The sequence below is a fragment of the Tricharina praecox genome (genome assembly GCF_024521635.1).
Source record: "Tricharina praecox strain CBS 144465 chromosome Unknown BZA05scaffold_4, whole genome shotgun sequence".
NCBI lineage: Eukaryota > Fungi > Ascomycota > Pezizomycetes > Pezizales > Pyronemataceae > Tricharina > Tricharina praecox.
In genome coordinates this window covers 897,273-1,121,521 of record NW_026250406.1, presented here as the reverse complement: position 1 = coordinate 1,121,521, position 224,249 = coordinate 897,273, and the positions used below count along the sequence as shown (strand labels likewise).

At 54.0% G+C, this 224,249-nt stretch overlaps 52 protein-coding genes and 1 non-coding gene across 53 annotated transcripts; 25 read left to right on the top strand and 28 right to left on the bottom strand.

Moving 5' to 3' along the window:
- Positions 1-15,380: 15,380 nt before the first annotated feature.
- BZA05DRAFT_348866 (kinase-like domain-containing protein) lies at positions 15,381-17,827 on the top strand (the record flags this gene model as incomplete). The annotated part of the gene is made up of 3 exons (XM_051481239.1): positions 15,381-16,697; positions 16,866-16,935; positions 16,996-17,827. 3 exons carry the CDS (start codon positions 15,384-15,386, stop codon positions 17,472-17,474), a joined length of 1,863 nt encoding a protein of 620 aa, XP_051342630.1. The 3' UTR covers positions 17,475-17,827.
- Positions 17,823-18,420, top strand: BZA05DRAFT_388749 (uncharacterized protein). The gene is given in 2 exon segments (XM_051482704.1): positions 17,823-18,362; positions 18,374-18,420. The coding sequence occupies 1 exon segment, from the start codon at positions 17,970-17,972 to the stop codon at positions 18,207-18,209; it is 240 nt and encodes a 79-aa protein (XP_051342629.1). The 5' UTR covers positions 17,823-17,969; the 3' UTR covers positions 18,210-18,362; positions 18,374-18,420.
- Positions 18,421-19,052: 632 nt separating this feature from the next.
- Positions 19,053-19,423, top strand: BZA05DRAFT_202857 (uncharacterized protein). Its single transcript, XM_051479519.1, has one exon. It carries the CDS (start codon positions 19,159-19,161, stop codon positions 19,369-19,371), a length of 213 nt encoding a protein of 70 aa, XP_051342628.1. The 5' UTR covers positions 19,053-19,158; the 3' UTR covers positions 19,372-19,423.
- A 140-nt stretch (positions 19,424-19,563) lies between these two features.
- On the top strand, positions 19,564-20,072 carry BZA05DRAFT_388748 (uncharacterized protein). Its single transcript, XM_051482703.1, has one exon. It carries the CDS (start codon positions 19,572-19,574, stop codon positions 19,836-19,838), a length of 267 nt encoding a protein of 88 aa, XP_051342627.1. The 5' UTR covers positions 19,564-19,571; the 3' UTR covers positions 19,839-20,072.
- A 7,749-nt stretch (positions 20,073-27,821) lies between these two features.
- Positions 27,822-31,749, bottom strand: BZA05DRAFT_388721 (S-adenosyl-L-methionine-dependent methyltransferase). The gene is made up of 4 exons (XM_051482702.1): positions 30,513-31,749; positions 30,146-30,455; positions 29,567-29,707; positions 27,822-28,505 (listed from the first exon to the last, which is right to left on the bottom strand). The coding sequence occupies exons 1-4, from the start codon at positions 31,514-31,516 to the stop codon at positions 28,236-28,238; spliced, it is 1,725 nt and encodes a 574-aa protein (XP_051342626.1). The 5' UTR covers positions 31,517-31,749; the 3' UTR covers positions 27,822-28,235.
- A 183-nt stretch (positions 31,750-31,932) lies between these two features.
- BZA05DRAFT_442176 (uncharacterized protein) lies at positions 31,933-32,634 on the top strand (the record flags this gene model as incomplete). Its single annotated transcript, XM_051486727.1, has 1 exon — positions 31,933-32,634. The coding sequence occupies one exon, from the start codon at positions 31,933-31,935 to the stop codon at positions 32,632-32,634; it is 702 nt and encodes a 233-aa protein (XP_051342625.1).
- Positions 32,635-37,993: 5,359 nt separating this feature from the next.
- BZA05DRAFT_388718 (uncharacterized protein) lies at positions 37,994-38,462 on the top strand. The gene has a single exon (XM_051482701.1). It carries the CDS (start codon positions 38,000-38,002, stop codon positions 38,243-38,245), a length of 246 nt encoding a protein of 81 aa, XP_051342624.1. The 5' UTR covers positions 37,994-37,999; the 3' UTR covers positions 38,246-38,462.
- Positions 38,463-42,374: 3,912 nt separating this feature from the next.
- Positions 42,375-44,270, top strand: BZA05DRAFT_416164 (uncharacterized protein; the record flags this gene model as incomplete). Its single annotated transcript, XM_051485365.1, has 1 exon — positions 42,375-44,270. One exon carries the CDS (start codon positions 42,375-42,377, stop codon positions 44,268-44,270), a length of 1,896 nt encoding a protein of 631 aa, XP_051342623.1.
- Positions 44,271-44,430: 160 nt separating this feature from the next.
- Positions 44,431-45,142, top strand: BZA05DRAFT_202708 (uncharacterized protein). The gene has a single exon (XM_051479517.1). It carries the CDS (start codon positions 44,591-44,593, stop codon positions 45,092-45,094), a length of 504 nt encoding a protein of 167 aa, XP_051342622.1. The 5' UTR covers positions 44,431-44,590; the 3' UTR covers positions 45,095-45,142.
- An 807-nt stretch (positions 45,143-45,949) lies between these two features.
- BZA05DRAFT_416163 (uncharacterized protein) lies at positions 45,950-46,645 on the top strand (the record flags this gene model as incomplete). The annotated part of the gene is made up of 3 exons (XM_051485364.1): positions 45,950-45,965; positions 46,025-46,092; positions 46,406-46,645. The coding sequence occupies 3 exons, from the start codon at positions 45,950-45,952 to the stop codon at positions 46,643-46,645; spliced, it is 324 nt and encodes a 107-aa protein (XP_051342621.1).
- Positions 46,646-49,909: 3,264 nt separating this feature from the next.
- Positions 49,910-55,257, top strand: BZA05DRAFT_463707 (ankyrin repeat-containing domain protein; the record flags this gene model as incomplete). The annotated part of the gene is made up of 3 exons (XM_051487713.1): positions 49,910-50,057; positions 50,108-50,157; positions 50,310-55,257. 3 exons carry the CDS (start codon positions 49,910-49,912, stop codon positions 55,188-55,190), a joined length of 5,079 nt encoding a protein of 1,692 aa, XP_051342620.1. The 3' UTR covers positions 55,191-55,257.
- Positions 55,258-58,604: 3,347 nt separating this feature from the next.
- Positions 58,605-62,243, top strand: BZA05DRAFT_471550 (ankyrin repeat-containing domain protein; the record flags this gene model as incomplete). The annotated part of the gene is made up of 6 exons (XM_051487966.1): positions 58,605-58,744; positions 58,803-59,325; positions 59,381-59,427; positions 59,747-61,120; positions 61,166-61,957; positions 62,007-62,243. Exons 2-6 carry the CDS (start codon positions 58,881-58,883, stop codon positions 62,241-62,243), a joined length of 2,895 nt encoding a protein of 964 aa, XP_051342619.1. The 5' UTR covers positions 58,605-58,744; positions 58,803-58,880.
- A 2,616-nt stretch (positions 62,244-64,859) lies between these two features.
- On the bottom strand, positions 64,860-65,257 carry BZA05DRAFT_388696 (uncharacterized protein). Its single transcript, XM_051482700.1, has one exon. It carries the CDS (start codon positions 65,206-65,208, stop codon positions 65,041-65,043), a length of 168 nt encoding a protein of 55 aa, XP_051342618.1. The 5' UTR covers positions 65,209-65,257; the 3' UTR covers positions 64,860-65,040.
- A 590-nt stretch (positions 65,258-65,847) lies between these two features.
- BZA05DRAFT_332595 (uncharacterized protein) lies at positions 65,848-67,373 on the bottom strand (the record flags this gene model as incomplete). Its single annotated transcript, XM_051480656.1, has 2 exons — positions 65,848-66,066; positions 66,126-67,373. 2 exons carry the CDS (start codon positions 67,371-67,373, stop codon positions 65,848-65,850), a joined length of 1,467 nt encoding a protein of 488 aa, XP_051342617.1.
- Positions 67,374-74,447: 7,074 nt separating this feature from the next.
- On the bottom strand, positions 74,448-76,290 carry BZA05DRAFT_202524 (WD40-repeat-containing domain protein). The gene is made up of 3 exons (XM_051479513.1): positions 75,814-76,290; positions 75,707-75,745; positions 74,448-75,629 (listed from the first exon to the last, which is right to left on the bottom strand). The coding sequence occupies exons 1-3, from the start codon at positions 75,920-75,922 to the stop codon at positions 74,665-74,667; spliced, it is 1,113 nt and encodes a 370-aa protein (XP_051342616.1). The 5' UTR covers positions 75,923-76,290; the 3' UTR covers positions 74,448-74,664.
- Positions 76,291-77,786: 1,496 nt separating this feature from the next.
- BZA05DRAFT_368983 (alcohol dehydrogenase) lies at positions 77,787-78,998 on the top strand. Its single transcript, XM_051481603.1, has one exon. It carries the CDS (start codon positions 77,913-77,915, stop codon positions 78,921-78,923), a length of 1,011 nt encoding a protein of 336 aa, XP_051342615.1. The 5' UTR covers positions 77,787-77,912; the 3' UTR covers positions 78,924-78,998.
- Positions 78,999-79,021: 23 nt separating this feature from the next.
- BZA05DRAFT_202498 (uncharacterized protein) lies at positions 79,022-81,077 on the bottom strand. Its single transcript, XM_051479512.1, has 6 exons — positions 80,512-81,077; positions 80,387-80,436; positions 80,267-80,321; positions 79,823-80,214; positions 79,686-79,765; positions 79,022-79,627 (listed from the first exon to the last, which is right to left on the bottom strand). Exons 1-6 carry the CDS (start codon positions 80,740-80,742, stop codon positions 79,251-79,253), a joined length of 1,185 nt encoding a protein of 394 aa, XP_051342614.1. The 5' UTR covers positions 80,743-81,077; the 3' UTR covers positions 79,022-79,250.
- A 3,142-nt stretch (positions 81,078-84,219) lies between these two features.
- On the bottom strand, positions 84,220-85,740 carry BZA05DRAFT_428845 (P-loop containing nucleoside triphosphate hydrolase protein). The gene is made up of 3 exons (XM_051486107.1): positions 85,489-85,740; positions 84,735-85,435; positions 84,220-84,679 (listed from the first exon to the last, which is right to left on the bottom strand). Exons 1-3 carry the CDS (start codon positions 85,571-85,573, stop codon positions 84,443-84,445), a joined length of 1,023 nt encoding a protein of 340 aa, XP_051342613.1. The 5' UTR covers positions 85,574-85,740; the 3' UTR covers positions 84,220-84,442.
- Positions 85,741-85,824: 84 nt separating this feature from the next.
- Positions 85,825-87,955, bottom strand: BZA05DRAFT_471544 (dynein light intermediate chain-domain-containing protein; the record flags this gene model as incomplete). Its single annotated transcript, XM_051487965.1, has 6 exons — positions 85,825-86,273; positions 86,336-86,922; positions 86,974-87,067; positions 87,140-87,519; positions 87,576-87,716; positions 87,784-87,955. 6 exons carry the CDS (start codon positions 87,953-87,955, stop codon positions 86,115-86,117), a joined length of 1,533 nt encoding a protein of 510 aa, XP_051342612.1. The 3' UTR covers positions 85,825-86,114.
- A 697-nt stretch (positions 87,956-88,652) lies between these two features.
- BZA05DRAFT_202406 (U2 snRNP component IST3) lies at positions 88,653-89,652 on the bottom strand. Its single transcript, XM_051479510.1, has 2 exons — positions 89,492-89,652; positions 88,653-89,439 (listed from the first exon to the last, which is right to left on the bottom strand). Exons 1-2 carry the CDS (start codon positions 89,546-89,548, stop codon positions 88,726-88,728), a joined length of 771 nt encoding a protein of 256 aa, XP_051342611.1. The 5' UTR covers positions 89,549-89,652; the 3' UTR covers positions 88,653-88,725.
- A 1,195-nt stretch (positions 89,653-90,847) lies between these two features.
- BZA05DRAFT_424216 (septin-1) lies at positions 90,848-92,434 on the top strand (the record flags this gene model as incomplete). The annotated part of the gene is made up of 8 exons (XM_051485904.1): positions 90,848-90,926; positions 91,036-91,152; positions 91,224-91,305; positions 91,373-91,510; positions 91,570-91,886; positions 91,946-92,096; positions 92,153-92,314; positions 92,371-92,434. The coding sequence occupies 8 exons, from the start codon at positions 90,848-90,850 to the stop codon at positions 92,432-92,434; spliced, it is 1,110 nt and encodes a 369-aa protein (XP_051342610.1).
- A 620-nt stretch (positions 92,435-93,054) lies between these two features.
- On the bottom strand, positions 93,055-93,140 carry BZA05DRAFT_t64. The gene has a single exon. It is a non-coding gene; the product is annotated as a tRNA-Glu (tRNA).
- A 113-nt stretch (positions 93,141-93,253) lies between these two features.
- On the top strand, positions 93,254-94,636 carry BZA05DRAFT_388668 (uncharacterized protein). Its single transcript, XM_051482699.1, has 2 exons — positions 93,254-93,386; positions 93,452-94,636. The coding sequence occupies exons 1-2, from the start codon at positions 93,302-93,304 to the stop codon at positions 94,549-94,551; spliced, it is 1,185 nt and encodes a 394-aa protein (XP_051342609.1). The 5' UTR covers positions 93,254-93,301; the 3' UTR covers positions 94,552-94,636.
- On the bottom strand, positions 94,637-95,623 carry BZA05DRAFT_388666 (DNA-directed RNA polymerase III, subunit Rpc31). The gene has a single exon (XM_051482698.1). It carries the CDS (start codon positions 95,452-95,454, stop codon positions 94,759-94,761), a length of 696 nt encoding a protein of 231 aa, XP_051342608.1. The 5' UTR covers positions 95,455-95,623; the 3' UTR covers positions 94,637-94,758.
- Positions 95,624-95,741: 118 nt separating this feature from the next.
- BZA05DRAFT_388664 (WD40-repeat-containing domain protein) lies at positions 95,742-98,881 on the bottom strand. Its single transcript, XM_051482697.1, has 8 exons — positions 98,432-98,881; positions 98,194-98,371; positions 97,970-98,123; positions 97,678-97,911; positions 97,482-97,621; positions 96,283-97,427; positions 96,157-96,233; positions 95,742-96,104 (listed from the first exon to the last, which is right to left on the bottom strand). Exons 1-8 carry the CDS (start codon positions 98,642-98,644, stop codon positions 95,837-95,839), a joined length of 2,409 nt encoding a protein of 802 aa, XP_051342607.1. The 5' UTR covers positions 98,645-98,881; the 3' UTR covers positions 95,742-95,836.
- On the top strand, positions 98,740-99,097 carry BZA05DRAFT_202302 (uncharacterized protein). Its single transcript, XM_051479509.1, has one exon. The coding sequence runs from the start codon at positions 98,834-98,836 to the stop codon at positions 99,047-99,049; it is 216 nt and encodes a 71-aa protein (XP_051342606.1). The 5' UTR covers positions 98,740-98,833; the 3' UTR covers positions 99,050-99,097.
- An 849-nt stretch (positions 99,098-99,946) lies between these two features.
- BZA05DRAFT_424214 (WD40-repeat-containing domain protein) lies at positions 99,947-101,232 on the top strand (the record flags this gene model as incomplete). Its single annotated transcript, XM_051485903.1, has 6 exons — positions 99,947-99,992; positions 100,061-100,174; positions 100,233-100,272; positions 100,343-100,438; positions 100,506-101,136; positions 101,194-101,232. 6 exons carry the CDS (start codon positions 99,947-99,949, stop codon positions 101,230-101,232), a joined length of 966 nt encoding a protein of 321 aa, XP_051342605.1.
- Positions 101,233-101,576: 344 nt separating this feature from the next.
- On the top strand, positions 101,577-102,475 carry BZA05DRAFT_388660 (translation protein SH3-like domain-containing protein). Its single transcript, XM_051482696.1, has 3 exons — positions 101,577-101,775; positions 101,842-102,229; positions 102,280-102,475. The coding sequence occupies exons 1-3, from the start codon at positions 101,613-101,615 to the stop codon at positions 102,422-102,424; spliced, it is 696 nt and encodes a 231-aa protein (XP_051342604.1). The 5' UTR covers positions 101,577-101,612; the 3' UTR covers positions 102,425-102,475.
- On the bottom strand, positions 102,476-104,348 carry BZA05DRAFT_388654 (long-chain-fatty-acid-CoA ligase). The gene is made up of 10 exons (XM_051482695.1): positions 104,176-104,348; positions 103,992-104,117; positions 103,642-103,931; positions 103,570-103,582; positions 103,483-103,501; positions 103,184-103,423; positions 103,084-103,125; positions 102,968-103,015; positions 102,722-102,908; positions 102,476-102,658 (listed from the first exon to the last, which is right to left on the bottom strand). The coding sequence occupies exons 1-10, from the start codon at positions 104,238-104,240 to the stop codon at positions 102,489-102,491; spliced, it is 1,200 nt and encodes a 399-aa protein (XP_051342603.1). The 5' UTR covers positions 104,241-104,348; the 3' UTR covers positions 102,476-102,488.
- BZA05DRAFT_201918 (uncharacterized protein) lies at positions 104,348-105,185 on the bottom strand. The gene is made up of 4 exons (XM_051479508.1): positions 104,911-105,185; positions 104,755-104,825; positions 104,536-104,688; positions 104,348-104,471 (listed from the first exon to the last, which is right to left on the bottom strand). Exons 1-4 carry the CDS (start codon positions 105,067-105,069, stop codon positions 104,456-104,458), a joined length of 399 nt encoding a protein of 132 aa, XP_051342602.1. The 5' UTR covers positions 105,070-105,185; the 3' UTR covers positions 104,348-104,455.
- Positions 105,171-107,065, bottom strand: BZA05DRAFT_388633 (kinase-like domain-containing protein). The gene is made up of 9 exons (XM_051482694.1): positions 106,909-107,065; positions 106,799-106,824; positions 106,616-106,714; positions 106,547-106,562; positions 106,285-106,491; positions 106,202-106,222; positions 106,112-106,137; positions 105,743-106,051; positions 105,171-105,685 (listed from the first exon to the last, which is right to left on the bottom strand). Exons 1-9 carry the CDS (start codon positions 106,976-106,978, stop codon positions 105,548-105,550), a joined length of 912 nt encoding a protein of 303 aa, XP_051342601.1. The 5' UTR covers positions 106,979-107,065; the 3' UTR covers positions 105,171-105,547.
- A 6,196-nt stretch (positions 107,066-113,261) lies between these two features.
- BZA05DRAFT_201854 (CNH domain-containing protein) lies at positions 113,262-117,743 on the top strand. Its single transcript, XM_051479507.1, has 5 exons — positions 113,262-116,019; positions 116,079-116,439; positions 116,491-116,924; positions 116,982-117,422; positions 117,475-117,743. The coding sequence occupies exons 1-5, from the start codon at positions 113,632-113,634 to the stop codon at positions 117,550-117,552; spliced, it is 3,702 nt and encodes a 1,233-aa protein (XP_051342600.1). The 5' UTR covers positions 113,262-113,631; the 3' UTR covers positions 117,553-117,743.
- Positions 117,744-119,692: 1,949 nt separating this feature from the next.
- On the bottom strand, positions 119,693-121,340 carry BZA05DRAFT_388616 (uncharacterized protein). The gene is made up of 2 exons (XM_051482693.1): positions 121,001-121,340; positions 119,693-120,933 (listed from the first exon to the last, which is right to left on the bottom strand). Exons 1-2 carry the CDS (start codon positions 121,199-121,201, stop codon positions 120,019-120,021), a joined length of 1,116 nt encoding a protein of 371 aa, XP_051342599.1. The 5' UTR covers positions 121,202-121,340; the 3' UTR covers positions 119,693-120,018.
- A 1,412-nt stretch (positions 121,341-122,752) lies between these two features.
- On the bottom strand, positions 122,753-123,207 carry BZA05DRAFT_332717 (uncharacterized protein; the record flags this gene model as incomplete). Its single annotated transcript, XM_051480660.1, has 2 exons — positions 122,753-122,991; positions 123,066-123,207. Coding segments are annotated over 2 exons (381 nt in total), but the record flags the coding sequence as incomplete, so codon positions are not given.
- On the bottom strand, positions 123,061-126,079 carry BZA05DRAFT_201761 (uncharacterized protein). Its single transcript, XM_051479506.1, has one exon. It carries the CDS (start codon positions 126,022-126,024, stop codon positions 123,358-123,360), a length of 2,667 nt encoding a protein of 888 aa, XP_051342597.1. The 5' UTR covers positions 126,025-126,079; the 3' UTR covers positions 123,061-123,357.
- Positions 126,080-128,313: 2,234 nt separating this feature from the next.
- On the top strand, positions 128,314-129,555 carry BZA05DRAFT_442153 (uncharacterized protein; the record flags this gene model as incomplete). The annotated part of the gene is made up of 2 exons (XM_051486726.1): positions 128,314-129,465; positions 129,523-129,555. The coding sequence occupies 2 exons, from the start codon at positions 128,314-128,316 to the stop codon at positions 129,553-129,555; spliced, it is 1,185 nt and encodes a 394-aa protein (XP_051342596.1).
- A 157-nt stretch (positions 129,556-129,712) lies between these two features.
- Positions 129,713-133,199, bottom strand: BZA05DRAFT_416142 (DNA polymerase phi-domain-containing protein; the record flags this gene model as incomplete). The annotated part of the gene is made up of 3 exons (XM_051485363.1): positions 129,713-131,940; positions 132,215-132,902; positions 132,984-133,199. 3 exons carry the CDS (start codon positions 133,197-133,199, stop codon positions 129,713-129,715), a joined length of 3,132 nt encoding a protein of 1,043 aa, XP_051342595.1.
- Positions 133,200-134,872: 1,673 nt separating this feature from the next.
- On the bottom strand, positions 134,873-140,552 carry BZA05DRAFT_332519 (uncharacterized protein; the record flags this gene model as incomplete). Its single annotated transcript, XM_051480653.1, has 6 exons — positions 134,873-134,967; positions 135,020-137,033; positions 137,310-137,414; positions 137,526-137,629; positions 137,876-140,093; positions 140,181-140,552. 6 exons carry the CDS (start codon positions 140,550-140,552, stop codon positions 134,873-134,875), a joined length of 4,908 nt encoding a protein of 1,635 aa, XP_051342594.1.
- A 3,508-nt stretch (positions 140,553-144,060) lies between these two features.
- On the top strand, positions 144,061-146,735 carry BZA05DRAFT_471530 (uncharacterized protein; the record flags this gene model as incomplete). Its single annotated transcript, XM_051487964.1, has 8 exons — positions 144,061-144,387; positions 144,487-144,509; positions 144,568-144,648; positions 144,717-144,766; positions 144,853-144,903; positions 144,977-145,510; positions 145,585-145,642; positions 145,702-146,735. The coding sequence occupies exons 1-8, from the start codon at positions 144,230-144,232 to the stop codon at positions 146,733-146,735; spliced, it is 1,989 nt and encodes a 662-aa protein (XP_051342593.1). The 5' UTR covers positions 144,061-144,229.
- Positions 146,736-147,891: 1,156 nt separating this feature from the next.
- Positions 147,892-149,173, bottom strand: BZA05DRAFT_434032 (uncharacterized protein). The gene is made up of 5 exons (XM_051486300.1): positions 148,794-149,173; positions 148,654-148,710; positions 148,608-148,620; positions 148,072-148,115; positions 147,892-147,983 (listed from the first exon to the last, which is right to left on the bottom strand). The coding sequence occupies exons 1-5, from the start codon at positions 149,023-149,025 to the stop codon at positions 147,931-147,933; spliced, it is 399 nt and encodes a 132-aa protein (XP_051342592.1). The 5' UTR covers positions 149,026-149,173; the 3' UTR covers positions 147,892-147,930.
- Positions 149,174-160,615: 11,442 nt separating this feature from the next.
- Positions 160,616-162,047, bottom strand: BZA05DRAFT_201510 (uncharacterized protein). Its single transcript, XM_051479505.1, has 2 exons — positions 161,544-162,047; positions 160,616-161,376 (listed from the first exon to the last, which is right to left on the bottom strand). The coding sequence occupies exons 1-2, from the start codon at positions 161,810-161,812 to the stop codon at positions 160,773-160,775; spliced, it is 873 nt and encodes a 290-aa protein (XP_051342591.1). The 5' UTR covers positions 161,813-162,047; the 3' UTR covers positions 160,616-160,772.
- Positions 162,048-166,788: 4,741 nt separating this feature from the next.
- On the bottom strand, positions 166,789-167,380 carry BZA05DRAFT_201433 (uncharacterized protein). Its single transcript, XM_051479504.1, has one exon. It carries the CDS (start codon positions 167,285-167,287, stop codon positions 166,934-166,936), a length of 354 nt encoding a protein of 117 aa, XP_051342590.1. The 5' UTR covers positions 167,288-167,380; the 3' UTR covers positions 166,789-166,933.
- On the top strand, positions 167,267-168,361 carry BZA05DRAFT_388577 (uncharacterized protein). The gene has a single exon (XM_051482692.1). The coding sequence runs from the start codon at positions 167,474-167,476 to the stop codon at positions 168,290-168,292; it is 819 nt and encodes a 272-aa protein (XP_051342589.1). The 5' UTR covers positions 167,267-167,473; the 3' UTR covers positions 168,293-168,361.
- Positions 168,362-169,463: 1,102 nt separating this feature from the next.
- On the bottom strand, positions 169,464-170,214 carry BZA05DRAFT_201401 (uncharacterized protein). The gene has a single exon (XM_051479503.1). The coding sequence runs from the start codon at positions 170,172-170,174 to the stop codon at positions 169,692-169,694; it is 483 nt and encodes a 160-aa protein (XP_051342588.1). The 5' UTR covers positions 170,175-170,214; the 3' UTR covers positions 169,464-169,691.
- Positions 170,215-172,750: 2,536 nt separating this feature from the next.
- BZA05DRAFT_388569 (uncharacterized protein) lies at positions 172,751-173,062 on the top strand (the record flags this gene model as incomplete). The annotated part of the gene is made up of 1 exon (XM_051482691.1): positions 172,751-173,062. A coding segment is annotated over one exon (312 nt), but the record flags the coding sequence as incomplete, so codon positions are not given.
- A 1,879-nt stretch (positions 173,063-174,941) lies between these two features.
- Positions 174,942-175,771, bottom strand: BZA05DRAFT_388564 (uncharacterized protein). Its single transcript, XM_051482690.1, has 2 exons — positions 175,473-175,771; positions 174,942-175,330 (listed from the first exon to the last, which is right to left on the bottom strand). The coding sequence occupies exons 1-2, from the start codon at positions 175,730-175,732 to the stop codon at positions 175,222-175,224; spliced, it is 369 nt and encodes a 122-aa protein (XP_051342586.1). The 5' UTR covers positions 175,733-175,771; the 3' UTR covers positions 174,942-175,221.
- Positions 175,772-176,571: 800 nt separating this feature from the next.
- BZA05DRAFT_388561 (uncharacterized protein) lies at positions 176,572-177,012 on the bottom strand. The gene has a single exon (XM_051482689.1). It carries the CDS (start codon positions 176,866-176,868, stop codon positions 176,644-176,646), a length of 225 nt encoding a protein of 74 aa, XP_051342585.1. The 5' UTR covers positions 176,869-177,012; the 3' UTR covers positions 176,572-176,643.
- A 4,548-nt stretch (positions 177,013-181,560) lies between these two features.
- Positions 181,561-182,496, bottom strand: BZA05DRAFT_201328 (uncharacterized protein). Its single transcript, XM_051479501.1, has 2 exons — positions 181,829-182,496; positions 181,561-181,749 (listed from the first exon to the last, which is right to left on the bottom strand). The coding sequence occupies exon 1, from the start codon at positions 182,291-182,293 to the stop codon at positions 181,844-181,846; it is 450 nt and encodes a 149-aa protein (XP_051342584.1). The 5' UTR covers positions 182,294-182,496; the 3' UTR covers positions 181,561-181,749; positions 181,829-181,843.
- Positions 182,497-186,301: 3,805 nt separating this feature from the next.
- On the top strand, positions 186,302-186,774 carry BZA05DRAFT_201313 (uncharacterized protein). Its single transcript, XM_051479500.1, has one exon. The coding sequence runs from the start codon at positions 186,344-186,346 to the stop codon at positions 186,713-186,715; it is 372 nt and encodes a 123-aa protein (XP_051342583.1). The 5' UTR covers positions 186,302-186,343; the 3' UTR covers positions 186,716-186,774.
- A 3,469-nt stretch (positions 186,775-190,243) lies between these two features.
- Positions 190,244-193,000, top strand: BZA05DRAFT_388547 (uncharacterized protein). The gene is made up of 3 exons (XM_051482688.1): positions 190,244-191,215; positions 191,276-191,989; positions 192,042-193,000. Exons 1-3 carry the CDS (start codon positions 190,346-190,348, stop codon positions 192,699-192,701), a joined length of 2,244 nt encoding a protein of 747 aa, XP_051342582.1. The 5' UTR covers positions 190,244-190,345; the 3' UTR covers positions 192,702-193,000.
- A 1,333-nt stretch (positions 193,001-194,333) lies between these two features.
- BZA05DRAFT_201293 (transcriptional activator of glycolytic enzymes-domain-containing protein) lies at positions 194,334-196,361 on the bottom strand. The gene is made up of 2 exons (XM_051479499.1): positions 195,565-196,361; positions 194,334-195,486 (listed from the first exon to the last, which is right to left on the bottom strand). The coding sequence occupies exons 1-2, from the start codon at positions 196,267-196,269 to the stop codon at positions 194,449-194,451; spliced, it is 1,743 nt and encodes a 580-aa protein (XP_051342581.1). The 5' UTR covers positions 196,270-196,361; the 3' UTR covers positions 194,334-194,448.
- Positions 196,362-197,830: 1,469 nt separating this feature from the next.
- On the bottom strand, positions 197,831-200,022 carry BZA05DRAFT_388542 (DHHC palmitoyltransferase-domain-containing protein). The gene is made up of 4 exons (XM_051482687.1): positions 199,745-200,022; positions 199,030-199,666; positions 198,814-198,978; positions 197,831-198,745 (listed from the first exon to the last, which is right to left on the bottom strand). Exons 1-4 carry the CDS (start codon positions 199,851-199,853, stop codon positions 198,298-198,300), a joined length of 1,359 nt encoding a protein of 452 aa, XP_051342580.1. The 5' UTR covers positions 199,854-200,022; the 3' UTR covers positions 197,831-198,297.
- Positions 200,023-210,651: 10,629 nt separating this feature from the next.
- BZA05DRAFT_416131 (uncharacterized protein) lies at positions 210,652-213,270 on the top strand (the record flags this gene model as incomplete). The annotated part of the gene is made up of 9 exons (XM_051485362.1): positions 210,652-210,687; positions 210,757-210,959; positions 211,228-211,340; positions 211,517-211,538; positions 211,880-212,023; positions 212,216-212,267; positions 212,736-212,943; positions 213,016-213,044; positions 213,193-213,270. 9 exons carry the CDS (start codon positions 210,652-210,654, stop codon positions 213,268-213,270), a joined length of 885 nt encoding a protein of 294 aa, XP_051342579.1.
- Positions 213,271-224,249: the final 10,979 nt, after the last annotated feature.

Genomic DNA, 224,249 nt, shown 5'->3' with positions numbered 1-224,249 from the left:
CAATATACGGGGTGTGGTATCTTTTCTTCCCCCATTTTGAACTCGACTGTGTCTATCATGACAATAGTACTACCTCCGATTCTCGTCTCTTCCAAGTCCCTCCGTTTATGGGAGTTCTCAGACAATGCTTTGCTCGTTAATGCACCTTCATCGCCATTTCCACCAGTGCAGATATGGCCAAAGAAATCATAAAGGAATGTTCACCCAAGTTCTTCCTACATATTCCTTGACCTCCACGCTTGAAGACTCGCCCGCCCTCCGCCTTCTTTTGCTTCTTTTCCCCTTGGGATTTCCTTCCAATACTCATGCTTTGAAAAGTTAAGTATAGCTGGGACCCCGGGCCTTCTGCACCTAGCACTCAGCACCCAGCACTCCCTGCAGGACCTCCGGGACCACGGAATCAAAAGTATCGGTATCCACAACCCCAACGGTCAGCCACGCCTAATAGGCCTGTATACTCTCGAAATGGGCATGTATGCCTACCGACCGCAATGGGAAAAGGCTGTGGTCAGCCTGGTCAGGACGAGACATTACACGCGAGCTACCTAGTTGACCGTTAGAGATCGCCGACCCCCACAGATCACATACGGTACTCTACCAGTACCGCGTTTACATAACGTGGTCCATACGCTACTAGCGCTTTCCGACTCCCGAGGATTGATGCTCCTAAGTATGTACAGAGCAAGGTTCTAGTTACATACGCGCAGATTCAACCCCCATAGTTGGGTGCGTTGCCGCGAGAACTACGAGTTTTCTGCACTTCCGATGGTATAGTAGTTATCGCATCCCGCAGTGGCTATCGATCCAATTGATCTCTATACTATACCGCGGGGGCGTAGGTAGTCCTCTGGGTGCAATATTCCAAGCATATGCCGTGCCCTTCAATGGGTACTAGTAGCCCACCTCACCGCTGCATCAGCGCTGGTTCGTGGATGTGGGATACTTGCTGCATCAGATCTGAGATCGAATCCAGGAACAAGGTAGTAGGTAAGGTACACCCGTAGATTCCAAGAGCCGAGGCGGAGGTCGATGGAACTCGGAAGACGTTGCCGCTGTAACTATCTGGAGTTATTAGCGAGGGGTAGTGAGATGTCATTAAAGTAGCATGGCTGTCGTCGTGCAGAAGCAAACTTTAAAGAGCCTGGATGGAGCCTCATACGGGGTTGCTTGTTCCCATTCAGGGTTCACGTGGGGGGTGATGGAGTTCATTTGCCGGCGTTGAAACTGCACAAAGCGCGCAGGTGGATCATCCAACCTCACTCACGAGTGCTGCTCCATACTGAGAGAAGTTTTCTGTTTTCCTAGTGAGAACTTGTGTGGGATCGCGGGGGCAGGGAAAGCCACATCAGGCTGCCTGATGAAAGTTGGGTTGGACAGTGGCGGGGAAACCGGGGAGGGGGGGGGGGGTAGATATTGCTATGATCTAGATAGGTAGGTCGCACGCAATCAATGAATGAACAAAAAAAAGTGAGAACTTGTGAAGCACCCCCACCCCCCCACCACTATTACTACTACCAGAAATACAGACGAGCTCTCCCAGGGGCTCCGAGAAGAAGCAATACGTGGGTAGGGGCCGGTGGGTGCGATGCAGGTGGTGATGCTATCTGTAGGCTGTCCTTCGTCTGCGTGTGGCGAGATGGGATGGAAAGCCGCTATTTACAACATTGGAGGGCTGTCGGACAGGATGGCGACTCGGATTTGCTGGTACTGTACCCGGAAACTTGAAGAGGGGAGTGGGAGGTGCGTGTTTAGGAGTGGAGCTTGAGCCCTTGGAGTGCGGTGACGCTGTGGAGAATCTGAGGCTGCTTGGAGAAGTGAGCTTGGAATTACGGCCCTGGAGAAGTGAGCTCGGAATCACGTCCTTGAAGGAGGGAGCTTGGAATCACGGCCTTGGAAAATTGAGCTTAGAATCACGGCCCGGGAGAAGTGAGCTGGGAGGTGCGGCTTTGGAAGTTGGACAGCTACTGAGGCGTGAACTGGCCCTGCGGAGGGTCTAGAGCAACTCTTGTAAGCCGTCGCATTTCAAGCATCTCCATGTCGAACCCTCACTTCCCACTTCCTTCCTCGCGCCACCGCCCAGCACCCGGTGCTGAGTGCTTCGCCGTGCGTTAGCCCAGTCCACCATCAAATCCAGCCAAGGAGCACCATTTCATCGTCCCCTCTTTAAAATATGCGGCAGCCCTCGTCTTTTTTCGGCTACCTGTATTTCCTACATTCGCACCGGATACGTACGGCGCGGAAGGGAGGCCGAGGACGTAATGAAATGTGAGTTCCCGGCGGACCTGAAAGCCGGGCAGTCGAAGCATCGCTTGGTTGGTCCGTCTGGCGCAGACCAGGAGGGGTATGTTCCAAGTGGGGGAGGAGCTGTTGAGGTGCGTGGAATTACGCGGTCATAAGTGTAGGAACTTGGAAGGAAGGATGCGAGCTGGACGTTGGGCGATCGAGTGTTGGGTAGTGGTTGACAACACGTTGGGGATAATAGGTACTAGTAGAGAGCTTTCTTTTCGCGTTCGATCGCAAAACACATCTCGATTCTCGAGAAGTCACGACGGGGACTCGGTGGATATCACGGTATATACGTAGAGGTGGAAATATTCACACTCCATCTAGCATCTCTCACGAGAAGGAATACTTATGTGCGCACTTCAAGTCAGGGGCGAATGACAGGCATATCAAATACACTGCGGCGAGAAACAGCACTATGTATTACCCATGGACGCTGGACTGCTGGCCGGCTGGCCGGCTGCATCCGCTCCGCAGTTAACGGCACAGGACCTCACTTCGAAGCGAGGGTGGATAGGTACGCACATGTGCCAGCGGTTAATTATGCTTGTTTCTTCGAACCGGGAAGATACATCATACTCGCGGCTCTTGGTCGGAGATGGGAGCCCGCGCCGTGCAGCTAGACGCGGGTAGCTACCGGGCCACAGTGGCTGTCGATGAGGAAAGCGAGTGATAGTCGTGGATATCACCCAGTCGTGGGGTACTTGGAACATCAACAGGATGCCAGGATACCCTTGGGCTCCCTTCCAATTCCCATTCTTGCCACCAGCGGGTGCCCAGCGACTGCTTCACGGGGAGCCCTCCGCCTCCGCCCCGTGAGTTCCAAGACGACATCGAATGGCACTCGGCATAGGTACCTTGATGCATGGGCACATACGAGGAAATACCATGCATTCTACATACATCATACGCGTACAATCTGCACGGGTCCACTGTTATCCACATCAAGGAACCACCTAGGAAAAGTCTCGGCATGCGACGCAGCGCCGAGTGAGTGAGCAAGCAAGCAAGCAATCAAGCAAGCACTCGGCCGCCGTTGTGGCTTCCATCCACCACCACCACGCACTGGCAAACGACATGCACCACCACCACCGCCACCACCACCACCTAGGTGGTTTCACCACGAGCCATCCTTCGTCGCAGCCCGGCGCCGTTGGTTAGACTCGCCCGGCGTCAATGTGCAACCGCAGCTCGGTGCCTCGGCTACCCTGATCGACGGCGGACGCCAACGCTCACTCGCTCGGTGTTGCGGTTTGACAGTGAAACATCCTCACAAATCATCCCCGCCGGCCGGGGGAGATCATGTTGGAACCTAAAACAAGCGCCAAGCTTATGACAACGTCCCCCCTTCCATGCTGGCCAACCGCTTCATGCGGAGTACCTATGTACTCGTAACCAGAGTACATAGAGTACGTACATACGTGTGTCAGGTCTGTGGACAGGTGCCGAGCACCGCCCGGAGGATCCGGGGTGACGGTGACGGTGACGGTGATGCGTATTGGATGTTGTCTACGCACGAGAGGTAAAGCAAAAGCAAAGTCGTCGTGGCATACATTGCGTTCCGACAACTCTGCGTTTGCACGAATCGGCATTGAGCAACGCGTGGACATCTAACGGGTAGGGCAGATCGTTGTGCAATCCTGTCGTCATTCGAGCTCTCGTAGGGTAGTATAGGTAGATGGCTATGTATGTCTCAACATGCGGCCAGGTAGATACTAGTACATAGATCCCGTAACCTAGATTCGATATCCACCCTGAAGGTGTGCAGCGCACCGAAACACCTCACATGTACCTACAAACAACATCCAGGCCCAGGCCATGCCGCTGAACGAACCATGACCCGGGACGACACGGCACGGTTGATGGATGGGCCAGCCGTCCCGAGGGAGAGCACCGGCCAGAGCCTTGGCCGTTCGGCGGCCATCGGGTGGACACACACGAACATCGAAGCGCAGAGTCCCTGTCGCTCGACCGGGCCAAAACAGCCGAGCCCGATCGCGACGGGTAGATGTACGGTCCATGTATCGGTAACCGCCTCGTGCCCCTCAACAGTTACAACGCACGAACGGGTTGCTCCCGCTGTACAGGAGAACACGAAATGCCGCCAAGCTCGAGTCCGGAGATCCAACCACGATGTAGATATAGTAGAGTATGTAGATGTCGGCCTCGCACAGATCATTGTGCTTGGCATTCTCGGGGAGGTACGTTCGAAGATGCAAGGTCCGAAAGCCTTCGAGACACGGAGGCCCTCCGTAAAATTAGCCAAGCCCTAACCTCGCCCAACAAGACATTGCTTCCCGGGGGGAAGGGGGCACTGTGGACCTGCATACAAACGTCGAACGTCGAGATACCCGCAGTCTTTGTGGACGGACAGACATGGGTCCGTAACAGGGCGCATAATATGCAGTGAATGGAGGGATAGGATAGCCATCAATTCCAACACTTCCAACACTTCCCTACCGCTCGCGCTCCATATTTGCGCTGGATATCGATGTAGGTATGAAGTAGGGAGTTACTCTATCTGCTTCAAGCGGAGGAGCTGGCTTTATTTTTTCCCAATCGGCGCGAGCTTATACACGCTGATGAATTGAAGGCTGGGCATTGCTGGGTCATCTGAATCCCCAACGGAGGCTTATTCTCGTTCCCGCCCAGCTCAACAACTATAGAGTGGTAGTAGGTAGATATCCCTCGAACCAGAACCCAGTTCGTTGCCATCCCCTCCCCTCAATCCTCCGCTCGACCGTAGTTACCGCCTCGTAGGAGAGATGTAAATTACCGCCCCGCAAAAAGCACACATGATGCGTTCTGTGCGGAGTGGATACCGCACCCGCAATCCGCAATTGCCAAGTGACGGGAGGATGCATCACAATGTCGCGCTCGGCCAGTGACCTGGGATGGACCTCGGAGGAAACGTCGTCAGCGTGGAACAGCAAGCTCTTGGCGACCGACGAGAACAGTCTGCACAGAACAGGCGCGCCGCGACCTCGGTGATCATTCCCCGAGGTATGTGTTGATTCCACGTTGTGCCTTCCTTGCTTGCTTGGGATCAATTGCTCTGTTCCATGTTATTGTTGGGGGGTTTGCGTCGTGATGTGAGGATCGTAAGGTGAGGTGAGGTGAATGAGTGAGCGAGCGCGCGGCACCCTCGCCGAGCCAAGATATACCAACCAACGAAGACGGCGACGACGACGACGACACGTACCGGACTCCTGCAACACATCCCCGGGACCCAACTCTCAAGAGCCATCCCGCAGCCAACAAGCTTCGTCGCCCGTCGCCCGTCAGCCTCGTCTCCAAACAGTTCCCCCTTCCCCTCCCGTCGCTCGCTCGGGGGGGCGAAGCTTTCCCAGCGTTGGCGTTGCAGTAGCAGTTGACTTCCTCCGAAGCCCAGCCCTTGGCAGTGGGGAGGGCGCGGGGGGGGATAGGTTGCTTTTGTAGATCAGCGGCCGTAAGGACGGACGGACGTCGGACGATCATCTATATGTAGACATGCGTGTTCCATGTTCCATCTAACACCTACGCGTGTCTCTGCCTACGATGTACGAATCCTGTTGCGCGTAGAGTACGTCCGCGCCCCCCCTCCTCCCCCCGGGCTCCGCGTCCCAAAACCGGAGTTCGGTGCAGTGCTGTCTTAGATATCTCCGGCGTGCATGAAGCAGTGCCCCCCGGCGACTCTTGGTATTTTTTGACTTCATGACGGATCATCACGTAGGATAGAGTCAAGACAAATGTTGGATACTTTTTCGATCTCCCGCCGGGTCGGTACCACTCTGTAGGGGGTGAGGCGCAGTGAAGTGACGGATGCTTGGATGCTAGTAACTACATCTAGATACCTATTCGTCTGCCAGAATGTACCAACGTTGCTACTCACGAGTCACGAGGAAGCGTCAAGCTCATCTACGCCAGAATATAGCGGCACTGTGTCGTAACTTCGTTGGCTACCATGGTACCTATGGTACTGAACAGTGGACCCTCGCAGAGGCCTGACCCGCTATCTGTGACTGGCCGGTGGCCATGCTACGCTGAAGCCTGAAGGGGCATCAATGATCAAAGGTCACTGTTCTATTCCATGTACCCCTCATTCTACCTATACCGGTGACCCCGACTATACCAGAGCATTTTCCATCGACGCAGGCCTGTAACATGCTATCTACCTCTAGTTACAGCCGTCCTTGAAGTAAAGTAGATCATCGAACCGCGGTTGATATGATATATCCGCAGCGATCCGCGCAACCCCACCCGGCCCACCCACTTTCTGCCTGCCCTCTCTGCGCATGCGGCATACATACATACCCAGGCCGAAGCCGAAGCGGAGCTCTGGGACCTTCAAAGCTCGGGAGCGTTTTGCATGAAGTCCAATGTCCGCATGCTTGCTTGCCAACGGCTCGACCGAGAGATGGACTGTGGAGGCGTTGAGAGGTAAGAGTGTGCACCGAAGTGCTCGCAGTGGAGGATGGTTGTGGATTCACCTATTCGCCGAGTCGCACCCGGGGCGGAAATCGTCGGGCTGCGGATGCGGATGCGGACGCGGAAGGGGTATGTATAAGGCCAGCGGTGATTGACGTTCAAACTTCATGTGGTTACATATGACGTTGACCGTGTGACGAATGATGAGTGTGCGAGATCGGAAAGAGTGACTGCGCCTGGCAAGGGGGGAGTTTGAAGTTCCGACGTCGGAGAAAAGAAGAAGAAGGGATTACATACCTGCTCTACATGTTCGTCATGTGCCTGTTGTACCTATGTCTACATATTTCTAAAGCTTTCCAAACCGAAACAACAGCGTATCTAAACAATTTACAAGCCAAGCATCACGATCTTTTGTGTACTGTACATACCGGAGAATAGTCCAAAGCCCAGACTTTTGGTACCCGCTGAAGAATATATGTATACATTTTTTCTTCTTCTGTGGAACGGTGGAACGGTGGAACCTCTCGCTCTCGAGTTCACGGTTCGAAAGCCGTTGGGGTTGGGACACGTCAAGCCACGACAAGCCACGACAAGCCAGCCAGCCAGCCAACCAGCCAGCCACGGTGCCATCGTAGATCCGCGTAAAAGTTGGAAATAGAGGAAATTGCTCGTGCAGTGTCCCAATTTCCAACCCGTTTTCCCCGATCGCTAACTACGGTACCTCATAGATACATGTCTCTGACAGCTGGCGCTCACGTTGGACTTTTGACTCTGGCGGGTCTGGTCTGGGGGGGTGTCTGGAGGGTCTGAAGGGGTCTGGAGGGTCTGGAGTCGGCGACCGATCGACGCCACGAAAATCACAATCGATATCGATAAAGGCGTGCCGTGCCGTGCTTCTGCTCTGCTCTGCTCTGGCGAATCAGAACGGGACCCCCGGCCATATGTATGTCCATACCGGTATGTTTCGTCGGCGGCGGCGGGGTTAGCTCTGGTCTGGTCTTGTTCGAATCGGAGGCGTTGGCCATGGGGCGTCGGTTCTCCCCTCGCACTCCCCTCACTCCCTGGATCCCTGATGTCACGCATCGGATTTCCGGTTCACGGAGGTTTCGAGACTACTAGATACTAGGAGTAGGTTGGTAGGGTCGCTGCCGGGCAATATCCCCGGCGGATTAGGTATTCCCCGCTGACATTCCGCGTACCAGTCCGTGGCACAAACTCGGTGAAACTTCAGAATGAGGAAATATTTTTTTATTTCTCTATCTCTCCGATATCGTAAGCCGAGAATGAAGGGGATTGATGGATGGCGATGCTGACCATCGTGAGTGAGACAGACAAGACAAACAGACACACAGACAGACAGACAGACAGACAGACAGCGATCGCGACCGGATCGTGGGGGGGGGGGGGGGGGGGGGGGGGGAGGTGTCTGCCTGGCCTGACATGTCCATCCGTCTGTCTGTTCGTCTATTCTGTCTGCCTGCCCTGTAAGTATCATAGTTTTGCCATGTGTACATAAAAGAGGCTACGATTCCGAATACCCGCTCGTTTCCGCGTGCAACCCCCATGCAGGGCAGGTACATACACACATCTTCTCCACGTTCCTCTGTGTGAATCCCGGGTGCATAGCATAGGGTACATTTGACGCCGGCTTCCACGCAAGCCGATGGATGGGCCTGGCGTCCACGGCTCTCTCGGCTGAGGAAGAAGCCTCGTTTGCTTGCACGCATGTCGGCAGGGCCGAGCGGGTGCAGTGGGGCATGCGGAAAGCCTGTGGTTCCTTGTCGGCGAACGGCGCGGTGGGTTTGAGGGATATTTGCAGCCTCACTTCTACTACTACTCTCGTGTGCTACGGTACGCTGCTCAAGTGGAGAGGCAGGTATAGAAGTACTTAGGCAGGTACTTGCCCACATCGTGCCTAGAGCAACGAACCAACCAACCAACCAACCAGTACCGTAACTAGGTAAGCAGCGCGATCCCATCCATCCACTCAGCCGTCCCCTCTAAGGGCCTTCAAGTCCAAGGGCCTCCATCGAAACGGCGAACATTTATTTCTGGGGCAACCAACTTAGTCAATTCGTTAGTATCGCCCAGCGGGGATTGGGGTTATCTCGGCAGGCACACACACACCCCAGGTCCCACCATCCACACGACTTAGTAACTGGCGGCCTTTGCTGGGGGGGAGGGGGGGGGGGTCCCTCCCAGGCTCCCAGAGAGGTTAGGGGATGCACAGATTCGGACTCGGCAGCGAGTTTTTACGGACTCGGCTAGCCGTTACCACATGCCGTCATAGCGTCATCGCGTTCTGGTTGTTTTCGTGTGTCGTGTGTGGTGTGTGGTTGTGTGTGGTGGTGCAAAGAAATAAACCAAAAACAAAGAAATGGAAAAAAAGAAAACAAAAAGATGGGACGAAACAGGCCTGACTGCCTGACTGCCTGACCGACAGACCGACGGACTGAGTTGACAGCGCTCCAGCCGCGTCAAGTCCTAGAGTACGACCCCCGAGCTGTTGGCTTGCGGCGCGTATCGTATCACAGGACAGGGACGGGCGTCGCGGGCGGACGGGCGGGGCCTTGGGTAAAATAATACCCAATTCGTGGGTTTCACAAACACCATCATCGCGAAAAGAGAAAGAGAAAGAGAGTGAGAGCTGTCAGGCGTTTCGAGCGATAGCTATGCGGACGGACTGCGGACTGCGGACTGCGGACTGCTGGCTGCTGGTTACCACGGTAGGTACACATAACTAACATCTCGGCATCGTGTCCCTATGTAACGATGCATAGGTAGGGAGAAAATAGACACGTACAGTACTGTACAGCGCGTACTGTACAGGTGCAGTAGAGTAGGTAGTGGGTAGTGGTATTGCTGCCTGTCTGCATGCGTATCATACATGCCTTTACAGGAGGTCCTGCTAAAGCTCGTAGAGTTCGTGAGTTGCTAGAGTAGAGTACATATACCCAAATACCGTATGTAGAGTATCTACAGTATTTACAGTACAATACATACCTCCTAAAGTGCACACCAGGAGTATATATGTACGCAATACGCATTGCTACTCCCTAATACATACCCTATATAAATTATTCTTGGCCTCCCGTACCGTACTCTACACACTCTAGATACCTCCATACTCTACATCGGTACGTCGGCAATCTCCTCCCGCGTCGCGGTGGTGGAGGTGGAGGCTGACTGTGTCAGGTCTCCACGGAGTCTACATACCGTATGTACATACTCTACATACATGGGGAGTGTGTTGTCATCATCTGGAAACGGGAAACCAGCACACGACTCCTTCTTCTCCTGCTTCTGATTCTCCTGCTTCTGCTTCTTCTTCTTCTTCTTCCTCTTCTTCTCCCATGCCATGCGATGCGATGCGATGCACGAAACCCTCGTCGACGCTCGGCAGCCCCGTGTGGGCGAGGGAGGGGAGGGGAGCTGGGTGGCTCGAGGGCTCGCGCTCATTGGAGTACCTACTCGAGTACATATGATATGTAGAGTAATAGAAACTCCTGCAAGCGGCCTAGGTAATTGGGATCCCCGATCCAAACGCACAAACCCTCCTCCTCCTCCTTCAGGCTCCCCCGGTAACCCCAGAGTCCCAGACTTTGTGTGGTTTGGTTTGGCGTTTGGTTTGGCGTTTGGTGGTGGTTATGTAGAAAATATTTCCAGCCAGGTGTGGAGAAGCTACTCTATTACAGCAGCAGTAGCAGCAGCCACGCCGGAGGCCGCGAGATGGAGATGCCGGTCTGTACTCTACATATCTCACGCAGGTCGGTCGGTCAGTCGGAGATGTGCCTGTAGGCTTCCGATCTCCTTGACTTTCGTCCAGGGTTCTCACCCCCACGATGTCGGTCGGCGGTGGTGCACGATTGAGTTTTTTGTTTTTGCCGGAGATGCCGGAGAAGCAACAGGACATGACAGAGATATCTGCCTGGGTACCAAACTAGAGGGAAGGAAGGAAGGGAGGAAGGAAGGAAGGAAAGCGTGAGTGAAGCTTCGGAGTCGGAACGACTGCCATACGGTAGTTATGAACTTATGATACCGGCGATCTCGATTCTCGGCCCTGCCGAACTCCCCGCCGTGCCCCGTGCCCCGTGCTCGGCCGTGCTCGGCCTCGTTACGAGATTGCGACGAACGGGATATGCGGAGATATCCGATGTCGCTGTCGTTGTTGATGTTGCTGTCGTTGCGGCTGACCAGCCTCGTCCAGGTAAGTCATGACCCACGGGTGCTACCTACAGGAGTACATGGTAGGTACAACAGTCGAAGTCACCTGTGCAGTGTCCAGTGTCCAGTGTCGATCTCTGCCCTTCCAGGTGAACGGCGACGGTAGAATACAGCCTGAACTTTGAAGTTCAAGATGGACCAGGGACCAGGGCAGGGCTAGGGTTTATAGTAATCCTCGCGGTGAGCGGTGGGAAATCTTGGAAATCTTGAAATTCCGGAAATTCCGATATCTGTACAGAGCTGTCGTTTCGAGTTCGAAGCACGGCATGAGAATACCAACTTTCTTACCAAGAAGTATGTCACCGTCGTAATCCTTCCTTCTTGTCTGGCCCGAGTCGAGTTGTCGGGCGAAAACTTATACCTTTTGCACTTTGCACTTTGCTTTGCTTCGGCGGCAGAGGCCAGCAAAACTCCGGATACCTACTCTACCGGTACTCTACTTTACCTGGAGTATCGTCATAACGGACGGACGGTTGGGAAACTTGCTTTTACCCCAACCACACACACACCCATACACACACACTCACACACACAGATGTTTCTTCTCGACGCTTCCATCCAGCATCCATCCATCCATCCATCCAGCATCCACCTCCCGACGTCCCGAGATGCCCGCCGCCGCCGCTGCACGCACGCACAACCAGGAATCGGCTGTCATTACCCGCAGGCCACAGCACTCTTTCCCTCCTCCCCTCCTCCGACTCTTCCGGGTCCGGGTGGTGGTGGTGGGACCCCACCTACCCACCTACCGTATGTTTCCATCTCGAAGTATAGTACCTACTAGTACTGGGGGACCCACACACAGCGAGCGCGATGCGTTCATCTATCGGAGGGGAGGGATTCGGCGAGAGTAGATCGACCCCAAGGTGCTCCAAGGTGCGCTCCACGAATGGGGAGGCTTTGCGGGCCCGACCGAAAAGAGGGGAAGAGTAAGGGAAGGGAAGGGAAGGGGAAACAATTGAGACAGCTGGGACAATTGGGACGAGACAAACGCGGTGAACGTGGTAACGAACGACTACATAAACGACTACATACAGGGCATACATTAAGAGTACCGTATGAAGTTATGTAGATACAGATGTATGTGTATGTGTATCTGCGCGGAGAGTCGGAGAGTCGGCGTACATAACTGGCAGCAGCGCCGCTCCGCTCCGCTCCAGCCTTCGGGACAGGGCAGATCTGGGAGTGTGTCGATGGCGGGGCTACATAGGGAACCTCGAATACCTACTCTACACATCTACAAGATAATAGCCCGTACGGGGCTGGCGTTGGGACTGGCGTTGACATTGGCGTTGGCGCTATTAGTAATTGTAATTTATTTACGCCGGAGAGCGCGATGCTGCAAAGCTGGCTGCAGCGAAGCTCGTTGAACCAACTGTGGTCAGTGGTCAGTGGTTTGTGATCCACACACACATCCACACACACATCTATCCACCCGCCCCTCGAAACAACAACCATGGCTATGGATGGGTGGATGGGTGGGTGTCAGTGTCAATGTGCTTGCGTGCGTTCGTGCGTGCGGACGGACTGTGGACGGGCGGACGGTGGATGGTGGATGGTGGACGGTGGATGGTGGATGGTGGACGGTGGTGGATCGCGGTGTGTAGAACTGTCGAAGTGTGGATGTCGAAGTGTCGAAGTGTGGATGTCGAAGTGTCGAAGTGTGGATGTCGAAGTGTCGAAGTGTGGATGTCGAAGTGTCGAAGTGTGGATGTCGAAGTGTCGAAGTGTGGATGTCGAAGTGTCGAAGTGTCGAAGTGGACGGATGGGGAGGAGTCGAGCAGTTCCCTGGAGACTCGAGAGCGAGGCATGGGCCGCACGATGATTGGAGATGATTGATCGATGGATGATGGATGGCCAACCCCACCGCCCACCGCCACCCACTGCCCGCCTCCATCTTGTCTTGTCTTGTGTGTGAAGGCTGGTCTGTGGCTGGTTAGAGGTTAGACACTCTACTCTACTATTTCGTTTCCTATTCGGGGCAGGGCTTTCTCGTTCCTTTTCTTTTTTGGCGAGAAGCCTTTGATCCTTTTCGCCTTTTCGGGGTGATGGGTGATGGGTGATGGGGTCTCTTAGAGATGCAGTGCAGTGCGGCGTCCTGTCCTGTCCTGTCGTGCTTCATGCGAATCTCAGACCTGCCTGCTCTGCTCAAGTACTCTGCAATTGCTGCGGGTCTCACTGCGGATTCTCTCCTGGTTGGTACTTGTGTCGACTTTGCGCGCAAGTACTAGTAGTTCCTTATGACTGGTGTAGGAACGAAAGGGAGTCACCGGCGCTGGGAGTGAGTGAGTGAGTGAGGTTATGCTGATGCTGATGCTGATGCTGATGCTGATGCTGGTGAGGGCGGCGGCGGCACTGTAGTATGCCTTGCCTTGCCGGCCGCACGCATCGCCTCTCAGGGTCCACTCTCACTCTCACTCTCTGGCTCGTCGCTCCTCGCTCCGGCCTCTCTCGAAAATCATGTCCCTCCCATTTCCAATTTTCGCATCACCCGCCTCGAGTAGGAAGTAAGAACGAGAGAGGGCTCTTCGATTGTACCTACTCTACTCTATGCATGGCCAGCCCCGGAATGAGCGAAGAGTAGAGCCGAGAGGGATACCCGGTTATCCACCACCACAACATCATCATCATCAGCAGCATCAGCAGCAGCATCATCATCGTCGATGCTACTCTATCTAGCTGGCTGGCCGACCGACCACGGTGACCACTGTGACCAGGCCACACACTCCCACACTCCCACACACCTGAGCAGCCCCCCATCTCCCACAGAACCGCCGCCCCAGCAAGAGAGCGCGCCAAAACGGAGACTAGCCGTAAACAAAACTGGCGGCGAAGCGAAACCCTGCGCGGACGAGAGAGAGAGAGAGCGACAGGAAGGAGAGGAGAGATTGCGATTGCCAGTTATTTGCGTGCTTGTTGCCGCGTCCGAGTCCGAGTCCGAGTCCGAGTCTGAGTCCGAGTCCGAGTTCGAGTCTGAGCCTGAGCCTGAGTCTGAGTCCTGATTCATCGTCGCACGGTGGAGAGACAGCCAGCCAGCCAGCCAGCCATCGGTGCCGGTCTGTACCGGAGCAGCAGCAGCTGTAGTCACGGTACAATTCATCACACATAATCCCGTAGAGTAGAGCAGAGTAGAGTACTCCTAGATATGCGCTGCCTGCGCTGCCTGCACACATATCATAGTTTCTCCAGCAAAGTCATGTTCGAGTCCAGTCCGCAGGGCAGTTAGCCAGGCATCACACACACGCACACGCACACACAGAGTCCCACCAACCAAGCCTGCCTGTCTGCCTGAAGGAAGGGGGAGGGGCGCATACCGTAGTTAGAGTAGAGAGCGTCGGCGAGAATGAACGAGAGACACAACACGGCGAGAATGAACGCGAGACACAACACGGCGGGACTTGAGACTCGAGACTCGAGACTCGCCCCGATGGAAAGTCCCCAAGTATGTAGAGTGCTCGCTGCCAGCCCAGCCCGTACATACTCTACCTTTTTCGTACACTCTGACGCTTCGCTCCCTCGCTCTCTCGAGTCTCGTTCCCCTCCCTTCCCTTCCCTCGCCCTCCTTCCTTCCTTCCTTCCATCGTCTCCCCGACTGCCTTTCCTCCCCCGTCCTGGTCTCCAAGCTGTACGTTTCGTTGTCCAAGACCGAAACCCCGACCCCTACTAGGTTTTCCCAGTTGGCCACAACCCTCAGCGATACCCAGATAGCGTTTGGTGTCCCACCCCCCGCTATCGATTGTCCTTTCTCCACACAAACAGAGACGACGAGGGGCTCCTGCGCTGCTGTGCTCCTGCGCTCGCCCGCCGCTTGTGTTTCCCGCCCTCAGCTACATACAAATCCCTCCCCCCTCCCCTTCCCCCTCCACCCTTCACCCTTCACCCCCCTCCCTCCCACACTTCCACACATCCCCCTCGCTCCGTCCACCACCACCTCACCGGATCCAAAAAAAAAAGAAGAAAAAAGAAAAAAAAGAAAAAAAAAGAAAACATCCAGCTTCCTCCTCCACACACACACCCTCCCACCGAACCTAACCCCCCCTCCCCCCCAAGACGCCACCCTCTTTTCCTGCGCGTCTCTTAATCCTTCGATATCCTGTCGCCACGCCTTATAGTGCAGTGCCGCTCCGAAACACCCCTCCGCAGTTATATCTATCCTTCTTCACCCGGCTCTTCTCTTCTGGAAATCTTGCTTTGTCGTATGGCATATCGAGTTCCACCTGATAGCGGTCCATCTATAATCCTCTTCCTTCACGTTCCTATACATATATCCTTCCGCCCGCCCTCTTCCATCCTGTAGGCCTTCAACACACTTAGTCCGCTTCCGCTTCCAGCTTCGACATTCTCCCTCCTACAACCCTTAGCCTGGATCGCTGCGCAACATAATACATACACCCCCGCAATACCAGAAGTCGAGTTTCAATACGAACGGACATCGCCCTGACCACCCCCCATCCGATACTCCGTTCTTCATGAATACTCCACCCCAATACGATTCTGCTTCCACTTATTCCAGCTCTATCTCGTCGTTGTCGATGCCTCTCACACCAGAATCGTTACCGGAATTGAACACTAAATTCGTCCCGGCTCTCAACCCTCCACTCTCCGGCCCATATTTCGACATGATGGACGAACATCACTCGGAAGACCACTTCGCGCACCACCACCACGCCAAGTTTGTTGTCGGACCCCCGGATCTCGATGCCGACGGCAGAGAATGCCACACCGTTCCCGAAGAGGACGAAGACAACGAGACGGCTAGCGAGTTGCAGGAACCCGTAACCCCCACTAGCGAAACTCACGACGGTGTGTACATCAGCTCCAGTTCCGACGAAGGCTTCCGTGCAACCGCCCCCATCATCATCGCTACCCCCGCCACTCCGAAACAGCACTCCCACTCCGCCCTAGAACCGGGTGCGTCTTCGTCCGCAACCTCCACCGCCCCCTCCGTCGGACGCGCTAGCTTGCGAAGACATGCGTCGGAGCGCATCCAGACCATGATTCGTCGGGTAAATTCGTCCACTGCTAAAGCCGGCGGCGAGGGTCTCGGCCTCGTCATCGAGCCTCCATCCAGCTCTCCTCCAAAACGCGGCTTCTTCTCGAGAAAGAACACTTCCTCTTCTTCCACGCGTGGTATCTCGCCGCCATCTCCTGGCTCGCTTCCATCGCCGACCAACTCCCTCGAGCCCCAGCCTTCTGCAGCCACCACCATCACCGCCCAGCGCCCCTCGAGCCTCGAAGACAAGTCGAAGCCGCACTTCTTCTCGCGTAAGAGCCGCTCCAGCAGTGTCAGCGGGATCAAGGATCTCACCGGCACCGCCATCACCCACCCCGCCATGACCGGAGCCGGATCCAAGTCGCGTCGCATGAGCACACAGGTCCCCGAGATGAGCGCGCCCGTCACTGCTCTCGCTTCGAAATACGCCAGCCACAGCCATATTCCCGGCAAGTCGAAGCGGTGCGGTGAGGGTGTTTCCGCCGTCGTCAAGGTCATGCACAGCCTCAACGGACAGCGCAACGAGCTCTTCGCTGTCAAGGAATTCCGGAAACGAGCCAAGGCCGAGAGCGAGGATGAGTACCTTGAGAAGGTCAATTCCGAGTTTTGCATCTCCAAGAGTCTCGACCACCCCAACATCGTCATCACCGAGGATCTCTGCATCAGCAGTTCGAAGCGGTGGTGTCACGTCATGGAGTACTGTGCCGGTGGCGACCTCTTTGGCCTAATCCAGAAGGACTTTATGGGAGAAGCCGAGAAGCATTGTTGCTTCAAGCAGCTCCTCCGTGGTGTTGCTTACCTGCACGAACACGGCATCGCTCACCGGGATCTGAAGCCCGAGAACCTCCTGGTCACTGTGGACGGACACCTCAAGATTACCGACTTTGGAGTTTCAGAGGTATTTGCCGGAAAGCACCCCGGTTCGACCGGGTTCAGATGTGGGATGGACATGACCGAGATCCGACTCAGCAATCCTGGCATCGTGGGAAGTGCGCCGTACATCTCACCCGAGGTTCAAGGCAAGACTGGTTAGTCCCTTCTCACACGATGCCCCCTCCCACCTAAACTGACCTGTTCTCGTCCATCAGGTCCCTACGACGCTAGGAAGCTCGATGTTTGGTCCTGTGCCATGATCTACCTGGTCATCATCTTCTCCGGACCGCTCTGGTATTCGACTGAGCTCACCGACAACAACACTCACTTCAAGCGTTACGTCGAGGTTTTCAGGGAGTGGGAGGAGCGGAACCCCTCGGGCGAGATGACCAAGGATGGATCCTACCCTCGTCACCCAGTCTTCGCGAGCCTGAAGCCGGCCGCCATGAAGCTAATCTACCGCATGCTTCACCTGGACCCGTCGAAGCGGATCACCATCCAGGAGGCACTTTCCGACAGATGGGTTCAATCCCTCGAGGTCTGCAACGTCGAAATCGGCAGAGGCTGCTCCCACAAAGAGGTGGACGCCAGTTGCAAGGCTTCTTCCAAGCAGGTTGCCAAGGCGGGTGTACACCGTCTCCACCACCACCTCCCCCCGAACGTCGGAAAGATTTACGGCCGGGAGTACGACTGATTGGACGGGCTCGACCCTCTTCTTTCGATGAAAATAATTGTTTGATTCTGCGTTCACAATTTCGTTACTGTACAGTGTTTTTGCTTTGTTCTATGGGTCCGGGGTGTCTATTTCACTGGCGCAGGTTGTGTTGTACTTTTGTTGCTGTCTATATTGCACTGATTTTCTCTGCATATTTGTGGATGGTAGGAGGGATCGTCCATCCGCTTAGGGTATCCGTTTTTTTCCTTTTTCTTTCTTTACTGGCAAATTTCGTAGGCCAAGAGGTTTCCTTTTTTTTTTCCTTTCTCTTTCGTGCGGTTCCAGGTGTTTGAAGGGATTGTTTTTTTTTTGGGTTATCAAGCTAGGGGGGGTGGGAGGGGGAGGAGGTGCTCTATCTTTTGCGTTTAATTTTTGTACGATGTGTTAATATTGTCGTCTTTTTCCTTTTCTTCTTCTTTTTCTTCTTCTTTTTCTTTTTTCTTTTCCCTTACTACGTTGTTTCTATTGAAATCGATGAAACGGCGCGCAGCAGACGGGTGGGCTGGGCAAGTGGGAGGGTGTATAGAGTACTACTGGATTTGGGATTGGATTGGATATCTACGGGTTTGGGGATTGGGGGCTGGTGGACTGGTGGTGGGGAATGCTGAGAATCACCAGGAATACAAAGAAAGCTTCGTTGTTGTATGCAACTTCTTCTGTCTGTTCTGTTCTGTCTGTCTGTTTGGCTGTTTGGCTGTCGTGGAATTGGATTAATTTCTTCGATTGATGTCTATTTGTTGTGTTGTGTTGTGTTGAGTAGGTAGAATACCTATCTCGGAACGGAACGTTACCTATCTGAACTGCTGGAGAATGACGGCGATTTAATTACTCCATGTTCCTACCATCTACCGATCGCTGGCTGCTGTTGGGGGGGGAGGGGGGGGGGTTTCGGTAATCAAATCTATGCGATATTATGCTACATACCTATAGACTTCATATCAAGCTGATGATTCCGCTGTAGACTCTATGTTGTAGACTCTAGAGGAAGAGTACCTAGAGGAAGAGTGTTTGCTGGCTGGTCATGATGAGCGCGGTGATGAGGGCGCACGGCGAACGGGCGGGTACTAGCCAACGCACAATGCAATGCAAATGACAATGCAAATGCAAATGCAAGCCAGGTGATCAGAGCGTTTATGTTGTTGTATGAGTGCGGGCTTAAGCAGTGCTGTAGTGTAATTGTAGTGTTGTTTGTGTAGGTAGTGTCGTGCGCGCTCGCCATCATCGCCAACCTTCATACGCAGCCTACTATCTGGCTACCTGGCTGTCTGTCTACCTGTCTGTCTACGCAGTCTGTCTACGCAGTCTACTGCCTGTCTGTCTACGCAGTCTACTGCCTGTCTGTCTACGCAGTCTACTAGAGTACTGCGACATCATACACAGCAGCAGACAGCAGCCTCAAAGTTCTCGAAGTTCTCACTCCTCAGTCCTCAGTTCTAAATTCTCAGTTCTCGTGTATTGAAGTCTAGAAGCACAATCCCCCTCCAAAAAAAGGTAGAAAAAAGCAAAACCGTACTTCGGTTCGCCCACCCCCGTCTCCCATCCCCCGTCCCCGTCCCCGTCCCCCGTCCCCCAGTCCCCACAGCAGCAGCCCAGCTTCGCGAATGCGAATAAGCCTTTTTCCTTCCCCAATGTCCAATCGCCATTGCTGACTGGTAACCGGTGAATGGTGACTGCCCACTGCCCACTGCCCACTGCCCACTGCCCACTGCCCACTGCCCACTGCCCACTGCCCACTGCCCACTGCCCACTGTCCACTGCCCACTGCCCGCTGCAGCCCTCAGCCCTCACCCTCACCCTCACCCTCAGCCCGGCGGGTAAGCGGCATCGCGCAGGAAGTACCTTTAGATTGGTGGGTCTGGCTGGTGGGTTTGTCTAGCTGGGTCGTGCGAAGCGGTTGGTGGGTTCGGTTGGTGGGTTTGTGGATTGGTGGGTTCAACTGGTGGGTTCAACTGGTGGGTTCGGTTTGGGTTGTTGGGTGGCCTACATGCGAGGTAGGGGGGCTGGTGATGGTGGAGGGAAAGCTGAGCTGAGCTGCGGGTTGGCCGGCGGCGGCGGCGGCGGCGGAGGGGGCGTGGGATGGGGGCGGGGCACGTGATCACTTGCTCGTTTTCGCAGCTCGCTCGCTGTGCTTTTCGATGTTGCTGCTGTTGTTGCTGGGCACTTGCACTTGGGGCGGTGGAGGAGGCGGTGGGGCTTCTCGTGCACTTCCACTGCACCGCACTGCAAACTAGTATCTACGTGGGGAAGAATGGAGGCGGGCAAGGGGATGGGGGATCGGTCGGTCCGTGCAGGCATGCTATGGGGAGGGGGGCGGATTCGACAGAAGTACCAGTGTCGACATAACCATCAAGAGTAGAGGGGAGTAGAGGGGAGTATCGTAGCGGCGGAGGGTTGAGCCGATCTTGCGCTGCTCGCTTCGCTGCACTGACTGGACTTGTCTCGTCTCGTCGCTCGATGGTGGCCGATGATGGCTTGTGCTTGTGCTTCTGCTTCTACTTCAGTGGTGGTGGTGGTGGTGGTGGGGATGTCTCGCGCGCAGGCTCAGGCTCAGGTTCAAGCTCAGGCTCAAGTTCAAGCTCAAATTCAGGTTCAGGTCCAAATTCAGGTCCAAGTTCAAACTCAAATTCAAGCTCAAGCTTTTCAAGCTTTTCGAGATTTGAGACTTGGGATTCGACATTCGAGATTCAAGATTAGACTTTCGGCCACCTTTTCAACGTTTCGGCGGTGACGTCGCCGTCGCTCACGGTCGCGGTCTCTGGAAACGCAACTACCTTCGCGGCGCAATTGACTTTCGAACATCTCTACAAACATACTTCATACTTCCACTCCATCCATTCGCCCGCCCGTCCATGTCTACATTCGCGCATCTGCCCTGCCCTGCCCACGTCCCCAACACCCCCCCGACACACACACAACCGGGCTGCCCCAGTGTCACCACCGCATACGCCCGCTGCCCCCCGATCTCCTATGACAGGTATGATAGGTGGGAACCCGATGAGCGAGATGCAGGCCCGGACTGGCCCCGGACTGGCCCCGGGCTGGGACTGGGCTGGGACTGGGCCCGGGCTGCGTTCGCGGGTCGGCCTACATGTCTATGCTCCACATGCTTACCCTATGCTAGCTGCGTGTGTAAGTCCGCACGCGGTGCAGTGCGGTGGTGCGGTGGTGCGGGATTTCTTCCCACATACCGTGATGCATACTTACATACATACACGAGTACATACGCAGTGTGTAAATGTGGCGGCGAATGGCCAACGAACGGAGACGAACGGCGACGAACGAACTGCGAATGGCGACGACGAACGGAGCTCTGAGCGTGACCGTCACCGTGGCCGTGACCGTAGCTGTGGCCGGTCGCCGGTCGTCGGCGGTCCCGTTTGAGGCTTTGAGGTGCGCGTTGAGGTGTTTATCTACATACCTACATAACGGATCCGACCCGTGGCTTGCTTGCTTGCTTGCGGCTGCTGTGGGGACATCGTGCAGTAAACCCCGTGCATCACCAAGAGTCCAAGACGGAAGGAGGACGACGAGGAGCAGGAGGAGGTGGTGGAGGAGCGAAGGGCCCCAAGGGATCGTCAACAGTGTGTACTGAACTGTGCATGCGTTCCCCGCGGATGGAAGGAAAGATCCATGCGCACTTACATATGTAGGTGTGAATGTAGGTAGGCTGCATACTGCGAGGAAGCATCACGATACCACCCCTCCGCCATCACACCGTATCGTATCATATCGCGCCTCAGCTCGCCTCGCCCTAGGTAAGCTACATACATAAGCTAGAGAACCTATGCTAGAGAACAGCACCGACATCGACACTGACACGGCAGCACAAGCACGAGGCTAACTAACCACCACAGTAGAACCTCACTTCACATCGCTGTAACTATTGGATGCTAACACACGAGTAGATACCGTACTTATGTAGGCGGGCGTCATCGTCGGCGGCGGGGCGGGGGAAGAGTGGGAGAGGGGCACTGAGGCAGGCAGATGACCCCCCTTCAACGGAAGCTACATCAGCTAGATCGGCACGTGTGATGAGATGGTTCACCCGAATGGCTGAGGTTTTGAGATCTTACACGTCTTACACATACATAGGGTCCGTAGAGAAGGCTGGCTTTGAAGGCGGTGGGAATGTGTCTTGAGATAGAACTATCTACACAGCTGAAGAAATGGTACCGTATGTATGTACTACCTACCTGAGTAGTGACCGACGCTCCGCGGTCCCAAGGTCCACCGCAGCCGCACAAGCCCGAAAGACGAAAGACGTGGCAACCATACGTACGGAGCCCCCGCAGTTCGAATAATGATCTGCAAAAGGAAAACGCCTTGCCGGTTTGGCGAGACAGATCCGTACACGATAGGTTGAAACCCGGCGGGCTGCGTTCAAGGCTTAGGTCACCATATTCTCCATTGGGTCGTTGTCCCGTCCAGCGGACTCGAGCTTAGTAACTGGGCGCTATACTTTACGTACTTTGTGTATGACGCTGCGGCGTGCGCAGGAGCAACAGTTCCAGAATCCAACCTTTTGCTACATGGGTAGGTTATGTTCGGCGTCCGATCGGAAAGGCCGTCTGCGTCAATTCTCCCAAGTGTACCCAGAAGAGCACCGAGTCTCGTGCGATTGCTAAGCATTTGCTCTCGAAAGGTGCATGTATTCCCCAGGCCTGCGCTGTAGTACCTGGGTAGGATGGCAGCACGGAAGTCGTCCTATCAGGGTCGTCAACCCCCGGCCTTCCCACGATTCAAGCTCGCCGCAATATCTGAGAGCCGCACGGCCGGCCGGCCAGCTAGAGGTCGGAGGTCAGAGGTATCCACGCTCCAGGCTCATTGCGGTGCAAAAATATCCGGTGAGAAATGGCCAGGTTATGTATGACGGATCAATCCGCAGCAACTTCCCAGTCTTTTTTCGACAAAGAGCCGATCATCCAGGACCCAAATCGAAGATGAACCAAGTTTTTCCGGTATGCATACTGGGATGTCCCGAGCTGTGACGACGGGTCCCTTGATGCCTCCCTCTCCCTCTCCCGGAGCCGGTTTGTAATGTGCCTGTGTCGTCGTCGCCACTTTTTGTAGAGTAACCACGTTTTTCCTCGTACGATTTTTATACCAACATAGACCCCCAGTCTGCCGAATCCCGAGTCTCCGAAGGCAGTTTTCGTTTCGTGTTTCTCTGGATGACAGCGTCCGTTAAGGTAAAGACATGTTCCTTGAAGGTGAAGTCACCCTCTGTCCTCCCTAAACATCACGACAGCCATGGCCATGACTGTTGTGAGGGTATCCTTTCACAAACTGAATTCGGATCCTCGGGTTTTCGACGACCACTCCATGTCGCCTGGTTATGCAGGTACAGCATGTGACGTCATAGCATACCGAACAAATCTGACTCTTCATTTATTTGTTCATGTTTGGTCCGTGTCACCAGTTCCGCGGGGTGGTTGCGCGGAGTGGTTGCGCGCGCTCCGATGGGCGAATACATAATGGCATCTTGAGCAGAATTAGGCAGTCCATTGCGGGGAGTCGCGATCCTCCGGTAAGACGCGTCAGTCTTCCGAGAGCTGGTCCTTGAGTTCAGACTCGAAATGCTGAGCCCTCCTGTAGGTATGGTGCTTGCGTTGAAACCACATTCTCCGTCGCAGCTTCCGCGCTTTATGCCTTGAGGTTTCGTCCATGTTGCGGTCGTGGGCCTGAATGTTGTGTAAGTTCCCCGGTGAAGGAGGAGTAGGTGAGGGGCAGAGGATGACGGGTGCGGGGGAGCTGTGGTGATATGTAGGTCTGTGGAAGACGGCAATGCAGGAGTGGGAAGGCGGAGACGAAGGCTTGCGAGCCTCGAGCCAAGCCTCATTTCAACCACCGCAATGCGCCACTAACTGGTCATGCGCCACAGTCCTCCACAGCAACCATTCCATTGACATTGTGACTTCTATGTTGAACCTCACCACCCGCAGATCTTCCTCTCAACCATCAATCTCAACAACCAGGCCGCCAAGGGACCTACAGTGAGGTCCAGAATGGTCTCTTCCTGCTCGCAATCTACCAAAGAATACCGGCAGTTACTCGAGCACTCTAGATACTCTAAAGCCCCACGAAACCGACAAAGCCGACAATGATGGATGGCGTGCCAGACTTTGGGTTGTTTCGGTTCATCCTACATGAAGGCATGCACCCACGGGCGTCACGCACACATGAGAGAATGCAGCATGGTATGTGTATGTACGTGCGGACCAGCTCATCTACGGTGATGGGGAATTGTTCTAAGCTTGTTTGCCGCAGCTTCCCTTCCCGGGCCTTCCCCATCATCGCCAACCCGCGCGTTGCCTACGCTGCGCTGCGAAGAAACGAAGGCATCGTTTGTTATGGGGGTGGTGGTGTCGGTGTGTCGGTGCACTACTTGTGGAGATGCGGAGATGGCTGCTGACTTGACACATGCAGTAGGCACGGTGGGTGTGGGTGGGTGAGGATTTTCTGCGTGCATACTCAGCTGCCGCAAATCCACGTCCTCCCCACATTATGATTCCCAAGTACATAATAGAGTACCTATTATTTGTACGACCGGCCGGGGAGACAACCGTCTAAGAAGGCATGCGCATCCCTCCGCTCACTCTCTTTCGTTCGCTTGCCCGCCTCCTGCTTGTGGGCACCACTCGGCCTCGAGCTCATTCCATCTCCACTGCTACCGCCGAGTGCTGCTGCCTCAGTGCTGCTGCCTCAGTGCTCACTGCTCACTGCTGCCGTGTCTGAGACAAATATGGGCTTGCCTTTGCCTGCGCTGCGTTATCAACGTCGAACAGGAACAAGCAAAGCAGAGCAACAAAGCAACATCGGTATCGCCGGCTCGCATCGGCCCCTTTGGAAACGGCCATCGCGCACCCCGCAGTCGCATTGGAGTAATATTGCAGCCCGGACCATACATAGAGGAGAGGAAGAATTGACGTGATTACACGTGCAGGGCGACCGGGGACACCGGCCGATGATCTGGAGCACTTCTCTGGCTTCCATAGGATCCGCGGACAAGATTTGCTTTCCTTTTTTTTGCCTCCTCTTCGCCATGCCCTGCCTGCTTTTGGAGGTCGCCGACAGACTACCGGTATGATATCCTGTGGGTGTGGTCAGTGCATGAACGAGAGAGAGGCTCTGGCGCGTGTGAAAGGGCTGCTTGAGCATACAAGTTGCATGGCATATGCAGACGGTGGTGGGGGGGTCCACACCAGCGAGTTCATCTCACGTAGTCCCATCAGTCATGCTGACGGCCTGCCAGCTGCGGGCTATCTCTGCACGCCCATTTCATACGCACTCACTTGCCTCCAGCCCAATAGGCGCGGTCCGAAGGATGGGATGGGCCCTTGGGCAAATCTTGCTTTCTTTTTCTTTTTTCTTTTCTTTTCTTTTCTTTCTTTTCTGCAGCGGCACCAGAACCCTTGCTCTACGTTCCGATCCGGATTCTTGCCCTTGATTTGCCTGCTTGCATGCTTATTGGTTTCTGCCTGATCTTGTGGCCGTCCATGGCGATGAGCAAACAGCAGGAACCAAGATGTTGACAGCGCTCGGCGCCCAGAGAATCGCAGAAGTGTGGGGTGCCAACTAATTAGGTCGAAGCAGCACAGGACGAGGAAGAGAATTTCGAAAGTTCTATGCCGCCGTATCCTTCTGCGTCTTCTCGTGCTTCAAGATCCTCCAACTCTCTCGTCTCGAGATTAATTCCTTTTCTTGCCTTCCCTTTCCTTCATGTTTTCTTTTTCTTCTTTTTTTACCACTTTCCTTTTCGCCTCCACTCCCACTTCCCCTCACCTCCCTTATCGTATCGGATGCAATTCGTCGATGGAGGCGTCGGTCGGTCGGACGATAGTTACTCTACAATAGATACACCCAATCGATACCTATCCGCAGCAAAACCCCAGACCTTTGATCCTTCCCTCCACCTCCAGAGTGCCGGCTGGTGGTAATGACTTTCCCGTTCGAAATAATTCATCCGTCGCCCCCGGATCACTTCTGCGGACGTCGAGTACTCTAGGTACTCTACGCACGCCTGTACCTACCCTCCTGCGGACGTATAGATATAGCATTATCTAACTGAACTACGGGTCCAGCAGAGTGCTCTACTTAGAGTAGATAGAGCGAGAGGGGCCTCTATTCCAAACTGGCAGTATCCAGATCCACCAGCCCTTTACCGATGGACGTGGATGCATAAGTGTGAGCGATGGCTGATATGATATCGACGCTGACACCACAGCTAAGAACATACCTAGCCAATCGCGAAACTGGATTACCTTCCTCCTCCTAAGCGAGCGAGCGAGAGCGCATAATCATTCCCCCTCCCCCGGCGATGAGGTGCTGCCCCCCCACTCAACACGCGATCTCACTCGTGCTCTACTCTCCACACACCCCACAAATACACAAATAACTACCTACACAAAGCACAGGATCGCCTAGCCACTCGACTCGGAGAAAAACGGGTGTGTTACGATAGTTGCTTGTGTGGCCGTGGATGTGTGTGTGGCCGTGGGTGTGTGGGCAAAAATATGAATGGCCACGGCCAACCCGCGTCCGCCGCTCTTAACGGTTCTTGGTCTTGGTTTTCTTTCTTTTTTGAGGAGCATTTTCCCCGGACCGAAGGGCGGTGGGTGGGCTGGTGGTGGTGGTGGTGGCGGGGAGAAATTCGTTTCGCCTCGGGGCGCGGGTTGCAAGCAGCCATGTAAGGGCGGAGAGAATCGGTTCGAAATTCATTCAAATTCAAATTCCTGTCGAAATAGAAATTGTAGAAATAATAGCAACAGGATTTAATTCGATATTTCAACTCCCCGCTTGCGCTTCGGCTTGGGCTTGCGGGTGGGTGAAAGGAAAGGAAGGGAAAGGAAAGGGAGGCGAGAGCGTTCTTTCGCCACCACCACCACCGCCATGGTTACCGACGAAAAGGGTGGCAGAACGAATGGTTCTGGCTGGTGTACAATACAAAATGATGAAGGTTCCACGACCTCCACCTCCGCGGCATAACATCACGAACTGGGCCGCAGAGTCAGCTTTTCGGGTGCTTTCCCTATTGCTTCCTTCCCCCCTCCCCAAGCAAGCAAGCAAGCAAATCTCGCGGCTCTACTCTAGATACTCGACTCGACGGCGCACGCCCGGTCAGAAGGAAATGGCGGGCGGCTAAGTGTGTCCTCTACTCTAGTGTTTGTACCTAGTGTACCGTATTTACATATGTCTGTAAATTACTCCAACGCGAGTCCGTGAGCGATGACATCTGCGGCGCGCGAAGCAGGCAGGCACGCAGGCAGGCAGGCGGGTCCGTCCGTCCATCCATCCACCTAAAATTTGCCAGCACCAGCGCCGCACCAGCGCCAGCGCCAGCACGAGCACGAGCACGAGCGAGCACACAACGCCGCCGTCGCCCCGCAGTAGTTAGTCTACATACTCTGGCTAGCTAGCGGAGAAGCGGAGAAAGTGGGTGGGAGAACTCTCACCCACCAACCCACCACCCAGCGAGCCGGCCTACCCACATCCCACATCCCACACTCATGTCGGACGGCACGGGTGCGGCGGGCTCGCTCGGGGAAAGGAAAATCCGAGGCCCTTCACTCCTTCCGCGGAAAATCCAGAGAAAAATAGCCCCTTACATTTAACGAAAAAGGAAGAAAAAGGAAAAATTCCTCCGGAATTATATGTCGGAAGGACGGAAGAGCGGAAGAGCGGGATGGAGAAATAAGCCTTTTCTTTGGTTTTTTTTTGGGGTTTTTTGAAAGGTCCGCCCAAAGTTCCAGAGTCCGTCTCTTGGGTGGACTCTCGTGGGTGAAGCGCCAAGTATGTACACTGAAGCAAACGAAACGAAACGAAAGAAAAATTTGGTTGATCTAGAAGCTTGAGAACAGTACCTACTCAACTCTACTACACCTGGAGTCGTGGACGGCAAACGGGATGGTATGTATGTAGATCTCGGTCTACGCGTCTACATAAGGATCCCGCGGAGTATGTAGGGATCTTGCGGGGGGAAAAGAGGAAAGAGGAAAATAAGGCTCCAGTGCTCCACTCCACGTCGCTGCCTGTCTGTCTGCCGGTAGGTATGTACATATGTACGTACAGTACGTATATATCTCACCTCCACCTCCATTACCGGCAGTACTCTCCGTATCCGACAGGACAAGACGAAGGCGAGTACCGGTAGGTATGTATGTATGTGAGTACGGTAGGTAAGTAGGTAGAGATAAGCCTTTTCGGTGTGCCCTACCTGCCCACATACATACCTACTGCACCCCAGAGCGGGCCGGCTGGCAAACCAGGCAGGCACGGACGAGCGTCGTCCGAAAACCATATTGTGGAGTGCATGAAGGAAGGAAGGCAAGGCATGGGCATGGGCATGGGCATGGCATGGCAACCGTTTGCTTCCTCTCAGTGTGTGTGAGTGATGAGTGATCGCGCCGTGATTCGTTACGGTCGTCTGGGGTAAATATCACTCGATCGAGAAATGAATGGAGGACCCGGGGGCCGGGTTGGGTCACGGGATGGGATGGGATGGTTGGGTATTGTGACTTTCTTTGTTCATTCGCACTGGACTAGATATCAAAGTGGTAGAGGGTATAAGTGTACTTTGATTAAATCAGATAGATGATAGGAACATGCTTATTCGAACAGCAGGACAGCAAGCAAACCAGATACAATTTAGAGTACCATCTTCACATCAACCCAAAGCCCCATCCAAAACCCGCCCACCAAAACCCACCTACCAAAACCCCAAAAAGTCTCCGAGTCATACCACTAATAGTTCTCCCAAACAACATCCGGCACAACAGTCCTGATGACGCCCCAGTGACCGACGGCGGATATCTTCTGCCAGGCATTGAGCTTGCCGATGTTGCTCTCGGTGAGGATCTCATAGCTATCGTCCGCAATATCCGCCCAGTATTTCTCGAGGTTGATCTCGTACCTGGGGAACAGGAACCTTTGCCGTGCATACGAGCCTAGGAAGTCGGACTCCACAGGCGCCCGAAATTCGTATGGTGCCGTATACTTGGTACAGAACATCACCTGCCACAACCATCCATAGTCAGCTCGCTGGAAATCTCCCACATTGGTTCGTGCAAAGTAGATCTTTCGTGGAACGCGCACTCCTCCCATCCTCCATACACAGGCTCCATTGGTGGAGGGACAGGTCCGACTTCTAGACTCCAACGAAAAAAGTAAAGAGATAATAAAAGGAGGGTGCCCGAAATAAGTGTCCGGAGAACAAGCTTTCTGGCCGAGAAATATGGAGTGCATTATTGAAGCATCGGGTAACCTTCAGGGCGTACAGTCCGTGAAAAGCAACGAATGACTGCTCGGAAAAATAAAAGGTAGCAGCGGGAGGAGAGGTTGGTGTGATGCATGGTGAACGAACAAGCATTCGGCTTCTGCGGGAAGAGCAAATGGGCTGCAGAAAGCTTGACGCACCGACGTCCATACGGCAGCACAAAATGCGCCTACAAGGGTTGGATACCCTGCCGACAGATCTTTCCCACTCATACGCATGCACACCTCCACCACATCATCATCCTCCGGATATCACGGCTTCTCAGCCTCGCATATTGAGTGCTTCCTTCCAGCTGGCAGATCCGCGTAAAGCTGGTCCGTCGTCTGACCGACCAACAGGAACATCCCCCTCCTTCCAGAGACCAGATGACTGGAGACCCTTCATACGGGGTTTCGGGAGCGAAGTGAGATCGTTGATCTGACTTCTCTGTGCTGAGGCGACGGCTTCCCGGTCTCGATTATCCCAATGAAGAGATACAATAACGAAGGGACTATCCTGACCACCACTACCACCCAGGGAGACGAGGGATATACTGTCGGTGTCCAGGTTTGTGGAGAAAATGATAGTCGACGTTCGTTCCGCATCTGGAACATGCCGAACCAGATGTCGAGGACTGGCTGACATGTGGAATGCGTGGTAGCGGGGTAGATGGACAGGTATCTGCGTATTGTGCTTTGTGTGTGCGACATCGCCAGTGCCGCAGAAAACGATATATCCAAATCATGGGAACAATAAAACGACAAACGAACAAATGCGCCACCGTAGATACGGAAGAGAAGGAGAAGCTGTGAAAACTCACCATGTTTGTGAAGTCCATCTTTGCCTCTTTGATGTCCTCGCTCGGCATTTCCTCGCGGAACACGCGGCAGTTGTGGAACACTTTTCGGACCGTCTCAATTATGGATCTCGCTGCCCGTAATTTCAAGTCGCCGGCCCAATTCTGCGGTAGTTGACGCGTGGTCAGTGGCGATTCTTGCAAAAATAATGTCCGTTCATGGATTTCATGATCGAGACGAGGATATAGATTAAGTCCATGTAGACATCAAAGCATGCGCAGTGTCCGACGTCCGATGCATAGCATCTCAATTTTGCCGCCTTGCATGGCCACATTATGCAATAAAATGGGACCTCGAGTGACTGTGACCTGAAACATACGAGGTACAAGAAAGTACATCTTGCTTTGTAGGTCGGTGAGAGCGACGGGGAAATCGAGATGGGGCATCAAAACTGCATGCAAGTGATTCTTGTCTCACCGAATCCCCATCACCATACAGAAGGAGCGTCATCGCCCGGCAGTTAAGCGGGGACAATCGGTAGAGGTAAGTGCGAGGATTCAAGAAACAGGCAGACGAAATGGGAACAGAAGATAGAAACTCACAATGGCGATAACTCCATCATCGTTCAGCATTTGACTCAAACCCTCGAACAGTTCCGATGTGAAAAGACTAGCAGGTACGGCGCCTCCAGTAAAGACATCGTGCAAGATGTAGTCGTACTTCTTCGGATCCTCACTCTTGGCAGCTTCCCTCTTCACAAAACCAACCGCGTCCTCGATATACGCCGTGTGGTTTTTCTCGAGCCCGAAGTACTCCAGGGCATACTCATAGACAATCGGGTCCAGCTCAACGATGTCCGTCTCAATGCCATGCTTGATCAGCGCATCAGCCGAGGTGCCGATTCCCAGACCACTGCCAGCAAATGTAAGTTCCGAGTGACCCAACATGACCAGTGCTAGAGCGACTTACATCGCCAATGCCTTCGGGTTAGGACTCTTTGGTGCCGGTTCGATCAGGCGGACAGCCTCCATGATGACAAAAATCGAATATATGGGCTCCTTGAAATTCGGGTGGTCCATATGCTCAAAGCCGATCGGTGGACGCTGCCACTCGCCTCCTAGCAGCGAGTGATCACAACGCAGCACTCGATATCCGACCTGAAAGTTCTCCAAGACCGAGATGTATCCCGTGTTGCTCTCGTGTCTAGCAATGAGGGTATGGTTGTGTGCCGCCAATGTCTCGTTTAACGCCGGCGTCAGAATGCACATCGGATTATCGTTTGCCGAATGGAAGATAGCGGCGATAGTTGTCGCCAACAGGAGACTCGGCGAGAGGGCCGCGTACAGGCCTCCCAGGACATGATGCAACCCACACCGAGTCAGTGCCCATGAAGATCCGATGTGGTTCTGCAGGAGACCGGGAATGGTGCTACGCGCGATGCTAAAGATGGCGTAAGAAATACCGGCGGGAATAGCGTCCAAGACGATGTTGTTGAACTCCATCAGCGTAGCTGCAGCGTACACACTCAGGAATAGAACCGGGTAGTACGTCAGCGCTTCAGTGTAGATCGGCCCGTTGATAGCGCCCCATTTGGTTGAGTAACGAAAGATGAAGTGCAGAACTCCGGGGGTGTGCAACACCAGCACTGGGATCAATGCCGACAACTTGACCGGGAATTTCCTGACAAGGCCTTTCAAAAGCCAGACCGAAAAGAACATACCGCTGACAATCTTGTCGTGGTGGAGCGACGAGGGTATCTCGCCGTATACCGGCGCCAGCGACAGCTGCGAGACGTACGATCCTACAGCTGCAGCAACCAGATAGAGAACAGCCCGTGTCCACGGTATGATGCGATAGGCGATTGAAAAGAAATCTATCGCCAGGAGAGGGCTCCGTGGTTGCTGGGCGCGCTTTTGGGCCGCACGTAATCCTTTGGCGGACAGCTGCGGCTGTGGAGGTTGTGGAGAAGCCATGATGATTGTGGAGCTGCAACCAGCCAGCGACTTCGAAAAAAGGTAGCTTCGGAAAAAGATGAAGGAGACGCGCTGTAAATCGATGGCTATAGGATTAAGTAAAGTAAAGCTTTGGGGTAAGGATATTCGACAAGGCCAGCGTGTCGTCAATCCATCTGACGGGGTAAAGGTGATGTGGTATGTAGAAGGGAGGATGGATAAAGTGTTTGAAAGAGGAGAGCTTGCGGCAAAGCGGACCGTGGACGATACGCTTGCATGCTGGTCGCGACATGATACGTCCAGGGCCGAGCTTGGCAACGGCTGGTCTCCAATAGCACCGTGACACAAGGTCTCAAAAGAGCTCCAGCCTTCGTCACCGTCACGACTCACAACCACCCATTGCCACCATCGCCAACAGCCGCACATAACACCAAAATATGCCAGGTCGCTTAAAATCCTCGTCGCCGGACGCAACGGATTGCTCATCGGATGCAGCAGACGCCTCACCAACGCCCACACTCTCCACAGCCGCGGAGTCTCCAAAAACACCCACGCCCTCGACGCCTCCACCGTCCGTGCCTGACCTCGCGCGTACCCCACCTCCACCCGCGCCACAGCGCGCACCACCCATGACGCCAGAACGCACCCGCCTCACCCTCATCCGCAATCGCCGCCTTCACTACCTCTCATCAACCCCGACCTACTTCACTGCGCCCGACCTCGAGCTCGCCGATCCACTCCTCTACGACCGCTTAATCCGACAATACATGACACCGGCGGAACGCGAAGCACAAGGGCGTGCGCGGGGTTGGTCGGGAGTTCTCGAAGCGGATCTCACTCGCGCTGAGGCGAAGGTTGCCGCTCTCGCGGACAGCGACACCAGTGTGCCTGTCGAGGCCAGGGCGGAGACGGCGTCCGGAGAGGTGGTGTCCACCCGGGAGGAGGGCGAGCAGCTGTGGCGTGAGACGATGACACTACGGTTTCTCGAGGGGAGGGACCCCGACGTTGATTACGTGACGATCGATGAGAGCGAGGATTGGGATGACCAGGAGACGGAGAGAAGGGAGGCAGAGGAGATGTGGTTCGATGCTGAGACTCCAAGCGCCGTCACGAGCGATACAGGGGTGCTAGATTATTGATCGGGCGTGGGGTTTACATTTGTATCTGAGATTTGGGTTTACCGGAGTTTGATTGCCTTTCGAGTTTCACGAAGTGTATGTATGATGGCAACGGTCAGGATGACTTGAAACGTTACACATTCGGGGATCTATTTCCCCCAGAGCCCCACTGTTGCTATCCGGCATTCTGCACTCTTGAACCTTGTCATGACAAGAGAGCTAGTGACTGACGATGATGATATCACCGTTAGACATACTTTGTCACTCGAAGTGAGCAGTAAAACACGCCCCGAATTTACGTGGAGACCAATGTGATAGCAGAAAACGGACTCTAGGAAAGCATCGAACAACTGCCTCACAATTGAGCCTGATCCCGCCCAGTCTCTTGAAGCGGGGCATCACGAGAGGAACTAGATCCCGGAATGTATGGATAGAGACACGCATGGGCAAGCACCATGTGTACCGACTACAGCGCAAGCAGTTCACGGGACTAGCAGTAACAGAGGCCGTCAAGGCTGGGGCATGTTGTTTATCGGCTTAAGACCGAATACCTATACTTACGGAGCCTTCTTTACGTGGGACTGGAGAGAGAGCAAGGACACTTGTTGGTGGTGCGACCTCCGCAAGATTTGCGTGGAGTACAACTAGATCAGGCGCTGGGCCGGCGGTTAGGATAAATTCGAAGAAACGAGAAATCGTTGTCCAGCTATCTGAGCTATCTACAGATAAAAGGCGTAGCCCAGCTATACTTGAATTTTCAAGGCATGAGTATCGGAAGTAAATCCCAAGGGGGGAAGAAGGAGAAGGGAGAGCGAGCCGTCGGGCGTGGAGGTCAATGAGGAGGAAGAACACAGGTAAACATTCCATTATGATTTCTTTGGTCCGCCGGGAACTCACATTACGTCCTCGGCCCCTCCTCCGCGCCGTGGGTATCCGGTGCAGATGTATGAAGGATACGTAGCCGAGACGAGACGAGGATTGCCGCATATTTTGAGGGGGGAGGGACGAGGAAATGCTGCTCTTTGGCTGGATTGGATGGCAGATAGGGCTAACGCATGCGGAATCACTCGGCACTCGGCACTGGGCGGTGGATTGGGGGATGGAAGTGGGGGTTCGAGATGGAGATGATTGGAATGCGACTATTGGCAGGCGTTGCTCACTCTCCGCAGGGCCGGAACAGGCCGTCCATTGACTCTACCAGTGGCTGTCTAACTCCAAGGGCCGTGATTCCAAGCTCACTTCTCCAAGGCTATGATTCCAAGCCCAAGCTCAATTCTCCAAGCAGGTTCTCCGCAGCACAGCATCAGCGCACTCCAAGCTCTACTCTCAAACACGCACCTCGCACTTCCATCTTCGAATCTCCGAGTACCAGCAAATCCGAATTGACATCCTAACCGACAGTCTTCCAATGCTGTAGCCTGTAGCGGTTTTCCATCTCACAGCCTCTGGGGGGGGTCGTATGGATTTGTGGTACATAGCGGCAATAGTGGTCGCTGTAGTGTGTGGGTAATGGGGAGAGTGCTTCACAAGTTCTCACTTGCATTCCGCGGAATATTTGGAAAAACAGTAAACTCCTCTTGCTCCGTACGGAGCGCGGCCGACGTCTATTAAGTTCCCTCAGGATTGAGAAGCACTCGTTAGCGAGCGAGATTATGTGCGTGATAAGTACCTCGCATGCCATCCCATCGGGCGCGCACCAGCCAGAATGTACAGTCCGTGTCGATTTCGTCCGCATTCGTCGAGGTGGGCCTGGCACATACCCTAACTATGGACAGGAACGATCTGATATGTAGGCTGAATGCGAGCACCTACTCTACATACGATGAAACAACAAAACACAAAAACGAAAAACAAAGTTCGCGTTGGAACTTGGATGATCCACCCGCGCGGTTTGTGCAGTTGCAACGCCGGCAAATACGTACCCCTCACGTGAACCCTGAATGGGAATAAGCAACCCTGATTGAGGCCCCAAGCTCCACGCTATTGCCTTCTGCACGACGACAACCACGCTACTATAATGGCACCTCGCAGTCCCCACTACCCCTCGCCATAACTTTAGATAGTTACAGCGGCAACATTTCTCGTCAACGCTGATGAAGCGGTGGGGTGGGCTACTAGTACCCATTGAAGTCAGAAGAGCACGGCGTATACTTGGAATATTGTACACAGAGGACTACGCGGGCTTGAGTATCGCCAAAAACCCGGAAGAAAGGGCCGAAGATTGTCTTTATTCCCCAGTCCTCTTCACCACGGGCGAACGGGCAGAGACGGCTGTACTTGTCTTGTCGCTTCGGCGCCGATGAATCATGAATCCCGAGGCCATCAAGAGGGAGGTTGGTATACTTCGACGGCGACGATGGTATCCCGTTTGCAACTAGGTATCGGCAAACCCCGGTTCGCAGTGCTGCAGGATACCTATTCGCCCACTGCCTTCGCTCTCCCATTGGTAGAAGTTTCGGTGTTTCACTACGTTCTCTCAGGTCCCCGAACCGAAGGCTCGATGCTCACGAGTTTGGTATATCGCTGTTTGTACGGGACAGTGTTCGACATAGTCCAGTCCGTCCGTCCTGAGCCTCGGACTGGACTGGACTGTATCTTGGCAGTCCGTCCGGGAGCGGTGTTCGGACGGACTGTGCTTCGATTGTATAGGTAGTGCTATCACTATCGCCACGACCACTGATAGTAGAAGAGAGAGGGACTCGTCACTCGATCGTCCGTGAGATGGATCGTCGGTCCAAGAAGTACCGGTACTACATAGAAAGGAGACCTGTTCGAAAGCCAAGACGCTCCCACGATATGTAGAGATCTATGGGACCGATGACCAATGGGGGACGCGATACTATCGAAAGTGCTAGAACCGTCGGAAGTGCTGAAACCGAATAGTTCGCGCGGCAACGCACCCAACGATGGAGGTTGAATCCGCGCGTATGTAGAACCGTATGTTCGGAAAGCGCTAGTAACGTATGGACCATGGTACACGCGGTACTGGTACATGCCTAGAGCTGGTGGAGTAATCCGTGGGGGTCGACGATCTCCAACTGTCAACTACCTAGGTGGCTCGCGTGTAATGTCTTGTCCTGACCACTGACAGCCTGCACCAGTACGGTCGGTAGACATACATGGCCATTTCGAGAGTATATAGGTCTATTGGGCTGGGTTGGGGTCCGCATACCGACGCCTTCGATGCCGTGGTCCCGGAGGAAGTGCTGGGTGCTGGGTCCTATGTACCTACTAGGCACAGTGGATCCGTAGCCCGGTAGCCGGCCATGATCTAGCACTCGTCCGGCAATGGACGCGTCTCCAGGTCCGCCGAAATAGTGGCATCTCTTCCTTTCCTTTCCAAATATAGTACCTATCACTCCCCCATGGTGCCGGTGCGTGCAGCGTGCTGCGGAAGTGAAATTTGTTATTCACTAAGTATCACTCGCTCGAGTGACGAGTTGCTTGATTGAACTAAAAAACAAAAAAACAAAACAAAAGCAGAAGTTGTAACTTGTAACTTGTCCACGCGTCTCCGGAGTACGCAGTACGGTAGGGGGTCACGAGTGTCTGGATGATGTTTTGTGGGAGGTAGTACCTATTATACATACTAGGTATACCTAATAGACAAGTAATGTAGGTATCACGTTCAATGATGAATAAGGCCAATACTGAATAGTACATGGAGTTGAGGGGACGGTTACCATATACTGCAAACGGATCGTGACTTTGATGCAGCCACTAGTTAGAGTAGCCAGGCACAGACAAGTTACTCTAATAGGGGTTTAAGGACAGGTATCTACCAGATGCCAGTTCCTTACGAATCTTCCGGCAGCGCAAACTACCTATTCCAGAGCACCCGGGTACTAATTAGCACTGCTTATTTCTCACGTGACCACCGTACCCATCGATTAACCGACCAATGCAGTAATGCAGCTGACTGGGAGGACCCAGGGGAGGATGGCCGACTCAACTTAACTCAACTCGACTCGACTCGACTCGACTCGACCCAACTCGATTCGAAGTGAGGAGCGAGGAGGGCTCAGGGAGGAGGTAAAATACGGTAATCGGTGATTAGATCTGGATCTGGAGGTGAACTCTGGTGAACTCTGCGCAAAAGTGAAAGTGACATCTGTTAGCAGTGCTTCCGGTCCGAGCGGGCGAGACTTGCATAGGTGGGTATTGAGAGACCTCCGACGGGTACGGGCAACTGGTGAGACCGATTGAATTGACTAGAATGCAACAAGAAAATCAAGCAGCCTGTGTTCTTCGGGCCGAACAGCCTCAAAGTATCTCCGCGATGTTGAACTAATAATGCCTGATGGTGGTGATAATGTCTATGCCTCGCGTGTTCTAGGGGCCAACCGACTAGACGAACATGAAAGTAGCAACAGAGGAGGAGGACATTTCAACGTTGAGGCAACCGCATCGGGTCTGGCCTCCCGAGTCCCACAGTGGGTATTTAGGGTACATACGGTACGAATAACCTCCAAAGTTCACTAGGAATTACTAGAGTTACTATGTAGAGTTACTAGAGTTACTACTATCGAGGTTCTGCACCGCCCGTCTTACATAGGTCGTCACAGCAACGGAGGGTTGCAGGGGTGGTGCAGGGGCGGGTGTCGGGATTAAAGTCAAGCACATCCTCGAGGCTATGGACGAGGCTGACGACGCCGGGCAAAGTATGCACAGGAAAAATTGGGCGTAACCCCTGTCCGTCCTATGCTCCCAAGACGTAAACAAACTACCTGATTGAGAATTCAGCCACAACTCATGTCAGAGGCTCCTGTGGTGCGCGCGCGGAGGTACAGAGAGAGAACTCCCACAACCATCACTATCAAGACTTCAGTTCAATATGGACTCTATTACGTCGTTCGCATCAAATCAAATTCCCTACGGTCGCTACAAATGGGGGGTTTTTTCTCTGGTGAACGGTTGATTTGCGTGTCGTAGCGTCGCGGTGTCACGGCATCACCGTGGGTTGTTGGTTGTGGCTTTGGCTGGTTATGGGTCGCCTCGCCCCGCCACCCGACTGACTTTTTGGGGGTTTGGATGGGTTATGCAATGCCAAGAACGAAACGTTATGACGGGCGCTGCAGAACCTCGTTTAAATTTTGTTCGCACTTGTTCTGAAAAATAGGACGGAGTTTAAGTAAGACGGGAGGTGCAGAACCTCGATACTAGTAGTAGAGCGTGTGCACGCAATGGCGATGTGCATATGCTGGCCTGCCTGCCTGCTTGCCTGCTTGCTTGCTTGCTTGTTACAGCGCTTACGCAGGGGAGTTGAGCTGAGTGAGTGCGTACTCTACATACGAAGGGGGTGGTTCCCCTCTCCTCTCACAGCTACATACGGTACCGTACCGTATTCTAGAGTGAGTGGTTAGTTAGTGGAAATGAATGACATCGAATGCATGCGGGTGCGGGCATTGCCTGCTGGTATGTACTCTACATAATAATCCGCTCCACAACTCCACAAACTCCACTCGTTGCTCGTTGCTCGTTCTGCCCTACCTACCAAAGGTACCGTACCTACCATCTGTACGTACTCTACCTAGAGTACACGCCTACGTTGTCATCACGTCGCTCGAGCTTTGGAACGATGCTTACTCTACCTATGTTGGAAGGGCAGCCAGCCAACCAGACTTTACTTTAGACTTGTTTTCTTCTTTCTTTTATTATTTCTTCTTTTTTCTCTTTCGGTAGAAGTTTCGGTACCTAGAGCAGCGGAACCGTGCTTTTTCCTTTTTTCCTTTTTTCCTTCACTTTCCCTCCCTCCTGTGTTTCTTTGCTTTGTCCGCCTGTGCAGTGTGCGCCGGCGGTTCCGTTGCGAGACGGCGCGCGCGATGTGTGGTGGTGGTGGTGCCGTGGTGGTGCCGTGGTGGAGGTGGAGTAGGATTGCCAGCAGAAGCAGCAGCAGAAGCAGCAGCAGAAGCAGCAGCAGAAGCAGCAGCAGAAGCAGCAGCAGAAGCAGCAGCAGAAGCAGCAGCAGAAGCAGCAGCAGAAGCAGCAGAAGCAGAAGCAGAAGTGTGAAGGAAGGGTGACGTGCGGCTTCCAGAACAACGTTGCGGTCTCGTCTCGGCTGCACGAGTAGAGTACGGTAGAGTGGAGTACGGTAGAGTGGAGTACGGTAGAGTAACTGCAGTGCAGCAAAGCACAGTCAGTCCGGATCGATATCGCGAGTCGCGACAAACTTGAAATAGGTACTCTAGCTTTTCGAGAGGAGAAGTTAGAAGTTAGAAGTTATGCATAGAACAGACGACGGGTACGATGAGCACGATGAGCCTGAAGAGCCTGAAGAGCATGAAGAGCATGAAGAGTACGAAGAGCCTAGAGGGCAGTAATCGTGTGCGCCAACCGTGCTGCTAGAAGATTAGAGTACGATAGTTTGTGTCTTTCTAGATGCTGATAAGTTTAACAACTTTATGTACTACATACCGCCAGCTTCATCGGCCTACCGAAGGTGTCGATACTGGTAGTTGAAATTTGAGTACCGAAGTTGCCCTTACCGGTGCCAAGACCGCCGACGAATGGCGGTGGTGGTGGCGGCGGTGGTGGATATTCGTGATGAAGATGAGCTGCAGACAAGACGGACTTTAGCCACAGGGCATGAACCGACAGCACTTGGGCATCGCCGACAGCGAGGGCGGCGGCGTGGCGGCCATCTCTCACTCCCGGCAGCCCTACTGTGGTTACTATCTCCAACCATGGGACCCAGGCCATCTCGAGTCTCAGCCACACCTAGAGTAGGTACTCTACTCTACTAGTGTCCGTTCCCACGGAATCCATAGGTGCTCAAAGCCCTCTCCCTCACCCGCGCCACTCACATTTTCGTAGTGCACCGAAGAATGTCAACAGCGCCACCTCAGAAGGTGATCAGATACGCGATGGTGGATCTGCAGCTCTGCTGGCTTGACCAGTCACCAAGCCTCCACCCCCCGAAAGGCCCCCTCGGTGCACCGGTGCAACAGTGCATCGGCCCCCACCAAGAAGACGTCAAGACGTCAAGATCGGCCTCTTGGAAAGGTCAAAGGCGCATCATAGACACTCGTTAGAGAGCGAATCCCGAAGAATTGGAGAGCGTGCTGCCGACGAAGGTGAGGTGTCGGAGACGATCGAGACGAGGGATGGCGTTGTGGTCGTGCGCAAAGCGCATGGACGGTTTGTTACGGGGCTAGGGTTCTGCTGCTTGCTCTATGGTACGGTGTACCACCTATGATGGGTTGCGTCTCAATCGAACCTCCAGAACCCGTTGAGCATAGCCACTAGAGTAGATGCATCGGGGGGTAACACTTCTTTGTGGGTTATACGCACTCACTCACTCGTCAGCACACGCACACGCACTCGTACGGACCACGGTGACGATATGTACATAGGGAACGGTTACGTCGATAGTGCTTCTCGCTCTATGCTTATGTGACTCCTCACCGACGACGACGACGCAAGGAAGGGTTAAGCTTCTACTGTACTGCTAGTGTATAGTACTCTATCTCACAGAAGCCCTCAGCACTCTGTTTGGCTTACTCTACTGCCATACTGGAGTACCTAGATCCCCCCACCCCCCACCGATGGCATACTCTCCGTTTCGTTTGGTAGCTGCATGGAAGGGGGGATATGCATACCTTGATGGAGCCTGGACAACTGCCTACTCCGACTGTGGACAGAGATGGAACGGAACTTGGATGCGGACGAGAGGTTATTTGCGGATTGGGCATCATCGCGTTGGGGAGGGGGCAGTTGGATGGAACAAGGGAGAAAGAAAGCGAGGGAACAAGGGCAGAAAGAAAGAAGACTCGAGTCTCGATTGTCGATTCTCGAAGGCTGCAGAAGAAACAACAACAACAAGAGAAAGAAGAAAGAATGAGGGAAGAAAGAAACTCGGCGCCTCTTGCTCGCCTGGCCTTTCTCAACCATACCTACCGGAGTGTGCACACACGCCCTCGCAACACACACACTCGCATATGCACACATACTCTCTTCTCACGACCTTGCCTACCTGCCTCATCCATTCGGCCATCGTCCAGTCCATCCCATTTGGACGGGCCCCTCGAGCCTGACTGTCTTCCTGCCCTGCCCCTCCCCACCACCCACCCCCCATTCACCCCATCACCCCATCGCCCCCATCGCCCCCTTCCAACCTTCCACCCTTCCACCACCCCATTCACTCATATCCATTCCCTTTGGACACTCTACACACCCTGATCATCTGGTAGCATACCATAGAGTTAGTAGTCACTTCATCCTAACTGCTTCCCATACATACCACCGAGCACACCCCCTCGCTCCCCAGTCGCTCTCTCGCTCGTCCAAAGGCGCCAACCCCAACCCACCACCTACCACACCTACCACCCCCAACCCATCACCCACCTCCCACCACCCCAACCCACCACACACCCTCCCCCATCGCAGGCCACCATCTCCCACCACGGCCATCTCCTCCTCCCTTCTACGTCTCGTTTGTTCCTTGTCGCCCTTCTTCGATAGTCAGTCCCCTCTGTCTCCCTCCACCTCCTCTCCTCCTCCACATCCTGCACCACCTCCTCCTGCTCCACACACCAACCCCAAAAACCCTCCGGCGCCCGCACTTCTCCCCACATTTACACCTCCGAAATCTACGGCTCACGGCCCAGCACCATTAGGAGCGCGCTCTCGGACTCCGTCGATAGACTCTGCTCGGTGTCGCGAAATCGCAGTTGAACTTTATTGGAAGAAAGAAAGAAAAGAAAGAAAGAAAAGAAAGAAAGAAAAAAAATAGGCCCCCTAGCACCAGAAGCATCAGCATCATCATCGTCAGCGAAACCCATCTGCTTGTACAGGCATTAATCAATCGTCCGTTCCCACTCTGCGCCGCATCGCAACCGCACCGCAACCGCATCAACCAACCAACCCGTCCACATCCAAAACCCCAAACCCAACAAATCCCTCCCACACGCCTACCTGCCCGTTCGCCTTCGAAATCGCCGCGCGCATCGATCGCTTTCTCTTCGGATCCTTTGTCCACTCGACTTCTCTTCGTCACGAGGATCATCTTTTCCCCTTGTCGCATCCGTCTCCGCTGTCGCGCACTCCCGGTTGCTGCTCTGCTCTCTTTGCGATCCATCGCTCACCCTACCCACTCGCTCGGTCGCTCTTCGCTCGCCATCTGATCTTTGCGCGCGTCACCAACCGCGATAAATTAAAAAAAAACACCGCCGCTGCTGGTCTCTGCGCTTCGCGACGAATTTCAAGTAAAGTTTTTTTCGACTACGGATCCGGTCCTGCCACGCGCATCTACTCGGTACTAGCCATCTTCTCTTTCTTTCCGTGACTGTAAGTCTTTGTTCCACCGCATTTTGGGCGTAGGAGGAGTCTGGGTGTGTGTGTGCGTGCGTGCGGTTTATCTCACAAGACTGCAGTTTTCCCCCTCGGTTACGGCCTTCGTTATCGGCATCAAAACAACAGTAACAACGACAACGCCATCCCTCCCCCCGCTATTCTCCCACCCGCGACAGCCTGCTAGTTTGAATCGCAAATAACCCGGAAGGCACCGCGGAAAAAAACGTGGAATTCTCTCGGGTTTTCGGGTCTCGATAGTACTCAGCGACACAAGCTTTGATCAACGCTCGTTATTTCTACTCGCGCAAAGATCTACTTGCGACAAATACCGGGTTCCGCGCGATCATCGGCTTCTTCAACCAAACCGGAAAAGAAAAGAAAAAATTACCGGAGAAAAAATAAATAAAGGCGTTTAAAACACCACTACACCGCTACTACAAATCATGCAAACCCCTCCAGGGGCATCCGGCATGGGTTCCTCACCCTCAAATCAACAATCTTCCATTCTCCAGAGTCTGAATTGGATGCCGGAATCGCTGGCGTTTTCACGTATGATGCCCGGCGGTGGTGACCACACTACCGCCCCACTGTCGGTCAGCAGCTCTGCGACACCGCGGCGCTACAGCCCGCCTTCGCCTGGAGCAAACGATCTGATGGACTTTTTTGGATCGCCTTCGAGGGAATGGAATGGTGTCAAGATCGATCGTCTGGCCGCCAGTGTTACGGCGAAGGAGGTCAAGACGATGTTCATCTTCAGCGTTGGATTTGAGGATGTCAGGATCATTCGAAGCGACCCGGCGGTAAAGGGTCCGTACTCGACCGACGCGTATGTGCGTCTCCAGAACGCGGAATGCGCACAGGAGGCCGAGCGACTGCTGAACGGCAAAGAGTTCAACGGACACAACATCACTGTCGCGATGGTCCCCAGGCCCACTCCATCCGAGATCGTTGCGATGGCAGCCTCTCTGGAGATGTTTGCACCCGACTTCACATCGCAGTCACCCTCGAGCTCGGATGGCCTGACTACCCCCGGCACCATCGGTACGAAGCCATTGAGCGAATATACAACTGTGGCTTCCCGTCACTTAACATCACCCATGGGTAACGGTCACACGGGCAACGGTGTGATCGGTAGGACCGACTCCGGTCTTGGCAACGACGTTTTCCCGAGCATGAACGGGATGGGGCGGGTCGGTGGAAACACCAACGGGAACGGGACCCCTGCGTCAGATGCCATGGTGGCTGCGTTGGACCGACTGAGTGTTAACGACCAGATGAACGGTGGCATGAACGGTCTTGGTGGCGCTAACGGTTACGAGAACGCCTTCCTGGCCGACAGTTATCTCGACAACATGGCCAATCTCCTTCCCAGCCGCGGAATGACGCTGGATCACGACTCCGGAGAGAATTACGACCCCTTATCCTTCGCGAGGCCTCGCCGGCAGACCAATCCCGCCCAGCCCACCACCAGCCGCTTTGGCGGCTTGCCACCACTCTCCACGGTCGGTGTGAATGGATATTCGCAGGCAGGGATCACATCGCCCCTCACCGCGCCCCCTGTTGCTGCGCCGGGATTAACTTCGCCAATGTCTGTCAACTCGCCAAACGGTTGGCCGGCCTCGGCGGTTAACAAGCAGTACTATGCCAACAACTTCCCCATCTCGCACCCTCCAGCCAATCCCGCCGACCAGAACCCTCCGTGCAACACCCTGTACGTTGGTAATCTTCCGGCGCAGACATCGGAGGACGAGTTGAAGGCAATGTTTTGCCGACAGCGTGGTTACAAGAGGATGTGTTTCCGCACGAAACCCCAGGGTCCCATGTGTTTCGTCGAATTCGAAGACACTCATTACGCCACCAAGGCTCTGACCGAGCTCTACGGGCGGGCGTTGTCCAACAGCACAAAGGGTGGTGTGCGGCTCAGTTTCTCCAAGAACCCTCTTGGCGTGCGTTCACACCCAACCGGCCCAGCCAATCCCGGTGCGCCGAAAGTGAACGGCTCCATCTCTGGAGCGAGCGGTGTTCCTTCCCATGGCTTCAATAGTCCAACCGTGCGTGCTCCACCGGGACTTCCGGCGCCATCCCGTCAGATGTCGTTGTCCACTCCAACTTCTAGCGACCCCACCGGTCCTCCACCCGGATTGTTCGGGAATGGCTCTTCGACGCCGCTGAGGGAACAGAACAGCATATTCGGCCGTGGCGGCATACTCGGTGGTTCGCAGCCCACGTCACGCTTGCCTCCCGGTATCCCAACCACCGGCTCGGCCTTTTACTCGGGAACCACGCCGGATCTCCGGTCACCATTGGACATGCGTTCTATCGGCGATGGATATTCTCCCGGACCGGGCGCTATAGGCACTAGATAGGAGGGGATTTGCATCGGCATTTGCGTGGGGAGTCACTTTCGCTACGTTGAAACATTTATTGCATCCTTCACGAGAAAACGATCACTGGCGTAACGGAACGGGGAACTAATTTCTTGGCTTTTTTGTTGGGTTTCTAAAGGACAGCATCACAAGTGGGGATTGCGTGGGGGTATTGCTTTTTTTTTTGGGGGCCCTTTTTTTTCTTCTCATTTGTCGCTTTTCTTCGTTGTCACCATCTTCATCTTCATTGACATCATCATTATATTGGCTGGTTTAGTTCATTCATCTTTTTTTTTTTTTCTTTTTTCTTTTTGGGACTCATGGGTTGGTTGGTCTACGAGAGAAGGTGTTCTTGCTGTTGTTGGTTCATGACTGCGTGGTTGTGGGGGGTAGGGGGGCGAGGCGAAATGGGCATGTATCCGGAGCTATGGCTGGGCTTGGGCTTGGAGGACACACACCACACACACAGCAGGTCAGGTGTTGTAGGGGGCAAGGCAAGGCTGCGATATGGGTTGTTTCTGTCATCTTTCTGTCACTTTGTCACTTTGTATGGTTTTACAATTTTCTTGCTCCCCCTCGATCGAACTCGCGGTGTCGTCACATGTTGTCTCCCGGGGGAGGGGGGGGGGGGGGGGGGGGGGGGGGGGGGGGGTTTATCTCGTTTTCTGTTTCTTCTTTCTTGTATGTTTTTATTCTTTATTTTCGCGCTTACTCAAAGATACGGCTGGCACTGCTGCATGGAAACGCATCGCACGGAAACGCATCGATTGAATTGCTGGAGTTTGTTGGTATTTCCTACGGCATCGGATTTTGTTTCGTTGTGAGGGTTACAAAAAATTCCAGCCTGCGGTACTCGGGTGGTCGGGTGGGACGGGGGAGGAGGCGCGGGGCATAGCTGTGATGTCGCTCGTTCGGGTTTTCATCTTTTGCGTTGCGTTGCGCTGCGGTTGTGGGGTTGTGAGGATTTGAAGCTTGAAGCTTGAACGATGATGATGACTCGGATGGTGAGTTCTGTTTCCGTTACTGTTTCGTTTTGTCCGATTCGTTTCGGTTCGTTTGGGTTCTTTGTTGGCGGGGGAGGGGCGGGAGGAGGGGGGGCTTGCGAGCTTCTTCTTTCCTGAATCTTTCCTTCCATCCATCCATCCTTCCTTCCTTTCAAGAGGAGCGGGAGCGTGGGGGGGAGCGCGGGGGATTTACGTTCTTGAATTGTCGTTTACTTAACTTAACTTTACTTTACGGGGGCGGGGGGGTTTATACGTTACTTTACTTGCTCTTGGTCTTGGTCTTGCTGGTGCTGGTGCTGGTGCTGGTGCACGGGAGAGGTAGTAGTGGAGCTGGTGGTGAGGGTAAAGGCGGAGTGTGAAATATTGCGGTATGATACGGTGATTCCTACTTGGTATGTAGGTTGTAATGGTTACGAATGGCAATGGTTACGAATGGAAATGGCAATGGCTACGAATGGCAATGGCAATGGCAATGGCAGTGGCAATGGCAACGGAAGAGGAAGAGGATTGTGAATCTGTGAGATGTGAATTTATGAGATGTTGTGAATCTGGGAATTTGTGAGATGTTGTGAACCGCTCACCAGTCGCTGGCCGCCGGTCGCTGGCCGCTAGTCGTCGGTCGGTGCCGTCGACTCAAACCGAATCCAATCGAATCCAATCGGAATGTGTTGCGGAATGTGTGAGCGCGAGTGTGAGTGAGGGGGTTGCTCTGGAATTCCTGTCCGAGCTATGATAGTAGTTACCTTGTAGCTTTTTTGATCCCCGTGCACGCCTCCATTGCCACGGCGGCCAGCCTGGTTGGGTTGACCGTTGTACTTGTAAGTTGTCCCTCCATCCACACCGGCGGAGTGCGGCGACGAACGTGTGTTCTGGCCGAAGGGAGGCGGGAGCGCGAGGAGGGGGGATACTTACCTGCGTACCTTCCTAAGTACCGTACGTCGTGCGGCGAGCGGGCGGGCATAATGTGTCACTCGGACCCCGGGGTACCTAAATGCCTTGATGTGTTTTGGAATTCCAGATGGGTGTCACCAGTTACAATATGCACTGTGTGGCTTGCGGTATTCGTCTCAGTTTTTGCAGGTATTACTACTATGATAGGTAGTAATAGACAACTCGTGCTGACAATCCAAGCTTAGGGATCGTCGGGACTCGGAAAACTACCGGTGCCCTTCCGGTACCACGGCGACACTATCCCTGAGCGAGGTGCTGTACTGGTACTGGTGGTTACTGAGCTCGCCGCGGATGCTAGCTATGGTTGTGGCCGGGGCCGTGTCCTGGAGGAACTGTCTGCAAGAGGAGGAGGAGGAGGAACTGTTGGCGAGAGAAGGAGTTGCGGCGAGAGGAGGAGCTATCAGCGAAAGGAGGAAGTGAAGGAGGAGCTGTCGACGAGAGGAAGTGTGCGAACTCCTCTCGACGCCACCGCCGGGCTGGAAGGCTATTGGTAAAGAAGCCGTCTGCAACTCCGTTGTGCTAACTACTGCATCTACCAAACCCTGTAATACTCCAAAAGATCGCATTGTACGGACCCTAAAGTGCAAGCACGGAAGTCGTTAAGCAGTGATACCGCAGCTATCCGATTGTCGGTCACGTAGTACTACCGAATTGACCAAATGCCTACGCAGTCTTGTTTATAAAACGAACCTGCAACTACCTGCACGCTTGATATAATTACGTAGTGCATTGCAATACTGTAACTAGAACTCTCGTTGTCTGTAGTCTGTAGATGACGTACTACTTTTCGACACGTGATGTGAGAAAGACGGTATGATACCTACGGCTCCTGTCATTATGGAAATACGTGTTCTTTGACATTTCCAAAAGTGGGCAGACCGTATACGTATTGAACAAAATCTAGTGGTTTTTTGGTATTAAAATCACCACGGGTAGCAATCGCACCCCGCTTTTTGCTGCTACATGATGTATGTACGTGATCACTTTTCATATGGGCCAAACTGTATCGAGCACGGGTCAACTTGACATAGGTACTTAGATACATTAGGTAGGTACCGTGGCCTGGTAGGCGCCTCGAGTGCTGAGGGCGGCTCCAGCTACCTAATCATCAATGAGTGGAGAAATCATTGCATTTTGAATATCTAACGGCAGCATGACAGCCGGATGGCTACTTAGGTAGGTAGTAGGTACCCCGGACCCGAGCCATTGGTTGTTATGGGCCTCCCGGTATGTACCTAGATAGGTAGGTAGCCCGGTAAGGTTTCTTCGGCATCTTGGTGTTGTCCATCCTTAGATACATCGTTACGGGGATAAACGAAGAGAAGAAGAGGATGTTCGTGACAGTGAAGTGGTGAGTATGTACCTATGTATGAGAGGCAGTGTTCTCCATCGTCCGGTCCGTCCGGTCCTGGGCCGCGGACGAGGACGGCATCCGAGTCAGAATACTACTACTTTTCACAGCTTTTGGAGCGGCGAGGGATGAACTGACGCGGTGGTGCGTAGGATATCGGTGCTAAGAAATCATCAATCAGTCGAATAATATTCACATGATTTGGACGGTCATTCTCCACCGTCGGATGGGGACCGACCCGTCCGTCCCAGGCTCGGACCTGACGGACAGATTTTGCAACCGTCCGTCCCAGGCTCGGACCGTCCGGAATTTTGGCCGAAAGGACCGGACGATGGAGAACACTGATGAGAGGACGCGAAGCCTGTTCGTGATGTTCGTTCGTACTATAGTGAAGGAGGGGGTAAAGAATAAGCCTTTTTCCGCATCAGTACGGTCAAAATGGGTATTTCGACCGTACTGATACGCAGGAAAGCGGATTTTTACCCCCCCCCCCTTCACTATAGTACCTAATGTACTGCAGTGGTAGTGTTGATTTGTGGACACTCCTTCAAGGGCTCTGTGATGGTACTCTTGTTCCATGGGGTTTCATCATCACGTTGATGGCGGCTACCTCGTCTCCTATATAGTAATGAGCCCATTCATCACGGCTGACTGCCGCTCTCATAACTTCCTCACATCAACATACCTGCCTACATACATATTACGTATAGATCATCGTCATTGCTTCATAAGAGCCAACCGGTCGCGCTGGAACGAGGCTAGCCTTCAATCTATTACTCTAATTTTGTGCAATAGACTGCTAATGAGACTGGGGAAAGAAGTCATAGACGCCTTCCGAGGCTCCAGCTTCCCCATGACGCTAGGACAAGCGCCAAGCAGGATCGATGCACAGCCCCCAATCTCGCAGGGCCTATGTACTGTACAAGTACTGTATGTATATACATACATTGTATGGTCGCCAGGGAATTTGCGCTGCAGAAAGCTTACCTCATCTTCTAGATACAGTCCAGGGAAGCTTCGCGGCGGAAAGGTGGGCGATAGTTACTACATACTAGTAATCATATGTAGCGAGCGTCGCACACAGGCCAGTTGGAAAATACCGTCTTCCGGCTGCTTGGGCCACCGTGGTCGTGAACTTAGTAAGCCAGCTGGGTAAGTACCTTGTACTTTGTATCTGGCGGTTCTTTCCGACAATGTGGGCGAATAAGATGGTGCGCGCATGTGGGGATTTCCGACCTGCATACCTACCTACTCGTGGCACGTATGATGTATCCGGATGGCGTGTTTTATTTCTCGTTTTGGTGCCCACCCACACTCCTTTGGTGTGTCCGAATACCTACTGCATATCAGATGCCCGCCACGAGTAGGTATGTAGAGTAGAGTAGTAGCCCTTACCGTGGCGATGGTTCCGTTTCCAATCACTTCGCACGGATTATCTCGATATAACCTCATAACATGTAGCGGCCGGAAAAGAGAAGCGACGTTGGGGCACTCCACTACCGGTAGATCGTTGTTTGGATATTCAGACAGGCTGAACAGGGGTTCCGCCTGAAGAAGAATCAGAACTGCGTGACTCTCCAATAGTAACAACTACCATCACCACTGGCCGTAGCTCCTCTTCTTACCTCGAGCCTGATGTCTTTCCGTCAGACAGAATAAGGAGTGACGAGCCTCGGGGTTGGCTGTTGGCGGTTGAGAGCGGTGCTGAGGACTTTCGTCAGCCTTGCCTCCACACGCCGCTAACTGGAGGCGCCACAATGTCAGCCTGTCCAAACACCCTTGCAAAAGATCTGGCGGCTGGGGCCATTGGCACTTTGCGCACGTCGCACGTCGCACGTCGCAATTCGCAACATGCGCAAAGTGCGGGATGTTCCCCTCTACCCCACAAGCTCCATTCGCCGCCGCATGTTGCGCAATCCCTCATTGGGAGGCGAAAGCTTGGTATCACAAAAGCAAAGGCTACCTCGAAGGTTTTCTATATCTTCACATATCCACCCTCCGGAGATGGAGCTCTGTACTTCCTACTATTCTGCCACCCTCTCGCAGCCGCTACACCAATGGACTCCAACTCCAGGATCTACTTTGACCAGAATTCTTCGGATGTTCGCCTTAACTTCCCACGTTTGTGGCTACCTGATCTAAACAATCACTCCCACAGTTTAGGTTGGTTTATTCCGCATTGGTCGACGATTAGATCAAAACTTAAAGGGTGGTACTGGAATATCACTGACCACGTTAGCAGAAGGGGCTACATCATATCCAGAGGTTCCCGAGACACCAGACCGTTTCCAGGAAATACAAATTCCGGAAGCTCCGTCGCAAGCGCAATCACAATGTTCGCCTCATCTTGTCCAAACCATTTCAGGCCCCGCAGCGCAACTACCGCCGCAAACGTCCTCGGCCATGAACCGGAAGAGGGGGAGGAGGACGCGGGAGCAGCTTCTAAGGAGGTGCTCGCACTGCACCAAAGACCATCGACAGGTGATTGTTCTCCATTTATCTCGGCAACATTTTTTCTGATCTTGATGCAGTGCAACTGGCCTATGGGTTCACAGTCCTGCGAAAGATGCAAGAAGTTCGGGTATACCTGTCTGATAGATGGACTCGAAGATCCAAAGAGAAGGAAGTTGGCTAGTCTCAAATGCTGGCAATGCCGTGAGAGCAAGCAAAAAGTACGGAAGCCTGAAACGATCTCGAAAGGATTGCCGCTAACATAAAAACGGTGAGTGATAGTGCAAACCTGACGAGAGGCAGTGGCCAGAAAGGTGCAAGTTGTGCATCGCTCGCGGCTTGCCATGCTCTCCACCAACCTTGGCGACCGGAAGATTGAAGGCGGCGACCGGAAAATCGAACGTGCCAATCGGGCCGGACCCGAAGAAGGGCAACAACAGTCTTCGCGAATCACAGAAATCACTCACGCCTTCATCCGCCATCATTGAGCGTCATCCCTCCCCTCCCGACGTCCTGAGATTCTCATCTGCGTCTATAAGAGCCGAGAGCCCATACCGCCCAGACCAATTCGATCATTTGCCTGATGCGGAATCTTCGCACGGTGCCAAGGCGAACTCCCCCCCGCATCCGACTGGTATCAGCGAAGAGATAGGGCGGACTACCCTCTACGCCGCATGTGAGGCAGGTGACAAATCAAGAGTCGAACATCTACTGACTGCTGGTTCCAATGTCAATTCGTTTCCAGCAAAGTGTGGAGGACGAACCGCCCTCCAGGCCGCATGCAAGGGAGGTCACAAATCGATTGTCGAGCTTCTACTACGGAATAACGCCGAAGTCAATGCTCCTCCAGTGGTGCATGGTGGAAGAACAGCCCTCCAGGTCGCATGCGAGGAAGGTCACGAATCGATTGTCGAGCTTCTTCTGCGGAATAACGCCGAAGTCAATGCTCCTCCAGCGGTGCATGGTGGAAGAACAGCCCTCCAGGCCGCATGCGAGGAAGGTCACGAATCGATTGTCGAGCTTCTGCTGCGGAATAACGCCGAAGTCAATGCTCCTCCAGCGGTGCATGGTGGAAGAACCGCCCTCCAGGTCGCATGCGGGAGAGGTCGCGAATCGATTGTCGAGCTTCTGCTGCGGAATAACGCCGAAGTCAATGCTGATCCAGCGGAGATTCATGGAAGAACCGCCCTCCAGGTCGCATGCGAGGAAGGTCACGAATCGATTGTCGAGCTTCTGCTGCGGAATAACGCCGAAGTCAATGCTGATCCAGCGGAGATTCGTGGAAGAACAGCCCTCCAGGTCGCATGCGAGGAAGGTCACGAATCGATTGTCGAGGTTCGGCTGCGGAATAACGCCGAAGTCAATGCTCCTCCAACGGTGCATGGTGGAAGAACAGCCCTCCAGGCCGCATGCAAGGGAGGTCACAAATCGATTGTCGAGCTTCTACTACGGAATAACGCTGAAGTCAATGCTCCAGCAGCGGAGTTTTGTGGAAGAACAGCCCTCCAGGCCACATGCGAGGGAGGTCACAAATCGATTGTCGAGCTTCTACTACGGAATAACGCCGAAGTCAATGCTCCTCCAGCGGTGCATGGTGGAAGAACAGCCCTCCAGGCCGCATGCAAGGGAGGTCACAAATCGATTGTCGAGCTTCTACTACGGAATAACGCTGAAGTCAATGCTCCTCCAGCGGAGTTTTGTGGAAGAATAGCCCTCCAGGCCACATGCGAGGGAGGTCACAAATCGATTGTCGAGCTTCTGCTGCGGAATAACGCCGAAGTCAATGCTCTTCCAGCGGTGAATAATGGAAGAACAGCCCTCCAGGTCGCATGCGGGAGAGGCCACGAATCGATTGTCGAGCTTCTGCTGCGGAATAACGCCGAAGTCAATGCTGATCCAGCGGAGATTTGTGGAAGAACCGCCCTCCAGGTCGCATGCGAGGAAGGTCACGAATCGATTGTCGAGCTTCTGCTGCGGAATAACGCCGAAGTCAATGCTCCTCCAGCGGTGCATGGTGGAAGAACCGCCCTCCAGGTCGCATGCGGGAGAGGTCGCGAATCGATTGTCGAGCTTCTGCTGCGGAATAACGCCGAAGTCAATGCTGATCCAGCGGAGATTCATGGAAGAACCGCCCTCCAGGCCGCATGCGAGGGAGGTCACGAATCGATTGTCGAGCTTCTACTACGGAATAACGCCGAAGTCAATGCTCTTCCAGCGGTGGATGGTGGAAGAACCGCCCTCCAGGCCGCATGCAAGGGAGGTCGCGAATCGATTGTCGAGCTTCTGCTGCGGAATAACGCCGAAGTCAATGCTGATCCAGCGGAGATTTGTGGAAGAACCGCCCTCCAGGTCGCATGCGGGAGAGGTCGCGAATCGATTGTCGAGCTTCTGCTGCGGAATAATGCCGAAGTCAATGCTCTTCCAGCGGTGGATGGTGGAAGAACCGCCCTCCAGGCCGCATGCGAGGAAGGTCACGAATCGATTGTCGAGCTTCTGCTGCGGAATAACGCCGAAGTCAATGCTGATCCAGCGGAGATTTGTGGAAGAACAGCCCTCCAGGCCGCATGCAAGGGAGGTCGCGAATCGATTGTCGAGCTTCTGCTGCGGAATAACGCCGAAGTCAATGCTGATCCAGCGGAGATTTGTGGAAGAACCGCCCTCCAGGTCGCATGCGAGGAAGGTCACGAATCGATTGTCGAGCTTCTGCTGCGGAATAACGCCGAAGTCAATGCTCTTCCAGCGGTGAATAATGGAAGAACAGCCCTCCAGGCCGCATGCGAGGAAGGTCACGATTCGATTGTCGAGCTTCTGCTGCGGAATAACGCCGAAGTCAATGCTCTTCCAGCGGTGAATAATGGAAGAACCGCCCTCCAGGTCGCATGCGGGAGAGGCCACGAATCGATTGTCGAGCTTCTGCTGCGGAATAACGCCGAAGTCAATGCTCCTCCAGCGGTGCATGGTGGAAGAACCGCCCTCCAGGTCGCATGCGGGAGAGGTCGCGAATCGATTGTCGAGCTTCTACTACGGAATAACGCTGAAGTCAATGCTCCTCCAGCGGAGTTTTGTGGAAGAACAGCCCTCCAGGCCGCATGCAAGGGAGGTCGCGAATCGATTGTCGAGCTTCTACTACGGAATAACGCCGAAGTCAATGCTCCTCCAGCGGTGCATGGTGGAAGAACAGCCCTCCAGGTCGCATGCGAGGAAGGTCACAAATCGAATGTCGAGCTTCTGCTGCGGAATAACGCCGAAGTCAATGCTCCTCCAGCGGTGCATGGTGGAAGAACCGCCCTCCAGGTCGCATGCGGGAGAGGTCGCGAATCGATTGTCGAGCTTCTGCTGCGGAATAATGCCGAAGTCAATGCTCTTCCAGCGGTGGATGGTGGAAGAACCGCCCTCCAGGCCGCATGCGAGGAAGGTCACGAATCGATTGTCGAGCTTCTGCTGCGGAATAACGCCGAAGTCAATGCTGATCCAGCGGAGATTTGTGGAAGAACAGCCCTCCAGGCCGCATGCAAGGGAGGTCGCGAATCGATTGTCGAGCTTCTACTACGGAATAACGCCGAAGTCAATGCTCCTCCAGCGGTGCATGGTGGAAGAACAGCCCTCCAGGTCGCATGCGAGGAAGGTCACAAATCGATTGTCGAGCTTCTGCTGCGGAATAACGCCGAAGTCAATGCTCCTCCAGCGGTGCATGGTGGAAGAACCGCCCTCCAGGTCGCATGCGGGAGAGGTCGCGAATCGATTGTCGAGCTTCTGCTGCGGAATAACGCCGAAGTCAATGCTCTTCCAGCGGTGAATAATGGAAGAACAGCCCTCCAGGTCGCATGCGAGGAAGGTCACGAATCGATTGTCGAGCTTCTGCTGCGGAATAACGCCGAAGTCAATGCTCTTCCAGCGGTGAATAATGGAAGAACAGCCCTCCAGGCCGCATGCGAGGAAGGTCACGATTCGATTGTCGAGCTTCTGCTGCGGAATAACGCCGAAGTCAATGCTCTTCCAGCGGTGAATAATGGAAGAACCGCCCTCCAGGTCGCATGCGGGAGAGGCCACGAATCGATTGTCGAGCTTCTGCTGCGGAATAACGCCGAAGTCAATGCTGATCCAGCGGAGATTTGTGGAAGAACAGCCCTCCAGGCCGCATGCAAGGGAGGTCGCGAATCGATTGTCGAGCTTCTGCTGCGGAATAACGCCGAAGTCAATGCTGATCCAGCGGAGATTTGTGGAAGAACCGCCCTCCAGGTCGCATGCGGGAGAGGTCGCGAATCGATTGTCGAGCTTCTGCTGCGGAATAATGCCGAAGTCAATGCTCTTCCAGCGGTGGATGGTGGAAGAACCGCCCTCCAGGCCGCATGCGAGGAAGGTCACGAATCGATTGTCGAGCTTCTGCTGCGGAATAACGCCGAAGTCAATGCTGATCCAGCGGAGATTTGTGGAAGAACAGCCCTCCAGGCCGCATGCAAGGGAGGTCGCGAATCGATTGTCGAGCTTCTGCTGCGGAATAACGCCGAAGTCAATGCTGATCCAGCGGAGATTTGTGGAAGAACCGCCCTCCAGGTCGCATGCGAGGGAGGTCACGAATCGATTGTCGAGCTTCTGCTGCGGAATAACGCCGAAGTCAATGCTCCTCCAGCGGTGCATGGTGGAAGAACCGCCCTCCAGGTCGCATGCGGGAGAGGTCGCGAATCGATTGTCGAGCTTCTGCTGCGGAATAACGCCGAAGTCAATGCTCTTCCAGCGGTGAATAATGGAAGAACAGCCCTCCAGGTCGCATGCGGGAGAGGCCACGAATCGATTGTCGAGCTTCTGCTGCGGAATAACGCCGAAGTCAATGCTCTTCCAGCGGTGAATAATGGAAGAACAGCCCTCCAGGTCGCATGCGGGAGAGGCCACGAATCGATTGTCGAGCTTCTGCTGCGGAATAATGCCGAAGTCAATGCTCTTCCAGCGGTGGATGGTGGAAGAACCGCCCTCCAGGCCGCATGCGAGGAAGGTCACGAATCGATTGTCGAGCTTCTGCTGCGGAATAACGCCGAAGTCAATGCTCCTCCAGCGGTGCATGGTGGAAGAACCGCCCTCCAGGTCGCATGCGGGAGAGGTCGCGAATCGATTGTCGAGCTTCTGCTGCGGAATAACGCCGAAGTCAATGCACCCCCAACGAAGTAGGGAGGTGTAACAGCGCTGACTGCAGCGTTACGTGGCGAGTATACGGGATCATGGAGGTTTTAAGAGACGCAGGAGCAACCGAATAATGATGTTTGTGTCCCAGATTCTGAGTGAACTCATAAAGTGTACTGACACGATCATTAGAATACTTGATTATATCTATATCGCAGGCTGGTTAGTGTTAGCATTCAGCACATGGGCCCGGTATACGCGCGGGTGGGTTGAGGGATCTGAATGTAGTGTATTGGAGCTACTGAGAGCGATCTAAAATCTTGCCATGATTTGTATTTGTCTTTTGAAGAACTATCGTTACTTCTACATCCCATACATCTGTCGAGAGTTCCCACCGATTCTCGCGATCAAAGTTCCTATGCCCTACCTACTATCCTTCGCCAGTGCAGGAATAATGAATGATTAGGGACAGTCTCGTAGCAGCCGATCGGACGGAGGCAAACCCGGTCACTCACATCTACACCCGCCCACTATATTTTCCCTCTCTTGACTCCCTACTACAGACTCACCGAACAAACCACCGTATCCATATCCTCCCCCTCTCTAAACAACATCCTCATCATGCTTTTCCCCATCAGCGAAGGAAATGGCAACGAAAAGTAGGAGAGTGGTGCATAAAGGACGAAGTCTGTCCGAGAAACAACGAAGGCACGAACTGCATAAGATACATAGTCAAGCTACGAATCTCCAAGCCGTGTGCGTAGGTTGATTCTGCAACACTCACCGGGCACCTCCCAATTGTATCTTCAAGCTCACCGAAGACGCCTACACTGGGCTACCGTCCCGGTTGCCACAGCCAGCCGTCGAATCGTGTAGTACTATATACCTACTATCCGCACCTTGACATATTCAGATCAGGTGCTGTACGTTGTAGACTCCGCAATTTTGCTTGTGGGTTTGCCTGGATTGGGTTCAGGATCGCAACCCCCCCCCCCACCTTCGGACAGTTCGTCGAGTAGAGTAAAGGACTTCAGAAGATGGGTAAGCAGCGCGTTCCGTGCTGTGGGGATACCAGTCACCTATGACCATTGACCACAGGTGTGTTGAAGCACCAGCGGCGGTACGCCACTATGGCTAGGTAATTACCCGATGGCGTTCGCACTTTGGAGTCCGGACCACCCGTCCCAATCCAACCAGATGAGATCTATGCTGGAAAATAATCGCTAGAGTACTCGTGACAGTCGTTTACTACCTACCTAGATTATGCTGAGGATTTTTTCGCGTTTCATGATTGTAGAGTGGCCAATTTGTCTCCAGTTGCACGTTGTGAACAGAAAATTCAGACCAGATGAGTGGAGTTCGCGCTTGAGGCATAAAAGCTACCGACTCGCTATGGGTGCACCTAGCGACTTATCATTAAAAATGGATTGACTCATCACTACAATGGATTGACTCGTCACTAAAATGGATTGACTCGTTACTGAAATACCAACCAAAATTCTACTTCTCAACCGATGGATCACATAACCCACGAAAAAATCGTGATAAAAGTTGAAAAAGCAGCATCTCAGCGAGCTCCAGTGCTTCAATAAAATACAAAAGCATTCTCTTTCACCCTGTCGAACTCTCGTTTTCCAGTCGACTGCTTATCTTCAAAAAAATTGGTTTTGTACGCAGCATTAGTGTGGCGGTGCAGCGGGCATCGCGCAACGACGAGGGTGCCGGGTACCTTTTTAGATCCACAGCGGGCATTCTATACCTCTGCTCATATGTAGCGAAAGTGGCTGTTGCCTCAACCTAAACCCGTCGTTCTCCACCGGTTTTCATCCAATAGAGTCCAATAAGGACCCAAGCCCTCTTTAGATCTGGTCATAGCAGTATTGTGCGCGCTTCTTGGTTGGGAGGCTGCGCTCGGGAGAAACTGGTGGTTGATGGTGACCAGAGCCGTTTTTCTGCCCATAAACCCGTCGTTCCCCACCGATCTCCATCCGAAAGAGTCCAATAAGGACCTAAATCTTCCCTTAGATCTGGTCATAACAGCTTTATGCGCGCTTCTCGGCTGCTATGCTGGTGGAAGGCTGCTCTTGGGGAGAACTACTTTCAAGCGGGGGTTATAAAAACGTTGTTACCGCTGGACGCATATTGATATTATATCAGGGCATAAAAACACGTATTTTAACCGTACTGATACCATATCACTGCAATTTTCTTAAACATGCGGTAGCACGACCACCATTGTTACCCACCCTTGGGATAGTAAGTGCCACGGTACTCGTACATACTGTAATAGTACCTGCCACGAATACAAAAGAAAACCAAAGTTGAGATACTCTACACACGTACATACCGTACTCACGACAAGGCGAACTGGGCAGGATCGGTTGCCCGTTACACACACCCATCCAACAGCTGCTCCAGAGTAGAGTACATTAGGTACCTGGTAGCATTTCGCGCACGTCGTTGCTCATCCGGCGTGCGGGGGGACTCGTTTTGCTACTTGCGACACATCCGACGTGTGATGACTTGGTACGCTGCTTAATTCTCCATTACTCGTCGCACTTCGCGCACTCCGCGCACATCCCCAGTGTGGAGCTGAGAGCCTAGGGTTGCAATAACAAAAGACATCTCGGGAATTGTTTATATCTTCACATCCACCGCGGAAAATGGAGCTCTTTACCCGTCTTTCCACATCTCCCCTCAGCCACTGCTACTCCAATGGACTTCAGCTCCAGTGCGGCTTTTAGCCATTACCCTCAGTTCGGGGAGCTCTGGCCCAAAATTCCAGCCCAGTGGCCATCGCATATCTCGCACCCTTCCTCTCGGAATTCAGGTTGTCTCTCCACCATCAGTTTGCGGCTATCTTGGAAGACCTGAAAACGTCTTGTTGGAACATCACTGATTTCACCAGTTGCAGAGGGCACATCATCGTCATATTCTGAGGTCTCGGGAGGGCCACAACTCGTCCAGTATGTGCAACCTCCAATACAAACCCAATCACATGATTTGGATGCTCCTTCTTAGAATTCGGGTTTGTCTATCCCAGCATCGGTTAATGTCTATCGTTCGCGGCAGGTCTGAGGATGCCTTGCTGGAACGTCACTGACTTTGCCAGGAGGAGGAGAAGGAGAGGGAGGAGGAGGAGGAGAAGGAGAGGGAGGAGGAGGAGGGGCCACATCACATCTTGTAGTCCTGGAAAGATCACAATGTACTCAGGGAATGCAACTTTCGGGAGTTCCATCGCAAGTCGAATCCCAGCAGCCGTCTCACCTTGGCTATGTCATATCAAATCCCCCGGAGCTATAATCGGCGCTGCTGGCACTCTCGGCCGTGAGCCGGAAGAGGGGGAGGAGTACAGAGGAGCAGCCTGAAAGGAGGTGCTGGCACTGCAAAACAGACCGCCGACGGGTGAAAACCCTACTTGTATTTGTATTCCGTGGAACGTGTCTCTAACCTTGATGCAGTGCAACTGGCCCGTGGATTCACCGTCCTGCAAACGATGCACCGGGTTCGGGTACACCTGCAGGATTGACGGACCGGGAGAAACGAAGAGGAGGAAGTTAGCCAGTCTCAAATGCCTGCAGTGCCGTAAGAGCAAGCAGAAGGTATGGAAGCTCCGAAAAGCTTGGGGGATTGCGGCCAACGCTAAACGGCGAATTATAGTGCGAGCCCGACGAGCAACGATGGCCAGAAAAGTGCAAGCGGTGCGATTTTAAGGGCTTGCCGTGTTCTGAGCCAGAGATGGCGATCAGGAGACCAAAGGATCCAGTTAGTTCTGTACGAGAGAAGGCCCATGACAGCCTCGGAGAATCTCAAGGGTCACCGAAACCCGACTCTGCTGTAGTCGAACATCTACCCCACGCCCCGGAAGCACCCGGACCCTCGCCCATTCACATGAAAATCGAGAACCTATGCCCTCTGAAGGAATCCAACCATTCTCCTCGCGCTAAATCTTCATCGGGCCCTGCGGCAGGCCCACCGTCGAACCTGCCTGACATCCCCGAGGAGAGGAAAGTATTGACCATCTTAGACGGAGCGGTTCTTCCTTACGACAATACCTCATCGCCACAAAGAATTACCGATGACACTTGGTCACCTAGTGGCATTTCGGCTTTCGAGGATGCAAGGTCTTACTTAGGGACCACAAAGAAGGGGGCACATGTCCCGTATGGGTGTTTCGAGCATGGTGAGTCATGTTGTATGTTTCTCCATCGATTTCCAGAACTGATTGTATCTTACAGTGATAGCTGTCAAAGATTGGCCCTGCTTGAGCAGTGTTCGAAAATGGGTTCGCAGCGGTACTCCGATACATCATGCCAGCCCTTCTACGAGTACAGCAAACAGGCTGTCATTCTCTCAGGAGAAGTGGTTTCCGCCCTTGCCTCACAGCAACGACTTGCAGAGGCAGAGAGCCTTTCCCGAAAGGTGATCAGCTTCCTCACGCAAGTCGAATCGACACGATGCAACGGTGTATCCACCATCTCTAGATATCACGAACGGGCAGTTACGAAGCTTGCTACGATGCTGGAGGACAACGGCGAGATATTAGCTGCCATAGAAGTCTACGAAGAGTGGTGCGGAAATCTTACAGAAACTGGTATGGCCAGTTTGAGGACGAAGGAGCGGTGGCCACAGTTGAAAAGACGGCGGTGCGTCTGTCGCTCTTGTACACTCGGTTTCGTCAGCAGTTCGACGGCTTCAATGAGGAGGCAGGGTTACTTCCGCGTTTCTCGCCTTTGCACCGTGCGTTGAAATCCAAAAGCCCTTTCATCGCGAAAGCCGTTCTCAACGGTCGGGCAGCGAAGAATGTTACCAATGCGGGGGCCAGGACTCAGCAGATCTCATGGCCACACATCGTCGACCAACTATTTGAGCAAGAAGGCACTATGGAAACGAGGGATTCTATAGGAAGGACCCCTCTATTAATCGCCGCCAGATATGGCTCATTCGAGATGGTCTCCGCTCTCCTGAACAAAGGCGCCGATCCAGCTGCGGAAATTAGCAGTAACCACGATTGTGATTGCTATTCCTACGACGATGACGATTGCGACTGTCGCATGTTTACTCCTCTCATCGCGGCAATCACAAACCTCCACACCTCGGTTGCAATTCTTCTCATAAAGCATCTCCGCAGCATTGGCAGAACCACGTTTCCCAAACGGGCTCTCCTTCACGCGAGTTCAAGAGGTCTTCACGATGTGGTGGCCCTGCTTCTGGAAGACGGCGTGAGTGCCGATGGGAGTAGCGGAATCTCCGTCGAGATCGATGGGAAAATTGTCAGGATTCTTTGTGCCTTGACTGGTGTAGCTTATGGCGGTCATACACGGTTGGTGGAGTTTTTGCTGGAAAGGGGAGTGTGCAGCGTCGAAGATATTGAGAACGCCCTCTGGATTGCGATCTTAGCCCGACAGGATCATGCCGTGGATGCGCTGCTCCGGACATGTGGTGCCAATACTATTGACAACTATTGGAAACCGCTTGGAGGGACATTGCTCGAGCATGCGTGCCGAGAAGGTTCGACCCGTGCCGTCAAACTATTACTCGACCGCGACACGAATCCGAACTTTATAACCAGCGAATCGACGGTTTTGCAAGACACATGCAGGAGTGGTCACGAATCGATTGTCGATCTTCTGCTGCAGGCTGGTGCTGAACCTAATGCTCCTCTAACACGCCTGGCGCCGGCAGCCCATGAGAGAACTGATCTCCAGGCTGCATGTGGGAACGGCCACCAATCGATTGCCGAGCTTCTTTTATGGAATAAGGCTGATGTCGATGCTTCTACACCATGGAACAGTGGAAGGACCGCTCTCCAGGCTGCATGCGAGGGAGGTCACGGGTCGATTGTCGAGCTTTTACTACGGAACAACGCCAACATCAATGCTGATCCAGCGGCGCCTGATGGAAGAACCGCCCTGCAAGCCGCATGTGAGGAAGGCCATGAATCGATCGTCGAGCTTCTACTACGGAATCAAGCCGAAGTCAATGCTCCTCCAGAATGAGGCTATGAAAGAACCGCCCTCCAGATCGCATGTAAGAGAGGTCACAAATCGATTGTCGAGCTTCTTTTACGGAATAACGCCGAAGTCAATGCCCCTCCAGCAGCGACTGACGGAAGAACCGCTCTTCAAGCTGCATGCGAGGGAGGTCACGGGTCGATTGTCGAGCTTCTACTACTGAATAACGCTGACGTCAATGCGCCTCCAGCATGGGGCTATGGAAGAACTGCCCTCCAGGCCGCATGCGGAAACGGTCACATATCGATTGTCGAGCTTCTTCTACAGAATAACTCAGATGTCAATGCTGATCCAGCGATGTGTGGAAGAACTGCTCTCCAGGCCGCGTGCGAGAGAGGCCACGAATCGATTGTCGAGCTTCTGCTGCAGAACAAAGCCAAAGTCAATGCTAACCTAGCGGCGACCGACGGAAGGACCGCCCTTCAAGCCGCATGCGGGGGAGGCCATGGATCGATTGTCGAGCTCCTGTTACGAAATAACGCCGAAGTCAATGCCGATCCAGCGGCGTCGGGTGGAAGAACAGCCCTCCAGGCCGCATGCGAAGGGGGTCACAGGCCGATTGTCGAGCTCCTGCTACGGAACAATGCCGAAGTCAATGCCCCTCCAGCGGCGACTGACGGAAGGACCGCGCTACAAGCGGCATGCGAGGGTGGTCATATGTTGATTGTCTCCCTTCTACTCCGGCACAAAGCCGAAGTCAACGCAGCTCCCGCGGCGTCTAATGGGCGAACAGCGCTTCAAGCTACATGCGAGGGAGGCCACGGACTAATCGCCAAGCTACTACCGCGGAACAACGCCGATGTCAATGCCCCCCCCCCCAGCATGGGGCTATGGAAGAACCGCTCTCCAGGCCGCGTGCGAAGGAGGCCACAAATCGGTCGTCGAGTTCCTCCTGCGGAATGGCGCCGATGTCGGTGCTGAGCCAGCGATGTGTGGAAGAACCGCTCTGCAAGCCGCGTGCGAGGGAGGTCACGCGCCGATTGTCGAGCTCCTACTGCTGCAGGATAACGCCGGCGGTAATGCAGATCCGGCGAGATATGGAGGAATCGCCCGAGAGAGAGCTCGCGAATCGATCGTGGAGCTTTGAAAGCCGCAGGGCAATTGATGGGGTTTGTCACCCACATCCTGAGCGGGGCCTACCAGAATACTTACCTATGTACTGACATGATGATTCGCGGGCCTAGCAATTGCCATATAACGAATAACGGCTAGCCATGCGCTTTCTACGGGGGCATAGGAGCAATACGTGTGGATGGGGTGGTGACCGGTCGGGGCATACGAGTGATACCAGAGAGGATCTAATACCATAATAGATAGTATGTATTTGTATTTTGGCATTCGAAGAACGGCTACTTCCGTGCAAGTACGTATACACTATATAGTGCAAGGGGGGATGGAATCTACGATAGCGATAGTATCCACGCCCACCGCATCGTTGCTATTTACACTGTGAACGCGCTTCTGGCTTGAGTTGGTGATGTACCTATCCAACGACCGTCACCACCAAAACCCCACAGTAAACTATGTAGTTATGCGTCTATCGTGAACGCTATAGTATAGCACAATAGACCTATCCTCCCTTGCCTCTTGTTCCTAAGAGTACCTAATTAAGTAACTTTCCACAATTAACCCCCAAAATAAATATCTTTACCAGTCTAGATACTACCTGGTGAATATCTTTCGCATTCGGAGGAAACAGCCGCTTTTAACAGTCCCACTGCAGCCTGCAGGTGCTCGAATGGACACAGGCAGTCTACTAGGTAGTAGATCGATCCCATGGCCGTGGTCCGAGAATCGAGTGATATCACATGTCGAGACTGTGCACGTGGGCACCGCTGTCAAAACCCTCCGGTAGATACTGGTTATAGAGCTGGGGTTTTCATTCATCATTCTGTATGATACCTACTCGCCTAGGTATGAAGTAGGTATTGCTGGATCATGCGAGTATTCACCTACGGTATGTATCAACATCCAACGTCAACCATCAACATCCAACATCCAACGTCGAACACCCAAAGCCAAAGCCAAGTACCTATACAGAGTACTAACCACAGAGTAGGTAGAGCAGGTAGAGTATCGACACAACCATAAGTTTCCTTCGTAAAGCCCATCGTGAGGTCCGAGGGTGGTTGTACGCTCGCTTGCTCGTGTACATAGCTGTAGCCTGTAGCAAGACCGTTCCCTTGGAGTGCTTACACTCACTGTTTTTGGAATTTATCATCCGTCGGGTTGCATGTAGTGGTGGGCGAAGCATAAAAACACCATTCATCATTCACGCTTCATCATTCATCATTCATCATTCATTCACGATTCATCGTGCAAAACCCCGAACCCCGAACCCCGAACCCCGAACCCCGAACCCCGAACCCCGAACCCCGAACCCCGAACCTCGACCCTCGACCCTCATCCCTCGCCCCTCAACCTTCGCCGAAAGCTCGATCCTCGACCCTTTACCCTCGCTGAAAATTCAACCTGTATTCCGTACCTATTTCGTACCTACCTGTATACGGATATGTCCAGTCCAACTTCCAAGAGCTCGAAGGAGAATACCTACCATACATAGCGGAGGTGAGGCCTCAACTTTCAAGAGTCTAGAGTCAACAGTCAATTCTCAAGCCGTAGTATTTCCGCGCTTACTTGGGTACCTCGGTACCTACTTACGTACGTACAAGGAAAGCAGCCCATGTCAAAGCCCACGAAGTCATATCCGTTCAAAGCCTTAAAGCCTTAAACCCCCCCTGGGCAGCCAGACAGCCAGACAGCTAGCCCCAACAAAGTCCATAGCCCACGGGATCCCGATCAACTGTCGAGTTGTCAACAGCGGCGCGGTTTACCGAGCCAGCCTACAGCCTATAGGCAGCATACACAGCAAAAGAAGGTAGAGAGTACCAATCGAAGTGAGTACATTTGCTTCCCACCATCCACCGTCCTCCACCAAATTTCAAGCCCCATCAATCAACCAACCAACCAAACTTGAAACAACCAAACAATCAACCAAACAATGTAAGCAATGTAAATACACACACCTCCGACAACCACACCAACCTTCCAAAAATGCCAAGACTATGCGTTGGCACACCAAATGCCCCGCTCACTTTGACTTCAGGATTCATGTGGCGTGTATGTCCACTCTTTCCGACCGCTGATTGAGTGCCCCGACCGACGAATTCGACGACGATGAGCATGAAGCGATAGAGATCAATCGAGCCTCGGTCCCTGGCCGGAGAACTGCACCACCACGGGTGCGGCGTCCGAACCTCTGAAGAAGTCTCACCATCGCTTCCCCGCACATCATCATCGATTTTATCACTCTAGGAGAGATTCATCGGGCCCCGGCCTTGACAGCTACGCAAACCCCGAGACGACGATTCCTTTCGAGCACCATGCCGTGTGCGCCAGACTGGTTATGTTGAGGGTAGTACCGAGTAGAGGTATCTTTTGCAGAAGAGGAGGGCTACGAAGCGCCGCTACAGCGCAAAACCGACAACCCGAGCCTCTTCGGAGGCTCACTTTCAAAATATTGCGAGACGAAGGGATTTGGCTTGTCATTTCTGTATGGATTTGGTGGTGGGATTTCTTTGTCGAAATGTTGTATTGTAGATATCTCTATCGCCATAACCTTCGGGTTCCATGCTGTATGAACAATCAATCAATCAATCAATTAAGCAATGTAAGTGTATATAAACCTATACGTATACAATCCCCGTCCCGACCCCCGGCCCCCGCCCTCCGCCCTCCGCGTCCCGACCCCCGTCTCGTCCCCACCTCCTTCAGGCTTCAGGCTTCAGGCTTCATTCAGTGTGTAAAAAGTTGAAAGTTTGAAAGTTTGAAGAAAATGAAAAAAAACGCCGAAAAGAACCTCCGCCCATCCCCTCCTCCCATCTTCATCCCCCTAACCCCCAACCCCCGAAATATCCAAACGCAAAGGCAATCAATATACATAGGTAGGTAGTACACGGCAGCAGCAGCAGCAGCAGCAGCAAGGTAGCAGCGGCAAAAAATGACGTGAAGTACCCGTAGAAGTAGAAGTAGAAAGAAAGGAACACAGACATAAGGAAAAAGAAAAGAAAAGAAAAGAAAAAAGACAAGAAACGAAAGAGAGAAAAAGAAAAAAGAAAGTCAAAACCACCCTCCCCCCACCCTCCCCCTCTTATTTCCCCGTCCCCGTCCCCGTTCCCCAATCTCATCGGATTCAATTCAATCCAATCCAATCCAATTCAATCCAATCCCAATCCATGCTTATGTATGTATGTTGTATGTTCCCTTCCACCCCCAAAACCAATGAAGTCCTTTCCTTGCGACAAATGTGGCGCAAAACCAAACGCTAAAATGATATGATGAATGATATTACCACCATGACGACACAAGAAAATGTAAAAGAGAAAGCAAAGGGAAAGAAAGAGAAAAAAAAGAACAAAAAAAAACAACGGGTTATCAATGCGATAAACTGCAGCCGTATGGTTGGGTTGTATGGTTTGTAAGAATGTAACTGAAACAGCTTGTTCCTAGATGTCAACCGGCGGTGGACTCGAGCAAAAGAACATCCGGTGTCATAGTGTATGAATATAAAACGCATGTATCCATCGCCGTCGTCGCCAAAGCAGCGCAAGATCTAGGGGGTAATAAGGTGATGGTCCGTCCGGGCGGATCTTGGAAAAAAACATGTGTGCCAAAATTCCCACGGCCGTTACTTATCCGGCTGGCGTGGTGGGCTTAGAATCGTCGACATTATTCTTGAGCTTCTTGGTCTTGTTACCTGCAGCTAGTCGTTTGTTCTTGGCCACCGTTGCGTCGGCCGCAGACATCTCCTCTGCACTCTTCTTCCACGTCTTCCATCCATCGAAATCGATCAAGGCTTGCATGCAGCCCCACTCGGTGACCTTCCGTTCTAACCAGATGAAATTCACAGGCTGTATAACACGTCAGCAAACCCACGTTCAGGTAGATGGTCCAAGAAAGAGAAACGAACCTTGGTTAGGAAGTCATTGCACCCGGCTGCATACGCTTCGTGACGATCACTCTGCAAGGAAGAAGCAGTCAAGGCAACAATGATGACTGGAGACCTGAAAAGAATCGAATCGGGCAGGCGGTCCGCCTCTGGTATCTCCTCCGGTACCGGTTCGTCGTCTTCATCATCCGGTTTCGTGTGTGGGAATGCTGCTCTTATCCTATTCACCTTCTCCAACCTTCGGATCTCCTTGGTCGCGTCCAGACCATTCATCACTGGCAACTGGATATCCATCAATACCAAATGGAATCCCCCGGCTCTCCACTTATCCACCGCGATCTTTCCGTTCATCGCCGCCTCCCACCGAACCTTGAGTCGTTTCATAAACGCCTCGAGCAACCGCAGATTGATGACGTTGTCTTCGACGATCAGCACTTTAATCGGAGGTACCGTGCCGTCGGAACGTCGCCCCGGCCCTGACGCCGGTGGTGGGGTTGGGTTCGCCTGCTTCACGTCCTTGATCTTCCTGGATCCTATTGGCAGTGGCGACGCGACCCGGGCGGGTGTGGACATGGCGGTATTCTGGGACCGATCTTCTTCAGACGGGACAGTCTTGAGAGGTGGGGCAGGAGGTGGCTGACCTCCATTTGGCGCAGACGCATCGGACCCACCCCGGGACCTCCCGGCTGGGACCTTGGGAGCGAGGATGATGCCTTGAACTGGAGGCGAGGTGGCCATCCGGCGGCCTATCTGGGGACGATGCGGTTCCCGTGGATATTGGGGGCTAGGTATCGGCGCGACCCGTCCGCCGTTGGTGGGATCTGGGGTTCCACGGTTAAGAACGGGACGTGGCGGAATGTCGAAGTAGCCCGGCTCGACGTGATGATCGCCTCCGTAGGTGTAGCTATGCATGACAGGACCGGGCGATGGCCGCGGTGTCTTTCGTTCTGGAACCTCAATGATCAGAGCATCATCTGCGTGCTGTCCCCCGGGAAAGTACTCCTCGACCACCCTCAAGAGCGATTCGTCCGGAGACAGTATCCGCTCGGACCCGTGTCCTCTCTCGTGACTCCGATCGTGAGCCCTCGGCCTCGCTCCCCGCGGCACGATGCGGACCTGTACGTCGGGAGCATCCCAATGCCGTCCCAGCGTGTTCTGATACTTTCCCAAGATCAAATCACGGACATCGTCCACCAAGTCCTCTTCGGTAACCAGCACGGAAGTGGGGGATGCGTTGCACCGCTTGACCCAAACCTTGCGAGCAGTCATGGCCGGGGATTGTTGCCCGGTCCGAAGAACACCGTCCGAATCCACCTCCTCGGCTAGGGTTGGCTGGCCGAAGTAGAGTTCGGTGATGAATTTGCTGTCGGACTGCGGCAGCAGTGACTGTCGGCGAACGATCTGCGAAGGACGACGCGAGAAGTTGGAGTCGGTGTACTGCGAGGCGACCGAGGACGACCGGCCGGAACGATGTCTGCGCAGCGAGTCGTAACGAATAGGTCGAAAGAACGGGCTCGAGGTCGCGACGTTAGGGAGCGGTGGCAGGGGGGGAGGAGGAGGAGGTGGCGGTGGTGGAGGAGGTGGAAGCGATGTTTTTGGTGCTTGTTGGGAAGTTAGAGGAGGTAAGGCAGGAATAGGCGAGACCGGGGGTAGTGGTGGATTAGCCGAAGTGGACTGTAGGGGAGTGGTCGGATTCGGGATTGGGATCGGAAGTGGATCCGGTGCGGGCGATGTCTCTGGAATGAGAGGGAATGAACGGACGGCAGCGACAGGAGCAGTGGCAACTGAGTTTTGGCGTTGCGGGGGAGTGGACAGGAGTTGTGGTGGTTCTTTGGGGGGGAGAGGAGGAGGGAGCGATGCCGGGAGAGGCGGAAGCTGGCTATTGATATTGTCGCTGCGGTCTTGGAAACTTGCCGTGAGGGCAGCAGTAGTGGTGGTAGTAGCACTGGACCCAGCAACGTCGATCTGCCGGTCAGGAGATGGCGATGGCGATGACGGCGTATTCTTCTTTTCCGATGAAGAATGCGACGATGACGATGCGGATGATTCTTCCTCTTCTCCTTCTCTTCTTAATCGCGCTGCTTTTCTTGTGCTGGAACCATTGAGCGCAACGCGGCCACTCTTCTTGGTGTTCTCGTGCTGGTTCGTCCGCCAATTCTCTTGAGCCTCTTCTCCCCCTTCTTGATGCGCGCCGTTAGAATTGGAGTAGGAGTGCGATCGCGGCATTGCTGGCGACGCTGTCATCGGCCTCGGTCGCTCTTCGCAATCTCCGTTTAGCAGTCGCGACAGTCGGCGCTCGGTCGTGGGTGTTGCCGGTGTCGCGGGCGCTGTGTCCACGTCCACCACCGCCTCGGCGCCGTCCCCGATCGCCTCGTCGACCACCACCACCAAGCTATCCCCCGCCTCGTCGTCGGTTCCACTGCGGGCTCGTCGCCCGCTGCTGCCTCCGCTGCTCTTCCACAGGCTAACCCTGGAGTATTTTGACGACGCTAGGCTCCTCACTGACGGAGTCCTCCTCAGCAACGAGCCTCCATCTTGGTCGTGCTGCTTCGTCGTCGCCGCCGCTGTTCGCTTGTCGACGACGACCGCATGGGGAATCTCACCGACGGCGATGCTGCGACGCTTCAACCTGTTCTTCACATCCAGCGCCTTCTGCTTCAGATTGAACCCCTGGACCATGATTGCGAGCGAGCTCTGCCTGTTTTCTTGACCTTGCTCTTCCCGCGCGTCTGTTTCTGTCTGTCCCCGTCCTTGTCGTCTCCGTCCGTCCGTCCGGGCAGGCAGGTAGGCAGCTCAACTAGAAATTAGACAATACAGTGCCGACTTCAGCAACAAACAGACTGGGCAGGAGGAGGGAGGGGGAGGTGGGGCGGGCGGGCGGCGGCGGCGGGGGGGAGGGGGGGAGGGAAGCTGAAGCTGTGAAGGAACCGAAGAACCGAAGAAACGAAAAATCAAAAAAATCAAAAAATCAAAAAGAATGCGGAATGCAGAATGAAGGATGCAATCGGGGTTGTTCACAACACTTTCACAAGCAAGCAAGAGAAACCGGGCGAAATGAAATTAGGCAGGACAGGACAGGTCCAGTTCTGTAGGGGGGAACGTGGGGTTGTGTGTGTGTGTTTTTAATCCCCGATATGAAATGAAGAAACACGTTTTGGACACGGGCAACGTAAGAAGAAAAGAAAGAAAGAAAAAAAAAAGGAACGGACGCTGTTGGACGAAGGCAAGGCAAGACAAGCAGCGCTAGAATTGCGAGGATGATGGGGCAGGACGAACAACTCGACGGGCGTGGACGTGGTCGCGGTGGGGGACGGTGGTGGTGGTGAAGACCTAGGTGAAGACCGATACCGAGGGGACGGCGGCGGGGGCGGAGGCGGAGGCGGCGGAGGCGGAGGCGGCGGAGGAATAGTTGATTGAGTTGGAGGAAGCGAGGGGCATTTCCAAGGATATGGGCGGGCGTTTTCTTTCTTTTCTTTCGCTCTTTGGTCTTTGGTCTCTGCTCTTTTCTTTGGTCTCTGCTCTTTCGCTTTTTCGCTTTTTCGCTTTTCGCTCTTTCTTTTCTTTCTTTTCTCTTCAGGCAGGCAGGCAGGCAGGCAGCGGCAGCGGCGGCGGCGTCGGCGGGCTCTGGGTTCCCTTCTTCTTCTTCTTCTTGTGCCTCCGTCGCTGATCTGATCTCGCACACTCTGCTTTCGCTTAGGTGCAGCAAGGAGGCACTCTACTCTACTTTCTAGGCAGAGCTCGCTCGCAGCACTGGAGAAAATCGACAGACGGGACTGGGAAATAATGTTGACATGTATCTATCGCGCACACGCAGTTGGCAGGGCGGAGTGGGTATGTATGGAGGTAAGGTGAGGTAGGGTACCTAGCTGAGCAAAGCAAGCACCGGTAGTGGACTGGCTGGCTGCTGGCTGGCTGCTGGCTGGCTGCTGGCTGTCTCGCTTGCTTCCTTCCCTCCCTCCCTCCCTTGCCGTCCCTGTCCTGTGGTGGTGGTGGTTGACAACAGCTTGCAAGCCAACAGACTGTGCTCTGCTGGTCTCTGAATGGCTGCGTGCGATATGAGGTGGATTTTATTTTATTTTATTTTATTTGTGTGTGTGTGTGTGTGGTGTGTGCGTGGATGTGTGTGTGTGTGGGGACGGGGGACGGAGATGGTGGAGAAGCGTTGAACGACGAGGACGTCGAGTAGTCGTCGACATCGACGACGAGGAGGAGGAGGAGGAGGAGCACTGGAGCACTGGAGCAGAGTGCTAACTAAAACTATACGGTAGTAGTTAGTAGCTATTTTAGTGGAAGCGGAGACGACGGACGGGTACGGTATGGGATCGATGGCCGATGGACGATCAACGTGGAGTGATGAAAACAAACCAACCAACCACCCCATGTCTATTCTCTGCGCAAGTCTGTCTAGTCTCTGTCCGTCTCTCCGTCTGTCCGTCCGTCTTGACTGCGTGCGTGCGTCTGGTTCCACACACACACAAGCACAAGCATAAGCACGGCAAGAAGAGGAGCCTGTGTATGTCCCATGCAAACTAGTTGGTTACATGCAGCCATGTATGAACAAGATGGATAACCATTCGCATTATCGGCGTGACAGCCGACGACGCGGGCTTGCTTGCTTTCCTGCCTGCTTGTTGCCTGCTTGTCTGGGCATCCTGATCCATGGAATAGTTAGCACTACCAAGTACTCTATGTACCGTGTCTACTTCTACCATAGTACATCTCGTCAGTATCCTTTCCGCCTTTCGACGATGCCATCACTCGATCCTGCCGAATCGAGAGCACCAAGTATGTAAAGTATTCAGTACAACACGGCCACGCTCTCCTTCCAAGTTCCGACGAGGGCCCCCCGTTCAGTAATCCTCGCTTTTAACAATACCACACTGTAAGTACAGCAGCAAACTAATACCTCAGAGAGGCACAACCTTCCTTGAATCATAGATAATCCTTGTTGGCCAGCTGCACGGTATCAAATCCTCAGTCGACTGTCGACAACACAGCTCCGGCTCAACTCTTCCTGCGACAACGGTCCCCCAGGCATACCGACATCTGTTATGTGCATACATGCATGCCCCCCCATTTCCCGCAGTGCCATACTGCCATTGAGGGAATGGCGAATACGCAGTGACAGTGTGGATCTGTGGAATCGCGGCCACACGGAATCGAGGATTCAGGCTCAGCCATCCAGGTAAGTAATCGGCATCATGATTCAAACACTGTATTCCGACGGTCCGTATGCACACATACATGTTGTCGTTTGACAAGTCTCAGCAGACGCATTCCATCCGATCGTACATACCGGTACATCCAAGTTTATCGATAGTTAAATCGCATCGAACCAATAATAGTCTACCTAGATAAGTAGGCTGCGGATGTAGCATGTCCCCACAAAACGGGGGGCCCATTGAATTATGGCACGCGTACATAGATAACTCTTCAAGGCTCCCGTAGCGCCGTCCGTGTCTGTATATAATCCAACGTCCGTGACCTGATCTGATCCGACGATCAACGACGCGGATCCGGAAACTCTCTCTTTCTAGAGTATCCTCTGCACGGACGTTACGGTGGTAACAAGGGACTATTGAGATCGTCAATCGTCAAGCGTCAAGCGAGAGCTTTTACCTATGTACTTCTCGGTGAGCGATCCGATCTATACTAGGTATAATATTAGATAGTAAACCTCAGGAACTTGGGTATCCGGATGCCATGTATCTACTCGATTCCTAATATTCACCAGGAGTCAGGACAGCCTTCTCTTTAGCCTTGCTGGCCTTGCTATGTAGCTCGCAACCCTGCGGTTTGTCGGGTCGTGCTAATTGGCACGTGCGTGCCATCTTCACTAAGGGGGGCGGTTACCCACGAGTTCCCACAAGAATAGAATCGCATTCTCGCCGCGCCAAAGGCCCGATATATGGCCTCTCCCAATGTCCCATCCTTTTCAACGTTCGCAGCCGCCCATAGGTATACTACTATCTATCGCCGCGGTACTCTACTATGTACAATTCAGTACACAAAGTACCTAAATTTATGCACCTACTCTATGAAACCCCCAGATCGAGCCCATGAGCCCATCACACCTGCCAGATTTCCTTTACCCTACCTATCATACATTATCCTTATGTAGCCATGCTGCCATGCTGCCATTCCCGCAGTTGCAAAGTTGCAACGTCCATCCCCTCACATCTCACATACATACGGTATGCAAGTATGCACCGTATTCTCAAAACCTTGCCATAGTACCTCTCCCTTTCTGCCTCCCACAGTCCCTCCGTCCCTCTGGAGGGGAGTCGGACTGTCGGACTGTCAGTCTGCTACTAACTCCCACACCACCACCAGCACCACCACCAGCACCACCACCCACTACCACCATTTCTTTCCTTCCCTCGACTCCTCGGGAAAAAACAGAAAGAAAGAAGAAGAAAAATAGCAGACATGTGAATGCAGATTCCCGGACACATCTACTCTACTCTATGTATGTATGATACAGTCCATGGCGGGGATCATCGCGGGACCTTAGAGTACCCACATACATGCCCACATACCCACATACCTAGAGCACCCACAGACCTAGAGTACATGGCATGCTGTGCTGTGCTGTAGTTCGCCGTAGTTTGCTGTACATATGTGTGTGGTTTGCTGTACATATGTGTGTGGTTTGCTGTATGTACATAATGTATGTAGCTTGCTCTATGTGTGTAGCTTGCTGCTCTCGGGTTGTTGGCGCACGGAGCTGGTGTTTGGTGTGGCTGCATGTGCATTGCGAGGCAGTAAGTAAGAAGTAGGCGGGCAGACAGGATGGTAGGTAGGGCACTGGTATAGATCGCGGTCACAAGCCAGCACTCGAGCTTGCGGCGCCGGAGGTGGGGAGAAAGCTTGTGATACGGTGGACTTACTAGAGTATGGCACTGAACGGTTGGCGGGGACGGCTTGGAGGGGCGGCTTGGAGGGCGGCTTAGAGGGTGGCTTGGAAGTTGGAGGGCGGGAGGCTCCGTCGATATGCAGGTAGAGTAGTGGAGTGGCAGTTCACATTTCAACTTCAAACAGAAACAGAAACAATCAACATCGGGATTCGGCGCGGGACGATGTTTGAGGGATCCCCGCATCCACATCCCCGCACCCGCACTCCCACCCGCACGCTTCCCCTCGTTTCTCCACGGATGAAAAAGATGTTAGTGATGAAGAAACGAAACGAAAAAAAAGTCCTCACCCCTCCAACTCCGTCTCCCCGGCCAGCACTCCATCATCCCCATGAACAGAACGAAACGTGTACACCTCCCTCCCCCCCCTCTGCCTCCCTCACTGCCTCCCCATCCCAGCGCCCAACGCGACCTTTCATCTTTCAATCCGGACCACAGCAGGCAGTCAAGCCTTGCACTGCACAGGACGCACTGGTGACTGCATATCCCAACTTCTGTGTACCAACATCTTGTGGTGGTGGCAAACCCGATCCCAGTTGCTCCAGTGTCCCAGTGCTCCAGTGCTCCAGTTCGCACCGGGTGGCGGCCATTCCGTCGAAATTCGTACATTGACAGCAGCGGTGGGGTAAAGAAAAAAACCCTTGGGCTCCGCGCATCTGTGCGCGTCCGTCCGTCCATGTGGAATGGGCGGTGGGGGACGGAGAGGGGTGGAGGTGGGGGGGGGGGGGACATGTCAGTGCGGCCTGTTTCCAAATCCCACCCCCCATACCATGCACTCACTCACTCACTTGCGAACTTGCGAGATGTGACGAGTGAGAAGACGGTCGTTCGTCGAGTCAAGCATCATCCTCTCTACACACCACTCTACATATACCCTAGGTAAAGCACTCAGGAAGTATTTGTATGTACGTTACTGACTCAACCAGGCCAGAAAAAAATCATCGATATTGATAATTCCCATTGCAGATCATAACACATCGTGCACGCCTCTCCCTCGGATCTCCACCTCCACCTCCACCTCCCCGTCTACAAGCAAAAAAAAAAGAGCCAGCGAACAAAGTGTATCTGTATCTCTATTGCACATTCCCTCCCTCCCTCCCTCCCACAGACTACCTACATGTAATGTACAAGCAAGCAATCGTTGTCGCCGTCGCTGTCGTCCATCCCCCGTACGTCGCGAGCGAGCGATATATATTAGAATTAAGAGAAACATTTGAAATGGATGGAACGGTAACTTGGACGGAAGACAGAAAACTCCGTGCAAGTTTGATCGATCCAATGAGAAAAACGGGCGGGAGAAGCGGGATGTAGGAAGTAGGAAGTAGGAAAAGGTCGAGGAGAATGAATAAAAAAAATAGTGTGCGCCGTTGAGAGGTATCAGAATAGGTGTGTGCAAGTACTTCGGTCAAAATAATCAACAAAATCTCCTCTACCCCCTGAGCCCATTGGAGGAAAGACAGAAAATAAAGCAAAGGAGTATAGGTGGTGCGGATCGAGAGAGAGAGAGAGAGAGCGAGGAAAAAATAACCGTATCAGATCCATCTAGGAAAACGCGCAGACCCGGTCAACCCATCCCGCTCCCCCTTCTTCTTCGCTCCAATAGAGGGAGAAGAAGCCGCCCAATGATACTCGACCAACAGTCGTGTCTAGTCGTTGTCCAGATATCTCCTCCATCCCTCCCGCAAGCACTCTTCACCACCCCCGTTCATCGACTCGACGAGCACAAACTTCTCCCATCGGGGTTCCCCCAAGCCATCCTTCCCTCCACCAACGCTGACGACCACGACTGCGTCTTCTGCCACCCATCCAACCGCAGCTGTGCCGCCTCCCTCAAATTCCGAATGCGCAGCGCTCCATTCGCTCGAGAAATATTTCGGCAACAGTGGCAGTTTGCCAAGCAGCGACCACCGTTTGTTCTCACCACTGACGGGACCGTTCGACATTGCTGACGATGGCCTCGAGTTGCTGGCCTGCGAGGGATGTCGGCCGTACGTGGGCAGCTCGTATATGTGCAGCGTGCGCTTATCGGAGGTGACTGCGAGGCGATGTGAAGTTGGCGAGATAGCAAGGGAGTACACCACAGCCTTATCGATTCCCCTACGAAGCTCGCAGACGAGACTGCAATTCGCGGCCGAGTAAACCCGTACTATGGTTCCCTTCTCGGACGCGGTGGCAATCAAATCACCCTGGGGCGAGATGGTGATGGCGCGCAGCGGCGTGGTGTGCGCTGGTATGATACTAATATTCCCACTTGCCAGATCACACAATTGCACATGTCCCGGTGTTCTGCCTGGAAACACCAGTGTCTGCGTGGACAGGGCGACGAGTCCCAGCGGGTTGTCGTACGTCTCGAAAACGTGGTCTCTGGTTGGCGGTGACGAGAATGTGTAGACGTGCACGTGGCCCGTGAGTACCACGACGATTTTGGTGCGCGTCAGCCGCACCGCTCGAACCGCCGAATGGAACTCCATCGATATCACGGGCTTTCGCTTCGCGTCGTCCCAAATTATTACTTTGTTCTGCGCGTATCTGGGGTTACGGCCGCCGCCGACGAGCGCAAGGAAGTTGGCCCGACCGAGCATTTCGGCGATAGCTATGCCACCCTTCAACTCTGCGTGCACTGTCAGACAGAGCAAAAACAAGGGAGGGAGAAAGGAAGATCGTCGACGAAGAAGCGGGGAGTCGAACCTCGGGTGACCTGAAGCTCGCACGGATCGGCGCTGTAGACTGAAAACGCGGGGGTTAGCTTATCGAGCTTGTTGACACTAAGCTTAAGGCGTGGGCGGGGGACCAACTGTGGAAACCGTTGTCCACGCCGACCGAGAAACACGAACTGTCCTGGTTGAAGCCAGCATACAGGGCGACCTGACGGTCGGCCGGATTTAGTTGTGGTCGCGTATTCATGATGAGCGATATGGGCCCGAAGGCACTCGGTGGGGCGGCCGCAGCTGGTTGGTGTGAGATATAGGAGCGAGATAAAGCGTGGAGGGGCGCGCGGCGGGAAGGTCCAGTTTATAGCGGGGTTTGTCGATTTCCGGCCGTTCGAAGTGAGCTCTGTAGAGTAGTCGGGAGGGCAGGTCTGAGGGGGTGAATATGGAGGTGAGAAGGTGATAAGAAGGTAACCTTGGGGAAGGAACTTGGGAGGAAGCTTGGGGCACTAGTGCGCGTGCGATACTGTCATAACTCCATGGGGTTTCTTGGCGGGGGGTGACTGGCTTATGTAATCTTAGGTGCATGTGACACAATTCTATCTGCCGACACTTTCACGGGTGATATGTCAGGCATCGAAAGTGAAAGTGACCAGCGGCTGTGGTAATGTTGTTGATATTGCTTTGTGCAAAGCAGTCAAACATTCCGGGGGATACAGTGTGAGCCTTCAGCTGTCTGAATCGCTACAAAACTTGTATGCAGTATTTCGGTATTTACAAAATTGCTCGGTAAACTACAAATGTTCGTAACGAGTCGATATCGGGGCGGACTAGGAAACGTGGGGGTTCCAGTCGCCTGCCAGTCGCCGAAGCTAGCTACCACAGCGCTGGTTCATAGCAACAGAGCTGTTGTTCTCAGCATCGACACTGCTGTACGTACTTCACCCAAATAGTCAGACCCTTTGGGGCAAAAAGACGATATAAAAACTACGGTACCAGGGATTCCCGCATGGTCACCCACTGCAGTACTAACCTGGCGATACCATGCTTAACTAGGGCTGAGCGGACGGGAAGCCGTGTGTTCATGGTTCTATGACCATAGCTGACAATTGCTTTTCAAAGAATAATGAATGCAATGAAAGAGCGGTTTGGTGTATCACTGGGCTAGGGAAACGACCGACCTAATACAAGGTGGCCGGCCTTTTTGCTTTGCGTCTGAGTCGCAGCTAGGCATGGTACATGGACAGTTTTCTCACAGCGAAGGGTTATTCGAAAATGACATCATCCAGAGATGTTCAGGGCCCAGGCTGGCCCAGGCCCCTGGTAACTCTACATACTTTCGTGACTTTTCCTCGTCGAGTCGTCGACCGGTGCGCTTATTACGCCGCCCCCTTCGCCCCTTACGTTAAAGACTTTTGCGGTTGGCTGGTGGAAACAACGGCGGGTGGTCTACACCTGGAACCAGGCGCCTACTTGTTACCTGCAACCTGTTCTTTAGTTCTTTTCCGTTCATCATTCCGTACCGGCACCGGCATACGGCTGTGTCCAATACGCCGGTACTTTTGTATGAAGAATGGAATCAGAAGCCCCAGAAGCATCTAGCACCAGATCCCGTTTGCGATAAGGGTGGAATTGAACGGTGACAGGTGTCTGAGATAGCTACTTTGTATCATACTTCAGTGAATTGATGATTAGACGGGCAGAAACTCAAATAGTGCATACCAAGGAGTGCAAGCAGGACACGATCAGAACAAGTAGAGACATGATACAAAAAGATAGATAGTACTATAAAATAGGTAGGCCGACGAGAACCCGAGTGACCGAGAAACAACATCTCGGGTATTTCCCCAAGAGAAATAGCATCCCACAGTCACTTAGCAAGTTCAATTTGATTCTCCAGAACTCACCACCCGCTGATGCAGGGCACCCCGGTGCTTCCGATTCGCTGACCGTACCCGAGTACCGGCAATCCGCCAGCATGATTACATCATGAGGCCGAGAGTAGTCGTGATAAGCCGTGACCAGCCCTAACCTCCACATCCTGTGTTACGCTCGGGATATCTACCAGGTATCTGCGAATGGCGATCCCGAGCTGACTGCATGCGCATATGCTAAGCCGAGGCAGCTTCACCGGCCCGGGGCCACGACGTTCCCCACAGCAAGTAAATCTGGGGCATCAATAAGTTCAAATACCTTGTCCTCCCTCACCGCCAATTCCCATCCGCACCAGCACAGCAGACACCACAATGAAAGCACTCAACTTAAGCACCCTCCTCCCAAGCCCGCAGGCGCTCACCGTCGCCACTCTGCCCTCGCCGACCCCCAGCAGCACACAATACCTGATCTCGATCCGCGCCTCCGCATGTAACTTCTTCGACCTGCTCCAGATCCGCGGCAAATACCAGCACCAGCCGACGCTCCCCTGGGTAGCGGGGTCCGAGTTCAGCGGCGTAGTGCTCTCCTGCCCGCCAGGCGGGAAATACCCCGTAGGCTCCCGGGTCTTTGGAGCGTCGCAGGGAGCGTTCGCCACGCGCGTGTGCGCGGACGAGGCGGCCCTTCGGCCAGTGCCCGACGGCTGGGGATTCAAGGACGCCGCGGGACTGTTCGTCACCGCGCCGACGAGCTACGCGGCGCTGGTGACGCGGGCGCAGGTGCGAGCGGGGGAGTGGGTGCTCGTGCATGCGGGCGCTGGCGGGGTCGGACTGGCAGCGATACAGATCGCGAAGGCTTTGGGGGCGAGGGTCGTCGCGTCAGCGAGTACCGTTGAGAAGCGCGATGTGTGCACCCGTTTTGGCGCGGATGCGACGGTGGATTACTCTGATGACGGATGGGTCAAGGTTGTGATGGCTATCACTGGCGGAAAAGGGGTGGATGTGGTTTATGATCCCGTGGGATTGGTGGAGAAGAGCTTGAGCGCTTGCAATTGGAACGCCAGGGTGCTGGTGGTGGGTTTTGCGGGCGGCAAGATTGAGAACATGAGGACTAATAGGGTGCTGTTGAAGAATGTTAGCATTGTGGGGATTCATTGGGGGATGTATGCGAAGAAGGAACCCGAGACAGTGCAGACGACGTGGGACGGCATCTTTAAGCTGGTGAAGGAGGGGAAGTTTAAGGGGACTGTGTTTGATGGAGAGCCGTTCAAAGGGCTGAAAGAGGTCGGCAGGGCCTTGGAGTGGCTGGAGGGCCGGAAGACGTGGGGGAAGGTCGTGGTCGAGATTGATGATGAGGATGTGGGCGGAGAGAAAGCGAGACTGTAATTTTGTATTTCTGGATACCTATATCGAAAGCAGTCTGTACATCATATCCACTGATCATTGTACTATATAGCGAGTGATGTAGTATGACTTTACTGTGCAAAATGATCCCATTCCACATCGTAATCTTTCATTCATGCCAACAGATGCACGCAATCTCTAATAATTAGAACTAATTAACCAAGATACAACAAAATACAAATCACCAGTTCGCCGCCGTCGGTGGTAGTCCACAACTCGGGCCAATCGGAATGCGAACAACGAAAGAACGCCAACGCGAACAAAAACTCCAAAGAATGCCCAGTTCGTATCTAACCCTCTCACCTAATTTCAAACACTTTCCATCTCTCTTTTATTTGGCACTATCACGATAACACTGTCCGTGCTCACTGCTGGGCTCCCCGTCTCTGTCGCTTCCCCCGGCGCTGGCACAGCAAACTCCTCAGTACTCTGCGAAAACTTATCACCCCCAGACTTCGAGCGGACAGTACTTAGTCCAATATTTGTCGAGCAAGCGTGGGAATGGTATGTAGAGATATTGTTGTTCGGGTTGATGTTCGGGTTGACATCCTCTTCGGTAGAGTTGTAAGTGCCCAGCAGGCCAGGGAAGAGACGACGCATGACGGGACGCAGCGTCGGGATTGTGCTGCAGATTACCGCGATGTGTAGTTCCACACTGGATGCAAGTACCAGTAAGGCGGGCTGATCTGGGCGGGTCAGTTTTTTTTTTGCGTGACTGGGAGGGGGAGGAAATGTGGGACGAACAGGTGGGATCTGTGTCGTGTTCCTCGGGGTCGTCGGTGTAGACGCTGTAGACTATGCGGGCGACCGCCGCAAGTGGGACACTGGCCTCATCAGTCTGTGAAGCTCTAGGTAGAGAGGGGGGTGGGGGGAAATCCTACAGTCCACCCGCCACAAACACCGCCATAAGCCCCGCCTTCTGCCGTTTCGCTGGTAGTCTCATCCGCCAAATAAACTTGAGTGGGAGCAACCACACGATTGCATCGGTCAGGATGCTGATCACAGCCGTGATATCCATCGTCTTCGAAAAGTTCCCACACGAGCCTTTCGCATTCTTGGTCGGATCCACTTTTTCCCAGAAGTACGACATCGGTTGGCAGATAAATAACATCGCGAGCCATCCGCCCAGGGTGAATAGGCCCGAGAAGGCGAAGATTGACCAGATCATGAGTTTCATGCGTTGTGACGGTGCAAACCGAGTGAGCTGGAGGAGAAGGGAGGCTTTGATAAAGCCCAGAGATATGATGTGCAGTTGGAGGCCTATGTGTGCCATCTATGGGTATAAATATTAGACCGGCTCCGCAAAGGATTGAGCTGAGTAGTACCATCAGGTTAGGTGATGCATTCTCGATTCCGACGTTCCATACATGGCTTCCGAATCTAGATGGACGTCCCTTAGCTCATCGTTTTTCTTCTCTTTAATTCACTCGAAGGATGTGACATACCCATTAGACACCATTACACAGCTACATGTGGTATGTGCAATCACGGCCAACTATCCAAAGCCCATCCGTTTAGCATGTCCTTCCTCAACGTCCCGCTTCGGGCAAAAACAAAAATTAGGTCTTACTGTAGCAATAATAAGGCAATAGTCATCCCACCAGGTGATGCGCAGAATCACCGCTCTACCGTACACCCTTCCGGCCACAAATACCACGGCTAATGTTGTCAATAATACCGATGTGGTGATCAACATCGGGCCGCGGCTGTCATCGGGGAGGTTGTCGCCAGGGTAGGCGACTGGTCGAGGGACGCTTGAGGGCTGTGAATTGTCTGTTCGGGGACCTAGAGAATGGAACATAGCACCTTCTCGATGGCATCATCTGCCGACCTCTGGATAAATCTCCATCCAAAACCAAGGCGGGGAGGGACGGGGGGGCGGATGAGAGCAATATATACGGTAGGTTGTGGTCCCGCATACATAAGCTCCTCGTATCCCTCGCGCTGGGTGGGGATCAAAATTTGGGTCAAGTGTATTGTGGAAGAGACTCTGATTGGCCCGCCATACCGCCCCCATGTATAAAATTGCGTCTGTCCTCTGTTAAGGTCGAAGAGGTTGGAGCAGGTCGGTCTCTAGCTCGCGTAGCAGTGTGGCGAGTGCTAGGTGACTTCACTATCTACCGGACGCCAAGGAGTATGGGGCTGTTGGTTCCGCAGGGCCTGAGCGCTCCTTTGAGATGGGTTGAAGTAGGCATCATACCACAATACCCACTACCGTATAACTGGGATCCTTAGAGTAACGGCATCCGATATTTTCACCGCTGAGATGCCTCGCAGAGTACCAGCGAAGTTTGAATGCAGAATGTGTCGAGTCATGCAGGGAGGATTATTGGGAGCCGATTGAAGCACCTCTGGCTATAGATATCTTCTCGGTGAGAATTTCTGAGCAAACTTCATTGGAAACCAAATCTTTGGGTGAAAGTTTCAGAATCCGCTAATCGTATCCGAGTACGTGCCACGAGAGTGCGTATTCACAGGGTCGTCGTCAAACGATTGCCTAAATACCTCGTGCTTTGATTGCTCGGGAGTCGGTATATGCCATCGTGCATGGTGTTCGCACGGGATAACGCAATCCTCAAGCCATCCCTTGAGTCTGGCATGGAGCTTCGAACTTTGAGACGACGTGGCTTGGTTGTGCAGGCGTATAGATTTGTGGAGAGTTCCGGAGAGTCCGTCTGTAGGCGCCCTACGAGACAGCCACGAGTGATACCTGTGAGGTGAGTCTGACCGTGCATTCTGAATTCATCCATCAAATTTACGTAACGGCCGAGGTGGATAGGGATAGGTACATAAGTTACGGTATGTAGATAGGTTCCAGAGTAGGTATACGAAGTGGCCGTACATACATGATACCGGCACCTCCGAAGTCAGGCTTGGCATTCTGCTAGCGGAGGTGGATACTGGGGCTCCGGGCGAACGGTGACTGACAGACTCGCGATTGAGGGATTAGCTATGCATACGAAGTAAGAAGAAGAAACAGTATCCACATACTATCGGTAATGGTCTGCGTGATTGTTCTCGAGTAAAGTGGCGTTCGCTGGAGCCGACCCAGCTTCACCCCGATGTCAAACCCGACCTTGGAAGTACTGGTGTGTATGTATTACGCTGGCAGCCTTGGATGGATATCGCTTGCTCACTCACCGTAGCGAAATACTCGCTTAAAAGGAACCCAGACGGGCCACAACCATCAGCCGTAACACCTTAGCTAGGGGGATCTTCGGCCCAAAAACCTGGAGCAACCAGGAGCTGTATCTGGATGGGTCGTTGGGTTGGCAGGGGCTGGTGCCAGCCGAGATCGCCGGCTATTGTGGCTAATGCATATAGATGGAAATCGTGGCATGTCCAGTTCTTTCCAGGCGAGCGAGTGCTGTAGGTATGCATAGGTCAGACATTGCCAGTGGGAGTCACGGCATCACCATTAGTTAATTGTTTCATGTGCCCCTTAACTATTCATGTCTCTCTCCGATGTTGCTGTTACGTACCGAGGCCATGGAGAACTCCGCTGGCGATTCTTTGCAAGTCTTTCGGTTGAAGCCCCCCAGATTCGTGGGAGAAGCCGTGGCCAAGGCCTGTATGTATTATAGGAAAGACTGGACTAAGCAGTTATCGCTCGTGTCTTCAACCGGCGTCCGACGCCCAACTACACCCAGAAAATACAGAAATCCCTCACATATGTAGAGGCCTCGATCCACTCTTCATACTACAGGTATGCATAATGCATAGTGCGTTTATTCCCGGAGCTATCTAGGCGGTGTGGTTCGCCTTAAATCACCTAGAAAGCTGATTGAAGCTCGGCCTTCCCGAGCGGCTGTTGCGGTACATAAGTAGAGTAGATAGCCATCAATCTTTTCTCACTCTCCTCCTCAATCACCTTTCAGTCTCCGTCCTACTACCCCCATGCCAGAGTAATCGAGATTATCCGGCCCTCCTGAGGAATCTCGGGGAAACAGCGGTAATACTCAACCCGCAAGCCACTCGCTAGAGTTACAGCAAACTCGCTTCGTTCAGGTTGAATTCTGGTGGCTTTTCGGGACCCGAAGTCGCGAATTACTAGTACCGGTATGTAGTGATGGGGACGACCGTGGTAGATAACGTGGTTACATGATGTTGCAACCATGGAAACGGGTCATCCGGTGAGCTGTCTGGACGGGATAGGTGGGGGCTAGTTACTTCCCGCCTACTGGTGATCACTAGCAGTAACCAAGCTTAACCGACCAACCAATCGCCCAGCCCGAAGATGCTCGTCTGCACAGACCCATCCGTTCGTTCGGCAGCGGTCTTCCCTTTTCCGTTGCCGTGGAAGAATGTTCCATGTGGGGAATACCTACTAGGCAGTTGCTTTTGTCGATTGATATTTGCACTCCATAATGAGAGATCCCCGACGGGTACGGGCAACTGGTGAGACTGGTTCAGTTGACTAGAAAGCAACAAGAAAGAAAAGCATCCTGTGGTCTCCAGACTGAACGACCTCAAAGTATGGTGTCTCTGCAGTGTTGATAATAATGTCTGCGGTGGTGAATAAAGTCTGATGTGTTGAACAAGAGACCGACCGACTAGACGAACATAAAAGCAGCAACAGAGAACATTTCAACGTTGCGGCGACCGCATCGGGTCCGCCCACCATCACACCTTTGTCCCACAATATCCATCTGCTCCTTCAGTCGTAAGGGACATACTCGGATACGGTCATCGAAATTGGAACTTTTTAGGGGCCTGTTCGAGCGCCAGCTGTGTCTTCAAACCTGGGGTTTCTGACGAGTTGTAGGTTACCAAAAATGCAGCTGTAAACTGTCATCTTCCCTGATGATTCGTTCGGCAACCCAGATATTCAACAGCACGCCACACTTTTTTCTGACTACAGGACTACGCTGGTATGTACTGATGGTTGTCCATAGAGATATTTATAAAGTTGTGGCTCAGTCGACAATATGCAGTTTCTCAAATTGTCAACTTGGAGTGGTGTGCCGAACGATCACTCATCGCCCGGAAACTGATGGTTTCAAACTGCATCTCAATTTTGTGTGGTAGATTCAAAATGCAGCTGGCAACCGAACAGGCCCATATCTAGTTGGAACCAGATCAGGTCTCAGGTTAAATTCAGTTGGGAACTTTTCATGGTGAGAACACGCCTGCAGGCGTTCAAATCGATTTTCTCTCGCAAACCCTTTCCCACAGCCTCAGATAATTCTGGCTGTTCCGACTTCGATGACCGTGTTCGAGTACCTGTTGTACTTCGTGCACTTCAGATCCACCCCTTTCCCCGAAAGGTCGGTGCTTCTGGGCTGCGGACAGGCCGTATGGACCTAAAAGCCCTGAGCCATATTACAGAATCTCAAGTCATCACTCGGCCCACCCTCAATAGCACACACAGCTCACGGCGCCCGATCTATTTTACTCCATAAAGCCATGATATCCGAATTAAACGCAGTCACCAAAACGCCAAACACCATCCAATGCCTCAGCCAGCTAACAGCTCCCCTTCCATTCTCCCTTCGTCCTCGTTACTCCTCATACTCCCCTAACTCGCCTAGTCCCATCTGCTCCCTCAGCCCTCTAATAATCCCCATGAGCCCATCACACGCCGGACTCTCGGGGTATGCGTCGAAGAAGCTCTCGCCATAATCGCATGCCACACCGATACGAGGATCCAATGGTACCGCGCCGAGGAAAGGTACACCCATCTCCTTTGCCAATGCCCGTGCTCCGCCGGTTGTCGCGTGGAAGATTTGACTTTCTCCCTATGGTGGGTTAGCAGGCTGGAGGTTATGAGGGGGATAGGGGAAGGGAAGGTACCTCGCAGTTCGGGCACACGAACCCGCTCATGTTCTCCACGATCCCCAGCACCTTAATCCCCGCCTTCCTACAGAAGCTGATTTCCTTCCTCACATCGAGCAAGCTAACCTCCTGAGGCGTGGTGACCACCACCGCCCCGTCAACGCCACTCTCCTTCAGGTACTGATTAACACTCAAGTGCTCATCACTCGTCCCGGGCGGCGTATCGACCAGCAAGAAATCCAGCTCGCCCCACTCCACGTCCCTCAGGAACTGCTTGATCAGCCCATTCTTCTTCGGGCCGCGCCAGATAATCGCATCGTCTTCGGACGGCAACATGAACTGTATGCTCATGACGCCCAAGTTATCGGCGACATACACCGGCGACCACCCAGAGGCGGAGGCGTGAATACTCTCTCCTACCGCGGCCCCCATCATGCGCGGGATAGAGGGCCCGCAGATGTCGATGTCACACACGCCCACCTGCACGGAGGGCGCCTGGGCCAGCGCGTGTGCGAGCATCGCGGTGAAGGTGGACTTGCCCACGCCGCCCTTGCCGGAGAGGATCAGGAGCTTGTGCGCGACGGTCGACATGCGTGCGGTTATGGCGGGGAGGTCGGGGTCGGGCCCTTTGGGCGCGGTGGCACAGATGGCTTGGTTGGGACAGCCGGCGCACGCGTCCATTTTGCCGGCCTGTTGGCTCTCGGGCCCGGGGCAGTTTTCTGGGGGGTGGGTTAGCTGGGAGGGGAGCAGCGCGGGAGGGACGGGAGCGTACCAGGCTCCGGCGCGGCGAGTTGGGGAGCTGCCTTGGGCGGCAGCGTGAGGTCGGGGACAGACGGCGGTTGGAAGACGACTACCATTGTTGCTGCGGTGGATTTGATCTGGGTACTGCGTTCGCACGGTGTGCGTGGTGGTTTTATGACGGCCGTCGTTCGGTGGTCGTCGGCGTCGGGGGTGGTGGGATAGTGGGGTGGCGGGGGTGGATTTGATCTGGGTACTGCGTCCGCACGGTGTGCGTGGTGGTTTTATGACGGCCGTCGTTCGGTGGTCGTCGGCGTCGGGGATGGTGGGATAGTGGGGTGGCGGGGTTGGATTGATAAGCTCACGCGTGCTTAGAGTAGAGTATTGTACCCTATCCTCCGCACCCCTCGCCAAGGCAGACATTCGAGATGTCCATTGCCCATTGCCACAGCTCCGGAAGGGCACCTAGATAGGATGATATGTAGCTGATATCTAAGAGTCTTCTACTACGGAGGTCCATCCACAAGAAGCAGAAGAAAAGAAGGAATTAAAGAGAGAAAAAGCCACACCTCCAGCACGAAAAAAAGACAAAGCCCCCTCCAAAACCAACCTCCGCAACACTCCAATTCGCCACAAGAAATGCACCAATACCAGTAGCTATTACGTCCCCGACGGTTTTGTTCCGACCTTCTTCTTCATGAGCGAAGTGAAAAACGCCGACAGTACTTCGTTATGGGTCTTTCCGTCGGCCTGGCCACTCGGGGGTGTGGGCGATGGCGACAATGTGTCTGTGCCTCCCGCTCTGCTTGCCTCTCGTAGCTGCAAAAATCCCATCAGCTCCCATCCCTGGGCGCATGAACAAAACAGGTGAATTAATATACCTTCAAGCTCTCCATCATGTTTTCCGCGTCGACCTGGATACCTCCAACATTGAACTGGACCGGGCCGACCTGCTCAGCGAGGACCTTATCCGAGCCATCATCGATATCGCGCTTTTTCTTCGCATCTTTTCCATCACGCAAAACCTTGTCCTCGGCCGCCTTGAGCTCTAGTATTTCAAACTGCTGCGCCAGGAACTCCTGCGTATCGACCGGTGGAACCTCCATTACTTTGCCCTTGAGCAGCCCAAGTGAGTCGGTTCCACCTCGGGAAGTATCCTTGATGACTTCCTCGTAGACCTCTACTGCGCCACCCTCTGTTTCGCCGGCGGCGGCGGCGTCATCGCCACCACCACCGTTGATGTCAAGACTCCATCCAGAGTGGATGCCTTCGACGTCGAAGCCTTCGCGGAGAACACGGATCTTGCCCCAGCTGTCCCAGTGTGGAGGTACAAAGACTTTGTCGCGTTCAATTACGTTGTGTTTTAATGTTTGCTGGCGCAGCGGAGATTGGATCGAAAGCATAGAGTATACCAGAGGTTGTAGAGATGAAGGGACAGAGGGCGTGGTGTATATCAACGATGCGCCATCTGTAGTGCGTTAGTTGGATGCCATCTGTCGCAGGCGGAAGAGGGAGGTACGTTTCAAGAGGATCGTCCGTAGGAATTGCAGGACGAAATCAAACTCTTCTTCCTTCCATCCACGTTCTCGCTCCAGCATTTCAATCTTATCAGCCTGGTAGTAGCGGAGCTGTCGTCAGCGCACATATTTCCCAACGACCATACGCCATGGACAGAAGAAACACACATTCTGGCAAACCACACAAAGCGGCAAACCAATCGGTTCATCAAACTCTCCCGGGCCCAGCGGGAGTGCTACATCGCCCAATCCCGCCCCAGCGCCTCCACCTCCGCTCCCCTCCGCATACGTACTCCGCCGGCTCTCCCACGCCTGTGTAACATCGTCGAGAGTCCGCCGGCAGTCATCATCCAGACTTGTGAATATACCCCGCAGTAACCGTACCCACGTCTTGATCTGTCGCACCCACTCCCATGGGCGAGACCAGTCCAGTAGAATTACAATTAGCGTCTCCGGTAGTGATTGCGGGGTGAAAAGGGGTCGGAGGAGCGGGATGAAGGCGGGGCTGGGCTCGGAGATCAGATAGATTCCTAATCTTGCGAGGACATCTATAGGCTCACACATTAGATCATCGAGACGAATAGTAGTTCTATGAGGTATTCACCTTCATGGTCCGCATCCAGCACGTCCTGGTAGGTGTAACCAAGCGCAAACGCATTCGCAACAGGAGCGGCCTTATTCCCCCTCTTATAACCGCCGACACCAAGGCTCTCCACAAACTCCTTCTGGCCATCCGAAGTCCCGCCTATTCAATAGAAAGAGCATCAGTCCTGGTTTGTTGCGGGTAGCCATCCCCACCTCCTCCGTCGTACCCCTCCGGCGGGTGTGTGCAGTACCTAGAACCAGAATCGACTTTTGCGGCAGCCGTCGTGAGAGCGTGACTGACGACAACATAGACAGCCACATGTTCTCGGCCTTTTCGGTCGCGTTCGATGACGCGTTGGACATTGCGGAGCCCGGGCGCGGGAAGTCGAAGCCCACCATGGTGTGCTCGAGGGGTGGGTCGCTCGTGGTAGGTGTAGGGGTTCTTCTCTATCAGGAGCGGCGGAGGTGTTGTATCGGTGGTGGCGAGATTGATCGATGACGGGATGTGATGGAGAGTGGAGGGGTACAATGTTCGTCGTCGTTGTCGGTCTTTCTTTGTTGCTCAGTAAAAGAGAGGAGCTCTGGTCCTAGGTTCGTTCGATCACCCCGGCCTAATACTACTAGCAAGCTCCTGCACAGTCTAGAGCGGGATGCAACGCCAATTTCAAGAAGGATCGCAGGTGTTAATGAACATTGCAGATCGACAAGCCAACGATAGAGATACCAGACGAAAACCTTTTAATGCTTAGAGAGTTCTAGCACGGGCAATCTTGTTGCTATAATGACTGTCGGTATTCGAACGGAGACTCTTCCCTACCTATCTCTAAGGCTAGAAGGACCTCCTGAATGCGCTCTCCTGGGATACTCAACGATAAGTTTGAAGAAATTGTGGCAACGAAAGGTGAGTTGTGAGAGTTTTTTCACTGCATTGCGCGGAAGAGCCTCTATGAAGAAGTTGGAGATATTCAGGGGGTTCTGTGGACCGCTGATGCTATGGAGGAGCCAATGCTCCCGCTCTGCGTAATGTTCTAGAATACATCCCCATCGCCGATTACCATATTGTGCCATTAAGCTGTATATCTTCAGTCAGAGAGCCCTGCAGGTTCCTTCTGGCCGCCATTACTCGAGGCATGATCAATTCGTTTCCTCATACTTGCATGTGAACTGCTTCAGTCTTTTCGAGACCGATGTTTCCTCTCCCTTTCCCTGTCCCTAGACCGTGACCGATGATCGCGATGCCTCCTTTCCTTCGAACCACTGCGGTGCTTCCTCTCCCTCTCCTTGGAAACATCGCGAGACTTCCTCTCCCTCTCTTTTGAGCCATCACGGTGTCTCCTTTCCTTCGAACTATCTCGATGCTTCCGTTCCCGCGAGCGATCACGGGGCTTCCTTTCCTTCGAGCGGTCGCGATGCCTCCGTTCCCTTGACCCATCCCGCTTCCTATCCTTCGACCGACTGCGGTGTCTCCTACGAGGCTTTGCCATCGCGGTATCGGGTTCCTCCTCCTTCTCCTCTGTCCTTCTCCTCTTTTCTTCCCGCTCCCCTTCATCCTTCCCACCGACGGCTCCCATCCCCTGTCCTTCCTCTTCTCCTTCCTTAGGCGGCTTATACCGACAGTGATCGACGCGAATTGTCCGTCCCAGAATATTTGCTCCACCCAGATTATCAACGGCAAGCACTGTACTCCTCTGGTCCTCATACTTCAAGAACCCAAACCCCTTGGATTTCCCGGTATCTTTGTCGCGCACTAGGTTCACGTGTGTTGGTTCGCCGAATTGGCTGAAGATTGTGATTATGTCACCTTCGCTGAGCTCGTAGGGGAGGCCACCGATGTATACATAGGCCGTGTCGTTCCAGTCGTTGTGCCATGACGCTGAGGTTGGCTGTTGGCTGAGTTTAGCTAGAGGATGGAATGAGGTGGGCTGAAGAACTTACAACGGCATTGTCGAGCTCGAGCTGGTTTAAGCGCTCGATTTCGCGGATGTTGTTCATGGCTGTGAGTGATGGGTGGTGGACTGGTTGGTTGGTGGATTATGCCGCGATTCGTGATGCGAGAAGTCGCGTCAGACGTGTGACATGAGCTCGGGCGTCTGGCCGGTGCATTACTTCGATCACTTACCCGGAAGTACCGCATTTCACAAGCTTGAGGTGCAGCAGCCAACAGCTGGGCGCTATGAGCTCAAGGACGCGCTACTGCTGCTGCGCAAGCTAATGGCTGACAGACATCAATCATGGGGAAAGAAGAATCTGACGGCGAAGATGAGGATATAAGACGTCGACTCTGCTTCAACAGTACCTCTAGATTATTGGCCGGCATCATACACTCTCCATCTCGTTCTGGCCAGTAGTGTTCGTTTGCTGCGGTGGGTAGCTGCCTCGCAATTCCATTATCGCCAACAGCAGCATCCCACTCCTCCAATTAAAGCCAGCTACGCCAAGCTTTGAGGAAATAGGGGGGCGGACAGAGGCATCAACGGAGAGAGAGACTGAGAAGCAGGCGGGAGGGGACAGAGGGCAGATCGCCGAGCCGGAGAAGAGGAGGATCAAGAGAGAATAGAGCTTCTTCGCTGTAGATATCATCATACAAGTTCGGATTCATTCTTCTGGGTCTTCAAGTTCTCGCACACAGCTCGAGATATACATCAATAACGGCGTGCTTCTCACGAGCACTCGTATTGTGATTTGCTGCGGCCTTCTTCTCTCTCTCTCTCTATCCCTTTCTCTTCCTATCTCTCTCTCTCTTTCCCCCCATCTCTCCATCCTCAGCCCTCACTCGCCCCGTCTTGCTCCCCTTCCTCTCTCTCTGTGTCGTTGTCCCTTTCCGACATAGACCGCAACCCAAATCCAACCCATACTTTCCGACTAGACCCTGTCCTACCGCCTACCCACACAACGCGTTTCTCGCTTCACTCTCTCTCAATCTTCCCCCTTTCCCCCCCGTCATCCACCATCAACTGTACTGCGCCCTTCAATTCAATTCCTACGAAAAAAATAATCGCGACATCGAACACAGTTCTCGTCGCCTCGCGAATCCTCAGCATCACCATCACCTCCCAGATCTAATCCAAACCCCCCGCAATCATGTCCGGAATGCATCCAGTATGTACTCGCTCCATCTACTTTGCTTTGCTCCATAACCCGCTTAGACCTTATCCCGCCCACTATCGGCGTTGAGGGTGATGGTGGAAGGAGTGCAAAGTTACATGGAGCTATGGAAGAGGAAGATGCATCGCATTGCATCGGCGTCAATGGAATGCGTCGACGCGGAATTTAATGCTAACTTCTGATCTGATGAACAAGGTTCGCCGCAAGAAGCAGATGAAGAAGGGCATCCAGTTTTGCCTGATGGTCTGCGGTGCTTCTGGAACTGGTGTGTTTGCTCTCTCTCCCCCGCTCATCGCTTTCTCCCCTCTCTCCCTCATCGACACTTCATTGTGCAGCTCACTAATGGCTGTGACCTCCCTCTTCTCCCCCAATAGGACGCACTACCTTCGTGAACACACTCTGCGGAAAGAAGGTCCTACAGAGCAAGGATGCCGATGACGCCGAGAACGCACACGTTGAGGAGGGCGTACGGATCAAGCCCGTCACCGTCGGTTCGTTGACGAAGACACCAACCCCGAGAGGTTCCATACCGTGTTTCTGACGTTACCGTGCTGTTGTACAGAGCTCGACGAGGAGGGAACTCGTATTTCCCTGACGATTGTCGACACCCCTGGTTTCGGCGACCAGATCGACAACGAGGCGAGGTAAGAGAGAGATACTCTGCGATGTGGGGTGTCCTGTTCTCGGAACTATGGCTAATTGGATTGCTAGTTTCGGTGAGATCTCTGGCTACCTCGAGCGCCAGTACGACGACATTCTTGCCGAGGAGTCCCGTATCAAGCGTAACCCGCGATTCCGCGACAACCGTGTGCACGCCCTCCTTTACTTCATCACTCCTACCGGCCATGGGTATGTTGCGATCCGTCACACATGTAGTAGTTCAGTACGCTAACAGGAAGTGATCGCAGTCTCCGTGAGCTTGATATCGAGTTGATGAAACGCCTCTCACCCCGTGTGAACGTTATCCCCGTCATCGGAAAGGCTGACTCGCTCACCCCTGCCGAGCTTGCCGAGTCGAAGAAGTTGGTCATGGAGGACATCGAGCACTACCGTATCCCCGTCTACAACTTCCCCTACGACATCGAGGAGGACGACGAGGATACCGTGGAGGAGAACGCCGAGCTGCGTGGACTGATGCCGTTCGCCATCGTCGGAAGCGAGGAGACCGTGGAGATCGGTGGACGGAAAGTTCGCGCCAGACAGTACCCTTGGGGTATTGTTGAGGGTATGTAGCAAGTTTGGCACCGGAGACCTGTTGGGATACATGCTAAGCGAGTGGTACAGTCGAGAACCCAAGGCACTCGGACTTCCTGGCGATCCGATCGGCTTTGTTGCACTCCCACCTCGCCGATCTCAAGGAGATCACCCACGACTTCCTCTACGAGAACTACCGAACAGAGAAGCTTTCTAAGTCTGTGGAGGGTGGTGCTTCTGCGTAAGGCCCCCCTTGTGTTTCCAACTGCTGGTAGCTCATTACTGACTGGATGATAGTTCGATGAACCCCGAGGATCTCGCGTCTCAGTCCGTCAAGCTGAAGGAAGAGCAGCTCCGACGTGAGGAGGAGAAGCTCCGAGAGATCGAGCTCAAGGTGCAGCGCGAGATCAACGAGAAGCGACAAGAGCTTCTCGCCCGTGAATCCCAGCTCAAAGAGATGTATAATCCCCAACTTCCTGGTGTATCGATGCATGATACTAACTGCATACGTGAAGTGAGGCGAGAATGACCCGCGAGGCGAGTGCCAACCATGGGGATCAGAACGGCGACCACGCATAAACGCCAACTGGTCTGTGGGAAATCACCTAAAACGCGCATTGGACGGGAGGAAAGGTCTGCCGATGTTTTGTAATTTTTGTTGTTTTGATATCCACACAGGCGCGGGACGGCGGCAAGAGCGAGCAGGACAGGAATGGGATGGTGATGGGGAGAGATTCTTATACCACTGTTTTTTGAACCAATGTTGGAGAGGGAAAACGAGAAGGGTTGTGGCAGTTGTCGAATGGCTGCTGGTATAGCTAGCAGGGCATAATTTTGTCTCCTTCTCGTATTGGTTTTCCTCTTTTCTTTTTCTTCGTCTTTTCTTTCGACTTTTATACCTTATGCCTCCTTCTGTTTTTTCTTCAGCTACGGGGAGCTTTTTTTTCCCTTTCTTTGTACGAAACCCGACACCTTATCTAATCTCTCTGCTTTTTCGTTGTTTACTCACTAACACATAAATTTTTCCTACGTGTATTCCCTGTGTCTGCCTATCTGTCGTTCGTTTTGCTTTTTCCTAATGTGCGTTATGTTTTCGGGAGTGCGGCGGCAGGATAGTGAATGTGAAGTTGTGGTTCAGCAAAACTGAATACAGAAAGAAGGCCAAAAAAGAAACAGCTCTTAAAGAGAAAAAGATAATCTTCCGTTACGGGGAATTGAACCCCGGTCTGGCCGGTTTAATGCTCTACTTGAGAGCGGCCGATGCTAGCCACTACACCATAACGGATGGTTGTATGTCACTTAACCGGTTTTGTGGATATAAAATTTATGATTGACTGTATGCTAGTAAATTTCTACTGCACTACAAAAAAATTATGTAGAGCCGCAGCATGTCTTCCTCTACCGCCCCACCATCCACAGATCCAGACACACACACCACCACACACAATGTTCCAGCTCGTAACACGACGCCTGGCCGCCGGCGCCGGCGCACGAGCATTCAGCGGCTCGGCCTGCTCCTTCAAGGCGACTGGTTAATCCCACCTTCCCAACCGACGCTTCACTGCCCGCCCCACTAACATGCATTCCCTACTGCAGGCCCGCTCCCAGTCTTCACGTCGACGTCCAACCCAGAACTCGACAAACTGCTGTCGACGATTCAAGAGGAGCTGTTTATCCCGTCGCACCTTCTGCGGCGCCACAAGACGCTGCAGCACCGGCAACGAAACCACCACATCCTAGCCGAGGAGCCGTTAACAGTCGACGTTTCCGGGGTGCCCGTCACGCTGACGGCGAAGTCGCGCGAGGTCCCCGTACCCATCAAGCTGTTCACGCGCGCGCTGGGGCTGATGCAGCAGCCGGGAGACCTCGATGCCATTCCCGGCTTGGTGCAGGGCTACGCTCAGGCGAATAGACGAATCAGGGACGAGCAGGCTGAGAAGCTCGCTCGCATGTGTAACTTCCACGGAAGGACCGATATCCTCATGACGTTGGCGAGGACCGCCGGCAAGAATGGTTTCCGGTTCTCGAGGCCCGCGGCGAGAGAGTTCATGCGCGGCCTCAGGATGGCGGCTATGCTGCCGGGCAAGGAGGCTAGTGTTAAGGCGATCAAGAATGGCCAGGCGCTCCTGAATTGCCTCGGTGAGCCGCTGATGAAGGTGCGCCCTGATGAGAGGCTGAAGAGGGACCCGGTGGTGGTGGGGACGCTGCTGTCGATGGTCGCTAGTACGTCTGTGAAGTTCAATGAAGGGAAAGACTATGAAAACAGGACGAGGCAGTGGGTGCATAGGCTCCAGGCTTGCTGGGAGGATGTGGAGTGGTACCTGGATTTGACTCCGAAGGGAGCGGGGGATAGAAATCCGGTGTACAGGGCCAAGGCTGCGGTGTTGGATTACTTGCCCGTGCTGGAGGGACTGTTTGCGGCTAGGGATATGCTCCAGGGAACGGATCAGAGTGCGTGGTTGGAGGCGGAGAGCGCGAAGCTGAACAACACCGTCGCTGGATGGAAGAAATTCTTGGATGAGAACTCGCCGGGTGAGCAGTTTTGGGGTGTACATGCGTACAAGAGGGTGGCAGAGAGGCTGGCGAAGGAGAAGGAGTTGGCGGCAGAGGTGGAGGGTGAAGTGAGTGATGAGGTATATGAGGAGGCAGAGGAGGAGGTGGAAGACGAGGCGGAAGGGAAGGTGAAGGAGGTTTAGATGTGGAGGGTTCTTGTACAATATCTTCTTTCTTCTATCTTCTTTTCTTCTGGCTGGTGGGATCTACGATGAGTAAAATGCACATAGTCCACACTCACCACGGATCCATATTGTCTCGCCCTTGATCCCTAAGTATATATATACAAATTTTGTGAAATGAAAACAGCCCAAACGCCCATATTAACCCCTTCCAGTGCATACATCCATCTAGTAGTAGTCTTCCCCGCCACCATCGTCGTCTCCATAGCCATCGCTCATGTCGTCGCCATTCTCGAAGTACTGCTCCGCATTATAGTCGTCGTTGTCGTCATCGGAGAAATGATCCTTCTCCTCCTCCTCCTCATCCTCGCCCTCCTCCTTCTCTTCATCCTCCTTCTTTCCTCCCTCCACTTCATCCTCCTCCTCGCCCCCCTCCCAATGCGCACTATCCAGCGCCTCAAACGCGAGCCTCTTCTTCGCGAGCGCCTTCCCGCCCTCACCCACCGCCGCGTTCTCTCCATCAACGCCCAGCGTAACCCACAGCTCCTCAGGAAAGAATCCAATAACATACGGCCTGGCATCAAGCTTCGGGGCGCGCCGCACACGTTTCGCATACTTCATGGAGTAGCGCACGACATCGTTGAACGGATCCTCCATGCCGCGCTTGCGCGCCATCACCGTGTACAGCGGGCCGCTGTGGATCTTTTCGCGGTGGTGGCGGTAGCGCGAGACGATTGCGCGCTCGGCCTTCGATGGCGGGTTCTGTACCGGCGGCACGATCGGCGGGAAGAGCTCCGTCACGCTGTAGTCGGGCTTCAGGTCGTCGCCGCCGAACGGGCCGCCTCCGCCAGGCGCACCACCGCCGCCGCCGCCGCGTCCCCCACGTCCCCCAAATCCTCCGCCGCCTCGGCCGCCGCGGGACATGCTGTTAATTTGTCTGTGTTCGGAAAGTGGCGGGTGATGTCGCAGTTGGGTCGCGGAGTGGGTAGGTTCGTTGGTTGGTGGTGTGTATTTGTGGGTGGTGATGGATGGGTGGGAGTGGTCGTGTGTTGTGTCAAAGGTGTGGTGGGGTGTGAGTCGTGAACTCAGCACGCCGTAAAAATAAAGTGTGTCCCATCTCGTTTAAACTCAAGGCGAGAGTGGCACCTGCACTCTTGGCACCTCACTACAGATCTAATCTACGCTTCCATGCAGTCATCATCAAGATTCAATCGTCGCTCACTATCAAGATCTCAATTGTTGCTCCAAGACGAGACGAACTCCAGCTATGCTAAACAAGAACTACCAACCATCAAAAACAAGCAATCTAAACCAGCTGCTCAATTTCCTTGATGAGCCGATTAACCCTTGCTTCTTTGACCCGTCCAGCTGCACTCTTCATGGCACCTCGAACGTCGAATATTCCGTTCGCAGCTTCTTTGACCTCACCCCCGAGGGCGAGGACCGTACCCATGGCTACGAGGTAGCGGTAGACGGTTTCTGAATCGATTTCTGTACTAGCGCCCTTGGTGACTACTTCGAGGAGAGTCACTGCGGCGTCGATGGATTTGTGTGCATGGATGAGGACGGAGTAACTAGGACACCACATTAACGAACGGGTGTGATATGAGAGGGACATTCACTCACTTCAGCATCAACGTAGCTTGAGCAATTTTGAGGTTGCGGTTCCCAGCAATATTCACAGTTGTCGCCATTTTAAGGATCTGCAGACATAAGCTGGTGGTCATTAATCGTGGGGAGGTGTTCACAAACCTGCTCGAACGCCTCCATCGCATACTGGCGGCCCTCCTCGGTCTGGAACAGGTTGACGAATGCTCTCACAGCCAGCATGGCATTGTTGGGGGATTCCTGCGAGATAGTTCCGAAGTCGTGGAACACGCTGACGAGATCCATCTTCGCCACGAGAGGACTGGCTCCAGCTGACAGTCTCAGAAGATCTAACACTGGAATGAGATGCTGACGGGGCCAATTGCTAATCAGCTTCTCGAGAAGCTGAAGACCTGCAGCCGACAGTGACGGGGCTTTGTTCTTGTCTGCGAGGACGCTACAGAGAGCCTGAAGTGTTTCCAAATCCCCGGCGCCCATAGCGATTTCAGTCTTCCCTTCCTGTACCAGCTGGTCGTTGAGCTGTCTAGTCTTCTTCTCCACAAGGGGTAGGTTCGCCGTCAAGATGGAGAGGTATTCCTTCTGAGGCAGCACCTTGGCATGCGTAGGCGGAGGTCGTGAACTCGAATCAGGCTGTCCGGGGATATATCGGTTCCCGCTTCCCCAAGGATCGTATGTCGAGGTATCCGGTTCGGGCTGCTGGCCAATTGTAGCTCCCTTCGAGTTCTCCACGATGAAGTTGCCAACCGTATCCAGATAGGACAGAGGTAGCTCGTTCTTCTCCAGAAACTTCCGGGCAGCGTCGAACGGATTCTCAGAGGCGTTATATGGCAGCTTCAAAGCCGGTGCCCCCTCCTGGATGTCGACGTCAAACACGAAATCGTACTCCTTCCCTTCGTAGACCCGTTTCCGGTTCGAGCCCATAGCGTCAACAACCTGGCCGACGTTCGCCCATGACTGCGCGCTTGCCGACCACATGTGGGCTTCGACGACCTCTCCATTCCGAACCATTATGACCTGGCCATCTTTGCTGCCCGACTTCTGCAGCGCTTCAATTCCGGGTAGTTTCCCCTTATCGACATCCCCAACTTGGTTGGATGGAATGCTCGACTTGGCCACACTGTCATCGAACTCCTTCAGGAGCTCCTCTGTGGCCCATTTCTTCCCGTCACGAGAAAATACTCTCACGATATTGTCACTGGCACCGGTGGCAATATCGCCAGTTTCCGCGCACGCATCCACGGACCACACACTGATCGCCGGGTGTGTGATGGTCTGAACACAGTCACCGTCTTCGGGTAGTTAGCCAACATAGCCTGTCTTTCCGGTGATAGACCAAGACAAACCCTTCCATATCCGCACCGTCCTGTCTTCACCAGACGAGATGATTTCGCCCGATGGCAACGCCGCAATCGAGTAAATGTAGTTTGTGTGCCCGTACAACTGCTGTAGTTCGTCCCCATCTGCGGACCATATACGGATAGTACTGAAACCCAACGTCAGCATGCGCTTCCGGCAACGGAAGAAGGGGCAAACACTCACGCATCATTGGCGCAGCTCGCAAACAGCCCATTCGGTAATCGGCAAAGCCCTCTGACACAATCAGTGTGATCTTTCAGCACCTTGACGCACTTTGTGCCCTTCCACAGTCTGATAGTCTTATCCGCCCCACCGGTAATGAACTCCGTCTCTGAGACCGCCATCACCGCCCACACGGCTCCCTCGTGGCCCTCGAGAACGAACTGCGTCTCCCAGTTTCTCCAGACACGGGCAGTGCTACAATCCTTCCATCAGCCGGCTTCTTTAAATTGGCAGCGGAAACACCGGTAGTTACCCATCCCAAGAACCGGAAATTATAACTTCGCCAAATGTGTCGAGCGAGCAAACGTTGTGTGCATGGCCGAGCAGTACGTAGCTCGGATCAGGATTCTGTGTTCCGGGTTCTCGAACGTCGATTACAGTGTCTTGACCGCCGCTGACGATAAGGCCTTGTGGTGGATTGCAGTTAGTTAAGGTAATTGGGCGATGAAGGAAGGTTGAGATAGGGTGGGGTTGGACCTTTTGGATGGTCGGGGGTGGGCGCGATGTAGGCTACCGAGTTGACGAAGGCCGCGCCAGTAGAATTGATATGATCATCGAACTGGGTAGGGGATGGTCCTCGCTGCCACAGACGGACGGTGGAATCTCGAGATACGGAAACGACAGAGTCTGGCGATGTGAAGGCTACGTCTCGGACCTGGTGCACATCGCTATGTGAGCTAGCTTCCCCGAGCTTTCGGAGGAGGGGAGCATATACATCATCGTCATGTCCTTTGAGCGACGCAGTGAGCTTGTAGATGGTGGTAGCCATCCCCGATAAGATGGTCGTTGATTGTGGCGGGCTGGAAGACAGTTCGGGATGCTGTTGATGTGGGAAGTTGGGGATGGTTGTGATTGTGGTGGTGTTGGATGTGGGTTTAGTGCGGGACGGAAGCTCAGAGAGATGATGTCGTTTCCGGCTTGCTTGCATCGCTCACCCCCGCCATGGGTGGACACCGCCACACAAGAGATTCAGCGGCATGTCTACTGCTAGTATAGGATCTCTCATCGTTTGGAATCAATTAACGATATTTACCCCAGTCCATTTGAAAAGGTGTTTTCGACGAGTGTAGGAATATAGAGCGCGAATATGGCTGGATAAAGCCTCGAGTTGCAAGTCATGCGGCCACTCTTTCTGTCCCTAGTTAACATACTATCTTCGTCTCACTTGCTGGTTGGAATTCCAGTCGATTGGAGCTTGCACCCTGAAATTCTCTCTCCTTTATGCGGTGGGACTCTGATCTCAGCGGTTGGGCAGCGCCTGCATAGCACGCAGATGGCCATAGAGTTCCCTAGCCCGAAACGAATTGCTTTCGATATTCCTCAGCAAAGCTAATCTAGCTTGAAGAGAGTTAAAACAGGAGAGAGAGTATCGTAGAGCAAAAGCATACAAGAGAACGGGCAGGTGTTGTGTGTTGCCATTCTTTTCCCCGCCTCCGCCTCCTCCTCTTCCTCGTTCTAGAATTCTCCCGCTTCCTTCGACATCACTGCAACCCTCCGCCCTATCCTGACCTAGCCCGCCCCGCCGCAGCCGCGACCTCCTCCACCACCACCACCTCTTCCCCTCCGAGAGCGCGGCCAACGACACCCGTCCGCAACGAAAGAAACAGAAAGAGAAGAAACAAAGACCAAAAGTCGGAAAGTCGGCAGACAAAAATACCGATCACTTACTTGCCCACTTCTCCTATCCAATCTCTCAACACCTTACCGCTTCTTAACGACTTCACGACTCGAGAGTTCACAACTTAAACCGGCCTTTGCATTTCCCATCTCAAGCTTTCCTATAAAGTTCCCCTCCGCCTCTCCTCCTCTAGATACACATCCGCTCTCATTCTCTTCTCCTCCGCCGAGACCGCATCCTCAATCCTGATCGGCCATTCGTCGTGTCTCGGAAACGACCCTCAAATCATCCTCTGAGGAGCATCTTCCCGCTCCAACCTTTCGACACCACCGCCACCCCCAGCCTCGTCCCAAGGCCGCGTCGTGTTGAGACGACCTTATCCTCCTCCTTCCACCACCATCTTCCACCTCGCCCCCAGTCTGATTAACGACCCGTCTACGATACTGTAACGATTTTCTTGTTGAGAACGCGACATCTTCTATAATCTCGAGCTACGAACTACACGAAGCACACGACTTACCTCGCAAGTGACGCCTTCCCTGTTGCTATTGCATACTACTACCAACTATCAACCAACTACACCATAAATCTTTCTACACTACTACTATCACCATGAGTGCAGGCCCTGGTGCATCTAATGGCGGTGCTGGTGGAATTCGTTCGTCTTCTACCCTCCATCTTGCGAAACGTCTGTGCCTGGTTGTGCTGAAGGCGATGTGTTCACAGAGGCCCCGCGTGTCGTTCCTCTGACGTGCCATGGACACTCCCGGCCAGTCGTCCACTTACACTTTTCGCCCATGCTCGGCGACGACGAGTACTATCTGATCTCGGCATGCAAAGGTGACCTTTGTGACGGTCTCCCCTCTCGAGGTTCCATTCTGATGTTAGAGCTCGACAGATAACAATCCTATGCTGCGCGATGGAATCACTGGCGATTGGTGAGAAATTGGTCCTGTTCGGGAAGGTGTAGGACGGGAGGGCATGTCGTGCTGACTGTGCCCCGAAAAGGATCGGCACCTTTCTCGGTCACAAAGGAGCAGTCTGGCAAGCTAGGTTGTCCGGTGATGCCTCGATGGCCGTGACCGCCTCTGCCGACTTCTCTGCGTAAGCTGCTGCATCCTACTAGCTCGTGGTGGTCGAACTAGTGTCTAACGGTGTGTGCAATCGACAGCAAGATTTGGGATACGTTCAGCGGAGAGTGCCTTCAAACGCTCCAGCACAATCACATCGTGCGTTCGGTTACGTTTAATCCCGGCCAGACCCATGTGGCGACCGGCGGCGCGGAAAAGAAGCTTCGCCTCTTCGATCTCAACCGCACGGACTCACCTATCGAGGTCGGCCCCCAGATGCACACCGGAACCATCAAGTCGATCGTTTGGGCGGACCCCACAACGATAGTCTCGGCCTCGGACGACAAGGCGTTGCGGTGGTGGGACGTGAGGTCGGGGAACCTGATCGAAGAATTTGGCGTGAACGAGCTGATCGGCTCGTGCGAATTGAGCCCGGAAGGTAACCTGATCAGCGCCACGGCTGGAAAGTCGGTTTACTTCTTCGAGGCGGGAAGCCGGCGGCTGATCAAGAGCATCACCACCCCGTACGAGGTCTCGTCGGTTGCGCTTCACCAGGCGACCAGAAGATTCATCACCGGAGGTAGCTCGGATACTTGGGTGCGCGTCTACGACTTTGATACGCAGAAGGAACTAGAGGTATACAAGGGTCATCACGGAAGCATATGGAGTGTTGCTTTTTCGCCAGACGGAAAGCTGTATGCCACAGGTTCCGAGGATGGCACAATCAAGCTGGTACGTTGGGTGATACCCGCTCTGTAGATGGATTATGAGGCTGATAGACACCTGTAGTGGAAATACACGGACCAGCCTTACGGACTCTGGAAGTAAAGGGCGTCAATGGCGTTGAGCGCAGGGAAGCTGTTGTATAGATTTGCATTTGGAGTGGGCCGTACAGACAGACGATTGCATACTAGGGGCGAGCCTTTGAATTTCCGCAGAGGAACGTGGAGATATTTGCTTTTAATTGGATGTAGAAAAGGGCCGTACTGCTGTACGTTTGATTGAACGCGGGTTTATACGTTTAAGCTTTAGGCACTCTCGTTTGCTGAGGACAGATAGGGCGGGTTTCATTGGTCATGAACCATGATTCGCTGAAGCCAAGTCTTGTCATGTGACGCGGTAATCTCTAGCCGAATTTTGTTCCCCCACCACCACTCACCTCACCTTCCACGGTCCGCGTCGCCAATCCCGCAGCAAGATAGGAAGCTATGTCGACGACCACCCCGATACTGCGGCCGCTCACGGCGTGCCTCAAGGCGCTCAGCCTCCGCCCCATCTCCGCCCGCACCATCACCACCACCGCCACCGGCGCCATCGTCCTCCCACGCAAAGTCGGCATGGTGCACCAACCCGCCGCCTTCCACAGCCCGCGTACCCCCCTTCCCCTCTCCCTCCCCCCAGTCCCCACCGTTTCCCCCACATACTCACATGTTCTAGACGCCGCTTCCCCCCGGCGCCACATCAAAGTGTACCCGCCGCCGCAGAAGAACGCGAGCAAGTCACCGATCGCGGACCTGACGGTGCAGCAGCTGGCGGTGCTGGACCCGCTGGGGGCGCGGCAAAAGCTGTTCTCGCGGCACAACCGCGACGCGATCCGCGTGGGCGACATCCTGCAGGTGCGCCGTGGCAACGGCGAGCAGCCGTTCGCCGGCGTGCTCATCAATATCAGGCGCCGCGGCGTCGATACCGCCTTCTTGCTGCGTGGCCAGGTCACCAGGATCGGAGTCGAGGTCTGGTTTAAGCTCTATAGTCCTACGATTGAGGGGATTGATCTGGTCCAGAGGGCGAAGAAGAGGGCCAAGAGGGCGAAGCTCTATTATATGCGGTATGTGCGAGTGGGACGGGGAGGGCGTGGGTGCGCGCTAATGAATGCAGTGACCCCAAGCATGATCTCGGATCCGTCCAGAACATCGTTAACCAGTACGTTCGGCAGCGTGCCATGCTTCGTGGAGATGGCAGGAAGGATGGGCGAGGAGCTGGTGGTGGTGCGAAGGGGAAGCACAGGGCTGGCAAGAGATAGTGCTAGCGCGTGGCGGCGGTGGAGGGAAATCTGTATCATAAAGAACATACTACATACGGTATCACTACTGCTCGACTTCCACTTCCTTCTTAACCGCTGCTGCTGCTACAACAACACCGCTCGAGGACATGTCTTTGACCAGTACCTCGCCCATCTCCCGCAGCTTGAATTTTTGTATCTTCCCACTGGCGGTCTTGGGGAATTGGTCACGGATGAGGAAGACATATTTCGGCACTTCCTCCTCTGTAAGTACTGCCCGCTACCATCATCATCATTCAGAGGTAGGGGGAGACATACCGAGATGGTTCGACAACCGTCCCCTAACCCACTCCCTTAATTCCTCGATGTTGACGTCTAATCGGTCCTCGTGCGGGCGTACGAACGTGGCCACCACTTCGCCGTACCGCTCGTCCTTGATCCCGACGCAGGACGCCTCCTGCACGGCGGAGTGTGCTAAGAGGCAGTTTTCTATTTCTAGTGGGTGCTAGTGATGTGTCAGGACTCAATAGGGGCGGTGGGTGAGAATGGAATATGGGAACATACAATGTTCTCGCCGCCGCGGATGATGAGGTCTTTTATACGGCCGGTGATCTACTCCCCCTGATCTCAGCATGGAGATGGGAGAGAGTATTGGGTGGAATGGGATGGGGAGGGGATACCCGGATATAACCCTCACCGTCCATCTCCGCTTCATCTCCGGTCTGTCCACGGCATCAGCCGCTGTTCTCCCCTCTTCCCTCTCGGGTTTCAAATACTAACATGCATCCACACCCTTCCGTCCTCATCCTGCAGCATGACCTCCGCCGTCCTCTCCGGATCCCCCCAGTATCCCTTCTGTACGTTATACCCCGCGATCGCAAGCTCGCCCTTCTGGCCTATGGGAAGGATGATATTGGGGGATTCAGGGTCTACAATCTTTGCGGATACGTGTGGCAGCAGGCGTCCAACGCTGTCGAGGCGCTTTTGCATGGGATCGGTGGTGGTGGTCATGAACGAAACCTAGAAAGGGAGTCAGAAGAGACGGGGGAGGGGAGACGAGACGGGAGGGTGTTAGTTACAGGACTGGTTTCGGTCATCCTGCTCGATTGTCAACAACTACCTCCTGCCCTCGATCCCCTCTCCCTCAATTCTCGGAAAAAACGTACCCATAGCAGATAGCTTTCCCACCCCATCCCATCAGCTATCATCCGCACCTTCCTGAAATCATGAGCACTCACTCAACTCCGTCAAATTCAGCACCTTGTGCAATCGCTTCATCAGCTCCAGCGGGACACTACTGCCCGCGGCAATGCCGGTCCTGAGCTTTTCGAATCCCTCGTACTTCACCTTCCCCGTCTCCAGTAATTCCAGCTCGGAAATGAACATCGTGGGCACTCCGTGCAGAGCTGTGCACCCCTCTTCCTGCACCGAGCGGAGCGTGGCTAGAGGATCGAAACATTCGGCCGGGAAGACGATGGCCGAAGCGTGAGTGGTGCAGGCCAGGTAGCCCAAGACTGCGCCGAAACAGCTGTTCCGAAGTTAGTAAGGGTCTCTAGAGAGAAGTAGGACCGGGGGGGAGGGGGCGGACTGGAATAGTGGAGGTGGACAGCAAACGATGTCGCTGGGTGTCAGGAGCATTCGATCGCCGATTGCTTTGCCGTTGTTCAGGATGGACTTGTGGGTTAGACATGCGGCTTTGGGGGTGCTGGTTGTTCTATCCCCCCCGTACCTATCTCAGCACTCGCCAACCACCGCGCAGAACAGAGACATACCCACTGGTGAACTGAATATTCACCACATCATCAGGACTCAGGCCCTCCCCCAGGCCCAGCCCCATCTCCTTGGCGTCCCCATCCCTCGCCACATCCTCAAACCTGACCAAGCCCTTAACACCCTCGAATTCCCCCCGCCCCTGGGAATTATCCACGACAACCACCCTCACCCGCCCCCCCTCGCGCTCCAACTCCCTCAGCAACGGGCCATTACTCCTCGGACTCCTAAACGGCAAATGTGTCTCAGCCCCGACGACGAGATGTCGCGCGTCGAGATGTCTTATGGCAGCCAGCACCTGCGGCACATTAAAGCTCGGGTTCAGCGGCACGAGCACCGCGCCCAGGTGGAACAGCGCGTACGTGATCACGGCGAACTCGATGCCGTTGCCGAGAGAGACGCAGACGCGCGCGCCCCGGACAACGCCTTGTCGTCGCAGCCCGGCTGCGAGCGTCAGTGATTGCCCAAGAAGCTCGTGGTAGCTAAGGCGTGTAGATTGGTGCCGCGATATGACCCTGCGGCGAGAGGGGGGGAGTCAGTTGATGTGTACACGGGCAATAGCTAGGACGGGCGCGACGTACGCTGTGCGATCGCCGTGCTCCCGGACGGTGTCGATTAGGTGCTGTCCGACGGTTTGGTGCAGCAGCGGGGGCTGGTATCGTGTTCTCGGCTTTAGTACCTATGTGTGCCCTGGGCCGGGCGGATGTGGGAGATAGGTAATGACAGAGTTCACGTACAGTGGTAGGACCATCGTAGCAGCTCTGTGTCAACAGCGACCTCTTCGCGGTCCATTGGCACCTCCGGAACAGCAGCAGCGGCGGCGGCGCACGGCGAGAGAAAGATCTTAGAGAAGCAGAAGCAGAAGCTAATGAGCGCATGAGTGGAGACGTCATCATCGAAGTTATGTAACTACCTTTACAGCACGGTATATTTGGAGGGCAGACGGGGGGAGGGTATTATATGAGGTATGGGGTTTCTCCGGCGGGGAGGGGGGGCTCGGCGAGCTGCAGCTTTCCCCACAAAATACGCACGGACTCCCTCGGTTGTGCCCGAAGCCGGCGGTTCCTTAATGCGAATGTGGGGGAGGCGCAGATTCCCGGAACTGCATGGCTGGGTTGGATCTCACTGTGGCTGACGGATATGTGGGTTTGTGCATTGTACTTGTGCACGTGAAAATGATGACCGTATGTAAGTAAATAAGTAATGTACAGAAGGAAGGCAGAACAGAAAGGTATCACCGCCGCCGCTGGCGTGAAGAATGCGAAGATATCAGAAAACATAGTAAAGAAAAACAGCACAACCAAGAAGTCATAAAGCAAGAAACTAAAAATCATCATCAAAATCAAAAGAACTCCAGGATACCCCTCATCCAAATCAAAAATCCCGAAACAGATGATCATACTCCACAAACATGCTCTCAGGATACTCCTCGTCCGGACTCGGTCCCGCAGGATCGTACGTCTCGAAGTACTGCGTATCGCCATGGTACCTCAGTTTTGGCACGAGGGGCCCCTATACTCGCACATCAGTAGCGAACAAGGCGGACAGGGATTCGAAGGTAGTGCTCACATCCATTCTCTGCGCCTCCAACTCTCTCCAATTAATTCCATTGAAGAACGGGTGTCTCATGACCTCGTAGCCACCACCTTTAAGATTTCCGAGCCGCGCGGACAGGTCCTTGGTACATAGCCGCTGTATTATATCCCGTGTATTGGGCTGCAGCCATGTGGGGTACACGATCTTGGAGTCCACGATCTTCTTGTAGATTTGGATTGGCGAGTCCGCGTAGAACGGAGGGTATCCGAGCACCATCTCGTATATTAATACGCCCAAAGCCCACCAGTCTACCGCTTTGCTGTGACCTTTGCTTTGGATCACCTATGAGGGTCAGTGATTGGACGGAAGGGTTTATTGACTATTTTAAATATGTGGGCTTACCTCGGGGCTGAGATACTCGGGTGTGCCTTCAATCGCGCAATGTCGGTCAGTAATATACCTGTTTCCACCGTCATACACAGAGCATCTTACCGCATAACGTATAAGTCTCACCTGTGTCCGCCTCCATATTAGCCCTTCATCCCCCTGTACATCACAGTATAAGAAGTACTCACGGTCTCCCACGACCTTCGCAAACCCAAAATCCACCAACTTGACATGCCCCCGCGCATCGATGAGGATGTTCTCCGGCTTCAGATCTCGATATACCACTCCATGATTGTGGAGGAATACGAGAATCAGTGTTATCTCGGCCGCGTAAAATTGTGCTACGGTGTTGTCGAAACGATGCGCTCGGCGGAGGTAACCAAACATTTCGCCACCTGGGAGAAAGTCTATAAGCTGATGTCCGCGCATAGGAGCGCAGTTGGCTCTTACCTGGTGAATACTCGAGCTGCGGGATGTCAGCGTTGGAGCTCAAGATGTCCAAACGGAAGAAGTACTCACGAGGATATATAAAGACGCACGATCTTGCCAGGAAGTCAAGTACGATGTAATAAACGGATAATGCCGACACAGCTCAAGAATATTCTTCTCGTTCTGGATCTGTTGTTCCCAGCATTATCAGCACAGCTCCAGCCCAACAGCTCACACTCGAGCTCCACGCGCAGACGAAATTTAGCACCATACATGTTCAACTTGCTTCAGCCGAATGACTGGTCGATCCGTTAGTCGCTAAAACAAAAAAACAAACCGTCCATTCCACGGACCGGTGCAAAATCACTCCGATTCTCACTCACCATCTGATTTTCGCAACTGCTTCAGCGCATACAGGGTTGGCTCTGGTGCGTCTTCTTCTCCTTTGGGCATCACTAGCCTACAACGCAGGAGGCGGTTAACGGACGGACAGCCCTTCACACGGCAAAGTAACCTACCAAACTTTCGAGAAGGTTCCGGTACTGCGCCAGTCAGCCACGGTCTCTTTCTCTCTCTCGGGGAATGTATGGAGCATACCCAAGTATCTTGACCAAATGGAAATCATCCACACTCGTCTCTCTCACCGGCTCCGAGGCCGACGGCGACGCGGGTTCGGGGTGTAGCCACTCGCGCGACCCCTCCATGGTGATGTCTTCCACCTCCTCCTCCCGCGGTGGTGCTTCGGGAGGCGGGGTAAGTAGCTGCCCTCCTCCTCCTCCTTCTCCGCCGTTGCTGCTGCCGTCGCGAGAGCTCGTCGTTGCGCTGCTGTGCACCAGTCGCCGGATATCCATCCCACCCGCACTTGCTATGTCGATACGTCGGCGCTTGTTCGACGATTGCGATGTGTTCGCACGACGGAGGTCGTGGTCAAGATCGTGGTCAAGATCGTGGTCGTGGCTCGCCAGTGTGTGCGGTTCCGCGCAGACGCTGCGAGAGGTGGGGTGGGGTAGCTAGGTAGGTGGGTAGGTACTTGGTTAGTTACGCCGGTGTTTCGGATTCGGGATGTCGCGCACACCTTGGTTATCCGTCAAGTTGTCCCCGGGCCAGCGATCTCTTAATTGCCGCTGTTATGGAAATCCGCACTGCGCTGGTCTGGTCTGCTGCGTTGGGTTGGCGATTTGATATAATGCGATGCGATTCCGGCTTGCTTTGTCTTTGTTCGGAGCAACAGTCGGCAACCCCGGCAGAGGTTGGTCGGGGAACTGGCTTTAAGTAAAGTAAGATGGGGATTACCAAAGCCTTCCCTCCACAGTTCAGTTCAGTTCGTCGGGATGAATTGCCGTGTCGTACCTAAATAGGTGTTGGTGTTGTTGCTGGTGGTGGTGGTGGCGGTGGTGGTGGGTGGGTAGGTAGGTGTGCGCTTTAGCTCACAAGGCACCTCTCGAGTAGCTATTTTCTTTTGTTAAGGGTCTCGTCTCGTCTCGTGGGGCGAAGGATAATCACACGGCGCGGTCAGCGGAAAGGCGGGATCGAGGTCTTAGATACGAGGCGCCTGCCAGCCAGAAGAAAAACAAGGAATGGCAGATGACAACGCTGCGCTTTGCTTCACTTCACTTCACCGTTTAGGACGCCGCCGACATTTCTATGTGGCTGATTTCTTTGGGCTGCTGCCGCCGCCGCGCATAGAGGAGAAGTCGAAGACCCGCTTGCTACATCATGCACAACTTGCTTTTCCCACGGCGTCTCTGCTCTTCTCTTCCTCTTTTTCTTTTTTCTCTCTTTCTCTTCGAGTATCTTTAGCTCGGCTCTTCCCCCCCGTGCTCATCGCGGGGTTGCATGGGATGGCTGGCTGGCTGGCAGGAGACATCCGACGGCTATTCTATGTACTCTACGTACTCTACATACTCGACTCTACCCACTGCAACTCGCGCTGAAAGTGTTTATATCGAGATCCATGCCTGGAGATATGCCGAATGACGTCGTCGATCAGTACAAGGGCGGGGCAAGGCCGTCACGATTCACGAAAAGGCATTTGCACGCGGCCGGTATTGTGGAGCCCCAGCCCAACAAGGCATATTCGCCGTGAGTCGCCGTGAGTCCGAAAGGTGAGGAGCCCTGGAGACTTTGCGGGGCCAACCGACTTGGGGAATTCGGATTCTGAGAAACGACGGCCAGCTCAACTAGGTATGATACACACGGTACACGCGGGTAAGCCCTGTTTTGTATCATACATAACTTTTCTAAACGGCATCATAGCCTTGCGTCGGCGGGGGAAGGCTGAGGCGGTGCTCTGGCATGGTTAATTACTTGGAGTAGCTGGATCCGGTCTTCGGCGATTCTCCACAGCGAGACTCTTGAGGGCGCCTAAGGCCAATGTAACGGCGGGTGCCCTTGAAAGCTGATCGGCCCTGTCTTCACAGTCCGCCCGACCGACCATGCCTGGTAGGCCTCGGGAGTCGGGAGACAGCTGGTATGTACGTAAGGCTGGTGCCTTCAAGTCTTCGCATCGAGATTCGAGACCTCGACGGAACTCCCGAAAACCCAGCCGATATGTATTCCCCCCGCCGGTGACTTGCGCACTTAAGCGGCCAGCTTTAAACAGAAAAGTCCCCAGAACGATACGAGAACGGCACCAAGGTAAGTACACGCTTGTACGAGGTCGAATAGGTACCTACCACTGTTTGCACAGAGCCTCCACGAGGTCATGAACGGCGGTCCTTAGTTACTACCTAGTACATAGAGCCAGACAATTCCTCACTGGCAACTGAGCGCAAGTTGCAACCCCCAAGTCGGATGAGAATAAGTACTCTACATATTCGCCTGGACTGCCGCAGTCGGCGTATATCTGCTGATCCGATCTTGACCCTTGCAGATCAGTTCAAGGTTGCATATGACGAGTTTCGTCAAGATCTTCAGTGACATATTCTACATACATACATACGGGCGGCGGCAGCGGCTGTCGTCGCGTCCAGTCGGGTGGAGCCATGGCTCATGCGGTACATAGAGGTACCGTGGTGCAAACACTTCACTTCGTACCCCGACTCCCCGAGTTCCTATCGAACACAACCACAACGTAATCACGGCGGGGCAGGGTTTATGTCAACACATAACAGCGGCAACCACTGGTGCACTGCTAGCTACCTTGCCGATAGAACGGAAAGCGACATGTACATTGTAGGCGAAGATCCGCGGCACGCAGGTGGGGCTGGTAAGAACCTGCATGGATCCATGGTGCGGGGTTGCGGGGTTGCGGACGGTTTAGCGATAGTTACAGGACTCCTTACATACGAAGATTATCACTCTCCTTGGAATCTGCAGCATTCATATGATGTCACTCGACTTTATGAGCTCGACTGCGGAATTGCGAAATTGCGAAATTGCGAATAGGTAGCCGAGCAGGAAGGCCGCCATACAGTAGAGTGAGTCATGGGCTGTGAGGCGGGCGAGAACTGGAGCCGAGGAGGAAGAGAAGAAGAAGAAGAAGAAGAAGAGGGCGGCAGGATAAGAGGCGACAGATGATTGGGGCGGTCGAGTGGGCGCCAGGCGGAGGGCAGTGGGAAACCCACACTGTGACACCGGGTCGGAAGGTAGTGAGGAAGACGCAGATGTAGGTACACAGTCATGATCTAGGTGGGTATCAACGCCGAATGTTATAATGTATGATGATTAAACAAACAAAACGAATAGCAGCTCAGACTCTCACCTTACCGTCCCATTCAGCTATATACCTACTTCCTAGATGAAAGGACTTAACCAATACCTAATACCCAACGTCACTGCCTTCATTCAAGCGTTAGCAGTTCCGGACCTGTAAGGCTGTACCAAATTCTAAGCTTGAGAGGAGGGATGGAACAAACATGTTCTGAGTATTCGAGGATGTGCACACTTCCGTATCGCCTGTACTATATACCTACCATGTATTCCACACTGTCTATTCTGCGTACATAGGAAAAGCCTGCCGCTGCAGCCAAACGTGCCCGTCCGGCAAACCGAGAAACCCTACCAGGTATAAGTACCAGGGGAACAGCGAAATCCGGAGCCGGGCCCAACCGGCTCTTGGACGGCCGGTAAATGCTCGTCTGTATGTATGTAAGAAGCGGTATCGAACGGGCTACAGAAATCACACAATCACACGGCGAGATCGAATTCTGGAGTCCGGAGTCTTGACTCTGGAACGAGTGAGAAGATATGGGGCTACCTACGTAAGTGTAGCTAGCAAGTGATCAGATCACCTCGACGGACCACATATACCGTATCATACATATCCGCCTGAAATGCAGGAAGTGAACATCTGTTTTGGAAAGAGAAGTATCATAGACGGGAATATGAGGTATGAAGCACGCTATGAAAACGTTCTGTCAAAGTTTCGACGCGTCACGCCGGAGATGTTGGCGCGGAGGCGCGGATAAAGTTCGCCCAAGTGCTGCACAGGGCGGGTAACCTTTGCGGCACCTGGGGCGAGTAACTTCGGCGGTATCTGGGGCGAGTATGTAACTTTCGGCGGTACCTAAGGCGAATAACTTTCGGCGGTATCTAGGGCGAGTATGTAACTTTCGGCAGTACTAGAGGCGAGTAACCTTCGGCGGTACCTTAGGAGTAACCTTCGGAACTAGACGGACCCAGAAGTCTGAAGTCTGAAGTTTGTGTGTATATAAAGAGAGACCTCGCTGCTGCTGATGTTGCTGTATCGAATTGATTATCTCTGCTCCTTCTGCCTACATATTCCAACATGTTCTAACCACCACAGTTACTAGTTTGGATCTCAGTATGCCAGCGGTCTGGTGATCCTTACTCCATCAAAGGTGTATGTACTGGTACGGGAGACCGGCACAGCAGCCTCCAGTTCGATTGGGTATAGCTAGCCAATTTAAGGTGCATGCGGGAGCCCCGCATTACCAGTATTCTGCCGGACTCCTGGAACTTCGGAATCCGGGACTAGATGATCCCATCCCTCGGTCCGATCCACGGCACCAGGTAGATGCCAGTTAGCCACAAAATCTCACTCGCGGGGTATTGGAAATCCGCGTGCATGAGTGGGTAGTAAGGAGACAGATACACCGAGATACCCAAGCATCCAGGCATCCCAGCGCTCTTGCTCGCGAGGCTAACTAACGTTGCTTTTTTCCAATGTGGAAATTGTCGAGGGTTAGCCTGGGGATTCGCCCGTGGGCACTAGGAAAGCTTGAGGGCGGCGACGGCGGGGGCAGCGGCGGGGAGCGGACAATGCTCAAACGTGAACCGTCTCGTGTGTCATATAGGGAGCCGAGAGCTCCTATGTACTTGCAGTCGGAGGAGGAGGATATAGTTATTGCATCGGTGTTGCGTGTACGTATCCGGACGCGCGCTGGCCGAAATCGTCGTATGTTCTGCTGCGGTCCCCGAACGGACCCAGGCTTTCACTGCGTCTGTCGATAGTACGGTATGTACCGTGCGTGTTCAGTGCAGCAATTGCTACATGTACCCGCCGTTAGTAGTTGGCCGCCTCCCCGCAACGCCACAATGAGGCTCGATCCCCGAGCTCAAGACGCCATCGTCACATAAAGTACCGGTATGTACGGCATTTTGCCAGGCGCAACGCTTGCACGGTTGCACCCCGGTGAATCGAACGTTCCGGCTCGACAAGTTTCCCCTTCTTGCATGCCTCTCAAACACACCGCCGGGATGCCCTGCATGATCCAAGGATCCGGTGACTCCGGGGAGCTGAAAAGCTCCCAAAGGGGGGTGCTGGACGCGTATCCCTCGCGAGTTCTCGACATCGATATCATGGGGGAAGGAGCTGAGCCAAGCCTAGCCTTGCAATGGCCATTTAAACACGCTGTTTACTCAACCGAATCCAACCACCAACCACGTTGCGTTGACTTGGCAACTGCTTTCCCCGCACGTGACCATGCGAACTCCGGCCACTTCCACACACGCGAAGAGATAAAAAAAAAGGGACACCCGACTCGGATGGGGAAGGGCTGAGAGTTGAAAGGTGTTTGCATGCATGCAAGGAACCACTGCGAATCGCAACGGAAAGTCTCGAAGGAGCTACATGCTCTAGATACGACGAACGAGTTCCTTCTCCGTCCCTTTCGCTGCTGCACCGCATCTGTTTGTCTGTCTCCAGTGCCAAGCATCGTTCTGAGATAGAAAAAAAGCACGGGTGCTCCGGAATTCATTCTAAGGGATTCATTCATCGTCAACTGGGAGGAATACGAATCATTCATCGTCAACTCTCCCTCACAATCACTCCCCAGTACCTAGGAGGAATACAGTACCGATACCGATATCGATATCGATATATCTCCCTAAGGTTCCACCCACTCGAAAGTAAAAGTTACGCAGCGTGTTCGCTGGCTACATACTTTCCTATCCGTCGCGCGCCTGTATCCGCTCCCCGCCCACGCCACTCAAACTCTACCAACCACCAACCACCAACCTTTAGCTAGCATAGGTACCCGCAACCTAGATATCTACTGCGCCGACAGCCACATCCCGCCGAAACTATCCAAGTCGCGCCGCCCGCTCAACCCAACTTACCCTCCGTTCGATATCTCCAATTCACCGCCCGCCTATCCCATTTCCATCAGCCCCTCTTACATGTCAAACGGATAGAAGGTACTGTCCATCCCCATTCTATTACCGCGCTTGCTGGCTTGCGGCTTGCTGGCTTGCTATCCCCCCCGAGCAGTCGCTTCCCGCCCCCGTATCCGAGTCCCTGATCCCCCCATCCCCCCATCCCCATCCCCCATCCCCCATCCCCATCCCCCATCCCCCATTCTAAGCCACCCCCCTCAAAAAACCACTTACCCATACCTTGCCCAATCCTACATACCTACCCTTACGTGCCTGCGTGCCATACCGTCTCACAGTACCCGCTCCCCGAGGGTGCTCGTTCATCACTCCAGACAACACTATTGGCTCCCAGCAACCTCCCTACTACTCCGCTCCTCTCCCTTTCACGGCTGTGGCCGTGACTACTGCATCTGTCACTGCCAAACAGTCCCTGCCCGTTGCTCGCCTCTCCTCCCGCTGCCGCCGCCGCCGTTATCATCTCCTACTTCCCCCACCGCACCCCCCATCAACTAACCGCTCACACAACTCACTCGCAGATCTTCCTCCCCATGGCGGACCGTCATGATCAGACGTACCATAATTCCCGTACCACCCCTGCGTCTCAGCGAGATGCTGCGTTCTCCAATATCTTTGGCAACGCTCCCTCAGGCCGCTCGCACACGATGACTTCGCAGTCCAACTATGCTCCTCAAACCGATCGATCTCAAACAATGTCTTCGACCTCCGGCCACGGGGGTACATATATTCCTCCGGGACTACAAGCGGGTTTTAACCCCCAACAGCAACAACGGCAACAACAACAGCAGCAGCCACAGCAGCAGCAGCAACAGCAGCACTATCCTCCGAGACAGGGTGGATATCCGACCACCGGCCCATCGAATGGGTACCCGCCACAGAACCCGCAGCCGTCTAGAGTCCAGACCCAACCGCAGTATCTGCCATCACCGACGCATCCCGAGAGACGTCCGTATGCTCAGCCGGTCAGGATGCAGCCAGCGGGCCTTCCCACGAACGCGGATGCGCAGAGACCGCTCCCGAATCGCCACTATCCCGCACCACCGGCCCTCAACAACGACCCTTATCGCTCGAGGTCCATGGCAGCATCGACCACGGCACCTCCGAGCCAGTATGCCGCCGCCCCTCCACAGTTCCGCCAGGGTGTACAACCTCCGCAGGGCCATCACATGCCGCGAACCACTGCCCAGGGCCGAGTTGTTCCGGAACGCCACGATGAACGAGCGATGTCACTGACTACCTATGCGCACGAACGTGATCATGCACAGACCATGAGTGGAAGGGTCATCCCCCATCGGCGGAAAGAGTCTGGAGGAAGCGAATATCTCCCTTCCCAACAGACGCAACGACTCAACAGCTTGCCCGGAGGGAGTACGGGGAGCTTCAGTTTTGTCTCGAAGCAACGGACGCCGAGTTACGCTAGTACATCATCCTCGATGACTGCTGTTGCTCCTTCTGCGGCATCCATCAACTCCGATCACCGCAATTCACTGCCGAAATCCCCAAGCACAGCCAGCATGGCGGCCGGGGGTGCTGCTGCCCCGCCTCCGGGCAGAAAGGCTCCATTGGTCTACCCAGCGCTGTTGTCGCGGGTAGCTGATGTTTTTAGGGATAAAGTACTCATTGGAGACCGCTTGAAGAACGAGCTCACCTACAAGTCTGCGTTTACCGGTGCGGAGGGAGTCGATATGATCTCATACATCATCAAGACCAGTGATCGGAACTTGGCACTGCTTCTCGGGCGAGCTCTGGACGCACAGAAGTTCTTCCACGACGTGACCTACGAGCACAGATTGAGGGACTCGACGGGAGAGGTATACCAGTTCAGGGACGGACTGGTTGACGACACCCACGAGGTCGTCAATGGTGTGTTCACTCTGTTGACCGAGTGTTATTCACCTACCTGCACACCGAATCAACTGTGCTATTCAATTGCCTGTCCTCGCCGTCTGGAACAACAGGCTCGATTGAACCTGAAACCACAACCCGGACTGAAGCGACAGGACTCCAGATCCAGTTTACACGGTGACGACGACAAGGAACAGAAGCTGTGGATTCACTCGGTGCCCAAGGAGATCGCGGACAGTATCCCAGACAAGGAGAAGAAGCGGCAGGAGGTGATAATGGAGGCCATCTATACGGAGCGTGATTTTGTGAAGGATCTGGAGTATCTCCGGGATTTTTGGATGAAGCCGTTGCGATCTACCAACCCGCAGAACCCGTCGCCTATCCCGGAGCACAGACGAGAGAAGTTCATTCGGACGGTCTTTGGAAACGTTTTGGAGGTCCACAGTGTGAATTCGAGGCTGGCGGAGGCCCTCACTCGGCGACAGCAGCAATCTCCGGTTGTACACAACATCGGAGATATCTTCCGCGAATTTGTGCCGCAGTTTGATCCCTTCATCAAGTACGGATCGAATCAGCTATACGGAAAGCATGAGTTCGAGAAGGAAAAGTCGGCCAACCCGGCATTCGCAAAGTTCGTGGAGGAGACGGAGAGGATGAAGGAATCCCGGAAGCTGGAGTTAAACGGATATCTGACCAAACCGACAACCCGTCTGGCTCGTTACCCACTACTTTTGGAGGCTGTCTTCAAGGCTACTGCGGACGAGAACCCCGACAAAAAGGATCTTCCTATAGCTGTTGAGCTGGTTCGGAAGTTTTTGACGAAGGTCAACATCGAGTCCGGAAAGTCGGAGAACCACTTCAACTTGATGCAGTTGAACCAGCAACTCATATTCAGGCCCGGGGAATCGGTCGACCTGAAGCTCACGGAAGAAGGGCGTCAATTGATCTTCAAGGGAAGTTTGAAGAGGGGTGATGGTGGAGGTGATATTCAATGTTTCCTTTTCGACCACGCCCTGCTGCTGGTACGGATAAAGATCATGAATAAGCGAGAGCAGTACAAAGTTTATAGAAAGGTATGACAAGTTCCTAAGCGTGGCATCTCGGTTACTAACGACTACTATGGTGTCCTCAGCCCATACCCTTGGAACTCTTAGTGATCACCCAGATGGAGGAGTTCGCGCCCAAAGCGGGAATTGCCAAAAGGCCGTCTTCTAGTTTGGCCCAAGGCTCGAAACTCAATCCGCTCAAAGGCAATAATCCCACCGACTTCAACAACAAGGAAAAGGGTTATCCGATCACCTTCCAGCATCTAGGTAAGAGAGGATACACAGTGCCGCTGTTTGCGAACTCGATCGTCAGTCGAAAGAAGTGGATAGAGCACATCGAAACGCAACAGAACGTCCTTCGGGAGCGAAGCACCATATTCAACCACACCGTGCTCTGCGAAGACTTCTTCTCTCAAGGCAACAAGGTCAATTGTTTGGTTCCTATCGGTACGCATTGAGATCTCTTCCAGTGATGATGTGCAGCGCTCACCGAAATAGATGGTGGCCGAAAGCTGGTGTACGGTACCGATACCGGAATATACGTCTCGGACAGGAAACCGAAGGATACCCAGCTGGCACAGCCCAAGAAGGTCATCGAGATCACCAAGGTGGATCAAGTCGATGTCCTCGAGGAGTACCAAATGCTCTTATTGCTCACCGAAAAGAATCTAATGCAAGTTCCTCTTGCTGGATTGGATCCTGAGGAAACAACACTGGCGAATAAAAGACCAAAGAAGATTATGGGTCACACTTCGTTCTTCAAGGCCGGTGTCTGTCTGGGTCGGGTTTTGGTCTGCAGCGTCAAGACCTCCACGCTATCCTCCACCGTCAAGGTTTTGGAACCCCAGGACACACTTTCCAGGAGTAAGAAGCAGCCGGCGTACAGGAAGCTGCTTCCGCAGGGTGGACAGGAGGCTCTTAAGCCGTTCAAGGTTTGTGCCTCCGGAGAAGGATGATTTGAGGAGTCCTTTTCGCTAACGGTTACCCAGGAATTCTACATTCCCACTGAATCCACCTCCATTCATTTCCTGAAGTCGAAGCTTTGCGTAGGCTGCGCCAAGGGATTCGAGGTGGTGAGCTTGGAGACGTTGGAAACGCAGTCACTCCTCGATCCCGCCGACACATCTCTGGACTTTATCCAGCGCCGTGACAATGTGAAGCCGATGAAGCCGATCGCCATTTATAGATTGAATGGCGAGTTCCTTCTGAACTACTCGGACTTCTCGTTCTTTGTCAACCGCAACGGGTGGAGAGCGCGACCGGACTGGCAAATTGCATGGGAGGGACAGCCGATGGCGTTCGCTCTCTCGCCACCGTACATACTTGCCTTCGAGCCCAGCTTCATCGAGATCAGACATGTCGACACCGGTAATCTGATCACCATCATCACTGGGAAGAACATCCGCATGCTGCACGAGTCTACACGAGAGGTAAGTTCCGCTATGCCCGCCGTTCGATGCCGTCGATGCTGACTGGAAATAGATCCTCTATGCCTACGAAGACGAGTCCACTGGTGATGATGTCGTCGCCTCCCTTGATTTCTGGCACAAGATTGGATAAGTCGGATAGGACAAGAACGGATAGGATGTATTTATTTCCTCTCTTTTTCTTTCCCTCTTATCATCGTCATGTCGGGGCCATCTGTTACTTATGCAGTGCAATGGAGAGGGTCTGTAGACTGTTCTGTTTGTTTCCGTGTACGTTAGTTAGCTAGCTATCTGCCTCTGTATGTGTGTACGGATGGTCGGGGGGTGAGAGAGAGTGGTTTTTAGCGGATCGTGTTGTTGCTGTTGTCTGGCGTTTTGTTTTTCTTTTTCTTTTCTCTTTCTTGCTTTCTTTTCTGACGTTTTGATGCCCCTTCTTGCTTGCTAAATTCCCCAATTCCCTTTTACTTTACTTTACCCTTTACCCTTCACGCTTTACCCTTTGGCTTTTTTTACTTCAAGTTACTAAGTACCCCATCTTTAGTTTTTGCTTTTTTTTTGTTGGGGGATGAGGATGAGGAAGGGGATGAGGGAGAGTGGGAGGGAGAGGGAGAGGGAGAGGGAGAGGGAGAGGAAGAGGAAGAGGAAGAAGAAGAAGGGACGAAGGAGAGGGGGATGGAGGGGAGGGAATGGAGAATTGAGAATGGAGAGGCGAGATAGGAGAGAGAGGAGAGAGGATATAATACCAACACCTGCTTCTGCGGATTTTGACTGGCTGCTATTGATGTTGATTGTGGATGAGAATGAGGACTAGAGATGGGGGGAAGCAGGAGAGGGCGGGAGCAGGAGAGGGCGGCGGGAGTGGTGATGTGTGGTGATGTGTGGTGTGTGTGATTAACTGTACCGCTTGACACATCTGAGGTACATCTGATAGGTACCTGGTATATCATACATGTAGCGATAATTTGCCCGGTTGTTGATACTCTACTGGACACTTATGTTAAGTGCGTGCGATAGAAGGACGCATTTATAACTCTTTCCTACCTAAGATGTAGGTACTTGTCCAGCGTTAGGTCATAGTTATCGTAACATCGTTATCCCATCGCGGAACCGGCTTGGAACCGGCTTGGACTCCAGGCTTACAGAGGCTGTCCTTATGTAGGTTGTTGGAGGTTTGTGACCGCTGGTGCAATCATATCCCAAGCAGGAGCAGGTATGTAGGTCTCTAGGAACAGATCTATCGCCTCTACAGCTTCTACAGCCATCAATAATGACACACACCCCCCCATGAGAGTCGAGACAAGAAACCCCCTCAATGTTCCATTCTGGAAGTCTAGGTAGTAGTTAGTTAAGTCTAAATCTCTCTTGAGTCTGAATGGCCGTTGAGTCTGAATAGCCCGTGAGTCCGAACAGCCCTTGGCCGTTGAGTGTGAATAGCGCTTGAGTCTGAATAGCCCGTGAGTCTGAATGTCCTGTCAGTCTGAATAACCCGTGAGTCTGAATAGCCCGTGAGTCTGAATAGCCGTTGAGTCTGAATGGTCCTTGAGTCTGAATAGCCCGTGAGTGTGAATGGCCCTTGGCCTCGGTCGGAACGCTCACACGGTGTCTGTTTTCCAAATTATAGGCTGGTGTGCACAGGAAGCAGGGAGCAGGAAGCATGTCAATGACAATACCTATCACCACTGCGAGTTGTATATCTAGGCTGTTGGCCCTGGGATCGGACTTCTGGGCTATTGTGGGTCGATGATTCGTTGGGGATGGGCTGGTGATGTGATGGGAGGCGACGAGCGGAACTTGGAACTTTATAGTCATAGTTACTAGTACATGGGATATCACTCCGCCATTTTCCCTCTACCTAAGATGTAGTCACTTGGAATTTATTCAGCACGCACCGTCGTCACGCCATCCACATGGACACACAGCGGGAATGACAGCGGGGCTCGACTCTCGACTCTCGAGTAAGCTGCCTATGAGGAGTATAGATATTCCAGGTTGGCTCAGGTCGAAGGTGATCCCATCACTCTGGCAGCTACACATACCCTCGCAGTACTGAACAAACTGATGTGAACGAGATACTACCAGTTACCACCTGCTGTCGAGGCGCTGGCTGCTCACTGCCTAATGAGCGGTACGTGATGTTCTCCTTCTTGCGGGGGATATGTACATCCACGATGTCTCCATCGTCTGCCCTTGTATTCTACATATGGCGAGTGCGCACCGCTTGCGCTTTCAGCGGATCAGTGACGGCCTCTCGAGAAATCACAGCACCATGAAAGTCCGAGTACAGCAGTTCATTCATTGCGGGGAGGTGGGATATCCACAAGTAGCATAGCGTCATGGATATATCACGATTTTACTCAGATAAAAGCAAAAATCCATAATGAATTTGAACCCAACCCTGACGTAACCACTGAGGCTACCAGAGGTCATTGGCAACAGGCGAACCAGACAACAGAATAACATCTCCTCTCCGACTCTGCCGCACAAAGAACAAAAGAACCTCAGCCAACCGCACCCCCCCAAAATGCACCAACAAAACTTGGCGGAACGAATTGGAATGCGAAACCAAAAGAAAAATGACTATGCTACGAGAGTTTTTAAACTATTCCTTCTCGGCGACCTCGATACCCTCCTCAATATACGCGGGTGGGCACTCGATGGCCTCCTCCTCTTTCAGCAGTCCCTTCTCGACCTCGCCATCGGCCTCCGACTCAACCAGATGCTCGCGCTCAGAGCGGTAGCGACAGAAGAAGCCACGGCTGCGGCGTTCACCCTTGGCGCCCTTGACCTTGCGGTACATGCTCACCAAGACGTGTCCGACGAGCAGACCGACGAGAGAGACGGTCAGACCCACAACGATGCCAACTAGGATCGGAAGAAGGACCTGGGTCAGGATGCGGTTGATGATGCTGCGGTGATGGGGACGGCGGTGGTGGCCGTGATGACCGTGAGGGCGACGGTGTCCACCGTGGTGGGGCTTATCGTGGGGACGGCCGTGGGGAGGTGGGTGAGGCATGTCGAGACCCTCAATAGGATTACCGCCGCAGCCGAAGTTGCTGACCTTGCCGCCCTTGGTCTTGGTGAAGGGAGTCTTCATGTTGCGCAGCTTCGACATCATTTTGTTCGCCAGACACTTGAAGTTCCGTCCGCAGCCCTCTCCCTTAGGGATGGCACGGATTGATCCAAAGCTAAGCGCTCCGTCGGGCGACATGTTGACCTTCATCTCGATGCCCTGCATGATAACCGGAGCACCGGCGACAGCCAGAACGTTGAGCTCAAGCGTGTAGATCTTGCTCCCGTCCTCCGTGATCTCGTCCGTGGTGATCAGGCGCGAGTTGTCGAGTTTCACAACCGGGAACTCTTCGCGATCAACCACGTACACGATGGTATCCACCTCCTGCGGTATCTGCACTGCTGTGAGAGGCAGCGCCGGGTCGATGCTCTCTATGGGGAAGATCGGGATGCCGTTGAGTTTCATAGCGTGGTGCTCATGGTCGGGAAGGGTGAAGTCAAAGACCTGTAGCGCACAGACAATCAGCACAACCCTTCCTGGCGTAATCAACTGTAGGATAGTATCAACTTACAAGATCTGACTTGACATCCTCCTCCTTGTACTTGCATCCATCACAGGAAACGCGAACGATCCGCGGAAGCTCCGAGCCAACCCCCGCGGGGTTCAGTAGGTTGAGGTCTTTGAGGTCCGCATCGCTTATCTCCGGAGGTACAAGGAAGGCACTGCTCAAAGCCGCCGCCTGGGCGAAGAGCAATAACGGGGAGAAACGCATGACCTTGTTTTTGCTTGTTTTCCGATATATGAATGTAATAGTAGAAGTAGTAGTAGTGAAGTAGTAGGTTGAAGTCGAAAGAAAAAGAAGTAGCTGGATAAGAAGAAGTGGTTGCGAGGAAAGAGAAGGAGAAGTGGCGGGAGGGAGCTTAATACGGACCGAAGGTGGGCTGTGCTTCACACTAATCGAGCGAGCTGACGCAACCCCCGCCAAGCCACCACAGGCCCTCACATCACATCACAAACATAGAAATGGATAGATTATTCCGTGCTGATCCACTACGAGTACGGTAGAGTACACACTACGGATCAGGTCTTGCCGGATCCGACAGCGTCACTTGAGCGAGAGCCCCCAATCTACGGATCGACCGCGCGTTGCGGAACACGTGACAACCGTGTAAACCCGCTCGGATGTCGGAGTAGATTGTTTCAGCATCGTTTCGATTTTGCTTCAAAGTTCTGCATAACAGAAGAAGAAAAACCGTGATAACCTACATGAGCATACTGCTGCCCGCAGTCGGCCACTAACGACCGCTTAATTAGGTTCATACCTACAGCTTAAGCGTCTGGGCATTCTTCAGCCTTATACCCCGCATACACAAGCTGAAAAGAAGCAGCTTTGGCTCTAGGTGTGTACCGAACATTGCTTGTTTTTGTGGCAGTTTTTCTGGACGGCCAAACACGACGGAACGTTAATAGTCCCGCTGATTCATGATGACCAATTATCAATTATGGGGCACGTGATATCACTCGCCGCTAAACCCGCTCGGCATACTTTCCGGTGGACTGTCCAGTGTCTACAGATGCCCGTAGGTATGTGTCTAAAGATACGATCTCTCCCATGAGCGACAGTTCCTCTTTCTACCCACCCCATCTCAGGCCTCTACCCGTACCTAGTTTGCAAAGGGCTGTATGCGACAATAAACTGAATTTCTCTCTCTCCTGGGCACGGAGAGGAGTGAGGTTGCACAGGGTGTGCAAGTGAGTTCGTCATTAACGTGGAGGGGGAAGAGGTGCGGAGAGGGTGGGATGACTTGAGTAAGGGAGATGGTGATGAAAGTTGAGGATGAGGTGTGGTGTTTTCAACCAGTCTGTACTAATCAGGTTTGTTCGCACGAAGAAAGTCCCAGAGGAAGCAAAGGGTAGTATTGGCAATAGTGTTCGTAATGTTACAATCCCGCCTATCCCAATCCACCAAGAATCTATGAAGTATGGTACTACCACATCCCGTCGTATCCCCCTATTCGAGTTCCCCCCCTCAAGGCCTCCCAAGTTCCCTCCTCTTTCTACACACTAAGGTGTCTTCTGCGATGTAGTTGTTACTACACATACGCTCGAGTAGGATGGATTGTCGAGTTTGCCCAAGAGGATGAACACAAAGGAAACTACAAAAAGCACTACCTATTACAAAGAAAATGAAGAAAAAGGACATTCAAAACTCCGAAACACCCCCGCATACCCCTGGCACGCCGCAAGCAGTATCATGTCACGAAAAGACCACCAGCCAGCAAGTAGGGTCGTTGGCAAGAAAAAGGAAAAGGGCAACCTAGAGTTAGAATGTTGAGCGAGGGAAGGCTGGGAGCGGGGCTGTAGGATTCAGCTTGATAACCCTGGTCTCATCGCCAAAGAACTTCCTACGGAAGGTGGCGATTCCCTGGGCAACCGTGGTGAAGTCCTTGATGCCCTGCTGCTTAAGCTGCAGAATGGTGTCGCGAAGTCCTGCACTGAACCGCTCCTTCTCCTCTTCAGTAGTACCTTCGTTTGCCGCCAACTCAACCAGTATTTGTTCGTCTTCCCCACAATCAGCCAGCCCCCAACGGCTTGTCCTATTCACGTGCCGAGTGTGAGGGATGTGGAGGACTCACCTTTCATGCCAATTTCACGGAAGTGCTGCCATTCGCACTCCCTGTCGTTGCAAACACCGCCGCAGACTTCGTACTGGCACATTGCCCTGTCTGGGTCGATATTGTTGGAATACTGCAAACTGCGAAGACCATCGGGCTTGAGGTCATGGAAGTTGCGGTGATGACGGAAAGATTTGAAGATCTGAAGAGGCGACTGGTATGGGAAAAAGGCATTCGGAATGGCTTTGATCTGTCGATATGTTAGCTGCCACACGATGCGATGTCACCGCCAACAGGAATTCGGATGATAGTCTCAAACCTTGAGTGCCACTTCGGGAACAGTAACGACAAATGGCTCATTGGCGCGGGCGGGCTCTGAGGCAAGCTCTGTAGTAGGAGCATTAGTCTCCATGGGGGATGAAGGAGCAATAGGTTGGGCGGTCTGGATGGGTAGCGCATCGGAGACAGAGACTGCGGTCTGAATAGTAGCATTGCTCTGGGTCTCCTCGGGCTTGTCAACCATAACCTCATCCTTGTCCTCATCTCCCTCTTCGGAGGAGCTGTCATCACTCGAATCATCGCTTCCAGAGGTCTCTCCGAAAGAAGTACCATCTGCACAGCTTGACTCCATTTCTACGTCCTCTGCGGGTGCTGGCTTGTCTTGAGTGGCCAGTTCGTGGGACTCATCAACATCCATGCTGTCAACAGTCTTGAGCACAGCTGTCGGTGCAACCTTGACCGGGGAGAGGGACTTTGCCACTGCAACAATCTCTTCAGGTCGACCAATGAACTGGGAATGTCCTTCAAGAGCAGATGCGGTCGCTGAAGCAGGGGTGGGGTTTCCGCTACTGTTAGAAACATCTTCAACGAGTAGTTGCCTCTCGACAAGTTCTTCAGAACCGGACGGGCCTATTATCAAATAAGCAATCTTCTTGCGCGATCTAATATCTGGTGTCCTGATAGGGGACTGACCTTCATTCTTTTCCTTCGCCTCAATTTCCGTCCGCATTTGTTCGGAACCGTTCTGCATATCATTGCTCGGTGCGACTGGTTGCAGAGGAATGTTGACATCTTCAAGATCTCTAACTAAAGAATCATGTCGCTGTTCCATATCTTCCTCTTCTCGTCGCATCTCAGCAATTTGGCGCCTGAGCTGCTCTTCAAGCATCTCCCTCTCGAGCCGCTTGTTTTGCCTCCTGTTCTCAAGCGCAACTAGTTCGCGCCGCTTCTTTTCACGTTCCTCTTCCTTCTTCTTTGTCTCCGCCGCCTTCGCCTCGGCAGCTTTAACAGCAGCAGCATTCACGGCAGCGGACTCCACCTCTTCCTTTTTCTTTTTCTCAGCCGCCGCAATCTCTTCCCTGTGTTTCCTCATACGCTCCTCAATGGCTCGGGCACGAATTTGCTGGGCCTCAAGATCCATCTCGGTTTTCTTCGAAACATCGGGGCGCTGATTCTCAATGGGAGTGTCATTGGTTAGTCCGGCGGGAGGCGCGGTTGGCATTACAGAATCGTGTTTCCCAGCAAGTTGTGTTGTCAGCGGCGGAGGAGCAGAAGAATCAGACCCAACCGTTGGGGTTCCAATTGGTGTCGGATGCCCTGAATTGCTGGCCGCCTTTGAAAGCTCCTTTCTCCGCTGAGCTGCCATGCTCTTTTGCTCGGCTGCCATGATTCTCGCCTTCATCCGTTGAATATCAGCTTCCCGCTTTCGAAGTTCATCGGCCTGAGAAGTTGCAGCAGTGACAGGAAGCGATACGATGCGTCTCACGCCGTGATTCAATCCATTAGAAGCAATGCCCGGGGTTCCGAGCGGAGACCCTTGGTCCTCCCTCGATTCATGTGGTGTGAAGTATGTGGCGTCAGCAGCATCATCTTCGTCATCGGACACCTCAATTATCATTGAACTTGTACGTTGAGCTCCAAACTTGCGTCTAACAGGGTTAGGCTCCGAGTACAGGTCTGAGGCCATGGGCCGCTTGCGTCGGGCTGCTGGTGGTGGTTGAGGCGGAGACACTCCATTGGAACCGGCACCAACAGTTGGCACAGCGGCTATAGACGGAGGATTTGACACCGCAACCTGAGGGGCATCACTCATTACCACGTCAGTAGACTCGGGGGTAGCAGCTTTTGATGTAGCTTTTGATGTAGCCTCCGATGCAGCCCTTGATGCTACCTCCGATGCAGCCTTTGATGCAACCTCCGATGCAGTCCCACTCGCAGGGGCCAGCAGCAAACCCGGTATCACCATTGGTGGAGACGGAGAAGCTGCAGGTGGATTCGGCTGAGGCTTCGCCGCAGCAACAGCTGCGTTCACCGGGGTGCTCGATATAGGTGTGGGGGGTACGCTGGGAGAAGCCGCCTTTATTGTCGTGGGCACGCCAGGGGAAGCTGGTTTTGCTGCAGACATCATGGTCGCAATCTTCTTCTTGGCGATGTCCTGCTTGGCCTTGACCTCCACTTCACGTCTCCGTCGTTCCTCTTCCTCCGTTGCGGCCTGTCGCCGCCGAACCAACTCGGATGCACGTGCTTCCGCCTCCTTTTGTTCTTTCTCCCGCCGTTCCCTCTTCTCATGGTCCAGCCGTGCTTTTTCTAGCTTCTCCCGGAGCACCTGGGCATCCTTGTCCAGAACGCCCTTTTCAGTTGGCAAAGGTCGGTTTAGCTTTGTAGCAGCGACCTTTGGAGGAGCACTAGAACCTTGTTCATTGGAGGGTGGAGCTGAGGGTGGTGGAATGCTGTTCATCACAACAGGTAGACCCGCAGAGGCAAACAACCTTCCGAGTACGACCGGATCATAGCCTTCTCGGATCAGGTCATCATATTTGACACCACATAGGCTCATGTCCAGAATGGCAGCCTGTGCGGCCTGACGGAGGGACGAGATCTGTGGAGAGGTGGAGGCAACCGAGTCCTGTCCCCTCATGTGACTGTGCTGTGTAATAGATGGGTGACGTCCTCGTTGATTCAGCCCTAAAGCGCTTATCATCAGTAAATGAAGGGGAAAGAGAAAAAAAGGGGGAGGAGAGGGCGCATTCTCAGAGAGAGACGTAGCCGTATCTTCCTTGAGAGCGCGTGCACCACTGACCTTTGCCCTTGTCACCAGTCGTTCGTTGATCATGTGCGGCGCTGTATCTGTCATTTTTAGATAGAATTCTCCCTCCACCGTTCCTGTTCTGCTGTGGCGGTGGGGGTTGGGAACGCGACGATTTTGTTGGTCGTGGCCGTGTATTCCTGTTGTTCCAAAGTTGCTTTGTGTCAGTAGGTAGACTCATTAGGGGTGTTTGGCGACTGTCTGGATGGGACGAGAGTTGTGGGGAGCTGGGTCGTCGCGAGTGGTGCGAGGAGTACCATTTATCAGGAGGCACCATCGGCAGATGGTCGACGGTAGGATGCAGCCCTATAAACATACAGTGAGAATCGCGTACGTGTGCGTGCTCGACAGGACCACTGGCGGCATGATGGCACGCGTGGTGCCATCGTCGGGACGGGTCCACCTACCTTCGTCGCCGGACATGTTCATGCCGATGCTGGAAGAAGGACTGGCCAGACTCTGAGCCTCCGAGAGCTCGCCCTCTTCGAGGCTGTCTGATGATTCGTCGTGAGTGTTCATGGTGACGGGTGGGGCGCGTTCAGTAGGCGGCGCAGTGACGGTGTCAGTCTTTGAGAGAATTGGTTGTCGTTGCATCGATGGCAAGATGCCGGTAACTCGCCTAGCATCAGCAGCAGCAGTAGCAACGGTGTTACTCGAGGCAGGCGCTGAGGGAACGTCAGTCGAGTTAGAGACAACAGCAGCTTTCTGTGGAGCAAAGTTGAAGTTTCCAAATGCTGGTGTCGGAGGATAGCAACTCATGGCGTAGATATGGCTGCGCAGCAAAGGAGAAGGAGAGTGGAAGGGGAAGTGGAAGGGTAAGGATGATGAAGACGAAAGCGGGTGACGATGTGGCGGCGTGGGTGAAGTATTCCCTCTCTCACGTCACTTCTGTTTCTCTCTCTTTCCAGCTGTGTCTCTCTGTTATCTCTCTCTTCTCTCTTTCTCTTTCTCTTTCTATTTTTCTCTCTCTCTTATTTTTTCCTCTCAGAATAGTTATCGACACGCGCCACGGAGAACTCGAGAGGAATGCCGGCGATGAATCTGATGGAGGGATGAGGGGTGGAGCAAGTTGAAGTTGAAGAGAATGGAGGAGGAGGAGGAGGAGGAGTGTCGATGATGGAGTATTCCGCCTTACTTCTACTTCTTCTGCTCTTGAACCCTTATTTTCTTTTCGCGCTTTCTTATCACTTTCCACCTATATATCCAACTCTTTCTATGAATCGGTCTCTTCACTCTCTCCTTCGCCTCTTAGCCACTTCTTAAGCAGGCAAGGGCAAGTGTTAGTGGTAAAAAGAAATCCGGCAGGGATTGGGGTTCAGGAAAATCGCTCCTTGAGGTTAGTGACGTTGTCCGATAACAGCACAATCAGCACGAATGTAGCATCAGCAGGTGGTGATGATCAGGCCTCTTCAGCTGCTGGGTCGTGATGTAGTCAAGTGTGGTAAGTGCAAAACTACAACCGCTGTTTTGAGTGTGACAAGTTTGATGTGTGTAAGTTCCCGTCTGTCGATGAAGATCGTCTTGCTGCTTCCTGTGGTTTTAGCTTGAAAGAGCTGTGATGAAAACAGCAAAATTTCCAGCCGGTTAGATGCTTGCTGCTTGCTGCTGGGTCGGCGGGGTTGAGATGAATTGGATGGAGGATGGTTGGCGGGATGGTCGGTGGGTTGGAAGGTCGAGAGGTGGCTTGTTATTAAAAGACCGCTAAATGAGACTGAAGCGGAAGTTGAGCCGCATGGTGTGGAATTTACCGAATATGATCACTTGAGCACGTGCTCTCGGGTCCCGTGAGTGACTGAAGCTGACGAGAGAGAGAGGATGGAGATGAAGAGTAAATTGAACAGAATTGGATGAAATTTGGCCTGAAGAATTTGCTCCATCTCTCCGTGTGTCTACATAATCTACTTCTAAGACACGGCTCTTGTCTTCAATCGCAACCAACCCCTGTCTCCCCGCTTCGAAACCGTCCTCCTGCTATCAACGTCATCCAACCAATGACCACATGTCAATTACCTCTCTACCGCGCGTCAATGTCGGCAATCTACTGGCTTAGCGTTGCTCGCGATCCAGAACCTTGAAGTGGCATGGAGATCGAGGTCTAGGTGTTCCAACTACTTCCTAGCTACCACGGCCTCCATCCTCTCTCCATCCAACTCAATTCCATCCACCATCATCACAACTTCGACAATGGCTTCCCTCCGCCCACTCCGAACCCATCCCCTCCCAAAAACCTTCTTCACCGCCTCCGCCCGCAGTCTCGCCACCGTTTCCCCCACCTCCAGCTCCACCAGCAAAAATGACACCGGCACAGCCATCGTCCTCCTCAACATGGGCGGCCCCAGCACGATCCCCGAAGTGTCCACCTTCCTGTCACGTCTCTTCGCCGACGCGGACCTGATCCCGCTCGGCCCGCTCCAGAAATACCTCGGCCCGCTGATCGCCCGTCGACGCACCCCCAAAATCGAAGCTCAATACACCGTGATTGGCGGGGGCTCTCCGATCCGTCGCTGGAGCGAAATCCAAGCGCAGGGAGCATGCAAGATCCTCGATCTTAGCCACCCAGCCACGGCGCCGCACAAGCCCTACGTAGCGTTCCGGTATGCGGACCCGATTACGGAGGACACGTTCCTGGCGATGAAGCGGGACGGAGTGAGGCGGGCGGTGGCATTCACGCAGTATCCGCAATACAGCTGCTCCACCACCGGGAGCAGTCTCAACGAGCTGTGGCGCCTGGCGAAGAAATACGATCCCGAGGGTCAGATCGAGTGGTCGGTGATCGACCGCTGGCCTACGCACCCGGGACTGGTGAGCGTGGTGGCACGGCACGTCGAGGAGAAGCTGGCGACTTACCCCGCCGACCGCCGGGATAACGTGGTGTTGCTGTTTTCTGCGCATTCGCTGCCGATGAGTGTTGTTAACCGCGGAGACCCATACCCGGCGGAAGTCGCGGCGACGGTGCATGCGGTGATGGAGAAGCTGGGGTTCAAGAACGCACATCGGCTGGTGTGGCAGAGTCAGGTCGGGCCGAGTCCGTGGTTGGGCGCACAGACTAGTAATACGGTGGAGAGTTATGTCAAGAAGGGACAGACGGATCTGTTGTTGATCCCGATTGCGTTCACGAGTGATCACATCGAGACTCTGCATGAGCTGGACTTGGAGATCATTGAGGAGACGGGCCAGGAGGGCATCAAGCGTGCCGAGAGCTTGAATGGCGATCCAGAGTTTATTCAGGCACTCGCGGATATTGCGAAGTCGCACCTGGAAGGGACCCAGAGGAGCTCGAAGCAGATGGCGTTGAGGTGTCCGATGTGTGTCTCTGCCCGATGTGAGGCACAGAAGGTATGTCCCCGCTTGCTGCCTATAATCCAATTGGTGATTGCTAACATAAACGGGTAGAATTTCTTTGCTACGGGGAAGCATCCGGAATAGACACAGGTGTGGAGCTTTGCGTTGTAGATGTGTACTCTAGATGAGCGAAGTGGAATGGTCAATCTCTACTTGTAACGGGAAAAGGCAGCTTTTATTGTCCGACACCCATTATGCCGCGACAGGTATATATGGTACATAGGACCTTCACATGGTCCAACTAATTCCGCCCCTTCTTTCCACCCTTCTTCCTCTTCTTATTCTTCCCGCCGCCATTAGTTTTCACCTCCACCACCTCATCCTCATTCTCACCACGTTTCCGCTTCTCCTTCCCTTTCCCAACAGCCACCTCGACCGTGGGCGCCAGGACTTCCTCTTTCCCAAACTTCCCCCTAACACTTCCCGCCCATCCCACCAAATCCGAAAAGAACCCATTGTCAATGCCTAACTTCGGATCCGCCACCCAGCGCGCCATCGTAGCCCCGTAGACCGCCGTGACTCTCGTCAACGTGTCCACCGTATCACCGTCAGCAGCGGCGAGTGTCCTAACGACCAATATGCTAGCCGAGGAGCATGTCGCCCGTCTTCCTTTCGCGCCGCCCTTGCCAGCCTCGACGTGCACAGCCTCCAACAGTTCCCAGGCGCGGTCGACATCCTCACCGCTCAACACCGGGAGTCCTTCGCGCTTAGAGTTATGCGCGAAAGTACGGACCACGCCGAACGCCTTCTCCTGGAGCTTCTGATCTCTCGTAGACCTTGACAGGACCAAGCATGGCAGCAACATCTCGAGCGCCAGTGGGCTCCGGGGCGCCGTCTTTGCAAAGATCTCGAGAAGCTCTAGGATCTTCGCCTTGAAGTGGACGATCAATTCTTTTGCTTCCTTCTTCTGCGACTTCTTGCTTGAGGCTTCCTTTCGCTTCGCGAAGATGTTAGAGATCTGCGCGTCGAGCGCGAGCATCGCTTCGTCGTCAAGGTCCGCGTCGGAATCGGAATCTTCGCCGGCGGGTGCGGAAAGGACGGTTTGGAGGGCGGCTTCGAGTTTGCGGGCTTCTTCTTCGTTGCGGTCGGCGACGGACTCGGACTCCGACTCGGACTCGCTCGCGGAGAGGAACTCAACGTCGGAGTCTTCGCCGTCGTCGTCGCCTTCGGGATTCGATAGCATTTCTACATCTGAGTCGAGATCTTCCATATCATCGTCATCCTCCTCCTCCTCGTCGTCGTTTTCGTTATCGAACAGCGTAGCTTGGCCGTCAAGGCCCTCTTTAGTCTCCAGCACCTCAAAGCAACGCTCTAGTCCCTCCCTGGTGATGGATCCACAAAAGGAGGTAAAAACGGTCTGTGCAAGACGCTTGAGGAGCATAGAGGGCTTGGACAAGAAAGAGAGCAGGATGTCCACTAGCACCGCAGACGGATCCATGTCCATGTTCATCTCCTCGTCCTCAATCACAGCAGTCTTTCCCTTCTTCGATTTCTTCGCCTTCGCTTCCAGCTTCAAAATCTTCTTCTGAATGGACTGCAGATCCTCGAGTACACTGAGCGCATCCGATTCTCCGTTGTACACTTGCAGGATGATGAGCGAGTAGAGGAGCTCGAACGAGAGGAGCTGGATATCGGCAGGATCCGATGCCCGCTTTTTCCGCAGCTTCTCGACCGTTGTGGTAGCTTTTTCCAGAGCCTCGGCGATCTTTTCGTCGAATTCGACCACAAATTTGTAGCTGTTCTTCTTCTCCTCCAGCTCGGCGAGGGTCTTCACCGCCAAGTACGGCCAGCTTTCGCTGTTGTCGACACCTGCTGTCAACGTGATCAAGTGCGTGAGCGAACTCATCAGTCGTGCTCTGAACATTCCTTGGCTGATTGTCGTCACGGGGACAACCGGCTTCTTTTTCTTGTCCACCACATCAAAGTAGCCATAGGTAGCAAACAGCTCGATGACCTTCTTGAGCCAGCTCTCGGATTTGACAGTCTTCCCGCTTCTTATAGCTGAAAGGATTTGATCCGCTGCCCATTGCCTCCGGACCTCCGCAACCTTCGTTCCGTCCTCCACGTCCGACAACGATCCGAGGGGATTCGAAATGACATCTCCGAGCACCTTGACGACCTCGACCAACCCGGCTTCATCGGCGGAACACAACACCTTATCCACGGTCTTGGTCCGGGTGAGCTGATCAAAGTTCGGCGATCCATTGTTTGCCACCAGCTGCTTGAAGATAACTGGCGCTGTCCACGCTGCAGATTCTGACTTTGCAATCAGGGCACGCGAGACCTTCGCCGCGGCCTTGTTGAGGTACCGTTCTACATCAGCAAGCTGGTTGGTCATGCAGCGCATGAAGTTCTTGGAGAACATGGCGGTGAGGTCCGGGGGTGTAGTGATGCGGTCCAGGGCCTTGAGGAAGAAGAGGAAGCCCCAGAATTTGCGCTCTTCGCTTGATGAGCTCGAAAACAGGCTTTCTGGGCGGGTTATGAGTTAGCTATGGTCCTCATAAATAATGATTATGGGAAAACCCAGATGTATGCCAGTCACAAAGTCCCGAGTCTCTCAGTTCGGAGAGGTCAGGGTGGAGATGGCACAGAACGAACGAATATTGCTCTCCCACGTATTCCGGTATACGTCCAAACCATAGATGACCGCAGGATAACCCTCCGAAGAGGATTCACAACGGCCAGCTTATCCATAGGCAAAGGAATGTGGGTCAAAAACACACGGGAAAAGGCAAGAACTCACCATCAACAACCGCCCTCCAAAACTCGGCCCACTCCGCCGCAGCCGGTTTCCCTTCCCTGACCGCCTTCCATTGCGCCTCCTCCGAAAAATAGACATTGAGTATCGACTCCCAGACGAACCCAAGTTTCGGATTCCAGCTGCCCTTGGTCTTGATTCCTTCCTCCTTCGCCCCACTCTCCTTCAGCACTCTGGCAAGCGTCGCTAGATTCCCGGTGACCAGTGGCGATCCCTTGCTCCACACATCCTTTGGCGGGGTGACCTCGGGCAAGTGCGCTCTCAGCGCCAACCAAATCCCGACGCCCTCGCCAGTCTTCGCCATTCCGCTCGATATCAACTTCGCGTAGGTGATCTCGGCAGCCTTCGCGCTCGTCTCCTGCGGCCACCTCGGAACACTGGCGGCAATAGTCCAAGCGGAGGACTCCATAAGCCAGGGCTTCTTATTCGCGACCTCAAACAGCAGGTCCAGGACGGCCGGATACTTCTCGGTCACCGCATCCTCCGTCGAGAAGAGGATATTGCTCTGCACGAGACTCTGCAGCCCAAACAGCCGGCCCAGCCACGCATCGCGCTCCTCCTGTCCGCTCGAGTGGCCCTGCGGCGTCGTATTCTTCACCACCGCTGTTACCGCATCGTCCAGAGAGATCCCCCACTTCTCGGCATTCCCGCCGGCGGCAAGGTTCGTCAGGAACTGTGTGGCTTGCGCCGTGATCAGCCTTAAAAAACTCCCTGCCCAAACTCCCCCGCCCACCCTCCCAGCGCATGAACTCACCTCCGTCAACACCACGGCAAATCCCGGCCGTGCGCTATCCCTTCCACTGCCAATTCCCCTCGTCAACCGCTTCAACGCATAGTCGACGTCGGCCTTCGACTTTTCTGTGTGTTCGCCAGCCAGGAGTTCCGAGAGTTCGCCAGCGAGCTGCTGCGCAGCCTGCAGTCGCACCGCCTCGTTATTATCGCCCAGAGGTTTGTAGAGACTGAGCGACATCGTTCGTGTGTTGCTTGCTGGTTGCGTGGAGAATGGGGAAAAGGAGAGTGGACGAAGGACTCAATTCGAACTTTTTTTGCGACAGCTGCATGGGTAGCAGCTGAAGCTAGTCAGACTAGCGTGGGGCGCACTCTATTTTCTGAATTAGAGACACGTAGTTACCCGGCGTACGCGTACCATATTACCGCGCCCCCTCTCCCTCCCTCTTTCCTTCTTCACACAACATCCACCACGGTTCGCCCCCCGTTCCCCCTCCATTTTCGATCAACTCCCACTAAAACGAACAGACCTTGATGACGACAAAAGAGAGCCCACACCGCTTCCCCTCTTCCACGAGGGCTCGAGGCATGGATGACACCGAACAGAAATCGTAGAGGTCGATTCCTCTTCCGCTTCCGCTTCCTATCTCCGCCGCCGCCGCCGTCGTCCCTCGCCCCCCCCCCCCCCCTCATCCCTTTCCGCAGAAATGACGACAAAACTCCGCACTCCTAGACCAGCACCTCCTCCTCCCAGCGAGCGAGCAAGAAGCAGTCGATGATGGGAAAGCAAATATATAGTTTTCAATCGGATCTAGTCCTCGGGTCGGGTCCGGGTCGGGTCCGGGTCGGGATCGGGGGGACGGTTGGTGGTGGTTGGTGGTGGAAGTGGGAGAGGAGAAGTATGGATGTGAAATATACCCCCAGATGATGACCATTCCAAAAGCCAAATACGACTTCTCCATCGACCCGGCGGCTCTCTCCGTGCTTGCTATACTCCCCGACCAAACCTCCTGTCTCGGTGGGAGGGCGGGGATGCGACCGTGGAAGAGCTGCAGGTGGTCGATGATGAATAGAAACAAATGGAGAGCTATATGTCTGATGGGATTCGTGTATGTCCATAGTATGTAGCAGAATATATAATAACTTAGCAAAAGATAGCTGTGGGAAAGACAAGAAGATGTATCACGAGATGGGAAAGTTGATTTCTGGTCATAATGGCGTAAAATACACACAGCTCTCCCAGTCTGTCCTCTCCTTTCTCTTCCGGCTCCTCCGATGTATCCCCCCGTCCTCCTCCTCCAAAATCCACAAGACAGTAGGAGTACAGACTCGACTCAAACAATGACAAAGGAAAAATACCGAAAAGGAAAAAGAAATATGGCAAGTCCAGTCAGTCAGTCTCTGGAGAAGAAAAGTTGTACAGGGTGCAAAAAAAACAAAAACTATAGAAAGTTGACAAAACAAAACGCCGTGCTTCGGAATCAACCCAATCAAGTGATTGGTGAATGAGATTAAAACACCATAAAGCTCCGCTTTCCCAATCCAAGCCAATCCAATCCAATCCAATCCCACAATCTTCCCCCCCCAAGCGTATCGTATCGACTCTCTGCACCCTTTCTTTCCTTTCCTACCTTTCCATTGAGGCTCCTCGCTGTAGTAGCAAGTATTGTCAGCATTCCCAAGACTCCTTCGCTCACACACTCTTGCAGACAGACAACCCAACCCAGTTTCATACAAAAGGAAAATGCAAATGTGTATAGCCTACACAGATGCGCACACAGAACGAAAAGAAAAAAGTGTTGCGGAAAGGATAGAGAAAATGACCCGTTCAGTAAAACCCCCCCACTACCAAAACCCAAAAAGGAAAAAAGGAAAAATTAAACAAAAAAAATCACTCGATGACACGATGCAAGCTTAACCGTGCGAGTGCGAGTGGTTGTGGGCCTGTCCTCGTCGGAAGACGCCAGCCTTTCCGCCTTTCCGGGGGAGTGTTCCGACATCATGTTTGCCTAATGCACATGTTAGAATATTGAATCACAATCGGTGATGGGAGTAACAAACCATCGCAGCACGCCCTAACATTCTCCATCCGTTCCAACTCAACTTCCTGACGCTCCATCTGCTGAAGATCTTCCGTCGAATTATCATCCTCGCTGATACCGTACACGCTATTGTCGTTCCTCGAGCTATGGCTGCCAAAAGCAGACGCTGGTCGGAAGATATTACTCAATCGCGATAAACTCCCCTGCATGCGCTCCCGTTCGGTAGGTCGTCGGTTCGACAGCGAAGATGCGTTCCGTGTGGGTGATGGTTCCCGAGTCACGCGCGACCGGAATGACGAATATGAAGCAGCGCCACGCACGGTAGGTCGCAGCGAGCTCTCGGTGCTGTATCCACCTTGAGGGTTGTAGTCCCGCATATCATCGTCGTTGAGAGCCGCAGTGTCGTCGATAGCTCCATCTTGTCCGTCACGAAGCAACAGGTACGACAGCGCACTGAACCACGTCTCGTGCCGTTGGCTGGTAGGTGCTGTGAACTTGAGCGTGCGACCGGGGGTGATGATGACCAGACTCTTCCTATGCAGTCCGGGGGGCATTGGGTTATCGTCCGTCACGACCCTGACAGCCTCAATGGCAACACTCTTCGCGCGCAGCTCTGCTCGACCCGCTGACTGTGGATCCCGGTCGCTCCAGTACAACGTCCTAGTATACGGATGGATCCAGAAGAATCTCTTGTGGCGGGTGTGCGATATTGTGCCTCGTCCGGTGTTGCGCGTGTACTTCCATAGGTATTCGCCAATCATCGTCTGAGTGATAGCCTGAATGACTCTGGGATCGGTGGATGGTGACTCGCTGCCGGCACCCCGGGCGGGATATCCATCGTTCTGAATGTTGAAGCGATCGTCCATTTCGGTTACGAACGATGAAAGCGATGAGCGACGCGACTCTGGTGAGGAAATCTCGCTTCTTGTAGCAGAATATTTCGCCGATTGCTTTGGTGTGGTGCCTGCATGCGACGTTGACGCCGGTGTTATTGGTCGACGTGATTGGTCCGATTGACCAGGTGTGCGTGGTCGGAAAGACACGTTGGCCCTCTGTGTTGGTACTGGTGGAGGGGCCATCGAGTGGTCGGCTGACGACCCCATCTTCTGTTGGGCTGCAGCGATGTGTTCCTGATGGTGTTCTGGCAGCGGGGGGAACCCCATTCGCTGTTCGCGCATACTCGATGAGCTGTCTGGGCGAATCACCGACGACGACGCTGAAACAATCCGAACACCACCAACTTCACCGTTCAGCCTGTTAGGCAGAGGCAGTGCGATGCTCTCCGTGGATGCCAGCGATCGCAGACTTGGAGTGGGCGCCACTTCCCTGACCGAGGCTCGCTCTGACGTGCTACCGAAAAGAATTTTCCTAGGTGTCTGCACCTGCGGCGGTTCTTTCACGATATTGATGAAAGCATCCGGCGAAAGTTCGGTTTGGATGCCTTGATCAGCTGTCGATACAGACATGTTGAGCGCGGGCCGGCGGGGGGTGTTCTTCTGTCGGACCGTGCCCTCTTCCATACCATACTCATCGTCTGATTCCATAGAAAAGCTCTTTGCGCTAGGTGATGCGGCGCGCTCGGCACGTTCGGGTGTAACTGGCAGTTTGCGCGGGCCGAACAACGAGCTGAAAAACCCTAGGCCTCCACGCCCGATGTTAGAAGTTGGCGTAGTTGACCTAGGCGGCGGCGACGGCGACGAGTCCCCGTCGGTAGTCTCGGATACCTTCTTTGGCGTAACCTCGTCCGAAGAAAACGATGTATCGACAGTTGTGATAATAGGCATCGCTGTTATTGGTGGTGCAGTTTCGCGAACAGGACTGATAGGTTCGGTTGACACCGCCATGATCTTGGAGAAATCGAGCACAAGGGCCGGTTTTTCCACAACAGGCTCCTCGATAGGCGCAGTATCCAGAGATTCCCCCTTCACCAAGGTAAAGGTTTGGATCTCCTTCGGCTCCTCTTTTCGAGGCACCATGATGATAACTGGCTCCGGCAGCGGTTCCTCTACAGGCACCGTCTCTAGTGAGCCTCCCTGTACCAGAGCAAATTTCTGCATGGGCTCCTCCACAGGCGCAATCTCGATAGAATCGCCTTGTACCATAACAAAGGTTTGAGTGGCCTCCTCCACGGGCGCAACATCCACGGAATCTCCTTTCACCAGGACAAAGGTCGGTGGAACCTCGTCCACAGGAACGGTCTCCACGAAGTCTCCCTTGACCAGGGCAAATTCCTGGGCAACCTCCTCCACGGGCGCAATATCCACAGACTCTCCCTTTACCAGGACAAACTCTGGAGCAACCTCCTCGACCGGTGTAGTATCGATAGACGGCCCCTTGACCAAGGCCAAGATCTGATCAACCTTCTTCTCCTCTTCCCGAGGTACCATGATGATGACTGGTTCGGGCAGGGGTTCCTCCACAGGCAGCGTCTCCACGAGTATGAAAACCGGCGATAATTCCAGCATAGGGAGAACCTTAGCTTCCTCCTCGGGTTCCGGATCGAACTGCGTTCCCCTATCGGACACATCCTTGCTCGGGAGAGGGATCGGCGCGACGATGGGTACGAATACGGTTTCCCGTTCCTCCTCTTCGGACTTCTCTAGCTCGGGATCGAACTGGGTTCCGGACTCTGATGTCATCAGGACGGGCTCCGCGTCGGATTGTGTACCGAACTCAATGGTCGCCGGTACGAGAATCTCGTCAGACTGCACGCCAATCTCCAAGGTTTCCGGTAGGATAATCTCGTCCGACTGTGTACCGAATTCCGAAGTTTCCGGCACGGGGACTTCGTCTGATTGCATGCCAAATTCCGAAGTCGACGGTGGCTCAGACTGATTACCGGACTCTGCAGTCGACGGCGGCTCGGATTGGGTACCGAACTCTGTAGTTGATGCCGTGTCGGATTGTGTACCGATCTCCAAAGTCTCCGGCAGAACAATCTCATCGGACTGTGTGCCGTATTCAGTAGTTGACGGCGCATCGGACTGCACTCCAGTCTCGGCGATAGATGGCTTGACTTCCTCCTCACTCTGAACTCCTACATCGTACATGACAGGGAGTGGCGGCAACTCTCTGAAAGTTTCCAGAGTTGGCTTGCGGTCGAAGGATCCCACACCCAGCATACCAGAGTCATTGACAACGGTGACGGCGGTTGAGGGACGATCGCTTGCAGCGTCACTTGCGGAATCGTCAAGTAGAATCGGAATCTCTGGGTAAGGTTCTTCCGTCATGACGCCGGAATCCACCATTTCAACCATCTCACGAGGCATCAGGGAGGGCGACAGCAACCTGCCGGGCGTATTCCTCTCTCCATACTCGTCTCCGTCCGCAGACATCATGCCAGGGCTGTTGTTACCAAGCTCGGCAAATAGACTCTTGTGAAGTCCGTGCGGGACGGCGGAAGTGCGGAAATTGAAGCCGCGAGGAGAATCGTTGAAAGACGCAGGGCTTCCGAGTCCAGAAGCAGGGCTGGAACCGATGTTGCCAAAGACGTTGGAATTGAACATGCTGCTGTCAGAAGAAGTGATCCTTTGGGTTGTTTTGCCTCGGGCCCTGTTGAGACGCAGCTTCATCCTAGGATTATTGACGTGCGATGGTGTCTTCAGGACTTCTTCGTCGTACTCGGCGTCGGGGGAATACATATCCTCCTGCTCCTGCTGGTAGCGGTAGAAAGAATCGTCATATTGGTCGTCCTCATCTTCGGTAGATGCAGTAGACACAATGCTGCTTCGTTGATGGCGCAGCTTGGTCAGACGCAATGGTCGCAAGCTTCGCGACGAGAGGTGGGAAGCCTTTGGTTTCAAAGATCGGGAAGGTGTTCCCTCGGTCTCGGTCAGCTCATCGCCGGATGTGGGATCGTCGTAGACAGGGCTCTCGCCCCTATTGAGGTAGGCTTCGTTTTCTGTGGCAGTGTCGAAAACGTCGCTGCTATCCTTTTCATTGGCCGTCTCAAACGAAGAGTCGCCCTCAACATCAGTGGGAGGAACACTCGAGATGTACGCGCCAGGGGTTTTCCCGAAGCGAGCATCCTCGTCGTCCAGATCTGCCTCTTCCCAGTCGTCATCGTGCCTTGCGATTGGCGACTCGGTGACGATTTCATCGCGGCTCTTCCTAGCGATTCCCAGCAGGTTGATACTGCTCCGTGGCAGCTTCTTGAACGTGCCATCCGGCCGACGCCTCTTTTCCTTTTGTGGTGGACTGGAAAAGCCACTGCGTGCGGACTCTAGTTCGTCCCTGGTCTCCTGTAGCATCCGCTTGAGTTCATTCTTTTCGGTCTTCTCGCGGTGCATATTCGATCGCAGGTTCTGGATCATTCTATGGGCATGGTGGAGACTGGATTTTAGGGTTTCGGCTTCCAGTTGTCCGTGTCGTGGAGTGTGCTTTGTCGGCGACGGGGGAGGAGAACCATCTTCATTATCGTCATCCGGAGCGTCGATGCCGAATGGGTCGTCCCTGTCGTCGGCCTCCTGTCGTTCCTGCAAACTCCGTAGGCGCATGGTGGTCTTGTAACTCTCCTCCAGTTCCGCCTTGAGCTCCTCGACCTTGCTCCGCAGTCCGGTTTTCTCGGTTTCGTGTGTAGCCAAAGCCCTGCGCAGCGACCCGATTTCCGTCTCGGTGTGCTTGGTCCTTGTCTCGAGATCGTCGCTGATCCGCGCAAACTGGTGCTTCATATCGTCCAGCTCTTTGATGACCATTGTCTTTTCATGTTCGAGCTGTGCGATGTTGACTTGCATGCGGGTCTCGACCTCCTTCTGTTCGGCTTGTTGCGATCGGAGATCCTGGATCATGAGCTCAAGGTTCCAGTTTTCCTCCTTGAACCGTTGCTCGCTCTCGTCTAGCGACCTCAGCCTGGCTTCGATCGACTCTGCATGTTCCTCCAGCCTCGATTTCTCCAGTTGCACAATCTTGAGCGCCTCCTCCCGTTCGGACAGAAGAGCCTGCAGTTTGCGCACCTCGGCGATAAGACCTTGGCCCAGTTCGGCCGCGAACTCGAGATCATGTGTTCGCGAAGGAGCCTGATTCCGTTGTCGTCGCGATGGTTTGGATGGCGACGCAGCCCCCTGAGACTGTAGGGTCGAGGGGTTCGAATTATGCTATTTCTCATCAGCCATCCACTCCTTTCCAAACCCACATGCCGCATCACCGACGCCCATTCCGTATCCATCGATCGAAGTACCCACATTAGATCTATTCAGCGGCGACGCACTACCCGTGCTCATGATCTTGTTCGTCAACAAGGCTCTCGACGTCTCACGTCCGACCTCATTGTACTCTTTCTCAAGCTCGGCCAGTTTCCTCTTAAGTTCTGGGTCGATCTTGCCGCCGCTCGCCTCCAGCTCCCTTAATCGCGCTTCGATCTCCTCCTCCTGCTTTACCAGATCCTCGCCTAGTCGTTCGGCGCCATCCTTCCGTTTCCGCGTCTCGGCAAGATGTGCCTGTAACGTGCGCTTGAGCTGTTCTGGGGAAGTGGTGGGGCGGGTGAGAATCGGCGGGGAGAGGTCTAGTGGTGTGGATTCGCGCACCATCCTTGGGGTCGTAAAAGGATCGTCCATGTCTGCAGGCGGCGGCATGGAGGTGCCGGGAGGATTTGTGTCGTTAAAAATGAATGTTAAAAGAACCTATTGGCGATGTGGAGCGAGCGATTAGACCCCAGCCGAAAACAAAACTGAAGTCGTAAAGAACACCGCGGGCGACTGAGAAATTCAAGAAGAAAAAAGAAAGGGTGATTAAATGACGGTATGTTGGTGTGGTGTTTCGTGAGAGATCCGATAGCGCGCGGCCCCGAGATAAACTCTGTACTGCTGCTCTCGTCCCTCGTTACTCCCGAGAGAGAAAGAGAAGGGATTCCAATGGAGTAGTCGGACAAGGCAACTGGTGTGTATTACAATAACGAGACAAGTAGTAGATGAAAAACGAAGCGTGAGAGAGGATGCTGTTGAAGCGACGAATCGTCCCGCTGAGCCCAGGCGGAAACGTCGAGATGTTTGAGTATTGGCGGGGAACGGCGGCGGGAGTCGGAGAGTCGGAGGTCGGAGGGAGTGGGAAAGGAGGAGGAGGAGAGGAGGAGGAGGCCTAGGTATCTGACGCGAGGGTTTGGTGGGTATGGTGGTGTAGCGGGAAGGTAGTGGGAGGTAGCGGTGGTGGTGGAGGGAAGGTAGTGGGTTGCTAATTCCCTAATTGCAAGTGCGTCTTTGCTGGCCCAAGCCCAACGGAGTCGAATCTCCAAGTAAGACGCACTACGGGCAAGAGAGATCAATCCCAGATCGTGACGACAGCAACGACGGACGGCGCTGACAACGCCACGCGTAACTAGATGGGGGTAGGGCTTCGGTTGCTAGGAGAAAGAACGTCAGATTGGGCTTAAGGTCCACCTAGTTCCTGAGTCGCGCATAGAGTGGGAAGAGGAAAGCGTCAAATCATTCACGCTCGCACACAAGGGCACCACAGGAGGGGATGAATAGAGATGATCAAGAGTGAGGGGAGGGAAGGGAGGACGAAGGGAGGGCGAAGGAAGAAAGGAAGGGAGGGGGAAAAAACGAAAATGAATGAATGTGAGGGCTGAGAGATGAGTAGTGTGAGATGCGACAGTCTCGGATTGGATTAAAGGGCCAGCGACCAGTCGTTGGGTGTGTTCGGAGATCGATCTGTTCGAGGCGATGCGCGCGGGCGGCTGGTGGCTTATGATGGCACTGGTGGTGGCGGTGACGATGATGACAACAAACAAAACATCAACAATCGACGACAACAACAACAACACAACACAGCGCACACAACAAAACAACAACACAGCACACGCGATGTGGAGGGAGAGACATCCCCAGGGATATATTTATTATTCCCGACCGTCCCCAGACCGATACACGCACGATATCGACATGCACATCATTCCCACTTGCCATGGCGGGCAGGTAGCTGGTGACAACTGCGCTGCTGCACATCACCCTGGCTCAATCACGCACACTTCCCTTCCAGCTTACACGTGCTATGGATATGCGTGCTTGCAGAGTTCATTCCAGAGCGGAATCCTCCCCATCGAACTCACCTCCCTCTCCCCCTCGCGATCCTTGCAACCACGCCCTCAAGACTCAAGACTCAATCGCGTCTTGCCGCTTCTGTCCGATCCGGTGTCAGATATAGAGTGGGAGTGCAGATTCCGAAGTGTCAACAACCCATCCATCCTCTGGCCCCCCACATCGCGCTACCGACGAGCTCGAGTGATCCCTATGAAATGAAGCATTCTCTACTATGTGCCTATATTGCTAGGTATCGTCGATACGCGTCGGCGGAAGGCCAGCTGGCAACTGTCACTATCCGTACATAGAGTGAGAGCACTCCCTCCCGAATTAGCCTGAGTCAGAGCGAGATCCCTTGAGTCCTTGACTCAACGATCCGCTGTGCAACCAAACGCGCAGTTATTGCATTATTATTGTGCTCGTTTCGTTTGACGCAAGGAGCACGACGTAGCCGCCAGCCCACTGCCCAGCCAGCCTCAACAGGGAGCCGGAAAAGAAAGGTGAGTCCAGCGCCGCCGCCGTCGACGACGACGCGTGATCTACGTGATCAGAGGCACCTTGCCTTGCCTCGACGCGAAACGCGGGTGAGGGGAAATATGTGGGTGGTTATGTGGCATGGTTCTGGACAAAGCAATTTGCAAAAATCTACGGTACTCTACACAGCCCAACGGAACCCCGGCGGTTTACACACTTACCTTGGTTAGGTGATGAGTGGGTACCGCGCAGTGAGTGAGTGAGCAGCCATGACCCAGCGGCGTTGAATATGTAGAGCACCTAGAGGGGAGGCACCGATTCGCACTAAGAACCCACTTCCAATCCCCTCTTCGCGTTGTTTAGGCCCAATTCTAGGGTCTCGGACCATAGTAGGGTCTCAGTGGGTCCGCAACGAGCGGATTTGAGTCGATCCCCGTGCTTCGCTGGACTTTGCACACTCTCGATGCAGACTACCGTAAACGCTTGATATCCGATGTCTACAACTCCTGACCTTCATTAACCCTCTCCACGCCCCGCGAAGCGCGGTGAAAACATTCCAAGACTGGAGTTAGGGCACTTGGAAGTCGGTCTAGATCTAGATGGGAGTGGAGGAATATAAAAAGAGAACAGAAACCGAATGGAGATCGAGCTTACCAAGCTTGGAAACCACCAAGTGAAACAATCGGATCGGTGAGAGAGAATCAGCTTACCTATTGTCGCATACGGTCTTACCAGACTACAATAGGTATGGCGACCACAATCAACTCTTGGAATCACCAGACCCCTCCGCCAAGACCACAAAATCCCGAGTGATACACTGTGGATAACTTTACAAAGCTCCAAGCCTTCACATTCGGTTTTTTTTCTCTCTCGCACCCTCCATTCCCGCTCCACTTCCATACCCATTTGATAACCCCACTTCTGCCCGTGATAACACTCAGCCCGCCTACATCGGATCATCAGATCATCGACAACAGCGACGACGACTCGGTGCAGAAAGGACGCCACCATCACCATCACCGTACAATACTAGACTACTGGCACCACCGTTCCGCCAAGGCTGAATCTGCAACCCAGGGCAAAATTGCACATCATAGCAGGTCCATCATGTGTGATTTGAAGTACCAGAAGTTGCACCTCGGTGGACCTAGGGTGGCGGTAAGGGCCGGTTGTGATCGCGTTGCGGCGGAGATCGGAGGGGGGGAGGGGGAGGGGGAGGATGTCAGTTTACTCCTTTACAGACTACAATGGCCACACAAGTGTCATTTCAGGCCAGCTCCGTGTACCATTTGTCTGAAGTAGGCGGGTGTTAATCAACACTAGAGCTACGACGAAAATCAAACACCCGCAAGATTCAAATGCGCGTTCACAGCCAGCAGTGGCGTCAACAAATCGTCCACTTTGTACCATCTCCCTTCAATCCACCGAGTAAAGTCCATAAATTGCTGCCAGGGGAAGACTCACCGACCGCCCCAAAACCGTACTGCGAGCTTCACGAGTGACCGTCTATGCACTGTTCCATGAGCAGTAGTGCCACATGCACAAACTGGCGCCATTCCCCGTCCCCGTCCCTACCCATTCTCTAACAGTCCATACTCCCACATTTCCCGTAATCCCATATATATCTCAAAGCGCATATATCTCCGGCCCGCGACGCGTATAGTTGCATTCCGTCGCGTCGCCCCACCCACCCACAAACTATACCATACCATACCCACCACAAGTTTACAACACAACACAAAATGTCGCCACCGACAGCAACAGCAACAGTAACAACAGCAACAGCAACAACAGTAGTCGAAGCCGAAGACGCACAGGGAAGATCAAAGTTTAACTACCGCCACCTGCAGCAGCTCGCGCGGTACTCCGTCGACTCGCCGTTTCGCGTTGTCGCGCTTGTGTGAGTTCCTTGTTTTATTGCCTGCCTAGAACGAGGGAGAGAGATACCTAGTGAGAGGGCGGTGATTGATACCTAGAATCCGAACGCTGCTACATATAGGGATCTCGATGCTTTCTACGTACGTGCGTCCCGTTCCGTTCTGCCATCACGGCCCACCACGGCTCGACTCGACGCTGATAGGATATGGGTGCAAGGCGCAATGTGAAATGAAACGGCTAGGCGTGTCGCCCGAGCAGCCGCTCGCTGTGCAGCAATGGCAGAGTGCGTGGATCATGGGGTGTTTTTGTAGGTCTACGTAGGTACTTGGCTTACGCGCGGGATGTCTACAGACCTTATTGCGGTCAACTACCCGAGCAGGGAGAAGGGCGTTTCGAGACATGTAGGTCGTCGAGGATTCGGGAGGGAGGGAGGGAGGGAGGGAGGGTGAGGGTGAAAGAGCGATGAAGGCTGATGAAGTCACGACAGATCACCTCGGCCGAGGCGCGGAAACTATGTCCGGACATCCAGCTCGTGCACGTAAGCACCCGATTCCAAGCTGCGTCTTGCACCCTTTGCCTTTACACACTTCTGACGATGCATCCCGCCCCAGGTAGCAACGTGGAAAGCCGGCAAGACCACCTGGTCCTACGGCGACGGATCCAGCGAGCCGGACATGGCGACCAGCAAAGCGTGCCTCGACCCGTACCGTGCCGAGTCCAAAAAGATCCTGTCGATCTTCCAATCCGTGTGCCCGAACGCGCGGACCGAGCGCGCGTCCATCGATGAATCGTTTCTCGACCTGTCGCGCGACATCCACGACCAGCTGCTGCTGCGGTATCCCGTGCTGCGGGGGGCGCCGCCGGACGGCGATTATGCCGCGCTCCTGCCGGCACCGCCGAAAGGGGTGGTGCTGAACTGGAGTGAGAGTCATCTAGTCACGAATGTGGGGGAGGATGAAGAGACGAGGGAGATGCTCATGGAGGAGGTGGATTGGGATGATGTTGCTATGGCGATTGGGGCGGAGATCACGAGGGGCCTCAGGGATGAGGTGTTCACGCAGCTGGGGTATACGTGTTCTGCGGGCGTGGCGGGGAATAAGATGATTGCGAAACTGGGGGCGGGGTTCAAGAAGCCGAATCAACAAGTATGTAGACGGGCATGAGTTACGAGTTGCGAGCAAGAAGCCCGAGCTGAGCTGATGTGGTGAATGGCGAGCAGAGCGTAGTACGCCCATCCGCGGTTGAACCGTTTCTGGCCACATTCAAGTTCACGAAGAGTAAGTCGGCACACCACCGATTCCCCTCTTAGCAACTGACGGACCGGCACCACCTACAGTCCGCAATCTCGGCGGCAAACTCGGCACACAGATCGCCGAGCACTTCAAGACCGAATCGCTCACAGAGCTCCTCTCCGTCTCACTCGCCTCCTTCCAGAGCCTTCTCTCCGACGACACCGCCACCTGGGTATACAACACTATCCGGGGCCACGACCGCTCCGCCGTGGAGCCCAAATCAGGTATCAAATCCATGCTATCAGCCAAATCCTTCCGGGACCCTTTGCCATCGTCGATCGCCGCGGCCCAACTATGGATAAAAGTGTTTATCGCCGACATTTGCTCACGGCTCGAGGACGAGGGGGTGATGGATGGCCGGCGACGACCCAAGACCATGACCATATCGTTCACGAACAAGCACTCGGGGTCGCGGAACAAGCAGGTCTCCATCCCGCCCGCGGGGAAGATCGGAGCGGAGATGCTGGCGAGGCTGGCGGAGGGCCTGTTGCGACAGGTTGCTGGTGAACCCGGTGTTTGGCCGTGCACCGGATTGAGTCTGCAGGTCGCCGGGATTCAGGATCGCGAGGAGGGGAATAGGGGTATTGGCGCGTTTCTGATCAAGGGCGATAAGGCGAGGGAGGCGAATAAACGACTCGGCGAGGGCGCGGCGGAAAGGCTGCCTACAGAGGAAAAGCGGAGGAAGGTCGATATTGCGGGACGGTTTTTTGCTGCGCCGGCACCGGTGCACGAGGATGGCGGCGGCGGTGGTGGGCATGCACAAGCACTCGAGGCCACCGCCGCGGATGCACAGCCTACATTCCGATGTCCGGACTGCGGCGCGGAGATTCCCGCCGGCGACGAGGACGAACACAAAGACTGGCATTTCGCGCGCAGCCTGATGCTCGAAGACCGAGCTGCAACCGCTAGGGAACGAGTGACGCAGGTTGCGCCGCCGGTGCCTAAGGGAAAGGCCAGTGGCAGCAGCAGCAGCGGCGGTGCTGGTGCTGGTGCTGGTGCTGGTGCTGGTGGGAAAGGGAAGAGGGGCAGGAAGGACCCGAAGAAGCTGGAGAAGGGGCAGAGGAAACTGGCGTTTTGAAGTTTTGAGTGAAGTCGGTGGTTGCTCTTTCGCGGCTTGTTTCTTTGTTTCTTTTTATTTTCCACATGTAGATATGAAATAGGTACGATAATCACGAAACGTTGCTTATATACCTAATACATGCGATGAAGCATGGCCGTGCATCTCATCCTCTGCCTGTAGGTACATATCTAAGTCAGACCCTCCAACAGTTCGAACTGGGAATAAAGTGGGGTTATTCCCGAACCAACCAACTGTTGGGGGGTAGTGAACTGAACCAACTGCCAGGTTTTGAACTGGGAAAACTGCTTGTCCCATCAGTTCAGTGAGGCTTAAAAGTTTGGGCCAAACCCGTTGCACCACAAACCCACCGGCCAACCGCCTAGTACAACCCACCACCGAGCCGCTACGTACTATCAACCCAGCGCCCAGTAGGACGCCAACGGTTGACGAGCTTCGAGAATATTGTTCATTGCCTGTCGAGAGTAATGTTCGAAACAGTCCTGCGTCGATCGAATGGTGGCTAGAGTAGAACCGCGGCAGCAACGTCATTTTCCCAAACTCAGCCGAATGGCCATTGACATTCTATCTATGTATTCCAGCCATGGCGGCTGAGGTTGAACGGCTCTTCTCCGAGTGCAAGATGGTTCTGACTGATCATCGCCATCCCCCAGGACCCAGGTACCGAGAGTGTTGAAGCTCTGGAGAGTACATATCCAAGCCAAAGGCATTGATCTCCGTGCGCGTGGTTGGCGGGGTGCCATCTCGAGTCAACAATCTTGATTGACGCAGATTGACTCGGATTGACTCAGGTGCATGTTTAGTCAGTAACCTTAATTGACACTGCACCATCAACTTTCAAGAGGTTCAATCGCCGTGCTCCCATGGGCACTATACAGGGTAGCATCAAAGTAGTAATTCAAATCTAGTACTGTACATACATCTTCGATCGCTTTTTCCGTGACAATTCAAAACTTGTATGTATTGAACTCATTTTCTACCGCTTTTTCCGTGACCATGGGTATGTACCTAGGTACCTATCCTGCCCACTTTGGCTGCCCTGGCTGGACTGGCTGAACTGGCTGAACTGGCAGTTGATTCACTAAACTGACAGTTCTGCCGGTTTTCCCGGGAACAACTGCCAGACATACATACCTAAACCAACTAGGAACTAATACCTACCTAGCCTCTGTTCCCAACTGAACCGGGAACAAAATCAACCAAAACTGAACTGTTTACACCAGTGTTGTTCCCATTTCGACTGACTAACTGTTGGAGGGTCTAGGTCATGTATCTTTAAAGTTTGAACTAACGATGATGTGGGCTTACACTCATACATACTGACTTATGCACTTACATACGAAGACATTCCAGACCTCCACACTCAAAGTTCCGCCCGTACTATACAGACATTATGTACATATTGGGCCGATCCCATTTTAATTTGCGAGGATAATTACCTACATACATACATAAAAGATGGACGGCCCGGCCCGGCCCGGCCCAGGACCGGACGGAACGGGGCACGGGGTGGGACAATCCGCTGATCCGCTGATCGGCGCGGGGGGGTATGTACCAAGGTGTCGGAGGGGAGGAGAGGAGGAGAGGCACATACTCTACACATTCAGCAAACCCCCGAAAAACCCGAACCCCAAAGCCCATCGGGATCCTATCGAGGAAGTTGGGGGTCGGCGGTCTTCGGATGTTGGAGAGCTCACGGAGATTGTGTTGCGTGGCATGGCCCCGCCTCATGCCCTGTCACTCGGCGTGTTGGAACTGCACGCTGGAGAGAGGGCTACATGGGCAAACCTCATTCATCGCCGCCACCACCGCCGCCATAGTCCCAGAACTTCATACCCAGGTATCTCCGGCAGGAGGGTCTCACTATCTCACTATCCCACTATCCCTAGGGTGGTGGTGCGTGTACACACCTACTTACAATACAGCACGATCACCAGCAGCATTATCACCAACAGCAGCACCACCAGCAGCAAATCTGCACAAACACTCTGGTAGCTCCGGGATGTTTTCCCTGGCGTCGTGGTCGTGGTCGTGGTCGTGATCGGACTGACAACTGACAGGTACTTCGGTAAGTACTTCGGTATTGCCCTTCGGCAGACAGGGAGATGGACGTCTCGACCACGGTACCGGTAACCAAGTAGGTACCGTACTGTGCACACACGCCGCCCTCGAGCTCGCCCTGGATCTGGATGTGTGTACGAACATCGGTTTTGGGGGGAGGGGGACGGATGAACATTTGGGCGCACGCAGCGCACGCACCGCACTGACACATGGCCGGGGGATGGGACATCTCGATTCTCGGCTCTGGCTTCTCGGAGTGCAATGTGCAAAGGAAAGAGTGCAGAGGAGTGCAAACAGAGGCAGCGGAGTTGGATCGATAGAGTACCTCTTCGTGATTAGTGGCGTAAATGAACTGCCGGTATCTAATGTATTATGTGAAGTATGGTAGAGTGGAAGCATGAGATCTAGAGTTACTACTTCTACTAGGTGGTAACAATGTGGTAATTAGGTAAGTGAGTATACACAGTAGATGAGCACGTAAGTAGAGTAATAATCATGCACATGTAGTTACATGTTAGTGCAGCGCGGCTAGCCACCAGTGAGTGGCAGTGAGTGGTGGCAGCAACTCGTCCTCCTGGCCCGCCTGGTCCCCCGGGACCGCGAGGCGTTTCCCATTCGCTGTTCGCACCGTTCTGCATGGTGGGTGGTGGTGGTGGTGGGGGAGTATATCGCCCTCCGCGCTCCATCCATCCACGGATCCCAGGATCCCTGAGCACTTGCCTAGTCTAGTTATCGCGCGTCTCCGCCAGCGAAAACATCACGTGTCGTCGCCCTCGCGCCTGCGCCTGCGCGCCTCGTCTCGCCTCTGTGCACGTCCTCTCTCTCTCTCTCTCTCTCTCTCTCTCTCTCTCTCTCTCTCTCTCTCTCTCTCTCTCTCTCTCTCGCACCCCTATTCCCCTTCCCACCCTCCCCCTACCGAGAGCGCGCTGCGAAGCAAATCTGCGATATTTTCGCTGGAGACCTAGAGTACACCTGTACTTCTTACATACCGTACATACATGGCCGAGCAGACAGATGCACTCAATCGTCCACGAAACAGCGGATCGTGCGCAGGAATCGGATCAACGCTGCACTTCAACGCTGCACTGCTGCAGCCTGCAGAGCGCCCTGTGGATGTGGTATGGATGTAGTATGGATGTGGTATGGATGTAGTATGGATGTGGTATAGATGGTAGGTATAGATGGATGGATGGTATGTATGGATGGTATGGATGGATGGTACATATGCGCTCAGGAAGATCGCTTGCAGCTCGCTCGCAGTCGCTGCAACGTGGATGCGGATGGACCCCCAATAGAGTACCCGCGCAGCAGTTGATCCGAGATACTCTAGATAGAGAGAGGGACAGGAAGAGGGAGAGAGTGGGAGCAACCCCTGCCGGATGCACCCTGGACGATGCAACCGCAACTCACAACTCACCGTTCTCTTCGAACTCTTTTCCTCACTCGGCCGTCAGGAACTGTCAGCAACCGCGATTGCGGTGGATCGGGAATCGGCTGGAGGGATCGACGAGGAACGAGGGATCACTCGCCGCCGCTGCTCACCGAGCTAGTTGCCGGTAGATGCCCATGCTACATACCGGGAATAACTAGGGGCGACTGCAAGACCCAAGACCCAAGACCGACCGGCTGCTGCGTCCCGGGCAGCAGCGGCGGCGCGAGTGGCAACTGATTATCACATTCCATTCCAATCTTCCACTCCACCCCACTCGAGGCGGAGTCGGCGGCGACGGTGGTGGTAGTGGTGGGGTTGTTTTTTTCTTTCGGTTTCCTGTACATGCCGTACATGCCTGCCTGCATGTCGTTCCCATGTCTTACGACAGCCAGCCAGCCAGCCAACGACAGCGAGATGCCACACCACTGGCGGCCACTTTCAGCAGCAGCACCACCACTACCACCGCCACCACCACCAAAAATCTCCCTGGCGGCGCACACAGTACAGGCACACACCACACGGACAGACGGACAGAGACGAGCGCAGCACACACGACAGAGCAACGCAGATATCATACGCAGATGGGATACCTAGGTGGGTATGCATTGTCGACTCCAACGAGCGTAGCGCCAATGCACAGTCGAGTCGGGTCGAGTTGAGTCGAGTGTGCGGTATATGCGGCTGCGGTTTAAATCCAATAACTGTACTCTATTCTAGCAAAGTAAGTAAGAGGTAAGTAAGGTAAGTAACGGAGAGGGAAATGCCGGGACGGTTGAGAAACCCATTTGATGGATGGACAGCTATGTACGGCCACAGAAGAGGAAGTGCATCTAACTACTATGCACTCTGCTGTGTGGATGTGCCCCTCATTGCCCGATCCACTGCCATCGATGTTTCCTATTATAACACGCAATCGTTGCGGCTTGGATAGGTACCATCCGGGAGGAGGGGGGGGGCATTTGCTTGCACTCGCGCCCGAGCATCGACTGGTGCCCTTGCCGCCTACATACGAACGCTACACTCGGGGATGCGATCGGCCATTGAGTTCTGTGCCTGCAGCAGTAGCAGCAGTAGCCCCCTATGATAGGAAGGAGAGCTCCGATGTCTGTATGGTACTCTACTCTCGAACGGCTTCGCAGATTCGGATTCCACATCCCACCCCCTCACACCCAGCCGTTGCACGTTCCGCCGGCCAACGCCTGCGTGTGGATGTGGATGTGGATGTGGATGTGGATGTGGATGTGGATGTGGATGTGGATGTGGATGTGGATGTGGATGTGGATGTGGATGTGGATGTGCGTGTATGTGCGTGTATGTGCGTGTATGTGTGTCTCTCGCTGTAACGTGTGGTCCTGCGTATGCCGGGTGTCTCTCTCTCTCTTCCCTCTCGCCGTACATAACGTGTGTGGTTCTGCTCGCCCGCTGATTCGGCCGGGGATGAAATCCGCAACGTATGTATGATATGTAGCAAGCATACGGTATACGGTATATGATACATGCGCTGCCTTCGCTATTACTCTCGCCGGCAACATGTACCCATCGGCTCCCTGCTCGCAACGGCCTGCTTGCCTGCTTGCCAGTTAGCTGCCTGAGTGCTTATGCATCGCCAACCGCGGATGTTGGTGTACCGTAACCACTCTACCTAGCCACTGCACATACCATCGCCGCGAGCTTTTTCTTCGCACCGGTGATTCGTGATTCGTGAAGTCCTCGGCGTATAGAGTATGTAGCAGAGGCGTCCTCCAGCCCACACCGGGCTGGGCTGGGCTGGTCTCGCCGTGAATCGTCCGTTCCGTTCGTGGGGGTGCACCGTGTATGTACCTATCTGTGTGTGCGACGGGGAATCAAACCATGTGTAGAGTATTAATTCCTCCCTCCCCGTGTCCCGGCGTCCGTTCGCTCGTTCGTTCGTGTGCACCCAACCCACCCACTCCGTTATGTAGATATCGGACAGCCTGGACAGCACAGGACAGGACACGGTTCTCGGCGCACACCAACCCACCGATACACCGATGCAGCGATCCTTCACAGCGATAAATAATAATAATTAGCCAGGCAAGACAAAATATGCCCCCTTCTCCTACCCCACGACCCCGACGGGAGGAGGCGGGGGAGGTGGGATGGATGGGCCTGGGGATGAGAGAACATGTACCTATGGTGGTAAGTGGAGCCCGCCTGCCTGGTCACGGAAGTGACTGTACTGGTACTGGTACCAGTACTCTACTGTCTTTGCGTTCCACTTCCGTAGGTGTTGTGTGTGTTGTGTAGGTGTTAGGTGTTTATCTCTGCGCCGGCTGCTGCTGCTATCTATCTATCTATCTATCGACGGCAAGTACAGTATGTACATACATTATACACACATACGATCGGAGGGAATCGAATATTTATCTGACGATCGGAAACAGCATACACCATACACGGACTTGCGGGGGGAGGGGGGAGCTCGACTTGACTGCCGTGTATGTGTCGGGTTTTGGTGGGCCATACCCATACCTAGGAGAGGGAGGGAGGGAGGGAGGGGGGGGGGGGGGGGGGGTGGCAGTAATGCTAGAAGATGTAGGGAATAGGAATGCGAGTGGAGTGGAGGGGTGACGGACTGCAAGAGATCTTGAGATCTCGCACACTGCACTGCACTGCACCTAGTCACCAAACGACAAGCAGCAGACAGGCAGGCAGACGGGGACAGCCTACGCGGTAAGTGATGTGGCGCCGCTCCTCCTCCCTGCTGCTCCTGCCTGCTCCCTGCTGGAGAGGATCTACAGATGCTCCCGAGCTCGAGGTTGGCATTCATTTGGCATTTGGCATTTAGCATATGGCATCCGCACGGCCGTGGGTAGGTAGGTGGGTGGGTGGGTGGGTGGGTGGGTGAGCTGAGCTGGGTGAGTGAACATCCAATTTCTTCATATATCCAAGTAAACACGTCATTTTTCTGACTTCGGAACGACAGATTCGTTTCCCCACCGAGTGATGATGACCGTAGGTCATTGGATCGCTCACACGCACGCACGGAGGATCTGCTCCCCCTCCCCGCTGGCGAGAGTGCGCAAACGACACGGCGGTGACTAGTGAGGGACTCCAGCGAGGGACTCCAGCTCGGAGGGGGCAGCAGGAGCAGGAGCAGGAGGATGAGGATAAGGAGTTAACACCCGCATTCCAGCCATGGGGGCGGAAGAAGGTGACCACTGACCCACCACCCATCACCCAGCACCCAGCACCCATCCTCCAGCGGACCAGCCAATTGTCAGCCAGCAGGAACCCATCCCCGCCGGGATATATATGTACTCTACCCCGACGGCCTCACGCACGCACAGTTTAGTTTCGTTTCCCAGATCGCCCTCCCAAATCTCGATCGGATTCGCATATGGCACAAGTCGATTTTCCCCCATGTGGACGGCGCTGTCTGCTCTAGTTACTATACCTACTTTCCAATCCATGGCCCCTCCATCCCCATCCCCGCCCAGCAGCGCACTCACTCTCCCACCCCCCCGCGTGTGCACCACCGTGTTTAGTGTTTGGTGTTGGGTGTAGGAACACATCATCGATACGTATGTACGTACATACGCCGGGTGGGCTGCAGACTGCAGAGGTCAGGCAGGCTGGTATGTTCGGTCGGTCGGTCCCCGGGTCAGAGTCCAGCAACCAGGTGGTCCTGGGTGTCTATGTACGCAGCCACAGTCGCAGTCGCAGCCATCTGCCAGCACCAAGGTCTCGGTCCGATCCGCGGCGGGGGCGGAACAGGACCAAGTAGAGTATGTACTCTGTGTTCCTGACCCCCGATCGCTGGTACCGATTCACGGGAGGGAGGGAGCGGAGATTAGTCAAGCTCGGGCTTGGAAACTGACTGGGACGGTGGGACCTGTGAGGCGGCGGACGACATGTGTTTGTTGTTTGTTGATGTCTTGTCGCGGTTAGGGTTAGTTATAACTAGTAGTATGTAGATCCTGCGAGTTCCGTTACGAGTATGTAGAGTTTGTAACTAGGGTGGGTATGACTTTACATACTCCGACTATCACGTTTCGAATCGATGCGGAAGGAAGGCTGCTGAGCTGAGCTGGGATGGACTGGGCGTCTACACACGCCGCCGCCGCTCTGGCCTCTGACAGAGGTATTCTGACAATCATTCACTGATTTCCGCGAGGACTTTGTACCTATTGGCCGGCTTGAAAGTTGAATGTTTCCAGCCGGCACGAGAGATTTGAAGCGTTTTATACTGCAGATATCCCATCCAACCCACAGAGTCGGTTGGATATCCCGGGGGGAGGTATTAGCCAGCCGGCCGGGCACACGAAACGAGACAATCCGGTGCGTGTAGTTACCTGGTCTGAAACGAAACTCTTGATGCCGATTGGGCGGGGCGAGGGGGATTGGGGATTGGGGATTGGGGATTGGGGATTGGGGATTGGAGATTGGGGATTGGGGATTGGGGATTGGGGATTGGGGATTGTATTTGCCTGCCTGTCTGCCGGCCGACGGCTCGACTCTCGCTAATCTACTACCGTACCTAGCCATCCACTCCATCCAACCATCCACTCGCTTCCGCCTCGCCTCGCCTCGCTCGTCGAACGCCCAATGGAAGCTTCCCTTCCCTGGCCCCTGGGGCCAAGGCCGTAGCCGCTCCGCCAGGCTCCAGCGTTCAGGAGAAGAAGAAGAAGAAGGAGAAGGTGTATCCTGTAACTTCTGTTCAGTGTGGCCGGACACCATCGATCATCAATTATCGAGCTGCATAAACCTCCGTGCATTTCAGGACCCAGGTGGTGAGAGACTGAGAGTATTCTCCATCTAGGTACCTGTGTATGTAGTGCTCGTATCCCCCAACCGCCAACTTCGCTCGGCTTATGTACTCTGCTCTATAGAGTAGAGCCCCATGCACGTTTCCTTCACGTTTCCTTCACTTCCTTCATGCATGTGTGTATTGCAGTACAGTACAGTGCAGTGCCGTGCAGCGATACGATGTGATGCGATCGCCCACCAACGTCCACCAACGTGCGGGTATGTACGGGCATGGGTACGGGTACGGGTCGGTCTGTTGTCGGGGGGTCGGAGAGTCGGTGGCCGGTGGTCGGGGGTCGGGGGTCGGGGGTCGGGGGGGTTAGGAGGAGGAAGGCAAGACGTGCGGTTTCAACTTTCGCTTTCGCCAGACACATGTCTCACTCACTCACTCACTCCTCACCCACCCGCCCGCCGGAAGTTGGAACAGAGGACCGGAACGACTGGTTCGCATTGACGGGCTGCGGGATATGGGATGCGGGCTACGGACGGGCTGCGGTCTGCGGTCGACGGTCTGCGGCATGCTGCGTTTCGAATCGTATTTCGTGCTCCAAAGTAACCACTGTACCTACTGTACCCACTGCAGGTACAGTGTAGTTACACCTATGTTTGACGTGTTCTCAACTTCTCCTGCTGTGCCGTGCCATGCTGTGCCGTGGTCCCGCGGCTTCTGATTGCCTATTTGCCTGCTTGTCTGTCTGTCCGTGACAGTAGCAGTCACTCGACAAGTAACAGGCAACAGGCAACAGGTACGATCGGACCGGCTCAACGTTTCGGGGGCAGGGGGAGGAGGTTGTTTTTGTTTTTGTTTTTCCTTCCCTCCCCTTCCCTTCCCTTCCCTTCCTGTTCAAGCCCACGCCGTCCGATCTTTACCGCACGGGAGGGAGGAATCGAGGGATCGAGGGTTAGGGGGGACTAAGGGAATCTGCAGCTCTCCCGCTGTTGCGTTGACGGACCACGGTTGCACTGGGAAGGGAAGGGGAGAAAAAGAAAGGAAAACAATAAAAACAGTTTAAACACGTGTACATTACATTAGGTAGAGTAGAGTACTCTATAGCGGATCCGATCAAACTTCAAACAGAAGTTCAGGTCCTTACCTTACCTTGCCGCCCCCTTCGCCGGCGCCGCCGCCCGCACCTGCCTGCCTGCCACCCAGTCAAGTCAGTCAAGTCAGTCAATCAGCAATGCCAAGCCCGCCGGTTCAATGTTTGTTGTCGTTACAGGGCGAGACAAAGTGAAGCACTTAGCACCTTAGCAAGCAAGCCGGCTCGTATCTAAGCGGGCTGACAGCACAGGACAGCACAGGATACAGGAGACAGGACAGCCGCGATTTCCAGCAGGAATATATCGCGTGCACGTACGCGCGAGTGCAGATGTATGCATAACTGCAACAGAACCGAACCGAACAGAACAGCACTTTTTTTTCCTTTTCCTTTTCCTTTTCCGTGGATGTAGGGTATGTAGGGTATGTAGGCATGTGGATGTGGTAGTTAGGGTCTGGATACATATGATGGCGATGGCGGCGGCGGCACCACTGGCGTCGTTCGTCGTGGTCGTGGTTGTGGTCGTGGTTGGGACGTGGGGACGTGGGCCCGCGCCTCGCCTCGCCTCGTCCGGGTCAGGTCACCACCGCGAGGAATTTCTCAACCCCCCGACCCCGACCCTGGCCGGACGACCGTCTCCTATCTACATGCGCATGCCTCTCTCGAAGGTTCTAGAGTCCCAGTACCAAGATGTGATACCTAGTCGTGGCTGGCTGGCGGGCGGGCGGGCGGGAACGGTGTTTGTCGAAGGCTTTTGACTTTTGGCTTTTGTCTGTGACCCCGCTTGCAATCATAGTACCGGTATTGCCGCCACGGGGTGGGTTGGCCCTTGGGTTGCGTTGGATTGAGATGAGAGACGAGACGAGACCGCGCGAGACCGACCTTTTTCTTTCGCTAGTTTTTTTCTTTCTTTTTTTTCCCTCTCTCTCTCTTTCCCGAGCCGAAACGAAACGAACGGGAAGGTCTTCAGGTACGAAGGTATCTAGGTTATCTCTAGCGAGAAGACACGAGCGAGAAGAGACGAGACGAGACCGGCCAGACGAGACCGGCCAGACGGGACGAGAGTTCTAGAAGCGTGAACATGGTTGCCGTTACATACACACCGGTAGTTATGGTAGTTGCTCTAAGGACAGCGGGACGATGCGATGCAATGCGATGGCCTACCTGCCTGTGGCCTGTGGCGAAGCCCTACGGATGACTACTCAATCCCGTCTCATCCGGATGGCGGATCTAGATCTACCATCTGGCCATCCAGCCAGCCAGCCAGCCAGCCATGATCCATTCCTCGCCGACTGAACGAACGAACGAGAGAAGAGAATGGGGGGTGTCAATTCCGCTTCGGATATTCGAATCCGGGTGTTGAGTGAGTGAGTGAATGAGCACCGTACCTATGGAGAGTACAGCGCATGGCTGGAGCCTGGCAGGGCTTCGGCGCAGTACCGACACACCTACCATCGTAATTTCGTAGCCCCTTGTCGTGAACTCGCTGTGCTTCTACTCTGGCAGATCATACGGTAGAGCACGGTAGGTACGATACGGAAGCCTCGTTCGAGGTATGTCCATTGTCTGTACCGTATGTCTGTACCGTAAATAGTAAGTATAGTTAAGTATAGCGCCGGTACCTACCCCCTCCTACTCCAGAGTCCACCCTGCGTGGAGTCGTGGACCGCATGTCCGCATGGACCATGTCCATGTCCGGATCCGTTCGGCGCAGGTTCAAGTTCAGGTTCAGGTTCCAGTTCAAAGTCACGATCACCGAAAGTCCATCGCCTCGCCTCGCCTCGCCTCGTCCACGGTCCACGGTCCACGGTCCATTGCCCACTGCGTTGCATTCTATTCTCGGAAACCCTGATCCAGATTCTAGAGTGTGTAGAGTACCTATAGCAGTGAGAGTCTGAGAGAGAAAGAGTGAGAGAGTGAGACACGGTGGGGCACTGGTGGTGGTGGTGTCTCACTCGCGTATCCGTGTCCGGAGAGGGGGGCGGGGATGGGGATGGGGAAGGGGGGCGCACTGCACCGCGCGCGGCGGTACCGGCGGCTTTTTTGCGTTGGAACACTGTGTCGTGTCGTGTCTTGTCGGCGTCGGCGTCGGCGTCGGCGGTGTTGTTGGTGGCGACGGAGCCCTCGATCGGTCCGAGCTTTGCTGCGGGTTGCTTTTCCTACATACATGAGCTACTAGTACTTGGGTAGACTTGGGTACTGGTACTTGGGTCCTCAGCGGTAGAGACTCTTTCGTGGGGCCGCGCGGCTCCAGACATGCATAAGGTCTCTAGAGCATAGCATAGCATAGCATAGCAGAGTATCTAGAGCAGAGCCCGTCCGTATGCATCCGCGGCCGTCGTTTCGCCGTCGTCGTCCTGTCAGCAAAAACAGTCCAGAACCCTTCCTTCAACCCTTCAACCCTGTGGCGCACTTGTGATTCGTCGTGATACATAGATCATAGTGGGCTTGGGCGTAGGTAGGCGTGGGCAGATCTCACACATCCTATGGCTTAGCCGACTACATACTCTACATACGCACTCGGTTGCTGCTAGTTACTGGAGTATTGCTATGTGGCTTGTGGCTTGATGTGGCTTTCTATGTATTTTATTTTTATTCTACATATCAAACTTAAGTGCTTAGAGTAACATGTATGGACACCCCGTCGCTCCACAAAACCTCGCTCGCTCGCCTCCACGCATGCAAGCCAGCGGCCAGCCAGCCAGCTTTTTCCGCACAAAAGCGCCACGGATATATACCTAGGAATAAGATCTCTGCTCGAGTATTGTACATAAATACGAGTGGAGTGTGCGTGCATGTGTGCATTTGTGTGTGTGTGTGTGTGTGTGGATTCGTGTGAGTTTCGTGGATGTGGGGAATTCTCAATGGGATTGTTGGGTGGCGAATCTCGTCCTCCTTGTCCTCGTCCTCCTCCTGCTGCTGCTCATGCTCCTGCCGGACGGAGGACCAGAGTGGGGTGGGGTCCGATTGGCGTTTGCTTTTTTCCTTCCTTTTTTCTTCTGGGGCCTGGGTCGAATCATGAATGTATATACCACTCTATATTGCTTTTGGGAAGGCTATGGGGATCGGGGTCCGGGGATCGAGAAGTCGTTTTGCGAAAAAGCGGGAATATGTATAGGGAAAATTGTATGGGCTATTGGGGAAAATTGTATGGCGATGTTGACAATGTTTGGCGCGTAAGACACAGGTACTCTACTCTACTCGTAGTTAGGGAGGAGATCTGAATCGCTCGCGTTGTTCCATGTGCTGAAGTAATGTCTTATTCAACCGGGTGAACACTGGAGGGGGGGAGTGGGAGGTGCCAACTATGAAGCATGTATCTACGGTACCTACCCTATGGCCGCTCGAGAGGTCGTATGTAACGTACCTATCCACGGAAGACCCGAATCCTCCCCCACCCCCTCCCCCAAGCAGGCAAGCAGGTAGCGGCCCCATCCACACAGAACCACATAGCGAGACTGCTGCTGCGTTGTTCCAAACCGCTCCATCCATCCACAGGAAGTCGAAGCACGAGTGAGCTCCGCCTCCACCACCTCTACCACGACACGACCGACGATCCCTAACCCACACATGCCCAATCGAACCCAACCCACACGCAGTAGCCCCCCCCCCCAAGAAAAAAAAAATCCTCAACAACCACACACACACACATCCAGCAGGTAGGAAGCAGGCAGGCAGTGCGCATCGTCGCGGCCGCAACGGCAATGGCAACGCTCGCTCGCTCTCAAGTCGAAAGCCACCAAAAGCGCCGCGGCCACTGAGCCAGCGCCATATCCTTGGCCCCGTCCGGCGTCCGTTTCCCATCGCAGTCCAGTCCTTTCCGTCGTCCTTTCCGCCGTCGCTGGAAGTCCCAGGAATCTGCATCGAGTGCACCGCCGCAGCACCGGGAAGGGGAAGGGGGAGGCGTTGGGCGTCGATACTCTAGAGTACCTAGAAGAGAACGAGGAGTTGGACTCTGGAGCTGAAGCTGGAAGAGGAGAAGTAAAAAAGTGCACTTTTCTCGTAATCGCCTGGAGCGAGAAATAAAAATAAATCACAAGTGTGAAATAAAAAATAACAAAAAAGCCGGGAAAATGGAAAAAGCGGAAAAAAGGACGGAAAAAGCGACTGGTCACTCACTCAGAGTCGAGTCGGTCGATCGAGCAAGGAAAGAAAAGGAAGAGAGAGAAAAAAAACCCGCGGCTTCGTGCAGCCTACCCCCCCTCCCCCCCGGACGGCGATGCCCGGACTGTTCCCGCACTGGCAATCGTAGAGTGCGGTATGTGGACCAGACCAAGTGGTGGTGGCTGCTGGATGGGAAAGAACAATTTCCCTCTCGCTCCTCCTCCTCCGAGAGTGCTCCTCCTCCAGCTCCTCCCTGTTTCCCCAAACCACGATCGTGCGAACTTCTCCCCTCCTTGCCTGCCTGCCTGCACCGCTAGGTAGACGCACGCATTCCTCCTCCTCTCCTATTCACCCTCCTCCTGCTCCTTCTCCTCCTTCCTCCTCCTCTCCTTGGCTCAATTCTTGGTTTCACAGAACGTTTGCTTTCTGTTTGCAACGCCAACGGGAGTCGACGACGAAAGTGAATTGCGCCTGGCCTGGCCCGCCGCCGTCCATCATCCGCCAGCGATGAAGATGAAATGAATGCACCCTGCGCCTTTCGAATAGAATAGAGTATGTAGAGTGAACACGAATTAAGAGGAGTAATAGTGATTATTATCATTTGTTCTTGTTCTTGTTCTTCTCGTTCGTTCATTCGCAATCGTAAAAAAATAATAGTGGAAAAAAAAAATCCCCAAAACGTAAAAAAAAAACGAAAAACCCACCCAGTGCTCCAGATAAAAAAATGAGGAAAAACAAAACGCAGAAAAACAGAAAAGCCAGAAAAAATAAAAAAACAAAAACAAACCCGCCCCCGCCTTCCGCCTCCCAAGATGATGATGATTGCAACGCCGCTCCGGTATCTAGATGTATGATGGTACACATGACTATTGAGGAAATAAAAAGAGAAAGAACCCCGTTGAAACCCCGCGTTAGGAAAGGAAGGAAAAATGATAACAATGATAATGAATAAGATCCTGAAAGCCTGTGGGATTGGTGTCGTCCGCTCTCACTAAGGAGAAAACCAATTCCGCCCAAAGTACATACAGATTGAAGAGATAGATGATAAAGCCACCCTGGCCGAACGAATGAATGAACGAACAGCGACAACACAGCAATCATGAGACACAGTCCACCCCCCCCCCTCTCCCCCGCAATCGTGGAGGTAGTCGGAGCTGATGGCCACACGATCGGATGGCGACGACGACGGTGCCGACAGTAGGCAGGAGCGAGACGCAGCAAGCGGTGCAGGCACGCAGGATCGCAACCCCTCATTCTGCTTCCCAGCCCCACCCCTTCATTCCTTCCCCACTCTCTCCCTCGATCTCCGCGAGACTCACTCCATCCGGTATCACGTACGCAGCAGTAGCCTTTGCTCGAATTCGGCTCAGCAGACGTCCGGGCTAGAAACCGACAATGCACCGATAGGCAATGCAGGCGGATGAGGTAATGCAATCGCTGTTCCGGCAAGCGATGCATGGGTCCATCTTCGAAGGGCGAGGCCGGGCGACCGACGACGCGAGAGCAATATTATTGCCGAGGTGTGCGGTGGAGGACAGGTACTGTGAAATGAGCCTGCATGCGACAGACGATGCGATAGGTCGTATTCGAACTGCCGTATTGGAATTGGGGGGGGGCTCGATTTTTTTTGTAGTGGGGGGTAGATATCGTGAGATTTTGGGGCTGCCCATTCGATGCGATTCGGGGGGTTGATTGCGCTGGTGTGGTGTTGCGTGGTGGTGGTGGTGGGTGGGTTACCCCTCCCTCTCCCTCGTCCCCCGGCCGGCGCCATTGCATTCAGACCAATCGCAGCTCTTCGTGATGCCCAACCGGACCGGCAAAAGCTGGCGTCTCGTCGCAGGTAAGGATAAGAAAGGACGCCAGCGACGGTGCAACGGCAGTAGTGGTGACGGACTACATGAAGTAGCTGGGCGTCTGACGAGGAGGAAGGGCTCCCTTGTCGTGGACCGAAGAGTCGGGAAAAATGATGATGATGATGATGTTTCGAGAGACGGAGACAGCGGGCGGGTAGGGGGGAGAGACGAGCCGGGGGGATGGGTTAAGAAGCAAGCATGACGTAACGCCGAAAATGACTTGAACACCAACCCGAACCGAGGCAAGCAAAGCAATACAGGCGGGGACCCAGCGGGCGTCCACTGCGGATGCGGATCGCTCTCCAGAAAATGCAAAAATACTCAACAGGACACCGAGCCCATAAACCCCGAAAACCCCCAGGAAAAGGAAATACAATGACAGAAACCCAAACACCCGTTATCCCGCAAATGGCCCATACCCGAATAAGAGGGGGAAAAAGGAAATATTCAGATATAAACACACGGGAGAAATGAAACGGATATCCTTTTGGGCGGAGGGCGGACGGGTGTGCGGAGTGGATCGAACGAGCTGTGGTGGTTTTATTGGTCGTTTGCCGATTTTGTCGATCGCCATGAGCGAGAGAGGAAGGCGGGGGAGATGATCGAGGGGAGTAGGGCGGCGGATGAAGCGAGAGACCACTCGCTTGACCGCTGGTGTGTCGGGGATTGCTAGGGCAGGCGCAGCTCTATCGGGGGTCCTGCGCGGAAATGGCAAGTGACGAGAAGTCTATCGATGGCCGCCTGTAGGCTACGGGACTGCCGAGCGCGAAGACTGATTTCCGCAGGTTGAGTTGCTGGAGAACGCACACGCTGTTAGACTGACGTCCTCTCCCCACCTCCACAGATGGACGGAAACCAAAGACAAACGTACCCGACAACTGTCGCAACGACCTCCGGGAATGTTTACTCGTCCGCGGCATCCTCGTGGCTGGTTTACACAAGAGTACATTTTTGGAGTGGTTGTTGGTTGTTCGTTCCGGATGGAGCTGGGCAGGTTGACTGCTGGCTGTTGCGGATGGACAGTCGCTGGGTGGAGCTGCTGAAGGTGTTTTTGCTTTCTGCCTTGTGCTTTGGGCTTTCTGGAGATGTTGCTACTGCTGGTGTTCGTGCGAATGGGTGCTGATGATGGTTTTGTAGGTGAAGTTCGACTGGCAGTTGTGGGTGGGTGATTGTGCTTTCGGGTTGGATGCGTGAAGTTATCGTGTTGTTCGTGTGCTGGATGATGGAGACGCCTTTCACTGGAAGGTTCAATGGGTTGGTATTTATGTTTGAGGAGGGGGGAGTTCGTGAGTAATATATATGGACGGGCGAAGCTAAACGGAGACCTGTCTCTCGTACAGCCTTTCGGTGGTGAGCCGGGGTCTGGATGGGAGGGGGGGTAGTGGTGGTGGTGTAGGTGGTGATGAGATTGTCGCGGAACTTGGTTCGCAGGGGTGGCTAGCGTGGTTCACGGAACCGCTGTGACTGAAAGGACAGTCGAAGGTCCCGGGTCACTTGGAGGGACCACCTAGCCCAACCACCATCATTGTGCGAGGTGCTCACCCACACACCCACCCACACACTACGCTCACGAACCCTAGAGTTGCTCGACCTACAGGCCCAGATGCTTGCGTGCCCACCAGGCACAAGTACGTACATGCAGCGACCTTCGTACGTCTCGAGGACGGACTGACTGACTGGCTGACTACTTGCGCATGTACAGCATGCTCGCGATACGGTTAACTTGCTCACGGCCAGGAGCTGGCGCGCGCGCGAGGAGAGCGAGACACACACACACACACACACACACAGACAAAGACACACGGAGAGAGGGGACGGTCGGTGGACGGCGTGAACAGCTTCATCGTGCACCCTTGCAGATTCTGCGCACTCATTTGTGTGGTGGTGGTTGTGGGGCTGGCTGAGGAAGACGAAGAAGAAGAAGCAGAAGAAGAAAGCATTTCTGTAAGGAGAACTTCGACCGTCCGAGCCGTCTGGGCAGAGCACAACCCTGAGGCACTCTGGCTGGCTGCTCCGTCCGTGTGTGGCCCCGGCGGCCAGCAGTCGGTTCCGTGTCCCATCAAGGCAGCGGCCATGGCCGTGCCGGCCGGGATCCCCGTCGCTCTTGACTGCTCCCCCTCACCCCTTAAGCGGATGGACGGACGGACGAATGAAAGAAACAGACGAACGAACGGCGCGGAGTCGGGACTCGAGACATGTCCAAGTCATTCCGTTGCGTCCAGCATTGCGGATCCACTCATCTGTCGCCCTATCCTCTATCCCCTCCCCAATCTCGACGACGACATGTGCCTACCTCCCGTAGTTACTTGCTTGCCTGCCTCAAACCTGCGACTCAATTCGTTAGTCGCCGCGCGACGCCACCCCAGCAGCGAAACGAAAGGCACTAAACCCTCTGATCCAAGCATTTTTCTGCGCTGGTAGCGCAAGATGATGCCGTGTTTGGGCTGGCACTATGGTCAGTTCGTTCCCGCTCCCTCTTGTCACTCCGTTTCATGTCGTTCGTTTCGCGGTCCTCTGTTCCGGGACAAAGACTGGACACGGGCCTCGACACCTCCGGGGCCAAGACGCAGAGCTGAGAGCGGAAGAGGGAGAGCTGAGCGATGTCGGTCGGATCCCACGGAAATGCTCTAAATATTTCTTGTTCGCGCGATGAAATCAAACCGATCGGGTCCTCGCCCTCGGCGTCCCACCATTCTCCACGGCAGGCTGTCCAACTCTCCTGTCCCACTCTGTAAATGTCGACGTCGCGAAATCCCCATACTATAACTACGTCGGATCAGGATCAGGTTGTTTCCCCACATCGTGCACACCCCACCTCGAATTTGCAGGCGCATACGACACAGCAAGCGACCAACAGTGCGCCCAACTCCGGATCGAGGCAGACTCCCGAATTCTTGGACTTCGGAGAAGGCGGACAGAATGAGACGATAGGTACAGTCATTTGAATCATTTCACCTCCATCATTACCCCTTCGAAATGGAGTGTTGGCCAGTCGTGTCGTACATAACCTGCGCGAAACATCAACAAAAAAAAACAGGACCTGCGTCTTTCGAATCTCCGTCAACGTGAGGTAAAGCTGCCTTGGCTATCACAACAGCTTGAACACCAGGCAGCGCGAGTTATCAAGCTGTGACAGCAATACCGATGCCCGTTCCCTTCAGAGAGCGGATCATCTGGTCCCCTTCGGCGCACCCAATCCAAGCCAACACGCAGTCCTCACGGGTACCTGCTCGAGCTCGAGCTACTCTACCTAGGCCTTCGGGCTCCAGCAGAGTTGGAGAATCGTCCGCCACAACGGGTAACACTCCACATGTCAGAATTGCCATGCTTCCTTCCTACGCTTGGAGGATAGGTGGAAGCATAGCTTCCTGCTTGCCCAGGTACATAGATGTTCTGCATCTCTACCTTAGGACCTATGATGCTTCTATTATTACATACTCCATAGCTGTTTCCTTTTTTTTCGACGGAGGCAGGGCAAGCAAGCGGCGGCAGGGCACGTACGCTACTCTACATGATGAATGACGCAGCCTTGCAGCCTTTCAGAGGACGTGCAGCTGGCAGTCTACCTATCTCCTGCAACTCACCAGGCACTACTGTACTCTCCAAAACGCTACTGCTGGGTAACATCATCATAAGCTGCTATCCAAACTTCTTCCCATCTGGTCTTGCTCGGCCAAGCGGCGGGGGGGAGGAGGGGCGAGACACCGCGGGGAGGGGAGAGAGAGGGGTTTCGGGGACACGATACGACCTATGAAAAGCACGGACATCCCAGGCCCAGGTACGGCCGGAAAGAACTCTCTCTCTCCCTATCCAATAATTCGTTTGCATGAACGAACGTTAACATCACGTACATCACGTCGGCTCCCCGCACACGACATTGAAATTTGCTGGTCTTTTCTCGTCCTGTCTGTCCGTCCGCCCTCTTCGTCCGTTGCTCTGCTGTCCGCCCTCTCCGTCATTTACTCTGCTGTCTGTCCGCCCCGCCTCTCCTGCTCGCCTCTCCTGCTCGCCTCGACGGCGATCCGGATACGGTACCTGTATCCACTCCTTACCCTCGCGTATCCCACATCGTGTTCGTGGCGGCGTTGGCGTCGGCGTCGGCGTTGTCGTTGTCGCCTCATGTGGTGTGCGCGCGCGAAATGTGACAACCCTCTACCTCACTTTACCTCACTTTACCTCACCTCCTAGCCCCGTGTCTGTGCGTACATAATCGATAAGTAAAACTATGTATGCAGATGTCTCTCGTCGATGTCAGTTGTCGCAGATCCAAAGCACAGTCCGCGGTTGATTTGAACTGCCAATCATTGGCACTAGTTTACTACGGACAAGATGCCGGCATTTGACGATATGTTCCGAGGGGAAGGGGGGTATGTGTGTAAGGCAGGGCATAGTTGTGTACATATCGTACGAGGACGACGACGATGATGATGGAAATGCTCGGGGTTTGATTAAACCTGGGCTTTGTGGGATGTCGGTTCCCTTCCTTCTTTCTTTCCGGCTTCTTTCTTTCCTATCATACTTCTTTCTTTCCTGCTACTTTCCTTCCTCCTTCTTTCTTCACTCTTTCCTTCCTCCCCCTTCCCTTCCTTCCGTTGTTGCGATACCGGGCTGGCCGTACGCCGGTAGTTATTGGTCTCGCGATGGGTAGGAAGTAGAGTAGCATGGCTGGCTTCTTCTCGGCTGCGAGTACCTGCTCTATCCATATGAGGGGCCGTCATAGGGCAAGGACAAGCCCGCCGGAACACAAGGCAGGCGAGGTTTCGACTCTCGAAGGGGGTCGGGGGTCGGGGGGACAGATCTTTTTGCTGCCTTCTTTTCCCTCACGTCTGGGAGACGGAGAAGTCTGGACCGGGCTTTTTTCGACTGGCATTCGGACAGAAATGGCCCGCCGCTAGGGAGGTTACCTCCCCTCCCTTGCCATGCCGTCTCGTCCCTTCTTCATACCATACATACCTGGGCTAAGCGCCGTCCGTTCCTCTGCTTTCCTTCACTTATGAGATCTTCTTTCCGAGCGGAGACCACGTTCCTTCGCTCGGTTCTGGGTTTTCTCGCTATCCGGCTGGCCGGATCACCGACGAACTTTCCACCGCGGCAAGCAGTAGGGTGAAATGTGCGTGCGCGGTGTTTGTATGATAGAGAATGTGGCGGAGGGAGGGGAAGAAGGAGGCGGTGATACCTGGTATGTAGGCAGGCCTTACGTATACATCGTGCCACCCAGCAGCAGCAACAGAAAATGGCGGCTTCGCATTGGATAGGCAACAAGATGGGCGTTCCGACGAGCCATCCAGCCATGTGTTGTACGTATGATGTACTCTCGTATTCATTCTATTACTCTACCGTACATACCTACGACCACAGTGTTGCGGGATCCATCGAATGCAATGCACATGATCACGCGCGGTACGGAGCGGCGGCTGAGGGAAATGCAGCGAGAGAGCGAAATATTACGGTTGACCTCTCACGTTCCTCCAGCTGGCCATGGTATCGTGGCCGTGGTGGTTGTGTTGTGTTGTGGTGGTAGTCGTGGTCGTGGCCGACGTCGACGTCGACGTCCGTGCTCTCCCCTCCTCCCTACTCCTCGGCTTAAGCTTCTGTCATTTCCCCGCATCGCTATCATTGAGTTTGCGGCCGGCTGGCTGGCTGGTCTGGCCACGATATCCACAACTCTCCACCTTCCACAGCAGAAGCAAGCAGCGAACAACAAGCAACAAGCAGCAAGGTGAACCTTTTTTTCCTTCTTCCGCTTCCCCCCTCTGGCATCGTGAGCCTGGACTCCGCATGTCCCGGTCAAGAGCTATCTGTCCATCAACATTTCTTTTACGTTCGTGGTTCCGGATCGGTCCGTCTGGACTTGCTAAATGCACTCACCCGCAACAACGCCGAGCATCGTCGCCAGGTAGGTCCTCTTTTCTCCGTCTTCTCCGTCTTCTCCGTCTCTATCTCTCCAACGCTCTATTTGCGCCCCCGCCCCGCCCCGCCTTGTCCAGTGGGTCACAGCCCAGCCCGCCAGTGTGTGCTTCTAAGAAGAAGAGAAAAAAATCGAAGCCATCCGCCGAACAGACGGACGTTGGGCCTGCTAGTAAGGTCCCTCACCTCACCTTACCTCACCGTACCAGACCCTGCCGTATCTACCGTTCCTACCCAAACACTCGTTTCCTACATAACCCTCTCACGACCGGGGATACGAAATTTGGGGGCATGGGACTGGAGACGGCAAGGATCTGGCAGCCAGCCGGTGGAAGATTCATCGAAGATTCGATACAGTTGTCTCGCCATGAGCAAGGTAAGGCAAGGTAAGGCAAGGCCACCAGAAACAAAACGGGCTGGGCGTGGGAGGGGGGAGGGGAGGTTTCGTGGTGGTGGTGGTGGAGGGGTGGAGGGGGTGTGGTGGGGTGGAAAGAGAATCGAGCGCTGGGAGACCGTCCAGCCAAACCAACCCCTCGTTCCCTAGATCTGATTGGCCCCAAACCCCAGACCCAGGACATTTCCGACGCTGCGGTTCGCGCCCTCTTCTTCTTCTTTCATGTCATTCTAGCCAGCCGTGCTGACACGCAAACCTAACATCAGCAGCAGCAGCACCACTACCGGCACCGACACCACAATACCACCACCACGACGCCCACCACGACCACCACGACCACCACGATTACCAACACCAATATCAACACCACCAGACCATCACGGCCACCACGACCACTGGTTACAACCGCACACCGACGATACCCAGCTCCACATACAATGGCACATGTCGCATAGAGTAAAGGTACGAACGGAGAAGCGCAAAGCAAAGCAGAGCAGAGTTGCAGAGCACGTTGCTCTACAACAGCTCCATATTCCGAAATAGGCAAAAATATCACCACGCCGGAACCGCCTTGCTGCACCCATCAACTACTGCTGCCTGCAAGCTCGTCCGTAAACAACACCACACGTGTGTGGCCAGCGGAGGCCGAACAGATGTCGCCAACCGCCCGACAAAACGCCGCGCACGCCGCCGCCGAGGCCAGTACGAAACTACCATACACACAAGGCTATAGGTACTTGGGTACGTAAGCACACACTTACTTACTTGAACCCGAGTCCTTACTTGGCTACGGGATGACTGGGACGGGTAATCCGAAACGCGCATGGCCTGGCGCTGTCGGGTTGAAGAATAGAGAAGGGGGCAGCAGCAGAAGCAGCAGAAGCAGCAGCGGCGGCGGCAGAGAGAGAGAGAGAGATCTCGGTGCGTGCAGATTATCATATGTACGCGATGTATGTCGACAAGGACTCTGATAACGTATCTTGCTTCCTCCGGTGATTGCAAACAACGTGGCAGTCTCGATAGAGTACATGATTGACTGATACGGGTACATTTCGCGCAAGCTTCGCACGGAGAGCGGGTAGGAAGGGTTTGTACTTACTTGGGTGGTATGTTAGCAGGGAGCGAGAGTGCGAGGGGTTCGTTGCGTGCACCTGTATTTACTTATTATAAGGTGGCTTTTCCATCGATCCGCGTCGAGTCCTGAGATCGAGACGACCGCCGAGTGCAGCAGCCTTGGACCGAACCCTTGGGGATTGTTGCAGGTGTTGCAGGTGTCGCAGCTGCCTCCAACTCCACCTCCACCACTTCCTCCACCACCACCACCAACACCACGTCCTCCTCCTACTTGTCGCCGCTGCCTGCCTCTCTCTCACTACCGTCCATCACATCATCACATCACAAAAGTCGAATAAGTTTTTCCGGAGCGAGCGAGCGGGCGCCCGCGCGACACTCTACTTGCTGGGGTGCGGAGGGGGGAGGGGCATGCTCTGGTTTGGTTTGGTTTGGTTTGGTTTGGTTTGGTTTGGTTTGGTTTGGTTTGGTTTGGTTTGGTTTGGTTTGGTTTGGTTTGGTCTGGCTGGCTGGCTGGCTGGCAGTGGCTCTGTCGGTCCGTCCGTCTTCGGCGCATGTTGCAGTTCCGCTTGCTTGGGATGTGATGGGATGTGATGGGATGTGATGGGATGTGATGGGATGTGGATGAACTCTTGGTCCGTCTCTCGTCAGATGTGCTTGTCGTCGTCTCTGTCGGCGGCGTTGTTGTCGCCGTCGTTTCTGGTGGGCCTTGGGGTTGGGCGTGGTTCGACACACGATACCTATCATGCTGGTCGGTCGGCTGCTTGCTTTCCCCCTGCACACATAACTGACACCTCTTATTATCATCCTAGCAACGCCGCAGTATCCGCGCGAAACCCCATCCCCCCCCCCCCCTCCTCCCACCCCCGATTAATTGATTCGTGATGGTCCAGTCTTTTCTACATATCCCGTACCGCAATCGAATCGTCCGTCGCTCGGTCGGTCGGTCGGCATTGACACACATGTGCGCGCGCGTCTGGATTGATGGCGGATTAGGATGGGGCCGAAGTGCATCGCACCCTTCCCAGATCACCTCACCTCAGCGAGACTGTGGGCAGGCGATGCTCATGGCCGTCGGTCTGCACACGGATGGTGTGTGGTGGCGGTGTTAGTTGTGGTGGTGGTGGTGGTAGTGGTGGTGGTGGTGGTGGTGGCGGCGATGGTGGTGGTGTCCCTCACTCTCCATCCATCGATCCATCCATCCGTTCCTCCAGCAGCCAGTCAGCCCTTATGCAGGGTCCACACCGCGCTCGCGCCGCCAGCGCCCAGCCGGTCGAAACTTTGCTTTGCCTTGCCTACCCGCGGCTCCGGCCGTGGGAGATACACAACACTGCAAACCAAACTCAAACCCAAACCCGAGAAAGATTTTTGAGATAATGACTGTATGGATGTGCAGACGGCGTATGGGGGCCGGCTCGGATGCTATGTTTAATCGACAACACATCGACACACAGACAGACATACGCCCCCTCCCCCTTCGCTATCTACCGTACCTACTCCACTCCACTCTACTCTACGATCCTTCATCTGCATGTAGGTATGAGAACAATGGCTCGGGCGTGTTTGCAATCGTCAAATTGCTCGGGTAGGCAGTCCCATGCCTACATTGTATTGTACACTCGCGATTGTTCGGTTGTAATACTTGTATTTATCATCATCCAGCCAGGCAGGCAGGTAGCTTTTAGGACGCCGCCGAGCACGCCGCCGCAGCTGGGCACCCGGAATATCGCTGGGGTCGGCGTGGTCGTGGTTGGGAACTGGTTGGGAACTGGGGGCGGAGGGGGAGGGGGGGGAGGGGGAGGGGGAGGGGGAGGGGCGCGAGTAAACATTATACTTTACTCTACTTTACCATACTCTAGATCCGCTTTCAAGGATATGATATGATGTATCCATCAATCAATCAATCAATCACTCTACTACCCATACTACCCATACTCTAGACCTGGGGTATCTGCTCTGCTCTGCATACTTGCTTAGGTAGTACGCAGTACACACATACATGAAGTATGTATGTTACATGTATGTATGCACGATTCACGAGCGTGCGAGCAAGTGTTTTCTTTTTGCGCGCGTCGAGCGAGCGTGCGAAAGAAGGTCACAGATTGCTACCTAGTAACCTAGTATGTACTGTACATACCGTAACTGGTAGCAATGCCGATCACTATCGTGGACCGTGGTCATGGTGGTCGCCAGGAAGTGGGTTGGGTTGGTGATCCCCGCTGGTAGGCATGTAGGGGCAGTGGGCAGATCTACTTTTGGGACCTCTTCTGTTGCTACCTAACTGTCTACTTTGTTAGAGTAGGTGGAGTACTACTACTCTACGCGACGTGTAGGAGGATTTCTATCTATGGTATTCTGGGATTCTGGGATTCCCGCCGCGAATCCTACTGACTGACTGACTGACTGACTACATACATACGACTTCCGCTCACTACATACCATCCTACATACCGCACTCCTGCCGTGATCCCACCGTGCTCCACATGTAGGGTACGGTGTGTGCGTGTCTGTGTGTGTCTGTGTGTGGCTATGAAGCTCTGTATCTAACTATACCCAAGTACGGTATGCAGTGTAGATAGTGTACATGCACATGACCGCCTGTCTGCCCGTCTGGACTCTGGCATTGTGGATTCTACATATTGTACATATCATACATACGAGCAGAATTCCACGCAGTGCACCCAGCGACCAGGGCTCGGAATCGGTCGTGAGGTGGGGTGAGGCGAGGCGAGGCGAGGCGAGAGACGAGACGAGACGAAAAGGGACGAGCCTTGTCGCAGTCAGAGTCAGCGAGCCAACAGACGACCGGCCACGAGTATGTAAGAGGTAAGAGGTGGAGTAAGCAAAGTAGGTAGTCTTCCCCTCCCATCCAGTGCACTGGGTCCGAGTTGGAGGCGATCTATCTATATCCATATCTATACATACATTCTTTGTTCGCACGTTCGTTCGCCTCACCGTGTCTGGTCAGTGGTGAGTTTTTGGGGTTTCAGTATGAAGTGTGAAGTGGTTCGCACCCCTGGGGGTTGGGTTGGGTTGGGTTGGCCTGGCCTGGCAGCCTGGCCTGGCCACGTATGCCGGTTCGTGTTCTGTTCGTGTTCTGTTCTGATACAAGGCACAAGACAGGAGACACAAGGCTGAGGGCTGTGCATTGCACACACGCTGCACACACACAAACTGCACACACACAGAGAAACGTGTATGGTATGGTACCTGAGGCTGGGCTAGCCTGCTAGGCGGGCAACAACACCACTTCTTCTTCGTCTTCTTCTTCTGCTTCTTCTTCTTCGTCTTCACCCATGATCCTCGGATCCTCTACGGCTGCAGGTCACGTATCTAGGATTCTAGGTAGTCAAGTCGTGAGCAAGCGCAGCAAGACCTTGCCTATGCTATCGCCCTTGCCATTGCCCTTGCTCTCATGTATCGTACATGCGCACAGCCCTTTGCTCTGCTCTGCTTTGCCTTTGCTTTTGCTTCCACATACACACGCCGTTTGTACTGTACTTACAGATGTACAAAAGCACTGCACAGCACCGGCCTGCACCGGCCTGCACCGGACCCGAGACTCAACTCCCTTCGACTCCCTTCGACTTCCGGAGTTGGCATGTTCTACCCTACCTACCCACATCCTACCTACGGTACGGTACCTCAGCCTGCCCTGCCCTGTGCTGTGCTGTGCTGTGATGTGCTGTGCTGTGCGCAACACCCTTGCCCCCTCCCCGGAATCTCTGTGTGAGTGTGTAGAGTAGCGGCCTGCGGCGCACTGGTATTTGGAAGGATCCGCGCCGCAGGTTGCGGACTTGGGGTAGCGGGCTGGAGTTTGAGGTAAGCGGGCTTGAGGTATGTAGAGTATGCGGGCTCGAGGTATGTAGAGTATGCGGGCTCGAGGTACACGGTTTGTACACGGTATGTGCACGGTATGTAGAGTACACCGCAGTACGCTTTGACTCTAGATATGTACTCTAGATGGATACGCTGGATACTCAGGAGTCTGGATACTCGACATGACTCTACATGACACTGTCACATTGTGCGCGAGTGGGCGGCGGACTCTATGTACAGTGTATGTACATACACACAGCAAGCAAGCCTACACAACCCCAGTCCGAGACGGCCTATCTGGCACCTCCTCGGGCGAGCTCTCTCGGCCATGATCAGATTCGATTCCGATTCGATCGTCTACCGACCGAGTCACCGACCGACTGACTGACTGACTGACAGTCCGCATACCATAGTCCGATAGTCCGCAGTCCGCAGTCCGCAGTCCGCAGTCCGTACAGTCCAACAGCTAACAGTCCAACAGTCAACAGTCCGCAACAGCAACAGGCGAACCTACACTAGGTACAGTATGGTAGTTGGAGTACGTCCACTGTCTGCCTCTTCCCGTAAAGACGTGAGACGTGTGGAGTGAGGCGTGAGACGGACAGACATTCAGACGGAGAGACAGACGGACAGACTGACTGACTGACAGACCACCAGACCACCAGACAATTGTCCGTCAGAAGTTGGCAGTTGACTGGATACCTGCTCATCCGCCCTTCCCTTCTGCCCTTCCCATCCCTTCCCTTCCGTTCATTCGCAGCCCATCGTAACACGGCGAAATCTCGCGTATCAAGCCATCCCAACCGTTGGTTGGTTGGTTGGTTGGCACTTGCGAGCCCGTCCGTACTCATCTATCCATCCATCCATCCATCCATCTGCGTGCTCCCGCCGTTGCGTTGCGTTGCGGGTTTTGTGCAGCGCAATTCGCCCATTACCTACTGCATTGCCATGTGAGAATACTCTACCTATGCGCTGCCTGCCCGAGAACACCACCGGTCCACCGCCGCCGCCAGTCTCGACCCTCCAGATATGAGTGATGGTGGTGATGTCTATGGCGATGGTGATGGTGGATCGTGATGGGCACAGCATAGGCATAGGCATAGGCAGAAGCCAAAGCAGCACAAGCAGCAGAAGCGGACCCCAAGCAGCAGCAGAAGCAGAAGCATATCAGACGTACATACAGGCAGCTTTCAGCTTTTTTTTTGATTTTTGATATCGCATCGTGTCCTGTCCTGTCGTGTCGTGTCGTGTCGTGTCGTGTGTTTTTAGCTCTGTTATTTTACTGTCGCTGCCGCGCTGCTGCTGCTCTGCTGCTGATGGTGCTGCGGATTCAATTCGAGGTCAGCTGGCTCCAGGCATGGCATGGCATGGTCGGTGCTCACACACACAGACACACATGGCTTGGAGGGGGGGCCGTTGCAACCCACCCACCTAACTGGCACCCAACGGTCTCAACCCACCAAACCGTGAACGGACAACGACTACGACTGCGACAACGGAACGGCCAGAACCGTCAGAACGGTTAGAAATGCACCTTGTGAGTGAGTGAGTGAGTGAGTGAGTGAGTGGAAGCCGCCGGAACCTGCAAGTCCGGAAGCCTTTCTATGTTGCACATACACAGGTGAAATGAAGGTGAAGTGAAGCGAAGGCGAAGCAACATGAAGTGAAGTGCACGATGTGATGTGATATGATACGCGTGTTGTTTGTGCACTCGCCCTTCTCGATCTACCTCCCTCCCTCCCCCCCCCCCCCCCCCCGCCAGCTGGGCCTCCCTCCGCCTTCCCTAGTACTGAGTACCGTACCGTGCCGTATGCAATCCATCCGACGGATTTAAACAGCTGGCTGATCGTGTTTGCTCCGGAGTCCGCAGAGTACGGATATACCGTAGTTACATACCTGGCTAGGTGAGTAGCGTACGGCGGGGATGTAGATTGCTGTGACCCACCTACCTACGCATCCTCCTCCTCCGCAAGTACCACCACTGTAGAGTAGTACCAGGCTGTGCGCGGTTGTGTCGCCGTCGCCGCCGCGTCGCCTACTCCGACCCCGGCGACGACGCGGTCCCTGAGTCAACCCGACACGACGCGATGCGCACAGAAATACCGGTAACTATCGAAGAGAGAAGGAGGAGGAGGTAGAGTACTCTATGATGTGTAGGAGGAGACATCAATAGTCAATAATAGTAACAACCTGCACAGCTCGCGAGGGCTCGCAAGGGAGGGAGACAAAAGACAAGCGCGGTAACCCGGGCCCCGGACCTCCCCCCCACAGCTCTTTGGGGCTTACCTTGCCCTGCCAGGCTGCCCTGCCCTGACTGTCCTTGTGTTTCGGCTAGCATCCACGAGGAAGGGGGGAGGGAGGGGAGGGTATGTAAGCCTCAGGTTCCAGGTATGATATGTAGAGTATCTATCTCGATTCTCGGGCTCGCATGGTACCCGGGACGAACGGATCAGAAGAACAGAACAGAACAGAGACAGAACAGAGACAGCAACCAGCATCAGCACCAACACCAGCACCAGCACCAGCACCAGCACCCGCACCCGCATACAGGGCAAGGCGTGCGGTACCTGGTAAACTGTATGGTGATCTTGCTATGCTCAGCAACGCGGCGATCGGTACGGTAAAGTGACAAGTCTATTGTGAGTGTTGGCATCAGTGATTACTCTACACATAGTGCTTCCCTGGTGCCTGGGGCCTGGATGTATGGGGTATAATCACCGCCGCCGCCGTTGTCGTCGTCGTCAGCCCAAGGACCAAGGTTGAAGTCCCGGGCACGGCCCCACGGGGCGACGGGCGACGGGCGACAAGGGCGGGCCGTTCTACCCAGCAGTGTTGCTTGTAGCTGGGGGCGGCGGAGCGCGATACTACTCTGGTAGGTATACCGATTCGGCCTCAACTCGGATCCGAGACGGCGTCGACTTCCACATATGTAACCCTCTCAACCCTCCTCGGGGTCCGGCCGGGGGAGGGGGGGGACAATACCTAATGCACGCAATGCAATCAGCATGAGCATGAGCATGAGCATGAGCATGAGCACCAGCACCAGCATCAGCATCAGGACCAACAACGCCGAACCCTCACCCTCACCTCACCCTCGCCCATGTCGAGTAGTTCTGGGACCTTTTTCTCGGCACGGTCAAGTTCCCCCGTTCGGACATACGCTTAGTTAGCGCTAGTTAGCTCTAGCGCTACCCCACATTTTCCGCAAACCTGACGTACGCCAGACTCCAGTTGGTAGTGTGGGGCCAGACTGGGTTGGGTTTCATACAGAGATCAATTATTGGAATTTTTATGGCTCCTGCTATGTATGTGGACTCGCGTTCCGTCCGGGGTGGCCGGACGCGGGGGACGGGGGATGGGGGATGGGGGATGGGAGAGGGGAGAGGCCGACAAGAAAAATCCAATCCAATCCAATTTAATTCCCTACCTGAGTACTCTACTCTACGGCACTCTGCTCTCAGAAGAGGCAGCATTTAGCCCTCTCCGGCAGGCCAGAGCCAGCTGCCAGCCAGCCATCCCCATTTATTGTTTTTGTTTTTATTCCTATACCTCGATGTACGGAGATGTATGTGCCTCGCACCGTATGTAGCAGGCAGGCAGGGAGGGAGGCAAGCAGGCAGGCAGGCGCAAGGTTTCCCCAGATTTCTGGTCTCGCTCCCTCCCTCGCTCGCGCGCCGGTCATCCATCCTGTCCCGTCTAAGGAGGTAGATGGATGGGTCCACAGGCAGTTTTCGCGTCGCCGACGAACGAACGAACGGATGAACAGACGAACGGACGAACGAATGCTCGCTCGCTGCCTGCGGCCTGCCTGCCTGCCTGCCTGCCTGCCTGCCTGCGGCGGTCCTGCGGACACAGATCTTCCCGCTCTCCCTTCCCTTCCCTCCCTCCCTCCCTCCCTCCATCCCTCCCTCCCTCCCTCCCGACCGGGAGGGGAGCGTGCCGCGACAACTGATTGAGGGGATGACGGGATGACTCGATGAGGGATCAGTAATGTCCGTTGTTCCTCGGTGAGTTATATAACTACGCCCTGTCTGTCTGTCTGTCAGTCAGTCAGTCAACGGAGTAGTGCAATACACTGCTAGGTAGGTCAGTGTTCATCATTAGACATGAGGTAAGCAAAAACGCCACCCGGTGCGTACATACAGACCAGTGTAGCAGTCGATCCGACACTGGACGAGCGGCGCTCAACTGTTGAGCCGCCGCCGCCGGGGCACGGCTGCGTACCTAGTTGGCTGCGCATCATCATTTAGTGCTGAAGTGCTATTGCTGAAGTGCTGCAGTGCTGAATGTAAAGTAGAGTGGGTAGGCACGATGGGTACTACTCATCATGAGACTTTTCGCACTCAATGGCCAGACCACCACCCACCACCACCCACCACTACCACCACCACCACCACTTCAATGAATGCTCGGGAATCGGGAGCGACGGCGGACAGGCAGACATTGGCAGACAGGCGGATATTGGCAGACAGGCAGACATAGCCCGACACAGCCAGCCAGACAGGCAGACAAGGACAGGCAGGCAGGCAGCAATTGATTTCATTCCGTTCCGTTCGCGGTCAACGCGATAGTGGTAGGTAACTATATCTATCAGTTAGGTGAGGTGAGATGTGTAACGGACCACAGCCGTCCAGAGTACCTGAACAACTTTTCTCTTTCTCTCTCTTTTCTTTTCTTTTCTTTTTCCTTCTTTGCGCTGCGCTGCGTGAGATTGACTGATCGAGGCGGGGGAGGGGCAAGGGGAGGGGGAACGAGGATTTCAATTCGGACTGCCAATTCTAACTCACAAGTTACAGTTTACAACAGAACTATGGAGTAATATAGAGAACGGAACGGATCGTTCAGGTCAATTCAATTCAATTCAGCTGTCATGTCCACCTGCCCGCCCCGCCCGCCTTCCGCCTTCTGCCGTCCGCCATCGCCGTCCGCCATCGCCGTCCGCCATCGCCGTCCGCCAGCGCAGTCCGCTCGTTCGTTCGTGAAGAATTATGAAATTGCGGGGTACATACGCACAGTAACTACTTGCCTCCCGATTGCTGGTAGTTATGTAAGTAGATTCTGCTGGAGGACTTTCATGTCGCTGCTATGCTATGCTATGCAACGCAACGTAACGCAACGAAATGCAATGCATACGGTATATAGTAATGCATAGTATTGCGTATGATACCTACCAGTAGCATATGTGTGTATACCTGCCAGCCAGCCAGCGGCCAGCCACAACGTACAGTACTCCGCCTAGAGCACGTCCGCCTCACTGGCCTAGCCTGGCCTGGCCTGGCCAGGCGGCGGCGTTCGGATACATAATACATAGGGTCGCGTGAACGGTGAGGACGATTCTCGTCCGGCCAGCCGCACGCGGGGAGAGTATGTATGTACAGTACACAGAAGTCGCAATCGATTGGTCCGCCCGCCGCTCGCTGCTACGGCGTATGTACGGGACCTATATCCAGACGTAAGTTATTAGGCACTTTCTCCCCCCACTGCCGTAGTTACAGCGGACAGCGGAACGTGCGTGATGGTGCGTGGTAGGTATCATGATTCATAGGTAGGTAGATGGGCTGCTGTCTGTTTGTGTATAGTAGAGTAAAGTATCATGCCCTTTGAATGTCTGCCTGCCTGTGTGTATGTGTGTATGTGTGTGTGATATGCTTGTATGTATGTAGGGTATGGTATCCGCCACTCTATGTATGTACCAACTATCCTCTGGCGAAGTTTAACCTGCCTACATATTTCTTGTGAACGTATGCACAATACATACTCTACAGCAGCTCAGCTGTGGCCGCGTTCGAGTCGAGTTGGTCCACCGTCCGTCCACGTGCACTGTGCACGGTGCACCGGACGAGCGATATAGCATAGGACTCAGGAGATACCGGTATGTACCGTATGTCTATATGCCTATGGATATGATGCTGACTTACATACTTGCCTGAGATTCCAGCAGCTTTGCCTGGGTGAGTTTGTATGTGCCGTACAGTGTATTGTACACTCTGCCCAACCAAGAAAACAAAAAGGAAAGTTGAAACAACTATCAACTATTGGGAGCGGCAGCGGAGTCACAGAGCTCGAGCAGAGTGGGAAGACCGAAGCAAGCAATCAAGCTCTCAAGAAAGCAAGCAAGCGGACCGCCCTATGTGTTTCTTTTCTTTTTCGTCGCTCTTAGATACTGCACCTATGATACCAGCTCGATCAACATCTATTCCCCGTAGTTAGCTCCGACGTCCGTTTTTCGCGACTACCTATGCTGAGCCGCTGGCGGCCACAGACCCGTCACCTGGAAGGCGAGGCGAGACAGCACCACAGCACCACAGCGAGAAGAAAAAGAAAAAAGAGACAACAGTTATCGTCTCGTCATGAGGAGGTACCGTAGTGATGGAAAGAGGGGCACTCCGAGACATCGCCAGCTCAGCTCAGCTTAGATCAAACTAGATCAGTTCCGCGAGGGGTTCAATGGCAGGTCAATGGCAGTCCTTAGCCCGCAGCCCGCCGGATCAGTCCGTTTTCTCGCCGCTCCCCGCCCTGGTTTCAGCCGCCGAAGTTCACGCTGTGACCGGGAGAGCGAGCGAGCGAGCAGTGAGGTGAGCGGGACCCATGGCCGCTGACTGACTGCCGAAGCCGGCGCTTTGACCACATCACCCCCTCCCCCCTCCCCCTTCCCCCCCGCACTCGATCAAAAACCCTTCGGTTGGGTTTCCCGCTTTGTTTTTTTATTGCTTTTCTGGAGGGGTTTCTTTTTCTTTTTCTTTTTCTTTCCTTTTTTCGGTTGCGGTTTTCTTTTCTTTTCTTCTCTTTTGTATGATATGTGGAGCACGAAGCACGAAGCACGAAGCCAAAAGGCAGTCAGTCGCAATGACGACATGACATGACCCGATCCAAACAGTGAGTGAGTGAGTGAGTGAGTGAGTTTGGAGGGTTCCTGGGTTCTAGGGTTCGTCGGTGCTGGATGGATGTGGATGGATGGACTCTGGAGACTCGAGACTCGAGAGGTGGACCGTGGACCGTGGACCGTGGACCGTGGACCGACCGTGTCTGCCCTGCGGGGGTTCGTCCCGCCCTGCAACCGCGGATACAGCAACCGGACAGACAGGCAGAGGACAGAAAGTTAACTTCGAGCAACAGCAGCACCAACACAACAGCTCTTCCCGGTAACTCACTACCTCCCTAGGGGGAGAATGCAGGAATCAATTTTTTGTAGCCGCATCCCATGTAACCTGTAGGCGGGGGTTTCCCCCTCCCCCGTCCTCCCTCCCCCTTTGGGGGGGGGGGGGGGGGGGGCTACCCTATACGATCTCTCCATATCGATCTTGAGACACAATTTCCGCAGGCAGTGGCTGCCGGTCGATTCACCACTCTACTCTTCTACTCTTCTACTCTCTCACTACTCTACTATCTAGCCCCCCCCGTCTATCCGTCCCCAGCAGCAGCAGCAGCGCTCGACCGTACGCGACGATGATTGGCCCGGCACGTACTTCCACAGCTCGCGCCCCATCAACTTTCAAGTCGAGTGTGTGCTTCGCAGCTCGCAGCTTCCATCCGGGCAGGCGGGCGCGCTGGAGAAAAATACCTACACACACACACATACCTGGAGTACCTGCTCAGACACATAATCGAAATTTCGATAGATATGCGAAGCAAAATGCGATCCCGCGTGCGTGCGGTGATCACTGATTGACACTGGTCAGTGGACACATGCCGCCGCCGCCAGCGTCGTCGTCGTCCTCGTCGCTTTCGGGCGCCCCGGCTGCTTGGGACCTACACTACCTACCTCCCTTCCTATGTACCTACCGGCCATGAAAGGGGATGGAGGGATGGAGGGAGGGAGGGAGGGGAGGAGATCGCAAACTGGAAATTGGTGGGTGAGTAGTGAAAAGCTGGCCATGGATATGGATGCGCATCTGGTATCTATCCACTCTACATACATACATACAAGGGGTGGTAGGGGGAGGGACTAAAACATCGGATTCGCATGATCCAAGTTGTCAAATTCGATTCCTGAGGGCCTCTGATCTTCACGCGATTGTCCTCTTGCGGCTGGTAGAGTACATAGTGAAGGCCATCCATGCCCATGTCCATTGCCCATGCCCATGCCCCGCGATGGATAGCCGTATGTAGATCCCGTTTGAAGAATATACACCCGGGGATGAGTACGGTACTCAGTAGATGCTCTTGGACCTAGGTACCTGGTATTTTGTACCCATGAATAGCAGTTCGTCGAGCAGATACCGTAGGTCCGTAGGTACTCTAGCTATGTACATTGTAGTATGTACCCATGAATAGCAGTTGTCAAGCATCGGGAAGTTCTTTCTCCGACAACCACCTACCTTGCTAATTGGGGATGCCGATTACGCAGCGGCTGTCGCGATAAAACCTCCGACGAGGAGGAGGAGGAATGTCTTGTGCCGTCTTGTGCCGTGCCATGCTATGCTGTGTTGTGAAGTGCTGTGCAGTCACCAGTGTTGTGCAGTGTTGGGGCACTTTTCCCATGGGCATAGTTACCGGTACAAGTGTACTAGATACTGCACGTAGCAATGTGTAGACTCACTCAACCAACGATGCACTTCGCAAGCTTCAGTGGATTGCGTCAGGGAAAGGTAAAAGCTGGAGCCGCTGGAGGTGAAAGCCTGAGGGAGAAGGGAGAACGGTACTCAGGTTAACTAGCGTCAGATTTTTACATCCGACACCGATACGGACACCGACACATGACAAGTCAAGTCAAGTTCCCACTCACTCACTCCCAACGCGTCTCCCTCATAGCACTTGACGGCGGCGGCGGGGGCCAAAGATACGTAAAGGTATCCCGTGGTGTTGTGCGTTCGACGACGACCCTCACGAACTAAAGAACGAACGAACGAACGAACGAGTTGGATGCTGCATGATCGCTGTGTGTGTGTGGGTCCGTGTCTGTGGTGTCGTCGATCAGTAGAGAGCCAGCGGAAGAAGCCATCCAACCACCATATCGTTTGGGTTTCTCCACAGCTCCCTAGGTAAGAGGTATTCACCCATCTGTCTGTCTGTCTGTCTGGCCAGTCACCAGTGTCCGCCCATCTTTCCTGTAGAGCTCTTACATAGACGGTGATCGCAAAGACTACGCTTACCACTCTAGGCATCATACTCGGTTCAGTTGCTTTCCTTAAACTGCTTTTTTTTCCTGGGGTTTTTTTTTTGCTTTCTTTCGTTCTTTCTTTCTTTCTTCCTCACGAGTTTTGTTTTTTCCTCTCGGGTATCAGAAGTCAGACTGCTTGGTGAATCTTGATTTTGCAAGGGTTCTCACCCCGTCCCTCCCCTCGTCCCTCCCTCGCCCACCCGCCCACCCACTCACTAACTTACCCCTTCCCACCATCCTCATCACCATCCCGAACTGGGGAATTGATCGTCGGCTCCTCAGCTCCGAGCGAGGGACCGGGACTCGGGAGGAGATGAAGTGTGAAGTGTGAGTGAGTGTGGTGGTTGTTGTTGTGAGCCAGCCAGCCAGCCAGCTGCGTGTGTGTATGGGGCGGGGAGGTATGACCTCGACTGTTTGCAAGAGTCAGGAGTCGGGGACCCACCCCGTGGCCCGTGGCCAGGAAAGTACTAGGAAGTACCGTATGTGAGGGCTCACGTCCCAGGCCCGCCTGCCCCGATTTATCCCTTCACATTGTAGGATGGGGCGGCGCCGCGGACCTGGAGGCTGGCACCAAGGTCCACACATACGGGTACATACACATGTTCATTGGATATCACTCGGTGGGACAAGACAAGACAAGACAAGACAGGGGAACCGACATCACGATCCTCCCCTTCCCCCCTGTGATTGGGGCTTCCTGGATGGCTTGCGGTGATGCTATGTAGCTATGGGCTCTGGACGAGGTACGTACACTACACTTGGTATATACCGGTGTGAGCACCGATGGCCCAGGGGACGTTCGAAGAGCCCTGTTTTTTCGCGGTGCAACTCGTAGGTTACTAGGCGGTGCGGGCAAGCAAATGTCTACCACCTAGGAAATACGTGCCGAGCACCTGGTACTGGTCCATACCGGACCGACCGAAGGTTGTACAGGCCTGGAGGTGGAGGTGGAGGCGGTGGACCGCCCACAGTGATGCGTCTCATGGAGGATGGCCGCCAGAGTATGTAAAATGGGAGCTTTGGGTGAAGAAGGTTTCCGGTGAGATGGGCGTACCTCCACCACGACTCTCGACGGTAGATAGTATAGGTACATATGATACATAGCCCCTTACCTCAGACTGACCTCAGACATCGACATCTCCACCGTACATACCCAAGCACGCCACTGGAACTTTCCCTCGGGCCTGAAAGCCTGAAAGCCTGAAACAGATCCAGATCCAGATCCAGCAGCGCGGGACGCCGGGACAGAGCAGATACGGGACCCGGACCCTTCTCCTGCTCCTGCTCCGGCCCCCATCCAGCCATCCATGATCCATCCATCCATCCACCGATCCAGCCAGCCGGTCAAGTCAAGACAAGACAAGACACATCAACGTCGCCGAGAACGCCAGTCAGCACCACCACCACCACCACCACCACTCTACATACATACCGTCGCACGGTGTCACTGACGCGTCTGCAGCAGTAGGCATGTAGGTAGATAAGGGACCCTGGACGGCCATGTCTGGGTATAACTGGCGGATCGCAACTCGCTTGACGCGCCACTGGGACCACCGGGCTAGGCTCCAGGCTCCACTGTCCAGCGAGCCGGTCGAATTAGCGCCAGAGCCGGAACGCTGGGACTCGGGAGTTCCGGGAGTTCCGGGAGTTCCGAGGCGATTATTCCGGTGCGGATCGCGATGGCTTGCACCTAGGTATCGCTTGGCTTGAGCTCCGCATCGGACGGAATGGGGTGCGATGGGATGGGATGGGATGGGATGCCATGGAGCCGGTGTGGAGTTACATATCCATCTAGTATGTACTAAATATCTATACATGGCCATCGCAGCACTGTAAAGTAGTATCTACCTGACCTACATATTCACCGGAGAGACATGTTGCGTTTGCGTAGCGCCCCCCGGGGTTTCGAGTCGTCGGACAGCGCCCGTCCTTCCCTCCCTCTCCGTCGGTGCGAACAGCCATCCAGTGGGGGGTTGCACGGCGCCGCGTTAGGGTTTGGGTTTCGGTTTGGGTTGACGTGACGGCAGCCGCTTTCCGACACTACGCGAATTCCAGGTACCGGCCGTAGGTATCTACGTCACGCTTTTTGCGGGAAGTCTATCGATGTGGAGTACATAGAGTACTCTACTGGTAGATGCCGGGTACTTATCATAGGTACTCTACCCCTTCCTTGGAAGGCCTTTGACGGCTCTCTCCCAGGGGGTGGTGGTGGTGGTGGTGGTGGTGGTGGTGGTGTTGCATTGTTGCATCCATAGGGATGCGTGGGTTTGGGATGGGGTTTCTGGAATCTGCACCCTTACGTCTGCTATCGTGCTATGGCAATCGTAAATAGATACTTTGGCAGGCACTCGGCGGAGTTGCCGGCTGCATGTTGTGATGCATGTAGATACGGATGAAGGAAGATGCCGTGTATGTAGGTAGTAGGCAGTATGTACGTGCATAAGGACTTTATGTATGCACAGTACTTATTTCCGGAGCCGGCCTTCCATTCTCTCTTCGTCCTGCAGACGGGGGATGCGGTGCAGTGGGTATGTAGGCATTCGTGACTCAAATGGACTCGTAGGTAGGCAGTGGGCTGAAGCCGGTCTTCGCGGTCGCACTCTTGCAGTTGCAGTGCGCAGCGGAGGAACATTAGTTACCAGCATTCCTCGGAATGCCCGGCTGTCTGGATGCACAGAGTGCTATTCTGGCCAGCCCAGTGAGCACTCCGCTGTTCCGGCGCCGCAGTCGGAAGAGGGCGAAGCAAGCAAACAGAGCAAGTGTTTCCCCCGTCAAAGGCTCTGCAGGTAATCTAATGTATGTAGGAGGACGGCAGCAATACGGCAGCAACACGCAGACGCAGACATAAACGCAGACACAGGTCGTCGCGTCGGTTTATCATCAGCATCATCATTATCCACAGCAGCGGCAGCAGCAGCAGAATCATCATATTCATCATCATCATCATAATCGTAATCATAATCATTCATCATCATCATAATCAGCATCGTCATCGTCATGATCCTTGCACAACGCGGGTGGGTGGGGATGGGTGGGGATGCATGGCGTCGTCGTCAGCAACCAACCCCAACCCCAATCCAATCCAACCCAACCCAACCCAACCCAACCCAACCCGAAAAACAAAATCAAGAAGATGTGATGGGCCAGGGTTGGGGTTGGGGTTGGGTTGGGGTTGGGGTTGGGGTTGGTTGCATGCGTGGGGAAAGGGAAGGGAAGGGAAGGGAAGGGAAGGGAAGGGAAGGGGAAGGAAAGGGAATGGGGAAGGGGGGAGGGGGGGAAAGGGGGTGCTCCGCTTCGTTTCGTTTCGAGGCGGAGGAACCAAGTCACGGCTATGCATGTCCCGACGAGAGTGGAGGAGACTGTGACTCGCTCTGCCCCCGTCGGAGAAAACCTGGTTTCTGGTTGTGAACTCGATGTGCTGCGCGCTGGATGGGTGAGTTGGTTATGTCCCTCCCTACTTTACTGACTTTAGCTGTGGATTCTGCTACGCCATTTCAAGGCGGCATGGCGGGGGGGAGGGGGGGGGTGGGGGAAATCAATCGGGCATGCTAGGTTTTTGCTGCGTTAGATAAGGTTGACGTCTATTGACGTATTTTGTGTAACGGCGAGTTTCCAGTAGAGTGATCGGGGCTTAGCGTGCGCGTTGTGGGAGATGCGATGCGGCTCTGTGGCTTCGAGACGATCCGGGCCAATCACGATCCCGATCGCTGGCCGGCGTCGGAACCGATCGACACTTTAGACGAGTCTGTAGCGTACTGGTACATGACGGCGCTCTCACTCCTGCCGCAGAAATCCTCCGACGTCACGGGAAGTCCCCCCCCCTTTGAAACCATCGAATCAACCCTTGCAGGCGCCGTCTGAGATTTGGGACTGACCGTGGACTCGGTCGCGGACGGCCCGGGCTGTTACGCCTGCCGGTAACAAACTGGCTGTGCGCCTTTCCACGGTGGCTCCGGGCCCACACACTCATACGGGCTCGTCCCTTGCATGAGGTGCCCGCCCCAGAGTGCGGCCTGGGGAGCTCGACTCGAGCCCGGGGAACTGCGATCGCGATGGGATGCCCACCCAGCCATGGCAAGCCTTACTCTGTCTCTCTGTCTCTCTGTCTCTCTCTCACACACACACCCACCATCACACACACACTCACACACACACTCCCACTCAGACTCACTCACAGACTCACACTCACAATCACACTCACCCGACAACAATTGTAAGCCGCCAACCACTTGCCGTGCCGAGCGGGGGGGAGGGGAGCATGGGAATTTCCTGGCAGGATAAATTTCCTCCCCTTGCATATCTACATAGATCGCACTCAGACCTACCTAATTCATGGTTGTATCCGGTTCGATCGGTTGGGGATCAGAAACGCCCGAATACGACGCTATGTCCGGTGGCTTTTTTTTGCGGGCTTTTTCCCTCTCGCTAACTACTCCAACTAGGATACTCTGGAGCAGATCCAACCCCGTCCCCAAGTCGACTCGCCGGAGTGGCTGCGCGTGGGGGGAGGGGGATGGCGGGGGCCGTGTGTCCGGGGCTGCCGAGTGATTGCTGAATGTCGGCACGCATGCAAAGCTGCCTTCTCTACATACCTACTCTGGCTACGAGAAAACCGGGCAGGACACAGCACGCAGTTACGGGTACTCGCCTGGTAACTCTGCTCTACCTACCTACTCTGTACAGAACATTGCCCGCAGTACAGTACATACTATTATGTAGTATCTATGGCTTGCAGTTTTGGCCATGGGCACCGGATGCGGTCCAATCACTTGCGAACCATCTACGACCGTGCACCATGCACACTCACACTCCTCATGTGCTCGCAAACGGATCATTCAACAACTTCCCCCCCCCTCCCGATATATTTCTACCCAACTCATACATACGGTACATAATTAACCCAACAGTCCGGTACGGAAACTGCATGTTGGCACGTGAAATGTCCCTTCCCATGCATGTACGAGTGCTTGAGTTGGTGGTGGAGTCCTCCAAGTTCCAAAAAGCAAAAAGCAAAGCAAAAAAAACAAAAAAGAAGGAAACCCCACTTAAAACTTGCACTTTGCTGTTTTCATCCGTGGGATGGTATGTATACCGAGCTAATACTTTTTGCCGACATGGAGAGTACAGTACAGTACCTACAGCACTCTAGAGCAAGAGCGTATGTATGTACCGTAGCTGGCCGGCCGTCTGAGCACGGCAGATGTCGTCGTCGGGTGTCCCCCTTTGTTGAATTGAAACAGCTCAGCTCCTGAGGTCTGCCACTGAAAGGGGGAAACCGAACTGTGACCGAGCCCATCACCAAGGTCTGCCTCGACACCACCCGGTCACGTTGCCGTGTGTTCCCCTCAGTACTTGGCGGTTCACTAGCTGTGGGTAAGTAAGTAGGCAGGTATCCGCATCGACGTTGGGGCTTTAACATCCGTGCCATCCGTGAGTACTGAGCAATTGCAAGCCCCCTCCGTCGAGGGAGGGGGTGGGTGCAGGTGTTCAGGAGAGGAGAGGAGAGGTCAACATGATTTTGCCACGGCCAGAGACGGAGTAGGTACTTACGGTACCATAGATGCCGCTACGAACATCAATGATCAACCCATCCGTTTGGCGGATCCCACAGCAAAGAAACGAAGTACGAACCTCGAACGGGCAACACCGATGATCGTAGGAGTTGACTATCTGAACGGACTTACGGATATTGCCCTAGCGGATGGATGTGCACAATATATTTTTGGGGCATACATACTACCGGTATGTACGCCGTACGGTACTCCGTCGAGGAAAACGTGTACATACGGTATGTAATATAGCACCACTATCGATGCAGATACGCGAAATGATGCCGCCTGATCATGTTGTACCAGGCATAAATATAACGTCCGACACTACCGCCGCCGCTCATATGTATATCTGTTACATACCTCTGGAAGGTCACCACCACCACCACCGCCAATTGCGGCGGCGGCTGCTTTGAGAGTGCGAGTGCGACGTCGCAAAGGTCCAGCTGAGTGTTCTGGGAGCTGAACTGTTATCGTCTTCTAAGTTCTCCTCCCCTCCTACATACATACCTAACATGTTGGCCTCGTTCATAATCTGATAACGTACGCGTAGGAATCGGTTACCTGCATAATCCTGCACGCAATTTGCCCTCTGGTGTACCACCCTCCACACCCCTCCCAAGCATGTCCTCCCAGGAGCACCGGAAGATCCAGGACTTTTGAGTTCTGCCACTGCAGCGCGGACCGTTGCAGCCCTTTTGTGTACAGTGTACGGGAAGAGGAGGAAGATTCAGGAGGTGGCCAAGGGCTCGAGGGAAGGGGAGGATCACTCGACCTTCCGCCCATTCTTGGCGGATTCAACCAGCTCAGAGAATACGGTAGACGACTGCCTAGGTACACCGTACCTGAAGCTAGGGAGCTGGCCTGTTACGCAGATGTTGCTATCCGAACACATGGAACAAAGCCCAGTCAGTCATCGATGTTTGCCGCGGCTTTTGCTTTACTTTGCTTTGCTGGCGAACCACAACGTATGATACGTATGATACGTATGATATGTACAGTGTGCACTGTGCACGCACGCACGGCGGGTCCTGCTCCGTCCTGCTCCGTCCATCCATCCATCCATCCATCCATCCATCCGCCATGGCCGTGATCCTGGTTGGACGGAGGGCATTTCACATCCTTTTGGCTGCGGGCTGCGAGCTGGGGATGCCAGCCCGGACCACAGCTTCCCCCCACCCCAGGCTCCAGCGTGCGTAATGTTTGCGTTTACAACGCTGCAGTGTACCTGATACCCACCCTGGTAAATGTTGAACTTTTACACCACCACGTTGTTTTTTTGTCCTTCCTTCGACACCGTGAAACTCTCTTCTCCTCTGTGGGGATAGGGGATACACCAACAAGCGGACCTCCGAGCGGTCTAGACCCACAGCTCGTCCACAGAAGCGGGCGGACGCCTGGTTCGTGTGAACAGTCACCCGCCTTACACCCGTCCGTCTTAGTTGCTTCTGCATGCAATGATGCAAAACCCCACACACTATCCCTCTCTCTCGAGAAGAAAAAGAAGTCGAGCTCGGCAACTGTTGCCTGAGAATAAGCCCAACCAACCGTGACGAGAGGGGGGGAGGGGGAAGGGGGCATGGCCGGAACCGAGAATTCCTGTTGTATGTTAATGTATGTAGCTGGGTGGTCGTTTGTTTTCGCGATCGACGATGCTGCTCGCTCCGAGCTCGTCTAACTGACTAACTGGCTGCAGACAGCAGACGTGACGAAACACTTCCCTCCAGAGTTCCAGACTGAGAGGACCCGCATGACTGTTGCAACTTGCTGCTGCCTGAGACTGGGGACTGGGACTGAGACTGAGACTGAGACTGGGACCGGGGACTTGAATCGTTGGGGGGAGCTCTTCTTTGCTTGCTTCGGATGGTGTACATACATACCATCTTAGTACATATACGATTGGCCAATGGCCATAGTTATTAGGTACCGGAGCGGAAAAGAGTGCAAAGAGTTCAAAGTGGGCGCTTGACATTGTTGGAACTTGGAACTTGGTCGAATGTTCTGGGTCATGTTCAACCGTCAACGGCAAAGTCTTCTGCACTTGAGATGTTGCTTCTTCGTGCTAAACAAACGGGATATGAAATTGTGGAGTGTGTAGACAGTAGGACGGTTGCCCGAGAGCTCCCGTATGTTTGCGGAGTGAGGCGAAGATGGAAGAAAATATCGATAGGTGGTAGTGAGGTTCGTTTTGTTTCTTGTTTACAGTATTGTGTTGAGAGAGTCTGAAAGCCTCGAGAGAAGACAGAAAAAAGGGGTGGTAGGCGGCCAGTGCTTCGTGCCGTCATCACCGCGTAAGCGACCAAGCAACGAGTGAGATATTACAACAGGTAGATCATGGCTGGAATAGTGAGGTTCCTGCAAATGGCCAAGTTGAGAAGGCACTAGTCAGTAGACCCACTGTTACCGAGTGATCATCCATTGCCCCTCTAACTCTTCGCAGCTCCTCCTCACCACTCACCCACATCCTCACAACCGGTGTTCTTTTTGGCGTTTACTGTCCCGTGTCGAGAATGTCGACATGCCTTATCCCACCGTCTGCCTCTTCGGAGTGTCTATTCTCAGCGAGCGTTCATGCTGCAACATCCATCAGGTCGATCGGTTCTTCCTCTTCATACAGCATTGAAGACTCGCTGAGAGACATCGTCGGAACAGTCACCATTTACAACCGGGAGCAAACCGATCCCCAAACCCGCAGGAGTTCGACTCAAATGAGTTCGATCCAAATTGTTGAGCAGCAGAGATCAGACCCGTCTACCACAGCCACTGAGATCCCAACCATCGAAGAGCCGCCTCCTTCGTCCGCGGCTACTACTCCTCCTCCTCCCAGTCCGAAACCTCGACACACGGCCTCAGAGTTCCACCTTTGCGTCCGCGAACTCACAGAAGATGCTGGCAAAATGGTAACCGGCGGCCCACCAAGCCTGATCGGATTGTCACCACCGCAATCGTCAGCCGCTGCTGCTGCCGAAAAACACAACCCCCATGGCTTGCTCTCCACAATAATCGCGGCATGCGCGCTCAGGGACGACAAACGGGCGAAAACGAAAGGCAAAGAGAAGGAGCGGATTGAAATCGATGATTCCCCCGCCCGCGGCAGCTCCAGTAGGCTGCGCTCGAGAGGCTATAGACGCGCCGGAGGATTCGTCATGTCCTGGGCGAGGAGAGGCTCGATCCGTACAACGAACTTATCTGGTAGCACCCAGAGCGAGGACCTCCTGACAACGTCGACTTCGAAAGGCATCAGTGAGGAGACAGTGCCAGAAAACCCAGAGCCGCTCCGTACGATCAGCCCGTCGGATATGGTGAGGGTGACCTTCAGGAGTAGCTCAGGTGCTAAGAAAACCTGTTGGACTTCCTTGAATGCGGTTGATTCTTGGATGGTAAGTTACTGTCACTCTGTCGGCTTTGAGGGATCCCTGCTGATTGTGGACATCCCGCAGAAATTACTCGGGTTTATCAAATACGCTGGTATGCCGGAGATGTCACATGCAGAAACCTACATCAGGAATCTGGCCATTGAAGATTGGTCACACTCACCAGTCACGGAAGATAAATGGCCGCCAACCTCTGAAATGAGCTTCACTCAGGGCATTCACCTTCAAGTGTCCTCTAACCAGCTACCATCGAGACCTGGCAGGCTCTTCTCGGCATTCACAAGTAGAAAGCAGAAACTCTCAGCATTTGTTTCCGGGGTTTCGACGGATAAAAGGATCGGGAATTGGGTCAGGGACTCATCGGCAGCTCTAACGCAGGAAACACTCAGTGGAAATGCTGTTTTCAATATTGCTGCCTCCATTCCGCATAGACTACATCTAAGGATCAATATCAAGTTGCTGGACGATGCTCTTGTATTCTCTTACGCCGAGTGTTTGGCCGTACACGATGGCCCCGTATCGGATGATATTGTGCAAAATGTGTCCTGGAATATGGAGACTGGAGACTCCTGGGAGTTTGTTAATCCCGAGCCGTACAAGGTACTTGCGCGGGGCACAGAGACATCGGCTCCGCTTCTGAGTTCTAGACACGAGGCTCGGTACGGGCTGAGGCAGTTTGTCTGGGAGTCTGTGGGATATATGTTTGTTACGCTGGCAAAGTTCCGTGATGCGGTACGAGAGATTATGATGGGCCTTGGATTTCTGGAACCCAAGATCAATGTGAGTCTCGGAAGCGTTCATTCTGCCTGCTATATCTGACAATAATCCGTAGGAATACATTAATTACTGGTCGTCCAGATTAGACGACCCGAATGTCGAGTATGTCGAAATCATAGTCCTCTACCATCCTAGCATCATCCACGGCTCTTCGATAACTGTTGAAAAAGTCGAAGGTAATGATGTGGATTACGAAGTCGAGATCACTCGACTGCTTCTCGGCTTCCGTGCGCTTCAAGGAGACCCTGACCTGGAGGAAGTCTCAAGCATATCCCCCGCGGCGATGGTCCAGATCCGGAGGAATGCTACTCACAAATTCCATCTGTCGTCTCCTCATAGCACTACTGGAACGGTGGAGGCCGTCAAGATTTTCGAAGCCGGGGGGATGATAGTCAGCGACACAAAACCGGAACGGCATCGGATGAAGCAATCTGCCTCTAACGACCGTCGCTGCTCCGAAAACGATGAAACCACGTCTATCGGCTCGGTCTTTGAGGATCGATACTGGATCTGCTGCAATCCGCGGAACTACGAGTCGCACGGAAAGGTTGGCGTACCAATGACATTCGGCATCTGTGGGGAATGTCCGCACGGCAGGTGCTCACAGTGTGTTGTCTCCGGAGGGTTGAAGAGGGGAAGCTTCGGTGGGCTGGCGGCCCATACGGTTAATCCTGTCGAAAAGTATGCGGTCACCATCAAGGAGCGCGATGGTTGAGCGATGATACCACCGAGTCTGGTCAGGTGTATGATTGATTCCATGGTTCCATGGGAGTGGTTCCATGGGAGTTGGCTCTTTTGTTGATGTACGATAACTACTTAACTATGGTGCTGCTGCGCTTGTTTGTGTACTGTGTACTGTGTACGTGTTTTTTCCGAGCCGGAAAATTGGAGGGCGGGAAGGGAAGGGGGCCGTGTTGTTCTGTACCTGTACCCGTAGTACCCCGTAGTTTGCTCTACTGGTTGATGGTGGATTTGTTCTGATGAGAGTGGGTTTGTTGGCTGGGTACCTATTAGATCAAGGCAACATTTCAGTCTTTGACTCTGTGTCCCTTAAGCATGTGGAACTGATGTGGAACTGATGAATTGCGAGAGATCGTCTGCAAAAACTTTCGTTCCCGTTCCAGAGAGGGATATGACCTTAAGTGCTGCCATATGAGGTTAGAGAGAGAAGGAACATCAATTTATTGCTATAAAGCCCGTAGTAGGTAGCCAGACGAGACCAGCGGCCAGCTGAGTCGGGTTTTAGTTGATTGAAGATTTTTGGCAATAGAGCGAGTGATACACCATGCCGAAGTATCTACTGGTACTGCTTACCACAGAGATTTGGAGCCCTGCTAAGCAGTGAGCATCGCAATAACGGCACCGAGATCGCAGAAGAGAGGGTGTTCGGATAGAGGTTCGTCCTGCTTGTGTGGTCTTGTTCCAAGAAGTGGGTGAAACCCGATTTAGACACATCTGCCAGCGATATTGCTTCTCAACGTTGGTGGGAATAACCAGAGAACGATGATTTCGGAGACGGTTTCGGAGACGGTTTCGGAGACGGCTTTGAAGACGAGGCCGCGTGTGGTATTGTAAGAGAAGCCGGTATTATACTTGATGAGGTAGTTGCCGGGGCAATATCCACCTCCCTTCTTGGTACAGTACTGATACCATCCCGAGCTCGACTTGATCATGCAGAGCCACACATTGCGCACGCAAACACGACAAGCCCCACGTCCCCACGGGCGTGTAGCCTACTAGTAGCCCAGCAACACTACAGCAAAACCCCAGCAGCAGTACGGTAGGTATCCTTTTTCAATTCGCCAATTCGCACATCTGCACATTCACACATTCCTATATGTAGATACCCTATCACTATGTCTGGGGTGACAACTACGCGAACATCCTGCAAGAAGAAGAAGAGAAAAAAAAAGGACAAAACAGGCTTTAAGTAAGTAAAGAAAAGGAACTCCAGATCAGAAGGAAAGAAGAAAAAAAAGAAAAAGATATCACAAGACAAAACCAGACCAGATGCGACAAGACATGACAAGACCAGACAAGACAAGATATGGCAAGGCCAGGCAAGGCAAGACACGACACGTTCGCCCCGAAAACGAAACGAAACGAAACAGAAAAAACGACGGACTGACGACCAAAGAAATGACTAGATAGACCCCGAGCAAAAAAAAACACGACGGAACTCCGTACCAAAGCCAAAGCCAAAGACCAAACAAAGATGGCTCCCAAATACATAACAGACCCAACCAACCTACCCCAACGAAACGGCTCAACAGACTGACGTAACAGATTCCCCAGAAAAAGCGGGGTGGGTATCGTGTCGAGAAAGAGAGGGTATCGTTTGTTGCCCAAGAAGGTATCCCAAAGCAAGCACCAACCAACCAATCCAATCCAATCCGGTAATAACACCAAGGAAATTCCTAGTACGCCAAGGCCACATGTCCGTCACCCGGCGGCATTAACCCTCACCACCCGTTCCCTAGACCTGACGGCTGCTGCTGCTGCTGCTGTTGTTGTTGCTGCTGCTGCTGCTGTTGCTGCTGCTGTTGCCGCTGCTGCCTAATCGCGCCACCACCGCCACTACCGCCGCCACCGCCAACACCACCACCAATCCCACCACCGCCTCTAGCTTCCCTTCCCGGCCCGTGCTGCTCCTCGAACTCGTCCCTTTCCTCGGCAGTTACATTTTTCCTCTTCTTGACGATCTTCTTGGATAACGCATCCAAGCTCTTATTCTCCCTCCACGAGTCGACCACACGCAGTGCTTCCCACTCGGCATGTCCCCGTTCCATCAGCTTCTTGACCTCCTCGATGATCACCTTCCTGCGCGAATAAAATTTGCGCTCCGCCTGGCTGGCGCGCCACTTAGGCCCGTACGTAGACTCGAGGGATAGCACCGATGGCTCGTTGGGCGACAACCCTTTCTGCCATTCTGTCCAGAGGTCCATCACGGTTTTGATGGAGCGCGACAGCTTGTACTGTATTGGTTCGCCTCGCGGGGACGAGGAACTCGATGTGCTGGGTGTACCACCGCCTCCGCCTTCACCTCCACCGTTGCTGGCAACCGGGGCAGCAACAGCCGCCGGAGCACCGTTCGTGTTGGAATAGTGGATTGGTGGTGGTGTTGGATGGAGAGGGGGAGGCGAATAGGGTGTCGGAGGATTGTTGACGCTGCCGTTGGGAAGCGCGTTGTAGTTGCCAGAAGGCATTCCACTACTGCTTGGTATCGGTTCCGGAGACACGATGGTGTTCGAAACAGGCGTCATAGGCAGTGGCGGCGGTGGAGGTGGTGGTGGGGGCGGAGGCGGAGGCTGCTGTATCGCGCGAGCGGGAACGTGGGGGGCCGCCGTATGGCTGTGGTGATTCGGAAACGAGACGACAAATAGCATGCCGTCCTTGAGGAAATGCGGTAGCATCGCACGCGCGATCGTATCTCCTCTAGAATTCATCAACTTTGGATCGCCGAGTTTTTGGAACGTGGTTTGCAGCACGGGAACTAAGCTCTGTACGTGAAACAATAGCGATCATGTCAGCGATGCCGTAGGGATAGAGGCACACATCGCGCGAGACGCCAAACCCACCTCCCAAGTGTTAGCGATACCGAGAGGCACCGCGAATGTCTCAGTGCCGTTTTCTTCTCGAACCCTAAGGGATGAAAGCCCAGGCTCCTCAGCGACTGCCGCACCACCACCACCACCTCCCATGCTAAAGTTCGGAACGTCACCCGTGTTGGAGGGCGCAGCAGGTACGATCGCAGCGGCAACGCCTCCACCTCTACTACCCATGCTACCAGCAGTATTGTGAATATGCGCGTTCGTAGTCGAGGGACTTCGCATGTAAGCTTGAGGTGGTTGCTGCTGCTGCTGCTGCTTCGCCGGCGTCCCTATCATCCCACTCGTATTGCCGCCCGTAGAAACTGCAGCCTTCTGTCCCCCTCCAGCCATGTATCCATTCGCACTGTACTTCTGTGCACCAACACCCCCGCCTCCACCTCCAGAGCCGATGCCATTTTTCAGCGCGGCAGAACTCTGCTGCTGCTGTTGCTGTTGCTGCTGTGCTGCCTGCTGCTGTTGTTGTGCTGCCTGTTGCTGGTGCTGCTGCTGAATATAAGCAGCCCTCTGGAACTCCTGCTGGTGGTGTTGAGCATTTCCGACGGCACCCGCGACCGACGAGTTGGAGCTCTGAGTGCGTTGTCGCTTCTGCGGGCGGGCGCTGACACTTTCGCTGGACGAGATGGGGAGGATGAGCGAGTTGGATTGGCCGGCTTGTGGGATGTACGCAGGCATATCTTGATCGTCGTAACGGTCGGGTTCGTTCGCCGGGAGGGGGAAGGGGGGGACGGGTGTTGGGGTTCGTGTTGGGAAGGGGGAGGGGGCGATGTGTGTGTGTGTGTATGGTATGGTATGGTATGTATGTGGTGGATGCCGTGTTGTTACCCTTTGAACAGGCTACGCACTAAAAAACGGCTAGACTAGAAACCTCCGTGTCCTGGAGGGAGGGACAGGACGGGCGGGTGGGCGGCTGGCGGGCGGGCGATACGACCGATCCGGTATCTATGGGGGAGGGGGAGGGGGGGCGTGTGTGTGTCTACCCGCGCGACGACGAGGAGAAGGTCGAGGAGGGGAACACGGTCGGGGTCGGGAGGCTGGGGAGGTTTGCGGTTATCGTGTCTTGTCGTGTTCGAGACTCGACGAGGAAAACTCCACGCATCGAAAGTTGAGTGTGTCGTGCGTGGGTGTGGAGTGAGTGGTGGGTTGGTTAGAATGGGGGGTTGGGTTGGGGGTGAGCGAGGGCGGGATTCGTGGGTGTTGTGAGAGGAGCTGGCTGATGCTTGTGCGATCGTGTGGCGCAGGCAGAGCTGTGTCGAGTTACATTCGCATGGCGGGTGGCGGTGTTGGCGGTTACGGCGGGTGTGTGTGTGTGCGAGGGTTGAGGGATATATGGCGGGCGAGAATTGGTGAGATGCAATACATCCTCGTGGAGCATATCCTACTTCAGGTGGGGAAAGAGATCTCGAGATGCCGAAGCGCGACGGCAGGTGTCGTTTGCTCTTCGTCTTTTTGGCAGCAGGACTCGTCAGGCGTGGCGAGGCGAGCAACCCTTTGCGAAACTTTCTGTTCTTACTCGCTCCCGTGCCGAGTCGAGTGGAGACACTATTCGATCGCAATTCGGCCCACGTCCGATTGATATTTCGGCCACCACTCTCCCGACCCAGCTCGTTGGGGACACATTGGTAACTCATTGTATGCACTTTCCTCTTCTAACTACCCTCATCATCCGATTTGAGCAAATACGCGGTGAAGTAAGGAGTGAGCTGTGGGATTTATTCGACGGGAAAGAGCAGGCACAGGAATACAGAGAATTCGTGGCCTTTTCGGCCAAGTCAGCCCCTCGAAAGATGTGTGAGTGTGTACAGTACATACTAGATGTTTCACCTGAAAAGCCCAGACGGCTAGCAGTCGATTTGCTGCTCCAAAAATTCTGAGCCGAAGCCCGCCCCGGGCCCACAACGTGCACAACGTGGTGATGCTGACCGTAAGCACTTGAAGACATAGCCATAGGTACCATGCTTCACGAACAAAGTAGACAAAACAACGCCTTGCCGATCGATGTGGATTGTTTGAGGATATCGCAGTGGATCACTCGTTCCGTTCATTAGCCAGAAGAGGAGCATTCACTGCTATGGGTATCGACCGGCGACGAACTGCATCTACATATGTCCTTAATAAACCCCGCCTTAAGCTTGGGTATACAACCGACGATGAGCAGCCCGAAGATCTATATAGATTTGAGGAGCCGATTAGGCGCAGAATGAAGGTTTATGCTGGAGATCGGAATGGCCGACCCCTGCGAGAAACTAGGTCTTACTCAAGTGTAGGAGTAGGTAGGATGTGTGTGTGAGAGAGATAGAGATTCCCAAAGTCTTTTCCATTCCATGCTCAAAATAAAATACCCAATACATATGAACAAGACAATCCTATGTTACCACTCAATAACGAGTCGGTCCAACAGCTATGATGAAAACAGTAATGATGAATGATGAATCTTGGTACTGAAGTAGGTATCCAAAAGAATATCTGCGATCCAATGAAAAAACTCCAAGAGAATTAATCAACCGAAACCCCGGTTTACAAGAACGCAGAAGCAGAAACAAAAAAAAACCCCGTTTATGCGCCAAAAAAATGAAGCAAAAGTGAAAGCAAAAAGCATAAACCACGCCATTAATGCCCCGTGTTGATGCCCCATAAGCCAGACGGACGGTGAGGCCCAAGGAATCCGGCGGGGAGATCTTCCATCATAAATCGTAATTGCCTTCACGCCTTTTCGTTGTTTCGTATTCCCACCTCTTTCTTGAGCCTTGCAATGATGGTGTTATTCCACTGGTAAAACCCACGCTCCCCACCAGTACTCCCGGGCTTCGGGACGCCCGATAACGCAAACCACTGCAAGAACCCGCCGCCGAGGGCCGAGCAGAAGTTCTCGTACGTGGAGTCGCACATCCATGGATTTTCCCCGGGCTGCGTCCGGACGATTGCAAAGCACCTTTGCGACTCTCCGGGGGCTGTATTCACCGGCAGCCACACGCGGGGGCCAATAGGCCTGTATGCATCTGGGTTATTCACTGGAGGATTCGGGTCGTGGATCGCAAGCTGGTACACTTTCGCTTCTGCCGAAAGGGAGTCGACAGTACCAAGGTTGCGGACGATCAACTGCGCGGTGGAGAGTGCCATGCCAGCCGAGAATACTCCAAAGATACACGCCCTGCACCTTATGTCAGCGACTGACAGAGATCGATTTCGGTCCTGGACAAAGAAAGGGATGGAGCCTACAAAACAAGAGTTGCCAGCCACTTGGTATCCATGCTGTCGCCATTGTTACTCCTTTCGCGCATGATGACTCCCATGGACACGATCAGACAGAGACAGTATAGCATGCCGTACACGACAACCTGAAAGAAGTACCGGAAGCTCGTTTCTGCTACGCATCCTCCAACCCTTCATTTTCATCAGCACTCATGCTTCCTCGGGAAGTGTTTCGCGAAATACCAAGGGCAGAAGTGATCCATCCGCCAGACGCAGCGCTCGATCTCGGAGCAATGATGGGATCGGTCCGGTTTCCAACAGTTGCACTTGCTACAGTATCGAGGAAGGCCGTCGCCCTCACACACAAATATCTCCTTGTCGAGGAAGTCTCTCAGATTCGAAGGAGCGGCGTCTGGATGCGGTCGAGAATTGTGCGTGTAAGGTCTGCCTTGCACGCCGTTACTGGCGTTGGGTAAGGGCGACAGATGTGGCGATGGTGGGTTCAGAAGCGTGGTCGAGTTCGGCGTTTGTGGTACTGGATCGGACGGATCCGCCGACAACCTGTCCGGCGCCGCAGCCACAGCCAGTGGGCGTGGAAGAGGGGGCGACGAGAGCCCTTCGGTGGAATTGACAGACGCAGGTGCAGCGGTGTCTCTTGAGCCCGTCTCCGAACATCCATCTTCCGCACCGTCGAGTTGCAGCTGGCGACTCGGCGGCTCAACGTCTCTTGGCGGGCCTTTTGGTACGTAACCAGGGTTGACGATCAGGGTGACGACGGTTCGAAGGTACGATGTCGCGAGAAGGAGAAGCAAGACGGCATAGATGGTGATGAGTATTGCCGCTGTGGCCGTTCGTTCTTGTCGAACGAGCAGGTGATTTACTGAGAAGATCCGCGTCAGCGACCGCGCGATTAAGAGTTTTCTTTTTTGTTTGTATCGAGGAGCGAGGGAGAACTTACCGCAGACCAACGAGAGGAACACCCAGGTCGCAAAACCCACGGTCCCGGCCATCAGAACAGGCATGGATCGAGCAACCCAGACGTTGGCAGTTCGACGATGCGCGCCCATGATGGCTGATGGTGGATAGCGAACTGTGTAGTTGTTAAGAAAGTTAGAAAATCAAGAGCGGAACGCAGCTCGGGGAGGTGGCAGCTCGCAAGCAAGGAGATGCGTGAGAGCGAGCGAGTCCCGAATAATCCATCCAGCCATCTAAGCGAACGGTGATGGTTAAGTGCTAGCTCTGGAGCCAAGACAACACCGCCTCGGCGATCCTTATGTACCAAGATTCACGGGCGAATTGCAACCCAACACAACGACGAGACGAAAGATCCCGTGCTGGTAACCATGAGTGCGTGGCGCGGCAGCTTTCATTTGCCCACGCGAACCCCAGCTTACGTACTGAGTACAAACATCATACGTCCAGCGTACCGATCTACCACCTAGCAGTAGGTAGTAGTACCTGCTCCACTAACTAACCCAGGGTACTCGCATCGAGCACGGTGCCGTGAAGTCGTCGGATCTGCTCGGTAGCGAGTGCCGGTCAAGTTCCCATCGCGGCAAGGATTGTTGGACCATCCGCCGCAATCTATCTACACGTACCGGACGCTGCAAACTATCGGACCTTCGAGTGGAGCAAGATGTGCGGGGAGCAGTCGTTTGGATCCTGCATCCCAGGCAGAAGCTCAAGTGCCGACAGCTTGATTGGCCGGCGATGTCGCAACTCGTGATCAGTCCGAGTATATACGGTACTGCCATAGGTGACAGAACGCCAGGAACGCCGCTGGCGGAGTACTCTATATATACTTGCCTACTGACTTGTGTATCTACACTGTATACCTGCGGACCCTAGCGCCACGCTGTCATGTGTAGTGCTCTCTCGACTTGCAAGCAAACGTTCACCAAACTAACGGCGAGCATAGAACGCTGTGGACATAGGTGCCTACGATGCCGCCCCTGCTGTGCGGCTTCGGCTCCGAAAGCTGTGCGTGCCATGCAGTCATTACCTCCAGTGCGCCGTGAGGCGCTCAGGCTTACAGTGCTCTGGCAGGAGGTTGAGCGCGCCGCCGAGCTCCCGCAACCTAGCTTCCTCTCTATGACAGCTATGTAGGCACTTACCTACTGACTTTGGATCCATCGTTGCTGTGGATATGACGTTGTTAGCGCTTCTCATTAACAAACCATGTGACAACATGCTCGCGCGCAGCAAACCAGGCTTCGCATTTTGCGGCTCTGACACCAGGCTTCGCATTGGAGACCGTTTTTCGGAGACTGCAAGGAACGGATAGAGACGGCCTAGCCTCTATCAGCGCGGGCGAGGTCCCGACAACCATAACTATCCCACGAAACGAGGCTGCGGCGTTCGGATGCTGTCATTTGCCTGCTCGGCTGCTGTCATTTGCCTGCTCGGCTGCCGTGATCGAGCCGCTAAATACCGCTTTCAGGCGCTTGCGTGCTCACCGAAACAGATTATCGATTGGAAGGCCCTTCAATTAGGGCGGCAAACAACCAGACCGACCGAGACATCATACGTGTGCGGATATGACGAGCAGTTCTCACCACTCATCGCGGTCTGAAGCCTAATTCCATGGCAGCCTTCCTAGGCCTGGCAGGTTGGTTGATGTCCGCTCCATCTGGTGCGGGGTCGGATCTAAGGGCCCGAATTGGTACTGCACACAACCTCGAAGCTCTTGCCTGGATGGTAAGTGCAGAAACGGGACGACAGTGGTGCACATAGCAAGATTCTTTCCTGGAAACTCCTCGCTACGATGCCACGCCCACTGAGTGCTCGCGCACCGTATCCGCAAGCCTCAATTCAACAGCATTGCCTCCTCCCCTAGATATATCGTTGTGTCACATCGACCTCCGGTAGCACTTCTACCGCTTAGGTTACACGAACACTGGCGCAACGGGCACAGCCGCGAATCAGCTCAAACGGGGCCTTTCCAAAACGTCGCCAGATGTTTGCGGGAATCACGCCCTGAGGGACCAAGCTTCGTGTCAGAGTTTATCCTCCGGGATTTGACGGGAATTCCCGTGCTTCGAACGGTTTCGGGGTATCATACCAGGTATTTGACAGGGCAGTGCAAGCGCGAGACTCTGTGGGCCCCACTCCCTTTTGGGCTAAGGAGAAGAAAAAAGACAGCCTTGTGGGATCTAACTAATTAGGACTGGCAGTGCAGAAATCACGCGCAGAGCATCCCCTGCGTGCGCGCAATTTGATTGGTGACTTCCCGAGGGGAGTGACCATTCGGTCAGCTCAAGGCTGATCACGGCCACTGCTCGCTCTCTGCTCTGTTTCTGCCGTACCTGTCGTGTCTCTACTGCTTGTCTGTTTCCAGCTACCGGCCCAGCCGTTCGATTTTCTCCGTGATTCATTCCCCATCAATGCTCACCGCCCCGCCCCCCCTCCCCCCACCCACCCCCATGGATGTATGCATAGCTGATCGATGAACCGAGATCCTTTTCTCAAATATGGTTGGTGCAGTGGTTCGGCATCATTCCGGTGCCGTACCTGCCTACCAGTGTTACCTACCACAAGGTTGAATCATTGTTGTTATATGCATGCTTTCTTTATGATATCCTTTTCCAGCTACTCGATGCTGACGTTTGAAAGAGGAAAAAAACAGTTGGCTTTCTCAAAGGCTGCAACGGCAAGACTGTCCACAACACAACCTGCGGTGTGCGGTGTGCGGTGTGCAGTATCAATACTGACTAGCACGCCTTTATTCAGTTCACGGCGATCCCGCATACCTTTTACTACCGAGGCTTCTTACTTGGTTTGCGCACTTTTCTCTTTGCGACCTTGTGGTGCGCGGGAGCAGCTACCAGCGCGCCGTACCTATCTTCACACAAGTAGCATCCTGGGGGGATGTATTCCGTTCATCCCATCCCACGGTCTGGAGCTTGTGCTTATGCACCAGTTGTTGCCTAAAGCCAGAGATCTATTGCCGCTTTGAAAACTACCTTATGCTTGGGCCCGGGCCATCCAACCTGCTCGCCAGCAACCGACACGCCAGGAGGGCTGGATCTCCTAGCGTAGGCTGGGTGTGCCATGAGGAGGATCCATCGGCGGTCTGGCTGCCTCGGCCTTGTGTGTCTAAAGGTTTCTTGCGGCGGCGGTGCTCTCTGCCGTTCTCGATGACACATTGAGTTTGGCGGCTGCCGTCCACGCTACTTGATACCGCACTTCTTGGGGCGGAAAGCATATGATGCGCCAGATTGTGGTCAGCGGCGGGGCGGGACAGAAGGTTCTCAGCGTTACGGTCAAAGAGTTTCCTTCTGGGGAACGGCCCTAAAACCGGTCTTACTGTCTCGAGGTTTAGTGTCCTTGGACCAAGTGGTACCTGGGGCGTGCAATACTGGTGCTCCGGCCTCGCACACTATTCTTCAGGTAAACAACGTCGGTTGCGGGCATCGAGCACGCCCTTTCCGTATCTACTGTTGACAAGATGTGCTCCCTGTGGCACTGCAAGCTGTACTTGTGGGGCTGCACCACTTTGGAGGTCTGAAGGAGTCAACAAGGCCGAAGATACTGCTGGATATAAGAACCCGTATTCAACGCCGCTTCAATTGTTCTCACCACCAACACAGACACAGACACCAGCATCACCACCAGCTACACTCCAAGTACGAAGATATATCACCATCCCTCCGCCTCCTCAATCTAAGACATCGTTTTCTACCTCTCACCTCCCTTCCACGCCCCACACACATACAAACCACCACTACTACCACTACCCCACCACCCGCACTTTATTCGCCATGTGTCTCGGAAAAGGTTCCTCTTCCAACGGTGCCTCCGGCCGCCAAGACTCGGTATGTTCATCCATCCCTCCATATCTTATACCGTTATAATACTAATCATCCTTCCTTTCCAGTTCCATGAGCTCAACGCCCGAATTGCGGCCGTTCCCAGCCACGGTGGTGACCGTCACCCTGTGTACTCGGCCGACCTGCCCCGAATGGGCCGCGGCCGGAACAATAGCAGTGAACAAACGCACATTCAACCCGCTGCGCAGCCACCACGGACCGAGCGCCCCGGGAGCCACGGCGGCGAGCAAACGACGGATGACCAGACCGACATCAACGAAGGCCATGCCGCTTCGGGAAGTGAGATGATGTGGATTTGCTGCCGAGCATTCCAGACCCGTGATCACTACGGCGGTCCCTGGTTGCTCGCAAATACCTCCGTCTGCCTCGAGCCGTCTTGCAATCACCGACACTGTCTAAACTGCCAGACCTACTCGACGGGCCAGGCTTACTAGGCGAGCCTGCAATCACCTTGCGCTTCCGAGGCGCTTTGACTGGGATCGAGGCCTCTATCTACTCCGAGATCGGATCGGAGTGTGCAGTTGGGTTGGGTTGGGTTTCGTGTAACGGTGGCTCGCATGACATCCGACAATCTTGGGATGAATGGTGACTGCCTGGGTGGTGGGATATATACCTGCCCTCATCATGCAGGCCCCATAGCCCGGATCGTGGCTCACCCACTCACACTCGTTCCATGCTTTGGATTATTTTCCTTTTATTTTCCTTTTTTCCTTTTATTTTCCGCTTGTTTCACACTCTCTCCTCCGTTTATTCACTTGATCGATTTAGCCTCTGTTTTTTTCTTTCTTTCTCATTATCCGCTGCATTTTCTTTACACCATTGCGTTTTCTACCTCACGTTTAACTAGAAAAAACTTTAGATTTTCCTTTTCCCTTTCCCTTCCACGGTTTCCTCCTTTTTTCCCCCTTCTTTTCTTCTTTTTCTTGTTGCGCAGTTTCTAATCTTGTTTCTATTTTTTATTTTTGCTTGCTATTACTTCCCTTTTATCGGTTTATTTGTCTACATTTCCTGCGTTTTCTACGTTTCCATCACAAAAACATATCAGGTAGATGGCTTTCTTTGCTTTGCTTTGGGGGCATGATGCGTCTGTACGCGCGAGGGGTAGCCCGGAATATTTCCTTACGTTTTTTTTTGCTTTATGTTTTTGCTTTATGTTTTTGCTTTATGTTTTTGGTTTGTTTTCTCGGGGTTGGTGCGAGGTGCGAGGTGCGAGGGGATTAGACTGACAATTGATTTGACTTGAAATGATGGCGGCGGCGGGAGGGGATTTTATTTTGTTTCTGGATTGTTTTTGTTTGCTTTTCTGTTTCTGTTTCTGTTTCTGTTTCTGTTTCTGTTTTCTGTTTCTGTTTTTTTTCTTTGCGCTTTTTACACGGCCTTTGTTTTGTGTTTTTTGTCCTTCGTTTCGTTTCTCTTTTGCCCTTCATTTCGTTTCGTTTAGAACCAGAGCGTGTAGAACTAGATCGGAAAAACTTGGATAGAGTAGTAGAGTAGAGTAGTGTAGAGTAGCTCGAGCTATGGAGATCTGTGGGAGCGGGGCCGGCGGGGGCGGCGGGGGCGGGAGCGGGGGCGGCTGAGAGCGGCGGCTGAGGAGAAAATTTATGACGTTATGACCTGTACCCGTTGTTGTTGTTGTTGTTGTTGTTGTTGTTGTTGTTGTTGTTGTTGTTGTTGTTGTTGTTGTTGTTGTTGTTGTTGTTGTTGTTGTTGTTGTTCTCTGACATGGCATGACATCGACAGCCTCGAGGCTGTCGAACGACGAAGGCTCGAAGAGTCGAAGGGCTGAGCGTGCGGAAATCCATTCCAGACAGCCCTGTATAACTGATAACCGTGATGACCGGGACTCGCCGATGTATATAGGTACTTAGATAGGTACATCATGTAGGTACATAGTGGATGCATTGGGATTGGGAGTGGGTATACGGGGCAACGACTCTACGATACGAGGCAGCCTTGCTAGATGGTGGATGGTAGATGATACAGTAGATCTGCATTTGGCGCTCGAAGCCGAGAAGCCGAGTATGGCTGTATGAGTACGTTGTAAGCGGAGAAGTCTTTGAGGTTCGTGGTTCGAGGTAGGTAGGATGGAGGATGGAGGATGGAGCCGAGTGATGGCTGTGATGACTGTGATGGCTGCCAACCATCCCGCATCGTGCTGGCGGACATCCGCTACAGTCCCAGACTGGGATGAGGCAGGACGGATAGCGAAACCGTAGCATCATATCTGGTAGGTACCGTAGTAGTACCGCAACTACCATCCGTGCCTACCGTCAGTCGCAGCTTCAACCGACCTCCGCCGGCTTCGCTGGGCCACAAGCACTGTTTTCCGGAATCCGGACCCAGGGTCTGTGGTCTGTAGGTATTCAGAATTCTGGACGGTCGATTGCCTTAACTTTTCAGACCTACCTAGGTACCTACCTAGGTTTGGTGTTGGATCGGATCGGATTGGATTGAATTGGATTGGAGAGGTAGACAGTAGACATGTGAAGTAGGTATGGAGGTGCGGAGGTGTGGATTGGTGCATACTCGATGCGTCAGCGTGGTAGTCGGGGCGGGAGTGGGGTGTTACGGCCGGATAGGGACGCCGAGGTATCGATACTGGATGTGATTGAGGACGGCTTTGCTGTGGTTTGTATGTACTGAGTGGGCAGTTAACGATCTTGAGATGCCAGTGGTAATGGTCAACGTTCGTCGAGGGGAGGAGAGGAAGGGAGTAGTCACCGTAACGACGCTTCGGCAAAGGTAGAGGTAAATAGTCTGCTCACACTAATCGTCCACGTCCGTCTTGACTGCGAGTCAGCAGTCCAGACTAGCGATTGCCTTCACTATTATCGGGGTAGGTTGAAGACGGAGGTGATTGCCTATAGTGCGGCCGTCTAAGAGAGGAGATGGGCTTTGTGGAAAGGGTGCTGAAGGGAGAGGGAACTTTTTGTATGCCCGGCTGGGCCCGACACCAGGGTTGTCAACCGTCCGTCCGGACTACAGTCCACTAGTGGACTGTAGTCCCGTCCCGTCCCGGACAGGCTTTCCAGAGGACTGATCCATTCCGTCCGGAGGATGAAATGCCCGGATACCCGCCAGGTACCTATAGGTACCTGATAACATTAGCGTACAATGCTGACTGCTAGTTTACAAAGTAATGGCCCGGCGGCCACCGGCAACCGAGCAGAATTTTTCGCCGAGCAGAACTTTTCGGCGTGCTGGATTTTCGGTGGTGGGTTTACTTGTCGGTGTGAGAATGGGATTTGGCTGGGTTTGCCGGTGGGAGGAAAATGGGATTCGGCTAGGCTTGGGGGATACGGGTAAAAACCTTTTCTCCGGCCGCTGCCAAGGAATTTCTTAGTGTCCGACTACTCTCCAGGCCCTGTAGGGTATCCGTCCTCATTTCTCCAGCCCGGAAGACTGTAGTCCTTCGTCTCCTCAGCCCGACTAATTTCGTCCCGGGCCGGGCAATCTCAAAGACGGACGGGACGGACGGTTGACAGCCCTGCCCGACACTATGGGCTCTCGAGTCTCAAGGACGGTGAGGGATATTCTGTATGTAGGTGCATGGAAGACTGGAATCGTCCACCGAAAGGGCTTCGATGTGCCCGTTTTATGTGCGCTCTCGGAGATTGTTCCGATCGTCTCGTGTCGACTAATAGTTTGGTAGCCGTGATGGTAGGCCAGAACCAATCGAGCTTCTTAGGATCCCCGTCGAAGAATATCAGTCACTGATAACAGTAGTACCGGAGACCGCCACTCCTGGAGGTAGTTGGAGATTCCTCCGTAACGTTTGGAGGTAGCCATATCCGAGGGGGGGCTTCAGGTCTTCTTAAGGAGCGAAAGCCTTTGTAACAGCTAATGAAAGCCGGCTCGACAGCTCGTCACCGCTGACAGCCACGTCCCACTCAAACAGAGTGACAAAGTACAGGAAGATGAAGGGGTCATTCCCCCAAATGAGCTTCTCCAACCGGAGCGATCCCTCTTCCCCTCCCTTCGCCTTAGGGCTACTATGTACATACTACGGTAGCCTTGACTGACTGATCATCCATGAGCGATCCTTAACGGTCCCAACCAAACCAAAGGGAATGAGATAATAGATTTGGGTGCGCACTGCGCGGAACTTCAGCTGTGTCGGTTCTCGCCGCGTAGGTACGTTAGGTAGGTTCAACGGTTCCAACGTCTTTTGTCAGGTATAATTGCGCCACGGATGACAACACAACAGTGCTGGTCCGGTAGCCTTGTTGATCGTGGCTGGTAACTAGCCTCCTCCTCCCCCCTTCGCTGCCCTGGCAAACTCGTGTTCTCGAAGCTGAAAGGCAAGCCTCCGGACGGCCGGGCGGGCGGACGGGCAATGCGCACATAGAATATGCAATGATCTGTTGTTCCGCGCCGGTGAGTAACCATCACACAACCGTTGAGCCAGCCAAATGGAGGCGGGGGAGGGTATATTCACTGCCAGCGAAGTATGTAGGACTTGACTAACTAGTGCCTACTTTTCGTAGTAAGGCAGGAGGAGATTACTTGTGAGACAGATGTTGCGATGCGCTCTCCCCAAGAGACCGGACTTTCTTTGGGGCAAAATAAAGAAACAAGACAGGCCGTTTGCATTTGACGATTCTGTAAGACGTTGGTTTTCAGGGTTAGGGTAATAACCGGTGCGCAGCGACTGAGCCACACTGTGCGTTGTTCATTATTGTAGTTACCGGATTGGACCAATCGAGACGAGAGGGGGTTATGGCAGGGAGAACGGTGGAGGTGCTGATCAGTAATTCCTCGTAGAAGTTGTCAATTGTCTTATGAGGGTAGCGAAGGAAGTTATTTGTGGTATGAATATGCGTACTAGTACGGCCCGAGGTGCTGGTTCTCCAACCGCAGTGGAAAGTATTAGTAACAGCAAAGGCGTTTCATCCTGTTCTCCTGCCCTCGGGCTCTGTGCTTCTACTAGTAGGTACATCCATAGCTAAGAACAAGGTCAATTCTCCGCGAACTTCTACCTAGTCGCACCAAAGTCGTGATGATGCTAGAGAACGTGCGGAGGTGATCCGATAGAAATTCTGGCTCAGTCATGAACGGAAACCGAAAGTTCCTTATCTCGTTGTGCCGAACTGAGCAATTGGATGCCATACTCGATGGAACGCTCCAGCCCAACCACCCGCAATGTCCGTGGTTCCGACCCCCCGGATACCTACATAGCCTTCCCCAATTTGTACTCGTGATCATTGCCGTCATGCGGAGATGGCGAGGGGAAGGGGAGGTGCAGGCAGTCGCTACGGAATCGAATCGCGTGGTAGATGAACGGACCGAACTCCATAGCCCAGGCAACCGTGGTTGGTGGAGGGTGCAGTGCTTTGAGATCTCCAGGAGTCTACCCGTCTTCCCGTACAGACGTATACCATGCGTACATACGACCTCCGCCGTATGAAATGGGCTGTTCAGTGGAGAAGGCCGTTTCAAAACGAACTGTGCCTCTGCCGGATTGGGGTCGAGCGCGGCGTGTGCCGTATAGTTATCATGATTCATAAGTGCCCCACTGGATGGATTCCTCAACCGACGTCGGAATAGCCGTAAGGCTGCACCCCGACCAGAGTTGTGAGTAGGAGAATAGAGTGATGTTATGCGAAAAGCACTATTGACTATTATGCTATAGTTAACCCTGATGCCCCGTGATATTCCAAATTATCATACGCAGACCCGAGGAACCAAGTACTTGGGATGTAAGCAGAGTATCTTTGGAATGTATGCGCATCTACACGGAGAACACTGCAGAGACGTCACCTTGACTCCCATTGTTTTAGGGGCGTCGCCTTCCCTCGCCCTTCACACGTGAAGCCAGTTAAGCCTTCAAGGTGCTAATTTGTGCGTGCATACAAAACCTACAAACACATGTCCAAAGCCGGCTAGACTACCCGCAATGGTGGGTTGCCAACCTACGTCGGCTCAGCGAAACCAACTGAGCCCCCGGAACGCAGCGACGATCAACTCTCTTCGTGATCATTAGAAAAAGAAAGGAAAAAAAAGTTGGGAGTGCTTTTAGGGTTGCGGGGAGGGGAAAGGGGTTTCACGTGCGAACCCTACATCATGCTCTACCGAAGTGAAGTGAAATCATGATGCATGCCAGGCGCTCGGATAAAACCGTGGTTGACACTCGATCTAGAGCTGCAACGCGCTTAGTGGGGCTGCAGACTTCTGTGCCTCTGACTTAAGAGGCGGGACGGGGGAGGGACTGGGGGAGAAGGAGACGGATGAACGGGCGCACGCTGCGAACCTGCTCGCATGTTTAATGATTACGACGGATCACCGAAAACCGGTCCCCCCAATGGAGGCTTCATATGCAACCGTTGTCTATAGTAGTACGTCCCTTTTCCCCTCAACAACAACAATAGCACAATAATGTGCGGACTCAACGCTATGGGAAGGGATTTGGACTGGGCGAGGGGACCAGTCGTTCGCTGAGCTCGCTCTCGCCTATTGGCTGTCTGGGGTGATATCAGGCAGGGTCGAGTAAGGGGAGGGAGGAAGGGCGCAAAGAGCGTCTGCCCGCAGGCCCTGAATCCTACATTACTCACTGAGCACCCCCAGCCCATCCAGTGGGCTACGGGGCGCACAAAGGTCCGCAGCAAGTGTGGAATCCGGAATGACTCCCATCCATACGTATGTATGTACATAGTATCGAACCCCCCGCGCGCGGGAAGAACCCAGTGTGCCTTTACATTGGATGCCCGCTTTTTGTTTCGTGGGCATTGGATGTGAATGCCCGCTTGGGGGGATTTTGTGCTGCTAGAAGGCGCTGGATGATCTCCAGGCCGTCAGAAACGTCTGCTCCGTATGCTCCTGAGAAGGACGACGTCCTGATGTATATAAGTTCGGAGGGGGCCGTATTCACTGATTCGAACTTCATCAAGCCATCTCGAGTCTTCACTCGCAGCAGAGACCCATAGTCCCTGCCGATATACCAGAGCTCGGAAGACGCCTCTACCAATCCCACCAGTCTTCGCACCACTCCACTCAGCATCTCCACATTTCTACATCTCTACATCTCTACATCTCAAGAATGACGTCCCACTACGGCACGCCCGAGACCAAGAAGGTAAAGACTGCATCCAGAGAAACCACCCTCAAGACTGGCCGAAGAATCCAAACTGACCCATTATTTCAGTCCCCCCAGCACCTTGAAGCTACTAAAGACATCACGGCGGCCGAGGAGCACTACCACATCACCAATACCCACTGCGCTATCGATTGCACCGCATCCGTATCCCACCTATCTCAACTATCCCAAAACAACCGAGTGACCCCAGAGAACTACTGGTACTGTCACAATCCGCACGGCCTGTCGCCCCATTATGCCGGCCCTTGGTTGTACGCTACAGTCGCGGCTTGTATCGATTGCGGGCACGCTCGGTGCGGACAATGCTCGGTGGAGGTTATATGGGGGTGAGACGGAGTTCGGCTTATTGTTTTGATATTTGATTCGTGTTGCATTTGCGGGTTGTGGGGTTTTAAAGCTGGTCTTGGAGGTGTTATGTTTTGCTTTGCTTTTCTATGTGTTTATATTTACCTAGTTCATGATCATATCGGGTTTCACATGCCCTTTCGTTGCATTTTCCAAAGCTCTTTTTTTCTCCAGCGATTTCCGCAACGATGAATCGTTCGTCCGGTGGATAGAGAGAGAAACATGTTCTTCTCTTTCGCAAGCCACTTCCTCCACTTCTCCTTCAACAACCTCCTCAGACCACAAGCGTGAGGCTAGGAGCACAATGATTGCGTACATTCACGCACCCGTTCGGCTGGCGAACCAATCATGCCCGCACCCATCGGATAGCGCCATCCGAGCACACTCCGTGCCTGGCCAAACTATCCCGGTTACGCTTCGAATACGGTATATAGTTAAATGTAGACTCTTGAGTTGTACATAGCCGAAGGCAGCAATAACTACCAGTAAGTAACTTATCGTGACCGACCGACCCACCGACTGACTGATCGACCGAGCGACAACGTATATACCGGGCCCCGGCCGCCAATCGCATCTGCAGCACGCAGGCAGGCGTTTCTTCCTCGGCAAAAATTCATGCATAACTTAACCTAGTAGAGGTGCAGCGCAGGTACCAATGAAACGGAAGTTTTTCTACCCTGGATGGTCGTTATGTGGAGCATACATAGTGCTTTTTGGCCCAACACACGTTAGAGTACTGATACCCCCCTCCTCCCCCACTACCACCGCACCCCACCAAACCCAACCTAATACATAAATCTCCTAAGAGCAATGCATCCGTGCATAGATGCGGAGGGGGGAGCGGGAGTCCGTTGGCCTGGGGCCTGTACATACACAACGGGTTCCGGATCGTGTATGCACACATCGGTGTGCTTCTGAAGAAATCCCTGGCCCAGAACCAGAGCCAGAACCCGAACCTGGCAGGTCGTGTGTGTGTCTCTCGCTCAGATATGGAGTATCGATGATCACAAGCCAACTCTACCAGCGCTTGACTAGAAGGCCTATGACGCGGTGATAAGTGATAAAGCGCCAGAGAGAGGGGATACCTCTCTCTATCGGCGGGTGGCAGATGTTGCCTTGCCTTGCCTTGCTCGCCTGAAACGAGTTCTGTACTCACTTGGAGGGGGGCATCCCGTAACCGCAGTTGGGATTCGGAGACTACTCGGGGCATGATAGTATGTACATACTTACATAGTCGTCGTGGCTTTGGCAGGAGAGAGAAAAGAATAATACTACTGGCTGGCTGGCTGGGCAAATTCACGCCCATCAGCCCTCATGATTCACCTCCAGAGATGTGCTTTTCCAGTCTTCTTTCAAGTCGGGAGGAGGAGGGGGGGAAGGGGGATTCAGATCTCGGGTTTCTCAACAGTATAAGATCTTGTCATTACCGTTTCCTCCTGGTTTTGCGGAGACCATAGCACGACAGAAGCCAATTCGACCTTCCAGTTCAACTTATATCCCATACATATACACATACCTACTCCACTCGCAACAATTACTCCTCAGGCCCACTGATAGCCCATACACATACACATTCACATACCACACTCTCAACACCCAACCCTCCGGCCCAAGTTTCTCCAATGGACAAAGTGAGCCCCCGCCCAGCCTTTACTCATCGAACAACCAGCTAACTCCACCAGAAATTCCTCACGATCGACATCCTCTCCCACCCGGCCGCGACGCCATCCTCAGCGGTGGCCGCGGTGCCCCAGCGGTCTGAGCGGTCTGAGCGACGGTCTTCCGAGCAGTCCGAGCAGCAGGGAGCATGGATCTGCCATAATCCCGACGGCATGGTCAACCACTCCGCCGGGCCGTGGTACTTCGACCGCCAGCCGTCGTGCCCCGAGTGTATGTACCGAGCTCTGTGGGAGTCCATAACGAACAGGAACCAATCTGACTGACGCCCGTCGGTGCACATAGGCAACCACCAGCCGTGCAAGGTCTGCAAGGTATGCAAGAATGTTGGCGAGTAGAAGGCCCCGAGCTCTACCTACGTACGTCCGCACCGTAGCACGTGTTCGTCGTCCCCATATTTTGCCATTGCATGGCCAATTCCTGGAAGTTGTAACTGACCGGTGCCGTGTGACATCGCTGCAGTTACCGTCCGGCTACCATGATCGATTCAACGACAGCATGACCGAGAACGATATTTTTTCTATGATTTATGATTGGTGACCGCCCAGTACTTGCTTTCTTGCTTTCTTGCTTTCTTGTTTTCTGGCTTTCTTGCTTTCTTGTGCTTTCCTGTTGCGGCGAGTTGCAAAGATCGAAGACCGTTGGAAAAGACCAAAAAAACAATTTGTCTTCTTTTTTATTTCTTTATGAAATCGGCGCGAAAATAAAGATTATATCTCCGTTTCGAATTGCCGGATCCGTGTGTTGCGGTTCTCGTTGCCCTTTTTGGTTTGGTTACGATAGCTTCATTTCGTGCAAAGAAAACGAGGTCGAGGTGATCAAGGAAGAAAAGAAGGAAGAAGGCAGAAGGCATGTAATGTGGCAGGGGCTAACCTAACCGCAAGTGGAAAATTTCAGCCTGGGGGGAGGGGGTAACACCCCTCCGAATTCGTGCGCCCACATGATTTCTCAACTCTCGTTTGCAGAGGGGGGCACTTGTTCTTTTTTCCTCAGGCTCTGGCCTTTGGCTGGCGGGATTTCCCTTAGGAGGACTCTGAAACCGTGGGTATTTTCTCCACTCGTGGACCGTACATTTAGCCTCATTGTGGCGAAGTCGGTTAGCCTGCCTGCCTGGTGAGTCGTTTCCACTCTGCGGTGGCGTAAGGTAAACCCTCGACCCTCTCCTTAGGACAACACATCGCTGACCCTGCCACACGTGTTGGCATTACTATGGGTATAATCTTACCATTTTACGCCAGAAACATGGTAAAAAATTTAAAATCTGTACGTAGTTGCCCGCGCGGATATCTATGTGAAGGTCGATGCAGCCCAAGCCATAGTTAGCATGTGCTTTTACAGCCTGAACGGTGAGAAAGACAATCCCGTCGGCGTCAAATCTGCCCTCACTGCCGAATAGTGAGAATACGCCTCGGAGTGCCGAAGGCGTGCATGTTTGGTAGAGCAGACTCCAGCTACCTTTAACCTGTCAGAAGGGGCATACTATCTATCCACGGGGTTTTTGGTTGGATCCACCCCAGATCATGTGGGTCCATCACGCCGCCTCCCCCCCGCTCACCCGCAGATCTTGATCTCGTCCACCTGGGGCACGATGATGATGATTCTCGCTTGCTAGGACATCTCCTCCAGGGCCGTAGGTTCCCAGCGAGCCTGCCACCCATTGCCGTCCTAGGGAGTACACCCATTTTCTGCCGTTCGCGGTGATGCTCAGACTTTGGAGGAATGGGGGTAGAGAGACCATAAGATACCGCCGTACAGATCACTCCGCCCAGTAGACGATTGCTGGCAATTCCAACCGCAATACCATGCTGCCTTAACGGTCTTATAGTAGCCATGAACGGCCCCCCCGATGCACTTCGGGCTGCGATTGAGTTTTGTGCTTATTCCTGTCCATCCTTGCCGGATCGGTTCGTCTCCAACCTTTCCCGTCGAATGATATGTATTTATAACAGCCAGTGAACAATGCCAGGTGGTGCTGATGCAATACTCCCTACTGCAATCATCCATGAGTCTTTCGGGTGCCGAACCGAAGACTATATCGAGTGGCGGATGGTTAGCTGGCTGCACAGGCTGGGAGATTAAATGACATTGAACCTACAGAGAACTTGGTTCCTTCAGCTGCCATCGGACTCGCTTTCTGTTGGGGCGTACACTTGCAACCATACGAGCTGCACTACCATTGATCACTGAAGTTGTATCCCGTAGCGTGGCCCAACATGTGACCACAGCCTTTCCAATCCGCGGGCTGCTCCTCGTGAACGTTTCACTCATAGCATATCTCAGGTGAACCACTCTTTCCCAGTGGATCGTGGTGACATTGATGGATGTGACTACTGTGAGCAGGAGTGCTGCACAATTGGAACCGAAAAGTGTTCGCTTGCTGCCCAACAGGGTCCATGTGGGGCCCTGCGCAGCGAAGCGGTACGAATCAAGCAGAAATCCTTCGTGCAATTCAGAGTTGATCCGGGCATGTTCAATCCTATCAATGCTCGGTCACTCAGGTCATACGTCTGTAAATGATGAAACGGAGGAGGGGTAGGAGGAGTAGGAGGAAGAGATAGCCACCTCATCCAGTCTCAGAGCTACTTCAACAAATCTATGCGAACTGCGTTAGTTTGGCACACAGGAATAACTGTAGGAGTAATAGCTTCAACGAACCTATCAGAACTTGCACGTGAGAGAGGTAAAAGGATCAGGTCAGGTCAGTGAGTCCGCTATGCTACTCCAAAAGAAGGCCCGTAACGCGATAGGCGTGCTACCCGAGGCAATGTTAGTAACAACGGATGCTGTGCACGAACCGTACCATAAGTTTCCGAGAACTCCACGCTTCCCCCAATGAACACATCTGAAGGTCGATCGATTGAGCACATCGGTGGACGTTGAAACAGTCGCTGCTCGCTAGAAAGCCACTCCGCACGTCAGTGCTTGAGGATGACGCGGGTCTACTTAGCTGCTAATCACCGCAAGCGTTCCGTTGGAGGCGCATAGCAGCCCAGCGAGTAGCTTATACCGAAGTCCGCCTAGGACGGAGGTTGCCCCCAACAACAACATGTCCCACCGTTGGGAACGATTGAGTGAACTGCATTCCCCAAAAAGTTCGCGATCTTACCTTCCGTCAGCAGCTTCACCAGTGAAATCGTAGAAGGAGTAGTTTGGAAAATGTGTCACCCAGGTGTACTACGGCCTTCGATGACCACAATGAGACGGCCAACCGCTTCCACCTCCTATCCCGTATGCCTCCGTGCTTGCCCACCGCCGGTGCGATGATGTCGAGACTAGGCGGTGCCATCAGAACGAGGCTTCGTGTATTAGTATATTTGAATATAAGACTCCCAAGCCCATGCTCTATACCATCCCCATACCAACTCAAGCGAGCATTCCCAAACACATCCAACCCTCCAGTAAGTTTCCCGAGCGGTCTCTGGCTTCCACTTCACAGACTAACTTCTTTTGTGGAAACAGACACCACCTTCACTCCGCAAAACAAACTTCCCACACATACATTCCATAGCACAATGGCTTCTCACCACGCTTCGCATCAATCCCAGGGCTTCACCCTCGGCGGATATGGCGGACCGGCTGCCACCCACAGCAACTTCGACGCCCCCGGCGGTCCGGAATACATCTGGTTCTGCCATGTGTGTGTCCGCGACGGAAACCGAGGACCACCCATGTGCCTCAGCGTACAAACCCAATGCCACGACTGCGGCCACGAGTTCTGCGACCACTGCGAGCGTCACGAGACTCCCGACGAGCAGTACCTCCGCAAATAACTGCCACCACGATTGATCTGAGGAGAGGGGTGGTGGGATAACCCCGATGCTTGGAATTAAAAACGGCCTTTGGATTTGGCCCAAAGGCCATTGGTGTTCTGCGGCGTTCATTCTATTAGATCTCTCTCTCCTTCTCCTTCCACAGATCTCCGGGGGTTATGGCGTTGCGTGGCTAGACGGGGCGAAGCTTGGTTTCCTCAACGGTGTATTTTCCTTTATTTCTTTTCTTTGTTTGCTTTTCTGGGAGGGGGATGGGGGGGCGGGGGGGATTTTTTGTTGGGCAATAATTATTATCGATCTCTCCCTGATGTTCACACTGCACTGCTTCACGTCAGCACTTGTTTTTTATTGGCATTTCAACGCATTGACATCATGACAGACCTGCGGACCTGGGAACAATATCCCCCCCTTCTGCTGTGCTGTCGACCCGCCCAAGCTCAATCGACCAATTACAGGCGGCCATGACAGATAGCCGACGGGGATGGCGTCAGTGCGAAGCCAAAGTGCCCGCCCAGCAGCCAGATGTTTTTAATCTCCAAAGCCCCGGAGATGTACACCGTGGTCGTGGATGCCTTGAAGTGAAGTGCTTCTGAGAGTTCGAGCGGAGTCTGAATCTATGTGGCTTGCATCACTGTGGGTGCAACTGGTGCACTCAGTCGTCTTCGAGGTGGCTGGGCTGCCTGCTGCACCCACAGGGCTAGGGTCGAGTGCGCACGACGAAATCGCGGATCCGAAATCGAAAAGCCCGGCCTCCGAAAAACGGTTAAGGCAGTGGCGATTATCCTCAGTGATGGGCGCCAGAGACGGCGGCGGCCTTTGGTGTTGTTGTGTTGATGCGGAATCTAGGTACTTTCTGCGGGGCAGTTAGCCACTGGCCGGGTGCGTGCGACTGAGGCCGTGAGGCGTTTTTTTTCCCGAAGGGTACATACTTCCTTGTACAAAGGCCACCGTAAGCAGCCCGGAGTGAAAACTCGCGGTGAGCGGTCAAGGCCTGAGGCTCCGGGTTCTTGGGAGGGGGGGGGGTGTTTGAAAAGGCTTCGAAAAAGAAGAAGTCGCGAATGACGCAAAGGCCGTGGGGAGCCATGAGGTTTAAGAACCCTTTCCTCGGCACTACACAGATCACGCCACGTGCAGAACGGGATGGTCATCGGAGATCTGGATCATGCAGAGAAGACTGTCCAAACTATATAATGCCTTCTACCGGACAGCTGTTACAGTACTTACACCCATTGCCCTGTTCCGATCCTTCGGACAACCGCATCATTCCCCCCATGATGGACGGAAAGGCGACTTCGGCGGGGCACTCTGTCTCAAACGAAGACGTGTACTTGCTTCTAGAAGCCTGCCGCATGTGGGTATACATGTGTCGGGTATTAATAAACGTAGCAAAAAAAGAACATCCAGAACACATGGAGAAAGGGGGCTACCGGGGGCTCGCTAACAGCCTGTACCCATCAAGCGTTGTCCCTGCAGGGGAATTTCTAGAAACAAGCATTCCCACTGCCCAGCGACCGTGCTCTAGCCCCCCGACCCCCCGAATCAGCTGCGAAAGGCCGTGTCTCTGCTAGCTATTCCAATACCGTACACGAAGTTTCGCAGGCAGGCAGGTATGATACTCTCTGTACGTAAGTACATATTTCCCCCGAGCGCGTGCTTCGCTGTCACCACAGCAAGCGCACGGGCGGACAAGGCTCCAGGCAGGTGTAGATTGGAGGCACATCCTCTTTGTTGGCATTCACGCTAACGTTTCGGAGCGATCGACTAATCACAGCGCCTTCGGACCAGATATCACTCGCTCGGCGCACCTGACAGTCGAGGCTAACGAAAAGAAAAGAAAAAACCACTCGCCCGGAAGATGCGCGCATTAACATGCGTAGCGTATGTACAATACCTATGATACATACTGCTGCCGAAGATATGGTCACACTTGTCGTTTCCTTAAGCTTATGTAGCTGAAGTTGCGAGGTGACTGCAGTGGTGCTGTTCGTGGTTAGTCACGGGTAGGTATCAATTGGTCAACTTCTTATCTGGCTCTTGTACCCGCAGTAGCACCATGTATTCCTTCTCTACAGCCTTCGATTCGCTTCCGAAGACCCGGATCCCTATGTGATACCGACAGCGATGACCAGTCACCAGTCCGCTCGAAGATCTTGACGTCCCCGCACTGCGGTCAGAGTAATCCCGGCGTGTCACGATGACATCTTGGCAGCTGTGGCTTCGCAATCATAATGTGCCTATCGGGCCTATCGATTTGCTGCTGAGCTGTTACTGCCTAGCTGGGCCCCCCGTAGCCACCCTGAGGTAGTTGGCTGTGTACCTCCCCGCCATCAGTCTGGGGAGTACACATCCAACCGAAGTATTCAGACGGGAAGAGATGAGACCCAACGTGCAGTGTAGGTAGATATTCGGGAATTTGTGATATGGATGTTCTCCGGGCTGTTCTCCTGGTCGTTGGGAGGTCGACCGTACATAAGAAAGTGAAAAAGCCAATGCCCGAGCGTCTTGTACTTAGGTTTTCCCGCACTCTGAACGCCCTCCTGTCTTCTCCTTGAAGTGAGCCTACATGAAGCACTGGCTTCTATAATGTATTTCATTCAGTACATACGTGTCTTCTTCCTAGTAATAGTCGCGTTGTCGGCCGGCCGCCACACATAGCTCATGGTAGGGACTTTCAAGTTTCCTCATAATCCCCCCCCCCGGGCCGCGAGAGACTCCACGCATTCTGACGCTACCCCCCGTCAAGGCCTCCGATTACATCGTGTCCGGTAACGCTCTGTCTGTCCGTCCGTCTCAGGATGATCATTGGTCTAGTGGTTTCGGGAGTCTTCGATGAGCGTCCACCATTGGTGGCAATCAGGGCCGCACCAGGGCGAGAACCAGCGCAAGCAGGTTTTCGGAGATCGTACATAGCTACAGGCTTCATCACTTCGCCGTGCTAGGCTTTCGTGTGTACCAGCCAACTCCAGATTCAGCTTTTTGTAGCTTTCCTTATCCGTCCATACACAACCCCCCTCCCCCGCCATCGCGTTTCAGTGCACTGTCATTATTGCGTACGGACGTAGGTTGACGTCGGCGTCGGCGAACGGACTGGAAACCCCAGGAAAGCCGGGCTGTTTGTTATTGCTGTTGCGGTCCAGGGAAACAACCATACCGTGGGTATTTCGGAATACGCATCTGTAGTCTGTAGATCCTCCGGATCCGTGGGCAGAGATGAGCTGCTGGCTCCTCCTTGGTTCTAAGTGTTGCACGATAGACAAGGACAGTGGTGATGACGGACGAAACGGACGCCTGTGATGCAGTTGACTGTTGTGTTGTGTTTTGGTCATGAACGCCGGCAGGATCCTGAACCTAATCCGGAACCTGAACCTGAACCGATGCTAGGTATGCTACTGGTGTTTGTTTAGCATCATGCCCCGGTCAAGCAGGTTTTGTTTCAGTTTCTCCCCTTGAAGACACGACTGGTGATTCGTGAAAAGTCGCTGGGAGGGGGGCCGTTGGCTGCCAGAGCTCCCGAGGGCCGATCATGGGGATCCGATCAATCCTCCCTCCCTCGCATCGCGTATTCCCACTCATCAAGGAACACAACACACAACGGGATGACTACGGTACCTATCGAGCCCACGGGCCACGATGAACCTCAAGGCAGCTCCGTGGACTGTACGAGTAGTCAACGGCGCTCGGTCATTGTTATGTACGGTAGGTACCTGTCTCATGGCAATGATTCATCCGACTAGTTGATCCGCTGCTAGTAAAGTGAAGCGACGAGTGAAACGGGCGGGCGCTCTCCCTCTCTCTTCCGCTATGACACCGTGCATCCGCGGCCCGCCCACACGCCTGCTCGCCCGCCTCTTCCTGAGGTCGTCAAGGTCAAGGACCATCGTGATTCGTGATATCCGAGTGGTGCAGCGCAAGAATACATTTCCTCGTTTCCTCGTTTCCTCGTTTTTTTTCCGGGGGGCATACACTATCCGAAGATCTTCCACCATCCGTCGTTCCACTGTCCCCCTCCCGCATCGCGTCCTCGCGGAGGCTCGATCCACACTCCAACTCAGATGAGTCGATCCATCATCCTCCTTCTTCTTCACTGGCGAACGACGGCCAGTCACGTGGTCCGAATTGGTCAACGTGTACCTATTATATAAGTCGTGGATACGACGACAACTGTCAGCCACTCACTCGGCTCGGTTCCGGGCCTGCGGTAGATCGCCACTGCCACTGACTGGCTCCTCAGTAAAGTACATACATGTCCATTCCGCGGCGAGTTACCGTAGGAAGTATGTACCGGTATGTATGAACCAAGCGAGCGCTGTGACACTGTGACAGCTCGGGTGACAAACGAAGTGAAGTGCACTTCCTTCCTTCCATCCCCTCCCTCACCTCTACTAGTAGGTTGACTTGATCTCCTGGTATATTGACACGGTCACGATATATAACTCCCACCATATCGTACCTATACGAGTATTTATCCTACTCGTATTAGAATTTGTTACTGTAAGCACCAAGAGATGCGGCCGGGTACGGGTGACAGGTGATGAAGCCCACAGTGGCTACCAGTGACTACCGGTGACTAGGGTTCCCGGTTGAGTCCCGCGGCCGCCGCCGGTGAAAAACAAAGGACCACGCCCAAAATCGAACCGGGATGGGGCGGTCGCACTTTGATCCCGATCACTCGACTTTGCTGTTACTTTCACTTGTATCGATGCTTCGCCGCCCCCATTCATCACCATTCATCACCAAGTCCGAATAGCACGGCCAGCCGTAGCCGTATTTATTTCTTTATCTCCGATAACAGCCTATCGCGCCGCAAGGCTGAAGCCCTTCCTCCCAAGTTCCCGGGCGCCCATCACACTCCCCAAGCTTCCAAGCTCGCATGTGATTCCCAGCAGCAGCAGCTGAGGCAAGAATTTAGCCAATCTCTCCCACCTCTCCCACCTCCCGCATCATCCATCATACATATCCCATGACAGATAAAGAAGACAAAGAAAGAAACAACCCCAGTCGATCTCCCGATGATGCCGCGTTTCAGAGCCGATATGCAGCGTGCTGCTGCTGGTACTGCTGCTGCGGGGCGATCAAGGGGTTGAAGAAGCCTGAAGGTTCGGGAGTCCTGCGCCACTCATGCTTCGTACTCTACGTATTGTACTGCAGACTTCTGCAGATTTCGGAGTGAGTGACGTCATCGCAGTCGTAGTTGCTCGTTAGTTAGTAGCATGGAGTGGGGTGGCAGGGGTGACTTCTTCAGATGGTCCATCATGGTTCGGACGGCCGCCCGATGCGATGCGGACGGTCACTCCGACTCACTCGTGGCCTTTCTCCCCTCTATGTACCTTGGGTAGTGACGCTGTCTGTTGGATGGTTGAATTGTCAAACAACCAAAATCCGGAGCAATGCCAGAATCCAGGCTTCAAAACGAGCTCGGACGGAAAGTTGAAACCCCCACCCTACTCTAGACGGACGTTGACGACGTTGGAACAAGGTGGGGCGATATCTAGAGTACGATAGACATGCTCGCTCGCTCGCACGTCCATGATAGCCGCGCTCTGACACTCTGACAGCGGTACATCCACTACACATCCTCCACATCCTCTACATACACAGTTAGAGGTTGAAGATCGATACTCTAGGTACCGATGTACCGATCATCACAACCATCAACCACCTTGAGTCCGTGACATCGTCGTTCATCACATCAAAAGCAATGAGGCGAAAAGCTACCGAAGGCTGGGCGGGGGCGGGGAGGGGGACAGATCGGGATGTCGCAAAACTGACAGCCAGAGATCTGGACGTAGGTATCGTATCGTCGGGATCCGGAACTTTGACTGACGGATGATAGGTAAGATATGTGCGATATGGATATCGTGTGGCACCGAACGTCTACGGCAACGGAAGTGATGCAAGACGGGCATTTTGCAGTGCGTGCGGTATCGTGCCGGGCTTGCGATCACTATACATACATTATGTAGCCATACCATGCCATAACAATGCAAGTCAAGTGGAGTGTGCGAATTCCGCAGAACATGGGATGCCCGCGGGGGGAGGTAACCACCGGTACTGGCTTCCTATCCCAACGACGCCTCGATTTCTCGGAGGATACCCATACCCATACCTACTCTACCTGGAAACACATCACTTCTGTTGTGATTGGCTCCCCGCCGCCCCCTCCCCAGTCCAACGGTGGATTCGCACTGTTTTTTTTTTTCCTACCGTGATCTCAGGGTGTGCTCAAGATGACGCGGTCAGGACCGAGCACCTAGGAATGTACGGTTGAAACAAATCAGCAGGACGATGTAGATGCAGTACAGTACAGCTGCAGCCAACGAAGGCCGTTTGTTTCCCACATCCACATCGACATCGAGAGCTCATGAATCATGAACCTGATATCATTTGCGGTGGATCGCGATTATTGGACACCCAAGTACTGGCATGCAGAATCCATCCTTTACCTAGGCATGATGCCACAGAGATCGAGTTCATCGAGTTCCTACTTACCCACCTACCTACCTGCCTGCCTCTAGGTTTGCAAACGAAAGACAACTGTCACTTATGATATCCATCCGTCAGGTTTCTGAGCAGTGTGCACTTGACTTTCGAAATCCCCTGCACATATCTACCGTACATAGCGGTACTCTACTCTACGGTAGAGCGGAGTAGGCAGGCACCCAGAGATCAGTAGCTTGCCTCAGCACAGCCTACTCTACCTACCGGACGGCGGCGGGTACCCATCTCTCGACTCTCGCGCCGTCGCAGAGTCGTATGTATGTAGAGTCGCGGAGTCGCGGAGTCGCGGGAGCGGGGTATATTTGGGGTCAAGTGGCATGTACAAGTACATATCACTGGTATGTATGCACACACGGTCACTGGTGAAACTCCTCGCGATGAGCTGGCAAGTTGCAAGTTGCACTCCTGCTTGCTTGAATCAAGACTCCACCCAGCCTTCTGGAACGCACACGAACCATCCATCCACCATCCATCCCTCCACTTCTGTGCCGCGCACGCCCCTGGTATTGTGTATTTATGTAAATTTTAGGCATGATCTCATTTTATGAATCTTCGAGAATCTAAGTACGGTATGCGGCGGGTACGTTGCGCGGTTGGCCAGGGAAATGGACTTCAGTGGCAGGTGCACAGGGGCCTGGGGGGGGGGAGGTATTTTTGGCTGCGGACAGTTGGCTGGGGTATCTACGGGACACTGGGACACCGGGAGTATGGGACATTGGGACAGTTGGCGGTTTCGCTTAGCGGGCAGGCGCCGCAGGAGCACATCAGTGAGGGTAGAGTGATAGTGGGTGGGTGGGTGGGGAGGGAGGGAGGGAGAGCGGGAGGGAGGGAGCGAGGGGAGTGAGGAGAGTGAGGGGAGTGAGTGGGGCGCAACGGAGGGGAGAGGATGGAAAGGGCGGCGGGGTTGTGGGTGCGCCTTGGTTTTTTGGAGGGCGTCGGTCACTCCAGATCTCGCAGAGCAGAAGTCGGTGGGAGAGGCCGGACTCAGGTAACTACGGCAACTAGCGCTGGAGGGGTCAGGACGCATTTCGTCATACCAGGCCAAATGGCCACCCCTGTAGCTGTTCGCAACCCCTCCTGCAGTGTTGCATCACGGCCAACCCCTCCTCCTGCCCTCCCTCCACCAACACGCCCTCAAGCGCAGGCATGTGGCCCGCTGTGAGAAAGAGAAGCTGTTGGCCAGGGGGTGAGCACCGGCGAAATTCGAAACAGAATTTGCGCTGCCCAAAGCAAGGAAATGCTCTGGTAGTT

Coding starts and splice junctions, on each gene's coding strand:
- BZA05DRAFT_388749 (XM_051482704.1), top strand. CDS start 17,970: ATGAAACGGCGCGCAGCAGACGGGTGGGCTGGGCAAGTGGGAGGGTGT.
- BZA05DRAFT_202857 (XM_051479519.1), top strand. CDS start 19,159: ATGGTGACTGCCCACTGCCCACTGCCCACTGCCCACTGCCCACTGCCC.
- BZA05DRAFT_388748 (XM_051482703.1), top strand. CDS start 19,572: ATGGGGGCGGGGCACGTGATCACTTGCTCGTTTTCGCAGCTCGCTCGC.
- BZA05DRAFT_388721 (XM_051482702.1), bottom strand. CDS start 31,516: ATGGCTTCTCCACAACCTCCACAGCCGCAGCTGTCCGCCAAAGGATTA. Junction 29,708..30,145: donor ATGATGGAGTTATCGCCATT/GTGAGTTTCTAT, acceptor CAACTACCGCAG/AATTGGGCCGGCGACTTGAA. Junction 28,506..29,566: donor AGATGGACTTCACAAACATG/GTGAGTTTTCAC, acceptor TGGTTGTGGCAG/GTGATGTTCTGTACCAAGTA.
- BZA05DRAFT_388718 (XM_051482701.1), top strand. CDS start 38,000: ATGCATGCGGGTGCGGGCATTGCCTGCTGGTATGTACTCTACATAATA.
- BZA05DRAFT_202708 (XM_051479517.1), top strand. CDS start 44,591: ATGGGTTGGTTGGTCTACGAGAGAAGGTGTTCTTGCTGTTGTTGGTTC.
- BZA05DRAFT_388696 (XM_051482700.1), bottom strand. CDS start 65,208: ATGTCTGTGTTCCTTTCTTTCTACTTCTACTTCTACGGGTACTTCACG.
- BZA05DRAFT_202524 (XM_051479513.1), bottom strand. CDS start 75,922: ATGAATACGCGACCACAACTAAATCCGGCCGACCGTCAGGTCGCCCTG. Junction 75,746..75,813: donor CGTGGACAACGGTTTCCACA/GTTGGTCCCCCG, acceptor CCGCGTTTTCAG/TCTACAGCGCCGATCCGTGC. Junction 75,630..75,706: donor CGAGCTTCAGGTCACCCGAG/GTTCGACTCCCC, acceptor CAGTGCACGCAG/AGTTGAAGGGTGGCATAGCT.
- BZA05DRAFT_368983 (XM_051481603.1), top strand. CDS start 77,913: ATGAAAGCACTCAACTTAAGCACCCTCCTCCCAAGCCCGCAGGCGCTC.
- BZA05DRAFT_202498 (XM_051479512.1), bottom strand. CDS start 80,742: ATGTTCCATTCTCTAGGTCCCCGAACAGACAATTCACAGCCCTCAAGC. Junction 80,322..80,386: donor TGTGTAATGGTGTCTAATGG/GTATGTCACATC, acceptor ACGTCCATCTAG/ATTCGGAAGCCATGTATGGA. Junction 79,628..79,685: donor ACACGACACAGATCCCACCT/GTTCGTCCCACA, acceptor TGACCCGCCCAG/ATCAGCCCGCCTTACTGGTA.
- BZA05DRAFT_428845 (XM_051486107.1), bottom strand. CDS start 85,573: ATGGTAGTCGTCTTCCAACCGCCGTCTGTCCCCGACCTCACGCTGCCG. Junction 85,436..85,488: donor ACTCGCCGCGCCGGAGCCTG/GTACGCTCCCGT, acceptor CCCACCCCCCAG/AAAACTGCCCCGGGCCCGAG. Junction 84,680..84,734: donor TCGTGTGCCCGAACTGCGAG/GTACCTTCCCTT, acceptor AACCCACCATAG/GGAGAAAGTCAAATCTTCCA.
- BZA05DRAFT_202406 (XM_051479510.1), bottom strand. CDS start 89,548: ATGAACAACATCCGCGAAATCGAGCGCTTAAACCAGCTCGAGCTCGAC. Junction 89,440..89,491: donor TCGAGCTCGACAATGCCGTT/GTAAGTTCTTCA, acceptor CTCAGCCAACAG/CCAACCTCAGCGTCATGGCA.
- BZA05DRAFT_388668 (XM_051482699.1), top strand. CDS start 93,302: ATGTTCCAGCTCGTAACACGACGCCTGGCCGCCGGCGCCGGCGCACGA. Junction 93,387..93,451: donor CTGCTCCTTCAAGGCGACTG/GTTAATCCCACC, acceptor TCCCTACTGCAG/GCCCGCTCCCAGTCTTCACG.
- BZA05DRAFT_388666 (XM_051482698.1), bottom strand. CDS start 95,454: ATGTCCCGCGGCGGCCGAGGCGGCGGAGGATTTGGGGGACGTGGGGGA.
- BZA05DRAFT_388664 (XM_051482697.1), bottom strand. CDS start 98,644: ATGCAAGCAAGCCGGAAACGACATCATCTCTCTGAGCTTCCGTCCCGC. Junction 97,622..97,677: donor GCGAGCTGCGCCAATGATGC/GTGAGTGTTTGC, acceptor GTTGGGTTTCAG/TACTATCCGTATATGGTCCG. Junction 97,428..97,481: donor GACGGTGCGGATATGGAAGG/GTTTGTCTTGGT, acceptor AACTACCCGAAG/ACGGTGACTGTGTTCAGACC.
- BZA05DRAFT_202302 (XM_051479509.1), top strand. CDS start 98,834: ATGCGGCCACTCTTTCTGTCCCTAGTTAACATACTATCTTCGTCTCAC.
- BZA05DRAFT_388660 (XM_051482696.1), top strand. CDS start 101,613: ATGTCGACGACCACCCCGATACTGCGGCCGCTCACGGCGTGCCTCAAG. Junction 101,776..101,841: donor CGCCGCCTTCCACAGCCCGC/GTACCCCCCTTC, acceptor CACATGTTCTAG/ACGCCGCTTCCCCCCGGCGC. Junction 102,230..102,279: donor GCGAAGCTCTATTATATGCG/GTATGTGCGAGT, acceptor TAATGAATGCAG/TGACCCCAAGCATGATCTCG.
- BZA05DRAFT_388654 (XM_051482695.1), bottom strand. CDS start 104,240: ATGGGGCTGGGCCTGGGGGAGGGCCTGAGTCCTGATGATGTGGTGAAT. Junction 103,932..103,991: donor TGTCCACCTCCACTATTCCA/GTCCGCCCCCTC, acceptor ACTTCGGAACAG/CTGTTTCGGCGCAGTCTTGG. Junction 103,016..103,083: donor ACGGTGAGGGTTATATCCGG/GTATCCCCTCCC, acceptor CAGGGGGAGTAG/ATCACCGGCCGTATAAAAGA.
- BZA05DRAFT_201918 (XM_051479508.1), bottom strand. CDS start 105,069: ATGATGACGTCTCCACTCATGCGCTCATTAGCTTCTGCTTCTGCTTCT. Junction 104,826..104,910: donor GCTACGATGGTCCTACCACT/GTACGTGAACTC, acceptor ACACGATACCAG/CCCCCGCTGCTGCACCAAAC. Junction 104,689..104,754: donor GAGCACGGCGATCGCACAGC/GTACGTCGCGCC, acceptor CTCTCGCCGCAG/GGTCATATCGCGGCACCAAT.
- BZA05DRAFT_388633 (XM_051482694.1), bottom strand. CDS start 106,978: ATGCCCAAAGGAGAAGAAGACGCACCAGAGCCAACCCTGTATGCGCTG. Junction 106,052..106,111: donor CCGAGTATCTCAGCCCCGAG/GTAAGCCCACAT, acceptor TGACCCTCATAG/GTGATCCAAAGCAAAGGTCA. Junction 105,686..105,742: donor TGGAGGCGCAGAGAATGGAT/GTGAGCACTACC, acceptor GTGCGAGTATAG/GGGCCCCTCGTGCCAAAACT.
- BZA05DRAFT_201854 (XM_051479507.1), top strand. CDS start 113,632: ATGGCGGACCGTCATGATCAGACGTACCATAATTCCCGTACCACCCCT. Junction 116,020..116,078: donor AGTACAAAGTTTATAGAAAG/GTATGACAAGTT, acceptor TGGTGTCCTCAG/CCCATACCCTTGGAACTCTT. Junction 117,423..117,474: donor TGCACGAGTCTACACGAGAG/GTAAGTTCCGCT, acceptor GACTGGAAATAG/ATCCTCTATGCCTACGAAGA.
- BZA05DRAFT_388616 (XM_051482693.1), bottom strand. CDS start 121,201: ATGCGTTTCTCCCCGTTATTGCTCTTCGCCCAGGCGGCGGCTTTGAGC. Junction 120,934..121,000: donor AGGATGTCAAGTCAGATCTT/GTAAGTTGATAC, acceptor TGTGCGCTACAG/GTCTTTGACTTCACCCTTCC.
- BZA05DRAFT_201761 (XM_051479506.1), bottom strand. CDS start 126,024: ATGATAAGCGCTTTAGGGCTGAATCAACGAGGACGTCACCCATCTATT.
- BZA05DRAFT_434032 (XM_051486300.1), bottom strand. CDS start 149,025: ATGTCCCATCCCCCGGCCATGTGTCAGTGCGGTGCGTGCGCTGCGTGC. Junction 148,711..148,793: donor AAGTACTTACCGAAGTACCT/GTCAGTTGTCAG, acceptor GTGTTTGTGCAG/ATTTGCTGCTGGTGGTGCTG. Junction 147,984..148,071: donor GGTCTGGAATGTCTTCGTAT/GTAAGTGCATAA, acceptor ACCCTCCAACAG/TTAGTCAGTCGAAATGGGAA.
- BZA05DRAFT_201510 (XM_051479505.1), bottom strand. CDS start 161,812: ATGGGCAGCCCCAAAATCTCACGATATCTACCCCCCACTACAAAAAAA. Junction 161,377..161,543: donor TCCGCCTGCATTGCCTATCG/GTGCATTGTCGG, acceptor TTGCGATCCTGC/GTGCCTGCACCGCTTGCTGC.
- BZA05DRAFT_201433 (XM_051479504.1), bottom strand. CDS start 167,287: ATGGCTGGATGGCTCGTCGGAACGCCCATCTTGTTGCCTATCCAATGC.
- BZA05DRAFT_388577 (XM_051482692.1), top strand. CDS start 167,474: ATGGTATCGTGGCCGTGGTGGTTGTGTTGTGTTGTGGTGGTAGTCGTG.
- BZA05DRAFT_201401 (XM_051479503.1), bottom strand. CDS start 170,174: ATGATAATAAGAGGTGTCAGTTATGTGTGCAGGGGGAAAGCAAGCAGC.
- BZA05DRAFT_388564 (XM_051482690.1), bottom strand. CDS start 175,732: ATGCGGGTGCGGGTGCTGGTGCTGGTGCTGGTGCTGGTGTTGGTGCTG. Junction 175,331..175,472: donor GGGCAGCCTGGCAGGGCAAG/GTAAGCCCCAAA, acceptor TACACATCATAG/AGTACTCTACCTCCTCCTCC.
- BZA05DRAFT_388561 (XM_051482689.1), bottom strand. CDS start 176,868: ATGACCGGCGCGCGAGCGAGGGAGGGAGCGAGACCAGAAATCTGGGGA.
- BZA05DRAFT_201328 (XM_051479501.1), bottom strand. CDS start 182,293: ATGATGCCTAGAGTGGTAAGCGTAGTCTTTGCGATCACCGTCTATGTA.
- BZA05DRAFT_201313 (XM_051479500.1), top strand. CDS start 186,344: ATGCCCACCCAGCCATGGCAAGCCTTACTCTGTCTCTCTGTCTCTCTG.
- BZA05DRAFT_388547 (XM_051482688.1), top strand. CDS start 190,346: ATGTCGACATGCCTTATCCCACCGTCTGCCTCTTCGGAGTGTCTATTC. Junction 191,216..191,275: donor ATGCGGTTGATTCTTGGATG/GTAAGTTACTGT, acceptor GACATCCCGCAG/AAATTACTCGGGTTTATCAA. Junction 191,990..192,041: donor TTCTGGAACCCAAGATCAAT/GTGAGTCTCGGA, acceptor AATAATCCGTAG/GAATACATTAATTACTGGTC.
- BZA05DRAFT_201293 (XM_051479499.1), bottom strand. CDS start 196,269: ATGCCTGCGTACATCCCACAAGCCGGCCAATCCAACTCGCTCATCCTC. Junction 195,487..195,564: donor GTATCGCTAACACTTGGGAG/GTGGGTTTGGCG, acceptor TTTCACGTACAG/AGCTTAGTTCCCGTGCTGCA.
- BZA05DRAFT_388542 (XM_051482687.1), bottom strand. CDS start 199,853: ATGGGCGCGCATCGTCGAACTGCCAACGTCTGGGTTGCTCGATCCATG. Junction 199,667..199,744: donor GTTCCTCTCGTTGGTCTGCG/GTAAGTTCTCCC, acceptor GGATCTTCTCAG/TAAATCACCTGCTCGTTCGA. Junction 198,979..199,029: donor ATGGATCACTTCTGCCCTTG/GTATTTCGCGAA, acceptor ATGAAAATGAAG/GGTTGGAGGATGCGTAGCAG.